General features: G+C 44.0%; 3 protein-coding genes, 1 long non-coding RNA gene and 2 other non-coding genes across 9 annotated transcripts; 4 read left to right on the forward strand and 2 right to left on the reverse strand.

Annotated features, from left to right (window-relative positions):
- Positions 1–7571: 7571 nt before the first annotated feature.
- Positions 7572–14779, forward strand: RPS20 (ribosomal protein S20). The gene is made up of 5 exons (XM_055286373.2): positions 7572–7724; positions 7947–8046; positions 8327–8400; positions 8805–8960; positions 12201–14779. Exons 1-5 carry the CDS (start codon positions 7722–7724, stop codon positions 12294–12296), a joined length of 429 nt encoding a protein of 142 aa, XP_055142348.1. The 5' UTR covers positions 7572–7721; the 3' UTR covers positions 12297–14779.
- On the forward strand, positions 8194–8260 carry LOC129487119 (small nucleolar RNA U54). Its single transcript, XR_008659237.1, has one exon. It is a non-coding gene; the product is annotated as a small nucleolar RNA U54 (small nucleolar RNA).
- Positions 14780–30771: 15992 nt separating the features above from the next.
- Positions 30772–32031, forward strand: LOC129486440 (26S proteasome regulatory subunit 10B-like). The gene has a single exon (XM_055286370.1). It carries the CDS (start codon positions 30776–30778, stop codon positions 31919–31921), a length of 1146 nt encoding a protein of 381 aa, XP_055142345.1. The 5' UTR covers positions 30772–30775; the 3' UTR covers positions 31922–32031.
- Positions 32032–81871: 49840 nt separating this feature from the next.
- On the reverse strand, positions 81872–224819 carry LYN (LYN proto-oncogene, Src family tyrosine kinase). 4 transcript variants are annotated; one of them, XM_055286375.2, is made up of 13 exons: positions 221967–222265; positions 159073–159209; positions 154714–154759; positions 147535–147640; positions 144697–144795; positions 144470–144573; positions 143143–143292; positions 141286–141438; positions 128417–128599; positions 125168–125244; positions 96547–96700; positions 93689–93820; positions 81872–83369 (listed from the first exon to the last, which is right to left on the reverse strand). In XM_055286375.2, exons 2-13 carry the CDS (start codon positions 159202–159204, stop codon positions 83167–83169), a joined length of 1539 nt encoding a protein of 512 aa, XP_055142350.1. In that variant the 5' UTR covers positions 159205–159209; positions 221967–222265; the 3' UTR covers positions 81872–83166. The 4 variants fall into 4 exon arrangements, with proteins under 4 accessions (XP_055142350.1, XP_055142351.1, XP_063499370.1 ...); XM_055286376.2 differs by having other exon boundaries at positions 159136–159209; positions 221967–222264; XM_063643300.1 differs by lacking the exon at positions 159073–159209 and having other exon boundaries at positions 221967–224819.
- LOC129486444 (uncharacterized) lies at positions 183837–190399 on the reverse strand. The gene is made up of 2 exons (XR_008658977.2): positions 186416–190399; positions 183837–185322 (listed from the first exon to the last, which is right to left on the reverse strand). It is a non-coding gene; the product is annotated as an uncharacterized lncRNA (long non-coding RNA).
- On the forward strand, positions 198841–198973 carry LOC129487080 (small nucleolar RNA SNORA1). Its single transcript, XR_008659206.1, has one exon. It is a non-coding gene; the product is annotated as a small nucleolar RNA SNORA1 (small nucleolar RNA).
- Positions 224820–274717: the final 49898 nt, after the last annotated feature.

Raw genomic sequence — 274717 nt, forward strand, 5'->3', positions numbered from 1 at the left:
AGGGCTTCAATCAAGGTGTTGGCCAGTTCTGAGGTCTCATCTGAAGACTCAGGGATCTGCTTCCAAAGTCATGTCATTGTGGCTGTAACTTCAGTTCTTTTCAGGCTGTTGGGCCGAGAGCCTCAGCTCCTTTCTGGCTGGGCCACCAGCCACCGTCATGTCCTTGCTACATGGGCGTCTCCATAGGGCAGCCTCCAACATGGCAGCTCCTTCCTCAAGGCTGGCAAGGGAGAGTCCACCGGCAACACAGAAACCAGAATCTTATTTAATCTATTTGTGATAGTGATATCGCAGTACTGTTGCCAAATTCTAGTGTTTGGGAGCAAGTCACGGTTTCCCAGACTCGGAGAAGGAGTTTTCACAAGGGCATGAAAAGCAGGTGGGGACTCTTGGGGCCATTTTTGAGTCAGTCCAAAGCACAAAAGCAACACAGCAGAATTAGTATGTGGGGAGAGCCATAAAGTCCAGTCTTCTCACAAAGGAAGGCAAATGGTAGAAATATTTCCTAAAGAGTTATATTAATTCTGTACAACATGAAAAGCACAAGCCCAGCAAAAATGACTGGTAAATCACATATCCCTAGCTTTCCCACATGATGTCAGGATCACAAAGCTGTGCCACGGAAATCCTCTGCAGGTCCTCTGCTAGAGCTAGGAAACAGCTCTAGCTGGGACAGGAGTAGACCAGTGACTTTTCAGATTTTATGCAGGCTGGGGAGCAGGACAAACAGAGGGGACAGGGGGCACTAGTGAGGCCTGTGGGCAGGACATTCAGCTCCCACCCCCACAGAGAATTCCGTGAGCTCTGCCATTAAATATGATTGTAAATTACCAATCTATCGTATGTTCCATATGAATCATTCTCCGTAGAAAGATGTTATTGTATCCCTAGTTCTGTTCTTTTGGTCACTTTAGTGAAATGATTTTAATGAGCAAATAGGGTTGAATGGCCTTGGTGTCTATGGAACTTCAAATGAAAGGATGAGAACTTTAAAAGGCATTCTACCTTACAATGGACACAATAGAAGCTCAATAAAATTTCTGACCTCATCGCTTCTCAGCCTTTTGGCTAAGATCAAGTGTAAAATTTCTAACCTCAGCTATAGGGAAATGTATAAAGCCTTTCTATGCCATGTTCTTTAACACAACAGGATTTCGTATCTCTCAGATATACTGCCACTGCTAATGATAAAGATGACTGCTAACATACACTGATGATACAGAGGCTAAGAGTGCAGGCTCTAGAGTTGGACTGCTTTGATCCAAACACTAGTTTTCCTGTGACCTAACCTCAGCTTCCTCATAAATAGAAAGTGAATAACAGCACTTATCACCTACAGTTGATGTGAGGATCAAATGGATTACTATTACAGTTAGAACACTCCCAACAATAGTGCTGGCTCTTCTCCTTCTCCTTCCGCCTTCTCTTTCTCCTCCTCCTCCTCCCCTCCTCTCCCCTCCTCCTCCTCCTCCCCTCCCCTCCCCCTCCTCCTTCTTCTTTTCTTCTTCTTTTCTTTTTCTTCCTTTTTTTTGAGACAGTCTCACTCTGTCCAGGCTGGAGTGCAGGGGCATAATCTCGGCTCACTGCAACCTTCACCTCCCAGGCAGGCAATTTTCATGCCTCAGCCTCCCAAGTAGCCAGGACTACAGGTGTGCACCAGCACACCTGGCTAATTTTTGTACTTTCAGTAGAGATGGGGTTTAACCATGTTGGCCAGACTGGTCTAGAACTCCTGGCCTCAAGTGATCCACCTGCCTCAGCCTCCCAAAGCGCCCGGACTACAAGCATGAGCCACCGCACCTGGCCTGGTGCTGGCTACTCTCATATGCCGAGTACTGTTCTAAATCTTCACATACTCTCTCTGGTTTTTATTCCTAAATTTCAGACTGAAGAAGTTTAACATAAAAAATATGTATTTAGATAAAAAATTCTGCAAATAAAATACAGGAGTTCCCCCTTATCCACAGAGGTAGTGCCAAGCCCCCCAGTAGATGGCTGAAAGCATTTCAGACTGAAGAACTTTAACATACAAATGTTGTATTTAGATTTTTAAATTCCACAAATAAAATACAGGAGTTCCTCCTTATCCACAGAGCTGGTGCCAAGACACCCTGGGTGCCTGAAACCACAGATAGAACCAAACTCTATATAAACTACGTTTGTTCCTGTACATACGTACCTATGATAAAGTTTAATTTATAAGTTAGGTACATGAAGAGATTAATAATATTTTATTATACTTTAATAATAAAATAGGACAGTGGTAGTCATATACTGTAATAAAATTATGTGAATGTGGTCTCTCTGATTTCACAGTATCTTACTGAACTGTGCTGCAGGTAACTGAAACCTCAGAATGTGAAACCAGGGATAAGGCGGGGACTACTGTTGTGTCTAAACAGACTCATCCACATTCATTCGACAATTTGCCTTTTTCAATGTGATTCAGACATTTACACATGCGTACCATGAATTCGGTAGTTTTTGACTGCTGTAAATTTCCTTTTGGAAAAAGTAGGATGACACTGTCATTGCAGTGAAAGACCAGTAGATGGCCATCCACAGACCCACACAAATACCTGCAGTAAAAGTCTTTATAAGATAATTTTAAAAGATCTGCAAAAAATAGTAAAAGGCTATACATAGAGATATTGAAAACATAAATTTCATAAAGTTGTCAGGAATATTTCAAAAGTTAAAATGAACCTGATATCTAATTCAATGTTTTTCACATTGAAATCCTCATTCGGCTGTTGGAGGAAATACCTATTTGGGTACAACCTTCCCGGAGGGCAACTTACTTAATACCAAAGTATTTTAAATGTGCTTATTCTTTGATTAAGCCATCAGAGGATAAGTTATTTAGTAACTGACCTAAGGCATTAAGTAGGAGCTAAAATATTCATCTACAATAGTGGCTCTCAACCGGGCATCATTTTTACCCACAGGGACTGCTGACAATGTCTGGAGGCATGTTTGATTGCCACCAGTGGAGGAGTGGGGTTGCTCCTAGCACCTAGTGAGTATAGAGGCCAGGGATGTCGCCAAACCTCCTAAATGCGTAGGACAGTCCCCCAAAGCAAAGAATTATCCGGCCCCCAAAATGTCAATTGTGCTGAGATTGAGAAACCCTGATCTACCAGGATTTACCTCATGATATTGTTTATAGACTGAAAAATGGGAAAACAAGCCTAAATGCCTAAAAACAGAAGACACGTTCAACAAATCCTAAAAGAACCATTCATACAATTCATGATAACACCATCATTAAAAGACATGTTGGCCTGGCGTGGTGGCTCATGCCTGTAATCCCAGCACTTTGAGAGACCGAGACCAGCGGATCACCTGAGGTCAGGAGTTCGAGACCAGTCTAGCCAACATGGCAAAACACTGTCTCACCTGAAATACAAAAGTTAGCTGGACATGGTGGTGGGTACCTGTAATCCCAGCTACTTGGGAGGCTAAAGCAGGGGAATCACTTGAACCTGGGAGGCAGAGGTTGCAATGAGCTGAGATCATACCACTGCACTCCAGCCTGGGCAACAGAGCGAGACTGACTCCTCAAAAAAAAAGAAAAGAAACATACATTGAATGATGGAATTACGTATTTTCTTCTTATTTTTGGCTTATTGTTGTTACTTTTTTCTCCAGTGGATATCTCACATCTAGTATTCAAACATAACTTTTGTAACTTTTGTTCTTTTTTTTTTTTTTTGAGACAGAGTTTCACTCTTGTTGCCCAGGCTTGAGGGCAATGGTGCGATCTCGGCTCACTGCAACCTCTGCCTCCTGGGTTCAAGCGATTCTCCTGCCTCAGCCTCCTGAGTAGCTTAGATTACAGGAGCCCACCACCACACCCGGCTAATTTTTGTATTTTAGTAGAGACAGGTTTTCGGCACATTGGTCAGGCTGGTCTCGAACTCCTGACGTCAGGTGATCCACCCACCTCAACCTCCCAAAGTACTGGGATTACAGGTGTGAGCCACCGCGTCTGGCCCAAACATAACATTTTAAAGAGAAATTGGGGGCCACAGAAGCTGCTGGTTTTCAAGAGAAAAATACGGCAAAGTGTTTGAAACTAAAACTAATAAACTTTAAAATTCCCAAACCTCACTAGATCCCACCTCCTGACTCTAGTAGTCTACTGTCTGCTTCTACAAATTTGACTTTTTTTTGACTCCACATGTAAGTGAACTCACACAGTATATTTATCTTTAGTAGAGACAGGGTTCCACCATGTTGGCCAGGCTGATCTCGAGCTTCTGACTCCAGGTGACCTACCCGCCTCAGCCTCCCAAAGGGCTAGGATTACAGGTGTGAGCCACCTTTCCCGGCCAGAATTTCCTTCTTTTTTAAGGCTGAATAATATTGATCCATTCAGGCTGGGCATGGTGGCTCACGCCCGTAATCCTAGCACTTTGGAAGCCTGAGATGGGCAGATAACCTGAGGTCAGGAGTTCGAGACCAGCCTGGCCAACATGGTGAAGCCTTGTCTCTACTGAAAATACAAAAATTAGCCGGGCATGGTGGTGCCCGCCTGAATTTCCAGCTATTTGGGAGGCTGAGGCAGGAGGACTGCTTGAACCCAGGAGGTGGAGGTTGCAGTATGCCGAGATCGCACCACTGAGCCCCAGCCTGAGCAACAAAGTAAGACTCCATCTCAAAAAAAGAAAAGATCCATTCATCTGTTGCTGGACACCTAAGTCATTTCCTGACCTTAGCTACTGTAAATAATGCTGCAATAAACATGGGAGTGCAGGTATCTCTTCAAGATACCAATTTCATTTTCTTTGGGTATATACCCAGAAGTGGGATGGCTGGTTCATATGGAAGTTCCATTTTTAATTTTTTGGGGACCCTCCATACTGTTTTAAAAAAAAAAAATTTCCATTACTTTTGTCTAATATCATCTTAACCATTTGTTTCCTTAGTTCTAGTCAGATCAGCCATTTTTCACATAGCTGCTGGGCCATATTTTGCTTTTCTCTATAATGAAATTTCCTCGTTTATGGTCAAAGTAGTTAACTTGTTCACCAGTTCCTCAAATACTTAAAGGATGAGGTAAGCCTAAGAAAAAGATGTACCAGATTTGTTACAAAAAAAATTTCACACTTGTATAAAATTACAATTGTACTTCTCAATGAAATTCCTTCATTGAATTTCCAGTCATCTTTGAGCATTAGTAAAACATGAATGCCGCTGTATATGTTCACTTAAAATATGCATAGTCACCTCCAGGCAGTACTACAGTGGTGGCTGATCACACCCCAGGGAGCAGGGCAATTGTGCTTTTGTCTATTTGTTGCACATAGCCATACCAATAAGTTAAACCTCTAAGTTATGAAGTCTCAGTTAGGTTACAGCTAGCACAATAAGAATGCAGGTTTTCAGATTTTCTGCTGAAAATTCTACTAAAAGAGTATTTACAGACAATGGATTACATTTAAAAATAACTGAACTGGGGCCGGGCTAGGTGGCTCACACCTGTAATCCCAGCACTTTGGGAGGCCAACGGGGGCAGATCACGAGTTCAGGAGATTGAGACCATCCTGGCTAACACGGTGAAACACCGTCTCTAGTAAAAATACATAAAATTAGCTGAGAGTGGTGGCACGTGCCTGTAGTCCCAGCTACTCGGGAGGCTGAGGCAGGAGAATTGCTTGAACCCAGAAGGTGGAGGTTGCAAGGAGCCAAAATCGCGCCACTGCACTCCAGTCTTGGCGACAGAGCGAGACTCCATCTCAAAAAACAAACAAAAAACCCAAAAAACTGAACTGGAAAACATCCAAATTTGAAAATTTAAAATAATTGTTAAAATGGCAGCAAAAATCTCATATGTATCATGAGCCAAAGAAACCCAGTTATTAGTTATGTTCCAATTATCACCAAATAAGACAGTGCTATTATTTGATTAAAGTTTCAAACATAATTTCCTACCAAGGAACAGAAGACAAAACCTCAAGAAAGAACCCTGATGGGGCGAGTGCGGTGGCTCACGCCTGTAATCCCAGCACTTTGGGAGGCCGAGGCGGGCCTGAGATCTGGAGTTTGAGACCAGCCTGACCAACATGGAGAAATCCCGTCTCTACTAAAAAAAAAAAAAAAAAAAAAAAAAATTATCCGGGCATGGTGGCGCATGCCTGTAATCCCAGCTACTCAAGAGGCTGAGGCAGGAGATTCGCTTGAACCCATGAGGCGGAGGTTGCAGTGAGCCGAGATCGCACCATGGCACTCCAGCCTGGGCAACAAGAGTGAAACTCCGTCTCACAAACAAACAAACAAACAAACAAACAAACAAACCAGGCCAGGAGGGAGGGGTCAGAGCTCTGTCCCTCCCCATTTCAGAGTGTTTGAGCAAATAACTCGGCTCAGAGCTTCAGGTGGAAAGTAATATGAGATGATTTTACTCTTCTTTCTGCCCTGTATCAAAATCCATCTCAATGATTTCCATGTATTTAGCCCCAGCTTCTTGCTCAGGTGTAGGTGAGCTCATCCTGTGCTCTCTCCCACTGCTCAGCTCAGTTGACCATTCGGGTTTTCCACTATACTTGGTCACTTATGTGATTATGAACAGATGTTCAGTATTAAGAAGACCCTGGGGGATCTTATCCAATGACTTTATCCAACAGAAAGGAGATGAGGTATCAGGACTGGGTGGCTAGCCAGGTTCCAGGCCAGGCCTCAGGATAGCTGCGCAGCCTGGCTTTTCGCCTCACTTTCCAGAAGGACGAGAAGCCAAGTTCAGGTCCTTTCCAGAAATAGATGTACAGGCCGGGCGCGGTGGCTCACGCTTGTAACCCCAGCACTTTGGGAGGCCGAGGCGGGCGGATCACGAGGTCAGGAGATCGAGACCACGGTGAAACCCCGTCTCCACTAAAAAAATACAAAAAAAATTAGCCGGGCGTGGTGGCGGGCGCCTGTAGTCCCAGCTACTCGGAGAGGCTGCGGCAGGAGAATGGCGTAAACCCGGGAGGCGGAGCTTGCAGTGAGCCGAGATCGCGCCACTGCACTCCAGCCTGGGTGACAGAGCGAGACTCCGTCTCAAAAAAAAAAAAAAAAAAAAAAAAGAAAGAAATAGATGTAGATACTTCTGCTGGACTGGGAAGCCAGGAGCTGAAATATCACAACAGGACGTCTCAGGCTATGAAAAATAACTGCTTACTAATTCTAACGTAAGGTGTCCAGCTTACGAGAAGTATTTCTGCCGATGCTCATGTCAGCTAAACTCAGAGAAGTCACCTCATCCTCAGAGAGCAACGAGTGGTATGGTCTGTGTAGAAAGCAAAATTTGCAACGGAAAAACCAGAGTTCGTGTGCACTTTACGAGGGAGAGGGTTAGGTGCGTCAGACAGAGGAGTTTCTCAGGTTTCCGTCTCGCCTGTTCTCTCGACCAGGTGGCCATCTCGGCGCAGGCGGGGACCCCACCCTGCGGGACTTCGGCTCCTCCCTGCGGACAGGGGGCGCCCCGCAGCCGTGTCTTTCCCGCCAACTCCACTAGTGCTCCAGCTCGCCCTTGTGCTACCGCCTCTAGGGCCCGGGACGTTTCCTGTTCCGGGGCGTGTGGGACCCGGATGCGAGCGTGTTATATAAGGGTTGCTCAGGTCCCACCCCATTCTTTTTGAGGAAGACGCGGTCATAGGTGCTGGTCACGCTCCTGCTCCTGACTCACCGCTGTTCGCTCTCGCCGAGGAACAAGTCGGTCAGGAAGCCGCGCAGCAGCCATGGTGAGGCGGCAGTCGGCGGCGGGCGGCATAACGCAGGGCTCGGGCGCCGGGGGGACTCCGGTTTCGAGCTCGTGCTCCTGTAGGGCAGATGCCGGGGCGTGTAGGGGCGGAAAGTCGTTCCTGAAATGGTGGGGGAACGCGGGAGGCTTCCGGAAGCTGCCTTTCTCCAGAAGTGGCAGACCATTTTTGGCTTATTGTTCTTTCTCATGTATCTAACAATAGGCTTTTAAGGATACTGGAAAAACACCCGTGGAGCCGGAGGTGGCAATTCACCGAATTCGAATCACTCTAACAAGCCGCAACGTAAAATCCCTGGAAAAGGGTCAGTACAGTCGTGCGGTGGGGGGCGGGAATTGGGCGAAAAACGACGAGCTTTACTCATTAATGTTAGCGTACAAGGTGGACTCCAAGAACAAAAGTGACAAGTTACTTAAAGCATGGCCTAAAACTGTTTTCACTGTCATACAGCTGGCGATGAGGAGGTATCTATTGTGTTGAATAACGGTGATAACTTTATACGCTATTCTGAGCCAGCAGAAGTGAAGGTCTTAAGCCGATTTTAATTGTTTTGATTGTACTGAGAGGTCTTTTATTTCCTGTAGTGTGTGCTGACTTGATCAGAGGCGCGAAAGAAAAGAATCTCAAAGTGAAAGGACCAGTTCGAATGCCTACCAAGGTAAAGTAAATTGGAGGGGCAGGAAGTAGGAGTTGCTTCTGGATGTTGCATAAATTCAGGTTCTTTAAGGGGTTTGGCTGCCAAAATTGTGGACACTGATGCTGTCTACAAGCGCACATAGAAATCGGTGGTAGATTTCGGTTCCTAGTACATATCTAATGTTTAGATATGGTTGTTGCTGTGTTCTTGGTGTGGTTTGGTGCTTAACAGGCGCAAGCTGTAAGGGTGGTGTCCTAGCACAGTGAAAACAGACCTGGCATTTTCAATCCATGGTACCTGAAAATCTATTGGTGTAAATTGGAATCATACCAAAGGGATACTAATGAAATGATTAATGATTTTCCAGATGTTCTAGGAATAAGTATAAACCATAAACACTTGGTTTCCTTTGTCTTTTGTTACAGACTTTGAGAATCACTACAAGAAAAACTCCTTGTGGTGAAGGTTCTAAGACGTGGGATCGTTTCCAGATGAGAATTCACAAGCGACTCATTGACTTGCACAGTCCTTCAGAGATTGTTAAGCAGATTACTTCCATCAGTATTGAGCCAGGAGTTGAGGTGGAAGTCACCATTGCAGATGCATAAGTCAACTATTTTAATAAATTGATTACCAGTTGTTAACTTCTGTTGGTTTTTTATTCAGAATACTGGCAGATTTTAGGAATATAAAGGTGTACTATGAGACTTCCACTTTTCAGGTGGAATATATGGGTATCTAGAGTGGTCTATCCTGTTTTCATTGTCGTTTGAGTCATTTGAAAACTGGATTCTGTTAACTACATAATATGTGAGACCTGACCAGTTTTATTGGACACTGGCAGTTTATAACTTTGGCATACTCTAGATAAATTCTGGTTGGTATGGGGCGTTAAGGTTTCTGGGGCGTTTGTAATACACAGCCATGCTTGAGAACCTAGTGCGCTAGTAGGCAGGTGTTAAAAACTAGTAACTAATATTTTTACATTAACCAAGTTTAACGTCCTTAAAAAAGGATTAATTGGCAGAGGCAGAACTAAAACTAAGTTTTAGGGTTTTAGGGATGAAAACTTAGTTTTAAAATACTTATATTTTCAGTGTTTTATATTTTAAATATAAATTTTTCACTTTTTTTTTTTGAGACGGCATTCTGCTCTGTGGCCCAGGCTGGAGTGCAATGGTGCGATCTTGGCTCAATGCAACCTCTGCCTCCCAGGTTCAAGCAATTCTCCTGCCTCAGCCTCCCAAGTAGTTGGAATTACAAGTGCCTGCCACCAAGCCTGGTTAATTTTTTATTTTATAGTAGAGACGGGTTTTTTACTGTTGGTCAGGCTGGTCTCAAACTTCTGACCTCAGGTGATCCACCTGCCTCAGCCTTCCAAAGTGCTGGGATTACAGGCACAAGCCACCATGCCTGACCCATTTTCACTTTTATATTTTTAAAGAATACTTACATTTTCAGTTTTTGAGACAGGGTCTCACTCTGCGGTCCAGGCTGGAGTGTAGTGGTGTTATCACTGCAACCTTCACCTCCTGGGCTCATGCGATCCACCTCAAACTGCTAGTAGCTGGGACTTAACAGGCATGTGGCTACCATGCCCAGCTAATTTTTTGTAAGAGGTGAGGTTTTGCCATGTTGCCCAGGCTGGTGTGGAACTCTTGTGTTAGCCTCCCAAATGTTAGACGAGTGAGCCACTGCACCCAGCCTAGAATTTATAATCAGACAGATACCCTTACACATTTGCTAAATTTATTGGGGAAAGTTTCTGTAGATTTTGGAAAAATGGAACATCTACAAATTGTTAAGATTGCCTTCAGAAAATTTTTGAGATTTTTAACAGGATCAAAGTTGGGTAATTTCAAGTTTTTTCTTTGGATTTGGGCCTAGGCTTTCACGCTGAACTCTGCTATCTTTTCAAATTGACATTCAGTTGAGATTTCTGTATACAATCAACTGCATACTAAGCACCTGCAACCCACAGCTGAAAAGCTAATGTGTCTAAAATGAAATCTCCCAGAAGCTCTGTCCTGTGTTCCTAGTCTCAATCCATTGTCCACTGAAGTCTCACAGTTCAAACTGGAGTCAACCCCTTGCCTCTCCCCTACTGCTGTTACCCAACATGCAATTCCTTCTGAGTCTACTTCAGATCTCAAGACAAACCCAGTTAACATCAAGGATTTGAGTGGAAGTGAGTCTGGAATGAATTATGCCCCATTACTAAATTTAAACCAAACAGTTGAGCTTTGGGAGCTCTTTAGGTAGCAGTTAATAAGACCATTTTAAAATGGAATACCTGTCAATACGTGGCCCCCAGACAAATACCTATGAACTTTTAATGCAGCATAGCAGTCTTTGGAGCACAAATGTCTTGAGAACTGACAGGAAATTCTGAAAACAGTGTCACTAAAGTCTAGAGAACATATACTATGAAAAATAACGCTTCAGTAAATCAGAAAATAGTGGAAGGATGGCTTTCACGGAATTGTGAACATGAGCAGTTGTGTTTTTTCACAATAGTGCAAGTGTTGGATTAAAGCTATACATAATTGAGAACCTGTATTACAGCTAAAATAGCACTAAAAAATTTGAAACTGCTATTATCTTCAATTTCTCAAACACTTAAAAAGACCTGCATGAAAATAAAACTGCAGGGCCTTTGAATATAGGGAATTCAGGATAGATTAAATAGTGGTAATGATGCCAATAATTCTGTGCAAGTTAACAGGCCATCTTGTATGGATGGGGAGTTAAAGGAAGGTTGAAAATAGGATTATCTCTCCAGTGCTTACCCTATTTGGATTTGCAGAGCACTGCTTCTGGTGTAGAAATGTAAGCTAGCAATAACCAAGAGAACAGAAACCACCATGGCTGTTCATTGCTGGGTCAGATTTTTTTTTTTTTTTTTTTTTTTTTTAATTTAAATGGAGACAGTCTCGCTGTGTCACCCAGGTTGGAGTGCAGTCGTGCAATCATGGCTCGCTGCAGCCTTGAACTCCGTGGCTCAACCCATCCTGCCTCAACCCCAAGTAGCTGGGACTACAGGCTCGCACCGTGACGCCTGGCCTGGCTAATTTTTTTTGTGGAGATGGGGTCTCGCCATGTTGCCCAGGCTGGTCTCAAACTCCTGTGCTCAGGCGATCCACCCTCCTCGGCCTCCCAAAGTGCTAGGGTTATAGGCAAGAGCCACTATACCCAGACTGGATTATATTTCTTCACATGACATCAGTAGAGTGCCTGCGTGTATGCTCTGTGGATGTAAAATGAACAGGCAAGTATAGAAGTAGAATCTCTAGCCATGCAGTCAGACAGACGGCTCCAAAATTAATTACTTGGTTATGGAGACTTGATCAAGTTACTTGCCTTTGAGCCTCAGTTATGTGCCAAATGAGGATACTAATAGTATCTATCTCAAATGCATATATGGGTGTTCACTGTCTCTCTGGGAGACATTTTCCAAACAAACCAAGACTAACTTGTTAAGGGAACAGATTTCTCTCACTAGTACAGGATGTGCTCTAGCTGGCCCACGATACTGCATTGAATTACGGTGTTTCCTAAGTATCTGTGGGGGATCAGTTCAGTACCTCTCTTGAATACCAAAATTGAGGAAGCTCAAGTCCCTGATATAAAATGACATAGTATTTCCATATAATCTATGGCATCCTGTATAATTTGTCATCTCTAGATTACTTGTAATACCTAATACAATGTAAATGGTATGTAAGTAGTTGTTATGCTGTATTTAGGGAATAATGACAAGAAAAAGAATGTCTATACATGTGCAGTAGAGAGTTTTTTTTCTGAATATTTTTGATCTACAGTTGATCGAATCTACAGATGCAGAACCCATGGATACGGAGGGCCAGCAGTACACTTTGAGAAGTGTGTTTGAATCCCCGGGGACATGTCCTTTTTAACTGCATTCTCCCCCACCAAAAAAGTGACCAAGCAGGTATAAGTGGAGAAACAGCCAAAGCTGAAGTGTATTCTTTTTTTGTTTAATTGTACTTCAGTGGATGCAAATGAAATTTTATCTTTTGAAAGTAAGAGGAACTACGGCTGGGCGGGGTGGCTCACACCTGTAATCTCAGCACTTTGGGAGGCCAAGGTGGGCGGATCACCTGAGGTCAGGAGTTCAAGACCAGCCTGGCCAACATGGTGAAACCCCGCCTCTACTAAAAATACAAATATCAGCTAGGGGTGGTGGCACACTCCTGTAATCCCAGCTACTTGGGATGCTGAAGCAGGAGAATCTCTTGAACCTGGGAGGTGGAGGTTGCAGGGAGTTGAGATTGTCGAGTACAGTGGATTGAGTGCAGTGGAGCTGAGATCGTCAAGTGCAGTGGATTGAGTCCACTGCACTCCAGCCTGGGCAATAGAGCTAAACTCAGTCTCAAAAAAAAAAAGAAAGAAAAGAGTAAGTCAGAGGCACAAAATCAATCCTTATTTCCTTTATCCTAGGAATAATAGCATATTTCACTTTCATAGAAATTAAACTCTTAGAGAACCAAATCCTTCTATACCTTTTGTTCTGTAAACTGCTATTTATTTACTTATTTTTGCCTTACATATTGTGCATATCCTTCTTCATTAACTTAAACAGAACTCACCCCATGGATCATCTGAGGTCAGGAGTTCGAGACCAGCCTGACCAACATGGTGAAACCCCGTCTCTGCTAAAAATACAAAATTAGCTGGGCGTGGCAGCGTGTGCCTGTGGTCCCAGCCACTCGGGAGGCTGAGGCATGAGAATCGCTTGAACCCGGGAGGCGAAGATTTCCAGCCTGGGCGACAGACTGAGACTCTGTCTCCAGAAAAAAAAAAAAAAGAAATTTTCACCAAGAGAATATGGAAATTTTTAATTTTAAAAAACACTGTCAAATTGATGCTTTCAAGCAACTGTGCACATTTGTATTCCTCCCAGGAGTCTGTACAATATCATATGTCTGATATACAAAAAAAATCGCTCATTATTTTAGCCCTACCCTGCATTTGTCTTTTCTTTCTGGGACTCGTATTGATTGCATGACCTTCTGAAGGTCTTGTGTGTCTCTTACCTTTTTTTCATAACTTCTCTTAATTTTTTTTTTTTTTTTTAAACAGAGTCTTTTTCTGTCACCCAGGCTGGAGTGCAGTGGCGTGATCTCAGCTCACTGCAACCTCTGCCTCCTGGGTTCAAGTGATTCTCCTGTCTCAGCCTCCTAAGTAGCTGAGATTACAGGTGTGCACCAGTGTTCCCAGCTGATTTTTGTATTTTATGTAGAGATGGGGTTATGCCATATTGGCCAGGCTAGTTTCGAACTCCTGAGCTCAGGTGATCCACACACCTCAGCAAATATTTTAAATTATGCATTCTATGATATTTCCTTGACTTTGTTATCCAGCATTTCTATTGATTATTTTTCATTTTAATAATCTCGGGTTTTTAAAAACTCCTTTATGATGGCAAATTTCAAACATACACAAAAGTAGAGAGAGAATGGTATAATAAACCCACTCAGTTTTGAGGATTGCCAACTAATACCAGTTTTATTTTATGTATGACTCCAACAACTTCCCCAACCAGCCTTCAGATTATTTGAAAGCAAATTTCAGACATCATATTTTACTCATACATTTTCTAGTATCTAAATCTGAAAGAAAAAGACTCTTTTTTTAACAGTTCCATAGCATTAATTATACTCATGCTGTTGTGCAACAAATATCCAGAAATCTTTCGTCTTGTGAAACTGAACCTCTTACCCATTTAACACTAACTCCCATTTTTTTCACCCTGAACCCTTAGCAACCACAATTTTACTTTCTTTTTCTGTGAGTTTGATTACTTGATACTTCATGTGAGTGGAATCATATAATATTTGTCTTTTTGTGACTGACATTTTATTTAGCTTAACGTCTTCCAGTTTGACCCATGCCATATCATGTGGCAGGATTTTTCTCCTTTTTTTTTTTTTTTTTTTTTTTTGAGACGGAGTCTTGCTCTGTCGCCCAGGCTGGAGTGCAGTGGCGCGAATCTTGGCTCACTGCAAGCTCCGCCTCCCGGGTTCACGCCATTCTCCTGCCTCAGCCTCCTGAGTAGCTGGGACTACAGGTGCCCACCACTACGCCTGGCCAATTTTTTTGTATTTTTAGTAGAGACACAGTTTCACCGTGTTAACCAGGATGGTCTCGATCTCCTGACCTCGTGATCCGCCCATCTCAGCCTCCCAAAGTGCTGGGATTACAGGCGTGAGCCACCATGCCCGGCCACGATTATTCTTCTTTCTTAAGGCTGAATAATATCTCAATGTATGTATATATACCACTTTTAAAAAATTCATTCATTTGTTGGACATTTAGATTGTTCCCACCTCTTGGCTATTGTGAATACTGCTATAATAAACATGAGTATGCAAATATGTCTTTGAGATTTTGCCTTGAATTATTTTGGATATATACCAAGTGAGATTGCTAGATCATATGGTATTCCTATTTTAAATTGTTTAAAGAATCTCAATACTGTTGCACCATTTTGCATTCCCATCAGGGGATCCAGTTTCTCCAAATCCTCACCAACACTTCATTTTTTTTTATAGTAACCATCCTAATGGGTGTGAAGTGATATCTCATTGTGGTTTTGATTTGTACTTCTGTAATGATTAATGAAGTTGAGCATCTTTTTATATGCTTGTTGGCCATTTCTTTCTTTCTTCCTTTCTTCCTTCCTTCCTTCCTTCCCTTCCTTCCTTCCTTCCTTCCTTCCTTCCTTCCTTCCTTCCTTCCTTCCTTCCTTCCTTCCTTCCTTCCTTCCTTCTTTCTTTCTTTCTTTCTTTCTTTCTTTCTTTCTTTCTTTCTTTCTTTCTTTCTTTCTTTCTTTTTTTTGAGACAGAATCTTACTTGCCCAGGCTGAAATGCAGTGGCACGATGTTGGCTCACTGCAACCTCTGCCTCCCGGGTTCAAGCAATTCTCCTGCCTCAGCCTCCCAAGTAGCTGGGATTACAGGCACATGCCACCACGTCCAGCTAATTTTTGTATTTTTAGTAGAGACAGGATTTCACCATGTTGCCCAGGCTGGTCTTGAATTCCTGACCTCATGATCTGCCTACCTCGGCCTCCCAAAGTGCTAGGATTAAAGGCGTGAGCCACCACTTTTGGCCAGCTTGTTGGTCATTTCTATATCTTCTTTATAGAACTGCCTATTCAAGTCCTTTGCCCTTTTTTTTTTTCCTTTTTTTTGAGACGGAGTTTCGTTCCCGTTGCTAAGGCTGGAGTGCAATGGCACGATCTCGGCTCACTGCAACCTCCACCTCCCAGGTTCAAGCTATTCTCCTGCCTCAGCCTCCCGAATAGCTAGGATTACAGGCATGCACCACCACACCCAGCTAATTTTTTGTATTTTTAGTAGAGACAGGGTTTTACCATATTGGCCAGGCTGGTCTCAAACTCCTGACCTTAGGTCATCCACCCGCCTTGGCCTCCCAAAGTGCTGAGATTACAGGTGTGAGCCACTGCACATGGCTGTTTGCCAATTTTTTTTAAAGTGGGTTGTTTTTGTTTTTGTGACTTGTATGAGTTATTTATATTTTCTGGATATTAACCCTTTATCAGGTAGATGATTTGCAAGTATTTTCTTTCATTTTGTAGGTTGCCTTTTCACTCTCTCGGCTATGTACTTTCATGGACAAAAGCTTTAAAGTTTGATGTAATGTAAAGCTTTAAACTTTAAAATCTTTGATTTCATTGCCTATGTTTTTGGCATCATATCTTAACAAATCTTTGCCAAATCCCATGTCATAAAGCCTTTCCTCTATGTTTTCTTCTAGAAGTTTGATAGTTTTAGGTCTTACAGTTCAGTTTTTAATCATGTTGAGTTTATTTTTGTATATTGTGTAAGGTAAGCATAATTTTTGTGTATGATGTAAGGGTTCCACTTTATGACTTTTGCCTGTAGATATTCAGTTTTCCCAACACCATTTGTTGAAGAGACTGTTCTTTCTCCATTCAGTGGACTTGGAACCCCTGCTAAAGACAATTTTACCACATACACAATAATTTATTCCTGGACTCTCTATCTTATTCCATTGGCCTATTTGTTGTTATGCTCATGCTACCTACCAGAGCTTTAATTATTGTGGCTTTATAATATGTTTTGAAGTCAGAAGTGAGAGTCCTCCAGTCCTATTCTTTTTCAAAACTGTTTCAGCTGTTTGTTGTCCCTTGAGAGTCCACATGAATTTACAGATACATTTTTCTATTTCTGCAAAAATGCCATTGGTATTTGATAGGTATTGTGTTGAATCTGTAGATAGACCTCTTTGGGTAGTATTAACATTTTAACAATATTCAGTATTCTAATCCATAAACTTAGGATGTCTTTACATTTATTTGAATCTTCTTTTATTTCTTTTAGCAATATTTTGTGGTTTTCAGTGTATAAGTCTTTCACCTCCTTGGTTAAGTTTATTCCTACGCATTTTATTCTTTTGGGTGCTATTGAAAATTGGATTGTTGCCAGGTGCTGTGGCTCACGCCCTGTAATCCCAGCACTTTGGGAGCCCAAGCTGGGTGGATCAAGAGATCAGGAGTTCAATACCAACCTGGCCAAGATGGTGAAACCCCGTCTCTACTAAAAAATACAAAAAAATTAGACGGGCACGGTGGCGGGCGCCTGCAATCCCAGCTATTCACAAGGCTGAGGCAGGGAATTGCTTGAACCCCAAAGGCAGAGACTGCAGTGAGCCGAGATCATGCCGTTGCACTCCAGTCTGGGTGACAGAGTAAGACTCCATCTCAAAAAAAAAAAAAAACAAAAGACAAAAAAGAAAATTGGATTGTTTTCTTAGTTTACTTGCCAGATTGTTTACTGTTAGTGTATAGAAATGCACCTGATATTTGTATTAATTTTGTGTGCTGCAATTTTGCTGAATTTGTTCATTAGTTTTCAATCTTTTGTGATATAATACTGTGTCATCTGTGAATAAATACTTCTTTCCTTTCAATTTGGATGTATTTTATTTCTCTTTCTTGTGTAATTGCTCTACCTAGGACTTCCACTGCTATGTTAAATAGAAGTTGCAAGAGTGAGCCATCCTTGCCTTGTTACTCATCTTAGAGGAACTGCTTTCAGTTTTTTACTATTGAGTGTAATATTAGCTGTAAGCTTTTCATATATAGCTTGTATTATGTTGAGGTAGTTTCCTTCTATCCTAGTTTATTGAATTTTTTTAAATCTTAATTCTTCTCAAAATGTTTTGTAGAATTCACCTGTGAAGCCCTCTGGTCCTGGGGTTTTCTTTGTTGGGAGGTCTTTTGGTTGCTGATTCAATCTCCTTACTAGTCATAGGTCTGTCTGGGTTTTTTATTTCTTCATGAATTAGTTCTGGTATGCTGTATATTTCTAGGAATTTATCCGTTTCTTCTAGATTACCCAATTTGCTGGTGTATAATTGTTCATTGTATTCTTGTTAATCCTTTTAGTTTCTGTAGCATCATTTATAATGTCCCATATGGCATTTCTAATTTTAGTTATCTTCTCTCTTTTCTTGATTAATCTAGCTAAGAGTTTGCCAATTTTTTGACCTTTTCGAAAAACCAACTCTTAGTTTCATTTTAAAATTTCAAAATTTCATTTATATCTCTGTTCTAATCTCTGTTCTAATCTTAGTTATTTTCCTCCTTTTTTTTTTTTTTTTTTTTTTTGCTAACTTCGGGTTTCATTTTTTCTCCTTTTTCTTGAGGTTTAAAAGGGTTTCTTGCAGGGCGCGGTGGCTCACGTCTGTAATTCCAGCACTTTGGGAGGCCGAGGCGGGAGGATCATGAGGTCAGGAAATCGAGACCATCTTGGCTAACACAAGGTGAAACCCCATCTCTACTAAAAATACAAAAAAATTAGCCAGGCGTGGTGGCGGGCACCTGTAGTCCCAGCTTCTCAGGAGGCTGAGGCAGGAGAATCGCTTGAACCTGGGAGGTGGAGCTTGCAGTGAGCCGAGATCGCGCCACTGCACTCCAGCCTGGGCGACAGAGTGAGACTCCATCTCAAAAAAAAAATAAAAAAATAATAAGAATAATAATAATGAAAACCGTTTCTTGAGGTATAAAATTAGGGGTTTCTTGAGGTATAAAATTAGGTTGTTACTTTTAGCTATTTCCTCTTCTTTTTTCTTAGAGATACAGTATGGCTCTGTCACCCCAGCTGGAGTACAGTGGAAGGATCACAGTTCACTGCAACCTCGAACTCCTGGGCTCAAGCAATCTTCCCACCTCAGCCTCCTTAGCAAATGTAACTACAAGGCCACTATGTCCAGCTATTTTTTACTTATTATTATTTTTTGTAGAGATGGGCATCTCACTATGTTGTCCAGGCTAGTCTTGAACTCCTGGTTTTAATCAATCCTCCACCTCAGCCTCCCAAAGATCTGGGGTTACAGGCATGAGGCATCACACCTGGCCTATTTCTTCTTTTTTAATGTAAGCATTTACAGCTATAATCTTCTGTCTTGGTAATGCTTTCACCGCATTCTATAAGTTTTGATATATTGTATTTTCATTTTCATTTGTCTCAAGATATTTTCTAATTTCTCTTATGATTCCTTTTTTTCTTTTGCTTTTCTTTTCTTTTTCTTTTTCTTTTTTGAGACAGATTCTCACTCTGTTGCCCAGGCTGGAGTGCAGTGGCACAATCTTGTCTCACTACAACCTCCGCCTCCCAGATTCAAGCAATTCTCCAGCCTCAGCCTCCCGAGTAGCTGGGATTACAGGCTCCTGCCACCACACCTGGCTGATTTTTTGTATTTTTAATAAAGACGGGGTTTCACCATGTTAGCCAGGCTGGCCTCGAACTCCTGACCTCAAGTGATCTGCCTGCCTCAGCCTCCAAAGTGCTGAGATCACAGGCGTGAGCCACCGTGCCTGGCTTAGAAATGGGTTTTCACCATGTTGGCCAAGCTGGTCTCGAACTCCTGATTTCAGGTCATCCACAGGCCTCGGCCTCCCAAAGTCCTGGGATTACAGGCGTGAGCCACTGCGCCCAGCCTCTTGTGGTTTCTTCTTTGATTCATTGGTTGTTTAATAGTTTGCTGTTTAATTTCCACATGTGTGTGGATTTTCCATTTTCCTTCTGCTACTGATTTCTAGTTTCATTCTATCGTGTTTGGAAACGATACTTTGTATGATTTCAGCCTTCTTAAATTTGTTAAGACTTGTTCTGTGGCCTAAACTGTGATTTATTCTAGAGAATGATCTCTGCACTTAAGAAGAATGTGTATTCTGCCGTTGTTGGATGGAGTGTTCTCTATATGTCTATCAGGTCTAATTGGTCTATAATGTTCGAGTCTTGTTTCCTTATTGATCTTCTGTCTGGTTGACTTAGTCTACTTCGTCTGACAGTAGAATGGCCACCTCTGCTGTCTTTTGGTTACCATTTTCATGGAATATCTTTTTCCATTTTTTCACTTTCAGCCTATGTGCAACCTAGATCTAAAGTGAATCTCTTATAGAAAGCATATAGCTGGATCTTGTTTTTTTTTTTTTAATTCATTCAACCAATCTGTGTCTTTTGATTGCGGAGTTTAATTCACTTATATTTAAATTAATTACTGATAATGAATGACTTACTATTGCCATTTTGTTGTTTTCTGTGTATCTTGTAACTATTTTTTCTCTCTTCCTCTTGTACTGCCTGCCTTTGTGTTTCATTAGTTTATTTTTATTTATTTATTTATTTTTGAGATGGAGTTTTCGCTCTTGTTGCCCAAGCTGGAGTTCAGTGGCACGATCTCAGCTCACTGCAACCTCCGCCTCCTGGCTTCAAGTGATTCTCCTGCCTCAGCCTCCAGAGTAGCTGGGATTACAGGCACGCACCACCATGCCCAGCTAATTTTTTGTTTTTAGTAGAGACGGGGTTTCACCATGCTAGCTGGACTGGTCTCCACCTCCTGACCTCAGGTGATCTGCCTACCTCGGTCCCCCAAAGTGCTGGGATTACAGGTGTGAGCCACCTTACCCAGCCTCATTAATTTTTGTAGTGACATGCTTTGATTCCCTCCTCTTTTCCTTGTGTGTATCTTCTATAAGTATTTTCTTTGTAGTTACTATGGGGATTATATAAAACATCTTAAAGTTATAATAATCTATTTTAAACTGATACAACTTAACTTTAATCACTTACAAAAACTCTACTTTGTTACATATTTGTCCTCTGGTGAATTTTTCAGTTCAGCTATTTTTCCACTCCAGAATGTGTGTTTTTCTTTTTAATAGTTTTCATTTCTTTATTGATATTCTCATTTTATTCATGCATTGTCTTTCTGACTTTGTTTAGTTGTCTATTTGTGTTCTCTTTCAGCTAATTGAGCTTCTCTATAATGATTATTTTTAATTGTTTATCAGCTAATTCATAGTTCTCTACTTCTTTAGAGTTGGTTGCTGAAGATTTATTTTGTTCATTTTATTGGGCCATTGTATTGGTCTGTTTCTGTGTTGCTGTAAAGAAACACTTGGGGATGGGTAATTTATAAAGCAAAGAAGTTTAATTGGCTCATGGTTCTGCAGGCTGTACCAGCATGGCTCCAGCATCTGCTTCTGGTGAGGGCCTCAGGAAACTTAATCATGGCGGAAGGCAAAGTGGGAGCAGGCACATCACATGGCAAAAGTGGGAGCAAGAGAACAAGGGGAGAGGAGCCACACACTTTTAAACAACTAGATGTCGTGTGAATTCAGAGTGAGAAATCACTTATAACCAAGGGGATAGTGCTAAACCATCCATGAGGGATCCACTGCCATGATTCAGTCACCTCCTATCAGGCCCCACCTCCAATATTGGTAATCACATTTCAACATGAGATTTGGAGGGGACAAACATCCGAACCGTATCAGCCATGTTTCCCTCTTTTGTATGTCTTGTGACATCTTGTGGGGATTGTCTCTGCCAGTCTATATGGACTGGCTTCATATAGGAGATCTTCACAAGAAGCCTGACATAGATGGTGGGCGACTTCTCAAACCTTTCTTGGGGATGCATTTCCTTTCTTTTTTTTTTTTTTTGAGACGGAGTCTCGCTCTGTCGCCCAGGCTAGAGCGCAGTGGCATGATCTTGGCTCACTGCAACCTCTGCCTCCCGGGTTCAAGCGATTCTTCTGCCTCAGCACCTCCGAGTAGCTGGGACTACAGGCATGCGCCACCACACCCAGCTAATTTTTGACTACAGGAATGTGCCACCACGCCTGGCCAGGGATGCATTTTCTCTGGGCCTGTGTGTGTAATTTTCTTTTATTTATTTTTTATTTGTAGAGATAAGTTCTCACTATGTTGCCCAGGCTGGTTTCAAAACTCCTGAGCTCAAGCTATCCTTCTGCCTTGGCCTGCCAAAGTGTTAGGATTATAGGCATGAGCTACTGCTCATGGCACGTGTGTGTGTGTGTGTGTGTGTGTGTGTGTGTGTGTGTGTGTAATGTTCCAGTTAAAAAGCTTGCCCCTGTTTTCTCAGGAGTTCATGATCTCTTACTCCCTCTGGTGTCTGTCTTCAGTACTGTAGCTTTCCTGTAGCAACTCATGTGACACATCTTTGTTCAGTGGTCCCCAACCTATCATCCAAACTATGCGTCTTCTGCTCTGAGTTCACTGAGTCAGGTAAGGCAGAAAGTAGTCTCTTGGACGGCCCCCAGAAAGCCAGGATGTTGGGCTTATGTTTCACTCTTCTTTTTCCCTTGGTAGGGAGAAGCTGGGAGTTGTGAGTTTTCTTCCATTCCATGTTGCATTGGGAATGGAGAGGGGTTAGGGTTGGCAAAATGTAAGACATTTTCCTACGGACTTTGATGTAGTTAGTCTTGGCTTTGTACGCACCTGAGTACTGTGACCTCTTTGGTTTCTGGAGCTCTCACAAAGGCAATTTGGTCCGCATATTGTTGTTAAGTTGGTGTCTCCGTGGGAAAGTGGGACTGGGGCTTCCTATTCTGCCACCTTGCTATTATCACTCTAATGACTCGTTTTTTTTCCTTTGAGACGGAGTTTCACTCTTGTTGCCCAGGCTGGATTGCAATGGCATGATCTTGGCTCACTGCAAGTCCGCCTCCTGGGTTCGAGTGATTCTCCTGCCTCAGCCTCCTGAATAGCTGGGATTACAGGTGCCCGCTACCACGCCTGGCTAATTGTTTTGTATTTTTAGTAGAGACAGGGTTTCACCATGTTGGCCAGGCTGCTCTTGAACTCCTGTCCTCAAGTGATCCACCTGCCTCGGCCTCCCAAAGTGCTGGGATTACAAGCATGAGCCACTGCGCCCGGCTCTAGTGACTCTTTTAAAAACATAATTGTATATCGTTATAACAGCTAACAGTAACAATTCTTAAATTTTTTTTTCTCTTTTTCTAAATGAGATGGGGGTTTCACTCTGTTTCCTGGGCTAGAGTACAGTGGTGTGATCACAGCTGACTGCAGCCTCGACCTCCCAGGCCCAAGTGATTCTCTCACCTTAGCCTCCTCAGTAGCGGGGACCACGGGCATGTGCCACCATGCCCGGCTAACTTTTTTTTTTAGAGATGGGTGTCTCATTATGTTGCCTAGCCTGGTCTCAAACTCCTGGGCTCAAGCTATCCTTCGTGGCCTCCCAAAGTGCTGGGATTACAGACATGAGCCACTGTGCAGGGTCAACAATTCTATTTTTTTTTTTTTTTGAGACGGAGTCTTGCTTTGTGCCTAGGCTGGAGTGCAGTGGTAGGTTCTTAGCTCACTGCAACCTCTGCCTCCCAGGTTTAAGCGATTCTCCTGCCTCAGCCTCCCAAGTAACTGGGATTATAGGCGTGTGCCACCATGCCCGGCTAATTTTTGAATTTTTAATAGAGACAGGGCTTCGCCATGTTGGCCAGGCTGATCTCAAACTCCTGACCTCAGATTATCCACCCGCTTCAGCCTCCCAAAGTGCTGGGATTACAGGCATGAGACACCGCGCCTGGCCCTCAACAATTTTTAATATCATGAAATATCCAATAGCGTTCAAATTTCCTTGAGTGTTTTTACTTCTTGTTTGAATCAAGATCAAATAGGTTGACATGTTTCTTAAATCTCTTTTAATCTAGCAGTTTCTTTCCATATAAAAAGGCATATAGATACAGGCAATCCTCATTTTGCTCAGTAGTATGAGACCAAAGAAAATAACCATAGAGCCAGGCGTGGTGGCTCACACCGGTAATCCCAGCACTTCGGGAGGCTGAGGCAGGTGGATCACGAGGTCAGGAGTTCAAGACCAGCCTGACAAACATAGTGAAATCCCGTCTCTACTAAAAATACAAAAATTAGCTGGGCATGGTGTTGCTCTCCTGTAGTCCTAGCTACTTGGGAAGCTGAGGCAGGAGAATCATTTGAACCCAGGAGGGAGAAGTTGTGGTTAGCCGAGATCGCCCTACTGCACCCCAGCCTGGGTGACAAGAGCAAAACTCCGTCTCAAAAACAAAAACAACAACAACAAAAAAAGAAAAGAACTATACAAGCTGAGAATATGCAAAAGGATCATAATAATCAATAGGGAATTTTTTATTGTTTTATGTACCTGTAAAATTTTTGCGAAAACATTAAAAAGCCTCTTACTGTGAGTTATAAATGTAAAGGGAAATGAAAAATAATAAAAAAGTAAAACTAATATTTAACACATTGTCATCTAATACATTAGCAATATTGAGAATTAAAGCATATTTCTTTCTTCAAAATATTCAGTTGTTATTTGAACAGTGTTTGCTTTCATTACTCATCATATAACTTATAAGAATTTTTTAGGCCGGGTGCGGTGGCTCATGCCTGTAATCCCAGCACTTTGGGAAGCCGAGGCGGGTGGATCACCTGAGGTCAGGAGTTTGAGACCAGCCTGGCCAACACAGTGAAACCCTGTCTCTACTAAAAATACAAAAATTGGCTGGGCATGGTGGTGTGTGCCTGTAATTCCATCTACTTGGGAGGCTGAGGCAGGATAATTGCTTGAACCAGGGAGGCAGAGGGTGCAGTGAGCCGAGACAGCGCCACTGCACTCCAGCCTGGGCGACAGAGCAAGACTCCATCTCAAAAAAAAAAAAAAAAAAGAATAGTTTTCTGTGACCAAATAACCAAGAAATATTTTTTCTCCCCCTTTGCTGATAGAAAACACATCCTCCTCTTCCTTCCCAGTGGTCCTTCCTATCCTCCAGGAGGCGGAGGTTGCAGTGAGCCGAGACCAAGCCATTGCACTCCAGCCTGGGCAACAAGAGCAAGAAACTCTGTTTCAAAAAAAAAAAGAATTTTTTTCCATGCCTTGAGGAACCATCATACTATTAACTTTGAATCAGCTTCCAACATTTTATCCTTTGTGCTTTCGATGTCGTGAAATAGTTCTAGATTTTCATTATTATAAAATTTGTTGATGGTGTCACTTCTTCTGGGGCATTTTCTTTCTTTTTTTTTGAGACAGAGTCTCGCTCTGTTGCCCAGGCTAGAGTGCAGTGGTGAGATCTCGGCTCACTGCAACCTCTGCTTCCCGGGTTCAAGCGATTCTCCTACCTCAGCCTCCTGAGTAGCTGGGATTACAGGCATGTGCCACCACACCTGGCTAATTTTTGTATTTGTTTTTTAGTAGAGACAGGGTTTCACCATGTTGGCCAGGCTGGTCTCGAACTCCTGACCTCAAGTGATCCACCCACCTCAGCCTCCCAAAGTGCTGGGATTACAGGCATGAGCCACCGTGCCCAGGCTCTTCTGGGGCATTTTCATCACAACAACTTTCCTCATTCATGTCAATAAATCTGCCTTCACTAAGTTCCTCTGGCTACACATCTAGAATTTCTCAGATGTTGGTATTATCCACATGCTCATGGCCAACTATTTTTTCTAAATTCCATTTACATTTGATTTAAATTTCACTTCCAGCATTATCACTTTTTGTTTCTTCGATTTGCTTTTGTCTTTGTTGTCCAGTTCCCTGTTCTGACATTCATTTTTGTGAAATGTTATGTGGGTTTATAACTGGGAGATAAGGAGGTGACACAACTACACACTTTGCTATCTTTGCAGTCTCCATGAGAACTGAATGACAGATGTGTGATGACCAATCACCAGACTTTGAAAGAAGTGACATGATCGTGATTGATGACTGATCATTATGTGTATGTTATTTACTTAGTGACTTGTGGACTGAAGAGCTAGCCATGAAATTTGTACTTTATGCAGTTACTCATAATTAATATACAGTGCTAACTGATGTTTGAAATGTGTCGTTGAAGGATTGGTATTATTTAACTACACTATTATAATTGAAATTCATGCTTATCAGAACTTTGAAAAGCAAGGAGTTCCTGTTTTAGGATTAGCTTTGATTCTTCAGGGGCAGTTGTCTCATTTGCCTTTTCTCTCTAATGCTGCTGTTTTCCCTATATTTCTGGGAATCTTGGATTTCTTTTATTTATAATCAAGCACTAAAATTAAATTTTTCTTTCTAGGAACAGGTTTGGATTTTCCCTGTCCTTATGTAGATATACCAGCTTCTCTTATAACGTCCTCCTCCGACATTTGAAGGATTTGCATGGACTTCCCTTTCAAGTACACCTGTAGAAAGTGATATGGGGGATCCCTCACAACAGACACCATGAAAATACTAAAATGAAGAGCAACAATCCTCACACTTGAGACCTTAGCTCTTCCCAGGGTTTTTTCAACTTATAAATGGGTACAGCTTCCTTTATCCTTGGTGAGGCTGGAGCTTGTGGCAGAGGCTACCTGGCATAGGTATTTCATTAATACACTGCTAAGTCTTAATGTAAGCCCCTGTTTTCAGCCTCCTTCTAAATCCTACATTCTGCAACAGACTTATCCGCACCTAGAGCTACCAGAGACCCAGGAAAAGCAGTTCCCACCACCATCCCCCAAGATGACCATATTCTTGGGTGTGGCCTCCTTCATTCTGTTTCATCCTTCACCAGGCCTTCCACCACTTTTTGAATTCCAGAAAGTTGTTGAAATCACAAGTCTGTATCCATTCTCTTTGTTACTGATTTATTCCTTGGTTTTCCTCTGCAAGAATTTCAGTGAGGTCTCCAGGCAGACAGAAAGCAAATATCATTACTGAGTCTGCAATTCTATGCTGAGATTTAATTGATTCTTAAAGTTTCTCAAGTGTCTCTTTTATGTAGATAACTCCTCTAGGACCCTTCTCATTATGAAGAGAGGGAGGGTAGCACAGTGCTTAAGGGTAGAGGCTCCTGAGCTAGACTATGTGGATTTCAAATTTGACTCTGCTCTTTCTCAGCGGATACTTTGGCTATGTTACTTACACTCTTGTACCTCAGTTTTCTCATCTATAAAATAATGCCTCATGGAATTGCTTGAAGAGTAAATTAGCTAATATTTTTAATGTTACCTACGACGGTGCTTGGCAGAGAGTACGAGCTATGTAAGTATTTGAAAATGAATGAGTCCAGGCACAGTGGCTCACGCCTGTAATCACAGCACTTTGGGAGGCCAAGGCGGGTAGATCACTTGAGGTCGGGAGTTCGAGACCAGCATGGCCAACATGGCGAAACCCCATCTCTAGCAAAAATACAATAATTAGGTGGGCATGGTGTTGCGTGCCTATAATCCCAGCTACTTGGGAGGCTGAGCCAGGAGAATCTCTTGAACCCAGGCTGGAGGTTGCAGTGAGCCAAGATTGTACCACTGCACTCCAGCCTGGGTGACAAGAAGAAAACTCTGTCTCAAAAAAAAAGAAAAAAGAAAAAAGAAAGTCAATGAATTTGAACTTAGAAACAAAATGTATCTGAAAATGCAATGCCTTGAATTTCTTGTCTGGCTCCTATCTGGTACAGCATTCCCTGAACACAAGAAGGTTACATTTTTTCTTTCTGCTTAGAAATCAACCTGGGGTGACTGCTTTTGCAGTTAAGTAGGTGGTTAATAAAAACTAAATTTTTCTCTATTTGAATAACTATGTGTATCCTTGATAAGACACTCAGGCACCTTGGTAGCCACCGAAATGAATTCACCATACATCAAACTAATAGAAGCAAGAAAAATAATCTGTCAAAGAAACACTCAATGAAATAAATTCCAAACATCTGTTTCCTTTTATATTTATTAATCATTGCATTCTCACAATATGTCAGCCAAAGCCTGGGGAAAGTGAGAACTCTACCTATTTAAATAAGTTCAGCAAAAAGCCCATAATAAAATATTTAGCATAAGACATAGATCTAAAAAATAAAAAGACATAGATCTAACAAAACTGCAATTAAAAAAAGAACTGTGCATTGTTTTCCTATAAGTGATTTGTCAGATGTTTAAAATTATATATTTCTTATTATTTGTTCACTTAAGATTTATCACTTTGTACATTAATCAAGTCTCAAGTGTTTTCATCTCTAAGAGTCACACTGTGAGCTTGAATCTTTTTCAAAGACAAATCCCATTAAGCTTTGCTTTAAAGAAAATAAGGGAAAACTCACAGGAGCAAAAAGTATTTTGTCTCCTCAAATTGAAGAAAGAGGCCGGGCGCAGTGGCTCACGCCTGTATTCCCAGCACTTTGGGAGGCCAAGGTGGGTGGATTACATGAGGTTGGGAGTTCAAGGCCAGCCTGGCCAACATGGTGAAACCCTGTCTCTACCAAAAATACAAAAATTAGCTGGGCGTGGTGGCAGGCACCTGTAATCCCAGCTACTCAGGAGGCTGAGGCAGGAGAATCACTTGAACCTGGGAGATGGAGGTTGTAGTGAGCTGAGATCGCACCACTGCACTCCAGCCTGGGTGACAGAGCGAGACTCTGTCTCAGAAAAAAAAGAAAAAAATTAGAGAAGAGACATAAACCAGTGCTATAAAAGCTGTGAGCCTGATTTATCACAGTTGTTACCACAATGCCAGAAAATAATCTTGACAAGCACAAGTTCTTTAAAGATTCTTCTTTTTATTTTTCTTTCAGAACAATCTCAAATTTACATAAAAGCTGAAAGAACAGTACACAGAACATTTTTCTCAGCCATTATGTATAAGTTGCTAACATGATGCTCCATTGTCCTAAACACTTCAACATGTATTTTTACACAAACATACATTCTCCATTCCAACCCTAATGCAAACATAAAAATTAGGAATATTACAATGACACATCGTACCTAGTCCTCCTTATTCAATTTCACCAATTGTCTTCGACTTGCCTTTAGAGTGCAAGGATCCAGATGAGAATCAGGCATCACACTGAGTTAACATAACAGGTCTCTTTAGTCTCATATGGCTCAGAACAGCTCTTCAGCCTGCCTTTGATTTTCCTGGCCTTGACACTTTAGGAGATGACAAAGCACTGCCCCACTTGGACCCCTTTCTAGCACCACTCAGGCTCCAGCCCCTCACTCAGGGCTGACTCTGTGTCCCCTTCCCCCGTATAGGCACCCTTTTTACCCACTGGGACACCAGTACCCTGCACCTGGGAGCCCCTTCCACAGACACCCACTTTGCCCAGCTCAGGCTCTGACACTCTGCAGCAGGGCCACTGTGGCTCCCTACTGCCCTGTAAGGATGGTCACATGCAGGGGCTGAATTGCTGATGGAGGGAAGGGAAGGCGAAGAAAAAGAAAAGGAAAAGGGGCTGGGCACGGTGGCTCAAGCCTGTAATGCCAGCACTTTGGGATCTGGAAGAATGGACTAGTAGTTGCAATAATCACAAAAGGACTCCTGTGGGAACGGACAGTTTGCCATTGCAGAATATAAACCCACATTTCACAATCTCTTACTACTTTAAATGTATTTATACAATAATTTACTGATTTCATTTCTGTTTGAACAAGGTCAATAGAATATCATTTTTGTGTATACACACGTTTAAGACATGTGAATTCTGTGTGTGCTTTTAGTCAACCATGACTGGTTTTTTCGAGACAAGGTCTTGCTAGGAGGCCCAGGCTGGTGGATCACTTGAGGCCAGGAGTTCCAGACCAGCCTGGACAACATGGTGAAACCCCGTCTCTACTAAATATACAAAAATTAGCTGGGCGTAGTGGCACGTGCCTGTAATTCCAGCTAATCCGGAGGCTGAGGCATGAGAATCTCTTGAACCCGGGAGGCGGAGGTTGAAGTGAGCCGAGATCATGCCACTGTACTCCAGCCTGGATGACAGAGTGAGACCCTGTCTCAAAAAAAAAAAAAAAAGTCATGTTTGACTATGATTATTAGAAACACACACAGAAGCCACATATCTTAAACACTTCTGTACACAAAAATGATATTCTATCTACTTTATTCGAACTGAAATGAAATCAGTAAATTATTGTATACATACATTTAAACTAGCAAGAGATTCTGAAATGTGGATTTATATTCTGCAATGGCAAACTGTCCGTTCCCACAGGAGTCCCTTTGTGATTATTGCAACTACTAGTCCATTCCTCTAGAGCCTCCTGCCTGGGCTGTTGCAATGGCTTCTTTGCTGGTCTTCCTGCTTTCACCCTTGCCCCCATCCCCAGGCTCATTCTGTGTTTTCAATGGAGGCTAAAATTATCTTTCAAATATTTAAATCAGATCATATAACTTTTCTGTTTAAACTTCTGTAATAGAGACTTCTAGTTTCTGCTCACAATATACAGAACTAGAAAGGGAGTCACCTTCACCTGAACCAACTGCAAGTTCGTGACTTCTTGAACCCATAGGGGAGCTAAGTTTGGTTTGTTGTTGTTGGTTTTTGTTTTTGTTTTTGAGATGGAGTCTCGCTCTGTCGCCCAGGCTGGAGTGCTATGGTGTGATCTCAGCTCACTGCAACCTCCGCTTCCCCAGTTCAAGCAATTCTCATGCCTCAGCCTCCTGAGTAGCTGGGATTACAGGTGGTCGCCACCACACTGGCTAATTTTTGTATTTTTAGTGGAGATGGGGTTTCACCATGTTGACCAGGCTGATCTTGAGCTCCTGACCTCAAGCGATCTACCTGCCTTGGCCTCCCAAAGTTCTGGGATTATAGGCATGAGCCACCACACCCAGACATGTTGTTGTTGTTGTTGTTGTTTTGAGATGGAATCTTGCTCTGTTGCCCAGGCTGGAGTGCAGTGGCATGATCTCAGCTCACAAAGCCTCTGCCTCCTGAGTTCAAGAGATTCTCCTGCCTCAGCCTCCTGAGTAGCTGGGACCACAGGTGCACGCCACCACACCCGGCTAATTTTTGTATTTTCAGTAGAGATGGGGTTTTGCCATGTTGCCAGGCTGGTCTCCAACTCCTGGCCTCAAGTGATCTGCCTGCCTGGGCCTCCCAAAGTGCTGGGATCACAGGCGTGAGCCACCATGCCTTGCCAAGCTGAGATCTTAAGGCAACCAACTAGCTTGAAATCTAAGGAGAGATGGGGGCCTGCTGAGAGAGACAAAATGCAAGCATTTGCTTCCCTAGGCCAGATGCAGTTGCTAAGACAAATTAAATATTTTTCATTCTTCTTCTCATCATGGCGGACCCTAGAGATAAGGTGCTTCAGGACTACCGCAAGAAGCTGCTGGAGCACAAGGAGATCGACGGCCGTCTTAAGGAGTTAAGGGAACAATTAAAAGAACTTACCAAGCAGTATGAAAAGTCTGAAAATGATCTGAAGGCCCTACAAAGTGTTGGGCAGATTGTGGGTGAAGTGCTTAAACAGTTAACTGAAGCAAAATTCATTGTTGAAGCTACCAATGGACCAAGATATGTTGTGGGTTGTCGTCGACAGCTTGACAAAAGTAAGCTGAAGCCAGGAACAAGAGTTGCTTTGGATATGACTACACTAACTATCATGAGATATTTGCCAAGAGAGGTGGATCCACTGGTTTATCACATGTCTCATGAGGACCCTGGGAATGTTTCTTATTTTAAGATGGGAGGGCTATCAGAACAGATCCGGGAATTAAGAGAGGTAATAGAATTACCTCTTACAAACCCAGAGTTATTTCAGCGTGTAGGAATAATACCTCCAAAAGGTATGGGAAAAACACTCTTGGCACGAGCTGTTGCTAGCCAGCTGGACTGCAATTTCTTAAAGGTTGTATCTAGTTCTATTGTAGACAAGTACATTGGTGAAAGTGCTCGTTTGATCAGAGAAATGTTTAATTATGCTAGAGATCATCAACCATGCATCATTTTTATGGATGAAATAGATGCTATTGGTGGTCGTCGGTTTTCTGAGGGTACTTCAGCTGACAGAGAGATTCAGAGAACGTTAATGGAGTTACTGAATCAACTGGATGGATTTGATACTCTGCATAGAGTTAAAATGATCATGGCTACAAACAGACCAGATACACTGGATCCTGCTTTGCTGCGTCCAGGAAGATTAGATAGAAAAATACATATTGATTTGCCAAGTGAACAAGCAAGATTAGACATACTGAAAATCCATGCAGGTCCCATTACAAAGCATGGTGAAATAGATTATGAAGCAATTGTGAAGCTTTCAGATGGCTTTAATGGAGCAGACCTGAGAAATGTTTGTACTGAAGCAGATATGTTTGCAATTCGTGCTGATCATGATTTTGTAGTACAGGAAGACTTCATGAAAGCAGTCAGAAAAGTGGCTGATTCTAAGAAGCTGGAGTCTAAATTGGACTACAAACCTGTGTAATTTACTGTAAGATTTTTGATGGCTGCATGACAGATGTTGGCTTAATGTAAAAATAAAGTTAAAGAAAATAATGTATGTATTGGCAATGATGTCATTAAAAGTATATGAATAAAAATATGGGTAACATCATAAAAATTAGTAGTTCAACTTTTAAGATACAGAAGAAATTTTTATGTTTGTTAAAGTTGCATTTATTGCAGCAAGTTGCAAAGGGAGAGTGTTGAAGCTTTTCATATTTGCTGTGTGAGCATTTTGTAAAATATTGAAAGTGGTTTGAGATAGTGGTATAAGAAAGCATTTCTTATGACTCATTTTGTATCATTTGTTTTCCTCATCTAAAAAGTTGAATAAAATCTGTTTGATTCAAAAAAAATATTTTTCATTCTTTATAATTTCTAAGTTTCCTCTATATTTTGTAATATTTACTATGTATTCATATAGTAATTTGTATAGGTCAAGTTATAAGCAAGTTTGGTCCCATGAGTTTAATGTAAATCATTTGAATAGTCAATAGTTAAATACATAAACACCTCAATTAGGGAATATTGCCTTCTGAAAAATAATTTTTCAGACAATCAAAGTTTAATCCCATAATTTCCAAAGCTTTGTTTTTATCAGTTCCCATTGGAACTCTTCTGAAATGCGCTATACTTTTCCCTCCTTTATTAAATAGAATATACTAATAATTACACATGTATAGGCTAGCAGATTCTCTGAGCTTTCATTGCTGCACTGTGCTTGAAGACCATCATGTCCTTAAGGGCCACTGCACCAGGAGAAGCCCTTGAATTTATTTAAAGATATGCTAATCTAGCTATTATTTTCTTACTTCCGGAAAACCTCTAAAGGCCATCTTCTGCAATGACATAACGCCTAGCAGATTACCCTAGCTCTCAAATGGAATGGAGCAGTAGAGCAAGTAGGAGTAGAGTGGACTAGAACCCCTGTAGGTCCCTGGTCAGTTTTGAGGGCAAGGCTGCCCTTCCAAGGCTTTGAGGGCATATCTGGGGCTGCAGAGCCACTCAACTCAAGAGAGTGTTCACGACCATCCAGGCCCAGCCATAGGCTTTCTTAGTATTCTATTTTTTTTTTTTTTTTTTTTGAGACGGAGTCTCGCTCTGTCACCCAGGCTGAAGTGCAGTGGCGCGATCTCGGCTCACTGCAAGCTCCGCCTCCCGGGTTCACGCCATTCTCCTGCCTCAGCCTCCGGAGTAGCTGGTACTACAGGCGCCCGCCACCACGCCCGGCTAATTTTTTTTTTGTATTTTTAGTAGAGACGGGGTTTCACCGTGGTCTCGATCTCCTGACCTCGTGATCTGCCCCCCTCGGCCTCCCAAAGTGCTGGGATTACAAGCGTGAGCCACCGCGCCCGGCCTAGTATTCTTTTTTTTTTTTTTCTGAGACGGAGTTTTGGTCTTGTTGCCCAGGCTGGAGTGCAATGGCACAATCTTGGCTCACCTCAACATCTGTCTCCCAGGTTCAAGCGATTCTCACTGTCTCAGCTTCCCAAGTAGCTAGGACTACAGGCATGCACCACCACGCCCGGCTAATTTTGTATTTTTAGTAGAGATGGGGTTTCTCCATGTTGGTTAGGCTGGTCTTGAACTCCCAACCTCAGGTGATCTGCCTGCCTCGGCCTCCCAAAGTGCTGGAATTACACGCATGAGCCACTGTGCCTGGCTGCTTTCTTAGTATTCTGTATGGTATTGCACCTTAAGCTCTTGCCTGACAAAAGGCTTGTGACTTAGGATCTTTGGATCTCTATAAATTGTGGATGGACTTCAGTTAATTCACTTTGAGGTTATAGATAAAAATGACTGATTTTACTGCATAGAAGATCCAAAACTTTCATTGGATTCTCAGAGGGAATGATATGGGCTGAGATGTTACTCTTGTAACTCTTAAAGAAGTGATGGCAAAAGCTGCCCTAGTCTTGTGGACTAGGCTCGTCTGAGCTGAGCATGGGGCATAGCTAAATTCTGAGTGAAATGCAACTGCTCACTATAGAAATAGCCCCTGAAGCCTGTGTAAATGTGTGTCACACTCAAATTATAGCACTGTCTACACACATCCTGCACCTTGCTTTTTTTCACTTAATGTATGTTGGAAAAATCTTATTTTTGTGTTTATAGAACTATTCTTTTTCAGTGATTACCCAGGATTCCATTGTATGATTACAGCACAATCTATTTATCTGGTACTCTGCAACAGACTGAATGTTTGTGTCTCTCCAAAACCCTTATGTTGAGATCCTAACCCCCAAGGTGATGGTATTATAACAGAGATGAGGCCTTTGGGAGGTGACTGGGTCATGAGGGTGGAGTCCTCCGGAACGGAATTCACACCCTTATAAAAGAGGCTCCAGGCCTAGCGCCTTGGCTCATGCCTGTAATCCCAGCACTTTGGGAGGCCAAGACAGGCGGATCACCTGAGGTCAGGAGTTCCAGACCAGCCTGGCCAACATGGTGAAACCCCATCTCTACTAAAAATGCAAAAAAAAAAAAAAATTAGCCGGGCGTGGTGGCACATGCTTGTAATCCCACCTACTTGGGAGGCTGAGGCAGGAGGCTGGCTTGAACCCAGGAGGCAGAGGTTGCAGTGAGCCAAGATTGCGCCACTGCACTCCAGCCTGGGTGACAAGAGTGAAACTCGGTCTCAAAAAATAAATAAACAGATAGATAGTTAAATAAATAAATAAATAAATAAATAAGAGGCTCCAGAGGCTACAAGGAGAAAGGCAGCAGCCTGCAGCGCAGGAGAGGGCTCTCTGCAGAACTTGAATTCTTTTTTTGTTGTTTTGTTTTTTTTTGAGATGGAATCTCGCTGTTGCCCAGGCTGGAGTGCAGTGGTGCGATCCCGGCTCACTTCAACCTCCGCCTCCTGGGTTCTACTGATTCTCCTGCCTTAGCCTCCGAAGTAGCTGGGATTACAGGCTCGTGCCACCATGCCTGGCTAATTTTTGTATTTTTAGTACAGACAGGGTTTCACCATGTTGGTCAAGCTGGTCTCAAACTCCTGACCTTGTGATCCACCCGCCTCGGCCTCCCAAAGTGTTGGAATTACAGGCATGAGCCACCGCTCCCGGCCCAGAACTTGAATTATTTCAAAGCATATTAAGAATTTGATTCTATAGGAGGAAGAAGGTTAAGCTCTGTGTTGAAGGCAATACTTAGTAAATCATATGTTTTTCTGTAAACTTCAACTTGGTTTTGCTAAAATCATGGTTTCAATTTAACAAGAATTTGTTTTATTATCTGCACAACTCAAAGCTAGATGTTTCTCCTAACTCAGATTTTGGAGTCTTCCAAGGACTCATTAGTAAAGTAAAATATAAGAAGGAATCAATTAGATTGGGGGTGGTGTAGTGTGGAGGAGGAAAACATGTGAAGTGGTGTTTCAGGTGGATGGAGCAGCTCACAGGTGAGCAGGAGCACAGTCTGAGAGAAGTCAGCGTGAATGGAGCCTCAGGTCTGGAGTTCATGTGGACAAAGAGGGCTGGAGAGATAAGAAGGACTAATCATGCAGGGCCTTTCCTCTATGCTGAGGAATATAACCTTTATCTTCATAGAGAGGGGAGAATATCGGGAGGTTTTGGTGAGAAGAGTAAGTTGATCAGACACACTATTAAAAATGGACTGGGCCTGGTGCGGTGGCTCATGCCTGTAATCCCAGTGCTTTGGGAGGCCAAGGCGGGCAGATAACTTGAGGTCAGGAGTTCAAGACCAGCCTGGGCAACATGACGAAAGCCCATCTCTTCTAAAAATACAAAAATTAGCCAGGTGTGGTGGCACTCGCCTGTAAGCCCAGCTACTCTGGAGGCTGAGGCATGAGAATTGCTTGAACCCTGGAGGTGGAGGTTGCAGTGAGCCGAGATCACACCACTGCACTCCAGCCTGGGCAAAAGAGCAAGACTCTGTCTCAAAGAAAAAAAAAAAAAAAAAGACAGGAAGGAAGGGAGAGAGAAGCCTGAAGTTGGGGAGACCATCAGAGGAGTTCAGGCCAGAGCTGAATGCAACTTGAACTAAAATAGTGGGCGTTGGGATAGAGAAAGCACTATCACTATGAGATGTTTTCAGAAGTATAATCTACTATATTTGGAAATCGGTTGAATCTGAGAAAGACAGATAAATGAAGAGTGATGCATATGGGGACCTCGCACAAGGATGATAATGGCAGTCCTGGGGATGGTCAAGAGGCCCCAGGGACTTGTGTCGAATGAGATGAGAAGAGGGGCCGAACGAAGCCCTGCAGGACACCAGTCCTGAGAGGAAATAAATGCATAAGTGTGATGGAGAAAAACGAAGAGATTGCAGAATGAGGGAAGTCAAGGGACATATTTCAAGATGAGCAAGGTATCAACTGGGTCAGATAAAGTACAACATAAATAAGAGTCTTCAATTTAGCAAAAATTTATACAGAGATAATTTCAAAGAGGTGTGGGGTTGGGAGGTAGACAGAAGAAGACTGAGAGTGGGAGGAGGCTGAGAGAATGGAGAGAGAGTACACAAAGAAATCCTTTGGAACGTTTGGCTCTAGAGGAGAGAAGAGAATAAGAGCCAGGCACAGTGGCTCTCCTATAATTCCAACTACTTGGCAGGCTAAGGTGGAAGGATTGCTTGAGCCCAGGACTTCAAGGCCAACCTGGGCAACATAGCAAGACTCTTATCTCCGAAAGTAAATTAATTTTAAAAAAAAAGAGGGCAAAAGCTGGAAGACAGCAATGCAAGGTTTGTGTTTTTCAGATGAGGTTTCAGCTGTTTAAATGCTGATGGGGGTCCGGACACGGTGGCTCATGCCTGTAATCCCAGCAATTTGGGAGACTGAGATAGGTGGGTCACTTGAGGTCAGGAGTTCAAGACTAGCCTGGCCAACATGGTGAAAACTTCTCTAATAAAAATACAAATATTAGCTGGGTGCGGTGGTGGGCACCTGTAATCCCAGCTACTTGGGAGGCTGAGGCAGAAGAATCAGTTGAACCCAGGAAGTGGAGATTGCTGTGAGCTGAGATCATGCCACTGCACTCCAGCTTGGGAGACAGAGTGAGACTCTGTCTCAAAAAAAAAAAAAAAAAAAAAAAAAAATGCTGTTGGGAAGGAGACAGTTGGGAGATAAGAGGTGAACAGTGTGGAGAGTAACGGAGTGAGCCTCCCAAGAATGTCGGGGATATGGAATATAAGTTGGCAGGGGGATGAGCTAGGAGAGGAGGGGGATACCCCAACCCCTTTCTGGTTGTAACTAGAAGGAATGAGGTAAGGACAAGGCCTGTCGCAGGTCAGTTCACTTGTTTATGCCCAGAGTTCAGAAAGTTCTCCTATGTGATTCTCAGTGTCTCTGTGAATAACAGAAAGCCTCAGATGCTAAATTAGGAGGGATCTGGTGGGATCTAAGATTGGCAGAGCATGCAGAAAGTTTGAAAAAGCATGGGGATGAACAGGAGCAATACAGAGCTGATCAGAAAACAGAAGGATTATGTTTTGGGATATATGGGATATATGACCTCGTTTTTACAGTGGCACCAATATGAGCAACTTTGTTATTTTTTTCTCCAGTTGCCCTTGGTGATCAAGATTTAGACACAGGGCGGCTGGGCGCAGTGGTTCATGCCTGCAATCCCAGCACTTTGGGAGGCTGAGGTGGGTGGATCACCTGAGGTCAGGAGTTGAAGACCAGCCTGGCCAACATGGTGAAACCCCATCTCTACTAAAAATACAAAAATTAGCCAGGCGTGATGGCGAGTGCCTGTAATCCTAGCTACTCAGGAGGCTAAGGCACGAGAATCTCTTGAAACCAGGAGGTGGAGGTTGCAGTGAGCCGAGATCGTGCCACCTCACTCCAGCCTGGGTGACAGAGTGAGACTCCGTCTCAAAAAAAAAAAAAGGCTGGTCGCGGTGGCTCATGCCCATAATCCCAGCACTTTGGGAGGCCGAGGTGGGCAGATCACGAGGTCAGGAGTTCAAGACCAACCCGGCCAACATGGTGAAACCCCATCGCTACTAAAAATACAAAAATTAGCTGGGCGTGGTGGCGAGTGCCTGTAATCCCAGCTACCCGGGAGGCTGAGGCAGGAGAATCACTTGAAACTGGAAGGCAGAGGTTGCAGTGAGCTGAGATCGCACCATTGCACTCCAGCCTGGGCAATAGAGTGAAACTCCATCTCAAAAAAAAAGAAAAAAAAAGATTTAGATACAGGGAAAGCAAATTGTTGTATTAATCCAAGACTGGGGTTTACTAGATTATGGCAATGGTAAAAGAAATGACAAGGGAGTGGAGTATACTATCAATAATATTACCAAGTGATGGACCATGAAATCAATGAACGAAAGGAAAGATGCCCAGCAGAGGCAGATCCTGATAATTATATCCTGGTAGAATGAGAGAGCATTGAAGTACATGTCAATAATATAGCAGCAGCATTCAAGTTGTGATTATATATTTGTAATCAACCATGCAACATGGAGTTTTTGGATCACAAGATTTGGGATTGACAGACATGTGTTCCAGTTCCTGTTCTTCTCTCAGGTTGGTCCTGCAGCAAATCATTTAACCTCTGGGACTCAGATACCTGCTGTATAAAGGTTTAAACTAAACGACGTCAGAAGTCCCTCTCAGCTTTGAAATTCCAGAATTCTATGATTATATTGAAGATAATTCATTTTTCCATGATCCCAAGTAGATGTGATGCCAATTTTCTCTTCTGACTATAAAACACAATTAGTAGCCGGCACAGTGGCTCACGCCTGTAATCCCAGCACTATGGGAGGCTGAGGTAGGTGGATCGCTTGAGCCCAGGACTTTGAGACCAGCCTGGCCAACATGGTGAAACCCTGTCTCTACTAAAAATACAAAAATTAGCCAGGCCTGATGGCGCCCGCCTGTAATTCTGAGGAGGCTGAAGCACGGGAATCGCTTGAACTGAGGAGGTGGAGGTTACAGTGAGCTGAGATCGCTCCACTGCACTCCAGCCTGGGTAACAGAGAGAGACCCTATCTCAAAAAAGAAAAATAAAAAGAAAAAAACCACAATTAGTAAGAGTGATGTTATTATGCTCTATGAATAATTACAAGAGGTTTTACTGTTTGAATTCTGACGAGATAACTGAGAATATTGGCATTAACAAGTTTAGAGAAGTGTTACAAGTTTTTATTTTAAAGTAGCCATAACAAAGAGTCTAGTAACATTCAATAAAACAAGTTTTGGGGTTTTTTTAGCCTGGGCAAAATAGAGAGGCCTCGTCTATAAAAAAATAAAAATAAAAAATTAGCTGGGCATGGTGGAGCACTCTTGTAGTCCTAGCTACTCGGGAGACCAAGGTGGAAGGACCCCTTGAGGCTGGGGAGTGGATGTTGCAGTGAGCCCAGCTAGTGCCACTGCACTCCAGTCTGAGCCACAGTGAGACCCTGTCTCAAACAAAAACAAACACAAAAGCAAAAAAACTAAGAAGGCACTGAAGAGGAAAAGTTGTAAAAGCTAAATAAGGACAGATGGGTTTTTTTTTTTTTTTTTGAGACAGTCTTACTCTGTCGCCCAGGCTGGAGTGCAGTTGCGCGATCTTGGCTCACTGCAACCTCCGCCTCCCAGTTTCAAGCAATTCTCCTGCCTCAGTCCCTCGAGTAGCTAAGATTACAGGTGCCCGCCCCACGCCCGGCTAATTTTTGTATTTTTAGTAGAGACAGGGTTTCACCATGTTGGCCAGGCTGATCTAGAACTCCTGACCTCAGGTGATCTGCCCGCCTCAGCCTCCCAAAGTGCTGGGATTACAGGCAGGAGCCACCTTGCCCCGCCAGGACAGAAGTTTTATGTCTTAGAACTAGGAGGTTCCCCAATCCTATATATTATATAGAAGGTGCATACCCCATGGCCCCGTTCACAAACCATTAGGCCATCATTTATATATTCAGGTGAGACCAAAGATACTAACCATTTTATTAAGTTGGTGCAAAAGTAATTACGGTTTTTGCCATTAAAAGTAATGGCAAAAACCGCAATTACTTTTGCACCAACCTAATACGTAGTGGAAGGTAGTAAATGAAATTTTATTTATTCTATGTATAAGAACACTAACCTTTACAATTAAGTATAATTCCCATTAAAAAATACTATTAACATGTCATGTGCCTATAGTCCTAACTAGTCTGGAGGCTGAGGCAGGAGAATGCCTTGAGCCCAGGAGTTGATGTTCCCGTGGTATGATCATGCCTGTAAATAGCCACTGCACTTCAGTCTGAGCAACAGAGTGAGACCCTGTCTCTAAAAAAAAAAAAAAAGAAAAGAAAAAGAATCATAAAATAAGAAAATACATTTACAGTACTTGATCTAAGTTTATCTTGTCTGTTTACAAGATGAATTGTCTGTCTAAAATGGCCCACAACTGCAGCTGCAGACCTCAATTTATGGGACATATCAAGCAATTCAGCTTTTTCTTGTAGTGTCATCACTTTCGTCTGCTGCTTGGGATACTTACATCATCACTAGTGGCATTTTGTATGGGTCCCATGGTGTTATTCAAGGCTTACAGTTTTGCACTAAACAGGATACAAAAGACGACAGAACCATGAGAGATCACTTTTTACTGCTATATGCAATTTACTGGAGAGACAGCTCATGGGAAGATGATTAGCGGGACAGGGCATTTTAAGTGGGTACTCACACACTTGAGATCAGTGCAATAGCAACAGAAGGTGGCTATGAAATTATTAGAGTAGTACAGAATATACTGTGGTGAATTTTATGTATTAATCATTTAATACTGCATCTTTACATTTGTTTACATTTCTCTCAACTATAAATGGTGCCATGTATGGTCTGTAAGTGTGTGCATGTAAGTTTTGATGGATTTTTATAATAGATTTGTGTATATTTTATGGCAGCAAATAATAAAATTGAATAGTATCTACATGCATTTTATGCATTCATGACATACCTACGTTTTTAATTTTTTTTTTTTTTTTTTTTTTTTGAGACAGAGTCTCACTCTTTTGCAGTCTCGGCTCACTGCAACCTCTGCCTCCCAGGTCAAGCGATTCTCCTGCCTCAGCCTCCTGAGTAGCTGGGATTACAGGCGTGCACCACCATGCCCAGCTAATTTCTGTATTTTTAGTAGAGATGGGGTTTCACCCTGTTGGTCACGCTGGCCTCGAAATCCTGACCTCGTGATCTGCCTGCCTTGGCCTCCGTAAGTGCTGGGATTACAGGCGTGAGCCACCATGCCTGGCAGTTTTTCTTAATTTTTTGATATTTCTAGGCTATGAGGTTCATCTTTGAGTTTTTCAAATTGTCACAAATCTCCAAAAAATTTTCATATATATATGAAAATTCTCTCTCTCTCTAGATATATACAGAGAGAGAGAAAGGGAGAAAGAGAAAGAAGAAAGAAAGAAAGAAAGAAAGAAAGAAAGAAAGAAAGAAAGAAAGAAAGAGAGAGAGAGAGAGAAAGAGAGAAAGAAAGAAAGAAAGAAAGAAAGAAAGAAAGAAAGAAAGAAAGAAAGAAAGAAAGAAAGAAAGAAAGAGGAAGAAGGAAGGAAGGAAGGAAGGAAGGAAGGAAGGAAGGAAGGAAGGAAGGAAGGAAGACGGCCGGACACGATGGCTCACGCCTGTAATCCCAGCACTTTGGGAGGCCGGGGTGGGTGGATCACCTGAGGTCAGGAGTTCGAGACCAGCCTGGCCAATATGGTGAAACACTGTCTCTACCAAAAATACAAAAATTAGCCAGGCGTGGTGGTGGGCGCCTGCAACCCCAGCTACTCGGGAGGCTGAGGCAGGAGAATTGCTTGAACCCGGGAGATGGAGGTTGCAGTGAGCCAAGATCGCGCCATTGCACTCCAGCCTGGGTGACAAGATCGAGACTCCATCTCAAAAAAAAAAAAAAAAAGAAAGAAAAGAGAAAGGAAAGAGATGCGGTGTGTCGTTACGTTGCCCAGGCTGGTCTAGCATTCCTGGCCTGAAGCAACCCCCCTGCCTTGGCCTCCAAAGTACCTGGGGTTACAGGCACACACCAATACACTGGCAAGCAATATATTGTGGACCTTTGCAGCGTAAACCTGTGTTGTTCAAAGGTCAACTGTATGTGATGGAAACGTCCACAGAAATGTATGACTTATCACTCTTCTTGGCTTAATTGGCTTAAGATAGCTCTCTCTTGTGTGATTCTGGGAGTGACTGGTGAGGCTAATCTTGGACTCTTAGACACCCTTTCCTCTATAAGGACCTTGGAAAAAGCTCTACCTTCCTTAATTGAATCTAAAAATTCTGTTGTTCATCAATCCATCCCACAGAGCTGATTCGGTCAAAACAAAGCAGAGCATAAGAGTGTGCTGCTATGAGCCTGCAGCCCGTGTGGAGAAACGGTTAGCTTTTCTCATCCCTTCTTTATTCTTCCACTTTTACTTTAAAGAAAAAAAAATAGTCTTTTCATTGCCACGTCAGCTGTTCCCTTCTTTAAAAAAAAGAAAAAAGAAAAAAAGAAAGAAAAGAAAAAGGACCAGTGGCAGTGGCTCACACCAGTATTCCCAGCACTTTGGGAACCAAGGCAGGAGTATCGCTTGAACTCAGGAGTTCAAGACCAGCCTGGGCAACATAGCGAGACCCCATCTCTACAAAAAAATATAAGAATTAGCTGGGCATGGTGGCTCACACCCATGGTTCCAGCTACTTGGGAGGCTGAAGCTGGAGCCTGAGCCTGGGAGGTGGGGGCTGAAGTGAGCTCTGATTGCACCATTGCACTCCAGCCTGGGCAACAGAGAGAAACCCTGTCTTTAAAGAAAAATAAAAATAAAGAATTTAAAAACTGGAAAAACTATTTTTTTCTTTAATTTGATGAGAACATAGATATGTTCTCATCATAAAGCACTTAGCATAGCTCCTGACATAGAGCAGATGAACTGCACCTGTTGATTTCTATCCCTTTCCCTAGAAAGGATTAAAACAAAATCCAACCTTCTTGCTTTCTGGCTCCTCTTGCTTTCTGGCTCTGCTGATTCCTCTTGGAAGAAGGTCCATCTGTAAGAACATAATCTGATTTTGTCAGGAGCCCTTCTCTCTAGGCCTTCACATGGCCCTGGGGCCCCCATGGGCTGCACCCATCTCAGCCCAGAGTGAGTTTTCCACACTTTCAGAGGTCGGGGCAGGAGCCTGTCATTGGCTGAGCCTGGCCTCTGGCCTGTCTGTCAAAGCACTCTTCAGATTATATCACTCTCTCCTCTTCAGCCTCTTCTGCCCCATCATGGACTTAATCCTGAGGAAGAATTTTCCCCCAACTCTCTTCACTCAGGACAAGTCTTTCAAAAAGGTGCTTTGTTTGATGAGAATTTAAGTTGATGTGTGATTTCGGGGGGAAACAGACAAACCAACTTTGCACTGGTGTTTTATTCCCAACCCACTTACTCCATGTAACCTGATGGTGGCTCTCAGTGCCTCTGTCACCTTTGCTAAATTCTTAGGCCAGGATGGAGTTTGCTGTGCCTGGACATCACTCTTTTCTTTCCCTCCTCATGCCAGGCTGGGAGGGAGATCTTCGAAAAGGCAGAGTGAAGAGTTGTCCAAGTTATGCTGAGAGAGTCTTAGAAGTCTTCTAGAGGGTCCCTTCTGAAGAACATGCAAGACTCCTGTCTGCTCTGACCTTGCAAGGCAGCCAGCTGTCAACGTGACTGGGGGGCTTTTGCAACCACAAGGGTAGGGTTGCCGGAACCATGATGACATCTGAGGGCCACAGGGACCAGCGAAAGGACAGGTGAACCCCTAAGTAATTCTTCCTTAAAAATGAAGCAAAAAGTCTTCTCACTATATGATTCCATGTCTGCAAAATTTTAGAAAAGGCAAACTATGGCACAGAAGATAGAGGAGCGGTTGCCTGGGGTGGGATAAGGGCGGAGGGTGCAAAGAAACAGGCAGGAACTCTTTGGGATGATGGAAACGTTCTACATCTTGATTGTAGTTGCAGTAACATGATGGCACAGATATGTCAAAATATCGGATTGTGCATGTAATCAATAAAAAGCGAAAATGCCCTCACGTGAAAACAGCTGGGAGAGCCATGGGGAGCAAACAGAACTGCCGGCCTGTAATTCCCTCCCTGCATCTCCTGGGCTGTGGATTCCTTTGTTGGAGATCCATGGTCCAATGTCCTGGATTTGACCAAAGAGAAGCAGCCTCACTCAGTGGAGCCAATTGCTTTGCTTATTTTTTCTCTTTCTCCCTTGAGGCTCCCAGGGTGCTGTGGAGGGTGTCTACAATACACTGTAGCAACAAAATCAATCTGGAATTGAGGTCATCTTTCTCCTCCTCCTCACTGGATCTGCCCAAGAACCAAGGGAATCAGATCAACATCCCTGGCTCCATTTCCCACATTCTCTAAATAGGGTGCTCATGCTTTCCTTCTCATGGGCCATTTTGCTGGGATCGGAGACTACAGTGTCCTGCGCTGGCACTCTCTGGCCCCTCACTGGGAGTGGAGTTTTAGACCAGCTCTCAGGGTCCCCTCTCCCTCTCCACCCATCCTGTTTCTTTGAGATGTCTCTAGTTCCTCAGCCCCCAGAATTCACTCAGCACAATCTATCTTCCTATGTTTTTATTAAACCCAGGGATTCAAGATTGGTATAACATTTATTAGAGCACATTTAGATCATTGCACAATTTAATTTCAACATTGAAGAGATTCCTGAGGGGGATTTTGTTTTCCCTGAAAATGTAATAACATAACCCTGGGTCAGGAATCTGCCCAAGCAGTCAGTGGAACGTGTGCACACCTGTAGCGAGGCACACTCCGCACCTTATCCCATTATAAATCTCTGGGACCTCTGAAAGGGTCGGACCCAATCGGGCTCAAACCAAAGACACGCTGGTCGCAGTCAAGAGATTTTATTGGAGGCACCAAGGCGACACCACACGGAGGAGGAGAAGGAAGGAAGAGGGGGCAAGCTGCTTAGGTGCTGGGTTTTTATACTCAGTGGAGCTACGTGGGCATCGGTGATTGGCTTAGGGGTGGGGTTTGAGTAAAAGGCAGGAGGTGTTCTTCCCTGATTGGCCTTCTCTTGGTGGGTTCGCGGGGTGGAGAACCGGGAACCGGGGGTGAAGAACCCAGAACCGGAGCCATCTTACTGTGCCCATGTTACCTAACAACCTCAACCCACCTACCCATGGCACTGAAAGTCATGACAACGCTGTAATGTTTTAAATCTACCCAATTCTTAAGGGATAGCTTTATAACTTCAGTTATGTGTGACATTTTGTAAAACCAGTGAACAATTTCTGAAATTATTGTTCAACAAACACCAAAATGGTGAGGAGTTTCATTACAACTGAAATCACACTTCATTCGTAAGGAAACACTTTTGTTGTGTATAATTTTTACTTATTTTTAAATTGACTTACAAGTTGATTTATAAAAGGATATAACCATATGTCCTTTCATTAATACCCTTATAAACTTTTTTTTTTTTTTTGAGACAGGGTCTGGCTCTGTCACCCAGGCTGGAGTGCGGTGGTGTGATATTGGCTCACTCCGCCTCTTGGGCTCAATTGATCCTCCCACCTAAGCCTCCCAAGTAGCTGGGACTACAGGCACATGCCACTACACTTGGCTAATTTTTGTATTTTCTGTATAGGTGAGGTTTCGCCATGTTGCCCAAGCTGGTTTCTGAGCTCCAGTGATCTGCCCGCCTTGGCCTCCCAAAATGCTGGGATTGTAAGCGTGAACCACAGTTCTTGACCCTTATAAACATTTTGCAAAGAAAATTCCACTAAATCCACTCTACTTTCTGATGTTGAGAGTGAAGGGAGGTGTACTTGTTGAAAGCTCACTGTCTCAGGGGACACAAAGGGACAGCCCAGGTCCACTGGACCTTCTCTCTGTTGGCTCAGAATTTGGGCACTACAGACCAGCAGTCACTATGTCAGGAGTTTGTGACTATTTTGTAATTTTTATTCCTCTATGATAAGAAATCTTTAAAGTAGAAAGGGCCTTGTATTCATCTTTGGAGAGAGCAAGAAGTGGGAGCTGAGGAGAATCCTGTTTTGGAGGCCAAAAGCCCAAACATGGACCCAGCGGTGGCACCATTGAGAGGAATTCATTCTTGGGTATCTAGGGGTACTCTGCAAAGAAGAGAGGAGATGACAGGGAGCTGCCTGGGTGTAAGGCGCAGGTTAGGAGTAGAAAATGCTCCCTACGTCATGGCCTGAGGGTGCCTGATTGCCTTGTGGGAGGGGGGAAGTCTTATTTCACTTGGCTGGAGCCCCACCTGACAAAATATGCCCACTGGTTGCTGTATTAGTCAAAGTCCTTCAAAGAAACAGAACCAATAAGATGTGTGTATATAAATACACACACATGCCGGGCGCGGTGGCTCACGCTTGTAATCCCAGCACTTTGGGAGGCCGAGGCGGGCGGATCACGAGGTCAGGAGATCGAGACCACGGTGAAACCCCGTCTCTACTAAAAAATACAAAAAATTAGCCGGGCGCGGTGGCGGGCGCCTGTAGTCCCAGCTACTCGGAGGCTGAGGCAGGAGAATGGCGTGAACCCGGGAGGCGGAGCTTGCAGTGAGCCGAGATTGCGCCACTGCACTCCAGCCCGGGCGACAGAGCGAGACTCTGTCTCAAAAAAAAAAAAATAAAAAAAATAAATAAATAAATAAATAAATACACACACACACACACACACACACACACACACCCCACACACATTTATTCTGGGAATTGTGTCGCACAATTATGGGGCTGAGAAGTCCCATGATCTGCTGTCTGCAACTGTGGGAGTTCTGAGGGTTCTGGTTTCAGTCTCGGAGTCTGAAGACCCAAGAACCAGGAGCTCCATGTCTGAGGACAGGAGGAGGTGGATGTCCCAGCTCAAGCAGAGAAAGCCAATGCACCTTCCTCTGCCTTTTGCTCTGTTCGGGCCCCCAGCAGATCAGTGACGTCCACCCATGCTGTGAAGGGGAGCTTCTTCACTCAGCCTCCCTGATTCCAGTGTGAGCCCTTCTAAAGTCCATTACAGACACACCCAGAAATATGGTTTTCCCTGCAATATGAGCTTCCCTCAGCCCAGTCAAGTGGACACAAAAAGTTAACCAGCCCAGTCCTTCTCTTGTCCACTTCTTACCATCTCCTTAAACCATACTTCATCTCCAAATAAAGACAGTAACAAGGTCATACTTGGGTCTAACATGATACAACTCCACTGTGTACCAGGAGAAACACACTAACTCCTTCCTAGGAGGAGGAGGCAAAGTCCTAGAGTTATGTTTACTCTTCTCCTGATATTTCATAAATGCTATGATGTAAAATTAACAATACTTAAATATTGATATAAAGTCAATACTTTTTTTTTTTTTGAGACAGAGTCTCGCTCCGTCACTCAGGCTGGAGCACAGTGGTGCAATCTTGGCTCACTGCAACCTCCGCCTCCCAGGTTCAAGTGGTTCTCCTGCCTCAGCCTCCTGAGTAGCTGGGATTACAGGCACCGCCGCCACACCCTGCTAATTTTTGTATTTTTAGTAGAGACGGGGTTTCACCATGTTGGTCAGGCTGATCTCGAACTCCTGACCTCATGATCCACCCACCTCGGCCTCCTAAAATGCTGGGATTATAGATATGAGCCACCATGACCGGCCTTCATTTTTTTAAATTGAGACGGAGTCTCACTCTGTCATCCAGCCTGGGGTGCAGGGGTGTGATCTCAGCTCACTGTAACCTCTGCCTGCCTCACGCACCTCTGCCTGCGTGTGCACCACGACGCCTGGCTAAGTTTTGTATTTTTACTAGAGAAGAGGTTTCACCATGTTGGCCAGGCTGGTCTCAAACTCCTGACCTCAGGTGATCACCCGCCTCGGTCTCCCAAAGTGCTGGGATTACAGGTGTGAGCCACGGTGCTTGTCCTAAAGTCACTGCATGTTACGTTACATGATAAGGGAATAAGAGAGGAGAGAAATAATCTGTGTATACAGATCCACAAACATATTCATAACAAAATAAGGAAGACATACTCATGACAGTTATAGCCTGGCATTACTCACTTGCAAGTATCCTTATCATCACTTTCTTAGATAAGAAAATTACAATCTTTTTTGAGTGCCTGTTCTGTGTAAGGCCCTGTGTTAAACACCTTCACATGCACTGGCCCCTGAGTATGGCCTTCTGAGGTAGATGGCTTTATCCCCACTTTAGAGATGGGGTGTAACCAACAATATGCAGTAACAACAAATGTCACCTCTGCCCTTGGTGGACGGTGATTGGAGAGTCCCACGGAGCCCACGCATCACTGCAGGGAGCCCTGTGGCGTGCCCCTTGGGCTCACTGCTGCATCTCATCATGGCCTGGCAGCTCTCCTGGCCCTTTGCTGGCTCTGCTCTCTGATGAGGAGATGAATTCTGTCTTCCTCACCAAGGACCCACTCACTGTTCTTAGTAAGCACAACTTGGCACAGCAAAAGGCCACTCCTCCCAGCCCTTTCTTCTTGAAGGCCCGACCAGTACACTTCGTTGTTTTCTATTTCTGCGAGACTTGGCTGTGGAGTCTATCTCCATCGTACAGCATTTTTCCTTTCTGTCCTGTACCCCTTTCCCAGCCCAGAAAAACTACCTCTGTGTTGCATGCATTGGAGGCTTGTTTCATTCTCTTCTCCACGTGCCAACACTCTTGACACCAATAGGTCTCAAGGTTTGGAAACCCTGAAATCAGTGGAAACCATCAGAGTACAGAGCAATACAACACCAATTCCACAGAAATGCACCATCGCCCATGCTTTTATTAGCTTGATAACACACAAATAGTCCCAGTCTTTTCTTTACCATGTCCTGGAATTTGAGAAGAAAAAGCAAACTCTTTATACTCATAAAACCTGTGTTACTGCAAAACAAAAGTTCTCTATCTTCAGTCATCATAAAACCCAGGCTCTATTCTCCTTCTGGGGCCTAGAGGGTCAGTCTCAGGAGTGTTTCTTGTACCTTGGGCAGTTGTGGGCTCTGTCAGGTATTGGCTCCAGCTTATACCTGGACCTGCTTTAGCTCAGAAGAGAGAGCAGCGTGACCGAGCATTGATAGTTGTTCTCATGTGTTCATGTTGTGAAAAGGAAAATGTTTCTGGAAGGACTTAAAAGAATTGTGCCCCAGGAGTATCTGGCAGGAGGAAGCCCTTAGATCTGTGTCCCTGGGGACTTGTCCAGAGCATTGGTACAAACAGGGCCTTCTGCCTGATAGTTCTGTTGCAGGTCACCTGTGTCCTGTGTGTAGCCTCTTTAGTAGTTTTACCTGTTGTTTGCACTGTTTAGAGCCTCGCAGTAAGAGATTTGTCAATTGCTTCTTGGTTTTCTACAGATTCCTAGTGCATGTCAGAGCCATTGCCCAACCAGACAGCTAACTGTCCCATGCCCTTATTTCCTCAGTCAGAACCATCACTTTCTCAGATGGCTTCACTTTTTGTTCATTTCTATCACCAGGAAAACTATTCAGCTTTCTCTTTCTATATCAGGGAAAATCAGCTGTGTTTATACCATATGGTAAATGTCACCATGAATAAGACAAGACCTGGAGAACAAAGCATTGCTTATCTGGTGCTGTGGACAATGGAAAGGCACCAGCTCAGGGGCGCCTCTTTGCAGTCCTGATTTCAGGGTGGATCTGCGTGGGATAGGAGTCACCCTGAACGGGGACAGTGAGTTGCAAGCTCCAGGTAAGAAGGGGTTCAGGCCAAGGGCATAGTTGGAGAGGAAAATTTTCCAGTAATCATCATGTTTGTCTGTCAAATCAACTTTGTCTAAATTCTTTTTTCTTTTTTTTTTTTTTTTGAGATGGAGTCTTGCTCTGTCGCCCAGGCTAGAATGCAGTGGCATGATCTTGGCTCACTGCAAGCTCCGCCTCCTGGGTTCACACCATTCTCCTGCCTCAGCCTCTTGAGTGGCTGAGACTACAGGCGCCTGCCACCACGCCCAGCTAAGTTTTTCATATTTTTTTTAGCAGAGACCGGGTTTCACCGTGTTAGCCAGGATGGTCTCGATCTCCTGACCTTGCGATCTGCCTGCCTCAGCCTACCAAAGTGCTGGGATTACAGGCGTGAGCCACCGCGCCTGGCCGACTTTGTCTAAATTCTTGTACTGTGGTAATACTTAGTCACCCTATTGTGCTGATGAACACTAGAAATTATTCCTTCCATATTTCTTGTACCCTTTAACCAACTCCTCCTCATCCACGTCCCCACTCTCCTTCACCATTCTATTCACCATCTCCATGAGATTATTTTCTTTTTAGCTCCCACATACAAGTGAGAACACGTGATATTTGTCTTTCTATGCCTGGCTTATTTCACTTAACATGGTGTCCTCCAGTTTCATCCATGTTGCTGAAAATGACAGAATTTCATTCTTTCTTATGGCTGAATAATATTTCATTGTGCACATGTACCACATTTTCATTATCCATTTACCTGTTGATGGATACTTAAGTTGCTTCCATATCTTGGCTACTGTGAATAGTGCTGCAATAAACATGGGAGTGCAGACATCTCTTCGATATATGGATTTCCTTTCTTTGGGTATATACCTAGCGTGGGATTGCTGGATCCTATGGTAACTCTATTTTTAGTTTTTTGAGGAATCTTCATAATTCTTTCCATAGTGGTTGTACTAACTTACATTTCCATCAACAGGGTACAAGTGTTCCCTTTTCTCTGCATCCTTGCTAGCATTTATTATTTTTTGGTTTTTTGATATCATTCTAACTAGGGTGAAATGATATCTTATTGTGATTTGCATTTCTTTTTTTTTTTTTTTGAGATGGAGTCTCGCTGTGTCGCCCAGGCTGGAGTGCAGTGGCACGATCTCAGCTCACTGAGAATCTGCCTCCTGGATTCATGCCATTCTCCTGCCTCAGCCTCCTGAGTAGCTAGGACTACAGGCACCCGCCACCACGCCCAGCTAATTTTTTGTTTCACTGTGTTACCCAGGATGGTCTCGATCTCCTGATCTCGTGATCTACCCGCCTCAGCCTCCCAAAGTGCTGGGATTACAGGTGTGAGCCACCACGCCCAGCCCTGATTTGCATTTCACTGGTGATTAGTTGATCATTTTTTCATATATCTGCTGGCCATTTGTACGTCTTTTTTTTTTTTTTCTTTGAGACAGAGTCTCACTCTTCACCCAGGCTGGAGTGCAGTGCCACTATCTCAGCTCACTGCAACCTCTGCCTCCTAGGTTCAAGTGATTCTCCTGCCTCAGCCTCCTGAGTAGCTGGGATTTCAGGCGTGTGCCACCATGCCCAGCTAATTTTTAGTAGAGACGGGGTTTCACATGTTGGTCAGGCTGGTCTCGAACTCCTGACTTCGTGATCTGCCTGCCTCGGCCTCCCAAAGTGCTGGGATTACAGGCATGAGCCACTGCACCTGGCCTGTATGTCTTCTTTTGAAAAATGTCTGTTCAAATCATTTGCCCATTTTTAAATTAGATTGTTTCTTTGCTATTGAGTTCCTTATATATTCTGCTTATTAATCCCTTGTTGGCTAGGTAGTTTGCAAACATTCTCTCATTCTGTGGGTTGCCTCTTCACCTTGTTCATTGTTTCTTTTGTTGTGCAGGATCTTTTTAGCTTGATGTAATCTCATTTGTCAATTTTTGCTTTGCTCACCTGTGCTTTTGAGGTCTTACTCAATAAATCTTTGCTCAGACCCATGTACTGAAGAGTTTCTCCAATTTTTTTTCTCATTAGTTTGATAGTTTCAGGTCTTACATTTAAGTCTTGAATCTATTTTCATTTGGTTTTTGTATATAGTGAGAGTTAGGGGGTCTCATTTCATTCTTCTGCATATGGATATCCAGTTTCATCGACACTGTTTATTGAAGATACTGTCCTTCCCCAACATATATTCTTGGTGACTTTGTCAAAAATGAGTTGGCTGTAAATGTGTGGATTTATTTCTGTGTTCTCTGTTTGGTTCCATTGGTATATGTGTCTGTTTTTATGCCAGTTCCATGCTGTTTTGATTACTATAGCTTTGCAGCATATCTGAACTAACTTGTAAGCCTTGTCTGGTTTTAGGACAGGTAAAATGGGGGAATGGTAAGGAGAGTTTATAGGCTTTAAAAGGCCATGCTGTAGCAGGCGAGTGATAACAGGCTTTAATCCTTTTAAAGTCAGGTTTTCATGCGCGTCCATGTGAAGAGACCACCAAACAGGCTTTGTGTGAGCAACAAGGCTGTTTATTTCACCTGGGTGCAGGTGGGCTGAGTCCGAAAAGAGAGTCAGCAAAGGGTGGTGGATTATCATTAGTTCTTATAGGTTTTGGGATAGGCAGTGGAGTTAGGAGCAATGTTTTGGGGGGCAGGGGGTGGATCTCTCAAAGTACATTCTCAAGGGTAGGGAGAATTACAAAGAACCTTCTTAAGGGTGGGGGAGATTACAAAGTACCTTCTTAAGGGTGGGGGAGATTACAAAGTACATTGATCAGTTAGGGTGGGGCAGGAACAAATCACAATGGTGGAATGTCATCAGTTAAGGCTATTTTTACTTCTTTTGTGGATCTTCAGTTACTTCAGGCCATCTGGATGTATACGTGCAAGTCACAGGGGATGCGATGGCTTGGCTTGGGCTCAGGGGCTTGACATTCCTGCCTTCTTATATTAATAAGAAAAATAAAACAAAATAGTGTTGAAGTCTTGGGGCGGCAAAAATTTTTTGGGGGGTGGTATGGAGAGAGAGAATGGGCGATGTTTCTCAGGGCTGCTTCAAGCGGCATTAGGGGCGGCATGGGAACCTAGAGTGGGAGAGATTAAACTGAAGGAAGATTTTGTGGTAAGGGGTGATATTGTGGGGTTGTTAGAAGAAACATTTGTCATGTAGAATTATTGGTGATGGCCTGGATACGGTTTTGTATGAATTGAAAAACTAAATGGAATAAGAGGAGAAAAACAGGTATAAAAGGTCTAAGAATTGGGAGGACTTAGGACATCTGATTAGCCTAAGGAGATTCAGCATAGTCCTGCCAGCAAAGATTATTTATTTACTTCAAGAGCTAAGAGTGGCAGTTTGGAGATAGCACGAGGAGATATCAGCTGGGATGGCTTGGAGAAACAGTGTAAACTGGCAGTGTAAACAAGAGCAGGGCATGTGTGAGTAGTTGAGAACAGAGAATAAGAGTATGACTAGACAGAAAATAGTAGGGATGACAAGTTTTTTTTTTTGGGGGGGGGGGCACATTCTAAGTTGGTCCAGTGTCTGGAATGAGACCGGGGCCTAATAAAAAGGAGCTCAAATGGGCTGTACCTTGTAGCATTCCGAGGACAGGCCTGAATTCTAAGAAGCAAAAGTGGTAAAAGTATTGTCCAGTCCTTTTTAAGTTGGTGGCTGAGCTTGGTGAAGTGTGTTTTTAAAAGACCTTTAGTCCATTCTACTTTTCCTGAAGATAGAGGACTGTAAGGGATATAAAGGTTTCACTGAATACTAAGAGCCTGAAAAACTGCTTGGCTGATTTGACTAATAAAGGCTGATCTGTTATGAGACTCTATAGAGGTGGGAAGGCTAAACTGAGGAATTATGTCTGACAGAAGGGAAGAAATGACTTCTCAGACCCTGTAGGAAAGGCCTGTACCTATTTAGTGAAAGTGTCTACTTAGACTAAGAGGTATTTTAGTTATCTGACTCCGGGCATGTTGAGTAAAGCTAATTTGCCAGTCCTGGGTGGTGGCAAATCTTCAAGCTTGATGTGTAGGGAAGGGAGGGGGCCTGAATAATCCCTGAGGAGTAGTAGAATAGTAGATGGAACACTGAGAAGTTATTTCCTTGAGGATAGATTTCCACGATGGAAAGGAAATGAGAGGTTCTAAGAGGCGGGCTACTGGCTTGTATTATAGCATAGCCTGCCTTTGCTGGTGTGTGACGATTAGACCTGGTGGAACTGCCATCAACAAATCAAGTGTGATCAGGGTGAGGAAGAGGAAAGAAGGAAATATGCGGAAATGGGATGAATGTCAGGTGGATCAGAGAGATATTGTCATGGGGGTCAGGTGTGGTATCAGGAATAATGTGGGAGGCCAGATTGAAGTCCGGGCCAGGAACAATGGTAATTGTGGGACTTAACAAAGAGTGAGTACAGCTGAAGGAGTCAGGGAGCAGAAAGTATATGCATCAGGTATGAGGAAAAAAAACAGATTTTGGAAGTTATGAGACATGTAGAGAGTGAGTTGAGCATAGTTTGTGATTTTTAGGGCCTCTAAAAGTATTAAAGCAGCAGCAGCCACTGCACACAGACATGAGGGCTAGGCTAAAACAGTAAGGTCAAGTTGTTTGGACAGAAAGGCTACAGGGTGCAGTCCTGGCTCTTGTGTAAGAATTCTGACTGCATTAACCATGCTTAGGAAGGAAAGGAGTTGTTGTTTTGTAAGGGATTGAGGTTTGGGAGATTAATCAGATATGATCAGCAGGGAGAGCACGTGTGTTTTGATGAGAATTATGCCGAGATAGGTAACAGATGAGGGTGAAATTTGGGCTTGACTGAAGTAATGGGGGCTGTCTGTGAAGCCTTGCGGCAGTACAGCCCAGGTAATTTGCTGAGCCTAATGAGTGTCAGGGTCAGTCTAAGTGAAAGCAAAGAGAGGCTGGGATGAAGGGTGCAAAGGAATAGTAAAAAAAGCATGTTTGAGATCCAGAACAGAATAATGGATTGTGGAGGGAGGTATTGAGGATAGGAGAGTATTTGGGTTTGGCACCATGGGGTGGATAGGCAAAACAATTTGGTTGATAAGGTGCAGATTCTGAACTAACTTGTAAGTCTTGTCTGGTTTTAGGACAGGTAAAATGGGGGAATTGTAAGGAGAGTTTATAGCCTTTAAAAGGCCATGCTGTAGCAGGTGAGTGATAACAGGCTTTAATCCTTTAAAAGCGTGCTGTGGGATGGGATATTGGCATAGAGCGGGGTAAGGATGATTCGGTTTTAATGAGATGGTAAGGGGTGCATGATCGGTCTCCAAGGAGGGAGTAGAGGTATCTTATACTTGTGGATTAAGGTGGGGCCATATGTGAGGAAGATGCAAAGGAGGCTTTGGGTTGGGGAGAAGGGCAGCAATGAAATGTGGCTGTAGTCCAGGAATAGTCAGGGAAGCAGATAATTTAGTTAAAGTGTCTCAGCCTAATAAGGGAACTGGGCAGGTGGGGATAACTAAAAAGGAGTGCTTAAAAGAGTATTGTCTAAGTTGGCACCAGAGTTGGGGAGTTTTAAGAGGTTTAGAAGCCTGGCTGTCAATACCCACAACAGTTATGGAGGCAACGGAAACAGGCCCTTGAAAAGAAGCTAATGTGGACTGGGTAGCCTCCATATTGATTAAGAAGGGGACGGACTTACCTTCCACTGTGACAGTTACCCAAAGCTCGGCGTCCATGATGGTTTAGCGGGCTTCTGAGGCAATCAGGCAGTGTCAGTCTTCAGCTGCTAAGCCGAGAAGATCTGGGAAGGAGTCAGTCAGAGAGCGTTGGGCCAGAGTTCCAGTGGCTCTGGGAGTGGCTGCCAGGTGAGTTGAACAGTCCAATTTTCAGTGGGGTCCCACACAGATGGGACGCAGCTTAGGAGGAATCCCGGGCTGCAGGCATTCCTTGGCCCAGTGGCCAGATTTCTGGCATGTGTAGCAAGCTCCTGGGAGGGGAGGTTCTGGAGGAACACCTGGCTGCTGCGGTTCAGGCGTTTGGAAGTTCTTGTGTGCTGGAGATGTGGCTGGGGTTTGTCTCATAGTGGAGGCAAGGAATTGCAATTTTTTTCTATTCTTGTACACCTTGAAGGCGAGGTTAATTAAGTCTTGTTGTGGGGTTTGAGGGCCAGATTCTAATTTTTGGAGTTTTATTTAATGTTGGGAGCAGATTAGATAATAAAATGTATATTGAGAATAAGATGGCCTTTTGACCTTTTAGGGTCTACGGCTGCAAAGTGTCTCAGCGTTGCTGCCAAACAAGCCATGAACTGGGCTGGATTTTTATATTTGATGAAAAACAGCCCAAACGCTATCTGATTTGGGATAAAGAAAAAGGAGCATTAACCTTGACTATGCCTTTAGCTCCAGCCGCCTTTTTAAGAATAAATTGCTGGGCAGGTCGGGGAGGGCTAGTCATGGAACAAAACTGTAAGCTGGTCCAGGTGTGAGGAGGGGAGGTGATAAAAGGATTATAGGGTGGAGGAGCGGAGGCTGAGGAAGAATTGGGACCTAGCTCAGCCTGGCGAGGAGGGGAGAGGTCAGATGGGTCTGTAGAAAAGGAAGATTAGAAAGACTCAGCGACGCTTGGGGTTGGGACTGAGGGGACAGGCGGGAGGAAAAGAAGGAATATTTGGGACTAGTTGCATTGGGCACAGAGACTAGGAAGGGATTGATGTGTAAAAGAATGCTTGGACGTCAGGCACCTCAGACCATTTGCCTATTTTACGACAAGAATTATTTAGACCTTGTAGGATGGAAAAATTGAAAGTGCTGTTTTCCGGCTATTTGGAACTACTGTCGAGTTTGTACTGGGGTCAAGCGGCATTGCAGAAGAAAATGAGATGCTTAGATTTTAGGTCAGGTGAAAGTTGAAGAGGTTTTAAGTTCTTAAGAACACAGGCTAAGGGAGAAGGAGGAATGGAAGGTGGAAGCTTGCCCATAGTGAAGGAGGCAAACCCAGAGAGAAGAGAGCACAGAGATACGAGGTTGGGGTACTTGCCCCTTCCCCAGAGAAGGGGTAGAGACACGGAGAGAAGGGGTTGAGGGGTACTTGCCCCTCCCCTAGAAAAGCAGGACTTGCTGCTAAGGGTGAAGGAGAAGGGGTTGAGGGGTGCTTGCCCCTGACCCAGGAAAGCGGGACTTGCCGCTAAGGGTGAAGGACCAAGGCAGGCGTCCCTGCGTGGTCTGACACCTCTGAAACCTGGGTGAATAATCAGGGAGGCATCCCTGCAATGATTAAACACCAAGGGAAGGCTGCCTTCCCTAGTCTGACCGGCGCCGGAGTTTTGGGTCCACGGATAAAACGTGTCTCCTTTGTCTCTACCAGAAAATGAAAGGAATTGAAATTAAGAGAAGGGGGAGATTGAAGAGTGGAAAGGAGAAAGTGGTTGAGGGATAGTGAGAGAGGTTGGAGAAGAGAGTAAGAAGAGGCCGCTTACTGGATTTAAAATTGGTGAGATGTTCCTTGGGCTGGTTGGTCTGAGGACCTGAGGTCGTAGGTGGATCTTTCTCACGGAGCAAAGAGCAGGAGGACAGGGGATTGATCTCCCAAGAGAGGTCCCCTGATCCAAGTCACGGCACCAAATTTCATGTGCGTCTGTGTGAAGAGACCACCAAACAGGTTTTGTGTGAGCAACATGGCTGTTTATTTCACCTGGGTGCAGGTGGGCTGAGTCCGAAAAGAGAGTCAGCAAAGGGTGGTGGATTATCATTAGTTCTTATAGGTTTTGGGACAGGCAGTGGAGTTAGGAGCAATGTTTTGGGGGGCAGGGGGTGGATCTCTCAAAGTACATTCTCAGGGGTAGGGAGAATTACAAAGAACCTTCTTAAGGGTGGGGGAGATTACAAAGTACCTTCTTTTTTTTTTTTTAATTTTTATTTTTTTAAAAAATTTTTTTTTGCACACAAAAACAATAAACATTTTCTAAAAAATACATACAAACAAAAAGATGCGTATCAAACATATTAGGAAGGTTGCAATGGGAAGTCGGGGAATAGAAATGGGGGTGGGAGTTAAAATAAATGAGAGAGGGACTTTATATGGATCAGTGACAATAACTCAATCCTCTATTTGACAAAGAAGAGGGAGAAGGAAGAGGAAGAAAAAGAAAGTGGGATAAAGGATCAGAAAGGGAGGAAAACAGAAAAAATTAGAGTATGACTCCAGGGTAGACCTGTTTTGTTGTCACTGAGTTGGTTGGTTGGTTTGTCTGTTGTATTTTTCATGTTTCGCCAAGTTGGCCAGACTGGTCTCGAACTCCTAGCCCGAAGTGATCAACCCGCCTCGCCCCCCAGAGTGCCGGGACCACAGGCGTGAGCCACCACGTCCAGCCCCCACATTGCTTCTGGCCTCCGTGATAGACCTCCCAGACGGAGCGGCCGGGCAGAGGCGCTCCTCACTTCTTCCCAGACACGAGGCGGCCGGGCAGAGGCGCTCCTCACTTCCCAGACGGGGCGGCGAGGCAGAGACGCTCCTCACTTCTTCCCAGACGATAGGTGGCCGGGCAGAGGCGCTCCTCACTTCCCAGACGGGGCGGCCGGGCAGAGGCGCTCCCCACTTCCCAGATGGGGCGGCCGGGCAGAGGCGCTCCTCACTTCCCAGACGATGGGTGGCCGGGCAGAGGCGCTCCTCACTTCCCAGACGATGGGTGGCCGGGCAGAGGTGCTCCTCACTTCTTCCCGGACGGGGTGGCCGGGCAGAGGCACTCCTCACTTCTTCCCAGACGGGGCGGCCGGGCAGAGGCACTCCTCACTTCTTCCCAGACGGGGCGGCCGGGCAGAGGCGCTCCTCACTTCCCAGACGGGGCGGCCGGGCAGAGGCGCTCCTCACTTCTTCCCAGATGGGGCGGCCGGGCAGAGGCACTCCTCACTTCTTCCCAGGCGAGGCGGCCGGGCAGAGGCGTTCCTCACTTCCTCCCAGATGGGGCGGCCAGGCAGAGGTGCTCGTCACCTCCCAGACGATAGGTGGCCGGGCAGAGGTGCTCCTCACTTCTTCCCGGACGGGGCGGCCGGGCAGAGGCGCTCCTCACTTCTTCCCGGACGGGGCGGCCGGGCAGAGGTGCTCCTCACTTCCTCCCGGACGGGGCAGCCGGGCAGAGGCGCTCCTCACCTCCCAGATGATAGGTGGCCGGGCAGAGGCGCTCCTCACTTCCCAGACGATGGGTGGCCGGGCAGAGGCACTCCTCACTTCCCAGACAATGGGTGGCCTGGCAGAGGCGCTCCTCACTTCCCAGACGGTGGGTGGTCGGGCAGAGGCGCTCCTCACTTCCCAGACGGTGGGTGGCCGGGCAGAGGTGCTCCTCACTTCCCAGACGATAGGTGGCCGGGCAGAGGCGCTCCTCACTTCGCAGACGATGGGTGGCCGGGCAGAGGTGCTCCTCACTTCCCAGACACGGCGGCCGGGCAGAGGCGCTCCTCACTTCCCAGACGGTGGGTGGCCGGGCAGAGGCGCTCCTCACCTCCCAGACGGGGCGGCCGGGCAGAGGCGCTCCTCACTTCCCAGACGATGGGTGGCCGGGCAGAGGCGCTCCTCACCTCCCAGACGGGGCGGCCGGGCAGAGGCACTCCTCACTTCCCAGACGGGGCGGCCGGGCAGAGGCGCTCCTCACTTCCCAGACGATGGGTGGCCGGGCAGAGGCGCTCCTCACTTCCCAGACGATGGGTGGCCAGGCAGAGACGCTCCCCACTTCCCAGACCGGGCGGCGGCCAGGCAGGGGCTACAATCCCAGCACCCTGGTAGGCCAAGGCAGGCGGCTGGGAGGCAGAGGCTGCCGCGAGGCCAGACCACGCCACCGCACTCCAGCCCGGGCAACACCGAGCACCGGGTGAGCGAGACTCCGTCTGCAGTCCCAGCACCTCGGGAGGCGGAGGCGGGCAGAGTACTCGGCGTTAGGAGCTGGCGACCAGCGTAGCCAACATGGCGAACGCGTGCCTGCAGCGAAAGGAGCGCGCCGGCAGTCCCAGGCAGTCCGCGGCGCGGGCAGCAGCGAGCCGAGTAGATTGCAGCGTGGGCCCCAGAGGGAGGGAAAGAAAGGAAGGAAGGAAGGAAGGAAGGAAGGAAGGAAGGAAGGAAGGAAGGAAGGAAGATACAAAGTACCTTCTTAAGGGTGGGGGATATTACAAAGTACATTGATCAGTTAGGGTGGGGCAGGAACAAATCACAATGGTGGAATGTCATCAGTTAAGGCTATTTTTACTTCTTTTGTGGATCTTCAGTTACTTCAGGCCATCTGGATGTATACGTGCAAGTCACAGGGGATGCGATGGCTTGGCTTGGGCTCAGGAGCCTGACAAGGTGATGTGGTGCCTCTAGCTTTTCATTTTGCTTAGGATTGCTTTGGCTAGCTGGAATCTTGTGATCCTATGAATTGTAGGATTTTTTTTCTATTTCCAGGAAGGATGTAATTAGTATTTTGATAAGGATTGCATTAAATCTGTAGACCGTTTTAGGTAGTATAAACATTTAAACAATATTAATTCTTGCAATTCATGAGTATGGGATACTTTTCCATCTTTCTGTGTCCTCTTCAACTCATTTCATCAATGTTCTTCTAACTTTCATTGTAGAGATCTTTCACTTCTTTGACTATTTATCCCTAGGCATTTTATTTTATTTTATTTTTTTTAGATGGAGTTTCACTCTTGTTGCCCAGGCTGGAGTGCAATGGCACTATCTCAGCTCACCGCAACCTCTGCCTCCTGGGTTCAAGCGATTCTCCTGCCTCAGCCTCCTGAGTAGCTGGGACTGCAGGTGCCCGCCACGACGCCCAGCTAATTTTTTGTATTTTTAGTAGAGACAGGGTTTCACCAAGTTGGCCAGGATCTTCTCCAACTCCTGACCTCAGGTGATCCGCCCACCTTGGCCTCCCAAAGTGCTGAGATTACAGGTGTGAGCCATCGTGCCTGGCTAGGCATTTTATTTTTTTGTAGCTATTGTAAATGGGATTGTTTTCTCAATTTCTTTTTCAGATTATTGGCTGTTGGCATATAGAAATGCTACTGATTTTTGTATATTTGCTGAATAGTTTTAATATTTCCAGGGCAAAGATGTCAACTAATAGTGCAAATTATTAGCAGACACATGTCATTATTATTATTATTATTTTGAGTTCCCTTAGTATTTATTGATCATTCTTGGGTGTTTCTCGGAGAGGGGGATGTGGCAGGGTCATAGGATAATAGTGGAGAGAAGGTCAGCACATAAACACGTGAACAAAGGTCTCTGGCTTTCCTAGGCAGAGGCCCCTGCGGCCTTCCGCAGTGTTTGTGTCCCTGGGTACTTGAGATTAGGGAGTTGTGATGACTCTTAATGAGCATTCTGCCTTCAAGCATCTGTTTAACAAAGCACATCTTGCACAGCCCTTAATCCATTTAACCCTGAGTTGACACAGCACATGTTTCAGAGAGCACAGGGTTGGCGGTAAGGTTATAGATTAACAGCATCCCAAGGCAGAAGAGTTTTTCTTAGTACAGAATAAAATGGAGTCTCCTATGTCTACTTCTTTCTACACAGACACAGTAACAATCTGATCTCTCTTTCTTTTCCCCACATTTCCCCCTTTTCTTTTCGACAAAACCGCCATCGTCATCATGGCCCATTCTCGATGGTCGCTGTCTCTTCGGAGCTGTTGGGCACACCTGCAGAAAGGCTGTCACTTCACACTTGGAAGGTTGCACAGCAGCCAGGCAGAGGTGCTCCTCACTTCCCAGACGGGGTGGCCGGGCAGAGGCGCTCCTCACTTCCCAGACGGCGCGGCTGGGCAGAGGCACTCCTCACATCCCAGATGATGGGCTGCCAGGCAGAGGTGCTCCTCACTTCCCAGACGGGCAAAGGGGCTCCTCACATCCCAGACGATGGGCGGCCAGGCAGAGACGCTCCTCACTTCCTAGACGGGGTGGCGGCCGGGCAGAGGCTGTAATCTTAGCACTTTGGGAGGCCAAGTCAGGCAGCTGGGAGGTGGAGGTTGTAGCGAGCCAAGATCACGCCACTGCACTCCAGCCTGGGCAACAGCGAGCATTGAGTGAGCGAGACTCCGTCTGTAATCCCAGCACGTAGGGAGGCCGAGGAGGGCAGATCACTCGAGGTCAGGAGCTGGAGACCAGCCCGGCCAACATGGCAAAACCCCGTCTCCACCAAAAAAAAAACCAAAAACCAGCCAGGCGTGGTGGTGTGTGCCTGCAATCCCGGGTATTCGGCAGGCCGAGGCAGGAGAATCACGGGAGCCTGAGGCAGGGAGGTTGCAGTGAGCCGAGACCGCGCCACCACACTCCAGCCTGGGCAACAGAGGGAGACCGTCAGGAAGGAAGGAAGGACGGACGGACGGACGGATGGACGGAAGGAAGGAAGGGAGGGAGGGACATGTCATTATTTAAGTTAGGCAGTAAGTTTCTTGCTTTCAGGAAAACTTTTTAAAGCTCCAATCTAAAAGAAATTATTATGTGAAAAGCCAAACCAAAACACCTAGAATAACCTGGACACATTGCTAGCAATGCCTTTACGCTCTCTACCAACTAAATATTAGTGAAATCTGGAAAAAAAAAAGAAATAATAATTAAAAAAACTTATTTGAAGATTATTTCCTACACATGGGTACATCTCTTAGTCCAAAGTGTGATGGAGATAATCTCTTTTTTTTTTTTGTTTTTTTTTTTTTTTTGACACGGAGTCTTGCTCTGTTGCCCAGGCTAGAGTGCAGCGGTAGTGTGATCTCAGCTCACTGCAACCTCCGTCTCCTGGGTTCAAGCGATTCTCCTGCCTCAGCCTCCTGAGTAGCTGGGATTACACACACCTGCCCCCATGCCCAGCTAATTTTTGTATTTTTAGTAGAGATGGGGTTTTACCATGTTGGCCAGGCTGGTTTCGAACTCCTGACCTCAGATGATCCTCTTGCCTCAGCCTCCCAAAGTGCTGGGATTACCAGTGCTGAGCCACCACGCCTGGCTGGAGATAATCTCTTTAAGGGCCTATCTCAGTATGTCACTGTGGTCAGAAGAGGGCAAGAAGTGGCACTCAAATTAACTAGAGTGGAGTTTTTTATTCCATATTGCCAAGTGTATAGGAAATAAGGGGAAAAGGTCAATTCTTGCCATTTATGTTGTAAGCAACTGCTACATTGGTAATTTGCAATTGCAAGGTGCCAGTTATTTCAGCTGTGTTTCTCTTTATGACATATTTTGAAATTTGTTCAGGTTCAATAAACAATATATATTAGCTAATCATTTGATTCTTTTCATTTGCGTGTTTTAGACTTTGATCGAATTCATTTTTCTCTTACTGTTTATTAATAAAGATTTAACTTTATAAATAACAATCTGATATTAAAATAACCATGCAGTTATTAAGCAAGGGAACTTTATGTGAGTGTTGGATTAAAGTTAAATAACAATGTTAACTTGTCGTAGCTTTACAGTTTCTAGAACTGACACTTATAATTGAGATCAACCATCTTATAAAGCTTAAGCTATTTTGTAACTTTAAAAAATTGACTCGGTAGGGCCCGGTGGCTCATGCCTGTAATTCTAGCACTTTGGGAGGCTGAGATGAAGGAATCGCTTGTGGTCAGGAGTTTGAGACCAGCCTGGTCAACAGAGAGACTCCCTCTCTATTTTAATAAATAAATAAAAATTAAAATTAAAAAGTGACTGTATTATTTATATAGTAATATGTTATTACTATATTACTTTTTTGTGAGCTTGTATTTCTGATAACATCTCTTTCATTCACATTATTTTTGGACTGGATTTTTGAAAATAGAAATAGATATTTTATAAACAGAAAGATTCTAGGATGAGGTTCTGAATAAATCCAAGTAATATAAATTTAATTACTCAGCAGTTATTTGAAATTATGAATGCTTTCTTGGGGGATGGAGGGAAACACATTTTCGAATCGTTATTTTCAGTTCTGAAGAGGGCTTAAGGTAATGTACAGCTGTGGAAAGTCAAGTAATCAGAACCACCATTGGTCATTTATGTGACAGAACACTAGGTGGCACTGTTCCCCGAAGGAATTGACTAGAATTGCATACCAAGAGTCCTTTTTTTTTTTTTGGAGACAGGGTTTAGTGCTCTGTCGCCCAGGCTGGAGTGCAGTGGCATCATCATGGTTCACTGCAGCCTCAACTTCCTGGGCCCAAGCAATCCTCCCACCTTAGGCTTCCAAGTAGCTGAAACTACAGGCATGTGCCACCGGCTAATTTGTTAAATTTTTTTTGTAGAGGTGGGGGTCTCACTTGCCCATGCTGATCTCAAACTCCTGGGCTCAAGCCATCCTCATGCTTCAGCTTCCCAAAGTGCTGGGATTACAGGCGTGCTCCCCATTGCGTAGCCTCGTTCATTATTATTAACTGAAGTCCACACTTTATTCAGACCTCTTTAGTTTTTACTTATTGTCCTTTTTCTGTCTCAGGATCCCACATTGCATTTGAGTCATCAGTCATGTCTCCCTAGGCTCCTCCCGGTAGTGGCAGTTTCTCAGACTTTCTTTGCTTTTGATGACTTTGCTGGTTTTGAGAGCTACTGGTTGGGTATGTATGCCCCTCTATCGGAGTTTGGTGTTTTTCTCATGATTAGCAAGAGGTTACAGGATGAAGGCAACAGAGGTAAAGTGTGTCTTCATCACATCATGTCAAGGGTGCATAGTATCCATGTGACAGATCACTGTTAATGTTGACCTTGATCACCTGGCTGGGGAAGCATTTGTCAGGTTTCTCCACTGCACAGTTACCGTCCTCCCTCCCTCCACACTGGAAGGAAGCCACTTTGCACAGTGAGCATGTAAGGAGCAGGGAGCTATGCTTCAGCTCCTCGAGGGTAAAATATCTACATAAATTATTTGAATTCTTCTGCATGGGAAATTTTTCTCTTCTCTCCCATTTATTTATTTATTGAATTATTTACTTATACTAGTGTGGACTCGTGGATATTTATTTTACACTCCGGATTATAATCCAATACTATTTTATTTATCTTGTTACTCAAACTGTTCCACGTTTGGGCCCTGGAGGCTCTTTTACTTGGCTCCTGTGTCCCATTGACAAGTCCCTGTCATTGTGGATTTTTGTTTGTTTTAGCAACTTGTTTACTTTTTAATAGACAGCTTTTGTTTAGTCTACAAATAGAATTTAGTCCTGTTGTTGTATGAGCATTTCTCTTACTAAAGTGCTATATAATAATGAAAATTGAAAGACACATGAAAGGAAGAAGAAAAATATTTATTATTTCAGTGTGTTCTCTCGAAATGTTTTATTTTTCTTCTCTTATTTTCTGTTTTCATTTTTATTACTTGGCATACTCTTTATTTTAAAAATAGGCCAATTATTTTTTCTAAATAATTGTACATTCTGATTATGTCTATTTAACAATACACTATGAACATTTTTCCACTTTCTTACATTTATATAAGATATTCTACATAGTTCAATTAACCTTCCCTTTATAATTGACTAACATTCGCCCTTAAGTATCCTCAGTGCATTGCTTGATTCTGGACACATAGCTGACTTTTACTACGTAGTGATTGGGTGAATTAGCCATTTAGAGATTTTCAGTTTTTTTTTTCTTTTTTCTTTTTGAGACAGGGCCTCTCTCTGTCACCCACTCTGAAGTGCAGTGGTGTGATCACGGCTCACTGCAACCTCTGCCTTCCAGGCTCAAGCAATTCTCTCACCTCAGCCTCCTAAGTAGCTAAGACCACAAGTGTGTGCCACCATGCCTGGCTAATTTTTTTTAATTTTTATTTTTTGTAGAGATGGGGTCTCACCTTGTTTCCCAGGCAGGTCTCAAACTCCTGGGCTCAAGTGATCCTCTTGCTTCGGCCCCCCGAAGTGCTGGGATTACAGGCGTGAGCCACCGTGCCTGGCTGTGTTTCGGTATTTTTGAGTCATAAATAGTGATGCAATTACTACATCTGAGCCTAGAGTTATTTAAGCAGTTCTACATTATTTTGCAGATTTAAGATTTGTAGACGGTGAGCTGGGTCCAATAGCACCAATATTTTATTTATTTATTTATTTTTTTTTTTTTTTTTTTTTTGAGACCGAGACTTGCTCTGTTGTCCAGGCTGGATCGCGGTGGTGTGATCGTGGCTCACTGCAATCTCTGCCTCCTGGGTTCAAGCGATTCTCCTGCTTCAGCCTTCCGAGTAGCTGGGACTACAGGGATGCACCACCACACCCAGCTAATTTTTGTATTTTTAGTAGAGACGGAGTTTCACCATGTTGGCCAGGCTGGTCTTGAACTCCTGACCTCAGGTGATCCGCCCACCTCGGCCTCCTGAAGTGCTAAGATTACAGGCATGAGCCACTGTGCCCAGCCACCAATATTTTTGAAGCTTTTGATTGATAATTAGATTTTACAAATGGGGTAAATTGTATGAGACTAACCCAAGGAAAGAAAGGGAAGGACATTGTCCAGTCTATGCAAATAAGCGAGGGGTCACTGGTTGAGAATCTAAACAAAACCAGTTGATTAATTAGAAATAACACTTCCTAGAAAGTCTAATTCAAAGCCTGAGCACTGCCCTTCTCAGCTCCCATTCTCACTGCTATGCTGAGATTCCAGGAAATTTGTGCAGCTGATTTAATTCAACTCAGTTCAACAAAAGACAAGAGGAAAATAATCCATGTCCTGTGCAGCACGGGTCGCCGAGCCTCTCCACAGCTCTGTCTGGTGGGCAGAACACTGGAGGCCAGTGTCAGTCTTCACTGAGAATTCCCATTCTCCCTGCGATCTCTGCCTGGCTGTCCAAAATGTTCATTACAAAGTTAACATAGATGCCTGAAAACACCAGAGAGGCCGGACGTGGTGGCTCACACCTGTACTCCCAACACTTTGGGAGGCCAAGGCAGGAGGATCACTTGAGGTCAGGACCTCGAGACCAGCCTGGGCAACATGGTGAAACCCCATCTCGACTAGGAATACAAAAATCAGCTGGGCATGGCGGTAGTGCACCTGTAATCCCAGCTACCTGGAAGGCTGAGGTGAGATAATCACTTGAACCTAGGAGGTAGAGGTTGCAGTGAGCCGAGATCGTGTGCAGTGACAGAGCAAGACCCCATCTCAAAAAGAAAAAAAAGAGAGAGAACTCTGGAAGTTAAACTTGTACATTGGATAGGAGCTGGTATATCAAAGAAATGAAAACAGATTTCTTTCTGCTTTTTTAAGTATAAAAAGTATTATTCTTTTCTTTTCTTTTTTTTTTTTTCAGACGGAGTCTTGCTCTGTCGCCCAGGCTGGAGTGCGGTGGCGCAATCGTGGCTCACTGCAAGCTCCGCCTCCCGAGTTCATGCCATTCTCCTGCCTCAGCCTCCCGAGTAGCTGGGACTACAGGTGCCCCGCCACCACGCCCGGCTAATTTTTTATATTTTTAGTAGAGACGGGATTTCACCATGGTCTCAATCTCCTGACCTTGTGATCCGCCCGTTTCGGCCTCCCAAAGTGCTGGGATTACAGGCATGAGCCACCGCGCCCGGCAAAAAGTATTATTCTTTTCTTAAAGATCAGTCCAGTCCTTGTTTGGCATTCCTTGGTGTAATAACATGGGAGTTTCCCTGTGGAGTTTTACATTCACATTTACATAAGATTTTATTTTATTTTATTTATTATTATTTTTTTGAGACAGAGTCTCACTCTGTTGCCCAGGCTGGAGTGCAGTGGCGCAATCTTTGCTCACTGCAGCCTCCGCCTCCCAGGTTCAAGCGATTCTTACTCCTCAGCCTCCCAAGTAGCTGGGATTACAGGTGCCCGCTACCAAGTCCGGCTAATTTTTGTATTTTTAGTAGAGACGGGGTTTCACCATGTTGGCCAGGCTGGTCTCAAACTCCTGACCTCAAGTGATCCACCCACCTTAGCCTCCCAAAGTGCTGGGATTACAGGCATGAGACACCATGCCTGACCTATGTGAGACTTTAAATCTCATGCTCGCTGTTGAGCGTTGGTTTGAGATGTGTGCCTAGAGGAAAATCATCCCCCTCAGGTTCTCCTCTGTGAGGAGCTGCAGGGTTTTTCCTTCTTCCTCAACCTCAGACTTAGGCTGTGTCCTAGAAAGAAGGCCCTATTGTTTTAGTCCATAGCACTTGCCTGGAATTTTATATATCTGTGAATTCACTTCCTAAAGGAATGCTTTGTGACTTTATTAATTAAGAAGAAGAAAAGTATTTTTTATCTGACTCTTTGGAGTTGATAGTTTTAATCTAATTATCTAGTTTTTATGTTTTTCATACTTCCTTTTCCTTTATTTCCTACCAAGACTGCATGGAATGTAGAATATGGTTCTAACTCTGTCACCTAGGTTGGAGTGCAGTGGCACAATCTTGGCTGACTGCAACCTTTGCCTCCCGAGTTCAAGCGATTCTCCTGCCTCAGCCTACCAAGTAGCTGGGATCATAGGCATGTGCTACCACATCCAGCTAATTTTTTTATTTTTAGTAGAGACAGGGTTTCACCATGTTGGCCAGGCTGGTCTCAAACTCCTGACTTCAGGTGATCCACTCTCCTCAACCTCCCAAAGTGCTGGGATTACAGGTGTGAGCCACTGCACCTGGCCTGGTTAGAATATTTTTAAAGACAGATGGTCTTTAAGCCACTGCACCCAGCCTGGTTAGAATATTTTTAAAGACAGAAGCTGCTGTTTGGAGAGCTAAATAACATAAATCACTGTGGGATTTCATCTGTGTGTGTGTGTTGGGGTGGGTCATGTTTGTGCCTAGGTATTCTTTAAAATACAGTCATGTGTCACTCGAAGACATGGATACGTTCTGAGAAATGTGTCATTAGGTGATTTTGTCATGTGAATATCATAGAGTGTACTTACACAAACCTAGATGGTCCTGCCTACTGCACACCTAGGCTGTATAGTACAGCCTATTGCTCCTAGGCTGCAAACCTGTACCTCAGACTACTGTACTGAATACTGTAGGCAACTGTAACACAATGGTAAATGTTTGTGTATCTAAACATCTCAAAATATAGAAAAGGTCCAGTAAAGATATGGCATAAAAGATAAAAAATGGTATACCTATCTAGGGCACTTACCATGAATGGAGCTTGCAGGATGGAAGTTGCTCTGGGTGTGTCAGTGAGTGAGTGGTGAGTGAATGTGAAGGCCTAGGACATTACTGTGCACCACTGTAGACTTTATAAACACTGCACACTTAGGCTACACTACATTTATGAAAACTATTTATTCAATAATAAATTATATAATAATAAATTATTATAATAAATAATAATAAATTAGCTCTAGTTTACTATAACTTTTTAAATTTATAAACTTAAATTTTTAAACCTTCGACTCTTTTGTAATAGCTCTTAGCTTAAAACATAAACACATTGTATAGCTGTACAAAAATATTTTCTTTATATCCTTATGCTATAAGCTTTTTTCTATTTTTAAATTATTAAAAAATTTTTTAACCTTTTAAACTTTCTTGTTTTTTAACAAGAAGAAACAAGCACATACATTATCCTAGGCCTGCACAGGGTCGAGAATCATCAATATCACTGTCTTCCACCTCCACATCTTGTTCCACTGGAAGGACAAGCATGTAGCTGTCATCTCCTGTGATAACAGTGCTGTTTCTGGACACTTCCCGGAGTACCTGCCTGAGGCAGAAGGAGTACATTCTAGAATAATGATAAAGGCCGGGTGCAGTGGCTCACGCCTGTAGTCCCAGGACTTTGGGAGGCTGAGGCAGGCGGATCAATTGAGATCAGGAGTTCGAGACCAGCCTGGCTAACATGGAGAAACCCTGTCCCTACTAAAAATACAAAAACTTGCTGAGTGTGGTGGCAGGTGCCTGTAATCCCAGCTACTCAGGAGGCTAAGGCAGGAGCATTGCTTGAACCCGGGAGGCAGAGGTTGCAGTGACCCAAGATGGTGCCATCTCACTCCAGCTTGGATGACAGAGTGAGACTCTGTCTCAAAAAATAAAATAACAATAGAAAGTATAATACAGTAAATAAAGAAAGCAGGAACTGTCGTTTATTATCCAGTATCATGTACTGTGCATAATCCTATGCACTGTACTTTTTTTTTTTGAAATGGAGTCTCCCTTTGTCGCCCAGGCTGGAGTGCAACCTCCGCCTCCCAGGTTCAAGCAATTCTACTGACTCAGCCTTCTAACTAGCTGAGATTACAGGCGTGCGCCACCATGCCTGGCTAATTTTTGTATTTTTAGTAGATACGGCGTTTTGCCATGTTGGTCAGGCTGGTCTCGAACTCCTGACCTCATGATCTGCTCGCTTCGGCCTCCCAAAGTGCTGGGATTATAGGCGTGAGCCACCGTGCCCAGCCGCACTGTACTTTCATATGACTGGCTGTGTAGTAGGTTTGTTTATACCAGCATCACCACAAACAGGTAAGACAGACATTATGATGGCTATTTTTCAGGTCCTTTGTAATCTTATGAGACCATCATCATTGACCAAAACAGATTATTATACCCTAAGTCACTGTACATTCCAACTAGTCCCAGCACCCAGCACAGGGCTTGGCACACAGTAGGTCATCAGTGAATATAAGCTGGGGACAGGGGCTCACAATTGTAATTCCAGCACTTTGGGAGGCTGAGGTGGGAGGATTGCTTGAGCCCAGAAGTTTGAGGCTGCAGTGTGGTATGATTGTGCCACTGCACTCCAGCCTGGGTGATGGAGTGAGAACCTGTCTTAAAAATAAATAGCTGGCGGCCAGGTGTGGTGGCTCAAGCCTGTAATCCCAGCACTTTGGGAGGCTGAGGCGGGCAGATCACCTGGGGTCAGGAGTTCGAGACCAGCCTGGCCAACATGGTGAAACCCCATCTCTACTAAAAATATAAAAATTAGCCAGGTGTGGTGGCTCATGCCTGTAATCACAGCTACTGGGGAGGCTGAGGCAGGAGAATCACTTGAACCCGGGAGGCAGAGGTTGCAGTGAGCTGAGATCATGCCATTGCACTCCAGCCTGGGTGACAAGGGTGAGACTCTGTCTCAGAAAAAATAATAATAATAAAATAAAATAAATAGCTGGGTGTAGTGGTCTGCTTGTAGTTCCAGCTACTTGGGAGGCTGAGGGAGGAGGATCACTTGAGTCCAGGAATTCTGGGTTGTAGTGTGCTATGCCTATCAGTTGTCTGCACTAAGTTTGTCATCAATTTCATGGCCTCCCGGGAGTAGGAGACCACCAGGTTCTCTAAGGAGAGGTGAACCAGCCCAAGTTGGAAATGGAGCAGGTCAAAACTGCCATACTGGTCAGTAGTGGGATCTCACCTGTAAATAGCTACTGCACTCCAGCCTGGGCAGCGTAGTGAGATCCTATCTCTATTTTAGATAATAAATAATTTTTTTTCTTTCTTTTTATTTTTTTTTTTTGAGACAGGGTCTCTGTCGCCCCGGCTGGAGTGGAGTGGGATGATCTCGGGTCTTTGCAACCTCCACCTCCTGGGTTCAAGCGATTCTCGTGCCTCAGCCTCCCAAGTAGCTAAGATTATAGGCACACACTGCCATTCCTGCTAATTTTTGTAATTTTTTTTTTTTTTTAGTATAGATAGAGTTTCTCTATGTTCCCCAGGCTGGTCTCAAATTTCTGGGCTCAAGTGACCCACCTCCCTCGGCCTCCCATAGTGCCGGGATTATAGGCGTGAGCCACTTTGTCTGGCCAATAAATAAATATTGGTTGACTGAATAAACTGATAAAAGAGACTATGGTATTCTATTGTTATACATTTTCCAAAATTCAGATTAATTCACTCCTATTTCTTGTCCAAGAGTTCTGGTTTCTTTAGGAAAGGTAAATGGTTTTAAACAACAACACTGACAAAAAAATACACAATCTCTGAGGATTGTGCCAAGAAATAATAGCAAAGTGTTTTGGCTCCTGAAATCATTTTATGTTAAAAAAAAAAAAAAGCCTGGAATATTTACGTACCCCTTGGAATAATAACATAGTGGAAGGTGATCACTCGAGACAGTAATTACTACCTCTGCCTATGTGGGCGCAAGAATGTGGCTGACACGCGTGTGTACATAGTGTTTTTCCATGACCAGAGGAAAGATGAGTGGCTATCAAGGGGGTGGCATGGCTCTCGCACAGTTGCGACTCCACCATCCCGTTTGAAGCTGGGGTCCTGCTGCCTGAGGAGCTGACAGGCCCAGCAGGGTACCTGCTCAGGGAGCCAGAGGAGTATTTGAGGAGATGCTGCCCCTTTCTCGCTTCTCTCTCTCTGGCTTACACTGTCCTGGTTTTAAGCCCCCACGAAGCAGCCAGTGAGGCCGCGCCACCGCACTGGCCCCCACAATCGCATTTCCTTCTTGTAAACTGTATCACCACCCAGTGTTCGCAGTGATTTTAGTGACACCCCTTCCCACTTGCTAGGAACAACATAGTCAGATATGCACTCACAGATCTTTTATTTTTTGTTTTTTGAGATGGAGTCTTGCTCTGTCGCCCAGGCTTGAGTGCAATGGCGTGATCTTGGCTCACTGCAACCTCCACCTCCTGGGTTCAAGTGATTCTCCTTCCCCAGCCTCCCCAATAGCTGGGATTACAGGCACCTGCCATCATGCCCGGCTAATTTTTGTATTTTTGTAGAGACGGGGTTTCACCATGCTGATCAGGCTGGTCTCAAACTCCTGACCTCAGGTGATCCAACCACCTCAGCCTCCCAAAGTGCTGGGATTACATGTGTGAGCCACTGTGCCTTGCCTCAAATCATTTTTCTGAGTTGAGATGCAACAGTCCCCAAATCAGGCAGAGCAAGTCTTCAGTAAACCCAGGCTCAGGGAGGCTCACACGGGCCAGCGAGGCCCGGGCCTGTGGCTGGGCTGCAAAAGGGGCCATGGCAGTGACCAGGCTGTGAACTGTCCCTGCAGGAGGCTAGGGCTGAGTTGGGGAAAGCTTGGCGTCCTCACGCATCGGCGCAGTCTGATGTGCTCTGGTTGCCTCTGTTTTCTGAGAGACTGAGTGTTGTGGGCTGAATGTGTCCCCACGATTCATACATCAAAGTCCTCAGCTTCAGTGCCTCAGAATGTGTGTGCATTTGGAGATAGGGTCTTTACAGTGGTCATTCAGTTCAAATGAGGTCATTTGGATGGGCCCCCATCTTCCAGGACTGGTGCTGTTATAAGAAGAGGGAATTTGGACACGACTCACACGAAGAGAAGACTGAGAAGCTCAGGGAGAAGGCCTCGGGAGGGCTAGGCCAGGGCAGAGGCCGAGGAGAAAGCAGCGCTGGCTGCACCTTGAACTCCACTTGTAGCCACCAGAACTGGGCGAGAATAAATGTCTATTGTTGAAGCCTCCTGGTCTGTGGTACTTTGTTATGGCAGCCCTAGCAAACTAAGATGCTGAGCTTCAGCAGAAGTCCTTGGTGCTGGCTGACATTGTTTTTACCACGAGCATCCTGGTAAAAAGATCCAGGATCGGAGGCGGGTGCTGTCTTGGAGATGGCTAGAGCATAGCTTCCACACTGGGCAGGATGGTCATGCTTGGCAGTGTGCACCGATGGCTCAGAGCAACCACCAGGATGTCCCTGGGGAAGCTACCACGGCTTTCTGCCAGTGTGTGGCTCTGATGGCACCATGGTGCAGGACTTCTATTTGCTCATTTCTCCCACACTTCCCTCCGCTGTTCGGAGCTGTTTGCTCTGTGTGTACAGTCAGTTCCGGGGCTTCCGGGATGCTGTGTGGCTGCCTCTGCTACACAGATGGAGCCATCCACGGGCCCTACCTGAGGCCCAGCATCTCTGCCCTCCTCCTCTTCCTTCCTGGCTATCTCAGCAGGACATTCCCTTTTCTCCCTTCTCTTTAACCCTTTGCAAGCCTTTCTTTCTGCTGCCACTTTGCAAAAATAGCTTGTTTTAGAGGCACTTTAAGTGCTGGGGGTGAGAGGCCAGTGTGGCCCAATCCCTGCCCTCAGAGAACTTATGCCCTTCTGAGGACAAAACCCATCCCTGGTCTGCCCTGATTTTGTTCCCCTGCTCTGCTGCTGCCTTTGACATGTGCCTTAAGCATGCTTTTTATTTCCTATATTCTGATGCTTAGACATTGGGGCCCTGCTGACCTGGAGATACTGCCCCTCCCAGGGTAGCGGACTCCTAGAGAGAGCAAACAACTCACCGGGGAGCTCACCATTCAAATGCAAAGCAACCAATCCGGAGCCGCCCATTCCCACCACCTCCTCCATGGGACTCTCACACTCTGGACCCTTATCTGCCCTCCTAATCCCTCCAGGGCCAGGACCAGGTGACTAGGGACAGCCCCTATGCCCAGCCCTTAAGCTATTCAAACCAGCCAACCCTGAGTCTGCTTTCCTGCTAGGTCCTTCCCACAGAAACCACAGTAAAAGCTCTTTCCCACATTTCCCCTTGGCTCCCTCTGCCTCCTGACCCACCCTGGTGCTTCCCCGTGTGGCCTGCATGCTGCGGTGAACCTCCTCTTGAGAACTGTGAGTAGCAAACTCTTTTCAACAACAGTTGTCTCCTGATCTGTTGGTTTCACCACACCTGAGTAATAATAAAACCCGCGTGTAAACACAGTGTCGAGCAGCCACTCCTCATGGAGCCCTTGCCCCCGGCCCTGGGGGCCAAACAGTGGGTGGCCTACACAGCAGAAATTCCTCCTCTCACAGTTCTGGAGACAGGGAGCCTGAGATCAAGGTGTCGGCAGGGTTGGTTTCTCTGAAGGCTTGAGGGAAGTTCTGTTCCAGCCTCTCTTCTTGGCTTGGCGATGGCCGTCTTCTCCCAGGCTCTTCACATAGTCTTCCTTCTATGTGGGTCTGACTCTTCCCATGGTTCTTTTCATAAGGACACCAGTCATACTGGATTAGGGGCCAGCCTACTCCAGTGTGACCTCATCTTAACCGGTTACATCTATATTAACCCTATTTGCAGGTAAGGTCACATAAGGTACTGGCAGTTAGGACTTCAGAACGTCATTTTGGGAGAACAAAATTCAACTCATAATAGCTGCCAACCCCAAAATCTAATTCCCTAGTTGAGTTTCTTCAGAGTTCTTATTTGAATACTAGAATCAATGTCATGGTGGCTCCCGCAGAAGTCCCAGCTCACATCTGAAGTCCCTGCCTTAGGAGGCTGAGGCAGGAGGGTCACTTGAGCCCAGGAGTTTGAGGCTGCAGTGACCTATGATTGCACCAATGCACTCCAGTCCACTCCAGACAGAGTGAGATCCTATCTCTAGAAAAATAAAAATAAGGCCAGGCTCAGTGGCTCACGCATGTAATCCCAGGACTTTGGGAGGCTGAGGCAGGTGGATCACAAGGTCAGGAGTTCAAGACCAGCCTGGCCAACATGGTGAAACCCCGTCTCTACTAAAAATACAAAAATTAGCTGGGTGTGGTGGCAGGCGCCTGTAATCCCAGCTATTTGGGAGGCTGAGGCAGGAGAATCGCTCGAACCCAGGAAGCGGAGGTTGCAGTGAGCCAAGATCGCGCCACTGCATTCTAGCCTGGGCGACAGAGTGAGACTCCATCTCAAATACATACATACATACATACATACATACATACATACATACATACATAAAATGTCACAGATGGGGGTGGTGTTAAAAAACAAAACAAAACAAAAAACAAGCAGACTTTTGCACCCTACCCCAAATCCAGAGAAACTCAATCTCTGGGTGCTAGGGAACACCCTCGGAGGGTCTGCTGCTAGAACATCTCCCACAGCAGGCCACATGGAGCTTGGGCTCTCATTTCTCCTCCATTGGGACCGCCATAATGGCCTCCTCATAGGATTTCCTTCAATCTCTCCCTCACACTGCCCACTCACTGGAATTCATAACATGCTTTTCCGACATTGCATCTTATTTTACATCTTGATTCAACAAACTTCTTGATTTCATGTCTTTATTTCACAAACATTGGCTTCGCTACATGCCTGGCTTAAAATGAAATATCCTTGCATTTATTCCTCACAACAGCCCTATGAGGTAAGGACTTTCATCGTCCCCACTTTGCAGCTGAGCACGATAAGCAGAGCTGGGCCGGGACACCAGCAGTGTGGCTCTGGGCCATGGTGCGTCGCCTCCATGCTGCCCTTCTTGGAGAGGCCGTTCTCCACCGTGGAGTGCTCCCACCAGCATGGTCTGAGAAGCTCATGGTCACCTGGGACAGTACCTTCTCTCCAAGGCGTGGTCTCATGCTGCCTTACCAGGTTTCCCGCTGCTCAGCACCTGGACATCCAGTGGGTCTGAAAGGGGGTCCCTGACCAACAATGTCAGCTGCCATTCCTCACTTCCATTCCAGATCTACACCCCAGAGCAGAAACCCTGGCGGGGCACCCAGCAATCCATTACAATGTGCCTTCCTGGCGATTCAGAGGCATGCTCCGGCCCTTATTCTACAAGTCTGGGGGGCTCTGTCCTTTGATGACCCCATACCTTCCTGCCCTCCTCTGCCCTGACTGTATTCCATTCCTGAAAATTCTCCTTGATGTCTCCTTTTTGGCTGCCACTGACCTGTCCATCCTTTAAGGCCAAACCTGAATGTCACTTTATTTAGGAAGCTTTTTTTTTTTTCCTTATCTCCTTTCCTGTCCTCCTAACCATACTTTATACCTATTTTTTCCTCCCTGTAACAGTTTCCTTGCTGTACCTTATGTCATCGTACTTGTCACCATAAAGCAGGCCATTTAAGGCCAATGTCTGTGTCCCTCACACACCTACTGCGGTTCCTGTGTTCAAGGAAGTGCTGGATTAACCATTGTATGGAACCAATACCATTAGCCCACGGAGGACATGAGTTCAAGTTACAGTGACAGAAAAAGACCAGGGCAATTACTTTGAAAAAAAAAAAAAGAGTTTTACAAAGCAGGATTCAAAACATAATTCTTTGACAGAGCCAATGCTTTAAAATGATTTCATTGCTCTCTCCCATTGAATGGAGAAACTTCTGTGCTGTGGTATCTGGCAATTCCTGTCCTTTCAGGCACAGCCTAACACTTATACACCAAAGTGACTTGTCCAGGGCAGGTAAGACTGGAGGAGCTGCCATCAAGGCTTCAGACCTGAAGGTTATGCTCCTGTGTGGTCTGACTTCCATGTGACAGAGGAGCATCTCTTCTTAGGTGTGGCCTTTCAGCGCTCCTAATGTAGCCTAGGACTGCATTTCTTCACCGTCTGAGCTCCCATAGCATGCTGGGAGCTCTTGTGGTCAGCTGAAACCACCAGATTCACCCCCCGCCCCGCCACTTGGACTGCTACATCTCAGACTACGCCAGGGCAGTATTTGATCAGAGATTATATGATTAATAGCATACATATATGATTAGCAGCATACATATTTTTGCATTTTTGAATGTGGATGCATAAAATGGGTTTTTCTGGGCCACAATCTGGATGTCCTCTGTTTGAATCAAATCCACCCCTGAAACTAAAAGGTCTTGCACATTCTTCGAGCTGTTGGGGTGCAGGTCCACATGCCCTTATCCATAATGCTGAAATCCAAAAGACTCTACAACTCAAATGGTCTTTTAAGAACTCATTTGGTGGCAAAACCTGAGCTGAAGCTATTTAATAGGCTATAGTCAATTCCACTTAGTGTGAATATTCAGGCATTTTTATGCATATATGTTTTGATTAAAGATTTCTTCCTTGGCTGGCGCGCTGGATCACACCTGTAATCTCAGCACTTTGGGAGGCTGAGGCAGGCGGATCACCTGAGATCAGGAGTTCAAGACCAGCCTGGCCAACGTGGTAAAACCCCATCTCTACTAAAAAATACAAAATTAGCTGGGCATGGTGGCACATGCCTGTAATCCCAGTTACTCGGGAGGCTGAGGCAGGAGAATCATCTGAGCCCGGGAGGTAGAGGTTGCAGTGAGCTGAGATCTTACCACTGCACTCAAGCTTGGGTGACAGAGCGAGACTCCATCTCAAAACAAAACAAAACAAAACAACAAAAAAGATTTCTTCCTCAGTGTTCACTGAGGCTTTACCACCAAATATTCAACATACTCACTGTATTAATCTTTTTTATTTGTTTTTATTTTTATTTATTTATTTATTTTGAGATGAAGCCTCGCTCTCTTGCTCAGGCTGGAGTGCAGTGGCATGATCTCAGCTCACAGCAACCTCCGCTTCCCGGGTTCAAGCGATCCTCCTGCTTCAGCCTCCTGAGTAGCTGGAATTACAGGCATGGACCACCATGCCCCGCTAATTCTTTTTGTATTTTTAATAGAGACGGGGTTTCATCATGTTGTCCAGTCTGGTCTCGAACTCCTGACCTTTGGTGATCCACCCGCCTTGGCCTCCTGAAGTGCTGGGATTACAGGCATGAGCCACCGTGCTTGGCCCTAATCTTTTTTTAAAAAATCTGAAATCAAAAACATACCTGACCCTAAGGGTGGTAGATAAGGGATAAAGAACCTATTGGCAAAGCCCAGCATAAGTCTAACAATAATAATAATAAAAAAAATCACAGATAATTTTCTTGCTGTGTGACATGGTATCTACTTTTGGGGCTGTAGATTAAGGCCTCTTTTATTTCTAAAAGTTCTGTGTTAACATTGAACATTGGCCAATCTAGATTATTTCTAAAGTCCTTCCAAAGACCTAGAGATAGAGGCCGCCAAGATTCCCCGTCATTTCCCCCTTAAAGAGAAATATTCAAGATCCATGAATATCTGTGGCCATCTCAGGAATTCTGTGACAGTTTTTGGCACTCTGACTTGAAGTATTTAATAGATTTATCAGCACACAGGAAATTAAATTGGAAGGCTTTCCTCTTACACGTCTATCAAGTTAAAACTTTTTGGGATAAAATTTTTATCAGTTTTAGTAATATTCATGTTATGAAATGGAACATAAATGCTATTAAAACTTAATTTTTTTATTTATTTATTTTTATTTTTTTTTTTTGCAGAGACACGGTCTCATAATGTTGTCCTGGCTGGTCTCAAACTCCTGGCCTCAAGTGATCGTCCCGATTGAGCTCCCCCAAAGTATTGTGATTATAGGTGTGAGCCACTGTAGCTGGCCAAAACATTTTATTCTGAAGTGTAGTCTCTACAAACTGTCTTTAAAAGTGTGAATGGTAAGTTAAATTCTTGCATGACTTTTCTTCCCAAATAAAATTACTTAAGGAAAAATTTCCCCTCCCATCTGTGTGGGCTCAAATGGTGCATCTTTTAAGTAATACCCTTGCCTACTCAGAACACTCAACTGCGTCAGGGAGATTCTACACAAAGGTGTTTCACTGGTTTTATTTCACAAGGAAACAATATGAAGCGAAGCCAATCTATTCCTTCTGTGGCTTTAAATACTCCCGATCTCTCAGCTGTGAAATAGTGATAGCATTGTCCAGATCTTCCAGGGTTGTTGTGTGAGTTAGAGATAATTTTTATAATTTGCCAAAGCACAAGAGGGCCCTGAGTAAAGAATGTGTGTATGGGTGTCTTTGTATGTTTATAATTACCATTTCCATCAGGAAGAACAGCAAGACTTCACTTAATCTAAAATATTCGTGGAGTTAAAATGTAGGGAATAGAGAACTACAATCTCTCTTCCACTAGCCAGAAGTGGAAAATAAAGGAAGATGCTAAGAGGAAAGCTGGGCGGTTTGATCTCATCTAAGAGGTGTTCTTGACTGAGGAAGCAGGAGACGTCCGAGAACCGGCTGTGGAACCTGGCAGTGACAGTCAGAAGAGCTGGGGAGTGAGCCCTAGGACCAGCATTTAATTTATTTGAAGGTGTCAGAAGCTGAGGTTGCAGAATTGGGTCCTTTTAGCAGCTACCGCCCCTGGATGTAGTTTGTGAGAGGAAGGGGAATAAAGAGAAAGCAGACCCCGACCAGGCACAGTGGCTCACACTTGTAATCCCAGCACTTTGGGAAGCTGAGGCAGGATGATTGCCTGAAGTCAGGAGTTCGAGACCAGCCTGGCTAACGTAGTGAAACCCCATCTCTACTAAAAATACAAAAATTAGCCAGGCGAGATGGTGTGTGCCTGTAGTCCCAGCTACTAGGGAGGCTGAGGCAGGAGAATCGCTCCAACCAGAGAGGGGGAGGTTGTAGTGAGCTGAGATCACACCACTGCAACTCCAGCCTGCATGACAGAGTGAGACTCTGTCTAAAAAAAAAAAAAAAGAGAAAGCGAGAAAGCAGACCCCACAAGCTGGCTTGGAAATGAGCTTATATTTATGATGCTTTCAGTGCCCTCGATCTATCCCTGGTGTAGGCAACAAAACTAATTCCCTCCTTTTAGTTATTATCCCTTTATGCACCCTTGGGACAGCTAGGGCTGCTGGCTTCTGTGGCAGTGAATTTCCCCTAGAAGGGGGCTTGGACAGTACACGTTCCCAGTGGCTCATCAGAAGTACTTTCTGCAAGGGGATTCTGTAGAACCTCAGGAGGTATGCCTGGAGAAGCCACGGAAGGCCCACGTGGCCCCTACTACTAAGGACACCGGTTTCTAGCCTGTGAGTCTCCTTTAGGTTCAGTGAGCTTCATGTTCACCAGGAAGGAAGGCACATTTTTTTTCCTCCTTCCTTCTCTTCCACTCCCCTTTGAGAAATGAAACCATCTGAGGAAAAAGAAGGCTGGGCTTTGTAATATGGGTCAAACCAAATGGTGACTTTCAAGACTGAGCATACATTATATTCGCCAGGGAAGGGTTTTTTGTTCCTGTTTGTTTTTTTTTTTTTTTTTTTTGAGACAGGGTCTCACTCTTTTTTTTTTTTTTTTTTTTTTTTGAGATGGAGTCTTGCTCTGTCCCCCAGGCTGGAGTGCAGTGGCGCGATCTCGGCTCACTGCAAGCTCCGCCTCCCGGGGTTCACGCCATTCTCCTGCCTCAGCCTCCCGAGTAACTGGGACTACAGGCGCCCGCCAACACGCCCTGCTAATTTTTTGTATTTTTAGTAGAGACGGGGTTTCACCGTGTTAGCCAGGATGGTCTCGATCTCCTGACCTCGTGATCCGCCCGCCTCGGCCTCCCAAAGTGCTGGGATTACAGGCTTGAGCCACCGCGCCCGGCCGAGACAGGGTCTCACTCTTGCCCAGGTTGGAGTGCAGTGGGACGATCATGGCTCACTGCAGCCTTGACTTCCTGGGCTCAAGCAATCCTCCCACCTCAGCCTCCCGAGTAGCTGGGACCACAGGTGTGTGCCACCACACTTAGCTAATTTTTAAAATTTTTTGTAGAGACAGAGACTTGCTGTATTGTTTAGGCTGGTGTCTAACTCCTGAGCTGAAGTGATCCTCCTGACTTAGCCTCCCAAAGTGCTGAGATTACAGGCATGAGCCACTGTGTCTAGTTGACTGGGGAAGCTTTTAAAATAGACTGACATACATCTCCCGCTGCACAACAGCTAAGTCAGAATCTTGGAGGTAGGGAGTATGGATTCTGTCTTTCCAGTTCTCTACAATAACCTGAGGTGTGATGACATGAGCCATTTTGCACACCATTGGAGACCCGAAAATGCCACAAACACTTATTCAGCCCCTCATTATGCCTGTCTGTCACAGGGAGGCTGGAAACCTATCGCTAAGTAAAGAGACTGCGTGTGCTGTTTGTTCATCAAGGGAACATGTGACTTCCACACATGCTGGACACCAGAGATGAGGCCCAAGCTGGTGAAGGGAAGGATCACATGCTTGATTGAGAGGGAAAGTCAAGTGGAAAATGGCAAGAAGAGGAGGAACTGGGAGAAGCAAAACAAGGTGAAGATAAATTTAATAATTTTCTTTAAATAAATTTGTTATGCTAAAAAAGAAAAACCTCTAGTCATTTTCTAGAGACTTCTTTTTGCCTTAGGGATTCTTTGTAGTTCCTCTCCATGTAACATATTGGGTAATACTTGTGGTTCTGAAATAAAATGCGAGCAGGGGGGTGTACACAGAAAACTTACCACTGAATCAAGGGACCAACTGTGCAGACATTATGTAACGATAATATTCTATCATTGTGAACATGGCACTTGTGAATCAATAATTTTAGAATATTTTAGAAAGGACATTTTAAAAAATCACATAGGAAACAAAGTTAAAATTTAGAGAAAAGTAGAATATTTTATCCCATCTTCTACGCACCTCAAGCCGAAACAAAACACACAGAATGAAATTTTAATGATGCCTGTTAAGCCTATTTGAAAACAAATTCTATCTGGCCCCCATAAACGGATGTTTAGGCGTTGAGGTGATCAACTCCTTGGTTCTCCAATCTGAAATGTTCAAAGGAAGGAGGTAGAACTTGGGCAAGTTTAAAGCATGTAGCTCTGTTGAATCACTTCTAACCACCCTGCCCCCAGCTGATGACCAATTTTTACACTGACCACAGCTGAAAATGTAAATGCAAATAAAAAGCTTGAGATGTTATTGGACGAGGTGTATTAAAATAAAATCAAAAATAGAAATATTAGGTATATACACAACAGCATAAGTGAAACATATCATGTGATACAGAAGTTTCCATTCAAAGCCTACAGGAGAAAAATTTAGTGAGCAGAACTGCTTTGAACCTCCTGCTACCATGGCTTATTAGAGCCTCGCAGTCACTTATGTTCCTTCATATCCTTGGGTATAAATAGTCTCATACACATGCTACACAATTTAGAAAAGATTGCTGAATCATAAAAATAGCCCCGAATGTGGCACTTTGGCTTTCTAGAGTACAGCTAAAATTAATGCATGATCTTTAACAATGTTCAAATCTTTGAAGCAACAAAGGAAACTCATGTTTTAGAAGGCCCTACGAGGTTCTTCAGAGATTAGAATCTTAGTTCTTCCAAACTACATTGTCAAAACAAATCTGGACATAGAAAATTGTGGAAATGAAAAAGCTGGACTCTTAAAAAGATTCCTTCTAAACACAGAGCAGTTTCTGAGGCTCTTCTCCCTTTCCTGGGAGGTCCAGGTGAGCCCGGTGCCTTCGGGTGAGCAGACAGGGCAGCTGTGCGTGCTCACGGGCTCCTCCTGCTGGAAGAGAGAGAGATGTGCATGCCACTCCTATGGCATGTCTAGCAGGTCTGAGCAGTGTTCATAGAAGAAAAATGTTTTAACAGTCTCAGATTTTGGGAGGTAGGGGGAAAAAAAACATTGAAATCTGGGAAAGACATTTTTAATCTGCTGACTTCACCTGCAAAATCTAACAGGTTGGATTAGTTTTTTTTTTTTTTTTTTTTTTTTTTTTTTTTTTTAAACGAGTAAGCCAAAGCATAGAGAAAATACAAAGAAATGTCATGCTATGTATCCGGTTATTTTAGCTTTATAAATGAGTTTAGTTCTGAAATTATTGGGGATTCATTGCAATGGTCTCTGCAACTTTGAGTCCTATGTCCAATTGTAAACAGAGAGCTAGTTGGGTGCCTTTTTGGAGAGAATAGGTGTTTTCTTCTCAAACGGCTGCACTCAGATGTTGTCAAGCAGAGCAAGATTACCAGCTGCTGAGGGCAAGTCCAAGCTGCAACTGAGTGGAGCATCCATCTAAGAGTACAGAATACTTTCCCATTTAGAGGGTGTTCTTCCTGAGTAATTTAGCCTCTATTTCAGGATCCAGGCACGGCAGATGATCCCCACACATGAAATAATAAGTGCAACCAGTGATGGTTACTTTTCCTCTCTAAATGAGGCAGCCACCCCTGCCAAATGGACGGGTCTCCCTATGCTCTAAGGCTGCTGCTGGTACTGCCCTTCCGTGGCTGTGTAGAAATCATCCAGGACGCTCTGTAAGTAATCAAATGTTGGTCTCTCTTCTGCCTTTTCTTTCCAGCACATTTTCATAATGTCATAGAGCTCATCTGGGCAGTTCTCCACACGGGGCATCCTGTAGCCCTGGGACAGGGCGGTCATCACGTCGGCATTAGTTCTCCCTAGGGTGGAAAAAAACAAAAACCCATGCCGTTTAGAAACCTGGCAGAGGGTCAAGCACTGCAGTGGTCTTTTTGCTCCTCACATCCTGCAACCATGATTGAAACAAGCTTTACTGAGGCTGTTAGGGGTTGAACAGCATCCTTCCAAAATTCCTAGGTTGAAATCCTAACCCCGAGTACACCTCAGAATTGACCGCACCATATTTAGAGATAAGGCCTTTATAGAGGTAACTAAGTTAAAATGAGGCCATTTGGGTGGGTTTTAATCCAATATGACTAGTATCCTTATAAGAGGAGATTAGAACACAGACTAGTACAGGGGAAAGACCATGTGAAGACACAGGGAGAAGGCAGCCATCTACAAGTCCAGGAGAGAGGCCTCAGGAAAAACCAACCCGGCCAGCACCTTGACCTTGGACTTGGAAACTCCAGAACCCTGGAAAAATAAATGTCTGTTGTTTAAATTATCCAGTGTGTTGTACTGTTATGGCAGCCCTTGCCAACTAATATAGAAGCTAAGGAAATTTCTACAAGCAACTCAATAAATACATTTTAGCATGGAGGGGATCAAGACAGCATTCAGTTTGCCAGAATTTGTTAAGTAGGAGTCACAGCCATGTTCTCTTTAATAACAAAAGGATACTGGACTTGCCTCACATTTCAGATAAGTCACCCATATCTAATCCTGACTCTCAACTTTAATTACGTTTGCAGGGTAGCATGCTTTCAGCTTCAACCTGTAGTATATTTATGAAAAAAATAATTTTACCACATATTATCTTATACAGACATTTTTCAAAAATTGGCTTTTCATTTAATAATTGGTATTTTCATTTACTTAAAGTCAGCATCCTTAAGTCAGCCCAACAAATTGGTTACATGCTTGCCAAATAGTTAAAAACTTAGGGATTAATTTGGAAAATAACGATGGTTCAGTTAATCTGAAGGACACTTGTCTGTAGTTTGTGCTACATATCTTGTGGATGTCACTGTCTTTTAAGAGCAAGATATTAATTGAGGAGGAAAACTGAACCCCAATCATAGTCTCAAGTGGAGCTACTTCACAGATGCAGTTAACTGTTCCAATCTGCAGTACCTGGCCAGAGTGACAGCTCACTCTGACTCTGGATTTGCATATTCTTGACCTCCAGGAGAGAAGTAAGGTGCTCATTACTCCTCTAGAGCTCTGCAAAAGGCCTGGTAATATAGAATGTTTTTAATGTGGTCAAATATCTCCGGGTAATTCAGAAGCTGAACTGTCAATCTTTGATCCTGAGAATAGCTTTAAGGGGTAAAAAAGATCATTATAATAATAACATTTTCCTGCATGATAAAGGAGATTAATCCTTTAATTATGTGCTCATCTAGCAGTATCTATCCACACCTGTATGTTTTGCATATTTTGTGGATACCCTGTTCTGTAGGATGTGAACTTCTCTAAAGAAGACTGTATGTCACGCAAAGTATATACAATATCTGGCATATGAGAGGGGCTCCATTCCTCACAATGAATTTCCTTTCCATAGCTATCTCTTTTTCAAAGCTGTAGATTTTACCATCAGTGGTCACTGGAAGGATTCTAAATAAGTGGCAGCTTCAGGGGAAATGGTTTTTTTTTTACCAGATTTGAAACAGAACCTTCTTTTGAATGTATTTTCTAATCAGTGTTTTTCAAATTGCGGGGCACTATCTGCATTTGGGATCAACAAATTGATTTTTTTAGGGTACTACCAGTATTTTCTTTTTCTTTTTTTTTTTTGTTTGAGGCAGAGTCTCCCTCTTTCACCCAGGCTGGAGTGCAGTGGAGCGATCTTGGCTCACTGCAACCTCCGCCTCCCAGGTTCAAGCGATTCTCCTGCCTCAGCCTCCCAAGTAGCTGGGATTACAGGTGCCCACTACCATGCCCGGCTAATTTTTGTATTTTTAGTAGAGACGGGGTTTCACCATGTTGGCCAGGCTGGTCTCAAACTCCCGACCTCAAGTCATCTGCCCGTCTCGGCCTCCCAAAGTGCTGGATTAAAAGCGGGAGCCACCGCATCCAGCCAATTACCAGTATTTTTAAAAATGAATTATAACAGAATAAAACAGAAAAGGTCAGAAAGCACTGCACATAGGAAAGGTCAATATGGTTTTATGAAACGTTTGCTTTATATACAGGGTAGGTTTCTGTGTATTTCTCACAATGGCTTATGGCCAATAAGCTTTGAGATCCTCTGCCTTTAACTTACCTTTTTTCATCTAAGGACACAGTGACCTTTCCTGAATTTAAACCGCTCAAAGAAGACATGATCATTTCTGTCTTGGAAGAGCCCTTGTTTTGAAATTGAAAGATCTAAGCAAACTTTATAATGATTCAGATCTCTTGAGAATTATTTATACAGCGATTCAATTTTCCTGAGTCTAATTCTGAAACACTATCTTCAAATATTTGTGTGACTAGAATTTTCTAACTAAAAGACTTCATTTGATTCTCATTGCTTAAAGCCAAAGACAGGTTTGTATCATCCTGTTTATTTGAGAGTTTTAGTCTCCACAAAATAATATGGCCTCAGCATTGCTCTGGCTCTTAAAACTTGGATAAATTTCAGAAGAAAGATCTGTGTATACTTCTACTTTCTTGGGTGAAATTCTGGGATCGTGGTGGGAGGACTAACATACAGTATAATATAAATAGCAATTGGACCTGCAAACTCAGTTTGGAATATCTCTTTCACTTCCTTCCTGGAGATCCCTCATTTGCATAAAAGGTCAGAATGCAGCGACAGCAGAAGATAAAGCTTTCTAGGTCACCCTAGCCCCACAGCAGATTTTTTTTTTCCTGGTTCCAGTATGTTCTCCTAGCTCTGAAGGACTCTCGATGCTGGTAAAGGCTGGACATGCTCCACCCTGTTTGGGGAATTCGACTTGATAAGAAGAATTGGAAGAAGGGAATCTGAAGCCTATCTTTTTATGTACAAGTAAAGCAATAAATAAAATCCGCTATTAAATGACAAGTCTTGTGAAAGAAAGAAATAGAAGAGGAGAGGGACCTCAACCAGACCCTAAGATTACATGTGATAGTTGGCAGTGGCCTGTTGCTAAGTTAAAGAACGCAAACACCTATTGGCTGGTGATCTCCTTAGAAGGCACACAGTTTCATTCTCCATCCTTCCTCCTTTCAACAAGCACTTACTGAGTGCTCACCACGGGTCATGAACTAGCACTGAGCTCTGAGACATGCAGAGATAGTTAAGACACAGCGTCATCCTCAAATGGCACACAGCCCAGTCGGGACAATGCTTTCACTACAGGGAGGTGGTGGGGAGCAGAAGGTGGCATCTGGAGTGGGTAGAAATCAGCAGAGACTACAAGTTGGTAAAGGAGCAGAAGAAGGAGAAAAATGTGGTACAGTAGCGAAAAGGAACAGACAGCTAGCGACAGGGAGGAGCACAGCTGCACCACAAACTATGACAGTCTTCAGTCACACAGGGCCCTTTGTGTGTATGTGTATCAGGAAGAGCTAGATACCCTGGGACTACAGTCTCCCACCCAATCATACTCCTTCCAAAAGGGCAAATTATTATTACTATTATTATTTTCTGAGCTTTGCTTGTGACCAAGGTGAGCGTTTGCAGCAGGACAAATTTCTTGATTATAATTCAGCTGGCATTAAGATGCTAGATATATCTGGTCAGAAACAGCCAGAAAAGACATGATGCTTCAGAAAATTTTTTCACTTTCAAACCTTTTGCTTTATATAAACAAAGCAAAACAAGATCCCAACCAGGACCCCAACAAGACACCCCCACCTTTTTTTTGAGACAGGGTCTCACTCTGTTGCCCAGGCTGGTGTACATGGTACAATCATGGCTCACTGCAGCCTCAAACTCCCTGGGCTCGGTGATCCTCCCACCTTAGCCTCCTGAGTTGCTGAGACTACAGGTGCGTACCACCATACCCTGGTAATTTTTAAATTATTCTGTAGAGGCAGGGTTTTGCTATGTTGCCCAGGCTGGTCTCAAATTCCTGGCCTCAAGCAATCCACCTGCCTCGGCCTCCCAAAGTGCTGGGATTACAGGCATGAGCCACCATGCCCAGTCAGACCCCTCTTTTTTTCTGTATAAAATTCATAGAGAAATATAATCGTAGTTTTGGTTTTAAGACAATGAAGTAAAGATCTTTTGCCTCTTCCCCATTATTTTCTTTTTTCTGTAATTCATCCCAAAACAAAAAAGAGAACAAGAAATAGAAACTTAAACTCCATGTCTGATGATGCTAAGAGACACCTGGCAGCCAGAGGAAGAAGTGGTCTGAGCCAAGAGGAAGAAAGTGCAACCAACGTGCCTGCAGAGAGAGGCACTGACAACAGGCAAGGCGGCCCATCCCAACTCAGCCTGGGAAGGCGCACACTGTGTGGTCAGCATACACCACGAGGGAGGGAGGCCAGCACTGAGGGCAGGACAGTACCTGGAGCCCACTTGGCAGTGCCCAGGCAAATACCAAAAGAAACAATGGAGAAGCTTCATGCAGGGAATGCCGGGCCCAAGTGGAGGTGGGGAAAGTGTGGTATGGAAGACCAGGAGTGAGAAGAAAGGCTGAAGACATGGGCCACACCATGCATGGACCTTGAGGGTTATGCTGAGTGAAATAAACCAGACATTAGGGCAAAACTGTATGACTTCCCTTATAGGATGTCTGTAAAGTAGAAACTGAGAACACTGGTTGCCTATGGGGAGAGAATTGTGTGGCTGGGAATAGAGTGGGGGACCTTTCAGCTTATACCTCTTTGTATCTCTTGAATTTAACGCCATGTGGCTGGCTGGCCGTGGTGGCTCACACCTGTAATTCCAGCACTTTGGGAGGTTGAGGAGGGAGGATCAGTTGACCCAGGAGTTAGAAACCAGCCTAGGCAACATAGTGAGACCCTGTCTCTACAAAAAATTTATAAATTAGCTGGGTGTGGTGGCATGCGCCTGTAGTCCTAGCTACTCAGGAGGCTGAGGCGGGAGGATCACTTGAGCCCAGGAATTAAAGGCTACAGTGAGCTATGATCATGCCACTGCACTCCAGCCCAGGTGACAGAGCAAGACCCTGTCAAATAAATAAATAAATGAAAAATAAAAGTATGTGGCCATATCCTTATCTAATAATAAGTGGAAAAAACTTAATTAAGAGAGAGAAGTTACAAGAAGAATATTTAGAACTATATGCAGCAAACGCTAGAATAAGGAATCAAAATTCCCGAAAGTAGATTACTTTGAGGAGCACCCACAGGCATGGGCAATTTTTCATTAGAAGTCTTTTCGTGGCTGGACACGGTGGCTCATGCCTGTAATCCCTGCACTTTGGGAGGCTGAGGTGGGTGGATCACCTGAGGTCAGGAGTTCAAGACCAGCCTGGCCAACACGGTGAAACCCCGTCTCTACTAAAAATACAAAAATTAGCTGGGCGTTGTGGTGCACACTTGCAGTCCCAGCGACTCGGGAGGCTGAGGCAGGAGCATTGCTTGAACCTGGGAGGTGGAGGCTGCAGTGAGCCCAGATCACACCACCGCACTCTAGCCTGGGCGACAGAGTGAGACTCTGTCTCAAAAAAAAAAAAAAAAAAAAAAAAAAAAAAAAAAAAAAGAAGTCTTTCTGTACTACTTTTTTAATGTGCATATATTACTTAGACAAAAATAAAATATTTAGGCCGGGCATGGTGGTTCACACCTGTAATCCCAGCACTTTGGGAGGCCGAAGCAGGCAGATCACCTGAGGTCGGGAGTTCGAGACCAGCCTGGCCAACATGGAGAAACCCCCACCTCTACTAAAAATACAAAATTAGCTGGGCGTGGTGGCACATGCCTGTAATCCCAGCTACTAGGGAGGGTGAGGCAGGAGAATTGCTTGAACTCAGGAGGAGGAGGTTGCAGTGAGGTGAGATGGCGTCATTGCACTCCAGCCTGGGCAACAAGAGTGAAACTCCATCTCAAAAAAAAAAAAAGAATAAAATATTTAATAACAATATCATTGTAAAAAAATTAGAAATTTCAGAAATTCATCAAGAAGAAAATTAATATAACCTATTATCTCTTGACCCAACACTAACATTTCAGTATAGTATCTTAGTATTTCTATCTCCTCTAAAAATGAGTTTGCCTTATATGTGACTTTCTTTTTTCTTTTTTGTTTTTCCTCCTTTCTTTTATTTCCTTTTTATTTTACAAAGCTAAATATATGATATGGCTTCTTCTTTTTTTTTGAGACAGAGTCTCGCTTTGTAGCTCAGGCTGGAGTGCAGTGGCGCATCTCGGCTCACTGCAACCTCTGTCTCCTGGGTTCAAGCATTCAAGCGATTCTCTGCCTCAGCCTCTCAAGTAGCTAGGATTACAGGCGTTGGCTACCACGCCGGGCTAATTTTTTTGTATTTTCTGTAGAGACACGGTTTGGCCATGTTGTCCAGGCTGGTCTCCAACTCCTGGCCTCAAGTGATCCACCCAAGTTGGGATTACAGGCATGAGCCACCACACCTGGCCTGTATAACTTCTAAAGTACTTTAAAAACAAACAAAACAGGTCGAGTGAGGTGGCTCGTGCCTGTAATCCAAGCACTTTGGCAGGCCAAGGCGGGAGGATCCCGAGGTCAGGAGATCAAGACCATTCTGGCTAACACGGCAAAACCCTGACTCTACTAAAAATCAGAAAAAAAATTAGCTGGGCGTGGTGGCAGGCACCTGTAGTCCCAGCTACTTGGGAGGCTGAGGCAAGAGAATGGTGTGAACCCGGGAGGTGGAGCTAGCAGTGAGCCGAGATCGTGCCACTGCACTCCAGCCTGGGCAACAGAGCGAGATTCTGTCTCAAAAAAAATCCAAAAAACAAAAACAGCCAGCAGTTTACTGCGTAAAGAAAGTACTTTCAGATAATTCCATTCGTCAGTGGATTCTCTCCCATATGCAGTTTTATAACCATGTGGAAAATGGCATATTTTGGCAATGTTAACCGATTTCTATGCTCTCTATGAATCAAGTCTTCTCATACGAAGTAAATAGGATTGCTTGATTATGTTTATAACCCTAATGCTAGAGGCTCTCGTAACATACAACTCTCGTGACTAAAAAATTTACTGATCCCGATCTCCTGAAGATATCTCACATCCCCAGTCCTTCCAGGGACAAGCCAATCAGGGAACACGCTAGTCAATGGATTCTGGTGTGTTCTTCCATACAGAGAGAAACACATTTTTATGATTCTCACCATTTTTCTACTGGTTCTCTTTTTATTTTTTAATTTAATTTAATCTTTGAGATGGTGTCTCCTTCCTGTCGCGCAGGCTAGAGTGCAGTGGTGCGATCTTGGCTCACTGCAACCTCTACCTCCTGGGTTCAAGCGATTCTCCTTCCTCAGCCTCCCGAGTAGCTGGGATTACAGGCATGCACCACCACACCTGGCTAGTTTTTATTTTTATTTTATTTTATTCTTTTTTTTTTTTTTTTTGAAACAGAGTCTCACTCTGTCACCCAGGCTGGATTGCAGTGGTGCAATCTCGGCTCACTGCAAGCTCCGCCTCCCAGGTTCATGCCATTCTCCTGCCTCAGCCTCCCGAGTAACTGGGACTGCAGGTGCCCGCCACCACCCTTGGCTAATTTTTTTTTATTTTTAGTAGAGACAGGGTTTCACCATATTAGCCAGGATGGTCTTGATCTCCTGACCTTGTGATCTGCCCACCTCGGCCTCCCAAAGTGCTGGGATTACAAGTGTGAGCCACTGCACCCAGCCTAATTTTATATTTTTAGTAGAGATGGGGTTTCGCCATGTTGGCCAGGCTGGTCTCGAACTCCTGACCTCAGGTCATCCACTCACCTCAGCCTCCCAAAGTGCTAGGATTACATACATGAGCTGCCACGCCCAGCTGGTTCTTTTTTCAAAAAATGATTTTTCGCCCCAAATATTTCCAAATCCTGGGCACTGTGCACATTGGCTGAGGGGTCTTGGGAGGCACATGGATGTGGGGCTCAGAGCAGCTTTGCCACCAGCGAGGGGCCAAATCACCTTCTCCAAGCCTCAGGGGCCACAGTGGCACATCACATACAGCACACCACGCATATCACAAAACATTTTTTTATGAGATTATATGTTTATCAGGTGTCAGATTATATACATAATCTGACTATATAATCTTTCTCTACAGACAAATTATAGAAAGAGATGTAGGCATAGATGGAGATAGAGATATATAACATCAGACACTGGGGCTGATTAGAAATATTTTTCCATTTTGCAGCAGTGTTAATTCATTAATCTTAGTATCTAGAGCAGCTGGAAGATGAAATGTTGGCACTAAAGGGATTTCCTGGGACAGCCGGTCCACTGTGCAGGCAGACACCACCCAAAGGCTTTCAGCTGCCAGCTGGTCCCTGCCCCAGTTTCTCTGTGGCTCATCCCCACATGCAACAGTAGTGATGGGAGCACGCAGACTGTGTGGCTGCTCTGTCCAAAAGCCTTCCCTGGTTTGCATCTCAGCAGAGTAAGACGGGCTGCTCTTACATGGCCAGTAAGTCTCTCCCTGAGCCACTCTAACCCCCAGCTACATAGCCTTCTTTCTCATCCGTTGACTGTCTAGAGATCAAATGGCCTAGGTGAGTCATTCATTCATTCATTCATTCACCCATCCATCCATCAAATACTCACAGAGGCCCAAACCACGCTGGCCTCCTGCTCCTGTTGGCCAAGCCCATGCTCTGGCTGCTCTCCCCATGGGGACATGCAGACCTCAGAGAGCCCAAGGCTCCCTCCCTCTGTGAGTCCCTGCTGCTGCCAGGACCATGGAAAAAAACCAGCAGCTCCCCACCCCCTTCTGTGAGTACTCGCCAATCCCTAAGCCACTCCATGCAGGCTCCACACCACTCTCACCACCCTACAGGCTGGCTGTGTGTTTGATAATCATCAGTCTCTCCCCACTACAATATTCACTCTCAAGGACATGGGCAGATACCATGGCATCCTAGCAGCTGAGAGTGCCTAGCATACTCAAATATTTTTTGAATAGGAGAATGATTTAAACATTAAAAATTTAACTTTAAATTCCCCTCATGCAAATTTTGTTAATAGTCAAACATGAATGAAAATATGAAGGCTCTGGGAGAAATCCCTCTTCTTCTTTTTTTCTTTTTTCTTTTTTTTTTTTTTGAGACGGAGTCTCACCCTGTCGCCAGGGCTAGAGTGCAGGGGTGCAATCTCGGCTCACTGCAACCTCTGCTTCCCAGGTTGAAGTGATTCTCCTGCCTCAGCCTCCCGAGTAGCTGGGATTACAGATGCCCACCACTACGCCCAGCTAATTTTTTGTATTTTTAGTAACGACAGGGTTTCACCATGTTGGCCGGCTGGTCTCGAACACCTGACCTCGTGATTCACCCACCTCAGCCTCCCAAAGTGCTGGGATTACAGGTGTAAGCCACCGCGCCTGGCCGAAATCTCTCTTCTTAACCATGCCAGCACAGACCATGGAAAAAGGGAGGGATGGTTGGAATCTGGCTCTGCAGGCTTCAGGTGTTAGGAATCTGGAAATAAATACTGAATGATGCCCTCACTGATACCAGTATGTTAAAGAGCAGAAGGGCCTCCCACTGATAAACAAAGGTGGTTATTTCCTGAAGAGAGAGCGACTCCAGGGCACTTATTACAAAACCAAGCGTTGGAAATCCTCGTCTCCATGTGGGTTTCCTCCTCCGTCGGGGGACTGCCTTGGAGGAGCCCCTGTGTCTATCCATCCTCATCTCGACACCGACAACCATGCCAGGAACATTCTAGTATGTGGTGGAATTAATCAGTACAGAAAAAGAACACACACTCAAAATAAGAAGGCAAAGAAGTGTCTAAGCACTCTTAGAACAATTTATGCTAAAGATAGTGAAAATAAAAATCAAGTCTTTTTTTTTTTTCAAGATGGAGTCTCGCTCTGTCACCTAGCCTGGAGTGGAATGGTGTGATCTCAGCTCACTGCAACTTCCACCTCCCGGGTTCAAGCAATTCTCCTGCCTCAGCCTCCCGAGTAGCTGGGATTACAGGCATGCGTCACCATGCCTGGCTAATTTTGTAATTTTAGTAGAGACGGGGTTTCTCCATGTTGGTCAGTCCGGTCTCCAACTCCTGACCTCAGGTGATCTGCCTGCCTCGGCCTCCCAAAGTGCTGGGATTACAGGCGTGAGCCACCACGCCCGGCCCATGAAAATCAAGTTCTGGCTCAAAGTACTTATCCTTTGCTATTGGGTAGATGAAGTAATTATTACTTTTTAATGCCTTCATGCAACCTGAGTTTTTCTCATTTATACAGCTTGATTGTAAATAGCTAAGTAAACCATACCTGGGTAGGGAATTTTCCCATAGGTGACGATTTCGTATAGGAGGATTCCAAAGGACCACACATCAGACTTAATAGTGAAACATCCAAAGTTGATTGCTTCTGGAGCCGTCCACTTAATAGGGAACTTAGCACCTAAGGAAGAAGATATGTGGTTCTCACTTGGGTATTTAAACTTAAACAAAAAAGTCATGAACATGTGACCCCATACTTTCTTTTCTTTTTTTTTTTTTTTTTTTGAGGCGGAGTTTCACTCTCGTCACCCAGGCTGGAGTGTAATGATGCGATCTCAGCTCACTGCAACCTCCACCTCCCAGGTTCAAGCGATGCTCCTGCCTTGGCCTCCCAAGTAGCTGGGATTACAGGTGTGTGCCACCACTCCCAGCTAATTTTTGTATTTTTAGTAGAGATGAGGTTTCACCATGTTGGCCAGGCTGGTCTCCAACTCCTGACCTCAGGTGATCCGCCTGCCTTGACCTCCAAAGTGTTGGGATTATAGGCGTGAGCCACCGCACCCAGACCATACTTTCTTCTTTTTTTATTTCAATCATTTATTTTGAATAAGTAACACATACACATAGTATAAAATAGAGAACGAGCTCATGATGAAACTACGTTTCTCACAAGGAGCTGGTGAGGCCAACAGACTGGGGACAGGCAGACCCGGCCCAAGGGGACATGCAGGGTCCCCTTGAGGAAGGCGGGGACTCAGGCACAGGCTGTTACTCCGGCACCCTGGAAGGGTGCTAGGGGCTTCTACTTACCACTTACGAAAAATATTTGCCTTTATTATGCCTTTGCTTAAAATTTTTTTTTGGTCCCCAACACAAATTAGAAATCGGAGTAAGAACAGTAAGGACAGTAGAGAATCTCCTGGGTGTCTGTTGTATGTGAGGCAATGGCACACATTCCTGCATTAACCCCTGCCTGCCTGGAGCAGCAGTGTGCAGAGCAGAGCAGGCAGGACCATGGCTGGAGCTTGGCTTGGGCACCCCACAGCCCTGGTTTGAATCCCACATCTGCTGTTTTCTGCTTGGCGTGATCCTGGCAAGTCACTTGCTGTCTCTGTGCAGCTTTGGTGCTTCCACGTGTAAATTGAGGAAACAACAAAACCTTCCTAGGTTGCTGTGAGGATTAAATGGGCTGATCTGTGGGCTTGGCACAGTGTAAACATCAATCAAGTATGGTAATGAAGGTACCAATGAATGGTACTTACCAGTGAAGGTAAGCATCATTATTGTCATCCTGAGATGCGCCAGGAAGTGGCTGCTGTTAGATCTAGAACTTGTGCTCTGCACTAAGCCATGGTCTTTGCCTGAGAACAGTTATTTTTGTGAAACTCTCAGCTTGTTAAATTCAATAAAACCAGCGTAATCAATTCTAGTTCAGATACTTTGAAGCTGGATTTCCTGGCTTTGAATCTTAGCTCTATCACTTACTGTGGGACCTCAAAAAGCTGCAGAATCTCTCAGTTTCCTCCTCTGTAAATTGGGAATAATGAGTATAATATTAACACCTATCATATGGAATTATTGTAAAGATAAATGAAATAATGTATAAAAAGCCCATTTACACGTTATAAATGCTCAATACAGTTTAGCTATTATTTTTTTAACTCTTTTTCTTTAGATCATTCTCCTTTGCCAGCCTTTTCGCTAGGGATAATCATTAAGGTCAAGGATAAGTTAATCCACTTTCGAGAACATAAGCTTGAGGCAGGAGGGGAACCATCCTACACATGATGGAAGCAGGAGATAGATGTTCAACAAATCAAAACAAATCAATCTGCTTATTACCTCTTCCAGAAATAACAAACATGTCCTTAAAAAAAATAATAATCTTACTGGGTGTGGTGGTTCACACTTGTAATCCCAGCACTTTGGGAGGCTGAGGCAGTCAGATCACCTGAGGTCGGGAGTTCAAGACCAGCCTGACCAACATGGAAAAACCCCCTCTGTACTAAAAATACAAAATTAGCCAGGAGTGGTGGCACATGCCTGTAATCCCAGCTACTTGGAAGGCTGATGCAAGGGAATCTCTTGAACCCAGGATGCAGAGGTTGCAGTGAGCTGAGATTGCGCCATTGCACTCCAGCCTGGGCAACAAGAGTGAAACTCTATCTCAAAAAAATGAAATAATAATAATCCTTGTTCAACAATGCTTAGGAATTTCAAGAGAGTGCTTGTCTCTTCCAGAAGAGAGTGAGCACTGTAAAAATATTTGCTCAGCTCTCATGGGTGAGAGCATAAGAATCCTCAGTCATAACCACATGGGCAATCCTAGCCCAAGAAAGGCCCATGCAGCCCCGACCATGCTCGGCCCCCCAACAGTGTGCCACAGGCTGGGGAACTTAGGCCTCTCTGTGCATTTTTGGTTCACATATATAATACAGAATGTGGGAAAATAAAGAAGTAGATTTTTTGCATTATATTTAGTTCTGTGTGTATGATAATGTTCATGTTTTAATTTGTAATTAAAAGGCCGGAATAAAGAGCATAGAATTAATGTTACAAATATTTTCTCCACAGCCCCGTATATTCATTGTTTGAGTGAAAACTTTAACAATATAAAATAAACAAGAATCTTCATCTGGCTGAATCTATTTGTGTTTTGCATTGCTTAACTGAAATACAACTGATAGCATTTGTAAGCCTAACAAAATTATCATGTGGAATTAATCAAGAGAGTACCTTCTAGAAACTATTAGAATAGAACCATAAGCAGACAATTATGGTACAGCTTAAATGTTGTACGAAATAAGTTTTTCTTAATGATGACTACTGTAATTTCTTTGTCAAAAACAGACAAAAACAAAATAAAACACAATAATAAAACATCTAAAGTTCATTACTGGAACATACCTTCCCTTGCTGTGTACTCATTATCTTCAATTACTCTAGCAAGGCCAAAATCTGCAATTTTGCACATGAGTGACTCAGAGACCAGGACATTAGCTGCTCGCAGGTCCCGGTGAATGTAGTTCTTCCGCTCGATGTATGCCATTCCCTCTGCAATCTGAAACAGAAATAGGCTCTCATTTTCATATGTAGGGTAGGTGACTGGAAAGGGCCATCAAGGAAAACCAGAAAACTTATGAATTCCTGAAGTCTTTTCATGTATACTATTTCAATCATTCAGGTTTTAAAGACAGTGGGTAACGGCAATCACCATTTGAGCCCTTTCTAAAATAACTCTGCCAAATCTCCAATAATGGTCATCTTTAAAAAAAAAAATAGGAACATGTCTTAACATTTTCTAACATGTGAAGAATCTTTTTAAGACCCTGCTAAATTCATCCATGTAGATATATAGATGTTACTATGCCAGTTTGTCAAATCAGAAGACAGATGCTATGGTCTGAATGTTTGTGTCCCCTTCCCCACCCCCTACCCCAAAGTACAAATGTTGCAATCCTGAACCCCGAGGCAATAGTGTTAGGAGGCAGGGCCTTGGCAGGCGATTAGATCATGAGGGTGGAGCCCTCACGAATGGGATTAGTGCCCTTGTAAAAGAGACCCCAGAGAGCTGCCTTGCCCCTTCCACCATGTGAGGACACAGCTATACGGTGCCATCTATGAACCAGGAAATTGCCCCTCATCAGACATGAAACCTTTCAGGGCTTTCCTTGCCCCCAGAACTGTGGGAAATAAATGTCTCTTGTTTAAGCCACCCAGTCTATGGAATTTTCTTATGGCAGCCTGAACCAGCTATGAAAATAGAGTTGGAGAAAGTGACGTGCTAATACAAATAAATTATTAAGGTATCAAGAACAGGATGTCATTTCTGTCAGGTTAATCAACAGCCCATGGAACTGGTTCTCCAAGTTCTCTCTGCACATTCCCTCCAGGATAATCACAAAGACTCACTTTTTTTTTTTTTTTTTTTTTTGAGACAGTCTCACTGTGTCCCCCAGGCTGGAGTGCAGTAGCATGATCTCAGCTCACTGCAACCTCCCGCTTCCTAGGTTCAAGTGATTCTCCTGCCTCAGCCTCCCGAGTAGCTGAGATTACAGGCACACGCCACCATGCCCGGCTAATTTTTGTATTTTTGGTGGAGACGGGGTTTCACCATGCTAGTTTTTGTATTTTTAGTAGAGATGGGGTTTCACCAGGCTGGTCTCAAACTCCTGGCCTCAGGTGATCCACTCGCCTCAGCCTCCCAAAGTGCTGAAATTACAGGCATGAGCCACCACGCCCGGCAAGATTCACTCTCATGACAAAGTATGACAGCAGGAAAGAATCCAGGATTTAAACACAACAATAACGTAGGGAGGCAAAACTACTACTCGTTGCTGAATAGAAAGTATAGTATCGTTCCAAAGTCAGGTTTTTAAGGAAGACATTACCAAATTATAAAGTTAAGGAGAAGGAAGGAAGAAAGGAAAGGAAGGAGGGAAGGAAGGATGGAAGAAAGCAAGCAAAGAAAGAAGGAAGGAACAAGGAAATGAAGGAAGGAAGGAAACAAGAAAGGAGAGAGAAGGAAGGGAGGGAAGTAAGAAGCAAGGAAAAGGGGCAAGAAGGAAAGAAAGCCAAGTAGTAGTGTATCTGGTAAGCAGTTACAGAAAACTGTGATTCGAATTTTTCACACAGGAATGAATGTATTCTGCCAGATTCTACCTTGAATTGCAGGTGGCTCAGCTTGGAAGATCTGACTTTCCCCAGTCATCTGCAACAGCATCCCTGGTTATCAAGCAATTCAGGCCGCCAGTTCCAGACCACGTTGCTTAGCAAAAGATTAGCTCCTTGGTATTGGGTCTGCCTTTGCTTCCCCTCTAGGCCAATCCCTGGCCTCACCTTCTGCCCCGTGGGCATTCCCTGAACTCCCCTTTACTCGCCCTAGATGGTCCATGTGTACAAAAACCATCTGCAGCTGCTGATCACAGCTTTGTCATTATTTTTATGCTGTTTAATGCTCTCAGTGTTGTCATGTTAGCCAGTCGATAAACACCTCCAGGGCTGAAAATATCTTTTCTATTCTCACTTGTATACACTGGAACCTTCAAACTTGTCACCAAACCTCTTATAAGAGACAAAGTAAGTCCTTTGGGAAATGGGCTGGGGTTTTCATATGACCAGAATACTATCTTGTTAGCCCACTACTGCAGGGATTTGGCAGATGACATTCTCATGGTCACAAAAATCTCAAGTAAAATAATCAGTGTGGCCTACATCAGTCTCAAAGACTATTCAGTCCAGTATTTCACTTCTGAGTGGAAACAAAGAATGTGGTCCAAGCTCCTTTGCACTGCTGCCAAGACCCCATATGACCCGGCCCCCGCTCAGCCCTCCACCTCCTCACCACGACCCCCTCCTTTGTGCTTCTACACCCCCTGCCTCTTTGTGGAACGCTCATTCCCTCCCTGCCCCTTTCACCCGACCTATGCAGTCTGCCTGTCTCAGCTGAGATTTTACTTCTCCCAGAAGCCATGCCTGGCACACCCTCTCCTGCCAGGTGTGCATGCGCCCCCAGTGCTCCCTGCTCCTCACCTGACTACCTGACCACAATTTCTGCAGGAACATGAACCCATCCCAGCACTGAGCACAGCACAGCACTGAGCACAGCAGGAGGCTTCATTTCATGAGGAACTTGAGAAGTGAGATAGGGGCTGAGCAGAGCAGAAACCAGAGAGACAGCAGGAAAAGGACAGGGCAGGTTTGGAGAGCAGTGACTTCGTGTCCCCTGCCTTTCTCCCAACTGTCACAAACCCTGAGCACTGGGGAGATGCACAACTTTTACCTGACCCTGGAAAATATTCAAACAGCCTCTATGGGAAGTCAACAGAAGGCAGGCAGTGGTGACAACCAGGTGAGGGCAGAGCTCCTCTGAGTCTGACTTCCTCTAGGAAGCCTCTCCTGCCTAGAAACAGCAGGGAGTGGCATGGTGAGGGTGTCAGGAAGTTCAGGATAGCTCCTTCTAGAGTGGGCACTACTGAAATGGATGACACAGGGTGGCAATTTTGGTGGCAGCTGGGAGAGAGGAGCCCTGCCTCTGTTTCCTTTTGTCTGCTGGTAACCCAAGTTCAACAAGACTTGTTAGAAAAAGCCAGTAAAACTGGGAAAAGTGGAGAGCGAAGATCAGGCTAAGCATGTGTGAAAGAAAGGAGTGTACGATTATAACAAAGTAGGCTTTTGGCGATAGAGCCACAATGCCTGGCTCAAACAGACCAGAGTTGGTTACGGGAGCCCAGATGAGACAGCAGCAATTGAGCGGTCATAGCTGACTCTGTCCCAGCCTCCAGGCTCCACTCCATGGTAGTGTAGCCTTTAAAAATTCTTAGCTCTTAGACACTTATCTGCCTAACATTCCAATAATTATATATAAACTGGGCCAAGAACCCAAGGAAGCCAAAGCTGGCTGAAGTCCCAAATTGGGCCTGAAACCGCAGTTGACAATAGCAACCAGGAACCTGTGCTGGCCCCTCTCCCAAGGCTGTTGATTGGCCACAAAGGTGGGCGTGATGGCAGGGACCCAGCCTCCCACACAGCAGCAAGGACACAAGTGATGATCAACTCATTACAAAAAGCACTCCAGGGACTTGTTAGTAAGGCTTTTGTCACACCTACCTACATCCCGCATTTGCATAAATCTGAGTGCATTTAAAAAAATGATTCTCAGAAATAATAACAGACCTGCAACAAGCCTAGTGTATTTTGGCCTTCTTTTCCATGCCAGAGTGCTTTAAGGAGCTCGGATTCCAAACAGTAATAAAAGCGTTCACCAAGACAGGATTAGAAACAACAGCATTAGCCAAGATGAATAAATAATGAATATGGGAGCAAAATAAAAGCTCTCAGATATGACTTGCTTTTCAGATCATAAATATCACAACCCTCCTTTTATATAAAATTAATTCATTCTTTTTATTCTTTCCCTGGTCTTTGTGTATTGTTCTTTCTTGGTTTATTTTTTTAAAAACCTTAATTTGTTGTTGTTGAAGGTGGTCTATTTACTACAGCTAAAGTAAATCCAGCTCTATTTCAAACAGCAGGAAGAAATCAGAGACTCCTTTGGCTGATTGAATGTATGGCCAACTTTTCATGGAATACCTTCTTCCTCTTCCAGGGCCATGTAGCGTTCAGCACTACAGAAAGAGCTGTCACATAAATACATAAACCAAGGCTCAGCTGTCCCCAGGAACTCCCACTTCCTATTGTTCCAGTAGCTTGGAAAGCCTGACTTCTGTGGGAGTTACATGGAGTTGATCAAGCTTGATGAGAAGAGGATGTGTTTGATTCAGAAGATTGTTTTGTTGTTTTGTGCCCATGGACATTTTACTAAGATGATGATGATAGGTAGGTGGGTAGGTAGATGGATATTAATAACCACCATTTCCCCACCACTAATTGAACACCTACTATACACCAAACACTGCTTCACATCCTTTACACTCAATTCATGTTTCATCTTAATAGCAAATTGACCAGGTAGGTTTTACTTCCACTGTACAGATGCAAATGAGGCTTCGAGAAATTAAAGAACCAGTTGAAAGCCGCAGAGTGAAGGGGAATGCTCCCATTTACACCAGGTGTGTCTGACCTCAAAGTCCATGCTTCTAACACCACACTCCAGAATGTCAGACCCACAAGACAGCTCAGTACCAAGAGATAACTAAATGCTTCTGGAACCCAAAGATTTCATTGAGAGAGTACTTCTTCTCTGAGAAGATAAAAAGAGACTTCTGAGGTTTCCTCTCATTGTTGTTAAGCCCAAATTTCACCCCTCAGAAAAGGAATCACAAGCTCTCCCCAAGCCAAGTTCTGGCTCCCACTTCAGGAAGTACATGCAAAACTTTGTTTAGGTTGTTTCTGTCTAGAACATTGTTTCTCAAACTTTTTTTTCATTATTATTCCTCCAGGAAGAATTACTGAATTAAAATTAAAATTAAAAGTTAAGGCATCCTTAACAGGAGAAATTAAATATGAGGAAAGAAGGTTGTATTAGGTAGGTATGAACTTTGGAGGGCCACAAACTATTGTAATATCTAAGATTTTTATCACCTCTAAGGGATCAATTTTTGCTCCCTTGGGGGCAATCTTACCCCCATTGCAAATGCATGGTGCTATGGTCTGAATGTGTCCCTCCAAATTCATGTTGAAACTTAATCTCCAATGCAATCGTATTAAGAGGGGAGGCCTTTAGGAGGTGATTGGGTCATGAGACATCCTCCCTCATGAATTGGATTAAGGCCCTTATAAAATAGGCTTCACAGAGAGTTTGACCCTTTTTTTGCCCTTCCACCTCCTTCCATGTGAGGACACAGAAAGAAGTACCTCGCCAGGCACTGTATCTACTGGCATCTTGATCTTGGACTTCCCAGCCTCCAGAGCTTAGAGTTTGAGAAGCACAGCACTAGATCATAGGCTTGAAAGCTTAAGCTATTTTAGGACTGCAACAAAATCTTAGTCTCAACATGTTGCCTTTGCGCAACCTCACAGGTGGACTGTTACCATCATAATGGTTGGGGAGGAAGTCCGGATGCAACTCAGCTTAACAAAAGAAGGAGTAAGATGTGCAGGGCCAGCATAAGGAGCCCAGGCAGGGAGGAGGAGGCTCCATATGGAGCTGGGGTGAGGGAAGGCGCAGGTGAGGAAGGTTCTCCAAACACCTTGGAAGAATTCCTAGCCCATCAACTGTTTGGAACACATGGCTTGAGCTTGTTTTTCCTGCAACTTAGGTCAGGACCCTGTGGGCCTCATGGCTTGGAGGCAGGGGATACAGGGTCAGGCCCCAGTTCCTCTCCCTCTCTATCACGGCTCTGGGCCTGGAGCCATTACTCACAGGGCTTGGGAAACCGATACAACCTTTTGGTTCTAAAGCAAATGAGGAGATTCTCTTCATCTTAGGCCGTGTGATTCTCTTCATCATAATGTCAGGCCCAGGGGTGAACAAAGACAAGAATGCCCCAACTTTCTAAACCACCTGCCGACACCAAAGAACTAATTTAAACTGTCTCTTTCATCCAGTGCTGATGTCTAACTCTGTCTTAGAAAGTTGATGTGTGAAGCTACTGGAAATCTGAAATAAAAAGCATCCCTATTACCAAAAATGAGACTAATCATGTAAAGAGACGATGTCAGTGAGGTTTCCGTACTCTTGACTTAAGCTGAGATGTGCTGATGTTTCTCGTGCTCTTTGATTCAAATAGCATGGCTGAGGCACATTTTTTAGTTTCTTTTTTTGCCTTCAGTGAAAACATATGATGATATTTTCTACCTGTGCTGTTTCTGTGTTTTTCATTTTCATTTTTAAAAAGCGGTTTACTGAGCACAGGGACACGGGAGCCTGTGGGGGTGCACCATGACCAAAACTCTGAGTGTGGAGCAAGGCGATTGTTTCCTGAAAACGCCTGTGCCTGAAGCCAATGACAAAGAAGACCGTGCTGAGCCCACTGCTGTCCTGGGAGGAGGCACAGAACTGCCGGGTCAGAGAGCAAATCCTGGGGGTGGGGGATTCTGGTGAAACTCTCGGCATCTTGTACACAATGAAAAGTCTAGGTACACAGAACATATTAATAATAATGCTTCCTGAGTTAATGTGCAGCCTTATCTTGTTTGGCTGGATAGATAGACTTCCAGTCATCCACAGTGGCCTTTGTAATGTACAACGAGAAGAAAAGGAGTTAGTCACCAAGTGTCTGCCTCTTCCTCCACTGCCAGTCAGCTGAACAGATGCCTTCCGTAAGTCAGGGCTTTGAGGCAGCTAGAGGCAGACGTGGACCAGAGAAAGAGAGAAGTAAGGTCTTACCCAACGTTCTGACCCCAAAGGGGCAGGACTTTCTCCCCCACTGCTGGTGTGAAACAGGAAGTGTCAACCCTTCAACAGAGACACCCTTGGGGCCACAGCAGGTGAGAAAAGGTGCCACTTCCTCCAGGTGGAGGCAACCCAGCTGTCAGGGTTGGTGGTGGAGTGGGATCAGGGATAGACCTCAGACCCCAAGCAGCATCTCAGAGGCCACTATGGACACAGCTGCTTAAGTTGACATGGTAGTGCTGCCGGCGTGTCTCTATTTGTTGGTATATCACATCTCTAGTACGATTTCACACACACAGACACCCTTATATAGGCACACACTTATGCTAGGCAGGGTGGGGACAGAACACAAAATTTAGAGTCCTATTTACTTTGCAAATAACTTTTTCCCCAGGGTATGAGGTTTAAAATATGTAAACCAAAATTAAAATTCTAAGTCTCTTAACCAACTGGGTAGACCCTCACTTTGGCCCAGGGGATTTCAAAGAAACCTGAAAAACTAGTTCAGGCCATGATGAGAAGGGGGAACTGGACATGACTCATTATGCCCTTCTCTCTTTTGGATTGTAGACACCAATGACCAGCATTTACATTAAAATAGAGCTCCTGAGACTGATAAACAGACTCTTTGGAGCAATAAGATACCAAATTCCAACCAGACTTTAGTATAACATCGCATGACAGATAACAGGTTCTAAAGAAGATCAAAGTATTTTACCTTAAAATATATTGCTTTGACAAATTTTGAAACAGCCCTGCAAAGTCATCTTTTATGGGGGAAATTTATATTCTGTAGAGAATCCCATTCCCTTTCCAGGTCTTTTCCTGATCCAGGAGAGATTTAACTGACACCTTTTAAGGTCCCATAAGAGACATTCACATCTGTTCCCTCTGAGGCCTGCTACCTGAAGTCTTCGTCTACATAATAAGAACCTTTGCTTCTACAACCACCACTTCCCATACCTTAACTCAAGCTTACTACAACTTCAGGCAAAGCTTAACTCCTTCAACCAATGGCCAATCAGGACTTTTTTTTTTTGGAGGCAGAGTCTCGCTCTATCACCCAGGCTGGAGTGCAGTGGCACAGTCTCAGCTCACTGCAACCTCCATCTCCTGGGTTCAAGTGATTCTCCTGCCTCAGTCTCCTGAGTTGCTGGGACTACAGGTGCCGGCCACCATGCCTGGCTAATTTTTATATTTTTAGTAGAGACAGTGTTTTGCCATGTTGGCCAGGCTGGTCTCAAACTCCTGACCCCAGGAGATCCACCCACTTCGGCCTCACAAAGTACTGGGATTACAGGCATGAGCCACTGTGCCTGGCCAATCAGGAAATCCTATGGCCTGGAAGCCTCCCCTTCCAGCTTCAAGACATCCCGCGTTCCTGGGCTGAACCAATGTACACCTTATGTGTACTGATTTATGTCTTTGCCTATAACTTCTGTCTCCCTAAAATGTGTAAGATCAAGCTGTATCCCAGCCACCTTGGACACATGTTCCCAGGATCTCTGGTGGCTGAGCCATGGTCCTCAACCTCGGCAAAATAAACCTCTAAATTGATCGAGACCTGTCTCAGATGGTTTTTGGTTTGGTTAAATTAGACCAAAGTTTTAGAAAACATTTGAGTGGAATGCACTCATTTAAATTCCCTTTCTTCTAACAATGTTAAAGTAGAAAGTCCAAGTTGCTATTTCCTGAATAGGGAGTGCCCATGTGAGTAGGCTCAGCAAGCCCTATCCACATGCACCTGCCTGGACCTTCTCGAGGAAAGGCAACTGGGCTCTCCCTCATGAGGGACTGTGGTTTTGTGTCATCAAACACACTCACTGAGAAGTGGGTTGCCTATGACCACACCAGAGATGGGAAATTCCTAACCACCAAGGCCCTAGGTAATATATCAGATAGACTTCTTTTATGCGGGTTTGATGGAGAGGGCAATCTCAATTATGTTTTACAAATCCAAGCAGAGCTCAAATAATGCCCCTACCTAGTGATGACCATCCAGGTCATTCATCTTTTCCCGCTTTTCTCAAAGGCCCAGTGAGAAGTCTGTCAACCCCAGCACCCCACACAGTGAAATCGGCTTCCAGCAAGCTCTCTCCCACCCGAGGCGCAGGCTCTGAGCCATCACCAGCCTTGCTGGGCATGTGCCCTGTGGACTGTTTGCTCAGCACACGTACTCGGCTGCTACCACCAGAGAACATGAGCAATGCTTTGGACAAATAATGAAGTGTTGTGTGGATGACCTCACTCTGGAAATCTTGCTTTAGTGCTCTTCTGTTCATCCTAATTACTATTGCTTTTTGAGAAATTGGCAAAGACAAGCAAGGCTATCTTGTTCGGTGAGTTTTTGTTTTTTGGGGGTTTTTTTTTCAGTTTAATGAGAAGAACCCCCATTTCTGTCAGATGACTGAGGGAAAAAAGGGATCAAAGGAACCTCACTGAGGGGCTGAATGTGATCTCTCAAGCAAAGCTAAAATCTACCCCAGGAAATTCCAGCCTAAATGAGAAACTGGAACTGAAAACGCAACCTGTCTTAGAATTGGCTGCTTGGAAAACATTTGTCATCTAGACAAGCAGTGAGAAAAATTAAATGAGAAACCTATCAAAAAGTAGGAAAAATGAAGATCTGATTTTCCTGGTGCTTTACCTGTTTTAGTAGGCACTGTTTGCCTTACTCTCTAAGGATGTATTGTCTTCCTATGCTTGAGAAAAAGAAGAATTCACATAATTAATGATGTTCAAAAGCCCTAGGAAGCCTATAAAATAACAATATTAATAAGTTGGAACTGAAAAATAAGTAGAAATTTAGTAAAACCTACAGTCTCTCTAAAGGATTTTTTGTAACAGGAAGCCCCTGGAGTCAATCCCAAACTGACCTAAAAAGACCATTTAATGATAACAACAGAAAAATAGGATGTAAATACACACACACACACACACACACACACCAGGGAGTTTGCAAAAAGAAAGTTTAAGAACACATCTTGTCTGTACTGCAAATATGACAGCATTTGTTTTATACCTCTCAACAGTTGTCACAGAAACACTTTTCTACTTGTTAATATTCATTGATTCCCCAACACTAGATTCCTCTGATCTTCAATCCATAATTTAGATGGAGGAAAGGGATGGAACAGAGAGCTCATGCATTCTTGTTTGTACTCTACTTTTGGGGGATCAAAATTTCTTGGAAATTTTATTTTAGCTTTATTTGGTTATCATAATAGTCTCCTTTTCCAAGTATAACTGCTAAGAAATAGTGAAATCTATACTTTGATGATGATGATGATGATAGCTACCATGTATTAGCTACTACTTGCCCAGGCACTGTGCTAGGCATGTTGTTAAAATAAGCCCATAAAGTAGGTTATATTCATAGTAATGAGGATGAAGCTGAGTCTTGGAGAGGTTACAATTTCCCTAGAAAGGCCAGGATTCCAACCTGAGTCTAGCTGGTCCAGGCTTAAGAGTCTGTGCTCTTAAGCATTCATCCACACTGGCTCCTTCCTTTAAAAAGAAAGGATTTGAGCCGGCCATGGTGGCTCATGCCTATAATCCCAGCACTTTGGGAGGACGAGGTGGGTGGATCACTTGAGGCTAGGAGTTCGAGACCAGCCTAGCCAATGTGGTGAAACCCTGTCTCCACTAAAATACAAAACTTGGCTAGGTGTGGTAGCGGGCACCCATAATCCCAGCTATTTGGGAAGCTGAGGCTTGAACCCAGGAGGTGGAGGTTGCAAGACAAGATTGCACCACTGCACTCCAGCCTGGGCAACAGAGTGAGACTCTGTCTCAAAATAAATAAATAAACAGAAAAGATTCTTTTTTTTTTTTTTTTTTTTTTTTTTTGAGATGAAGTCTCACCTTGTAGCCCAAGCTAGAGTGCAGTGGCCCAATCTTGGCTCACTGTAACCTCCACCTCCGGGGCTCGAGCAATTCTTGTGCCTCAGCCTCCCCAGTAGCTGGGACCTACTCGCCACCACATTCAGCTAACTTTTTGTATTTTAGTAGTGATGGTGTTTCATCACGTTCCCCAGTATGGTCTCGAACTCCTGATCTCAGGTGATCTGCCTGCCTCGGCCTCCTAAAGTGCTGAAATTACAGGCAGGAGCCACCATGCCTGGCAAGAAAAGATTCTTTTGATTCTATTCTAAAAATACAATGCTCACCAAGTTGACAGTGGAAAAAAAAAGGCAAAAAGAAATAAGAAAATCAGATAATTTAAAAAGTGGTCAACTTAGGCTGAATGTGGCGGCTCCCACCTGTAATCCCAATGCTTTGTGAGGACAAGCAGGAAGGATCACTTGAGTTCAGAACACCCTGGACAACATAACAAGACCCCATCTCTACAAAAAATTAAAAATTAGCCGGGTGTAGTGGCACATGCTTGTAGTCCCAGCTACCTGGGAAGCTGAGGCAAGAGTATTGCTTGAGCCTAGGAGTTTGAGGCTGCAGTGAGCTATGATCACATCACTGCTCTCTAGCCTAGGACAACAGAAAGAGATCCGGTCTCTAAAATAATAATAATCACTATAAACAGTCAAGTTAAAGCTTGCACTTGCAGTCTGTTACACTACCTTCATAGCTCAAAGATGAGGCAGTGTTTGGCATATCCAAGCTTAAGGCTGGTGGAGATTTCTGTGACTGCTCAAAATCTAGTCAATCCATCGGCATGCAAGGACCCACAATGCCTTAGGGACAGATGATTTTCAAAATGACAGCTTCACCAAATACCCATATTTAAATCATTAAGTGTCCACGAAATGGAATTACCTTCTTTAGAAAACAGGAAGAAAAGTTTGTCAATGAATACCCGTTTACTTTCTCTTGCAAAAACTCACTGAAATATGTCACTGGGATACATATTTCAAAACTCACTGTACTACCCCAAAGATGGATATTATCAAAACCCAGAAAATAACAAGTGTTAGTGAGGATGTGGAGAAACTGGAAATCTCACACACTGCTGGCAGGAATGTAAAGGGATATGGCTGCTATTTGTAATGTTACTATGATGCTATGCCATGACTACTCCCTTAGTATGTATATACATAAGGTAGAGTTTTTTGTTTTGTTTTGGGGATTCTAGTGGGTTTTTTTTTTGAGACAAGGTCTCACTCTGATGCCCAGGACAGAGAGCAGTGGCAGGATCACAGCTCACTGCAGCCTCAACTTACAGGACTTAAGCAATCTTCCCACCTCAGCCTCCTGAGTAACTGGGACCACAGGTGCTCACTGCCACACCCAGCTAATTTTGTGTATTTTTTTGTAGAGATGAGGTCTCACTATATTGCCCAAGCAGGTCTCGAACTCCTGGGTTCAACTGATCCTCCTCCTCCTGCCTCAGCCTCCCAAAATGTTGGGATTACAGACATGAGCCACTGAGCCCGGTCACCCTTAGTATATTAAAAGACTGAAGGTCAAGGTATCTCCATTAGCTTATGAGAACTGACATTTCCCCTTCCATCCAACCACACAGAGTCCTGCCTGTACGCCACAAGCCCCACCCAGTTGCAGGTCCACTAAACGGTCCTTGCCTGCAGAGTTTACTCTTTGATGGGGGAAGACAGAAAATAATAATTCAGCACATGAATATACACCATGTCAGATAGCTGAGAAGAAGCAAATACACAGCAGGCAGCTGTGCTATATTTCAACTAAGACAAAATACCTTAAAGAACTTGACGTGTGTTATTCTGAAAAGAATTCCTGTACAAAGACAGTGCCTGGGCTCCGAAAACAATCCCTGACTTATTTGTCCTGTGACAAACTTAAAGGAAATCTGTAACAAGATCTAACAAATTCCAAATATACCTGAAACAGATTTGCTATCCTCTTTATTTATATTTCAACCCCTTTGAAGTGCGTTTTCAAAATACTGTGTGTTTGCGAGGGAAGCCTGTGACGTCTGCTCTCTGTGGCTGCTCCTGAATTTTCCTTTTCCTAAGGATGTGGGGGCAACAGCGGGTGCGTGTGGCTGCAAGGGCTGAAGCTGAGGAAGAAGCAAGGTCAAGCATTTTGCTCACCAGGTAGGATTTGTCCATGCCTAGTGATTTGGGCAAACAATTACTGGGCTTCACTCACTTACAGCAGTGAGAGAAGTACAGTTCCTCTCCAGCACTGCAGCTTTCTAATGGGGAAAAGCAGCATTCCCTTGCAAGATGCATGACCTAGAAAAAGGATCACTTGCTCGGTTCAGCAACTTCTCAAGGCAGTGTTTCCCGACTATTGAAGCCCACAGGACCCCTGCGGCTTATTCAGGGCCCTAGTCCTTAATGACTGCTAACAGGGAGAGGCACCTACCTAGACACCTGCAGATTTTAAACAAGAATCCAAGGTGAGTTTAATGATAAGCATATGAAACCCTGAAATATAGATTTCCAAACAAATAAGACAATAAAAAATGTATAGAAAGGAGTAACTTCTGAAAGCAAATCTACATCATGACTGACACACACTGCAGGCAAATGGCCATTTTGGGGGCTTCCCCCTGCATTCCGAGTGAGGCCAAGAGGAACTGGAGGGCTGAGAGTGAGGGGGTTATCTGATTTACGCCTCAAAGCATTGCTCTGACTGCTGTGTGACCACTGGGCTGGTGGGAGCCACAGCTGAGCACAGGAGTAGACAGCCAGCTCCTAGATTGCTCACTTTTGGTGGGTATTCAAGTTGGGTCACAGTGACCATGTGCAGGAGTTAGGAAGGTGAATCTACTTTGAGGGTAGAACCCCAGACTTGCTGAGAAATTGGATATGCAATGTAAGAGGAAGAGGGTCAAGAATGACTTTGAGTGTTGGGACCTGACAGCTCCAAGGACAGAGCTGCCATCAACAAAAGGGAGAAGATGGCAGCTGGCACAGGTTTTGGAAAAGGGGGTAATAGGCACTGAGTTGGGGTGCATTGAGTTTGACATGCCCAACACACATCTTTGGACAGATGCTGAGCCAGCAGGGGCTCACGGGAGCAGTTTGGGCTGGAGCTAGAAGCTTCGGAGTGGCCAGAGTCTAGGCAGCTGTGCAGGATTAACTAATGTCCCCCCAAAACTCACGACCACCCGGGACCTCAGAATGTGGCCTTATTTGGAAATAGAGTCTTTCCAGATTTAATTAAGGATCTCAAAATGAAATCCCACCCTGGATTTAGGGTGGGCCCTAAATCCAACCACTGGTACCTTTATGAGAGAATGGCAGAGGAAGGTCTGAGACACAGACGCAGAGAAGGCCACAGGAAAACAGAGGTGGGAAGAGGAGCAGTGCGGCCAACAAGACATGGAATGGAACACTGGAGCTGCCAGGAGCTGGAAGAGGTACGGAAGGATTCTTCCCAAGAACCTGGGAGCACAGCCCTGCCTACACCTTCATTCCAGACTTTTGGCCTCCAGGACTGTGGGAAAATACATTTCTGTTGTTTTAAGCACCCTGACAGCCCCAGGAAATAAATACAATGCTTTCAATGGAATCACTTAGGAGACTTAGTGTGGAGAAAAAAAAGGTTGAGTGAGTTCTGGGACATTGCAAGGTTTAACCATTGGGCAAATGAGGAGCTGGCTGGTGAGGGGGAAGGAAAAGCAGAGAACAGTGTCCCAGAAGCCAAATGAGGAAAACGTGCCATGGGGGAGTGAGACCGACAACAGCAGACCCTGCTGGTAGGCAGCTAGGAAGACGCTGAGAAATGGGTGCCCTTTGGATGTAGTGTCCTGAGGGTCACTGCTGACTTGTGCTGCTGGGGTCGAGTGGTGGGAGGTTCAAGAGAGGGCGAGTCGGGGAGAACTGGGGAAAACTGAGCATAGTTCTTAAAGCACTTCTGTTGTCAGGGGGAGGAGACACCTGAAGGCTGAGGTAGCTGGAGAGGGATGTAGGGGAAAGTGAAGGCTTTACTTTGATTCCTATGGAAAGTGCAGAAGTGAGGGAAAATGCTAATGCAGAATTTCTAGAACAATGTCTTGAAACAGCAAGAGAGCACAGGACCTGGTGCACGTCAGGGCTCTTGGCTGGCAGCTTCTCTTGTCTCAGGGAAAGAGACAGCAGGGAATTCACAGAGAGAGAGGCAAGTAGGGGAAGGTTTGAGGGCAGAGAAGGGAAAGGTGGGGCATTGTTTCTAGCAGGCAGTGAGAGGGAACGGACTGGGCACATGTCGGGGTTCATGAGGCTCCTCAGGCTGGTGCTCTTGAACTGGAAATGCAGAAAGCTGCTAGGCACCTCAATGCAGGTCACAGCTGTTGTGTGGATGTGGGGGCAAAATAGGTGAAGGGTCGGACTTCCATAGGGCTGGGATTTTACCAGGTGCATATGACACGGGGGAGGGGCAATGAGTGTCTCCAAGCTAGGGGAGGAGAGAAGAGAAGCAGGAGTGGAGGGGAGGTAGGGACGGGCAGGTTCGAGGGATGGGAAGTGCTGGTGAGAGGGTGAGGCTGTAGGGGCTGGAGCAGCTGTAGGAGGGTGAGCGGACAGAAGGGAGGCGATGGCTGAAGTGAAGCAAAGGGCAGCGGAATTGGCCAGCCCACAGAGTGGCTCGAGGGGAGAGGGCAGAGTCTTGGAGGGGAGGAGGTCAAGACACAGAGAAGCCGGCATTTGAAGGTGGGGATGGCTACAAATGATGGAATGATGACAGGGCTGTGCTGGGAACAGCAAGCCAGCCAGAGCTGAACACAGCAAGGAGGAGTGTTTGGGGATCTGAGGACCACAGCAGTGAGGTGAGTCAGACTGGCACAGTCTGATGGTGTGGACTGCAAAGCTGGGGGTCCTGGGTGGGTGAGGTAGAAGGTCTGGAAGTGGTAAAGAAGATCAAGCCGTACAGCTCCTTGTGAGGCATCAAAAATACCTCAGCACACCATTGGTCCCATTGACAATACTACAGGTTGAACATACCTAATCCAAAAACCCAAAATCCATATTGCTCCAAGATTCAAAACTCTTTGAAATGGTTAATCAGTAAGTGTAATGCAAATATTCCAAAATCTGAGGATTAAAAAAAAAAAACAAACCCAAATCTGAAGCACTTGTGGACCTAAGCATTTTGAATAAGAGATATTCAACCTGAAGTATCAATGTAATTTTAATAATCATGCAAGTAGTTGGCTCTGTAACATATAACATTGCCAGATAATGATGTTACGGACACTGGGGGCGCTGGGTGGAAAATGAACAACAGCTGGAAATCCTGAGTTTGTTAAGAATCCGCCAGTCCATCACCCTGGGAACTCTAGCATCAACCTCTGCCAACAGGTGCTGAGAAAGGGCTCTGTTCAGTGCCCAGGGAGAGGCCACAAAAGGCCCTGCATGACACTGGGGGAGGACAAACCTGTTCAGTTGTGGGGTATTTTCCCTCCAAATTAAGCAGAATGCATCTGCCATTGGCTTCAATGTCAAATACCTCATTTATAATTTCTCATTCCTCCTGGTGTTCTTTATGCCACAAGGAATGTGAAACAAAGCGGCACTTTGTTTTTCCCACAGGCCCAGATACTTATATTTTACTACCTTCTTCTTTTCTCAGTTTTATTTCAACCAATGAAGTAAGTTTTGTGCAGGAAAGTAAACCTATAGTTAGAGGAAGAGGAAGAAGAAAATACTTTATGGTTAAATACACCTGAATAATGACTCAGAAAACCTTTTTAAAAGCATGTGTTCTGGCCAGGCACGGTGGCTCACACCTATAATCCCAGCACATTCGGAGGCCGAGGTGGGAGGACTGCTTGAACTCAGGAGTTCAAGACCAGCCTAAACAACATATTGAGACCCTATCTCTATACTTAAAAAAATTTTTCTTAACACACAAAAAATATGTTCTTCTAGTTACTCAGAGCTGTATGAAGCAGAGAATAAAGAATTTATTGTTTTAAACAGAATATAGTCAATCCCCATTTTGTGGCCAATATAGTCATCCAACAAGCATTTTTGAGCATCTGCTATATACAAGGCACTGCACCAAGTGCTGGGGATAAAAAGGTAAACATGAACTTATCAAAAAATTCAAATTGCAGTACATGCTATGGAAGAAATTGGCGGGGGCCAAGACTGAGGAGAATGGAGTAAGCAGGAGTTGGGATGGAACTGCTTCAGAACTGCTTCAGAAGGAAGGTCAGGGAAGGCGTCTGTTGATAAGAGGTGTGGTGTGGCTCAGAACAAAGGGTGGCAGCTTCCAGGAAGTGGGCTCTGGAAAGGCACTGGGATAGGGAAGAGCGTGGTGGGCTCAGTGCTGAGGAATCAGTCACATGCACAGGTGTTGGGAGTCTCTCTGGGTGTGGTGGGAACCCAATGAACGGAGCTGAGCAGGGATGCAAAACCATCCAGTCTGTAAGATTCACAGAGACCGAGAACAGCACGGGGGTGGCCAGGGGCTAGCAAGCAGCCGCGGGGAGCTGGCATTGAGTGGGCGCAGAGTTTCCGTCCGGGAAGATGAAAGAGTTCTGCAGGTGGATGTTGGTGATGGTTTCACAACAATGTGAATGTTCTTACTGCCAACAACCGTAGACGTGGACATGGTTAAAATGGTGTAATTTGTGTTTATTTTACCACCACAATTTTAAAAAGGCAAAAATTTTAAAACCATCCAATTGTCCCTGCCTACTTTGTGGAGCCTGGAAAGAGGGTAGACAAAGAGACAGGAGGGAGGCTCATTAGGAGCAGGGCTGCCTGGGAAGACACATGGGCACCCTTCTGTTAAAAGCTATTGTTTATCCAAAATCCAAATTTGACTGTATATCTCGAATTTCTTCTGTTTGCCAAACAGGACATCAGTTAAGAAGCAACTGTGGGGCACGATGGTGTGTGCCTGTAATCCCAGCTACTTGGGAGGCTGAGGTGGGAGGATGGCTTGAGCCCAGGAGCTCTGGGCTGCAGTTTGCTATGCCCATCCGGTGTCTACACTAAGTTCGGAATCAATATGGTGACTCCTGGGAGTGGAGGACCTCTAGGTTGGTTAAGAAGGGGTAAACCGGCCCAGGTCAGAAGCGGAGCAGGTCAAAACTCCTGTGCTTAGGAGTAGTGGCATCATGCCTGTGAATAGCCACTGCACTCCAGCCTGGATAACATAGTGAGACCCCATCTCAAAAAAGACAAAAAAAAGCAGCAACTGCAATAGTGCAGATGAGAGACAACGGTGACCTGGAGGGGGAGATCTATTTTGGAAGAAGAAATGAGAGGACTTGCTTATGAGTGAGGAGGGCTGGGCAGACCATCGGCTGAGAAAGCCATGGCTCAGGGGGACCCTGTGTGGCCACCTCCCGGGGACTGTGGCCTGCCTAGGTGGAATGCCACCTGTGCACATGGGCTCTGAGCCCTACTGGGGCAGGGCCTCTGGAGGGCTGTCAGCTGCAGGCCTCATCTCCAAGGAACAGGTCTTTTTGTGGGGAGGGGAAGAGGCCAGGGGACAGCAACTGTGGCAGGAGCTCAGTTGGGGTCTTCCACACCAGGGTGGGTGGCCCTCTGGCAGCCCCGGAGATGCTGTGGCATCCCTCTGAGCCTTGGGCACGGTGTCAGGCTGCTGCTTGGCAGAGAGGAGCTGCCTTAGAAACCATACCAAGGAGCCCAGACACACCATTTCCTGGGGTGACGCTGAATCAGGGTGAGATCTGCAGAGCTGTGCTGGGTGAAGGCCTGAGATCCCGACCTCAGTGAAACCTGGGGAAACGCATTCCAGGCACCAAACTGACCTCAGAATACACATTTAAGTCAAATCAGTCTTCAATGGGGCAAGGGCTACTTTTGGTGACTCAGTTTTTAGATGCTTCTCATTGTGTTTCACAAAGCCCCACGAGCTGCATAGCTACAGACACAAATGCATAGCTACAGCACGTGCTCTGAGGGTAGGCGAAGAATGCTGTGTTTCTACAGAAGTCTACAAAACCATATATTTTTAAAAACCAATAATTTAAGTTCCTCTTTCAGTAATTTTATTTCATTTTATTCCATCACAGAAGAAAACCACTTTAAAAAACAAGAATGAGGCTGGGTGCGGTGGCTCACGCCTGTAATCCCAGTGCTTTGGGTGGCCGAGGCGGGTGGATCCCCTGAGGTTGGGAGTTCAGGACCAGCCTGGCCAACATGGTGAAACCCAACTCTACTAATAATACAAAAATTAGCTGGGCGTGGTGGCACACGCTTGTAATCCCAGCTATTCGGGAGGCTGAGGCAGGAGAATTGCTTGAGCCTGGGAGGCGGAGGTTGCGGTGAGCCGAGATCGAGCCATTGCACTCCACCCTGGGTGACAAGAGCAAAACTCCATCTCAAAAAAAAAAAAAAAAAAAAAAAAAATGAGGAGAAGTGCATGGTTCCATTTAAGTACAAAGAGAAATCACATTTTTTTCAAGAGTAAGGTGTGCTGAGCGGTCAGGGAGGCATGGAGAGAAGAGCAGCAGCAGAGGAGAAAGAAAAAGGAAGAGGAGTCAGCCAGGGCTAGGGAGGAGCCTGTGCAGGCAGAGAACAGGGTTCTAGGAATCAGGAAGAGGGAGAGGCCGAGGGCTTGGCTTCCGCCCAAACCACGTCACTAAGAAGGGTCCAGCCAGGTTGTCAGACTTCCCTGTCACAAAGTCCCGTGGCAGTTTCCCTGCTCTCTGACTGTGCCTCAGAACTCCCTGTCACCTGCGCTGCAACCCCACCTCCTACTTACAGGCCACTGTGCTTCTGGTGTCCCCAGCCTGCTCTCTGACTTGTCCCTCTCAGCCCTTTCTTTGGGGTCTGTCTGGGGCTGTCCTCTGCCCCTTCCCACACTCTCTAGGGGACCTCATCCAACCCCTATTTATATGACTGTCTGTGGCGCCAGCCTCCCTGAAGCCTCTAGCCCCAGACCCCTATACTAAAATGCCTGTCCACGCTAGCTGCCCATCTCTAGCTGATGTTTCATGGCACTTCAAACCCAGTACAGCAAAACTAATTTCATCAGCCACCTCAACCCCGTGCCCGCGATGGCGGTCCTCAGCTGCCCCATGCACATTCCTTCTCTATTTCTATGTGCCTGTGATAGGGAACACTGACCTCGCTCGGGCCCATCCTCCCTCCCTCATCCTTGGACTCTAGCTTTCACCCCTTCTAATCACTTTTGTATACGGTGGCTGGGGCAACTTTTAAAGCACAGGTCTCATCCTATCACATTCCTGCTGAAATGCTCAGTTGATCCCCATTATCCCCAGCAACCCACCTCAGTTTCATAACTCAGGCCTCACACCTGCTTCAGGGACAGCACCAGGAAAGCCACTTGGTTGAGAGGTTTAATTATCTCCAGACTTGGGCTGAACTCCTTCAGGTGCTTCTTGGCTTTAATGAGGGGTTGGAGAGAGGGCCTGAGAATCTAGCTCTGAATTGAAAAAGCTCAGAATAAGTCCTGTCCGTTTCAGAGTGTACCCTTTAGAGACGAGCTCTGTTTGCTTTTGTTTTTTTAGAAGCAGGGTCTTGCTCTGTCACCTAGGCTGGAGGGCAGTGGGCGTAATCATAGCTCACTCGAGCCTCAACTTCCTGGGTTCGATCGATCCTCTCATCTCAGCCTCCTGAGTAGCTGGTTTTACAGGCACGACCATCAGGCCTGGCTAACTTTTTTTTTTTTGGTGGAGATAGGAGTCTCACTGTGTTGCCCAGGCTGGACTCAAACTCCCAGCCTCAGGCAACCCTCCCACTTCAGCCTCCCAAAGAGCTGGGATTAAGGCATGAGCCACTGTGCCAGACAGAGACGAGCTCTGAGCTAGAACGCAAACTCTCCCATTCCTTTTCCATCCCACCCTTCCTGGTCTCAGTTTTAAAAAACAAAACAAAAACAGCAACAAAAACAGTAATAAAACAAAATTTTAGGAGCATGAAAAGCTGAGAACTCTGTGATACTCCGATAGTCAAAACAGACCAATTTCTATAAAGAACACCTTGGTGTGTTGGGGGAGAACAGAGGTAACATGAATACGTATTACAGTAAATACAAAAAGCATCCACTAATGACTAAAAGGGTAAAACTGTAAGTCCTGTTGAAACTATTTGCTGAGTATAAGCATTTTTATTTTGTACAGATACATTTTTTAAACCAGAGTTATCTACAAAACAGTTTAGTCTTCCACAACTGAGAATGAACAGGTTTAGTTTTTTTTTGTTTCTGTTTTTGTTTTTTTTGAGACGGAGTCTTGCTCTGTCCCCCAGGCTGGAGTGCAGTGGCGCGATCTCGGCTCACTGCAAGCTCCGCCTCCCGGGTTCACGCCATTCTCCTGCCTCAGCCTCCCGAGTAGCTGGGCCTACAGGCGCCCGCCAACACGCCTGGCTAATTTTTTGTATTTTTAGTAGAGACGGGGTTTCACCGTGTTAGCCAGGATGGTCTCGATCTCCTGACTTCGTGATCCGCCCGCCTCGGCTTCCCAAAGTGCTGGGATTACAGGGTTGAGCCACCGCGCCCGGCCCACGAACAGGTCTAGTTTTTGTTTTTTTTTTTTTTTGGACGGAGTCTTGCTCTTGTTGCCCAGGCTGGAGTGCAGTGGCATGATCTTGGCTCACTGCAATCTTTGCCTTCTGGGTTCAAGCGATTCTCCTGCCTAAGCATGCTGAGTAGCTGGGATTACAGGCGCACACCACCATGCCCAGCTAACTTTTGTATTTTTAGTAGAGATGGGGTTTCACCATGTTGGCCAGGCAGGTCTCAAACTCCTGACCTCAGGTGATTCACCCACCTCGGCCTCCCAAAGTGCTGAGATTACAGCCATGAGCCACTGTGCTCGGCCTAGCTTCCTTAATGTCCATGTCTGTCAGAGTGCCTCCTAAGCTGTTCTCTCCATATACCCCCACTTGCATCCCCGTGTACTCCTTTTCTGTGCCTTTATGCACCAGGTTCCTACAACTGAAGACCCATCCCTGCATCCACACCCCTTCCCAAGGTAGCACGGCTAATCCTGGCTCTCAGGGTCACCTCCTCCAGGAAGCCCACCTTCCACCTGCTAGCCCACCCTACTACACTCCATCCTCCTCCGTGTACTCTGAAAGTAGCATGCGGTGCCCGCTCTGACAGCCCTTGCCACATCCCGGGGCTGTACCCTGTCTTTGCCTGCAACTCACCTGCCCCCCACTCCATGCCATGTGCCCTTTGCTCATCCCTCCTGACACAGCGCCTGGCTGTGCTCAGGATAGCTGTGTGGGTGAAAGGGAGGGGGCCACACCAAGGGGGTGAGGGGGCTCAGGGAGAGCAAGCCAAGTGCTGGAGACAAAGGTCAGCTGGAATTTACTCTCCACTGCTCCCTTCAAAATGCTTTCTTGCTTTCTTTCTTTCCTTCCTTCCTTCTTTTTTTTTTTTTTTGAGATGGAGTCTTGCTCTGTCACTCAGGCTGGAGTGTAGTGGTGTGATCTTGGCTCACTGCAACCTCTGCCTCCTGGGTTCAAATAATTCTCCTACCTCAGCCTTCGGAGTAGCTGGGATTACAGGCACGCACCACCAAGCCCGGCTAATTTCAAACTGCTTTCATCTCCACTTTTCAACTGTGACCAGCTGGTGATAAACTCTGCCCACTCCTAAACCACTTCAGTTGAATTCTAGCCCTGCAAGCTTCCATGATGAGTACCCAAAGAGAATAGTATTTTGTGACTTATGGTAGCACTCACCAGAAATTGCCATCCCTGGTCAAAATAATATTAAGGGACAGATCTTGCCTGCAGGCCAAAAGCGCCACGACCTCCGCCATACACTAACCCAAAGCTTCCCAATCAAATTTAAAGCAAAAATAAATTCTGCCTTATTTGCTATTTTAACAGCCAGTCATGATTCCTCTTGCTTAAATATGCAAAACAGCCCCACCCCCACCTTACCAAAAAAAAAAAAAAAAAAAGAGTTCCTGTTTTATACTATTTTTAAATGACAGTTTCCTATCCCTTTGGCTTTTTCAGAAGGAAACTGCATATGATCCACTTTTGCAATTCTGACAGTAACTAGTTTCATTTGTCCATTTTCTAAGTTTTCATGGTCAAAGTTTAAGCTGAAAACATAACACTCATTATTCAAAAAAGATAAATAGAGCATTTAAGTGCCCAACATGTAGGTACTGCATTAAAGTGATATATTTGTGTTCCTTTATTTAGAGCAATGTTAAAGTCTTATATCAATGCCATCTGTATAGCCTCAGAATCATTAGTGGCAACTTTCGGTGACGACTCACATAGATAGTCTAAATAGAAGGAGATGCCCCTAGTCATGGAATATTAGAGCTGAGGCTGTGGGAAACCCAACCTGTGCCTCCCATCTCACAGATGAGGACACTGGTGCCCACACAGTGATTTTCCTCATGCAGAAGCAGGTTTTCTGGTTCTTGGCTCAGTGATTTCTCCATCATTAGCATCATCTAGGCTCCATTTACAAAATCATGGCAACATTTCTCAAATTCTGAGAAAGGGCTAACCACCAGCTGTGTTAACATTTGTATGCTGAGAAAGCTGAGGTTTCCAAGCATCAGCTCCAAGCAATGCCCACTCAGGGACCATCACATCCTGGCCACTATGTGGCCCCTGTATCCAGAGCGGCACCCGGCTCAGATTCCTCTATGAAATTCATGAATGCCTTCTTCAGGGCTGGCTGTTTTTCTCTCTAAGGAGCCTCTTGTGCTTGAAAGAGTGATTGGGAATGTGTAGGCCTCAGTAAGAGTCATGTATGAGAATTTCCACGTGGAGGGGAGATTATATATGGAGTGGGGAGCGGATCTGGCCTCCTGGTTAAACCACAAACCATGTCAATCACCTGCGGCTTCCACTTGCCACCATGTCTGACTCAACATCTCAATGCAACTCTCCCTCCAGCTTAAGTGAACTAAACATGAGGACACTATCAGTCAAAGGTTATTACTAATCAAGGCTTTGAAGATAAAGCAGTTGAATCACTGGGATAATAGCCTTGAGGTAGAATATGAGTGAGACAGAAGAAGAGACCCACTATGGATGATATTGGCAAATATTCTAGAAACTTCCCAAGAACTTCCCCCTCTAGACCCTTCAAGCCTGATTTACCACCAACATATACTGGTGAGTTTCAACCACGAGATATTACAAGGGATTCCCAGTCTATACACTGTTTTCTCACTCAGTAGCTACAACTATGAGGGTGTGCTCAGAAAGCTCTGCTGTTAAAACGCCCTCCTACTCAAAAAGGTCGAGAACTTCCTAGATAGAGTTTTCCTACCTTCCTCATTTTACCAATTTCCACCTTAAAAGTGGCTTTAAATTTAATACTGGGGGTAAAATATACCTTAAGCATAACCTCCATCTTGGCAATAAAGACTTTTGAGGTGGAAAAAGCTAAAGAAAACATTAATTTTGATGGTCAAAATCCATAATGGGGAAAATGCATATCACAGTAGTGTTGAGTGCAAAATGACCATAGCAGCAACTGTAACCATGAGACAACAGCAGGCTGCAGAGGAAAGAATCAGTTATCTTGAGTCAGAAGTCCCTGGATCAAGTCCCAGCAATTCCGCATACTAGCTCGGTAACCTTGGCCAAGTCCAAGTTCACCTTGTTATCTGTAAGAGGTACTAAACAACAAAATATATGCTTTCAAGGCTGTTGGGCTCAAATTAGATAATGGAGGTAGAAGTGCTGTATCAACAAGAAGAAGCTAAAATAAATGTTACTTGTTGCCATGATAATAACAACAACTCTGATTTTGCAAGTTTTTTGTTTTGCTTTGTTTTGTTTTAAAGAGACAGATTCTTGCCATGTTGTCCAGGCTGGTCCCGAAGTTCTGGCCTCAAGCAATCTACCCATTTCAGCCTCCCAAGTAGCTGAGATCATAGGTGTATGCCACTTTGTTTGGCTTGATTTTGCAGTTTTTACTGACATTTAACTCACAAACAATTGTTTCATTTTTAGTAATTTTTGCACTTCAGAGATACCGCCACCAAAGAGTAATAAATGCTTTGATTCACTTGGTCTGAATTACAAGATGATTTATTTGCTCTCCAAACTGCAACTGTAAATTTTTCACTTCTTTTTCCTCTCAGTTTGACATGTCTATGATTCCATCTCAGCTTCTGGTGAAGGAAATCCCCACTGGTTTTAACCCCTTTTCTTTCCAAGCTCATTTTTCTTCTCTGACATAGGGCCTAAAAGCTGAAAGGGAATTATGCAAAGTCTCTCTGCTCTGAAAGTATCAAACTTCCTTTGCAAAGAGGTATTTTCCTATTTCAGCATAAAAAGCACTAAATTGCTTAATTTAATATAAAGAGAAAAGCAATGGGTAAAGCTCCTGTAGTCAGGATTTCTTGATCTATGTTGAATGAGCTATGGATGGTTGGAGAGTGTGGATTATTACACTTGAGCTCAGACAAGTCTTTCAGAACTCATCCTGAGACAGGAAGTGATGAAATCAGCTCTCACATGAACTGTGAGGCTGTCATGTGCACCTAGCCACTTTCTGTCTCAATGGGCGACAGGGGAATGCGGAGGGGAGAGTAGGGCATGGGGAAGTGGGTAGTGGGGAGCGGGAAGAAGAGGCCAATACAGACGGTGGGAAAAGTCCCAACTCTGCCCCTCACAGTTTCCCTTATTCTTCTAGGGCTAAGATTAAGTAAACTGGGTTATTTCTACTCCCAATGACCAATCTCTCATTGTGAAAATCTGCTGAATTTAACCACCCCTTGTGAACATTCAATTTCCCAACTCTGATGCTGTTGACAAGGGTTATGGAAGACAGCAAGTCGCATCATTATCACACAGCCTACTAACTGTTTAGTTACAGCTAACACAGCAAATGGACTTCTGTAATTCCTCTTCTGCTTTATCCCTAAATTTCCACCCTAAATAGTAAAGTGGGGGGAAGGTGTAGAAAAGGTTGGATTATCGAAGTGTCTGGGCCCTAGGTATCTCTGTCACTGTGGGGCAGCTTTAATAATAATTCTATTGTCATGTTATTCACTATGGAAAAGTGATAGGGTTAATTAGTGGCACATGATAGAGAAGGTAAGATAATGCAGAGATGGCCTTCTTGGCACAGACAGATCATTTCAGAAAGGTGTGTGAAGGAGGAGGAGGAGGAGCGCTGGGTAGCAGTGGTCATCAGTGAGGGCATTCCAGGGGGACGAGGGAGCAGGTGCAGTGAGCAGAAAGTGGAAGTGGAAGGTATGGGATTTCAGGCTGAAGCTGAAGCGTACAGGCCCTACTCCTTGTTGCCAAGGGTAAGATCCCCTTCTCAAATTATCTGTATTATCATAAGAAAAGCCACAGGTACAAGAGGCAGATAATGATTAAGGATGGAGAACAGGTGGTCTCACCAGCGCCACCTTGAGGGAAGGGCTGGGAAAGAGTCTGAGTGAGGTTTGCAGCTTGAGCAAAGATGAACTCAAATGGAGCCAGTGCTTAGTTGTAAGGAAAATGAATTTTGTGCTGAATGAACATACTTAGGGTCCTGCCGGCTGCTGCTGACCCATGACTCTCCCAGTGACACTGAGCAGTTAATGCACTTGAGCCAGATGTCCTATGGGTTCCACCAGTGGGCCACTGCTAGGAAAGAGACCCTGGACCTGTGAACATGAGTTCACCTGGCACGGGCTGGATTCGGTAAACTGGCTTGGATGGAGACCAGTGGTGCTGACCTTGATTGCCCCCAGCCCCTCCTGTCACCAAGGGGGCTCAGCCCCATCAGAGTTGACAGAAGAGTCAACTGAAGCCCCCTGGAATCCACAGCACAACAGTCACAGTCAATGCCAGGATCTGTGGTAACCTTCCTCGTAAGCTGTGAAGGTCTAGAAAGTAGCTTCTCCCCCTATTCATTTCTAGGTTAGAAAAATTACTCTTCGAGGTTGGAAAAATTACTCTTCGAGGGAATGGTAGTAATTCACTAAATTAAAGACTCAGCATAGAGGCTTTGACTTGGACCTTAAAAGCTTTGACTATGTCAAGATAAAGTCTTACAAGATAAGCCATGCAAAACCCAATACAAAATACCCATGTGACAAAATAAAGTCATTCTCTGGGTACAGTACATATACAATGTGTGTAATTTCTACCCTAAAGAACTGTGGGTACAGATCAGACCCCTAGCAGATGGAATGGCGGTGACCACTCAGGCCCTCCAGGCCATGTGTCCCGATGTTCCATAGCCCTGTCCAAGTGTGACAAACCTTTGTTACACTCCTCAAGTCTCTTGACCCATGAGGACACCCAAGTCACCACCTGAGTAGAGGGCCTCATTGATCCGTGTAAGTATGGCCCAAGTTTATCAGACTTCTGCTTTCTCCATTTCCTGATCTGTTTTCTACACGGGTTCTAGAGCTGTGCCCAACCCCACCTATTCCTCTTACTGCAGAGAGGTGGTTTTCAAACTATAGTTCTGGAAACCTTGGAATCCCATGGAGCCTTCCAGGGGCCAGCATAGACTTTGAGGACAGGGCTAAAAAGGCAGGGCTGTTGGGTCCTTTCCTTGCCCCTCTGTTCCACCACAGCAATTATGCTTCTTTCTTATTAGATGTTGGCATTTCAGGGCACACTTGAATTTCCAACTCAGATGAGGAACCTGTTAGGCTTGCCAAGTTCCGGAGGCGGAGAGGATGCCTGAGCATGAGCAGTGTGACTCACCCATCACACACCTTTACTGGAAGGATGCGCATTGCCCTCCCTTGGGTTTTCCCAGCTTCCACCAGCAGGCTCAGAGCTGCTTGTGTCCGTGCCAAGCATGTGACACAACAACATCTGTGTTTGATGTGACCCTCAACAACATCTCCTTAAAGCAGGAATTACCATTCCTGCTTTGCCCAAATAGGCCAAGGGCTTCTGAAATGGAAGCAGTATGGCTATCGAGTGGCAGAGCCAGAACACAAACTCCAGTCTCCAGGTGCTGAATGCCAGCTTAGCCCACGATGCTCTATTACAGAACCTGTGTCCAGCCCTACCTTACGTGAGGTGCTTCACCTCTGTACTCACGCATTCCTTGGATCTCGTATTCCCAAGAAGGCCGTAGCAATTTCCTAACTAAAAGAGGGACCTAACTAAAAGAGGGACCAGCCTTCCCTAGAACTCCTATAAATCTCTTTTGCTACATACACTGGGCTTCATGAAACCACCCATTGCCAATACTGAGAAACATGCAAGCAAATTGCTGAACATTACTAATGGACACAATGAAACTAGTAAAAACCAGCAGCTGGCATCATTCAAGTGTGCATTTCCTTGATATTTTGGGCACATTGCGGGGCTTCTGGATAACTTGCTTCTGCTCTTAAATACACTTCAGGAAACATGTGATTCCAAAGTAAATAAACAGGCAACTCCTAGGCTAGTACTAAAAATAGTACAAATGAATATTTCACAGAATCCTGATGGCACATCCAACAAGAAGGAGCGAGAAGAAGAGGAGCAGGCAAGTGACATAGTTCCTCTGTTTTCAAGAATACAGAGGACTTAAAAGTATCCATACATTCGATTCGTAACTTAAATAAAACATATGCATCATTTAAAAGCTTCTGTGCTTACATAGGATGGAACCGCCTCTCCCAAATGCTGAGAAAGTGATTGATTCAGCTGCACTGTTTCTATGACTTGTGAAATGAACATAAAGAGGTTGACTTGGCTTACAGAAGATGATATCCAAGTCAAAACTCAACACGTGCACACAATCCATGTGAATCTCCTATCACTATCTCCAAGAACTGTATTGTGGAAGGTCTTTTTCTCATAACTGCTGCTGGGAAACATTCAACAGAAATTCCTTCCCCCTGGAACAATAACTCCTTCATGAATTTGACACAGGGAAGTCTTTGCAAATGCACATGCACACGGGGCTTTTTGAATATGTTACCTGAGCAGAAAAGTCAATGAGCTTTGGAAGCAGCACTTTGCCACCTTCATCACTCTTCAGGAAATCCAGCAAACTACCTATGGAGAAAGAAAGAACAAGTTAGTGCATTTCAAATACACAAGAAAAAATCCAAACAAAATTCACATCATCATTACTATTACAGGGGAACCCCCCACAAAATGATTGGCTTTGCAATTCTATATGGTTATATGAAGCCTTTTCCTGGTATTGGTCAAACCCAGTCCCCTCTAATCTGTTACCTTTGACCTGATGTGAAACATGGCATGTGCTTCAGGTGAGAAAGAATGTGGCTGGATACCACTTTTCTCACTACAGGTGTCTGAGAACCATGCATTTCAGAGTACCTGCCACCATGATCCACTCACTGCAGCCTCCCAATCTTTAGCAAGCTCACTGGAAGGCCTGCCCTCTGCAGACACTTGGCCAGGCTCACTCCCATCTGTATCCAGCAAAAAGCACAGAACTTGGCACATATTCTAGGTGCTCAATGAATGTTTTCTGAGACAGGGTCTTACTCTGTCACCCAGGCTGGAGAGCAGTGGCATGATTACAGTTCACTGCAGCATCAGCCTCCCAAGCTCAAGCAATCCTCCCACTTTCAGCCTCCCGTGTAGCTGAGGGCACACGCCATCACATCCAGCTAATTCTTTTATTTTTTTGTAGAGATAGGATTTCACCACGTTGCCCAGGCTGGTCTCAAATTCCTGGACTCAAGCAATCCTCCCACCTTGGCCTCCCAAAGAGCTGGGATTATAGGTGTGAGCCACCACGCCCAGCCTCAAAGAGTATTTGATGAGTGAACTGCGCTTTGGAAAAAAGTGAAACCTACCTAAGAAGGAGTGTGCTGCTGAACAAACTCTCCAAACTCCTATGGCTTCATCTCTAAAACAAGACCTGTTTTTCCCCTAGAACTTTAAGTACCAGCCTCACGGGTAGCCTTGGTCAAGTTGTTTACCTCATCTAGGTCTCTGTAAAATGGGCATGTACTAGAGGCTATATTAGAGTTTTGGGGAGGTTGGAATGAAAGGTTGCATCCGAAGCACATACCATGATGGTTGACAGGTAGCAAGTGCTCAGTAAACGTTATGCTATCTCATCTATGACACAGAACAATAGTACTTAGCCCTCAGGCTGCTGAAAAGACTAAGTGAGATCACCCATGGAAAGCACCAAGAGCAGTCTGGTATATAGTAAGTGTTCAATAAATATTAGGCATTGTTGGCCAAGCTTGGTGGCTCACGCCTATAATCCCAGCAATTTGGGAGGCCAAGGCGGGCGGATCACCTGAGGTCGGGAGTTTGAGACCAGCCTGGCCAACATGGTGAAACTCTGTCTCTATTAAAAAATACAAAAATTAGCCAGGCATGGTGGCAGGCACCTGTAATCCCAGCTACTCGGGAGGCTGAGGCAGGAGAATCGCTGGAACCTGGGAGGCAGAGGTTGCAGTGAGCCAAGATAGTGCCACTGCACTCCAGCCTGGGTGATAGAGCAAGACTCTCTCAAAAAAAAAAAAAAAAAAAAAAAAAAAAAAAATATATATATATATATATATATATATATATATATATATATATATTAGGCATTGTTACATAGTAAAACTCATATTTATACCTATCATTAAGAATACTCTAAGTTAATTAATTCAACAATATTTACTGAACTCCTATAAGGTGTCTGGCCCTGAGCCTGGTTTCTGGGCTATAGCAACCCAAGCCACAAGGGCTAATTGGTTTGTTTGCTTTAAAACAAACAAACAATGTCATTGTTTGGAAAGACTCTGAGTGACTGATATTTTGAAATACTCAGATATTAAATAAGAAAATGTAATATTCATCTTTTGAATCTATTCAGCTATGACATCATACTATCATCTCCATTGTGCATGAGATGATTGTTAATCCTGGATCATTGCTTATGTTTCTTCATTACTTCTAAGGACTTTTTAAAAAATAATTTGGGGCCGGGCACGGTGGGTCACGCTTGTAATCCCAGCACTTTGGGAGGCCGAGGCGGGCGGATCACAAGGTCAGGAGATCGAGACCACGGTGAAACCCCGTCTCTACTAAAAATACAAAAAAATTAGCCGGGCGTGGTGGCGGGCGCCTGTAGTCCCAGCTACTGGGAGAGGCTGAGGCAGGAGAATGGCGTGAACCCGGGAGGCGGAGCTTGCAGTGAGCCGAGATCGCGCCACTGCACTCCAGCCTGGGTGACAGAGCGAGACTCCGTCTCAACAACAAAAAATAATAATAATAATAATAATAATAATTTGGCAGTGTATTAGTATGTTTCCTGAACTGGAGGTGAACAAAGGAAGAAGGATGTTGATTCAAAGTCTTCTATATGAAGGTGATCACAGTAGAAGAAAAATTGATTGCTTGAAGTCTATTCTCCAGCAATTCTATGATTACATAGGACTTTAACCTCCACAAGTTTTAAAAAACATTAATATTTAAAAGGGACACCCTGAACATTTAGATAATGCTGAAAAGGAAAATGAATATTAGATAACGCTAAAGAACAAAAAGAGGCTGGGTGCTCAAGCCTGTAATCCTAGCACTTTTGGAGGCTGAAGCAGGCAGATTGCCTGAGCTCAGGAGTTCGAGACCAGCCTGGCCAACGTGGCGAAACCCCATCTCTACTAAAAATACAAAAAATTAGCTGGGTATGGTGGCACGTGCCCGTAGTCCCAGCTACTAGGGAGGCTGAGGCAGGAGAATCGCTTGAACCCGGGAGGCGGGAGTTGCAGCGAGCAGAGATTGCACCACCGCACTCCAGCCTGGGCAACAGTGTGAGACTCTGTCTCAAAAAAAAAAAAAAAGAAAGAAAGAGGAATTTGGTACTGAACAATCTGTACTAAATCTGTAGTATTAGAATTCTGGGAACTCTTCACATTTTAAGCATATGACAAAAATATTCCTTTTTGAAATACATAGTAATTCATTTGATAAATATTTATTGGGGGCTACTAGATATGGGGCACTATTCTCAGGGCAATAGGTACACACAGGCAGATGCAGAGAAAACAGGAAGATTAGATTTCAATTCTGTGACATGGATTACTTCTGATGATTAGGTTTATAAACTGCTTTGTCTTCTCATATTTCCTAATTTTTCAGTAGTGGGTATACTGTTTGATAATTAAACTATTCGAGTGACCTCTGAACACTTACACATTTTACCTTTTGAGTTTGAAGCCCTTGCAAGCTCTGGGCAGTGGGAGGAACTCACCCTTGGCCATGTACTCCGTGATGATGTAAATGGGCTCCTCCCTGGTGACCACGGCGTAGAGCCTCACGAGCTTGTCGTGCTGCAGTGTCTTCATGAGGTTGGCTTCTTCCAGGAAGGCTTGCACAGACATAGTGCCTGGCTTCAGGGTTTTCACAGCCACCTTGGTACTGTTGTTATAGTAACCTAGGAAGAAAACAGAAGGCGGGCATGCTTTATAAAACAGAAAATCTAGCCGGGGGCGGTGGCTCACGCCTGTAATCCCAGCACTTTGGGAGGTCGAGGCGGGTGGGTCACCTGAGGTCAGGAGTTCGAAACCAGCCTGGCTAAAACAGTGAAACCCCATCTCTACTAAAAATACAAAAATTAGCCAGGCATGGTGGCAGGCGCCTGTAATCCCAGCTACTCAGGAAGCTGAGACAGGAGAATTGCTTGAACCCAGGAGGTGGAGGTTGCAGTCAGCTGAGATCGCACCATTGCCTTCCAGCCTGGGCGACAGAGTGCGACCCCGTCTCAATTAAAAAAAAAAAATTAAAACTTCACTTTGTAGATGCAGAGTTAGCAAAAAATTTAATTACAGATAGAAAAAGCCCTGAGCTAAAACACCATATAGTGATAAAATTAGGGGAGGCTAGATGAAAAGTATCTAGGAATTTTCTTTCTTTACCAAAAAGTGTTTAAATTATTCAAAAATCAAAAGGTTTTTATGAAATAGTAGCAAAAAATGTTTTTATTGGCACTCTACCATGAGGACTAATATTTATTTATTTATTTATTTTTAGACTAAGTCTTGCTCTGTTGCCCAGGCTGGAGTGCCGTGGCACGATCTTGGCTCACTGCAACCTCCGCCTCCTGGTTTCAAGCGATTCTTATGCCTCAGCCTCCCGAGCAGCTGGGTTTACAGGTGCCCACCACCACACCTGGCTAATTTTTGTATTTTTAGTAGAGACAGGGTTTCACCATGTTGGCCAGGCTAGTCTCAAACTCCTGACCTCAAGTGATCCGCCAGCCTTGGCCTCCCAAAGTGCTGAGATTACAGGCATGAGCCACTGTGCCCAGCCGAGGACTAATATTTTTCTCTAATAATAAAATGTTCTTTATTCAAGACCAAAAAAAAAAAAAAAAACAAAACAAAACTCTACATATGCTATAATCCCTTACATACATATACGTACACACACAGGCATACACTCACATTATAATCCCTATTTTAAAATACAGACATATTTTATAGATACACAGACACACACATATAAACAATGGTCTGGAAGAAAAGACACCAAAATATACCAAATGCTGGTTATTTCCAATGGTGTGATTACGAGTGATTTTAATTTTGCTCACCATATCTTTAACTATTTACCACATTTTCTTTAAAAAAGGTGTTCTTTATAAAAATTACTTATATATACTAACTTAAAGTACAATACGCTAGAGTCAAACAAGCACTTCCCAAAATTTGCAGACAACTGGACTTGGGTGACTGTTAGTGAAAAAGGATCCCCCACTGAAAGGACAGGGAGCCGGCCCCCTCCACTCCTCCCCCACCCAGGAGATGCAGCAGGTGCCCTGGGAGGCCTTCAGGGGAAAAGCCTGAATTTGTTCACCCCAGAGAGTCCCACAATTTCTTGACCTCAGAACACTTGTTCAAGTAGCCTCTCACACCACATGGAACACACTCTGGGCAATACTGACTCCTTAGTATAGTTCCCCTGAGGCACCACTCTTCTGGGACTGGGATTGAGCACTTTAATCCTGACCTTCTCTTGGGAAAGCCTTTTCTCAGTAATTTGGCAAAGGAGAAATATTAATAATCATACTCTTCCTTCCTGTCCTCTCTTCTGTTTCCGTCTTTCTCTTGGAAATGTTAAAAACTAATAATAATATTAATAATGGGGAGAAGGGAGTAGTAGCTGCTGGTGCCACTGCAAATCTTCCTGCAGGTTCCTGCTGCCTGGTGCGCAACAGCCGGATAGCACCTGCCCTAAGGAAAGGTGACGTGGAGTGGACAGTCCCCTTTTTAGGGTGCAAGAGTATCTGTATGTGAATAGCATAGAAAGATGACTGGAAGCCTGCTCAGTAAAACAACAGTGATTATCCCTGGCTGGTAGAATTTGGAGTGACTTCTACTTTCTCTTGTTCTTTTCTATTCTGACTGGATTTGTCAATGAGTTTGTACTCTTTTCTTTTCTCTTCTCTTCTCTTTCTTTTTTCCAGGAGAGACAGGGTTTTGCCATGTTGGCCAGGCTGGTCTTGAACTCCTGACCTCAGCTGATCTGCCCACCTTGGTCTCCCAAAGTGCTGGGATTGTAGGCATGAGCCACTGTGCCCAGCCAAGTATGTACTTTTTAATAAAATGATTTTTTTAAATAATAAAGAAATGTATTCTACATCTATTTCCAAGCCTTCAAACAAATAAGAAAAAGTTAATTTATAGCTAGCAGTCAACCTATCCAATGATGTTTCTTTTAGTCATTAAGACTGATTCCTCTATTAAAATGTTTTATTTTGTATTCCACTTTGGTTAATACTTAGGAGCTTGCAGTGCTCTATAGAAAAATGAGGCTAGACAAGGTGGCTCATGCCTGTAATCCCAGCACTTTGAGAGGCAGGAGGATCGCTTGAGCCCAGGAGTTCAAGACCAACCTGGGCAATATAGTGAGACCCCCATCTCTAAAACAAAACAAAACAAAAAAAAAAGAAAGAAAGAAAAGAAAAAGAAGAATGCAGTATAAAATAAGTGTTAGAACATATGGAGAAGATAGTAACATAAAACTGACAAAAAAACCATCCTAGGTCCTTTTAAAAAGCTACCACCTACCTAAAATAATGGAATTATGAACATATTAAATTGTTCTGCCATCTAAATGCATAATTACAAGCAATATGGCCTTTTCTGTAGATCTTAAGAGTTATTGTAAAGTACATTCCACCAACAAAAGCCTTTTAATATTACATTTAAATCAAAAAGGTTTTATTATAAATTTTTTAACATTTATAAACCCTAACCTTAACCCCAGCCCTAATTCTAACCCTAAGTTACATGAGAATATCCATAGCAAATCACAGCAGGAAAACACATGATACAAAATACATGAAAATACGTAAACTATATGATACATACAACTGCAAGGAACTGGCATCCAGGATATAGAAAGAATTCTTACAAATCAGTAAGAAAAATCAGAAGAAATAGGCAAAGGCTTGGATGGGCATTTCAAAGGAAGAAACTCATATGAGTAATAAACATGTGAAAAGTACTCAATCTTTTTAGTAACCAGAGAAATGCAAATAAAGTCATGAGAAACCACTGCTGAGCTTAGCAAAACTTTTTAAAGTCTGGTAATATCAAGTACTGATGAGCACCTGCCCCTTGGGAGGGACTCTGGGGCAGCTGCCCTAGGCCTCATTCTGTGTTCTTTGCTGAGCATCACTGAAATTCAATTGCAGAGCTTCTGTGACAACATCCAAGGTGTCCATGAAGGATGCTGAGTGCACACTTCCTTCTGGATAACCACTCACTGCCTGTGCTGCCTTGGGGCCCACATCTCTCTAAGTACAGCTCTGCTAGTCAGGAAAGGGGACATGCGGACTGGCATATTGCTGGTGAGAATCTAAGCTGGGACCAGCACTTTGCAAAATAAGTTGGCAATAACTTAGAAGAGCTGAGGATTTATACACCTTACGATCCAGCAAATCCACTCCCACTCACCCTAGAGCTCATGCATGCTTGGATCAGCACAAAAATGTGCAGCACATTGTTCATAGCAGCCCAAACTGGGAAAAACTCTGATATAGTTTGGATGTTTGTCCTCTCCAAATCTCATGTTGAAATTTGATCCCCAGCGTTGGAGGTGGGGCCTAGAGGGAGGTATTTGGGTCATGGGAATGAATCCCTCATGAATGGCTTGGGCCATCCCCGTGGTAAAGAGTGAGTTCTCGCTCTATTAGTTCACAAGAGAGCTGGTTGTCTAAAAGCATGGCACCTCTTCTGGTCACTCTCTTGCTCTCACTGTGTGACATGCTCACTCCCTTTTGCCTTCCTTTTTGAATGGAAGCTTCCTGAGGCTTCACCAGAAGCAGAGACAGGTGCCATGTTTCTTGTACAATCTGAAGAACTGTAAAGCAAATAAACCTTTTCTTTATAAGTTACCCTGTCTCGGGTATTCCTTTAGCAAAGCAAAATGGACTAACATGAACTCCAATTTCATCAGTGAATGGTGAAATAAATGGATAAATGATCATATATCTTGAAAACACATGCAGCACAGCACAATATGGCATGAAGATGAATAAACCATAGCCACACCCAAAAGCATGAATGCATCTCACCAACACGACATGGGATGAAGATGAATGAACCGTAGCCAACCCAAAAGCATAGATGCTTCTCACCAATACCATATGGAATGAAGATGAATGAACCATAGCCACAGATGCATCTCACCAACACGACATGGGATGACACGCACGAGTGCATCTCACAAACATGACATGAGATGAAGATGAATGAACTGTAGTCACACCCAAAAGCACGGATGCATCTCACCAACATCATAGGGACTGAAGATGAACGAATCGTAGCCACACAAAAGCACAGATGCATCTCACCAACACCATATGGCATGAAGATCAATAAACCATAGCCACACCCAAAAGCGTGGATGCATCTCACCAACACCATATGGAATGAAGATGAATGAATTGTAGCCACACCCAAAAGCACACATGCATCTTACCAACATCACATGGAATGAAGATGAATGAACTGTAGCCACACCCAAAAGCATGGGTGCCTCTCACCAACCCGTTGAGTAAAAGAGGCAAGACGTAAAAGAGCACATTTGGTATAATTCGTTCATATAAAGTATAAAAACAGGCAAAACTGAGCTATATTTTGGGGGGATGCATATATCCCCATATACAAAAGTGGTAAAATTAAGAAGAAAAGTCAGAAAACCATCAGGAAGGTCGGAATAGCTGTTGTCTCTGGGGGACAGGTAGGGTGTGGGTGGGAGGGGATGGGTGGACAGTGGGGGCTTCTGGGGCTAGCAAGTTTCCTCTCAGAGGTCAGCACACCAGTTTTTGCTTTGTAATTATTTGTGAAATTAGATATTTGTGTTTGCATTTTCTGTCTGCTTGTTACATTACATAGCAATAAAAGTTAAACAAAACCATTTCCCTTTTGCCATCATAAAAACAATGAAGCTCATGGAGACTTATACAATAGAAAAGTATGAGTAAAGGATGAAGGAAAAAAACCGCTTTCCAAGGTTAAGGGGGAAGTTATCAGGAAATATTGCAGCTGCATATATTTTAAATACTGATAAGGAGTTTGAGGTGAGTGGTAGATAAAGCAGCTGTGTCAAACATGGCCCAAGAATGGCGGCAGCTCCCAGATGATCTCTTAGGGCTGTGACATTGAAACAATAGGGTGGTTTTCATCCCTCCGTTAAAGGCATGATTTTTATTCAGTGCTAAGGATCAAATCATAGGTTTCCAAGATACTCTCTGGTCGTTTGAAGGTTCAAATTAACCTAGTCATGGAGATTTGGGTTGTTAATACAGATGAAAAATGATGTTAAAAAAAACTTTGAGCTAGTAAAAAGTGTCCTGTGGAGTGCCACTTTGCCACAGTTAAAGAAAGCTGATGTGGCACCTTGAGAGCACTCTAATTCCGGCTGTGACTGGCTTGCTAAAAAGTGCCCACGTACCACAAAAGGGAGAGTGGTTTGTAAAAAATGCATGCAGTTGATTTTGGAAGTGGGCTGATGATTAATCTCAAGGCAGTTGGCTCAAATGAGAATTTATCAAGCAAAATTCAATGTAAAATAAGTTTCCTTCCTTCCTCAGGGTCTCTTCATAGACCAAGCAGTCAGAGGAAACATCGTCCTTAGCCTCGCTGCCCAGTTGATTCCCTGGGAATAGGACAATCTGCAGAGGAAGCATGTCACCCAAGTCAGATGTCACAAGGATCACACAAACAAGAGGAAACAGCTTGAAGCAGAGACACCTCTTTCTTTTATTCCCACCCAGCCCCTTCCCCCAAAGAACAGGTCACTTCCTAGTATTTGTTCACTACATTTCAGGCCAAAAAAATGCAGACCATAAAATGAAACGGGTTGTCCATGAACAATTTCTTATGTTTAACAAAAATATTAACTTACTTGGTTAACAGTGATAGAATTTTAATTGTATTTTTTCTATCAGTGAGAAAAGCTGGCCTGCTTATCCTTTGAGAAACTAAAAAGGATAAGAGAAAACTAAATTCTGTCAGCTCAAAATTGGGAGAGGGAGTATCTTTCAGCCTATTTGTAACATAGAATCACCAATCACAACTCTTTTGGTTGTATTCCCAGTATTCATCTGCTATGTGTATTTAACATATTTAAATTATTTCAGGAGTGAAGAAGGAGCTCGCTGACTGACAGGCAAACTCAGTCCCTACAAGCAAAAGATCCCAAGTGAAAATTTTCTATTTTTTTCTCTTCTATTTTCTTTTCTTCCCCTTCCCTTCTTTTCCTTTCTTCCTCTATTCAATATAAGACTGGAAGAAAAGCACAATTAAAAAATGAACAGTGATCAATGCCAATATCCTGGTAGTCATGTTGTACTATAGTTTTACAGGATGTTACCACTGGGGGAAACTGGGTAAATGGTACATGGGATCTCTCTGTATCATTTCTTTTATGTATTTGCCAGCTTTATTGAAATATAATTCATATACCATGCCATTTACCCATTTAAAGTATATAGTTCATCAGTTATTTGCATATTCAGAATTCTACAATCATCACCACAATTAGCTTTAGAATGTTGTCATGACTCCAAAAAGAAATCCCATGCTCATTAGCAGTCACTCCTATCATACTCCCAGGTCCCCCAGCCCTAGGCAACCAGTCATCTACTTTCTAACTCTAGATTTGCCTATTCTGGACATTTCATATAAATAGAACGGTATAATATGTGCTCCTTTGGGCCTGATTTCTTTCACTTAACATAGTGTTATTATAAGTCATCCGTAAAACAGCATGGCATCCATGTTGAAGCATGCCAGGTCATTTTTTTTTTTATTGCCAAATACTCCATTGTATGAATATGCCACATTTTATTGACCCATTCATCATCTGATAGACATTTGGGTTGTTTGTACTTTTTGGCTATTACAAATAATGCTACTATGAACACTCATGTACAAGTTTTTATGTGGACATATGTTATCCTTTTTGTATTATTTCTCACAATGGCATGTAAATCCACAATTATCTCAAAATAAAAAAAATTAAAAAGCAAAAATAAAAACAACTTCTATTTAGTGGGGAAACCCTGGGCAATTTCTTTCCTCTACTGTATAGCCTTTGCACTAATGTGACATATTTTCTTTCTAAAGATAACAGTGCTTTGAATGCTGTCAATTGAACTTACCTGCACAATTTCTTTCAATTGTTATGCAATCCCTCTGAGATAGGTTCCATTAAATCCCATTTTAGACGAGGCTCTACTGCCTCTGTCATTTAAAACATTATTAGTAAATCAAGTAAAAAACACAATTTAAAAAGTGAGAAAAGGACTTGAACATACGTTTCTCCAAAGAAGATGTAGAAATGACCAGGAAGGACATGAAAAGATGCTTGGTCACTAATTATTAGGAAAACACAAATCAAAACCACAGTAAGATACCATCTCACATCTATTAAAATGACAACTATCAAAAAAGCCAACCAGCCAACAAAAAAAAAATCCCCAAAACAGAAAATAACAACTGTTGGTGAGGCTGTGGAGAAAGGGAACACTTATACACTGTCAGTGGGAATGTAAAATGGTGCAGCCGATATAGAAAACAGTACAGCAGTTCCTCTAAATTTTAAAGATAGAAGAATTACAGGATCCAGCAATTCCACTTCTGGATTTATACTCAAAGGAATGGAAAATAAGGTCTCAGAGAGGTATCTGTGCACCCATGTTCACGGTGGCATATTCACAATAGCCAAAAGGTAGAAACAACCTAATTGTCCATCAACAGATGAATAAACAAAATGGTAAGTACGCATATAAAGGAATATTATTCAGCCTTAAAAAGCAAAGAAATTCTGACACATGCTACGACATAGATAAACCTTGGAGACATCATGCTAAGTGAAGTAAGCCAGAGACAAAAAAGACAAATACTGTATGATTCTAATTATTTGAGGTACCTAAGGTAGTCAAATTCATAGAGGCAGAAAGTAGCATGGTGGTTGCCAGAAGCTGGAGGGAGAGGGGATCAGGGAGTTGGTGTTAAAGAGTACACAGTCTCTCAGTTTCATCAGATGAAAAGAGAGTCTGGAGATTGGTTGCGTAACAGTATAGATGCATTTAACACTACTGAAATGTACACCTAAACATCGCTAAAACGCAAATTTTATGTCACGTGTATTTTACCACAATTTTTAAAAATGGAATGAGCAAATCTATTCAAGTGATGTATTTTCTCAAGATTTTTACCCTGTTTCAGACAGTCTAAATAAAAAGTAACAATTTGTACAGAACAATCAGATACTTTCCAACACTCCATTCTCTTCTCTTCTAAACTTGTTTCTCCTAGGCACCACCTGGATATATGTTAAGCAAAAGTTCTCTGAAATTAAGCTGTGTGCAGGAAAGGAAGAGAAATAGTAGGATTCGGTGTATCTGGAATTAGAAGCAAGGAGGTTTTCCCAATCCCAGAAAGGACCAATGTTCTTAAGCTCCAGGTGTACAATTTTAGTGCAGACTTGCACCTTATGACAGAACAGGGGATGTAGGCAGGTCTGCTGAGGTGTGTGCTCCAGGCTGCCTAGCTCCAGACTTCCTGCTCCCAACCTCGCCAGGCACCCCCTGGAGGACGCACTGGCACCACAGCTGACAGCAGCACTTTTGATGCTAGGCATCCAGGCTGGCAGCAACTGCATATTGATTTATTTTTTGAGATGGGGTCTCACTCTGTCACCCAGTGGTGATAGCGGTGCAATCTCAGCTCACTGCAACCTCTGCCTCCCAGGCTCAAGCGATCCTCCCACCTCAGCCTCCTGTGTAGATGGGAAACACAGGTGCAACACCACCATGCTCAACTAATTTTTTTTGTATTTTTGATAGAGACAGGGTTTCACCATGTTGTCCAGGCTGGTCTCGAACTTCTGAGCTCAAGCGATCTACCTGCCTCGGCCTCCTGAAGTGCCAGGATTACAGGTGTGAGCCACTGTGCCCTGCCAACAACTGCATCTTTAAAAACAGTGTTACTGAGAAATAATTCACTCAAGCAGTTGGATTTGAATGTACTTGGTTCACTTTACTTGTCTCTCAGGAGCAAATAGCATGCAATTTGATGCTTTATCCTGGCTTCACAGCTGAACAGGAGAGGCTGGAACAAAATTCCAAGCCATCACTTTATATGCAGGGCTACTGATTTAGGGTGAACCAGTACATCCACATTTCTTTTCATGACAGACACGTTAATTCCTTTGCCAGCAAATATCCATAGGAAAGTCTAATTGGATTATTTATGGCTCTGTTTTATGATTAAAATTGGGGAAAATGCATCAAAATATAGCTTCCAATAACTAGAATCAAAAACAAAAAAGTGTCAGTAATAAAAATAGGGCACACGGAGTCAGACTCTGGGAAACATCCCAGGTGCATAATCTCATTCTTCCTTTGAACAACTGATAAGATAGGAGTTTGTCCATTTCACTGATGTGGAAACTGAGGCTAGGGAAGTCAAATTAGCTTAGAAATAGTGTAGCAAATAATTGAGTCCAGGGTTCCCAGATGCCAGAGCAGCCTGGCTCTCTCACTGCCTTGAATGACCTTAAGTTGCTTATCTGATTCTCAGTGATGTTGTTTATCAAATGATCACAGTAATGCCTCTCATTCACAGTGTTACAGCAGTGAGTAAGTGAGAATGTCAATGCAAACACACTTAGAGCAGGGCCTGTAGAGCGTGTACACTCTTTTCTTCCTTCCTCCTGTCTTCTCCTCCTTCTCCCCACACAAAGTCACAGTAAGTACTCAGATGGACTAAGAGCACAATTAAGTGTGATTGTGATCCTGGTTTTCCTGCCAATACTCTCAGTGAACAGACAGGGAAGCCAATAAGAGAACGCAGAAGTCCCTGGATCTTGACGTGAGCCAGTGGGGTTGGAACAGACATGTTCAAGGAGCAAGGGAGGAGGACAGAAAGGACCGGAGCTTTATAGAGAAGTGACGGCTTCTAAGAGGGAAGAGAATTCACAGATCGTGCTGAAACCATTTGGAGAAAGTTCTATTTACGCAATCTTAAACAAACTTCCCACAGAGTATTTATTTACTACAAAAGGGAGTAAAAAGTTGCCATGGAGAAAATAAATTTAAATGATCCATTTAAACTTTCAGATCACTTTAAATAAAAGTGATGGTGGATTACTGTAGGCAAAATCAAATAAAACATCATTAAGAATAGGACCAGCTAATACTATGCCTCCTGACAGGTGTGCTGAGAACAAAGCACTGCTTAGGTGCTTAGACACTCTTCACAAAACTCAGCAAGTCATGGCTGCACTTAATCTCAGGTGGTCAACGGCAATAATAACATCTATGTATGTGTACGTATATAAAAGAACAAGAAAATTAAGACAGTATTAACAACTGGTGAATCTATGTGAAGGATATACAATATTCATTATACTATTCCTGCCCCATTCTGTAGATTTGGAAAAAAATAAATATAAACATCAAAGGAGGAAAAAAGAAGCCAAGTCATTTTCTTTTAATGAGCGTGTAATAGTTTTGTGGTTCTTCAAAAAATTCAACAGAGGCTTACCACATGCCCCAGCAATTGAACTCCTAGGTTTATACACAAGAGAAACGAAAATGTGTCCACATAATAATTTGTATGAGAACATTCATACAGCATTATTCATAACAGTCAAAAGGTAAAAACAACTGAAAGGTCCACCAATGGACAAGTAGATAAACAAACTGGTATAGTCATGCAATGGAATATTACTCAGCCATAAAACAAGAAAATTCTAATACATTCTACAACATGGATGAACCTTGAAAACATTATGCTAGGTGAAATAAGCCAGACACAAAAGGACAAATAAATGATTCCACTTATATGAGGTACCTAGAGTGGTTAAATTTATAGAGACAGAAAGAATGGTGGTTGCCAGGGGCTGAGGGGTGGTGGGAATGAAGAGTGATTGTTTATTGGGTACATTGTTTCCTTTTGGGATGATGAAAACATTTTGAAAGTAGATGGAGGTGGTGGCTGCACAATATTGTGAATGTACTAAATGCCACTGAATTGTTCATTTTAAATGATTAATTTATGTCACGTGAATTTCATGTTAATTAAAAAAGAGCACATAGAGAAATGAGGAGGAAGACAACAGAGTGTGCATGGGAAGAGATATCATTCAGAGTGAGCACTCACACCCATGAATCTGCTGAGTGGAGCAGAAACGGAGGACCTGATTTGCACTGGCAACCAGTTCTGACACATGCAGATCCACATGGAGAATGTGAAGTCATGTAATTACAGTTTACCCGAATTCTGCAAATATGTGCAGAAAGACTTACAGTGCAGTAAGAATTAATGATAGGCTGGCTCAGTATGTGCCGTGTTTAAAAGACACGTCTGCTCAAGAGGGGCCAACAGGAGAAGGCGAGCAAGGCTGTGATCCCAGGGGTCAAGACTGTAGAGGGAAAACCTGGACGCAGAGGTGACATGCCCACGTGGCTGCAGCTTCTGTTCTGCCGGGGCTGGAGAGTGTTTAAAAGGTATCTGCCCCTTCCATTTAGAAATCACATTTGCTTTCATTCAACAAAGCTGACACAGAAAAAGTGACCCAGTCAGATGTGTGTGACCTAACATGTTACCCTTTCCAGAAATAACCGCACATTCCATTAGAACCATTAAGAGAATGTTATGCTTTAGCATTTTTGTTCTAAAAAACTCTTATCACCAAAGTTCACATTCACTATGAAAACATTTATTTATTTATTTATTTATTTATTTATTTTGAGGCAGGGTATCACTGTGTTACCCAGGCTGGAGTGCAGGAGTGCCATCTCGGCCCACTGCAGCCTCGACCTCCTTGGCTTAAGTGATCCTCCCACCTCAGCCTCCCAAGTGGCTGGAACTACAGGCACATACCACGGCACCTGGCTAATTTCTTTATTTGTAGAGACAGGGTCTCCCTACGTTGCTCAGGCTGTTCTCAGCCTCCTAGGTTCAAGCAATCTTCCTGCTTCACCCTCCCAAAGTGCTGGGATTACAGGCACGAGCCACTGTGCTCAGCCCACTATAAAAACTTTTTTTTAAAGTAGGTAAATGAAAAGAATCCCCTGGAAAAAGCCACTGCTATAATCTTGCTGCACTTCTTGCCAGCCTGAGAAGGCAATACTTAATGTTAAGAAATGATTTCTTCATGACGTGACTTTGAGAACCTTAGAAACTTTCTTGGTGACCCTCAAATTGTAATACATTGAGGCTTTCTATCCAGCCAATGGGTCCCAGCCCTAAGATAACCTTTCCCAGAGATGGAAGCAAATTTCTTGCACTTGAACTGTGCATCCAGAGAATCTGGAGATGAGGGAATCATGAAGAAATGGGCAGATGATCAAGATAAATACCCATTACTCCCCTCCTTACAAACATTAAGAGAATTACTAAGTCGCAAGAAAGAGCAAGAGCTGAAGTAAATAGATTTCGCAGGCCAGTTCTCGGCCCCGAAGGACAGAGGAAAACAAACTAAATGATGCTTCTGACATAATTTAGTGTCTGGCTCAGAAGCTGATCGAAATCGGCTTGAGCCTTTACTTCTGTCACCATCTCTAGAAAGACATAGGCCTCCGACACACACACTTACCCATCCAGACTTCCCCAAACTGCCCAGCGCCGAGCCTTTTCACCAACTTGATGGACTCCCGGGGGATCTCCCAGGCATCTTTATCCCATGGCTTCTGTGGCTTGGGACTAATACAAGCCTTCTCCAGTCTTCTGCACAAGCCATCTGGCTGCTCTAATTTGAAAGGGGAAAATGAAGGTTAAGAAATGCAATACTGTGTCTATAAAGAAAAGCTTGAACTAGGAGCCTTATAGTGTCCAACCTGCCACAGTCTGTGAACTAAAATGCATCCTTGACATAATTGTGACTTTTGAAATTTGTGGGTTTTTTTGTTTTTCTTTTTTTTGAGATGAAGTTTCACTCTTATCGCCCAGGCTGGAGTGCAATGGGCTATCTCGGCTCACTGCAACCTCCACCTCCTGGGTTCAAGCAATTCTTCTGCCTCAGCCTCCCAAGTAACTGGGATTACAGGCATACACCACTATGCCCAGCTAATTTTTTTATTTTTTAGTAGAGACAGAGTTTCACTATGTTGGCCAGGCTGGTCACAAACTCCTGACCTCAAGTGATCCACCCGCCTCAGCCTCCCAAAGTGCTGGATTACAGGTGTGAGCCACCACACCCGGCCTGAAATTTATATAAGAAAAACCATTTAAAACATACTTGATTGCATTCATCAGCACTGCTAACATACATGAACAAAAACAACAAAGCCAACAGACAACCACAGGCTGACAGATTGTCACACTTAATAAAATGTGATTTCAGATTACTAAGCCCACATCAAGCTTCCCAGGGCACCATAGTGGGGACTCGGTCATGTCACCACTAGACCCCAGGCCCCAGAACAGAGCCAGAGTACCATAAACCCTCAGCATGTGCCGGATGCACACAGGAATGGAAGGGCGGAGGGAGGCAAGAATCTACAAAATCGGAAGCACGTTGCTCTCTCCATGTTTTGGGACTCAAGCAAACTTATAATGTGCATCCCCTTCGAGCAGGTCATAGAAAGGAGCCGGGGCAACAACCATTCAACTGACTCCAATCACACAGGAAAGGGATCCAGAGTCTCAGGCCCAGGCTTCTCAGGGCGGCAAAGCGGCACTGGAGACAGGGACACTGATCTGCCACTTGTAAATATTTCAGTGGTAGTGTTATATCTGTTTGACTTTACCAAGAATATACATTACTTTTACACACACACACACACAAACACAGATCTGCAAATCTGCGTTCCTATTCCAGATATTCAGATGCATTGTAAAAATATATGCAAAGATAATATATATTTTTCTCTTGGTAATTTTAGAACACTGAATGTCAAACAGCATGTACTAGGTGAGAAGGACTGGGAGAATTATTCACAAGGATCAAATCTTACTTTGTGTATTTAACTATAGATTAATTAATCGCTTTTACTTTAGTATTTGTTTTTTGAGACAGAGTCTTGCTCTGTTACCCAGGCTGGAGTGCAGTGGCGCGATCTCGGCTCACTGCAATCTCCGCCTCCTGTGTTCAAGTGATTCTCCTGCCTCAGCCTCCCGAATAGCTGGGACTACAGGCGCACACCACTATGCCTGGCTAATTTTTTTTTTCTAGTAGAGATGGGGTATCACCATGTTGGCCAGGCTGGTCTCGAACTCCTGACCTCAAGTGATCCACCTGCCTTGGCCTCCCAAAGTGCTGGGATTACAGGCGTGAGCCACTGTGCCTGGCCTAACTATAGATTAATTTAGAACCATTTATAGAATATGACCTGCAACTGTATCTAAGAGAAATACGATGCATAAAAAATTTTAATATAAAAATAGTGTTTGATGTCCTATACATATCATAACAAATATATTTTGTCTTGCTGAACCTTCAGTTTTTACTTACTTTGGTAATGTTTAATCATGTCGCTGATACAGGGAAAAGTGATTCGTGGAGAGATGTAATAGCCCCCATTATCCAGACTTCTAATTTTGTAGTGCTTAATAACATCACCATGCACAGGGTCAAAGTCTCTGACAGACAGAGAGAAGCTTCCTATGGGGGGAAAAGTGTAAGTAAATGTTTATATCTCACAAATGTAAGATTTGCATTATACAACAACTGCAGTACACATTTTGTGATACACATATGCAAAATACATATATATATATGAAATTTGTATAAAATGCATAATTTTAAAAGTCCTATAAAAATTCTACTTGACAAATGAAGCTGGCATTTTGTTTGCTGTGTAGCTTGCCAACATACCATTTTCTTTCTTCGTGATAATTTTTAAAAATTATTATTCAGCTACATTTAAAAATTTTTAAGTTACTTTGATTTTCTCTCTTTTTTTTTTTTTGAAACAGGTTCTTGCTCTGTCACCCAGGCTGGAGTACAGTGGCACAATCATAGCTAACTGCAGCCTCGACCTCTTGGGCTCACACGATCTTTCTACTCCAACATCTCAAGTAGCTGAGACCACGATCATGCACCACCACGCCTGGCTAATTTTTTAATTTCTTATAGAAACAGGCTCTTGCTATGTTGCCCAGGCTGGTATCAAACTGCTGGGTTCAAGTGATTCTCATGTCTTGGCCTCCCAAAGCATTGGGATTACAGGCCTGAGCCACCATGCCCAGCCTAATTTTCTTTGTCTTAAAATTTCAGGATTTATTCAAATAATAATGCAAAAGGCTCAGCAAACAAAGCCTGGTAAGAACTGGCCACAATCATGTGTGCTTTCTACAGTACTTTTCTTTTTTTTTTTTTGAGACAGTGCCTCACTCTGTCACTCAGGCTAGCTAGAGTGCAGTGGCGTGATCACAGCTCACTGCAGCCTCCCTTCCCTGGGTTCAGGTGATCTTCCTACCTCAGCCTCCAGAGTAGCTGGGACTATAGGCATGCGCTGCCAGGCCTGGCTAATTTTTGTATTTCTTGTAGAGATGGGGTCTTGCTATGTTGCCCAGGCTGGTCTCTAACTCCTGGACTCAAGTGATCCTCTCGCCTCGGCCTCCCAAAGTGTTAGGATTACAGGTGTGAGCCACCACACTCAACTATATTACTTTTAGTAGCACAACTAATCATTGAAGTTCGTTATTTGTTATCAAACCATAAAACTTTTGCTACCAGAGCATACTATATCCTTTTTTCCCCGTGAGTAGCTCTAGAATAGTTTCTAAAAATAATTTCCTAAATAGTGTTTTAAAAGAGGCCTTGAACAATTTCCTACCTTTTAATGTTTCACTTTCTCTAATAAGGAAAGCTCCAGCGCTATTTCCTGGTGCCAAAAGCTGCCTTTCTGCATCCTTCCTGGTTATATCCTTGAAAAACCACCTGTGAAGACATTTCAACATTTCCTGCATATTATGTTCCATGGCAAGAAAAAGGTGAAGAATATTAACAAGAAATCCAATGTGGCAAACAAAGCCACCAAGATGACAACACATGAGGACTCACTCTTCTGTTTCTAAGGTGTTGAGTTTGGCCACATAGTTGCTGGGGATGAAGCCTTCTTTTTTTGTTGAAAGGGACTTTGCTTTCCACCATTCTCCATGCCTAGAATAGAAATACACATCAAAAAGAAGCTAGAAGATTACATACTCCATGCATGTATCAAAATATCACAGATATCCCATAAATATGTATTTATGTACAGATATTACGTATCAATTAAAAAATTAAAAATAAAGAAAACATAGAGTTACCACAGGACCCAGCAACTACACTCCTTGACATATACCCAAGAAAGATGAAACCATAATGTCCACACAAAAACTTGTACATGAATGTTCAAAGCATCATTATTTGTAAAAGCAAAAAGTAGAAACAATCAAAATGCCTATCAACTGATGAATGGACAAAATCTGGAATATCTATCCAGTGGAATACTACTCAGCAGTGAAAGGAATGGAGTGCTGAGAGATGCTACAACAGGGATGAACTTTGAAAACATTATGCTAAATAAAAGAAGGCAGCCACAAAGGACCACATATTGTATGATTCCATTTATGTGAAATATCCAGAATAGGTCAGTTTTCAGAGATAAAAAGTAGATTCGTGGTTTCCCAGGGCTGCAGAGAATGGGAGAGTTGAGGTGACAGCTAAGGGGTGCAGGGTTTCCTTTTGGGGTATTTAAAATGTTCTAAAATGGATTGTGGTGATGATTGCACAATTCTGTGACTATACTAAAAAAAATCACAGAATTGTACACTTTAAGTAGATGGATTGTATGGTATTGTGAATTCTCAATAAAGCTATTAAAAAGAGAGAGAGAGAGAGAGAGAAAGAAAAGAAGCCAGGAGTGAGGGTTTTGAATGTTCACAACACAAAGAAAGAATAAATGTTCCAGATGATGGATATGCTAATTACGCTGATTTGATCCGTACACACTGCATACACATATCAAAATATCACTCTGTATCCCATGACTGCATATAATTATTCTATGTCAACTAAAAATAAAAGGAAAAAAGTGTTTATATCCAAGACTCAACAGCTACAATAGCAATTGTCTCAAGATGTTTGTTTAGGATGGTGAAGGCGGGTGGAAAACATGTCTGGAACCCCAGAATCCAGTGGGAAAATTCACTCTTTGTGATGGAATTAAAATATGTTTAGAGACAGAAGCAAAGGAAAACAGCCTTACAACTAAAGCATGCATCACTGTGATCAGGGGTGCACAAAGAAGAGTTGGTACAAATGGCTCCCATCTCACAGAAACAAAAGGTTTGTAACTTGCCCCAGGATAGCTAAGAAATGCTTTCAAATCCTTATAGAAATGAGAGTCAAGGGAATATTGGTCCATAGTTCATGCATTATAAACTCCTTTGTTCAAACTTCTAGTTATCACAGAGATGGACACCATGAAAAGAAGAAAACCATAAGACAATTCCAAGCAAGTGAGCTTCATCACCATGCTCGAGTCCTCAGCAGAAAGGCAGGCATGGAGCCAGGGAGGAGGCAGGGAGAGCACCGGAAGAAGCAAGCAGGTAAGCTGGTAATGGGGGAAGGAATGGGTCCCTTTGAGCCTTAACTGCATTCTTCTATAAATTCCACACACAGACAGGATCCTTGTCTGTAAGGCATGAAGGCAACTAGAACTAATACTAAGCTCTGCCTCCTCTTTGCTTATGTTATGTTTAAACACATGCGTCACGCTCACATCAACCCCATGATCTAGGTACTGTCATTCCCATTTTATAAGTAAAGAAACCAAGGTATAAAGTTTAAGGGTCTTGTCAAGGTCATAGAGCTATCAAGTGGCAGGGCCAGGATCAGGCTTAAGTTCATGTTCAACCCATAAGCAACATTGCTGTCAACCACGGAACACCTTGTCCTTAATAAGGGAGTCTCCCCCTCAAATCCTATTTGGCAGGTCACAGTGACATTTAATGCAAGATTAGTAAGAAAAGCAAGCTAGAATTAAAGCAACTGGAGTTTCTTATTCTGAGCACTGTCCTGCATGCCTATGGTCTGACACTGCCACATGCCTGAGTCAGCAAGAGGGGGTTGAGGAGATGACGACACTCAGGCGTCCTCACAAAAGCATGGCAGCTGCTGAGTTGAGAATTTTCCAACACGGCTGCTGTAGCTCAGCACCCTTAGAACTCAAACTAGGCTGGGCCCATGAACCCAGTCTAAACATGAGTAATATAACAAAAGAAAAGTGACATTTCAAGTATCATGCATGGGCCACACAGACCCAAATTTCTTAAGGCGGCAAGAGTGGGTAAAGAAAGAAACCAAGCTGGGTGTGGTGGCTCACACCTGTAATCCCAGCACTTTGGGAGGCCGAGGCAGGAGAATTGCTTGACAGCAGGAGTTCAAGACCAGCCTGGGCAACATAACAAGATCCCATCCCTACAAAAATTTAAAAAATTAGCCAGGCATGGTGGCACATGCCTGTAGTCCTAACTTCTCAGGAGGGTGAGGTGAGAGGATTGCTTTAGCCTAGGAGTTCAAGGCTGCAGTGAGCTATGATCATGCCACTGCATTCTAGCCTGGATGACAGAGAGAGATCCCATCTCAAAAAAAAAAATAGTTTTAAAGAAAAACCACTGTCTGTCTTCAAAGGGAAGCCCCCTGCAGTGTGCTCACAGACGGACTTAAAAGGAAAACCCCTTTGGCTCTATTCCTTCCACTGCCCACTCCCTGTGGGTAGCAAGGAGGCCTCATGCCCATTACAAGAAAGGGGCTGGGCTATGGCTGTAGCACCAGAAGCAAGACAAGGGGACAGCCTGCAGGGTTCAGTGGCCCGAGGAAACGAGCAGCCATGGCGTGCTTGAGAGCACTTACTCCTCCAGGACTTTCATCTTCTCTCCTTTCTTGAAAGACAAGTCGTCCGGGTGGATGCCATCATAGGGGTATAAGGCTACCACAATGTCTCCTTGTTCTTCTGGATCTAAAGATGAACACAAGAGAACACCTGTGAGAATCCATCAGCAGAAACGTTTTAACAAACCTCATGGGGCACAAAGGATGAGAGGAAGCACTAACAGAGGGGCGACTGGAAGAAGGACATGTACTTCCTGCCTAGTGGGCTCAGGGTCTGCACGGCCCACAGAGAGTACCTTGCTGTATACACTGTGTCCAGTATTTGTTATTGCAAATCACTTAAATCTAAAACTATAAATATACACCTATGTTCACAGCAGGATTATTCAAAATAGCCAAGATGTGGAATAATGCAAACGTCTATTGATGGAGGAACAGATAAACATCATGGGGCATTTTTGTTTTTTTTTGTTTTTTTTTGAGACGGAGTCACTCTTGTCACCCAGGCTGGAGTGCAATGGTGCAATCTCGGCTCGCTGCAACCTCCACCTCCTGGGTTCAAGCTATTCTCCTGCCTCAGCCTCCCCAGTAGGTGGGATTACACGCGCCCACCACCACGCCTGGCTAATTTTTTGTGTTTTTAGTAGAGACGGGGTTTCACCATGTTGACCAGGCTGGTCTCGAACTCCTGACCACAGGTGATCTACCTACCTCGGCCTCCCAAAATGCTGGGATTACAGGCGTGAGCCACTGCACCCGGCCAGGGCATATACTCACAAGGAAATACTATTCACTCTTAGAAGGAAATAAATTCTAACACTTTCTACAGCATGGATGAACCTTGAGGACATCACGCTAAGTGAAATAATCCAAACACAAAAGGACATTACTGTATGATTCCACTTCTAGGAGGTACATAGAGTAGTGAAATTCATAAAGACAGAAAGAGCGGAGGTTGCCAGCGGCTGCGGGAGGAGGCAATGGGGACTTATTGTTTAATGGGTATGGAGTTTCCCATTAAATGGTAACTCCAAACCAATGGGTATGGAGTATGAGAAGATGCGTTCTGGAGATGGAGGGTGGTATTGGTTGTACAACAATGTGAATGTACTTAATGCCGTTGAAATGTATACTTAAAAATAGTTAAGACGGTAAATTTTTATGTTATATATGTCCCACAATAAAAAAATAAAAACAGGTGGAGCCAAGATGGCCGAATAGGAACAGCTCCGGTCTACAGCTCCCAGCCTGAGCGACACAGAAGACGGGTGATTTCTGCATTTCTGTCTGAGATTTGAAGAGAGCAGTGGTTCTCCCAGCACGCAGCTGGAGATCTGAGAATGGACAGACTGCCTCCTAAAGTGAGTCCCTCACCCCCGAGCAGCCTAACTGGGAGGCACCCCCCAGTAGGGACAGACTGACACCTCACTCAGCCGGGTACTCCTCTGAGACAAAACTTCCAGAGGAACTATCAGACAGCTGAATTTGTGGCCTCACGAAAATCCGCTGTTCTGCAGCCACCGCTGCTGACACCCAGCCAAACAGGGTCTGGAGTGGATCTCTAGTAAACTCCAACAGACCTGCAGCTGAGGGTCCTGTCTGTTAGAAGGAAAACTAACAAACAGAAAGGACATCCACACCAAAAACCCATCTGTACATCACCATCATCAAAGACCAAAAGTAGATAAAACCACAAAGATGGGGAAAAAAACAGAGCAGAAAAACTGGAAACTCTAAAAAGCAGAGCACCTCTCCTCCTCCAAAGGAACGCAGTTCCTCACCAGCAACGGAACAAAGCTGGACGGAGGATGACTTTGACGAGCTGAGAGAAGAAGGCTTCAGACGATCAAACTACTCCGAGCTACGGGAGGAAATTCAAAACAATAGCAAAGAAGTTAAAAACTTTGAAAAAAAATTAGACGAATGGATAACTAGAATAACCAATGGAGAGAAGGGCTTAAAGGAGCTAATGGAGCTGAAAGCCAAGTTTCAAGAACTACGCAAAGATTGCAGAAGCCTCGGTAGCAGATGCAATCAACTGGAAGAAAGGGTATCGCTGATGGAAGATGAAATGAATGAAATGAAGCAAGAAGGGAAGTTTAGAGAAAAAAGAACAAAAAGAAATGAACAAAGCCTCCAAGAAATTTGGGACTATGTGAAAAGACCAAACCTACGTCTGATTGGTGTACCTGAAAATGAGGGGGAGAATGGAACCAAGTTGGAAAACACTCTGCAGGATACTATCCAGGAGAACTTCCCCAATCTAGCAAGGCAGGCCAACATTCAGATTCGGGAAATACAGAGAACGCCACAAAGATACTCCTCGAGAAGAGCAACTCCAACACACATAATTGTCAGATTCACCAAAGTTGAAATGAAGGAAAAAATGTTAAGGGCAGCCAGAGAGAAAGGTTGGGTTACCCACAAAGGGAAGCCCATCAGACTAACAGCTGATCTCTCGGCAGAAACTTACAAGCCAGAAGAGAGTGGGGGCCGATATTCGACATTCTTAAAGAAAAGAATTTTCAACCCAGAATTTCATATCCAGACAAACTAAGCTTCATAAGTGAAGGAGAAATAAAATCCTTTACAGACAAGCAAACGCTGAGTGATTTTGTCACCACCTGGCCTGCCCTAAAAGAGCTCCTGAAGGAAGCACTAAACATGGAAAGGAACAACCGGTACCAGCCACTGCAAAAACATGCCAAATTGTAAAGACCATCGAGGCTAGGAAGAAACTGCATCAACTAACGAGCAAAATAACCAACTAACATCATAATGACAGGATCAGATTCACACATAACAATATTAACTTTAAATGTAAATGGGCTAAATGCTCCAATTAAAAGACACAGACTGGCAAACTGGATAAGGAGTCAGGACCCATCAGTGTGCTGTATTCAGGAAACCCATCTCATGTGCAGAGACACACATAGGCTCAAAATAAAGGGATGGAGGAAGATCTATCAAGCAAATGGAAAACAAAAAAAGGCAGGGGTTGCAATCCTAGTATCTGATAAAATAGACTTTAAATCAACCAAGATCAAAAGAGACAAAGAAGGCCATTACATAATGGTAAAGGGATCAATTCAACAAGAAGAGCTAACTATCCTAAATATATATACACCCAACACAAGAGCACCCAGATTCATAAAGCAAGTCCTGAGTGACCTACAAAGGGACTTAAACTCCCACACAATAATAATGGGAGATTTTAACACCCCACTGTCAACATTAGACAGATCAATGAGACAGAAAGTTAACAAGGATATCCAGGAATTGAACTCAGCTCTGCACAAAGTGGACCTAATAGACATCTACAGAACTCTCCACCCCAAATCAACAGAATATACGCACCACACCACACCTATTCCAAAATTGACCACATAGTTGAAAGTAAAGCTCTCCTCAGCAAATGTAAAAGAACAGAAATTATAACAAACTGTCTCTCAGACCACAGTGCAATCAAACTAGAACTCAGGATTAAGAAACTCACTTAAAACCACTCAACTACATGGAAACTGAACAACCTGCTCCTGAATGACTATTGGGTACATAATGAAATGAAGGCAGAAATAAAGATGTTCTTTGAAACCAATGAGAACAAAGACACAACATACCAGAATCTCTGGGACACATTCAAAGCAGTGTGTAGAGGGAAATTTATAGCACTAAATGCCCACAAGAGAAAGCAGGAAAGATCCAAAATTGACACCTAACATCACAATTAAAAGAACTAGAAAAGCAAGAGCAAACACATTCAAAAGCTAGCAGAAGGCTAGAAATAACTAAAATCAGAGCAGAACTGAAGGAAATAGAGACACAAAAAAACCTTCAAAAAATTAATGAATCCAGGAGCTGGTTTTTTGAAAAGATCAACAAAATTGATAGACCGCTAGTAAGACTAATAAAGAAGAAAAGAGAGAAGAATCAAATAGATGCAATAAAAAATGAAAAAGGGGATATCACCACCAATCCCACAGAAATACAATCTACCATCAGAGAATACTACAAACACCTCTATGCAAATAAACTAGAAAATCTAGAAGAAATGGATAAATTCCTCGACAAATACACCCTCCCAAGACTAAACCAGGAAGAAGTTGAATCTCTGAATAGACCAATAACAGGATCTGAAATTGTGGCAATAATCAATAGCTTACCAACTAAAAAGAGTCCAGGACTTGATGGATTCACAGCCAAGTTCTACCAGAGGTACAAGGAGGAACTGGTACCATTCCTTCTGAAACTATTCCAATTGATAGAAAAAGAGGGAATCCTCCCTAACACATTTTATGAAGCCAGCATCGTCCTGATACCAAAGCCTGGCAGAGACATAACCAAAAAAGAGAATTTCAGACCAATATCCTTGATGAACATTGATGCAAAAATCCTCAATAAAATACTGGCAAACCGAATCCAGAAGCACATCAGAAAGCTTATACACCATGATCAAGTGGGCTTCATCCCTGGGATGCAAGGCTGGTTCAACATACGCAAATCAATAAATGTAATCCAGCATATAAACAGAACCAAAGACAAAAACCACATGATTATCTCAATAGATGCAGAAAAGGCCTTTGACAAAATTCAACAACGCTTCATGCTAAAAACTTAATAAATTAGGTATTGATGGGACGTATCTCAAAATAATAAGAGCTATCTATGACAAACCCACAGCCAATATCATACCGAATGGGCAAAAACTGGAAGCATTCCCTTTGAAAACTGGCACAAGACAGGGATGCCCTCTCTCACCACTCCTATTCAACATAGTGCCGGAAGTTCTGGCCAGAGCAATCAGGCAGGACAAGGAAATAAAAGATATTCAATTAGGAAAAGAGGAAGTTAAATTGTCCCTGTTTGTAGATGACATGATTGTATATCTAGAAAACCCCAACATCTCAGCCCAAAATCTCCTTAGGCTGATTAGCAACTTCAACAAAGTCTCAGGATACAAAATCAATGTACAAAAATCGCAAGCATTCTTGTACACCAATCACAGACAAACAGAGAGCCAAATCATGAGTGAACTCCCATTCACAATTGCTTCAAAGAGAATAAAATACTTAGGAATCCAACTTACAAGGGATGTGAAGGACCTCTTCAAGGAGAACTACAAACCACTGCTCAATGAAATAAAAGAGGATACAAACAAATGGAAGAACATTCCATGCTCATGGGTTGGAAGAATCAGCCCTATAGTGAAAATGGCCATACTGCCCAAGGTAATTTATAGATTCAATGCCATCCCCATCAAGCTACCAATGACTTTCTTCACAGAATTGGAAAAAACTACTTTCAAGTTCATATGGAACCAAAAAAGAGCCTGCATCGCCAAGTCAATCCTAAGCCAAAAGAACAAAGCCAGAGGCAACACGCTACCTGATTTCAAACTATACTACAAGGCTACAGTAACCAAAACAGCATGGTACTGGTGCCACAACAGAGACATAGATCAATGGAAAAGAACAGAGCCCTCAGAAATGATGCCGCATATCTACAACTATCTGATCTTTGACAAACCTGACAAAAACAAGAAATGGGGAAAGGATTCCCTATTTAATAAATGGTGCTGGGAAAACTGGCTAGCCATATGTAGAAGGCTGAAACTGGATCCCTTCCTTACACCTTATACAAAAATTAATTCAAGATGGATTAAAGGGGCCGGGCGCGGTGGCTCACGCTTGTAATCCCAGCACTTTGGAAGGCTGAGGCGGGCGGATCACGAGGTCAGGAGATCGAGACCATGGTGAAACTCCGTCTGTACTAAAAATACAAAAAAAATTAGCCGGGTGTGGTGGCAGGCACCTGTAGTCCCAGCTACTCAGAGAGGCTGAGGCAGGAGAATGGCGTGAACCCAGGAGGCGGAGCTTGCAGTGAGCCGAGATCGCGCCACTGCACTCCAGCCTGGGCGACAGAGCAAGTCTCCGTCTCAAAAAAAAAAAAAAAGATGGATTAAAGACTTACATGTTAGACCTAAAACCATTAAAATCCTACAAGAAAGCCTAGTCAATACCATTCAGGACATAGGCGTGGGCAAGGACTTCATGTCTAAAACACCAAAAGCAATGGCAACAAAAGCCAAAATTGACAAATGGGATCTAATTAAACTAAAGAGCTTCTGCACAGCAAAAGAAACTACCATCAGAGTGAACAGGCAACCTACAGAATGGGAGAAAATTTTTGCAACCTACTCATCTGACAAAGGGCTAATATCCAGAATCTACAATGAACTCAAACAAATTTACAAGAAAAAAACAAACAACCCCATCAAAAAGTGGGCAAAGGACATGAACAGACACTTCTCAAAAGAAGACATTTATGCAGCCAAAAAACACATGAAAAAATGCTCATCATCACTGGCCATCAGAGAAATGCAAATCAAAACCACAGTGAGATACCATCTCACACCAGTTAGAATGGCCATCATTAAAAAGTCAGGAAACAACAGGTGCTGGAGAGGATGTGGAGAAATAAGAACACTTTTACACTGTTGGTGGGACTGTAAACTAGTTCAACCATTGTGGAAGTCAGTGTGGCAATTCCTCAGGGATCTCGAACTAGAAATACCATTTGACCCAGCCATCCCATTACTGGGTATATACCCAAAGGACTATAAATCATGCTGCTATAAAGACACATGCACACGTATGTTTATTGCGGCACTATTCACAATAGCAAAAAGTTGGAACCAACCCAAATGTCCAACAACGATAGACTGGATTAAGAAAATGTGGCACATATACACCATGGAATACTATGCAGCCATAAAAAATGATGAGTTCATGTCCTTTGTAGGGACATGGATGAAACTGGAAACCATCATTCTCAGTAAACTATCGCAAGGACAAAAAACCAAACACTGCATGTTCTCACTCCTAGGTGGGAATTGAACAATGAGAATACATGGACACAGGAAGGGGAACATCACACTCCAGGGACTGTTGTGGGGTGGGGAGAGAGGGGAGGGACAGCATTAGGAGATATACCTAATGCTAAATGACGAGTTAATGGGTGCAGCAAACCAACATGGCACATGGATACATATGTAACAAACCTGCACATTGTGCACATGTACCCTAAAACCTAAAGTATAATAATAAAAAATAAAAAATAAAAAACATTTAGGACAATCACTTTACAGAAGCTCTAATAGTAAAGAAAAAAAATGTTAACTATGTTGCTATGAAAACATACCTTTAGTTTGAAACCTCTGTCCAGGTAAAAGCTGAGATTCTGGAACCTACGAGAGAATATTTGTTAGAAAAAAAAATTCTGTTTAGTTTTTCTTACTCACATTCATGTTGTATATATGATTTTTGTAACAGTAGCAGATGCTGTTAGGATGGGCTCATTTATTTAGTTAGAAAGAACAGGAGCACAGAAGGAAAAACCTGTAGAGATGCGTCCTGCCTTGCTCGGCCAGTGACAGGGCTCTTTATTACTTGCTGTGAGTGGCAGGAAGGAAGCGAGGTTCTGGGCAGGGGCTGCTAGGTGCTCACCTCATCCTAGCTCCTCCTCTTATTTGGTGACAGAACCCTCATATTATTTGGGGAGGCAGTTTGCCCAGCTCAGTGAGTGTGCTTCCAAACTGTCTAGCCCCGGGCAGAGGGCAGAGGGAGTTTTGGTCCGCAGATCGGTTGTGCAGGGCTTTGCTGTCAGCTCCCCTTTTCCCTTGCCTCTTTCTCGCTCGCTAGAAACAAGTGAAGGCTGGAGTCTTCACACAGAAAGCAAACACCAGAGGCAGCAGGATGGAGACGGAAGTGGAGGGACCCTGGTGATTTCGTGGAGTTGCAGTCCCAGCCCGGGACTGCCCATCTGAGGCTTTCCCAATTGTATAAAATTGCATGGTCAGGGCTCTGTCCCTGGAGGCTGAGAGCAAGTCCCATCCCATCCAGGCTTTCTTGGGCTGACCCTGACTCCATCACAGGGACAGATGGCATCCCCTGTTATTTCAGTGGGGGGGGATGAGTTATTGGGAAGGATTTGGTGGCACAAAAGGCCACCTCAATTACCTTTAAAATCAAATTCTTTTTTTCACAGTGCCACGTGAGGCTGTGTGAGGCCTCTGGGCCTCTTGTGAGATAGATGCTGTCAGAGGCCTATACCACAAGCCATGTAACTTTTCTGTTTCTCTTTGATTAAAGTGGCTTCATAGAATGGGACCAAAACAGTTTGTACTGAAATTTAAATTTCTGATGAAAGCCCATAAAATCTCCAATTCAGTGAGACAGGGAAAATTACTACATTGTGGTACCAGAAAAACCCATGGCTGCATACTATCCTTCAAATGTTTATGTCAGGAAGTTTTATGTTGATTTTTTAGTCATTCAAATTTGCATAATTTGGATATATGATCTATTTTATGTGATTTAGAGGAAATAACTAGAAGACTAGAAACTAATTACATCATTTTAAAAGCAGCAAGCTGATTTTTCAAATATCAAAAAGCCCTTAACTTACAAACATTTTAATATGATTTTTATAAGACCAAAACACATATACGCAACACATATACTATTGCTCTAGATTTTTCCTTAAAATGGCTTTTTCTAGAATCTTGTTGAATTTGCATCAACCCTACCTCACCTTCTCATCAAATTCCCCTTTCAATCAATCCATAGCATGCATTTTGGCATGGGCTGAGAGTGTTGGCTGAGAGTGTTGGTTATAGGGCTGAGAGTGTTGGTTATAGCCATGGAATAAGGCCAAGCTAACTGGCTCATGAGTCGAGGGCATCTGTGACCACAGAAGGGGCAAACTGAAATACTTATGGTATACAGGAGGGAATTGAAAGACTTCAAGCACGTTTACTACTTCTGCTTTCTAACTTGATTTTTAATCCCCTTTACTTTGAACAATAGGAAAAAGTGGTGCATGGGTTTGCACACTATTCTCCTTGACTTTTCTGAATAAAGGACATCTTTGTTCATCATTTAAAAACAAAAAACAGGCTGGGTGTGGTGGCTCACGCCTGTATTCCCAACACTTTGAGAGGCCAAGGTGGATGAATCACCTAAGGTCAGGAGTTCAAGACCAGCCTGGCCAAAATGGCAAAACCCCATCTCTACTAAAAATACAAAAATTAACCAAGCATGGTGGTGCACGCCTGTAATCCCAGCTACTCAGGAGGCTGAGGCAGGAGAATCGCTTGAACTCAGGAGGAGAAGGTTGCAGTGAGCTGAGATAGTGCCACTGCACTCCAGCCTGGGCAACAAGAGCAAATCTCCGCCTCAAAATAAATAAATAAATAAATGCAAAACGAAAAAACTTGTGCTTTAAAACATACAAAATCTACAGCATATGGTATGAGAAAAATCATCTTTTTTTGAGAACTCTGATGTCTATAAGAAAACTATTTGTGACTAATTTCTCTTATTTTATTTTCTATTAATCATATTTATATATTATATCGTTCTATATCTGTATATACTTATGTAATGTTTTTTCACTGCCTGTAATAGGTTTTTAAATTTTATATTTATAATCACACAATTTATTAAATCTATTAATATTCTTATACATTTTAAGTACATATATTTTCTATATATAAAATTACAATGTTAATTTATCAAGAAACATCATGTATGATAACTTAATAGCATGATATATCCACTCTTTATCTCCACTTCCTTTTTTTTTTGGAGACTCTCGCTCTGTAGCCCAGGCTGCAGTGCAGTGGCATGATCTTGGCTCACTGCAACCTCTCCCTCCCCGGTCCTGGTTCAAACAATTCTCCTGCCTCAGCCCCCCAAGTAGCTGGGATTACAGGCATGCGCCACCATGCCCAGCTAATTTTTGTATTTTTAGTAGAGACGGGGTTTCACCATGTTGGCCAGGCTGGTCTTGAACTCCTGACCTCAGGTGATCCACCTGCCTCAGCCTCCCAAAGTGCTGGGATTACAGGCATGAGCCACCGTGCCTGGCCTATCTCCACTTCTTAAGAAGACCGATGTTGATTTCTTCATCTCAATGATGATACATGACTTTGATACATGGCAGATATTTTCTACCTTCAGGATAATGGGGACACATTGAGGGGAGGGCAGGCAGAAAGGCTTGATAATGGGAATACATTTCTAAAACACCTGAGTATTTAAAAACATGTCAGACTAGAGAAACTATAAAAATGCCTTTTTTTTTTTTTTTTTTTGAGACAGAGTCTCGCTCTGTCACCCAGGCTGGAGTGCAGTAGCGCAATCTCGGCTCACTGCAACCTCTACCTTCTGGGTTCAAGCGATTCTTCTTCTTCAGTCTCCTGAGTAGCTGGGACTATAGGCACGCACCACCACACCCGGCTAATTTTTGTACTTTTAGTAGAGCCAAGGTTTCACCATGTTGGCCAGGCTGGTCTCAAACTCCTGACCTCATGACCTCCCAAAGTACAGGCATGAACTGCCATGCCCAGCCTGAAAATTCTTAATAATGGCATTTGGGCTAATCTGGAATAAGCTGTTTCCAGCTTAAATGCTGCAGAATTCCATAGAAAGCAGGCTGTGGGAGATATACACGTACAGAGTGAGAGAATACATATATGCAAAGGATATAAGCTCTGAAATGAAGTAGATTTCAGGTTATAATTGTTCAAAGCTCTGTTCTTCCTTTCCATAAAATGTGATATTAGTTCTTTCTTTGCCAAGTAGTTCCAAAATACACCAAATAGCACATCACTCATAAAATATTTCTAGTCCAGCTATCTCTGTAAGGTTAGGGGACAGAATTAGAGGTGTTTTTCCTTAATATTTTAATTCACTAAAATAACAGATGACAACTTCAGGATCTGTACTATTTTGAATTAATTGAAGAAATGACAAGACAGGATAAAGTATGATACAACAAAAGACACATTAGCACCTACTTTAGTTTCTGACTTGCATCCCACATTTCCTTTTGCTTCTAAACCACTGAGGTAATCTCACTACATCTGTTTTTTTTTTTTTTTTTTTTTTTTTTTTTTGAGACAGAGTCTTGTTCTGTCACCCAGGCTGGAGTGCAGTGGCGTGATCATGGCTCACTGCAAACTCTGCCTCCCAGGTTCAAGTGATTCTCCTGCCTCAGCCTCCCGAGTAGCTGGGATTACAGGCGCCCGCCACCGTGCCCAGCTAATTTTTGTATTTTTAGTAGAGACGGGGTTTCACTGTGTTGGCCAGGCTGGTCTCGAACTCCTGACCTAGTGATCCACCCGCCTCAGCCTCCCAAAGTGCTGGGATTACAAGCGTGAGCCACCGCGCCCGGCCTCTCACTACTATCTTGAGTCACACAAGCCTATATATATATATATAGTGGGGTCTTTGCACCAGTAATATGAAAGATGGCTTTCTTCACACAAAAGAATGTGACCAAAGGCCCTTTTAATTGTACAATGAGTGGCCTAGTTATCCCTAAAATGTTTATACATTCTTCAAAGGATTAAGTTAAAAAGCATGTCAAAAATTATTTGAGGACCAAGTAATCAATGGAATGTTTTTGCATGTACATGTTACAGATTGGTGTTTAAATTATGCAGCCATGCTTTGATCTTGCTGTGGGAATTCTCCCCTGAGACTATCTACTTACTGGCCTTTGCTGTTTATTGGACGTTGGATCTCTCACATAAATAGTTCTTTCAGTATTACGTACTGGTTGAGTCTTCAAATCTACTCCATCGTCATTCAAGCTGTCTTTCCCTTTTGATTTTATACATCCCATATTTCCTGTTGAAACATAAAAGCAATGCCATTGTTTTACCACTCCAGAACTGCTTCAAGCCATCAAAATCTCTCCATTAAAAAGAGTAGAAAAAAATATACTTTTATTCTTTATCATATATAGATTAATAAACTCAAATATGAATACTGTTCCCAAATAGGTTTGCTTGTCCATTCATTCAACTCAACAAATATTTATTGAGCATTAATTTTCCATCACCCAGACAAAATCCAGCTCTAACTCTGCTGGTATTCTTGTTGCAAAGATGTGTAAAGACTCGATGACAGAGGACCCACAGGATCTAAGAAAGGACATGTAACTCAGGCAAGAGAAAAAGGAGGTGGTCAGGGAAAGCTTCCTAAAGGAAATGCTCTGTGAGTTGAAATGGGAGGGATGGTAGCCAGGTTGCAAAGTCAGCAAAGAGATTCCAGGAGGAAGAAACTTCATATGCAACCACCATGAGCTCAAGATAACATGGCCCCTTCAGAGAGCTAGATCAACCTAATCTCTTCAGAAAACGAGCTCTATCTACAACACTAAACACTGCAGTCAAGGAGCAGGTAGGGAAGGTCAGGAGTCAGGGCCAGAGAGGGAGGCACATGCTGGATGTGATGCTGAGTGGTTGATTTTTTACCCTGAAGACAAGTGACACATCCAATCTGCAGTGTGCAGGGTGGAGTGGGGTGGGGGGCCTTGAGACTTCAAGGGCAGGTGATGAAGAGCTAGAATCTACAGAACCTGACTCCAGCTAAACATAGCTAGGGGCCTAGGAAGATGGCCTGGCTTTCATCAAGACTGGAAATGAATTGAGGAAACACACTTACGGGAAAGAAGATACTTATGAAAACATTCAGATGATCAAATCCAGTAGGGCTACCCAGTAAGCTACTTGAGTCAGGAAACCAGGAGTACTAGCGCAGGTAAAAGCAAAATGACGGCCTCCGCAAGCCATTCTAGGACGGTGGAGGAAAGCCACCAGGGCAAGAAGGGGGCTGGTGCCTGACCAGGGCAGAACAACACACGGTGCACATCTAAATATGAACTCTGTCATCCAGTGATTCCATTAACGCAGGACAGCTGAGCACTACACACGCACTCTGGCGACTGCAAAGGTGATTTTGAATATTTGAATCAGACACAGTTCTTGTCTTACAGTATTGGGTCAAATCTATGCTTTAAAAACAAAACAGCTGGGCGCGGTGGCTCATGCCTGTAATCCCAGCACTTTGTGAGGCCAAGGAAGGCGGATCACGAGGTCAAGAGATGGAGACCATCCTGGCCAACATGGTGAAACCCCATCTCTACTAAACATACAAAAATTAGCTGGGCCTGGTGGCACATGCCTGTAGTCCCAGCTACTTGGGAGGGTGAGGCAGGAGAATCGCTTGAACCCGGGACGGGGAGGTTGCAGTGAGCCGAGATCGCGCCACTGCACTCCAGCCTGGGCGACAGAGCAAGACTCCGTCTCAAAAAATAATAATAATAAATAATAAAAAAAAAATCTCATAAACTTCATTAGAAGGTGGTTCTCACGGAATAGATTCTCTGGACACTGTCGGGGATGGATTTCCTTTGGGGCACAGCGGGAGCATGGTGCTCCCCATGTGATGTGTAATTCTGAAGCACTGCCAAATCTGGTGCCTAGGGCTTAGAGTTAAGTCTAGAGGAAGGAGAGATGACAGGGGTCTGGGGAAGGGGGAGAGGTGGTGTGATTAGGCAATACCTCGTGGGGGAGGAATTGTACTAAGAAACCTCAAGAGCTCTTCTGGGAACTCGGCCCTCTCCTGCATCGCTGCTACGCGCCCAGGCCTGCGTTTTTTCCTGCAGGCTTCCAGTTGGTCTAGGAACTTCGACTTGTTTATCATTTCATTACTTGAGGTATGAAGCCTCTAAAGAGCAGCCACACCTCTTTCTGAAACTAGCGAGCTGCAGTTCCCAAAATAAAGGGGAAGCAAGTACTTCTTTGATTCAAAACAGCACATTTTTTTCATACGCTAAAGTTTCTGAAATGGCCATGGGTTTAGAGTTGATCTCTAAGTAAGCATGTGAGTTCTTTTTTCACCAGTCTCATCCCTCCCACGCCCCGTTACTCTCCCCGAAAAAGCGGTGTTTAACTCATCATCCCTTAAAATCGTGCTTTATAAATGGGCAAATACATTAATAGCAGCACGAGGACCATGCGCACACCGCGAGCTCCGGGGCAGGAGCCCTGCATGGGTGCGGCGCACCGGGCCGCTGGATCCAGCTCCCTCCCAGCACGGACCGAGCCCTGACTGAGCCGCGCCACAACCAGGGCACAGGGAATCCCCTGTCCCCACCCCACCGCGTTCCTGCAGTTCCCCTGCCCTTGCTGCTCGCTCCAGCGTTCCCTCACTCCATGTCTCTCTCTCTCTCTCTCTCTCTCTTTCTCAGATCCTACAGGATATCGCCCCAGACAGGTCTGCACTAATTCTCACTCTTGTCTGGTTACCACCCACGTTCCATCATGTATCAGTTTATTTAGGGTCAGCTCCCTAAGCTAGCATCTAAGCTGACTGTGACAGCTTCCCTCTACTTTGCTCAGTGCAGTACCCCCAGCACCTAAAACAGCTCCGCTCCACACAGGTGCTCAAAGAGTAAGAATGAACGCACTTTGGGAGGCCGAGGTGGGCGGATCACGAGGTAAGGAGTTCCGGACTAGCCTGGCCAACATGGTGAAACCCTGTCTCTACTAATACAAAAAATCAGACGGCGTGGTGATGCGCGCCCGTAGTCCCAGCTACTCCGGAGGCTGAGGCAGGAGAATCACTTGAACCCAGGAGACAGAGGTTACAGTGAGCAGAGATCACGCCACTGCACTCCAGCCTGTGTGACAGAGTGAGACTCGGTCTAAAAAAAAAAAAAGAACAGATGGAGCAGCTATGGCTGATGGGCTTGGGACTCCCAAGTGCCCATCAACACCCCTCCTGATGAAGGTGAGATTGGAGAAGGAAACGAGGCAAAACCCACCTGGGTCTGTTGTTCTAAAACAGACAGAAACCTCTAAAATAACTTCCAGTTTATGGGAAATACATGGAAGAGAGGAACAAGATAATTAGAAAAACCCATAACGTGCCATTTTCTAAAGAAAACCTGCCTAGATACTCCAGCTAAAGGGAAGGGATAGAACCATTCCATATCAGAGAAGACCCAAGAGACAATGTACCAACCTTGATGGAATCTTGGGGGCCTGGGGGGACACACAGCTGTGATATGTGACAACTGGAGAAGTTGAAATTGACTTACACGTGAGATTATGATATCAGGGAACTGTTGTGTTTTGTAAGTGCAATATGATGGTATTGTAGCTATTCAGAAGAACATCCAGTGTGCATCAGATGTTGAGATCTCTATTTCTGAGCAAAAACTCTGTAGGAAGTGTTGGGGGGAGAGTGAGCTACTGTAAGGAAATCCATCCCCGAGCTTCTAAAGGGGACAGAGGAAAAGATGGAGGTGATTGTCCAAGGGCAGTGGTCTTGGGAAAAGGAAGGACGGAAACAAAAAGCAGGTGGATGTGGGTGGGATGGTGACATCCGAGACAGGAAGATCGATAGATGGCCATTTATTTACGCTTATTTTCTTCCCGCCATTGTCATGGACAATTTAACATCGAATGTATGCACTGTAAATGAAAAAAATTAAAGCCATGTGAAAAATTAGCATGGCTTCACTGCTCAGGCAGAGCTTATCTCTGCTCACAAAGTGTTTGGGGTCCCCCATTCAGACACTCTCCCACCAGAAACCTCAAGAGAGGTCCTCCATGTGACATGGGGATGAGCAACCCAAACTCAGAACGGGTCTTGCAATTCCTTATGCTGTATGAAAGTACCATAAATGTAGAAAACACAATATACTCCTGACAAAAACTGAGAGTGGTTACATGTTCCAAGTGATATGAGCTACACTTTACAATGATTTCCACCTTAGTATTCTTCTATTACACATTTATAATATATTGAGCATCTCATTTAATCCTTGAAGAAACCATACAGCCAGATGACTTTACAGAGGAGAAAACTGAGGCTCAGAAAGGTTAGAAGACTGGCACACAGCATAGCTGGGAGGGGTGGAGCTAGGACTCACTCACACAGGAGTGCGCTCTCAAGTCTAAGTCAGAAGCTAAGTCTACAGCCTGGGCTCTTACCACTTTGCCACACAATGGCTATTTTGAAATGCATGTTTCATCTATTTATTAACAATGCCAAACAGAGATTATTTTTGTAGGCTGCCTCTTTCTCAGAGAAAAAAGCTTTAAAATGTTTTACCACAAAAGAGTCAATAATGAAGTTAATAAAATAAAACCAGAAAACCAGAGCCAAGGCAATGAAAAAAATGCGAATGTGGTAACATTGTAGGGAACAAGTCTGCTGTAACTGATCTGCACATTTGCCCTGGGTTTTCTGGCAGGAAGGGCCAGGGACGTCATGAGTCACAGCAGGAGAGAGGAAGCAGACCAGGTTGCTGATGGGAATGTGTGTCCCCAACAGGAATTCCAAGTTTGCTTATAATGCACTTTATATCAAGTGCTGTGGATGATGTAGTCAGCAGTGCCTTCAAAACCATTTTTTAACAGTAAATAAAGACATATTTTATGCGTAGAGAATTTGGTTAAAACAAGTTAGTAACTGAGGCTTTGACATGCAAATACAACTCTAGTCTGTTCATTGCAAAAGTTTTACAATATGGTCTAAAGAGACACAAACAGCCAGGCAGCCTTTGATTACAAAGCAACATCCACTGACCCATCCAGAAAATGTGAGGCTGGAGATTTCTCTTTCTAAAAAGTCTTTCTTTCATTGGAACGAATGTCCATTAGGGGTGGCTCATCCTCATTCAAGAGCCTTAGAATATTAGAAGAGTGGTTTTAATCCCTCTTTTATTTTATTCCCAGACTCTGGGACAATTTTTTGGTTTTTAAAAATCACTCTTACCTTGGCCAGGTGTGGTGGCTCACAACTGTAATCCCAGAACTTTTGGGAGGTCGAGGCGGGTGGATCATCTGAGGTCAGGGGTTCGAGACCGGCCTGGCCAACATGATGAAACTCTGTCTCTACTAAAAAACACAAAAATTAGCCGGGCGTGGTGGCACCCGCCTGTAGTCCCAGCTTCTCAGGAGCCTGAGGCAGGAGAATCCCTTGAGCCTGGGAGGCAGAGGTTGCAGTAAGCTAAGATTGTGCCACTGCACTCCAGCCTGGGTGACAGAGCAAGACTCCATCAAAAAAACAAAACAAAACAAAACAAAACAAAACTCACTCTTACCAGAGGCAGTAGGGTTTTGGTTTCATAGAATCTAGCAATGCCTTACCATTATCCAGCTGTTCAACAAAGGTGCAATCTTGCATTGGAATTCCACTTCTCGAAATCCGTTCTTTAAATACACTGCACAGGGGCACAAGGATGTTCCCACTAGCATGACTTATAGTAGAGACAATCTAGATGTCCTCATTAGGGGTTAGTTCTTTAAGTTAGAACAAAGTGACACATTATGAGTGGGTTAAAAAGAGAGATTTGTATATTTGGACATTCTTAATCAAACAATCAAGAATTGCCAATTGAAAAAATTATATATACATATTTAAATTAGGCTGATGCAAAAGTAATTGTGGTTTTTGCCAATTACTTTTGCACCAACCTAATATATATATACAATCCATATATATGTATATATATTTAATGTCCACAGGAAAAAAATCTAAGAGGACATCCACCACCTTGTTGGTTAGGTTCTAAAGTCCACTTGTGAGGTAAAAGATCCTGTATAGAAATTTTCTATTGAAATTCCTAAAGAAGACACTATACAATTCACAAAATATTCTGAAGTAAGGACTATGGAGTTGGATTGCTGAACTCAACTGCTGGGTCTATTGCCTGACTTTGCAATATCAACCGGTCATCCACCTAAAGCAAACAGAGTAGCTATAAATATTTATGAGGGTCAGAGACAAAAGACGCAGCGGTAGAAAAGGGATAAACACATATGTGCCTACTTTGTCCCTGGTGCTTTGTGTATGAGGAAAGTAAAACCCAGAGATGAACCTGTGCTAGGTAATCAAAGGTCTCAGGTACAACTGGAACTTGGTCTGGCTTCAGAGCTGTACTTTTTCTCTTTTTGTTGCTTTTATTATTTTTAATGTATTATTTCTTTGTGTTGGGAACATTCAAAATTTGCTCTTCCGGCTATTTGGAATATACAATACATTGTCTTTAATTATAGTCACCCTACAGTGCTGTAGAACCTATAACCTATTCCTTCTATCTAAAAGCTGCACTTCTTTTTTGTTTGTTTGTTTTTTAGATGGAGTCTCACTCTGTCACCCAGGCTGGAGTGCAATGGAGTGATCTCTGCTCACTGCAAACTCTGCCTCCTGGGCCCAAGCAATTCTCCTGCCTCAGCCTCCCAGGTAGCTGGGATTACAGGTGCCCACCACCACACCTGGCTAATTTTTGTGTTTTTAGTAGAGACAGGGTTTCACCATATTGGCCAGGCTGGTCTCAAATTCCTGACCTCAGGTGATCCTCCCGCGTGAGCCTCCCAAAGTGCTGGGATTACAGGCATGAGCCACCGCGCCCAGCCTAAAAGCTGCACTTCTTTACTGATGCAAGGTCTTACTGCCTCTCTGTGGAGGAAGCTCCAACTCAAAGAGTTTTCTGAATTAGAGAGCTTAGAAAGACACAAGGAAGAGAAAGGAAGCCTGGGGAAATAGAGGTGGATGGTGTCTATCTGAAACAAAAGTGATCTTGAGTTTCAAATTAGGTCCAAGCCTGGTTCAAGCATCATTTATAGGAATTCGTCCCGAAAAGTATGCCCCCTACACACTTGCATTCCAGTATCAGTTCTATAACTCAAGAGATTTACTTTGCCCACCAACGCAGAAACCTTCAGATACCCTTTAATTGTCCTTCTTACTTTACTTTCGGAAAGGAGACTCAGATTAGAGAAACAAAGTCCTCAGAAGAGTTGAACGCTTTCTCCAAACTGCTTATCAAAGTGATATGGGGACACAATAGCCTGGTTGGCAGCTTCAGCAGCATTGGAGAGACTTGGAGAGGGCACTAACACTAAGCTCCACCACCAACCCCATTAATTCCCAACTCAAGCAGTTCAGTCTTGCATCAATTTTGTCAAATTCCATTTTTTTTTAGGATGGAGTCACCCTCTGTTGCCCAGGCTGGAGTGCAGTGGCGCGATCTTGGCTCACTGCAACCTCCGCCTCCTGGGTTCAAGCGATTCTCCTGCCTCAGTCTCCTGAGTAGCAAGTAGTGAGGACTACAGGCGTCTGCCATCATGCCTGGCTAATTTTTGTATTTTTTAGTAGAGACAGGGTTTCACCATGTTGGCCAGGCTGGTCTCCAACTCCTGACCTCAGGTGATCCGCCCGCCTCGGCCTCCCAAAGTGCTGGGAGCCACTGCGCCCGGCACTTAAATCACTTTTAAAAGAGAGAGAACTGAAAAGGACCTAGCCAGACTGTCTTTATTTAAACAACTAATATTTTTTGCCTTACACACCATGGTCATTATTTTCAAACATTCTCCAATATTTTTCCTCAATAAAATCTCCCAGCAGCCAGGGTGGGCACAGTTGGTGAGTGGGTAACCCGGGCTGGCCAAGCTCCATAGCACGGCTTTCTCTATCTGACCAGCCTGCAAAGTAAGGCCCTACTTAAGGCTTTTTCGGTTTGCTTTTGTTTTTTTTTCTTTAGGCAACCTAACATTATGAACATAACTCCCTAAGGTTTAAATGTCATGTGTAATAGGAACAGTGTTTGGGGGCAATTAAGGCAATGTTGTTTTGGTGCCGGGAATCCCTCAGATCACAGAGCTGCCTCCATGGTGTAGGCGTCACCTCTAGGCTATGACCATGGCCCTTGGAGCTGCTTGCATCCATAGTGTGGGCATCACCTCCACCACAGAGCTGCTTTGATGGGTAGGTGTCAGCTCCTGTCTGTAACTTAGGTGAGCCATCAGGCTCAACCTTAATGTCATCTTCCCCTAGAAGGGAGGAGGATATGATTTAGGAGAAGTGAGAAAGAGGTGTCTGAAGGAGTGTTGGAAAGAGTAAAGACTGGGATAGAACCTGTGTCCAAGGTGCCTGCCAGCCTCCATCCACTTTGACTATTAAGGGTCAATTGGGAAGGGGGGGTCAGGTGGGAAGTGGGTTTAAGACTAGCTAGCTAGTTACAGGGTGCACCTCCCTCAACACAGGAGGGATGTCTCTGGGTCTGAAGGAGTTGGCTCTTCTCTTCTCTTCATGTCTCATGCAGGGCTGAGCACTGAGGAAAGGGGTGTCAAGACAAAACAGCCGGATGCTGTCTCAGGGCTCCCCTCATTCTGCTTGTCAAGGTTTCCAGGGGATCCACAAGTCTCCCGGTTGCATGCACTTGCACTGTGGGTGTCCATTTAACATCCCTCGAATCAGCAGTGCCCAGTCAAATCTTAGCGGGCCGGTGAACAGCATACACAGAATATGGAGAGAACCTACAGCTTCTTTCTACCAAATAGCACAGCAGCAACCTGTACCTACCTAAACACCAGATTGGAAAGGAGTAGTGGGTAAGAAGAAACAGTCATGATGGAAGACAGACTACATTTGAAAAGATTTAAACCCTGTTGGCAAACTTAAGCTGTTTGCCAACTTCTTTTTATCTTCTGTTTGCTGTGTTTACCTGATTTGAAGCTCCTTGTTTTGTTTTGTTTTTTTTTGAGACGGATCTCACTCTGTCGCCCAGGCTGGAGTGCAATGGCGCAATCTCGGCTCACTGCAACCTCCACCTCCTGGGTTCAAGCGATTCTCCTGCCTCGGCCTCCTGGGTAGCTGGGACTACAAGTGCCCGCCACCATGCCTGGCTAATTTTTGTACTTTTAGTAAAGACAGGGTTTCACCATATTGGCCAGGCTGGTCTCGAACTGACCTTGTGATCTGCCCACCTTGGCCTCCCAAAGTGCTGGGATTACAGGTGTGAGCCACTGCACCTGGCCGAAGCTCCTTCTTTATTATTTGCCACAAGACATAAGCACAGCCGTAGGTAGACCTAGGGGTCATGTAGTTATCCACAATGTGAAGGGGCAGCAGCACTGGGTACAGTTTTAATCACTGCATTTACTAGAATGTTTCCAGAAAAAGAATTGCAAGACAATTAAAGAGGTATATGAGGGTCAAATACCTGGAAGATTGGCATCTAGAGCAGAGAAACTGAAAGGGAAATGTGGCTCTGCCTGGAAGGGAGTGCAGAGAGGATAATGAGACAGTGGTGAATTCAGGAAGCCTGTCTGTGGAGTCCAGCCTTGACAGCCCTGTAATTATTGACAAAACCACTCTTTTCTCTGGACTGTAATTGCCTCACCATAAAATGAAATCACTGGGCTTGGCATGAGAGGATAAGTGATACAATCTTTAACTTGACAGTACATATTAAAGTCCTTTAGAATGTACACACTTCTTAACCCAACATGACCACTTCTTGGAATAAATTACTTATAAGAAAATAACTGGGGGCTACACAAATCTCTATACAAGAGAATACTTATTGCGGGACTGTTTGGAATACCACATAGAAATAGGCTTGTTTGCCAAATTATAGGTCACTAGTTAAATAAATGCAGATCAGCTCTCAAAATTCACATCACCAAAGCCAGTTCTGTGAGGGTCTTCAACTTACCAGATGATCAGTTCACCAAAATTTGTACCTTTTAATTATTTCAGATTTACGTAATGTCATAGTAGATGGGATAGTTTTAACAGCTTAAGTTTATAACAGTTTGTATTAGTTGTGGTGCTTTCATAGCTTAAGAGTATAGTAATTCTGTCTTTAAAAATAATTTCAACTTTTATTTTAGGTTCAGGAGTACATGTGCAGGTTTGTTACATGGGTATATTGCAAGATGCTGAGGTTTGGTGTACAGATGATCCCACCATCCAGGTAGTGAGCACAGTACCCAGTAGTTTTTTGGTGAATGTGTCCCCTTCTCCCTCCCCCACTTTTTAGTAGTCTCCCGTGTCTATTGCTCCTATCTTTACATCCATATGTACTCAATGCCTAGCTCCCATTCTTAAGTGAGAGCCTGCAATTTGGTTTTCTGTTCCTGCATTAATTCACTTAGGATAATGGCTTCCAGCTGCATCCATGTTGCTGCCCAGGACATGATTTCATTCTTTTTTATGGCTGTGTAGTATTGCCTGGTATATAAATGCAAGTGTAATAATTCTTATCAAATATAATTGTTTTAGGCCTGGTGTGGTGGCTCATGCCTGTAATTCCAGCACTTTGGGAGGCCCGGGCAGGAGGATCACCTGAGGTTAGGAGTTGAGACCAGCCTGGCCAACATGGCGAAACCCTGTCTCTACTAAAAATACAAAAATTAGCCAGGCGTGGTGGTGCATGTTTGTGATCCCAGCTACTTGGGAGCTGAGGCAGGAGAATCGCTTGAACTTGGGAGGCGGAGGTTGCTGTGAGCCAAGATAGCACCACTGCACTCCAGGATGGGCAAAAGAGTGAGACTCCGTCTAAAAAATATATACATATATATATATATAATATATATATATAAAAAATTGTTTTAAAATATTTTGACGAATGCTCTGTTTTTTAAAAAGCTGAGGATTATTGAGTCTACTTAGAACTATATTAATCTGTTACTAGTAATGAGTAGCTTAAGTTTAATGTGAGATATGCTTGTTTCTGTAGTTTCCTAATTCACTTCTTGCTTTACTTCTCCTTACATTTTTAGGATTTTAATTTTTAAAAAATTCTTCAACTTTAATGTCATCTTTTATTACATTCGAGACTCTAGTCTTCTGCTTCTTTCTGGCATCCCTATGCACAGACCAGCACAGGAACACTTCCCTCCCTTATTTCAGGATGGTTCTATCCTTTAATCTCAAATGGTTTTGCAAACAGCTACCAGATTAACACATCCTAATTTCACCTTCTCAGAAACTAAAGTTTAAGCATGTCATATGTGTTGGAAATGCTTTGGTCACAATTTCTTTTTGAGGCTTATAAATTTAAATTTTATTTTTTCTAATTGCAGAAACAATGTTGACATGTCATTTGAAGAACTAGCAGAAGCATATTAAAAATGCATAAAGTTTTTTAAATAAAAATAATAATCAAGTAGTTAAAAGAAACAAGTCTTCTGGTATGGTGTAACATTTGAGAAATCATCAAATTGCCCTTCTGGTAACTGGCTTTTGGAAAATTGATCTAGAACATGATACCTCAACATGAAAGAATACTATGTGACCATTAAATTATAACACGTATATATTTATTGACATAAAAAGATATTCACAATATCTTTAAGTGAAAAAATGTAAAAACAGTATATATAGCATGATATCATTTTGTGAGGGGAAAAGGTACAAAGGAATAGAAAAAAAGTCTGAAAAGAAATATGCTAAACTACCACAATGCTCATCTACAGTTATTTTTGGTTTTGCCCTTGCAAGTTTTTAATTTTCCCATCATATATACCTTATTTAAAAGGTATATTTTATATACAGATATATAAAATTTTATATATGTATAAAATCAGTTTGGAGGCCCTTAGGTTTTATGCTCAGTTCCCCTTAGTCTAAAATTTTAAAAATGTTTTCCATGGTGTACAAATTGTGTATACAAGTATACAATGTATTTTATTATAATACATAATATATAGACAAGTTATATATGTACATGTAGTACAATAGGTAAACAATATACATATCTATGTACAACATACAGGTTATGTATAGGATATATTACATATAATATATGCTATGTACAAGTTATATATAATATATTTAAAAATATAATACATTTTATTTAAAAATATATTTTATATATAAAAAGTAACATATACAAGTTATATATATGTTAGTTATATATATACACACACATTTATGTATATAACAGAAAAATAAAAAAGTTTTTAAAATTTTGAAGCCAAATAAGATAATCTGAACCCATGGCCTAATGTCCTCCAAACTCTAATTGTCTGTGGGGGTAAAGAACTTAGAGAGTGGCCGTGCATGGGGGCTCACACCTCTAATCCCAGTGCACTGGAGGCCAAGCTGGGAGGATTACTGGAGCCTAAGAGTTTGGGGCTACAGTGTGAGGTAAAAGAAACAGACCCTGCCAAGGTCCTGGGATGAGCTGAGGGCCACAGCAGGAGGTGGTATGACCGGAATGAAGCCAGCAGGGGGAGGAGGAAGAGGCAAGACCAGGTCTTGGTCCCCCATCAACATGCCGCAAGAAACCTCCACCACGTGCCGCATCCCCATTTGCATAACTCTTAGTTGAGCAATTTCACACAGAGGAAGACAACAGGGCATTGCTGAAAGAAGTGGGTTTTTTTGGTTTTGTTTCTCTTAACAATAAAAGGGAACACTATGAAAACAAGATGAGCTCATGGAAACTTATGTAAGGTAGGGAAATAGATCATTTAAAGGACCAGAAGGGGACATTCAAAGCAGAGTCTGAATTATGTATATCCAACCAACCAAGGAGAGTTATTAAACATCAACTTTGTTTCCAGATTCAGATTTTTATGATCAACAATCCAGGCATCCATATTCAGAAATACACATAATAGGGTATTTATGTCTCACTTTAAGAGTTGTCAGCTTATCTAAATGCATGTAACATAATAGAAATTATTATGAAGTTACAAAAAACTGAAACTCAGCTCAAGACACGTAAAAGAAGTGAAATGTTGTATCACACCATAAGCTTCTGCTGCTTATTAGCTATAGATGGCAAATCATCAGGAGTCTGGGTTAGCTAGAGCAGCGGTCCCCAACCTTTTTAGCACCAGCGACCAGTTTCATGGAAGGCAATTTTTCCACAGAGTGGGGTTGGGGGGGGCGGTGGTTTCGGGATGAAACTGTTTCACAAGGAGCACACAACCTAGATCCCTCGCATGTGCAGTTCACAATGGGGTTCGCGCCCCGTGAGAATCTACTACGGCACTGATCTGACAGGAGGCAGAGCTAAGGGAGTAACGCTTGCTCAACTGTTCACCTCCTGCTGTGTGGCCCAGTTCCTAACTGGCCACAGACCAGTACCAGTCCAAGGCCCAGGGGTTGGGGATGCCCAATCTAGAGGACAAGGCAAAGAGGGAAACATACCCATGGACATAAATAAATCTGCTTCTCTCCAACAGGATTTCTCAACCTCAGCACTACTGACATTTCAAGCCAGAAAATTATTTGTTCTAGGGGGGTGTTCTGTGTATTGTAGGATACTTAGCAGCATCCTTGGCCTCTACCCACTGGATGCCAGTAGCACCTCTCCAGGCCTCCCAGCTACCAGCTGGGACAACCAAAAATGTCTCCAAACATTGCCAAATGTCCCCTTATGAAAGCTTTACGCCAGGAAATCTGATGTTTTAATTGCTGGTAATAACTCAATTATTGATATTTTCTGTTACAGATTGGGGCAAAATGATATGCCTTCTTACTTATTTGTGAATGATAAGTTTAATATCCTGTTATAAAATGTAAAGGACATAACCAGAAATCATGCCTAAAGAGATGTCTGCCACTATGCCTGTACACACACAGATAGACACAAAGACACATACACAAATCTGGTATCTGTTGGAATAGACCCAGAGACTTTCTATGAGAAAAGCATCATCCCAACTGTATTCTTAGACACAAACTAATCTCACGCGATAAAGATGGAAGAAACAGTAAGAATGATCTATTCTACAGATCCCCACTTCTCATGAGGAAACTAAGAGTCAAAGTCAAACCAAGATTAGCTACTAATAGATTTTATCTTCACTGAAAGTAACAAAAAGACTCAGTATGTATGAATAGAATAAACAGCCCAGAAATAGAACCACACAAATATAGTCAACTGATTTCAAAAAGAGCAACGACAATTCAACACTGAAAGAATATTTTTTTCAATAAGTGGTACTGGAACAACTGTATATTCACATGTAAGTAAATAAATAAGTATGTAAATAAATAATCTAGACACAGATCTTACATCTTTTATAAAAATCAACTCAAAATGAATCATAGACCTAAAGGAAAAACACAAAGCCATAAAACTCCTAGGAGATAACATGGGAGAAAAGCTAGATGACATTGGGTTTGGTGATGACATTTTACATACAACACCAAAATGATCCATGATCATGAAAGAAAAAATGATCCATGAAAGAAAAATTATAAATTGAACTTCATTAAAATCCAGAACTTCTGCTCTGTGAAAGACACTTTCTTAAGAAAATAAAAAGACAAGCCACAGATTAAAAGAAAATCTTTGCAAAATATATATCTAACAAAGGAATGGTATCTGAAATAGACAAAGAACTCTTAAAATCAATAATAAGAAAACAACCTGATTTTTAAAATGGGCAACAGATCTGAATAGACACCTCACCAGAGAAGATCTACAGATGGCAAATAAGTACATGAAAAGATGCTCCATATCATATGTCACCTGGGAATTGCAAATTAAAGCAACAATAGGCCCGGCGTGGTGGCTCACGCCTGTAATCCCAGCACTTTGGGAGGCCAAGGTTGGCGGATCACCTGAGGTCAGGAGTTGGAGACCAGCCTGGCCAACATGGTGAAACCCCGTCTCTACTAAAAATACAAAAACTAGCCAGGCGTGGTGGCGCATGCCTATAGTCCCAGCTACTCCGGAGGGTGAGGCATGAGAATCACTTGAACTCAGGAGGTGGAGGTTGCAGTGAGCTGAGATTGCACCATTGCTCTCCAGCCTGGGCAACAGAGCGAGATTCTGTCTCAAACAAAACAAACAAACCAAGCAACAATGAGATATACTCTACCACCATATACCTATTAAACAGGAAAAATCTAAAACACTGACTACACCAAATGCTGGCAAAGATGTAGAGCAACAGATACTCCAATTCATTGCTGGGGAATGTAAAATGACCCAACCATTCTGGAAGACAGTCTTGCAGTTTCTTATAAAACTAAACAATACTCTTACCATATGATCCAACAACTGTGCCCCTTGATTTTTACCCAAGTGAGTTGAAAACGTATGTACACAAAAAACCTGCACATAGATGTTTATAGCAGCTTTATTTCTTTTTTTTTCCCCCTTGGGACAGAGTCTCACTCTGTCACCCAGGCAGGGGTACAGTGGTGTGATCTTGGCTCACTGTAACCTCTGCCTCCCAGGTTCAAAAAATTATCCTGCCTCAGCCTCCCTAGTAGCTGGGCATTACAGGCACCCGCCACCACACACAGCCAATATTTGTATTTTTAATAGAGACAGGGTTTCACCATGTTGGCCAGGCTGGTCTCGAACTCCTGACTGCAAGTGATCCGCCTGCCTCGGCCTCCCAAAGTGCTGGGATTACAGACGTGAGCCACCACACCTGGCCAGCAGCTTTATTCCTAATTGACAAAACTTGGAAGCTACTGAGATGACCTTCATTAGGTGAATGGATAAATAAAATATTTATCCATTTTATATCCAGACAACAGAACACTATTCAGTGCTTAAAAGAAATAAGCTATCAACCATGAAAGGACATAGAGGAACCTTAAATGCATATTACTAAGTGAAAGAAGCCAATCTGAAAAGGCTACATACTGTGCGATTCCAACTATGACACTCTGGAAAAGGTAAAACTATGGAGACACTAAAAAGATCAGTGGTTGCCAGAGGTTTCGGGAACAGAGGAATAAACATGTGAAGAATGGGGGATTTTTAAGGCAGTGAAACTATTCTATATGACTGTAATGGTGAATACATGTCATTATACACTTGTCAAAATCCATGAAATGTACTACACCAAGAGTGAATCCTAATGAAAACTGTAGATTTTAATTAATGTATCAACATTGGCTTATCAGTGATAACAAATGTACCACACTAATGTAACATGTTCATTATAGGAGTTAATTATATGTTAATAATAAGCTGGTTGAGGGTAGGAAGTCAGTGGTGGCTAGATGGCAATTATCTGTATTTTCTGCCTAATTTATCTAAATTTAAAACTGCAACTCTGGGCGCACTGCCTAGGAGTTAGCCGGGCTCCACAAGGAGCAGTAAAAAACAGACAAATGTAAAACTGCTCTAAAAAATAAAGTCTATTAATTTTTTTAAAAGTATATTGTGGCAGCACAGACACCAGTCCACACACTTGGGAATCCGTATTTCTGAAAAGGGATCCCCCATTTTTAAAAAGAGGGCTGCCTGAAAATATTTCTACAAGAAGTTGCATGTATCCACTTAATGTGCTTCTTAACACCCGATAGTCTTTACAATTATCAAGTGCAGGCCATTACATGCTGTGTCTTAATAATTATGATTTAAAATACAATAGAATTTCATTAGATCTTCTTGGCTTAATTCCCAAACTTCTTCAATTTTAGGTTCAGAAAATAACTGATAAGAGCTGGGAGATCTATTAATGTTTAATAATAAAGTCATTACTCTTAATACGCCCATAGCCATTTATGATAAATGAAATGCACAGTTAAATTAGGCTTATAAAAATGGCAAGGCAAAGTACATCTGATAATGTAGCTCTGAACTTACACATCTATACATGCATAGTGAACAGGCCTTTATCAGCATTTAGTAATCCTGCAGAACCATTGCTCTCAATCATTCAATAACTCAATTAGGTAAACACAGGATGGGCAGCAGGTACACAAACTGCATGATGCCATTCAGTGGATATAATAGAGCCATTGAGTCAAAGATAAGAAAGTGGTTGGATCTGGGGAGTAAATCTACGTGGGAGGGGCTTCAGGAAGGTAGGGCAGGAATCTGCTGTTTTATGTTAAAGCTTTGTAGTTATTTGGTTTTTAAATTATGTGCAAGAATCACCTTGAAAGTGATAAAAATTTCTTAAGGATGGCTAAAAGAATAGTGTAATTAAATAAAAAATGCTTATAATTGAATTTTTTTAAAACAAGATAAAAGTTTTATATACATTATGATTACATAATAAAAATGTTTGGAAGCAATAATAAAATCAAATTAAACTGAATCAAAAATTTTTACACAAACATTTTTATGCTTCTGTGGTGAGTTGGTTTTTCTTTTTCTTCATTGCTAAAGTGTCCACAATGAGCTATAATGATTTACTTTTATAAAAATATACTTGTAAAAATTAAAAATCAAACACAGCAAGACACTTATTTATACCAGTCACCAGCGTCCAGGGTGTCCTCAGGAACCTGGCTATAACTGTGGACAGGCAGCACCTCTAGGTGGTATTTCCGTTCCATTCTGATGCCTTGGTGTTACGGGCGGCCTGCTTCCTCATCCATGAAAAAGGTAATAATAACACCCATTCCTGCATGGCTTTGGTGGAGTTTAAATGGGTTCACAGAAGACAAAGACATAGAAAGCCCTTCTCCTTTAAGGATTGGCATATTCATGAGCTTGTGGTAAAGTATGAAGGTCAAAAGCCAGGCAATAATTTGAACCTAGCCAAGGATTTTAAACGCAAAAGAAATATGGTGGAATGAGAATTGGAAAACATTCTGGCGGAACGCAGTGGCTTGGACCTGTAATCCCAGCACTTTCAGAGGTGAGGCGGGAGGACTGCTTGAGCCCAGGAGTACGAGACCAGCCTGGGCAACATAATGAGACTCGTCTCTACAAAAGAAAATTTAAAAATTAGCCAGGCATGGTGGTGTACACCTGTGGTCCCAGCTACTCCAGAGGCTGAGGTGGGAGGATTGCCTCAGCCCAGGAGTTTGAGGCTGCAGTGAACGGTGATTGCGCCACTGCACTCCAGCCTGGGCAACAGAGTAAGAACCTGTCTCAAAACAAACAAAAAAAGGAGGCCGGGCGCGGTGGCTCACGCCTGTAATCCCAACACTTTGGGAGGCTGAAGCAAGCGGATCACCCCAGCTTGGCCAACATGGTGAAATCCCGTCTCTAATAAAAATACAAAAGTTAGACAAGTGTGGTGGTGGGTGCCTGTCATCCCAGCTACTTGGGAGGCTGAGGCAGGAAAATCGCTTGAACTTGGGAGGCGGAGGCGGCAGTGAGCCACGATCGCACCACTGCACTGCAGCCTGGGCGACAGAGAGACTCGTCTCAAAACAAACAAACAAAAAGGAAACCATTCTTTGGACTAAGCTTGAAGCCAAAGCAGTGACTTACCAAGTGACATATCTGCAGTATATGATACTAGAAGTGAACTGGAGAGTCACTGTAAACTCACTCTAGGAGTTTAAAGGTGAAAAAGAAGAAATGGAAGGTCATGGCTGGATACAGTTATTTTCTTAAAAATGAGGATGCAGCTGGGCGCGGTGGCTCATGCGTGTAATCTCAGCACTTTGGGAGGCCAAGGCAGGTGGATTACGTGAGGTCAGGAGTTCAAGACCAGCCTGGCCAACATGGTGAAACCCTGTTTCTACTAAAAATACAAAAATTAGCCGGGCATGGTGGGTGGACGCCTGTAATCCCAGCTACCAGGGAGGCTGAAGCAAGAGAATTGCTTGAACCCAGGAGGTGGAGGTTGCAGTGAGTCAAGATCACGCCATTGCACTCCAGCCTGGATCATAGAGCGAGACTCCATCTCAAAAAAAGAAAAAAAAAAATAAGGATGCCAAGAAGTGCCATAAAATTGAGGAGAAGGAAAAGAGATGGTATAGAACAGGCCTGTACCATGATTCCCAAACTGTGTTTTGAGGCCCTCCAGGGTGCCATGGTGAAGTCACAGGGGTGCCCTGGGATATTTCAAATTTTCAAGGGAAACACGATGACATCTCTCACACATCGTGAGAGCTACTCACTCTAATGTTTCAACATCAGATCATGCTATATCTTCCTTTTAGCAGCATCATATATTTGTAAAACTGGGTTTTCTGTGGTTGCTATAATAAAAAAAAAAAAGAAAAAGAAAAAACAAGTACCACCAGAAAGTGAGAATGTGGGTGTCCAATATGATTCTAAGGTTGGAGAAGTTGTGCGGCAGGGTGTACACATCCCATTTGAGAATAACTGTGGTCATTTAAGAATAATATAAAAACATTTTTTCTTTCAATGTATGTGTATTTTTTTTTTTCAAATGGCACTAAGTCATTATAACAAACATTTATTAAGTTGTTTGATCTTGGCCAGGGGTGGTGGCTCACGCCTCTAATCCCAACAATTGGGAGGCCAAGGCGGGTAAATCACTTGAGGTCAGGAGTTTGAGACCAGCCTGGCCAACATGGTGAAACCTCGTCTCTACTAAAAATACAAAAATCAGGTGGGTATGGCAGCAGGCACCTGTAATCCCAGCTACTCAGGAGGCCGAGGCAGGGGAATCGCTTGAACCCAGGAGGCGGAGGTTGCAGTGAGCTGAGATTGTGCCACTGACTCCAGCCTGGGGGGACAGAGCAAGACCCTGTCTCAAAAAAAAAAAGTTGTTTGACCTAAATATTCATTAACTGAAACTCTCCTGTATTTCTTCTGCTCTCAGGTTGCCTTGAAAAAATTATAGACACTCAGAATGCTGTGAAGCAAGCATATTTGGGAATCTGTGAGCAAGTAATTTTTGGAAGTGGGAAGCAGTGGATGGCAGGTTAGGACAGAGCAGGTGTAGCTTGACAGAGAGGCAGAAACTGAGCAGATGTGCTGGGAAGGGGAAGCAGTTCTCCTGGCACCGGGACCGACCGGCTTTATCTCTCACATTGCCCACACTGCCATTAGGAGAAACTACTGACTCTTGGAAAGGATCAGTACCTTAGAGGCCACCCCCAATTCGTTTCAAAAAATTTTTAAATTACTTAAATAGTATGATAGACAATTCTATTGAATTTCCATCTTCCTTATCGAAAATTATTTTTTCTCACCATCCCAGTCACCCGGGGCTCAAACCCTCAGTCATCTTGTCACTTTCGCGTAACATTTTACTCATTAGGTCCACCCTCCCTCCCTCAAGCCCTGTCAGTTTTGCAATATAATTGCACTTGGATTCTAGGCTCAGGAAAGGCATGGAGCAGATAGTGAGTTTTGATTTCTTTTCCCTATATTGGTCTCCTTTCTCTACTAAACCCACCTAATATTAATTGCTACAACACCCCTGCTATGTCTAACCATCCCAGGTTGCTGAGGTTGCCTCCCAGCTGGCACCCTCCCGTTTTGCTACACTCATCTTTATGAATTCTATTTTCGCGTTACTTCATATTCAAAATTCTTTTTTTTTTTAGACGGAATTTCGCTCTTTTTGCCCAGGCTGGAGTGCAGTGGCACAATCTCAACTCACTGCAGCCTCCGCCTGCCAGGTTCAAGTGATTCACCTGCCTCAGCTCCCCCAATAGCTGGGATTACAGGCGTGTGCCACCACTCCTGGCTAATTTTGTATTTTTAGTTGAAATGGGGTTTCACCATGTTGGTCAGGCTGGTCTTGAAGTCTTGAGAGTTCAAGAAAAAATAAAAAGAAAAAATAAAAATAAAGAAAACTGTGATCTCCCTTATCCGTTCATTCTCCACCCACTCCTTTCCTTATGCTTCCCTACAGCACCCACAGAAGAATGTACCTATGTTATCATCTGTCCATCTCTCCTCTGTTACTGTAAGCTCCATGAGAGCAGGCATTCCTGTCAGTTTTGCACATCCTTGTATTATCAGTGCAAGAAACATTGTTCTGCACTTGTAAATGCTCTGTAAATATCTGTGGAATAAAGAGTATCCAGTGGAGTAAATGCTCAATAAATTTTAAACATTATTATTACTAATATACCATCATTTGTAATACTGCAATCAACATTCCTGCCAACAGGACAAAGCCTGAAATATTCAACCTGCCCCTCCCTGCCTCTCCCAGGCTGGCCTCAACCTGCCTCACCATCACCAGCGTTACTCCAAATGTTAGACTCCTAATTGGCACGGTGGCATCACCTGCCTTCTCATCTTGGCTCATGCACTCCTACCCATTTATGCACATCTCACCTGTCTTCCAAACGTAACTCAAAACCCATCTTGCCTGGTCTCCAGCAGCCCACATCCTTCTCCCCTCAGATTTCTTCTCTCCACAATCAATTTGGAATTTCGCCCCAAGTCCCAGGACATCTCTTATAGTACAACTTTATGTCTGTTATGTAACTCTAGAGGTGTCTATCAGTTAATACGTGTATAGCTCTCTCCTCGATAGACTGTAAACCCCTTGAGGACAGACACTGTCTATCCCGCTTCTTTGTAGACAACTTGCTTCAATAAAACATACACAGTGGGCTACCTGGTTACCAAGTCAGCAACAAAGCATCATTTGTTGAATTAAAGTGAATTTAGAAATTCCACGGGCTTATTCCATAGTTCGTGGTCAGCAGCAATTCCATAGTAGAATATATTTTAATTATTAGCTACAATATATTTGGTTTATAACAGATGATTAATAAATGTTAACTCCCAAAACTGTTTTAGTTTCAGACATATCTAGACTATGAAAACAAACAAAATGTCCCCCATTATCTGAGAATCTGTGATCATTCAAAGAATGTGGGCTGAAAATCTTTTACTTAAAAATTTTCCTGGCTGGCACGGTGCGGTGGTTCACACCTGTAATCCCAGCACATTGGGAGGCTGAGGCGGGCAGATCACCTGAGGTCAGGAGTGCAAGACCAGCCTAGCCAACATAGTGAAACCCTGTATCTACTAAAAATGCAAAAATTAGCCAGGCATGGTGGCACATGCCTATAATCCCAGCTGAGGCTGAGGCAGGAGAATCGCTGGAACCCGGTGTGGGAGTGGGGAAGGGCAGTGGGGGAGGGGCAGAGCTTGCAGCGAGCCAAGATTTATGCCACTGCCCTCCAGCCTGGGCAACAGAGTGAGACGCTGTCTCAAAAAAAAAAAACTTCCTGAAGTAAAGTAGCAAAGGGCTTTGGAATGAGGGGAAATTGGGTCTATCCTTGTTCGTCCATTTATTAATAGACATAGACATAAGCAAGTTACTTCATTAAACTTCATTTTCGTCATCTGTGAAGGGTAGATAATAGTCCTCCATCAGGGGTCACCATGAGGATTAAATGAAATAGCATATGTTAAATGCTCTCTCAGAGCAAGTAAACAATGCGTTACTTCCCATTATCCACCCCCGTCCTCCAAAACAAGGAAAGCCAGGTTATAGTGACATGATCACACTTAGGAAATGCTCCTGTGACATTCTGCACAAACAAAATTGTTAAACAAAAATTGCTAAAGAGGTTTTATGAATGGGAATCCTGCTAACAAAGAAAGCAGTATAATTTTCACAGCACTCCAGATAACGTCTGATGCGTCCCCAAGTCCCCCAGCTCTACCTCAATTCTAGCCCTCTCTTCACTTTACCGGAATTCTAGTGGTCCAGGTTTCAGATTCTTCCCCAACTCACACTGGCCTTCCCACAATTAATCTGCTAAATTATTTTACTATATTTACAGCCCACGCTCACATATTTGGCAGAAAAATTAGTTCTATGTTTGCAGATATGTCTTTTTCAATTGGCATTGACTTTTTTCTCTGATTTTGTCACTGAGTAAAAAATGAGGAATTCTGTTTTTCAGCCTCAAGGCATGTTAAGTTGGAGGACAGACAAAGAAGCAAAGAGTGGGGGCACGTGACAAAGCCCCCACCCCCACCCCCCCCGCCCAACCCTTCACTTTCCCAGGTACAAAGAATTATAAAGTCGCCTCCAAGCAGCGTCTTTGCCTGGAGAGCCATTTCCCGAGCCTGACACCTCAGCCAATGCACGTTCAACCGCTCACCCAGACGGGTGCATTCTCCCTCCCCAGGGCCCGTTGTGGCTTTTTGGATGCCCCAGCCAGCCTCCCGCTGAGAAGGGAAGGGACTTGGCCTGGTGAGAGGAAGATTAGGGTTTTCAAGCAGCCCCAGGAGGAGGAAGTTACTTGTTCCCACGGGCATGGGTTTTTCTTTTTGTGGGTGTGTTTTTTCTTTCTGAGACCAGGAAGCTAAATTTGCCTAATGGTTAAGACCAAAAGGATTATAGATTCTTTCTTCAAACCCCAGCCTGTGGCCCATCCCATCCCTCCATGGTAAAATCAGTCAATTTCTAAATCACCCTGACAGAGGGAGGGTTTCCAGACCCGGCAGTGAAGCGTATTCTATTCCATTATTTCTACAAAAAGCACTATATTAACAGAGCATTCATATTTATGTTCCTCATTCTTCTCAAACTCTACACTAACTTAAAGTACAAACACTAAATTATGTCTCAATTTCCTAAAAAGGCAAAAATCAAAACTTCATTTCCCTCTTCACTCTTTCTCTTCTTTTCAATAAACTACTGTTAGGTTTAGATTCTCAAACATGTTCATTTTTCCTATTTCCTTTAATTAGCCCCGAAAGCCCAGCAAGTTCTGCTTTTCTTGAAATCATTGAGATCTTCTTTCTCCCCTATTATTTCTGCTTAAAATGTGTTATCTCCTGGTAACACATACCAACATTCAATAGCCCTGCCTGTCGGGAATATCTGACTACTATCACTTTTTTTTTTTTTTTTTTTTTGTAGAGACAGGGTCTCCCATGGTCTCGAACAACTGAGCTCATGCAATTCTCCTGCCTCGAACTCCCAAAGCACTGGGATTACAGGTGTGAGCCACTGCGCCCAGCCCATTCTTGCTGCTGAAGCCCACCTCCCCTGGGTGCCACCTCCATGAAGGTGGAGAAATCTCACCACCACTTTTGCACAGCCCATCATGGGCACCCATCAGAAGGGACCCGGCAGTGAATAGAATAGTAGCCAGTCAGAATCCCTGTGTAGTTGGCTGGCCCAGTGGTGGGGTTTGCCAAAGAACTGTGGCCATACACTCAGCCTGAATCCCTCGGCCTCAGTGACTCATACGGACAATGAGGACACTGCCCCCTACCCCACAAGGCCATAGTAAGGATCAACTGAGACAACCCCGAGCACCTGGCACCACTCAATCTGGGAGGGCTATGGTCAACATCACTTATGTGTGGTGATGGACAAAATGCATTATTATTACTTAACAATCGTTTCTAGACCTGTTAGAAACAATTTTTTCTAGACCTGTTAGAAACAATCATTTCTAGACCTTCTAGAATCAAGAAGATTCACTTAAACATATATTTTGCTTCACATTTTGTATTTGTCCTGTCGATGCAGAAGGCAATGGTTCTTAATCCTGGCTGCACATTAGAGCTTGTAAGAAAAATGCACATGTCCCGGCTCCATAGCCCAGACCAGTTCAATCAGAGTCTCTGGGAGTTAGGCCTGGGCATCAGTGTTTTTACATCTCCACAGGGGAACAAACACGTAGGCTTCTGCATGGTGATAAGTGCAATTAAGGAAATAAAAGCAGGTTAACAGGAGAGGGAGGAATGGGGTGGTCTGTCTCAGAGGCCTGTGGGAAGCTGGCTTGCTCTCACTGAGGCCTTGTGGAAGGAAACAGCCACACGAAGTGTCCTGTCTGAACCAGAGAAAGATAGCAGAGAGTGGAGAGCTGTCTGAGTCGAGCCAGCATCAGTGGTGGGAGATCTGCAAGCTGCTGCTGCCACTACCACAGCCCAGACCACCCTGGTTCCTTCTCAGTGCAGCCTTGCTTAGTCAGCTCTTCATTCAATTTTGTGCAGTTTGGTGCAATATCTCAGCTTCCCCCATTTCTTCTTAAGCTAGCAAGAGGAGGTTTCACAGAAACCCAAAGAACTTCTATGAATACAACACGTCATTAAGTTTAAATTAATCTTTTTACGCAGTCATGTTTGACAAACACAGAACTTCACATCAGGAGATTTGGGAAAATCTATTCCAGCCTCTGCCATTGAATATCTCAAGCATATTCCTTAACTTTTTCAGGGTCAAACAAAATATCTATCCCTTTTAACTCTAATTCTATAAATCTTTGAATCTGGGATCCTTCGTTGAACATATTATAAAATAGACATTGGAAGAGTAAGTGCCTAAAAGGCAAGGCCCTGGCTCCGTGTGAGTGGAGGACATCCAGTAGGAGCTTATTTAGGGAACTCTTTTTTCTTTCTTTCTTGCTAGCCCCTGTCACAGTTCATTAGCACTATCCTCCCCTTCCCTACTCCTTCCACTCCACAAGTTGGACAAAATGCTGTTAGTGTATCCAGGATATAAACACTTTTAAACAGCAGTTTTTGGTGGTTCATGCCTATAATCCCAGCACTGTGAGAGGCTGAGGCAGGAGGATCAGTTTAGCCCAAAAGTTTAAGACCAGCCTGGGCAACATAGCAAGACCCTACCTCTACAAAAAATTAAAATTAGCTGGGTGTGGTGGTGTATGCCTGTAGTCCCAGCTACTTGGGAGGCTGAGGCGGGACGATCACTTGAGCCTAGGAGTTCAAGGCTGCAGTGAGCTACAATCACACCACTGCACTGCAGCCTGGGTGACAGCGCAAGATCCCATCTTTCTCTCTCTCTTTTTTTTTTTTTGAGACAGAATCTCACTCTATCACCCAGGCTGGAGTGCAGTAGTGTGATCTTGGCTCACTGCAGCCTCGTCTCCTGGGTTCAGGTGATTCTTGTGCCTCAGCCTCCTGAGTAGCTGGGATTACTGGCATGCACCATGGCGCCTGGCTAATTTTTGTATTTTTAGTAGAGATGGGGTTTCACCGTGTTGGCCAGGGTGGTCTTGAACTCCTGGCCTCAAATAATCCACCTGCCTCAGCCTCTCAAAGTGCTGAGATTACAGGTATGAGCCATTGTGCCCAGCCCCATCTGTTTTTAAAAAAGAGAAAAAAAAATAGCAGTGTCAAAATAATAACTATCCCTGGCCTCACTCATCACCCAAAATTAACAAAAATCTGATGTTTTATTTTTCTGTCTGACACACACACAGCCTAAGGTGCCATTGCAGTATTGGGCATGGGGTAAAGGGCAATGCTGCCATTCCCACACACATTTCCAGGATGGAGCCAGAGAGAGGTCAGCCTGGGCTCCACTCCCAGGGGAGGAGGGAGAGGCATTGTGGAATTCAGGACACGGTGAGGGATTTATATCTTCCTTCACATCTGGCACTCAGGGATCGTCGTCAAACACAGGCTGGCCATCTAAAACAGTTGTTGCAGTGTAGCTCACATCGCTGTCCTCAGTGTAGATACATGTCTTCACTGCTTTTGTGAACCATATTCGCAAGCACCCTTCCAGAGCAGTATTATGTATGGAAATCTTTCAAAATCATCCAAAGTAACCTGACGAAGTCCAGAAGAAATTGAAGATTTAGCCTTAGAAGCACTATTTTTAAGTTAGAAAACAGGGCCATTTAACAGTAGATAATAGGAAACAGCCTTGTCAGTTGCAGTTTACTGATGTTACAAGCATAACATTGAACACGGTCACTATTTTTTCTCAATATTCACTTTCCCCTCAAAAAACAAAATAAATGTCTCTTTAAAACCAATCAAATACTACCATATTTTTAGCCAATGATCAACTCAATAAAAATTTTTTCTGAAGATTTAGTTAAACATGAAACTATCATGACCACAAAAGGGAATTATCAAATTGACTTACTCAAAGTTCTATACTTACTGAACTTAAGATAGCTCTAATTTTTATACCATTATTTTATATGCTTTTAAAACAATGGCTACCCTTTAAAATATTAAGATGTCATTAATTGTGAGGTTAGAGGTATTAAAATAGAAACATACTCATGTCATATCTTAGAGCTTATGGTGATAGTAAGTACAGGCTTATTGAATATCCATTCCTTTTTTTCAGAAATCATCATTTTGTTCTCTCTTATTCTCAATGTCTCTCTCTCGATCGCTCTCTTTCTCTCTTCTCTCTCTCTCTTTGGCAGCACTGCTTCATATGTTTTATATGTAAGGAGAATTTACTTATTTTTTTTAATTTTTTATTATTTTTTGAGAAGGAGTCTTGCTCTTGTCACCCAGGCTGGAGTGCAATGGCACCATCTGGGCTCACTGCAACCTCCGCCTCCTGGGTTCAAGAGATTCTCCTGCCTCAGCCTCCGGAGTAGCTGGGATTACAGGCATCCGCCACCATGCCCAGCTAATTTTTTGTATTTTTAGTAGAGACGGGGTTTCACCATGTTGACCAGGCTGGTCTCAAACTCCTGACCTCAGGTGATCCGCCCGCCTTGGCTTCCCAAAGTGTTGGGATTACAGGCATGAGCCAGGCCCAAGTTCATAAAATTTAAAGATCCAGGACCTCAAATACTTCTTTGTTTGGTTCTGGCTTCACAGAAGTATTTGTTTTGGTTTTTTTTAAGAGTTTAATAAAATATTTTTAAACAAACTATAGTTAATATAAATAAACCTGGATAGCAGAGGCTTAATGGTATCTGGAATTGCAGTGTGTATGTTCACAAGACATCAGGAAAAGAACCTTATGAGTTGGAATATGGAAGGCAGGCAGCATCCATTCTAGAATGCCAGAGAGACTGGACAGCTGCAACACAGCCATGGAAACTGAAATAAAAGAGATTTTCAAAAGAAAGAACAGATAATAGATAAGGCTTTAACACAGAGTACAAGCAGTGTCATCAGCCCATGGTTAATACAGTAAGTATTATAAAATGTAACTTTTTAATCTAATTAACAAAACCATTTGTACTCTCCCAGTCTAATTGGCAATTATTAAATTACCCTAATTCAAAGCAGGTGAAACCCCAGGCACACAAACAGATGGCTAAGAGGCAATTTCAAGTTGAGTTGTCCCTGAATCCCATCTGAAACACATCATTAGCATTGCTCACCTTTTCTACATTTGTTTGAAACTTGGCTCTATTGTTACAAGCAAAATGAACAGGAGGGGTGGGAGTGAAGAGAATAGCAAATTCTTTGGCCTTTCTTATTTTACCAATTAGGTAAATCTACTGGATATTGTAGTGAAACTGTTTTCTCATGTCTGGAAGGGGAAGGTGAGGAGGGAAAGGAGGTAGAAGGAACATAATCACCACTATGGCCATTCTGTTATCTGGATTCCCAACAAAATTGCTGAAAATGGAGGCCTCAGGAAACGTTCCAGAGATTGGGTTGATCCTGGAAGGCATGTGGATGGCCGGCAGGGCTGTGACCTACCCAGGCCCCTAGTCCCAGCAGCTGACCTGGCTTGATTCACTGCACAGTGCCTCTCTGAGCTCTAAAGGAACTGTACACGGCTCACACGAGCAAACAAGAGCCTTCTCCTTTTTTCTTCTTCCACTCTCACTTTAGGGGAGCATTTGCACCCTAAAGTATGGGGGCCGTCTCAGTATATTTCATGTCAAATACATAAAGTGCTTACAGGGAGCAGCAGGGCCGGCCCCCTTAGAATACAGTGTCCCCCTTCCCCTTAGATTAGTGCCTGAGTCCTCAATCTCTTCTCCTCCCCACAGCTGACCTCCAGACCCTCCTGCACCTCACCAGCCATCCTAAAAATCCTCTGACCTGGCCTGCCTTTCTCTTATTTCCCATGCCATTCATATCCCCTCTTCTTTCTCTCTCTGTCGTACGTGCACACACACAAACACACACACACACACACACACACCAACAACCCTCCACCTCTCCATTCTCCATGCTGCATGCTAGTCCACTTATCTTTCCAAAAGCAGCCATGATTTCATCTCTCCCATTTCCTCGCTGCTCATTGCTCATCTGATAGAGCTTAGCAAGTCATTCCTCCACAATAAGCTGTCTTCCTGGTTTCATAAGCTGCACATCTCATTCCAACTCATTCTCTCTAGCAGCCATAAGGAAGCCCAATACTCCAAGGCCCTTCATACCTTCTGGTGCCCTCGCACTTGCTTGCTTCCCAGAATAACCCAACCCATAAGCAGCCTCCTTCATGTTTCAAATCACCCATTTCACAGACCACATCCTCCGTAAAAACTGTGCCGAATCCCCAGACAAAACTACACAACCCTTCTTCCACGTCTGTGCTTATTTCAAGCACAGCACTTGTCTCATGTCCTATTCCACTCAGTACCTTCAGCACCCAGGACACTGCCAAGCCCATTACAGGCATTTACACTTTGCTGAATCATTTCATTAATAAAATAATTTAGGTGTAATTATTTCTCCTCAACCCCTCAAAAATCTCCTCCAGCACTGGTACCTTTAATGTAGTTGAAATTCAGCAAGGACAACTTTAATCGTTTTATTCAAGCTGGTGTTTTCTAGATTTGCCAGTCCCAAGAATGACCAGAATATTTGTTAAAAATACAGATTCTTGGGCCCTGCAGTAGGTAGCCCTGAATGAGACTTTACAAGGGGGCTGTGGGCATTTGCATTTGTAGCAAACAATATAGGTAATTCTTATACTCACTTGACTTAGGGGACACTTCTATCCCCTACTAAAATCTGAATACCTTTGGAAAGAAAGCAACATAGCAAACTTTAAAACTATTTATATTTCAATGTAAATTATTTGGTAAAACCTTTTTGCTAAAAGATTTTAACAGAGGGGCTGGGGGGAAAGGAAATGGTCACGGGATATATCCAGTTTTGATTTTTGCAAAAAGCTTTTTGGATATAAGGCCAGTTTATATCCAACCCCTTTGTAATCAAAATACTTACCTAATAAAATGGTTTCAACAGGCAGACATCCCACTAACTCTATTACATCATTTGTCATTTTTAATAAGTAGCATCATCAGTTCTTCTAGTGGTTAAATATTGATAATACCAAATATAGATTTAATTATGAAATTTCATTACTACATAAAAGTAAAGTCAAGGGGAATAAACTTTTTACACAAGGGCCATTTTAAGAAAAATTATAATATTTGTAGTCCATTAAAAAATATATTTTTTCATCAGGAAATATAATATTGTAACTGTGCTTATGTGCATTTCTTTTTTCCTTATAATGAAAGAATTTCTTTTCTTTTCTGGTTTTTTTTTTTTTTTTTTTTTAGATGGAGTCTCACTCTGTCACCCAGGCTGGAATGCAGTGGCGTAATCTCAGCTCACTGCAACCTCTGCCTCCCGGGTTCAAGCGATTCTCCTGCCTCAGCCTCCTGAGTAGCTGGAATTACAGGCGTGTGCCACCATGCCCAGCTAATTTTTTGTATTTTTAGTAGCGAGAGGATTTCACCATGTTGGCCAGGCTGGTCTCGAACTCCTGGACCTCAGGTGATCCGCTTGCCTCAACCTCCCAAAGTGCGGGATTACAGGCATAAGCCATCGTGCCCAGCCAAGAATTTCTTATTTGGGTCAAATTTTCAAAAACTACTTAAGCGCAGGCATGGTATGGTCTAACCATAATGTTAGATTTTATAAAGGTTGTGACTAGGAGTATCCCCAGCCTGATTTCTTTCCTTGACTGGCTTTCATTGCAAAATAACCACTTCATTGCGAAAAACATTTTGTTTCATTATGCCTAGCAACGCATCCTTAAAGATACATTGCAAAAGGGGCACACAGAAATCTGTTACACAATGAAATATTCTTTAGTCAAATTCCTTTGGAGTACATTTATTTTTACCATCATTTCTTTTCTTGCAGCAGCCTAGCTGGTGTTTAAATGATTACCTCGAAGGTAGCTTGCCCCAGTCACACTGTGCTCTAAGTTGTTCCTCTCTCCTTCCATTTGAGCAGGGAAACACTAGATGGGAGAAAGCGCGGAGAGGGCTAGAAGGGATATGGTAGAACACACCACGACGATATTGAGCTCACTCAGAATCAAACTTCCACATCTCCATTTGGACGCCCACCACACCCGATCAATAAGAGCTGTCCATATCACAACACACTTGAAACCCACTCCCCTCCCATCTTCTCCATCTCAGTAAAGGGCACCGGGTGCTGAAGTTTAAAACCAAGAAGTCGCCCTTGATTCCTCTGTTTCTCAATCTTTCAAATTCATCACAAGCCCTTTCCATGGACATGCAAAACCTATCCCCAATCTCATGTCGCTTTGACTCCCTGCCTCAGTCTCCAGGGCAGGTGCCCCACAGCTCATAGGACTGCCCCCAGGGTTACCAGATAAAATACAGAACACCCTAGTACATTGGAATTTCACATATGTATAAATACTTCCCCAGTTCAGACTTCTTTCCACCAAGTAGTGAATGTACATTTCCACCTGCTGCCCCTGCGAGTTCAGGGTCACCAGGAGAGTCATCTCAGTCTGTACAAAAGAGATGGTTGATGCAATTCCTTGAGTGTTTCATTGTATTTTAACCTTGTAATTTTTAAAATTTAGTAAAAAACCGGTTGGGTGCAGTGGCTCACGCCCGTAATCCCAACATTTTGGGAGGTCAAGCTGAGCAGATCACTTGAGGTCAGGAGTTCGAGAGCAGCCTGACTAGCATGGTGAAACCCTGTCTCTACTAAAAAAAATATATATATATATATTTATATATATATTTATATATATATATTTATTTATATATTATTAGCCGGGCATGGTGGTAGGCGCCTGTAGGCCCAGCTACTTAGTAGGCTGAGGCAGGAGAATCACTTAAACCCAGGAAGCGGAGGTTGCAGTGAGCCGAGACTGCGTCACTGCACTCCAGCCTAGGTGTCAGAGCGAGACTCTGTCTCAAAAAAAAAAAAAAAAATTAGTAAAAAGCCAAAAAACCAAGGTGTTGACATGAAAACTACAAAAAGCAGAGGTGCCACAAACCTAATTCAACTGCAACAAGATGAAAATCACAAGGCAGGCTGAAAGCAGGGACTCTTCAGCTATAAGCAAAACAATTTTTGACTTAAGCTTATAACCTTATTGGGAAGAAAATACATAAAATTAAAGAACAAAAGTGAAAGCTGAACATATCTTGAAAATTATGTCTAACAACCCCAAAATTCATACGGAACCAAAAGAGAGCACAAATAGCCAAAGCAATCCTGTCCAGAAGGAGCAAAGCTAGAGGCATCATATTACTTGACTTCAAATTATTCTGCAAGGATATAGTCACCAAAACAGCATGGTACTGGCATAAAAATATATACACAGATCAATGGGACAGAATAGAGAACCCAGAAATAAAGCTATAAATCTATGGCCAACTGATCTTTGACAAAGTCAACAAAAACATACACTGGGAAAAGGATACCCTTTTCAATAAATGGTGCTATAAAAACTGGTTGTCGCCGGGCGCGGTGGCTCACGCTTGTAATCCCAGCACTTTGGGAGGCCGAGGCGGGCGGATCACGAGGTCAGGAGATCGAGACCACGGTGAAACCCCATCTCTACTAAAAATACAAAAAATTAGCCGGGCGCGGTGGCGGGCGCCTGTAGTCCCAGCTACTCGGAGAGGCTGAGGCAGGAGAATGGCGTGAACCCGGGAGGCGGAGCTTGCAGTGAGCCGAGATTGCGCCACTGCACTCCAGCCTGGGCGACAGAGCGAGACTCCGTCTCAAAAAAAAAAAAAAAAAAAACTGGTTGCCATATGCGGAAGAATGAAACTGGACTCCATATCTCTTACCATATACAAAAATCAACTCAAGATGAATTAAAGACTTAAATGTATGACATGAAAGCATAAAAATACTAGAAGAAAATCTAGGGAAAACACTTCTGGACATTGGTCTAGGCAAAGAACTCATGACTAAGACCTCAAAAGCACAGGCAACAAAAACAAAAGTAGACAAATGAGACTTACTTAAACTAAAAAGCTTTGCACAGCAAAAGAAATACTCAACAGGAGTGAACAGACAACCTGCAGAATGGGAGAAAGTATTTGCAAACTATGCCTTCGACAGAGGACTAATATGCAGAATTTACAAGAAACTCAAACAACTCAAAAAAAAAAAAAAAGACACACACACACACAAACAACCCCATTAAAAAGTGGGTAAAGAACATGAATACATATTTTTCAAAAAAATACATACAAATAGCCAGCAAGCATACTAATCATTAACACCAATCATCAGAAAAATGCAAATTAAAACCACGATGAGATTTCATCTTACACCACTCAGAATGGCTATTGTTCAAAAGTTGAAAAACAAGAAGTCAATAGATATTGGTGAGGTTGCAGAGAAAAGGCAATGCTTATACACCATTAGTGGGAATACAAATTAGTACAACTACTATGGAAAACAGTATGGAGATTTCTCGAAGAATGAAAACTAGAACTACCATTGGATGCAGCAATCTCACTGCTGGGTATCTACTCAAAAGAAGAGAAATCATTACATTAAAAAGAACAAGTGCTTGTATGTTTATTGGAGCACTATTCAGAATAGCAAAGACATGGAATCAACCTAAATGTCTATCAGCGGATGACTAGATAAAGAAAATGTGCTGAGGAGCCAATGGGGCGAATCTGCCATCTGTGAGATTATCACTGAACATGTCCAAGACAGAATCCCACTCAGGCGGAACCTATGGCAGCGCCACAAAGCCTCCATGGGCTTTGTTGGCCCTGGATGGCTGGTCGACCACTCTCCCCAATGCCAGGACTGGGGTCCAGTGCAGAGAGGCCCTCCTCCTGGGAAACAGGGTGCAGCTGGAAATGCAGTCGCCCCCTCGCCCATCACGTGGCACACATTCATGGGGAACCTGGCCCTAAACCACTCCTAGACCACCTGCTTCTGGGTCAGGGTTTCCTACTTAGCAGAGCAGCAAATTCACCGCGATCTACTGAAAGCCCTTGACACTAGTGTTTGAAATAAAAATAAATGAAGAAATAAAAGTAAAGAAAATGTGGGGTGTGTGTGGGTGTGTGTGTGTATGTATATATACATACACAATGGAATACTATTCAGCCATAAAAAAGAATAAAATTATGTATTTTGCAGCCATAAAAAAGAATAAAATTATGTATTTTGCAGCAACATAGATGGAAGAGGAGGCCATTATCTTAAGTAAAACAATTTATAAAGTCAAATACTGCATGTTCTCACTTATAAGTGGGAGCTAAATAATCTGCACACACGGACACAGAATGTGGAATGACAGGCAATAGAGACTTTGGAGGGTAAGAGGATGGGAAAGGGGTGAGAGAGAAATTACTTAGTGGGTACAATGTGTGCTACTCAGATGATGGTTACACTAAAAGCCCAGACTTCACCACTGCAATATATCCATGTAACAAAACTGAAATTGTATCTCAATATTGTATAAGTAAAAAAGAAAGAAAATTATATCTAAAAAGGAATGTGCAATTATAAAAGGTTTAAACAGCCTTGGCGCCGTGGCTCAGGCCTGGAATCCGAACACTTTGGGAGGCTGAGGTGGGCGGATCACCTGAGATCAGGAGTTCGAGACCAGCCTGGTCAACGTGGTGAAACCCTGTCTCTACTAAAAATACAAAAATTAGCAGGTCTTGGTGGGGGGTGCCTGTAATCCCAGCTACCTGGGGGGCCACGGCAGGAGAATCGCTTGAACCTGGGAGGTGGGAGTTGCAGTGAGTCAAGATTGCACCACTGTACTCCAGCCTGGGTGACACAGTGAGACTCTGTCTTAAATAAATAAATAAATAAATGGTTTAAACAGCTTAGCTGTCTGGGAATTGATGCCCTTATCACCTTTAATTCTATTTTTAGCTTTCAAGCTTAGGAAGAAAAAACAGGCTGCCTGCAAATCATCCATGGCATGGCTAACGAGCAGTCTGACCTCTAGCAGCATATGCTAATCCTTCCCAGGATTTTATAATCCTCTTTATTCATTAGAACTGTTGGAGTTTCTAAACAAGTAAAACTTGAAGTTTTGGTTTCAACCCTTACAATCTGCTAAGGTAATAAAATGTTTGCAATAGTAATTCAGCCCTTTCTCTTATTTAGATATACATTTTTTAAAATTTGTATTTATTTATTTATTTAAACTACTTATGTGAAACAAGGTCTCACTCTGTCACCCAGGCTGGAGTGCAGTGGCCCTAACACAGCTCACTGCAGCCTCGACCTCACAGGCCCAAGCAATCCTCCCACCTCAGCCTCCCTAGTAGCTGGGACCACAGGCGTGCACCACCACGCTCTGTTAATTTTTTTATTTTTGTAGAAACAGGGTCTCCCTATGTTGCCTAGGCTGGTCTTGAACTCCTGGGCTCAAGCAATCCTTCCACCTGGGCCTCCCAAAATGCTGGGATTATAGGTGTGAGCCACTATGCCCAACCAAGTTTGATTTTCCACCAAAAAAAAAAAGCACCTACAATGAAAGGTAAAGATCCTAACTGTGCTGATAGATGTATGCACCCACATAACCACCTCCCAAAACCAGACACAGAGCTTTCTTGCCACCTCACAGGCCCACTGTGCTCCTTTCTAAGGCATCCCCTCTCATGACCCTGTTCCTGAACTTCACAGAAATGAAGTGCATATTCTTATCTGTTTGACTTATTTTATTGAAAATGTTTATCATAGAACACATTATAGGTGAAAAAAAGTTTTTGAGATTCAATCAGTGTTGAATATATCAGTGTCTCATTTTTTGGTTGAGTAGAATCCCATTTTATGAATATATCAAAATGTTTTGAACCACTCTTCTGATAATGAACATCTGAGATATTTCCAGGGTTGCATAATATTATGAATAAAGCTGCCATATATAGAACTGGACATGTCTTTTTGTGGATCTATGTTTTTCTTTCTCTTGGATTAATATCTAGAAGTGGAATTCCTTGGTCATGAGGTAGATGTATGTAGATTTTCTAAGAAATGACCAAAGGGTTTCCTGCAAGTGGCTATACCTGTTTATACTCATCTCCCTGATCCTGGCCAGCATTTGGTCAGTCTGTTTTGTAAGGGATGGCAATGGCTGACTGAGCAAGCATTCATGATCCAGGAAGAGGAAAAATCATTCTCAATAGGACAGGGTTATTAAGGACAGGGCTCTCAGCTTACAGGAGGGCTGTTCCTTCTCCCTCCATCTGGAGGCTTACACCTCAGCTCAACTGTTATTCAAATGGGGTACATTTCATTTATTTTCTCTGTCTCTCTCCTCTCTCTTTTTTTTTTCTTTTTCTTTTTTTTGGTAGAGACTGGGTCTTGCTATATTGCCCAAGCTGATCTCAAATTCTTGACCTCGGCCAGGTGCGACGGCTCACGCCTGTAATCCCAGTACTTTGGGAGGCCAAGACAGGTGGATTACCTGAGGTGAGGAGTTCAAGACTAGCCTGGGCAACATGGTGAAACTCTGTCTCTACTAAAAATACAAAAATTAGCTGGGCATGGTGGTGGGCGCATGTAATCCCAGCTACCTGGGAGGCTGAGGCAGGTGAATCACTTGAACCCAGGAGGTGGAAGTTGCAGTGAACCAAAATCACGCCATTGCTGGGCGTGATTTCACTCCAGTCTGGGCGACGGATTGAAACTGTCAAAAAACAAAACAAAACAAAAAAAACAAATTCTTGGCCTCAAGCAATCCTCCCATCTCAACCTCCCAAAGTACTGGTATTACAGGCATGAGCCACTGTGCCTGGCCCACTTATTTTCTTTTCTATCAAAGCATGTTCATATACTCTTTCACAACCAACCCCGATTAAATCCTGATAAGAAATTCTAACAGATGGCAAAAGACGGCTCAGAAATGGAGTAATTTGCCCAGAGTTTACAGGGCGACCTCACCATCCCAGCCCTCTGACTAAACAGGTGCTGCATATCTGCACATATCAGATGAACTACTGTATGGAAAAAGAAAGAAAAACAACACCACCAAACTACTGAATGCTGTGAGTTATGTAGAACTACACTGCACTCCTTTCTCACTATGGGCTTCTTTCCAGAAGTCAAGATGAATGGGCGACCTCTGGGACTGCCAGAGGTGTGTCCCAGGAACAGAGGAGTGGGCTCTTTGCATGGGAGACACTCCAGGCCTGAATGGGAAGTCCCTGGAGCAAGGGACTTCATGCACTCACATGATGCATATGACACAGACAAGGAAACGCTGTTTTGGTGAGTGAGGCTCTTCCAACAGATGGGAGAGGAGTGAGGCTCTCCCTGCTCCCCTGCCCATCCCATAGGCCCTCTTAAGTGTTTAGGGGTAACTGGGAAAAGAAAGGACTCCATCCCTGGGAAACTATCCATCCTCTTAACTGGGACCTTTGTTGTTCTCTTTTCCCAAGATGACCTTGCGGTAGCTTTTCTAGCTGGGTAGCTAGCAATTCTGGACACATCTCAGCACTCCAGGACATCTGACATTCAGGTGGGAATTGACGGGATATTAATAAGGCCACCTTAATTCACTGATCACCATGTTTTCTTTTGTCTTTTTTTCTTTCTTTTTTTTTTTTTTTTTTTTTTGAGACGGAGTTCCACTCTTGTTGCCCGGCTGGAGTGCAATGGCACAATCTTGGCTCACTGCAATCTCTGCCTCCCGGGTTCAAGTAATTCTCCTGCTCAGCCTCCGGAGTAGCTGGAATTACAGGTGCCTGCCACCACGCCTGGCTAATTTTTTGTATTTTTAGTAGAGATGTGGTTTCACCATGTTGGCCAGGCTGGCCTTGAACTCCTGACCTCAGGTGACCCGCCTGCCTCAGCCTCCCAAAGTGCTGGGATTACAGGCACGAGCCACCACGCCCAGCCAGGTCACCATGTTTTCTAAAATAGCCCAAAGATTCCCATATAGCTGAATCTAGTAATGATTCTCATCCTTGGTACACAAGCAGAATCACCTGGGGAACTCTAAAAACGGATGCCTAGGTCCCCCACCATTCCCATTTCATTGGTTAGGGAGCAGCTTAGGCATGAGGAGGTTTAAATGCTCCCCATTGATTCTAATGAGCAGCCAGAGTTGAGAACCACTAGCCACACCCTACACTACAACCTTACCTGCTTTTGAAAAAGGGTAAAATGCACAGTCTAATAATGTAGGAAACCTTTCCGAACCCTGAGCTCCATCTTAGAATTGAAATCATAGCAATGGAAACCATCTATGTTTCTTTATCTTCTTTTTTTTTTTTTTTTTTTTTTTTTTGAGACAGAGTCTCGCTCTGTTACAAGGCTGGAAAGCAGTGGCGCAATCTCAGCTCACTGCATACTCCACCTCCCGGGCTCAAGCAATTCTCCTGCCTCAGCCTCCCGAGTAGCTGGGATTACAGGCGTGAGCCACCGCACCTGGCTCTTTCTTTATCTTTTATAGGTGCACGATCTGCAGGGTAACACATACAGAAATTATCTTGTGTGGCATTATAATTCCATGCCCTATTAAAGAGTGGAGACTGGAATTTATCCACCGCCAACCTAACCCCATACCTGAACTCAGAACAGAAAAAATGCTGAGAAAAAAGAGTGGTCTGTGATTGACAAATAGAACCCAGGACTGTAAATACATTTGCTGGTGTTCAGTAAAGTTTAGTAAAGTTGGATTTCATATCATATTTCATATCATATTCTAAGAAATTTATTTTCATTCCGTCAACCCAACAGCCAAACAATTAAGTTACTTACTCCTGAATTTGGTTACACTATAGCCATAAAGAAAATGTTGGTATTTACAAAGTATTAGCTTCAAGGTATATTTTATTTAAAAAATTGTTCATCGTACTTATTTCAGATTTATCTATAAAAGTCCTGTTATTTTTTTTTTAATTTCAGGAGTCATTCCACCTCATTGTTTATGAACTTTCAGAGAACAAATTATTTACAAGTGATAAAGTAATTCTACTTTATGTTTGAAACTCCAAGCTCTATATAAATATAAAACAAGTTTTTTTTTTTTTTTTGAGACTCTGTCTTACTCTGTTGTAATTGCACAATCACAGTCCAGTGCAGCTGCAACCTCCGAGGCTCAAGCGGACCCTCCCATCTCAGCCTCCCAAGTAGCTAGCTGGGACTACAGGGCCATGCCACCATGCCTAACTAATTTCTTTTTATTTTCTGTAAAGATAGTGTCTCTCTATGTTGCCCAGGCTGGTGTCAAACTCCTGGGCTCAAGTAATCCTCCTATCTTGGCCTCCCATAGTGCTTGGATTACAGATGTGAGCTACCATGCCCAGCCTGGATAAAACACTTTAAATTCTACATTTAGAATAATAGCCAGGTTAATCATACATAGGTAACAAGTTACTTTCAAAAGGAAGGTCTCAATAAACCTCAATTATTCAGATTAGATTATCAACATAGAAACAGAAAGAGCTTACAGTGAAAAATATCCTTCCAGGAAATGATTTATCCCTGATCTTAAAGGGAAAACTTAGAAAAGTAGCAAATTTTCAACCTATTCAGCTCATGAAAAGTTGGTAATCAAAAACACTCAAGTAGTTTTTTAGTCTCTTGTTGAATTTATTTCGTCTTTGTCTACTTTCCCTCATAGGGCATGACACAGAAGCCTTAATATTTTCATTGTTCCCTACTGGAATCTCTTTGTTCTTTTGAATAAACACCTCAAAGAAGAGCTGCTCACCATGAAGACAACTTCCCATTCAAGAAAGTACAAGGCCTGGCACAGTGGCTCAGGCCTGTAATCCCAGCACTTTGGGAGGCCGAGGCGAGCGAATCACTTGAGGTCAGGAGTTCGAGACCAGCCTGGCCAACATGGCGAAACCTCGTCTCTACCAAATAGATAAAAATTAGCTGGGCGTAGACCAGACGCAGTGGCTCATGCCTGTAATCCCAGCACTGTGGGAGGCTGAAGTGGGCGGATCACGAAGTCAGGAGTTTGAGACCAGCCTGGCCAATATGGTGAAAGCCTGTCTGTACTACAAAATTAGCTGGGTGTGGTGGCACACACCTGTAGTCCCAGCTACTCAGGAGGCTGAGGCAGGAGAATCGCTGGAACCCAAGAGGCGGAGGTTGCAGTGAGCAGAGATTGCGCCACTGCACTCCAGCCTGGGCGACAAAGAGAGACTCCGTCTCCAAAAAAAAAAAAGCCTCATGCTAGATGAGAATGGGCACTGCTGATCACGGTGTCCAAAAATAGTTAATGTGGCTAAATTGAGACAGGTTATGCTTCCATCACAGTATGCATATTGCAGTGGTGACAATGAGACCTGTAACATTTTGCCATGCTTATGAGTAAAATATGTAGGAGAAAAATGTTGACTTTCAAAATATTTAAGTAATAACGAATATTCAGCTCTTATCTCATAGGACTACTGTTTTTTTTATATATGTTATATATTGACTGAAACATTGTAATGTGGTACATGACTGTGTCTTGGATCAGGTGTCAAAATATAAGTGTACTTTGTACAATTCAACTTCTAGAAAAAAAAATTAGCTGGGCATTGTGGAGCGCACCTGTAATTCCAGCTACTGAGGAGGCTGAAGCAGGAGAACTGCTTGAACCTGGGAGGCGGAAGTTGCAGTGAGCCGAGATCACACCACTGCACCCCAGCCTGGGCTACAGAGCGAAATTCCGTCTCAAAAAAAAAAGAAAGAAAGAAAGAAAGAAAGAAAGAAAGAAAGAAAGTACACTGTTACGGCCAGGCGCAATGGCTCACGCCTATCATCCCAGCACTTTGGGAGGCAAAAGTGGGCGGATCACCTGAGGTTGGGAGTTCGAGACCAGCCTGACCAACATGTAGAAACCCTGTCTCTACTAAAAACACAAAATTAGCCGAGCATGGTGGCGCATGCCTGCAATCCCAGCTACACGGGAGGCTGAGGCGGGAGAATCGCTTGAACCTGGGAGGCGGAGGTTGTGGTGAGCCAAGATCGCACCATTGCAGTCCAGTCTGGGCAACAAGAGTGAAACTTCATCTCAAAAAAAAGAAAGTACAGGTACGTTTTTTAGAATGATGATACATCATCACTGACTCACTTGGTTTCTGCAACCAGATCCTTTCCTGTGTCTGTGCAGTCATGACTCCATTGCTGCCCTGAGGTGGTATATTAACCCAAATCACAGTCTGAATGTTATTTTTGGTTTAGGTTCTTCCCTATTTATCTTTGGTTCAGCCAGGAAATGCAACTTGATAATGACTCAGCACAAGCTATTTAGCTGGGAGCCGGCTCCTAGCCACATGCAGCTCTGCGTTGGAAATATCTGAAGTGGTCAGTCTAGGATAGAGCAGTGCTGCTGTAGCTCCCAGGTAGGGTTTCCTGAAGTGTATGACCCATGCTGTTTCTGAATTAGCACTGAAAATATTCATGCAGGACCTCCCCCGGCCCTACCCGACCCCACAGAGCAAGAGCAGTGCAGTCCTCTGCCTGTCACCAGGCCCTAGGCTGCCAGGTTTGGGGGATACTAAGTCCAGGGAAACCACCAGAAGTAGTTCCAGGGAGGCCACAGGTGTGCAAAAGAAGGATCCCATGCATGAGCCCAAGAAGGAGTCCAAAGCCTGGCCTTGAGATTAAACAGTTCAATTAAACCGCTCCTTTCATATTAAAGTCAACGTAAAAATACCATCACTTGCGCTGACTTCATCAGACAAGAGAACACTGGGGTTTTGCTTAAAGAATCATCTGACAGCCTCAGTAATGAAACGAGGTGGAGGAATTCTATCAATTTTCCTGTTTTAAAGGGCGAGGTGAAGTCTTACCATTTTGTAACTGCTATTCTAATCGGAGAACTATTCAGAAGTGGAAACATCTATTCATAAAGTATTACGGGGGAAAGGAGAGGGAAAAAAAAGTATTATGAACATCATGAGACACACGGCCACGAAGTGCCCAAGTGCTGAGCAAAAGCACTGGCAGTATGGTTTATATCACTTCCCAATAAACCAGTTTTGCTCAGGCATCATAGAGGCACTGCTGCAAATGCCACCAAGAAAACAGAACAGGAAAGGGGCTATGTGGCTCACTCAATCCACGTCTTCTTTGCCAATTATCCTTCTTTTTGTTGTTAGTAAACTCTCAACTAGAACCTTAACAACTTTTCAATGTCTAAGGTTTTGTGGCAGCATTTTAAGATAAAGAGTTAGGAGAATATAAGATTTCCAAGAACTACTCTCCTTAATGTGGAAAAAAATGCAAGCTAGATTAGTATTTAGCAAAAGAAAAGTATGAGATATATACTGAAGAGAAGGTTTAATCCAAACATAATTAAATCGTAGCTATAAAAAAATTATTAGCTTTGCTTTGGCAAAAGAAGAAAATTAAACTGGGCACAATGGCTCACATTTATAATCCCAATACTTTGGGAGGCCAAGACTGGAGGATCATTTGAGGCCACGAGTTCGAGACTAGCATGCGCACCATAGTAAGATCCTATCTCCACCAAAAAAAAAAAAAAAAATTAGCTGGGCATGGTGATGTGACTCTGAAGTCTCAGCTACTCGGTAGGCTGAGGCAGGAGGACCACTTAAGCCAAGGAGTTCAAGGCTGCAGTGAGCAATGATCACATCACTGTACTTTAGCCTGGGCAACACAATGAAATCCTATCTCTAAAAACAATTAAAAATAAAAAAGAGGAAAATTATTTTTCCCCCAACAAATAGTGACATTTATAATCGATACAAACGAAGTTGTCAGCTGATGTGAATGCAGAAAAGCTCAACTGGCTTGACACTTACCATGCTTTAAACTTGATGTAATGTTTAAATATTCATTGCAACTCCAGTGAATTTTTTTCTTCTTCATTTTTCCAAGCTATGGTTTTATTAAAAATTGCACCAAGTTGGCAGAACTGGGGGCTCTCTTGTTTTGACCATGCTGACTGGTTTTCAGTGTCTGAGCTCTTGTCTTCCTCACGTCAGAGTGGCAGCACATTAGATTCCTGGAGCAGTAGTTAAGCTTGAGCCAAACATCCTAAGTCCAAGTTCCAGCTCCACCTCGTACAGTGACATGACATTGGCCAGGTAATTAATCTTTACTTATCTGCAGAAAAGGGATAAGGCCGGGCATGGTGGCTCATGCCTGTAATCCTAGCACTTTGGGAGGCCGAGGCAGGTGGATTGGCTGAGCTCAGACCAGCCTAGGCAACACGGTGAAACCCCATCTCTACTAAAATACAAAAAAATTAGCCGGGCATGGTGGCGTGCGCCTGCAATCCCAGCTACTTGGGAGGCTGAGACAGGAGAATCACTTGAACCCAGGAGGCAGAGGTTGCAGTGAGCTGAGATCGTGCTATTGCACTCCAGCCTGGGTAACAGTGTAAGACCCCATCTCAAAAAAGAAAAGAAAAAAAGAAAAGAAAAGAAAAGGGATGATAACCGTACCAATTTCACACACTTGTTATGAGGATTGGTTGAATATGATCTTGACGAGTGTTTAGAAGAACGAATGACATACCGTGTACACTCAATAAATGTTCCCTGCATTATATTTATTATACATTTCCCAGAAGTGATCTTATTCCTGTGTTTACATTTATGTTAATGTATAAAGTCTGCTTGATAAACTAAAGTCAGGGACATTATGTTCCACATATTATAACAGTGATTTTTTAAAAAATAACCTTTCAAAGTTAAATAAAACAAACACGTCAGTTTAGGGGTCAGGCTGATTTGGGTTCCATTTACTAAGTAGTTAAGTGAGCATAATATTTATTATCCCCAAGCATCTGTTTCCTCATCAATAACAAGAATATCAATATTACACCTTTTAAGGAATTGACTACCTAACAGAGGACAAATATTTAATAAAGGATTGCTACTTTTACTGTATTTTCTGTGAAAGGTAATTATTGCCTGATACAAAAGTAAAACAGGTAGTTAACTGTGCTGGCATCAATGTAAAACTCTTCCAACTAAGAAAGAAACTTAGCTGGGCACAGTTTTTCATGCCTGTAATCCCAACACTTTGGGCAGTATATGAAGACCTTATCCTTACAAAAAATTAAAAAATTAGCCCGGCACAGTGGTGTACACCTGTGGTGCCAGCTACCCAGGAGGCTGAGGCAGGAGGATTGCCTGAGCCCAGAAGGTCAGAGGTTACAGTGATCCATGATTGTGCCACTGCACTCCAGGCAACAGAGCAAGAACCTGTCTATTTAAAAAAGGGAAATCATTAAAACCAGTTTCCTGAAATTTATTATAGAGATAGAAATAGATTAGTGACTGCCTAGGACAAGTGGAAGAGAGTAGTGAGGGCTAAAGGATACAGAATTTCTTTTTGTATAATAAAAATGTTCTAAAATTGATTGTGGTGATGATTGCACAACTCTGTGAACACACTAAAAATTACTGAATTGTATACTTTGAGTGAGTTATACAATGTGTGAATTATATCTCAATAAAACTATTATTCGACTGGGTGTGGTGGCTCACACCTGTAATCTCAACACTATGGGAGGCCAAGACAGGTGAATCACTTGAGTCCAGGGGTTCAAGACCAGCCTGGGCAACATGGTGAGACTTTGTCTCTACTAAAAATACAAAGATTAGCCAGGCATGGTTGCACGTGCCTGTGGTCTCAGCTACTTGGGAGGCTGAGATAGGAGGATTGCTTGAACATGGAAGGCGGAAGCTGCAGTGAGCCGAGAGTGTGACACTGCACTCCAGCGTGGGTGACAGAGTGAGACTCTGTCTCAAAACAAAATTAAAAGTAAAAATAAAGCTGTTATTATAAAAGACAATAAAACAATCACATACAGTATGAATCTATTTATATGACATTACAGAAAACACAAAACAATGGGGACAGACAACAGGTCAGCAGTTGCCAGGCATTGGGCTGGGGGTGGCACAAGAAAGTTTTTTTTTGGAGGGAGGGTGACAGAACTTTTCTGTATTCTCACTATGAAAATAATTCAATGAATCTGCACATGTATTAAAATTCATAGAGCTATATAGCAAAATTTTAAAGTTGATTTAAAAAACAAAGTTTTCTTAAAATCGTCTATTTTCATTTTAATTTTTTCCAAAGAAAAAAATTGCTTACTAATGTTTAAAAGTTTTTGTTGTTGTTCTTGTTGTTGTTTGTGAGACAAGGTCTCACTGTTACCCAGGCTGGAGTGCAGTGGCGCGATCTCGACTCACTGCAGCCTTCACTTCTCAGGCTCAAGCAATCCTCCCACCTCAGCCTCCTGAGTAGCTTGGAATACAGGCCCATGCCACCACTCTTGGCTAATTTTTTAAATTTCCTATAGAGATGAGGTCTCACTATGTTGCCTAGGATGATCTCAAACTTCTGCGCTCAAGTAATCTTCCTGCCTTGGCCTACCAAAGTGCTAGGATTACAGGTGTGAGCAACTGCGCCTGACCTTAAAAGTTATTCCGATGGCTAAGAGTGCTTATATCCCATTAGTAAAGATTTTGAAATATTTTAGATACATATGAAGTAGTAGTAGTAGGTTTTCCGTTAAAATAGAGGAGAAATTGAGGTAGAAAAGGCAAATTTGAACAGTAAGACAGAACTGTTACTAGACTCTGGGGGTCTTGTGCCGTCAATCCCTCCAAACCACCACGTGCAAAGTCGGAGGTGTGCTCAGCGTCAGAATGCTCCCTCCTGATCTCAAGTCTTGGTAAAACTTCCAGAAGCATGTAGCTTATTATTATGAGGAGGAGGGAAGTACCTTTTAAGGTACAACAGAGAAAGCTTTACTGTTCTTAATCTAAACTCTGAATTGTCATTTATATGGCATGATAGGAGTCACATGAATCAAAGTTCTAATGTACTGTTGCTTGATTTTCAGCTCCTTATCAGGAGAAATTAGGTCAAGACTGTAATGCGATCAATCAGAAGATACCTGTGGACGTTGAAACTGCATAAAGCCAGCGTCCGGGTGAGTAACATGGTTCTCCAGCTCATTCCACTGCAGTTATTTCCTCATCATTTAAACGAAGTTTAGGCCGGGTGCGGTGGCTCATGCCTGTAATCCCAGCACTTTGGGAGACCAAGGCAGGCGGATCACCTAAGGTCAGGAGTTTGAGATCAACCTGGCCAACATGGCAAAACCCCGTCTCTACTAAAAATACAAAAATTAGCTGGGGGTGATGGCGGGCACCTGTAGTCCCAGCAACTCAGGAGGCTGAGGTAGGGAGAATCGCTTGAACCCGGAGGGCAGAGGTTGCGGTGAGCCGAGATCATGCCACTGCACTCCAACCTGGTTGACAGAGCGAGGCTCTGTCTCTAAATAAATAAATAAATAAATAAATAAAGGTGAGGAGCTTGGGGGGAATGCCTCTCTTACTAAATTAGGTATGGTTTTTATTCTATGTTTCTTTTTTTTAATTTTTTTATTATACTTTAATTTCTAAGATACATGTGCCGAACACGCAGGTTTGTTACATAGGTATACATGAGCCATGGTGGTTTGCTGTACCCACCATCCCATCATCTACATTAGGTATTTCTCCTAAAGCCATCTCTCCCTTAGGCCTCCGAACCCCCGACAGGCCCCGGTGTGTGATGTTCCCCTCCCTGTGTCCATGTGTTCTCATTGTTCACCTCCCACTTATGATAACAACATGCAGTGTTTGGTTTTCTGTTCTTATGTTAGTTTGCTGAGAATGATGGTTTCCAGCTTCATCCATGTCCCTGCTATTCTGTTTCTTTATTTATAAACTTGCTTTTGTTTCTTTGTTTGATGTTGTTGTTTCTTTTTCTTTTTTTTTTTTTTTTTTTTTCAGAGATGAGAGTCTTGCTCTGTTACCCAGGCTGGAGTGCAGTGGCATAATCATAGCTCACTGCAGCCTCCAACTCCTGGACTCAAGGGACCCTCTCGCTTCAGCCTCCAGAGCAGCTAGGATGACAGGGGCATGCCACCACGTCTAGCTAAAACTTGTTTTTTTTTTTTAATTGCTTTACCCCTCACGAGATGCTTAAGGAGAAGCTAATGATAAAAGAAAAGGTGTTCTCTTTGCTGTTTGTCATAACATTTTGAGCAGAATGAAAGTGCACCTGGTATGTACACCAAATTTCCACTTCCCCACAGGACTAGTGATGATGCATGAGTGAATCTACCAAAACAGGCCAGGGGTACCACGAGTGGGGAGTGGGCAGGGATCCCCCAAAATCAAGAAAAGGCTCAGGGTAGTACAGTTTCATCCAAAACAACAGCCAAAACTGGGAAGAAAATTAGACTTCTTCAAGGAACTCCCAGGAACATTATCTCATTTAATCCTTACAACAACTGGATGAGACACCAAACAAAAATCTGTTATTACTGTCTTACATATTAGAAAAATGAGGCCTGAAGAGCTTAAGGAACTTCATCTAATGTCCCAAGACTGGTATTTGACAAAGCATTGACTAGAAGCCAATTCCTTTAAAAAAAAAAAAAAAGAAAAAATTGTAAAGATGAGGTCTCACTATGATGCCCAGGCTGGTCTTGAATTCCTGGCCTCAAGTGATCCTCCTGCCTTGGCCTCCCCAAGTGCTGTGACTACAGGTGTGAGCCACCACACCCAACCCAGAAACCAATTCCCGACTCTCAGTTTGTGACTAAGACATCATGCTGCTCCTCAGACACCCCAAAGTTCGCAACATGGAATATTTTTCATTAGCTACTACAGTGTTACTAATCCATACCTATATTCTTCACCAAGATTAGTAAGAAATCCAGGCAAGTTATTTCCCCATCTCTTCCTACTTTATTTCCAACTGAGGGACTCACTTGTTCACTTGGAAACTGTTCTGCTCTGGTCAGTCTCCTTAGTCCAATATTCCCTCCATTCCCAGGATTCACTCTTTGTTCAAATCCTCTGTAGCATCCAGCAGTTGCTAACAGAGACAAGCAGTTAAAACGCAGAGATGCCAAGCATCAGGCACTGTGGCTGGAGGAAATTAAACTTGAAGTTTTGGGGCTGGCTGCAGTGGCTCACGTCTGTAATCCCAGCACTTTGGGAGGCTGAAGCAGGTGGGAAGATCGCTTGAGCCCAGGAGGTCAAGACCAGCCTGGGCAACATAGTGAGATCCCCAACTATACAAAAAATTTTAGGCTTGGCACTGTGGCTCACGCCTGTAATCCCAGAACTTCGGGAGGCTGAAGCATGTGGGTGGATCACTTGAGCACAGGAGATTGAAACCAGCCTGGGCAACACGGCAAAACCCCATCTGTACAAAAAATACAAAAATTAGCCAGGCAGGCCACGCGTGGTGGCTTATGCCTGTAATCCCAGAACTTTGGGAGGCTGAGGCGGGTGGATCACCTGAGATCGGGAGTTTGAGACCAGCCTGGCCAACATGGCAAAACCCCGTCTCTACTAAAAATACAAAAAAATTAGCTGGGTATGGTGGCAGGCGCCTGTAATCCTAGCTACTCAGGAGGCTGAAGCAGGAGAATCGCTTGAACCCACAAGGCAGAGGTTGCAGTGAGCCAAGACAGTGCCAATGCACTCCAGCCTGGGCAACAGAATGAGACTCTGTCAAAAAAAAAAAAAAAAAAAAATTAGCCAGGTGTAGTGGCACATGCCTGTAGTCTCAGCTACTTGGGAGGCTAAGGTTGGAGGATCACTGGAGCCCAGGAGGTAGAGGCTGCAGTGAGCCAAGATTGAGCCACTGCACTTCAGTTTGGGTGACAGAGCGACCACTGTCTCAAAAAAAAAAAAATTCAAAAAGTTAATCTGGCACAGTGGCATGAACCTCTAGTCTCAGCTACTCAGGAGGCTGAGGAGGGAGGATCACTTAAGCCCAGGAGGTAGAGGCTGCAGGAGCCATGAACATGCCACTGCACTCCAGCCTCGGCAACGGAGCAAGACCCTGTCTAAAATAATAAAAAGTAAAAAACAAAAAAAAAAAATAAGCTGGGGGGGTTGGGGGATGCAGACAGGCAGTGACAGGCAAACTACAGGCTCAGCATGTTCTCTTGGGGTATGGTTATTCCCTGCATGACCCAGACTTCACTTGTGACTTTTTCACAGAAAGACGGTCCCTTAGTGGGTCCCACAGAAAGGTGAACCCACAGATGGGTCTAGTGCCTGAGCATGTTCTTTATATCTTGTGTGACACAAAAATTTATACTGTAAGCCAGGTGCAGTGGCACATGCCTCTAGTCCCAGCTACTCGAGAAGCTGAGGTAGGAGGATCACTTCAGCCCAGGATCTCAGGACCATAGTGTGTGAGTGATAATCGTGCCTGTGAATGGCCAGTGCACTCTAGCCTGGGCAACATAGTGAGACCTTGCTTCTAAAAAACAAAACAAAACAACAAAAATAAAAGGAAAATTTTCTTTAAAAAATTATACTCCTAGTTTTTTTAAACATTTTAACTTTCTGAGTATATCTGGAACAGTTTTGCTGTTGAGAACTCATGGCTTTGACTGCAAGTCATATGCATGCATATTCATGAGTAGTGAGTATCCAAGAAGTGTTTTCTGAATGATGCATAAGTGAAGCATGACTTCATGGATTAACAAATGCCACAAGTCAATTATGCCTCTCTCTGTCACCCCCAACAAAAATAAATATCAAAACTACATTAAACAAGTTGAAATAACAGTCAGTAACAAAGGTGCTGTGTTCCTTAACATCAGAAAAATGAGTCCTTATTTTACTGAAGAATAGCATCACTGAATTCACAAACCCAGTTAGTACGTTCAAATGCCTATGCACAGACTGGCACTGTGTCATATAACAGGATGTTTGATTACATGTGGGTCAGTGGAAACCACCCTTATCACACCCACATATTTGCATTTATAAATTTACTTGGCTGTGCAGAAAAACCAGCTATATATGGCTTGTGCCAACTAATTTTACTAATTAATGGATGAATAAAAAGGTATTTAAATAAGGCTCAGATCAAACTCATGTGTGAGAATTTTAGCAACTGAATCGCCAGGGTAAAACAGGATGAGGTCTTGCTCTCCAGTTGAATTCCAAGTAAATTCCACACACACAGAGATGCCGGTGGTAGCCAAACCCACAGCTTGAAAATCTGTTTATTTGCCAAACCAAATGGCTTTGTACTGCTTTTCAATTCCCTACACTTTATTGTTTAGAAGCCTACACTGGAAACTAAATAAAAACTAGAAGTAGAATGGCAGATGCCTTTCAGGGGAGTACTGCTTGGGGGAGGGTCGATATCATTCTGCCTTTTGATCATGGGGGTGGTTACACAAGGCTTTGCATTCAGCTGGATTCTTCTGTTTTCTGCACTTTTCTATGTAAGTGTTATACTTAAATTTTAAACACACACACACACACACACACACTCCTGCACTGGGAAAACTTTTTAAAAAATTCCCTTGAATCCTGTTAGAAAGAACTCTGTCAGAAATATTCTTTCTTTGGCAAGGCACAATGGCTCATGCTCATAATCCCAGGACTTTGGGATCCCGAGATGGGAGGATCATTTGAGCCTAGGAGTTCAAGGCTGCAATGAACTATGATGGTATCACTGCACTCCATCTTGGGTGACAGAACAAGACCCTACCTCAAAAAAAAACAGAAAGATACATTCTTATTATGTAATTTGGAGTCAATCAGTGCATGGCTAGAAATATTAATATAACCGTATCATCAAATCAGGAAGCAGCTTTTAGAGCCATCTAATGCAACTTTTTTATTTATTTATTTTTTTTGAGATGGAGTCTTGCTCTGTCGCCCAGGCAGGAGTCCAACAGCGTGGTCTCGGCTCAACACAACCTCCGCCTCCTGGGTTCAAGTGATTCTCCTGCCTCAGCCGCCTGAGTGTCTGGGACTACAGGTGTGTGCCACCACACCCGGCTAATTTTTGTATTTTTAGAAGAGATGGGGTTTCATTATGTTGACTAGGCTGGTCTTGAACTCCTGACCTCGTGATCCGTCGGCCTCGGCCTCCTAAAATGCTGGGATTACAGGAGTGAGCCACTGCGCCCGGCCTTAATGCAACCTTTTCTAAAAGGTCTTATAAGAATCTCTTAGCTTTTGCTGACAAACGTTTAATGCTGGAGAAGGACCCTTCTCCAAGACCCATGCAGGCAGCTTTGATGGTTAGAAGTTTCTCCTTACTTTGTAATCCACAGTCTCTGCCTTTGTAAATTTCTCCATTATCATTCCCTCTCCCACATCACAGCCATTTCAATATACTGTCAGCCAGCAATCCATGTGGCCATGTATTAAATGGCAAAGATTAAAGATCCTGTCCTCTCTCTGCCAAAAAAGTGAACACCTGTCTGCTTGGTAGGTAAATACCCAGCCAGAAGAAGAGCAATTTATCAAACTTAATGAAATATCCTCAAGGACACCTCTGTCTATTTGTACACATTTCTGCTCATCAAGAAACTTTTTTTCATTCTTTAAAGTTGTGGTAAAATAAACACAATATAAAATTTATATCGTAACTATTTTAAGTATATAACTCAGTGGCATTAAGTACATTCATATTCTTGTATAACCATCACACCATCCATCTCCAGAACTCTTTTAATCTTGCAAAACTGAAACTCTGTACCCATTAAGCAGTAACTTCCCATTCCCTCCCCCATCAAGCCCCTGGAAGACACCATTCTATTTTCTGTCTCTATGAATTTGACTATTTGAGGAACCTCACATTAGTGGACTCATACAGTATTTGTCTTTTTGTGTCTGGCTTATTTCACTTAGCATGATGTCCTCAAGTTTTGTCCTTGTTGTACCATGTGTCAGCATTTCCTTTTTTTTTGAGACGGAGTTTCGCTCTTGTTGTCCTGGCTGGAGTGCAGTGGCGGGATCTCAGCTAACTGCAACCTCCGCCTGCCGGGTTCAAGTGATTCTTCTGCCTCAGCCTCCCAAGTAGCTGGGATTACAGGCACGTGCCACCATGTTTGACTAATTTTGTATTTTTAGTAGAGATGGGATTTCTCCATGTTGGTCAGGCTGGTGCCAAACTGCCGACCTCAGGTGATCTGCCCACCTTGGCCTCCCAAAGTGCTGGGATTACAAGCATGAGCCACTGCACCCAGCCAGCATTTCCTTTTTTTAAAGGCTGAATAACATTCCATTGTATGGCTGGGCACGGTGGTTCATGCCTGCAATCCCAGCACTTTGGGAGGCCACGGCACATAGATTGCTTGAGCCCAAGAGTTCAAGATTAGCCTGGACAACATGGCAAAACCTTATCTCTACAAATAATACAAAAAACTAGCCAGGCATGGTGGCATGCACCTGTAGTCTCAGCTACTCAAGAGGCTGAGGTGGGAGGATCACCTGAGCCCAGGAAGTCAAGTCTATAGTGAGCTGTAATGGCGCCACCACACTCTAGCTCGGGTGACAGAGTAAAACCCTGTTTCAAAAAAAAAAAAAAAAAATTCCAATGTACGTATAAACCACATTTTGTTTCATCCATTGATGAACATGAGTTACTTCTAATTCTTGGCTATTGTGAATAATGCTACTATGAACACAAGTGTACAAATATCTCTGAGACCCCACATTCAGTTCTTTGGGGTATATACCCAGAAGTAGCATTGCTGCATCACATGACAATTCTATGTTTAATTTTTTGAGGAGCTACGATATGATTTTCCATCATAGCTGTAGCATTTTACACTCCCATCAACAATGCACAGGATTCCAATTTCTCCACATCCTTGGCACCATTTGTTATTTTCTGATTTTTGTTGTTGTGTTCTTTTTTAACATGACATGATTTCATCATGATTTCTCATTTTTTATAGTAGCCATCCTAAACAACTTTCTTTTTATTATTGTTATTATTATTTTACAGACAGGCTGTCGCTCTGTCACCCAGGATGGAGTGTGGTGGTGTAATCATTGCTCACTGCAGCCTCAATCTCCTGGGCTCAAGCAATCCTCCTGCCTCAGTCTCCTTAGTAGTTGAGACTATAGGCTTACATCACTGCACTCTGAGTAATTTTCATTTGTTTTTATTTATTCTTATTTTTTTTTCTATAGAGACAGGTTCTCAATTTATTGCCCAGGCTGGCCTTGAACTCCTGGCTTCAAGCAATCCACCTGTCTCAGGCTCCCAAAGTGCTGGGATTATAGGCGTGAGCCACTTCACCCAGCTAAGCAACTTGCTTTTGATAACAATACCAGTGACTACCATTTAGCTATGTGCTTCACTTGTGGCTAGTTTGGAATCCACTGTAACCTAGAACACTCGCAACAAACTGCTGGCGTTTAAACATGAGGATTCTGAGGCTAGCAAGGCCAGCACCTTGGCAGCAGCAGCCCACAGTTAGGAAGGGAGAGACCTGGTATTTCAGCCCCCACATGAAATTAATTCGACACCCTGTGCTCTACCGCCCTGCCCTGCCTTACTTTTGACCATTCAGAGTGATTTCTGGGCACTCATTTGGGTGCCAGGGATCTCCTGAGCAAGTCGCCCACCCACAACCCTAGCAAAGTCATTGATCAGCGTTCTGGTTTGTGAACAATCCAGAGAGAACAGAGCACAACAAACTCCTCTAGGATAGAAACCTCCCACTTACTTATGTTGGTATTTCCCCAAACCACCCACTATCATGACATACAGCACTCGATAAATATACATGGGCTGGGTGCAGTGGCTCATGCCTGTAATCCCAGCACAGCACAGCACTTTGGGAGGCGAGGCGGGTGGATCCCTTGAGCTTAGGAATTTGAGACCAGGCTGGCCAACATGGCCAAACCCCATCTCTACAAAAAATAAGCCAGGCATAGTGGAACACACCTGTAGTCCCAGCTACTTGGAGGCTGAAGTGGGAAGATGGCTTGAGCCCAGGAGGTCAAGGGTGCAGTAAGCTATGACTGCACCACTGTACTCCAGCCTGGGATTACAGCCTGGTCTCAAACTCCTGAGCTCAAATTATCCTCCTGCCTTGGCCTCCCAAAAAACAAACAAATTAGGCAGGCCTTGTGGCGGGGCCTGTAATCTTAGCTACCCAGGACTGAGGTGACAGGATGGCTTGGGCCCAGGAGGTGGTGGTTGCAGTGAGCCGAGATAGCACCACTGCACTTCAGCCTGGGTGACAGAGTGAGACCCCATCTCAAAACATACAAATAAACAAATAAATAAATAAATACACATGAGGGAAAATTTTTGTTATCTACATTGGGCATCTATCAAATTTGAAACAATACAAAAAGCCAATGTGGTTCTGAAAGACAAAAATCAACTGTTATGGTGCCGCATTTCATTATACTAACAACCATAAGCTCCATATTAAAATTTTGCTTAAAACCAGGGATTCGGCCAGGCGTGGTGGCCAAATCCCTGGTGAGTGAGATCGCGCCATTGCACTCCAGCCTGGATGACAGAGTGAGACTCTGTCTCAAAAACAAAACAAAACAAAAAACCAAGGACTGTGACCATTACTGTATCTGTCACTCTCCAGGTCACTTACGGGAGGTGTCAAGTACCTACTTGCAGATGACAATTACAAGCTTAAGCCTATTGCTGTCATAGATAACAGAAATAAATGCTACTTTCTAGCTTCAAATTAATCTCTAGAGAAGTAGCCTTGAGTCATTCAACTCTCCACCTACTCAAAGCATGAAGTCAGTGTTCAACGTGTCTTCACTCTTGGCTATGTCATAAATGCCACATTGTAAAAGAGTGTAGGCAAGAAGTTGCCTGTGATGGACAAAAAAATTAGCTTCATACTAAAAGGCTCCAGTGATTCCCCTTCGTTGATGCCACGAAGTCCAACATTTAGTATTAGGGCCAAGCACCCTCCAAGCCTGCCTGTGGAGCCTCCCACTGCCTCTCTGGAACAAGCTCCGGTAATGTGGAATGACCCCTGCATAGTCAGGCTGTCCTTTCTCAGGAAAGCCCCTTCTTCCAGGGTGTGTGGCCCACTCCCTTCAGGATTTCCACCAACACAGCAGGTTTGTACCCCAACTCCTAACACTGTGCGGGACTCCCAGTAGCTACCCAGGAAAAGTTTGCTAAACTGAATACTGAACATAGCAGTGGAAGATTCTTTAAGAAAGTGTTCTATTTACAACATTTACAGCGCATCAGCTCTCCTGAGACAGGACTCTTAGAATTATATCCATCAAGTGTCCTTCAAGCCACTCTAGCTCCAAAGTTCCCTGTCTGCTTCCACCTGCCCTCTGCAGTCCCACTGGCTTCATTCCATTGCTCCTTATATCCTGCCGTTTTAAAATCATATAAGGAGCCAGGCGCAATGACTTATGCCTATAATCCCTGGATTTTGGGAGGCTGAGGCGGCCGGATAACTTGAGGCCAGAAGTTCGAGACCAGCCTGGCCAACACAGCAAAACCCCGTCTGTACTAAAAATACAAAAAGTAGCTGGGCATGGTGGTGTGTGCCTGTAATCCCAGCTACTCAGGAGGCTGAAGCACAGGAATCACTTGAACCCGGGAGGTGGAGGTTGCAGTGAGCCGAGATCATACCATCACACTCCAGCCTGGGTGACAGAGAAAGACTTTGTCTCAGGAAAAAAAAAAAAAAAAAAAATATATATATATATATATATAGTTATATTTATATATGGGATTTATGTATATATTTATATGTGGGATTTATATATATATATTTATATATATGGGATGCTCATTCTTTTAAATATAAAGACGTACAGAAGTAAAAACAGCACTCAACTGTCACCCAGAAATAATCACTATTAAGATCTTAGTATAAAAATTGTTTGAAATGCAGTTTATAGATGATGTGCCCATATATGAATATTTTATTTCAGAAATGGTATCATGTCATCTACTAGTTTGTGTTCAGCTCTTTTGTTATTGTTTGTTTGTTTGAGACAGGGTCTCACCAGGTTGCACAGGCTGATTTCGAACTCCTGAGCTCAAGCAATCCTCCTGCCTCACGCTCCCAGAGTGCTGGGATTACAGGCAAGAGTCACTGCGCCTGGCGGCCTGGCCGTGTTCAGCTTTTGAAAAAAAAGATTTTCATATTAGTAACTGTAATTGAATGTTTTATCTTTTAAGATATTTACAAAGTATCCCATTATATGAATGTGACTTAATTTGTGTTTGTTTAATAAACCTCCCTATTGGACTGCCCACCTCTGTGCATCGGAAGGGGGGATGAAAAAATGTTGATTAATGGATACAAACATACTGTTTGATAGAAGAAATAAGACCTCGTAGGGTGACTAGAGTTCACAGTTAACTATTGTGCATTTCAAAACAGCTAGAAAAATTCAAAAGATTCTAGTATTTAAAAAGAAAACAAATATTTAAGGTGATGGCTATCTCAAATACTGATTTAATCTTTACAAATTATATGAATGTATTAAATTATCACATGTGCCCTGAAACTATGTATATCTATTATACATCAGAACAAACAAACAAACAAAACTCTGATGGAGTTGGCCAATCCTACTTCAGAGAAGCTGCTCCAGGCCACATTCCCCTGCAAGTTAAGGGGAGGGGCTCATCCACCAGATTGTATTTCCTTTTTCTATTTTGTTTTGCCTGCAGATAGAAGTGTATTTGAGCACAAGGTAAAATGTTTCTTGCTATGGGTTGTGGTCAAATAAGTGTGACAGGCTGGGCGTATGGCTCAAGCCTGTAATCCCAGCACTTTGGGAGGCCGAGGCGGGCAGATCACCTGAGGTCAGGTGTTCGAGACCAGGCTGACCAACATGGTGAAACTCTGTCTCTACTAAAAATACAAAAATTAGCTGGGCGTGGTGGCGCATGCCTGTAATCCCAGCTACTCGGGAGGCTGAGGCAGCAGAATCGCTTGAACCTGGGAGGTGGGGGTTGCAGTGAGTGGAGATTGCATCACTGTACTCCAGCCTGGGCCACAGAGCAAGACTCCATCTCAAAAAATAAAAAATAAAAAAAACAAAAAGAAGATGTTTGACAGCCACTGTTCTATCCCAAGAATTTAAGAAGGAATTTAACAATTTTTAAAATATTCCTGAATTATTATAGTTAGTATTTAAAAATTATTACGTAGCCTGAACATTAAAAGATTTCGAAACATCTACCCAAGAGTTTCATAACACTTTCCATGATGGGGAATTTCAAAATGTACATTTTTCCGTTGCTGAAAAAGTCAGGCATGGCCAGGGTGGGCTTCGCAAAGCAAGCTCTGCCCTTAAGACTCCAGACTCCTCCTCTCTCCCGCCCCCGCCCCACCCCTCACTTAAGGGCAAACCAAAAATGCAGAGGGCAGCAGAGGGTAGAAAGAACCCCGAGGAAAACGCAGCATTGGGTGGTAAGGAAGGTGGGGCTGCAGGCAAATGACCCAGGGGCCTGGGGAGGAGGAAGTATCACTTCCTTGCCTGCCTCCTCTGGGGCCTTCTCTCTCCAGCATCGGGCTACAGTTCTGCTCTCCGTGACACAGCTTCCCCCTGGAAAGCAGAAGTGGTCCTCCCTCTCCAGAGAGCCTCTCTGAGACAAGCTTCTCCATTCCCCTCACCTCCGTGGGGGTTAACATTTACAGGAAGGGCCGGGCGCGGTGGCTCACGCTTGTAATCCCAGCACTTTGGGAGGCCGAGGCGGGCGGATCACGAGGTCAGGAGATCGAGACCACGGTGAAACGCCGTCTCTACTAAAAATACAAAAAATTAGCCGGGCGTGGTGGCGGGCGCCTGTAGTCCCAGCTACTCGGAGAGGCTGAGGCAGGAGAATGGCGTGAACCCGGGAGGCGGAGCTTGCAGTGAGCCGAGATCGCGCCCCTGCACTCCAGCCTGGGTGACAGAGCGAGACTCCGTCTCGAAAAAAAAAAAAAAAACAAACAAACAAAAAAAACATTTACAGGAAGAGTAGGGGCACCCAGCGACCCAAACACCAAGAAGACGTCATTGCTTCAGTGGGAGGCAGAATGAATACACACCCATCTCTCCAGTCTCACTGTACCAGCACCCAAGGGTAGGCCCAAAGACCACCCGAAGACCTCCCCACCAGATGTTTTACCAATGGAGGGAGGAAAGCAGGGACTGGAAAGGCTTCCAACCAGTATGGTCTGGTGTCAATAAAGAAGAGTGAGCAAGATTTCAGATGCTCACAGAAAGGTGTGGGCAGGCAGGCAATATGTAACTTTGCCTGAAGCATGGACTGTAGAAAGGAAATGAGACCAACTAAAAAACTATCTGAGCTATGAAGACTTCTTCCCAGTGTTCTACAACCCAAAAGCAGAGCCTCAACCATCAAGAAACAGCCACTGAAATGGATTCTTTGAATGTATCCCGATTCATGCAGTTCTATAGGATGTCATTTAAGTAGCAGCATTCTGAACACTGAGCACTTACAATAATGAGATTAACTGACAATCTCTTCCCATACACGGTCAGCTCATGCCAATTCCTGGTTGAAGAAGCCTTTGTAAGATGACAAGGAACGAACTGGGGAGAGCAGAAGAAAGTGTACTGGAAGCCTGAGGGTTAATAAAGCCCAGTGAAAGAGCAATGCCATGGAAGAGTTCTATACCAAGGAAAACTGCATCCCGAGTGTAAGTACAGCTTTTAAGAAATAGCTCTGTGGCAAATAAGGAATGCTGCCAGCTAATTCAGTAATAAGAGAAAATGAAGTACAGAACAGGATGAAGAGGATAAACAACAAAGGCTACTACAGGCCCCTGCTCTTGTCAGCATGGATGAGGCTTTTTAATACATCATCCCAAGTATTTAAACTTGCTCTTCTAAATTACAAGAGAGGGCCGGGCACGGTGGCTCACACCTGTAATCCCAGCATTTTGGGAGGCCGAGGCAGGCTCACCTTAGGTCAGGAGTTCAAGACCAGCCTGGCCAACATGGTGAAACCCCGTCTCTACTAAAAATACAAAAATTAGCCAGGCATGGTGGCGGGCGCCTGTAATCACAGCTACTAGGGAGGCTGAGGCAGGAGAATCACTTGAATCCAGGAGATGGAGGTGCAGTGAACTGGGATCACGCCAAAGCACTGCAGCCTGGGTGACAAGAGCAAAAACTCTGTCTCTTCAGTGGGAGGCAGAATAAAATATAAAGAGAGCCCTTCCAACTAACTTAAGCCAAAGATACCCCAGAAAGGCCAGGCGCAGTGGCTCACACCTGTAATCCCAGCACTTTGTGAGGCCGAGGCGGGCGGATCACTTGGGGTCAGGAGTTCAAGACCAGCCTGGCCAACATGGTGAAACCCCATTTCTACAGAAAATACAAAAATTAGCTGGGTGTGGTGGCATATGCTTGTAAGTAATCCCAACTACTCGGGAGGCTGAGGCAGGGAGGATTGCTTGAACCCAGGAGGCAGAGATTGCAGTGAGCTGAGACTGCACCACTGCATTCCAGGCTGGGCGACAGAGTGAACCTCCATCTCAAAAAAGAAAAAAAAAAACCAAAACAACAACAACAAAAATCTCAAAAGCTCCAAGTCTTTAAACTGACAAAATTTCTAATCCCTCCATTGGCAGATTTCCATACTATTTTCTACACATGGGTATCTCCCCCGAAAGGGAACTTATTCAAAATAAATTTTAGAAATGATAATGGAGTGAACTCAAAGTTTCACAATTTAAGTATCAGGAAACCAGGCAGCTGTAAGAAATCTTTCAGTATTTCTGACTGGAAAAAAAGCCCAACAACTTCCTCTTCCATGTTCTTCTCTTCATTATCAGCCTTAAAAGATGGGAGGCAATGTATATCTATACTGTTGGCCTAGAACAGTCCCTTGCACACAGCAGGTGCTCAAAATGATCAGGTGTTTTAATGTGCGTCCTATGAGCTCTGTCTCCTTAATTTATATTTTCATTTGAATGATGCTCTCACTGATAAAACAACCAGGAGGCTGGTAAAGTTTACAGGGAGACACTCCCAGCAGAGGTGGGGGAAAGTCCTTTTGCAAAGTATTACTCAGGTACTTCTGTATTAACCAATAAGCAACTGATTGCCCCCAAGACAGTCAGTAGAGCTGCTCGGACAGCAGCCAGTATAGGTGTCATCTTAGCAGTTACTGGAGACCACCCTTTCCCACCCCCAAGCAAGAAGCAGTGCTAAAAAGCACAGAAATTCATTTCTAGAAGACAGCTTTAAGTGCCCAGCTTGATGGTGCATCTGCTATGTCCTGAGCAGTTAGCCACTTAGTTCAGACAATTACCAAGTGATAAAAGAAAATTAACTCATGATTTCACTTTTAAAATGTTTGTTAAATGGACTATTTATTTGCTTTTAAGCACAGATGGTCTGCAACTTAATGATTTTTCAACTTTACGATGGTGCAAAAGCATTAGGCATTCAGTAAAAACTATACTTCAAGTACCCACACAACCATTTCATTTTTCACTTTTAATACAGTATTCAATAAATTACATGAGCTATTCAACACTTTATTATAAAATAGGCTTTGTGTCAGATGATTTTGCCCAACGGTAGGCTAATGTGAGTGTTTCGACCATGTTTAAGCTAGGTTAGGCTAATCTATGATGTTTAGTAGGTTAAGTGTATTAAATGCATCTTCTACTTTCAGTATTTTCAACTTACGATTGGGTTTATTGGGACACAGCCTCATCATAAGTTGAGAGGCATTTGTAATTGAGCACACACTACAAGTCCAAAGGTGGACAAGTAGAAAGAGCCAAAAAACATACCAACTACTCCTAATGGTACCACTTAACCAAGCCCATGACCTCAGACAACCCCCTGAATCTTTTTCTGTATCTGTCCCTCTCCATCCTATAGGAGCCACAAGAGGTTCAAATGAAATTGGAGTTCAGGAAGACTTCAGAGCCCTGAGCAAATGAAAGGTGCTAACACCTTCACCACCATCGCTAGGAAGAGCCAGAAAAGGTCTGAGGCTGTCTCTGCTGTCAATGTGACACTGATCAATGTCCTGACTAATGATTGTGGTGGCCTTTCAATGTTAACACTCATCCATGCATCACTGAGATCATCAGTAGGAGTGAACTTATAACAATGTTCCCTGCTGTGGGCATGTATACATGGTGTCCTTATTTATAAAGTTAGTATGGGTTTGTACATGAATAATATGATTTAATTTTGTTAAGTTACAACTCCACACAGTCATGTGAACCAACTGCAATCTCAGATGTTTTTGGTGATTTATTTCTAAAAACAAATACTACAGATAGAAGTAAAAGGCTTTCAAAGTCACTGAACAGTGCTGGGCCACTTTTCTGCTAAAAGAAAGCTATTGGAGGGGCGGGGCAGGGGCGGGATTACAAAGTTTCCACCTACCTTTGTAACACCAATGACTCTAAAATAATGTAGGTCTTCTGGATTGGGCCAACTACCTTTGCAGGAAACATCTTAGCCATCCCACATCAGGACCTCTCTTCCAGTAATAAGTAGAGAAGAGTGGTGCTGACTGGAGATTCTCATTTAGAACACTAAATGTGGGTAACTCAGTGCTGGGTAACTTTACAGTCAACAAAGCCTCTCAAATCCCCATTTTAGAAACGTAACAGAAAGGGCCAGTAGGCTTCAAACACCTTAGGGACCAGCTCTATTTCTTCATCTCCCTGTGTCCTCAGTTTTGCATAGGGCAAGCTCACAGGAGGCCTTCATTCCTTCTTCCAAGTAATCTTGAACTGAGCACCTACTATGTACCAGGCACTGGGGCTATCATTTTGGACAAGACAGATGAAGCAGTTTTCATGGAGCTTCCACTGTAATGGTGAATACAGACTATCAACCTGCAGACAAATCAACATAACTCTGGCTGCTGCTATAAAGGAAATGTTGGCTGAATAAATGGCCCAAGTGGCTTATCCCAAATCACACCATATTAAATGATGGAAGACGCCAAAACTCAAGTTTCCTGGTTCCTATTTTCTCTCCCCTTCCATCTGCTGCCCTCTATCCTTCACTCAGCAAAAGGGCCACACATTTACATCCAAAGAGGCCCACTCACCAAAGGTTCTATGATCCAATGAAATTTATTCAGGCCTCAAAGCGCTTACCTGCTTACCTCCGAATGAGAATGGAGGGACTAACTGGATGCCACCCTTTCCCAACAAAGCTTACTCTTCCAGAGAAGGGCTTAGTAAGGCCTGGGCTCTTGCAGTGCCTATTCCCCAGGGCATGGCTTTAGGTGTTGGCTGTACAGAGAAAACATACCTGTAGCCCACCAGTTTATTGGCTAGTTCTTTAGGGAAAGTCAGACTACTGGGCCCTGCTTTGGGACAGCAAATCCCTCATGTATTTATTAAGCAGATTTACTAATAAGGTCAGATGGCTAAATCAGACATGGTAGTCTTAGGTTCAACAGCACCAAGCTGCAAAGAACCAAGAAGCCTCGTTTATATGAATAGAATTCACTGCAATAAATAACAGTAACATCGTTTATGAAAAGCTTGGTATGTACCAGGGGCTTTGTGTGTACTAAACAGCCCCTGAGGTATATATGCTCTCTCAAAGATGAAGAAACCCAAACAGGGAATTTCAATAATCGGTCCCCTAAATATTCAGCCAGAAAAGTGCAAGGCCTAGATTCTGAGCTGGCGAAGAAGGGCGAATTTGGGATAATTAACACACACGGATATACAAACAAATGAAGACACAGCCGCTAATCCGCACGACAGGCAGGGTGTTGGAAAGTTACGAATGCACCGCAAGCAAAAGATGGCACCATGGACCCAGAGAATGCAAGAAAGTGGGAACTGACTCTTAGGCCCTTCCCCCAAGGCGAAGGAAAGGCAACCCCTGAATTCTTAAAATAACTCTCGCTTCCTCTCAGCCAGCAAAAGGACCGGACTGCTCCTCGGCAGGCCGAGAGGCGCCGCAGCGGGAGGGTGAACTCCAGCCTCCGCCGCAGCCCCTCGACGTCACGCTCCTGCCCGGGGCCACCAGGAAGGGCAACTGTCCGCGGGCCTCGAGAGGGCGCCGGCCGAGCCCCGTCTCTCACTTCCAGGGGACCCAGGGACCAGAGGGGAGATCAGACTGCACAATCCGAGGAGTTCTCTCCAGTATCCCCGCCGCGCGCCCGCTCCGCAAGGGCAGGGGCTTCCCCACTGTGCGCGAGGAGCGGCCGGAGCGGGGACAGCAGCTGGCCCTCGGGCCCTCACCGGGAAGGACCTGCGGTGAGCCCTCCCCCGCGCCCGCACCTCCCACCGCTCCCCTGAGCGGCTCCGCGGCGGACACCTGCGGAGCCTCAGTCCCCGCGCCCTGGCTCCCCCGGGCCCGGTCACCCGCCGGCTGAAGACATCTGAGAGCCTTCGCCGCCGGGGCCCGGAGGCGGTGCGGCCAGGAAGCCGCCTCGGGCCGCGCCGATGCCCCCGGCCCCGAGTCGACCCTGCGACCGGGACTCCGGCTGGTGACACAGCCGCGGCCCCTGCACCCACTGCTCGCGTGCCCGCGCCCACCCTTGGGCTCGCGCAGAGGACTCACCCGCTCGCGGTGAAAGTTTCGGGGCGGCGGAGCTCCACGGTGACTTGAGTTCAGAGCGGGGGGCGCGACGGGGCGGCCCAGCAGGACCTGTGTAGGGGGAGGCTGCTGGCCGGGAACGCGGGACGCGCGGCGAGGGGCTGCTGGCGCGGAGCCGGGGGTGGCGCGGCCGCTCCGCTTGCCGCGGGCTGGAGACTGCAGCGCGTCTGGCCCGGAGGCGCCACGGCCGGGGAGCGAGCGGCAGCGCGGCCCGGTGCGGCGGGAGAGGAACTGGCTGTCTCTGGGCTCGGCCGAGAGGTCCCAGCTACTTCCTGGTGCTCGGATTTGCATATTGAGCCCGGAGGGCGGGGAAGTGACCGTTTGGTCCCTGCCCAAGGTTTGGGTGTTTGGTGTGGCCGTCGCGCAGGGCTTTGAAGGCATAGAAACCTGGCGACTCAGTCTGCAGCTCCGGGGAGTGGAGCAGCCCGGGCCAGCCTTCTCCTATAGGGACGGACGGAAGGATCTCCGGAGGAGCCTGGGCTTTGCAGGCACATCGACGACACCTCTCGCGTCTCCTTTCCTTTACTTCCGACCCATCCCCAAGGTATTAGGAAGGGGGTGCTCCCGGGAGCGGAGGAGGTGCGCTCTGATCCCTTCCAACATTAGGGGTTCTCTAGAGAAAGGATGCGATATGCCGAGGTGATGCTCGGGGTCTCTTTAAGTTCTTAATAATCATTACAAAGTAAGTTCCTTAAGGGTGTACAGGAGGCTGTTCAGGGCATTGATGGGGGAGGGGATGACGTGGAGTCAAATGGCCCGGCAAGTTCTCCGTTTCTCAAAGCCTTAGTTTCCTCCCAGGACAATGGATGTGAGGATGCCTATCTCGTGTACCTTTCTGTACAGGGCCCGCACTGCCCGCATGCAGGAATGCTGGCGTTATTTCATTCCTACTACAGCTGCATCCCAGCATGTAGGGCAGTGCTTGCACGTAGCAGCTGGTGCCTAACCAGTGTTTGCTGAAAGAATGTGTGACCCCGTGCTCAAGGTCATGTTCGACTCAATAAATGCCACTTACAAATCCAAGATGTAAGATTAGGCTCGGGCACCGTGGATACCCACTTCTTCTAAGCCCGATTCTGTTCTCTGGGATCCCAGCATTGCAGTACCTTGAAGAATTTACAAGGAAACAAATTGGACACTGTGGGAGACTTGGTCTTTGCATTAATAGCAAACATTTACAGAGGGCGTGATGGGCCAGACACTGCCCAAAGCACTTCCTTTCTCTCATTAACAATGTTCTGAAGAGGCTGGCCCCAGCTACGGAGCAATAAGTCAAAGCAGCTGCCTTGTGACACAATCTGATACAGCAGTTATTTGTTACTAGGAAAGGAGTACTAAAGTTTGCATACTATTTCCTTAAAAGAAAAAAAGAAAGGTGGTTTATACCTGTGATGTTCACTGGTATGTAGTTGTTAGTTTACTGCTGAACAGAAGGGGTGGGTTACCCATGGGAAGGTGTGTGATTGAAACCTATCAAGAATCCTATGGAGAAAAATAGAAAAATGAAAAGAAAAAATGAAACAAAAACAAAGAATCCTATGGAATAATTCACTACCTGAGGGCCTATTGCCTAGACTTTTCTTAAGAATGACCTCTCAAATATATTAACCCTACATTAAAGTATCTGCTGCTACTGATGAATCCTTGAGATCCTGACTAAACGTGTGTGGCAAATAAGAATAGGATTCAAAACGTTTGGTATTGGTTAATCTATCAGAAATACCTGTCAGTGTTTTTGGTAAAATATCTCTCAGGGTAAGGAACAAAGCATCATCAGGCTGACCTGAGCTTGCACCCAACTCCCCAACTCCCTGACTCCTCACAAAAGTGTCCTCACTAAGTTCATCTCTTAATTCTTATTTGGAAAAAAACAATACGATGCTAATTTCCACTTCGTAGGCTGCATTTATACTTGCTGAATACTTCATTCAATCATTCTCCATATCTGTCTTTCCTTCTTAATGTCCCATGAAAGTTCTATTTCTCAGGAAAGTTTTATTTAAAGCTTCTATTGATAGGCAACTTTTTAAAGTATCTGTAGCATGTATGGTGTGCAACATTCTTTTAAACTAGACCTAGGTACTTTTTAGCATTGTTTGCCCATGTTAGGCTTGTCTCTTCAACTACTGATAAACTCCTTTTGGGAAGGCACTGCCTTTTATACTTATCTATTTCCCATTCTACCTCCCAGAAATTATGTTGGGTGCTTTAAAATACTTCATTAGTATTGATTGATTGGTTAATTGACTGATTGACTGATTTATCTCACCAGTTTTCTCTAAATTGAGCACAGAAGGCAGTGATCAGAGGCAGGGTGCAAATCAATAAGGCTCCTTGACAGGGTAGGTGGGCCTTTGAAGAAAGGAAGGAATACGATGGGCAGGGCAAGAGAAGGAAGTATTGTAAATACGTTATGTACAGTGTATCCTCATTTTTGCAAATACCATATTTGTGAACTTATCTACTTGCTAAAATGTATTTGTAACCCCAAAATCAATATTTGAGGTGTTTTCCCAGTCACTCATAGACATGCACATCCCAGAGCAGTAAAAATCTTGAGTTGCCCCACGCACACCCTCCCAGCTATAGTTGAACAAGGTGATGCTCTGCCTTCTTGTATCCTTTATGCTGTCCATTTAGTTTATGCTTTCCACACTTCTGTGCTTTTTGTTGGTGATTTTGCTGTTTCAAATGGCCCCCAAGCGACCCAGCGCAGTGGCTCATGCCTGTAATCCCAGCACTTTGGGAGTCCAAGGTGGGAGGATTGCTTGAGCTCAGGAGTTCAAGACCAGCCTGGGCAATATCGTGAGACCCCCCCGCCCCAAATAAAAATAAAATAAAATAAAAAATAAATGGCCCGAAGCATAGAGCTTGCTGAAGTGCTGTCTGTTGTTGCTAAGCACCAGAGGCTGTGGCATGGCCACTGGAGAACCGTCCTGCAGGCAGGAGCTACTGTGCTATTGGCTGTGAACTCAATGTAATGAATCAGCCATATATTAAATAAGGTGTCCATTAAACAGAAACACACACCATGTAAGGTTATGTATTAATCATAATGTAATGAAAATGTTGTGTCCAGAGACTCACAGAAACCTAGGAAGCAGTGGCTCGGTATTCGCTAATTCAGTGTTCACAGTGACTATAGAACATAACTACCACAAATAATGGGACGAAGCATACAAGAGCATCCCATCATCCATTGTGGGAAAATGAAATATCTGACCTCTAGGAACTTCTTCATTAGCACCGCCATCATCATCTCATGGGTGGTCATGGTGCTTAAGGCCAGGATTGGTCATGCTGCTCACCTGTTCATGTTGGTCCACCAAATCATCTGTGCTGCAACCCATCCCACTGCTACTGTGTGGGCTGCCCCTGCTGCCTCTTCTAGTATTCTTCCATCCAACTCTTGCCAACTTGGCCACAGACCTAACTACCAAGTAGCAAATAATACAGAGTAGTGGTGCTCAACCCTGGCGGCACATTAGAATCACCTGAGCTGCTAAAATATCTCCATGCCCAGGCCCTACCTAGACCAGTTAAATTAAAGTCTTTGGGGGATGGTGAGGGGAACCCCAATTATCAGAGACTGAAAACCTTGCCAGGTGGTTCCAATGAGCAGCCAAGTTTGGGAACCACTGGTGGAGTATGCTCCGCCCTCCCCTAGCCTGGAGCTCACCTCTCTGAACAATGTCCACCTTCCTCAAGCCCTCACACCCACCCCCCACCCCGGTCCTCTGTCTTTAAGAGAGTAGCATGTGGCCAGGGGCAGTGGCTCACACCTGTAATCCCAGCACTTTGGGAGACTGACTTGGGTGGATCACCTGAGGTCAGGAGTTTGAGACCATCCTGGCCAACATGATGAAACCCTGTCTCTACTAAAAATACAAAAATTAGCCGGGCGTGGTGGCTCACACCTGCAGTTCCCGTTACTCGGGAGGCTGAGGCAAGAGAATTGCTTGAACCCAGGAGGTGGAGGTTGCAGTAAGCCGAGATTACACCAGTGCACTTCAGCCTGAGCAACAGAGTGAGACTCGGTCTCAAAAAAAAAACAAAAAAACGTAGCAGCATGATTATATGCCTATGTGTGGTAAAGTGGTAAGGACTGAGAATATTAAACCAGTATTACTGGGGAAAATGGGTGACTTTAGCACAAGTGATTATAGATACAAGGAATTAATAAAGAAAAACAGAAAAATTGCTAAGAATTATTTTAGGCTACAAAAAAATTTTAACAACTGTATGAAATATTATTTATACATAAATTGCCACAAGGCAAATTTTTTTTTAAATACTCATCCAATATTAACAGATATTACAGTCCGGGCGCGGTGGCTCACGCCTGTAATCCCAGCACTTTGGGAGGCCAAGGCGGGTGGATCACAAGGTCAGGAGATCGAGACCATCCTGGCTAACACAGTGAAACCCCATCTCTACTAAAAAAAAAAAAAAAAAATTAGCCGGGCATGGTGGCAGGCGCCTGTAGTCCCAGCTACTCGGGAGGCTGAGGCAGGAGAATGGTGTGAACCTGGGAGGCGGAGCTTGCAGTGAGCAGAGATCATGCCACTGCACTCCAGCCTGGGAGACAGAGAGAGACTCCGTCTCAAAAAAAACAAAAAACAACAGATATTACATGGAGAAAGTATTTATGATCAAGTAGGTTTGGCAACGTTTTGAGCTGAATCCAGTCTCACAAAGCTCCTTGTAGCACAGTGATGTCACTGTTAATCTCCATGAGGGGGCTAATTGCATTTTTGTCCCAACTCATATACCCAGGTGATGGATTTGCTGAAAGCTGCACCTGGGACCAGCTGTCAAGCAGAAGACACAGCTGTTGATGTGAATACAGACCTCTCAGAGCCACCAAGCTGGCCATTGTTTCATCATCACCCTAAACTAAATTCAGAAATGCTGAATGTTCATACACCGTAAGACAGCTGAGAGTGGGCAGGAATGTCATGCATCACTGCCACCTGGCACCAGCAGAGCTCCTGGAACTGTGCTCGCTGATGTGCTGCTGCCTTGGCCACTGGCATAGGCATCACAGCAAAATAGTTTTGTGTGTGTGTGTGCGTGTGTTTCATTTATTTATTTATTATTTATTTATTTATTTTTTGAGACAGAGTCTCGCTCTGTCACCCAGGCTGGAGTGCAATGGCACGATCTCGGCTCACTGCAACCTCTGCCTCCCGGGTTCAAGCAATTCTCCTGCCTCAGCCTCCCAAGTAGCTGGGATTACAGGCACGTGCCACCACGCCAAGGCTAACTTTTTTGTATTTTTAGTAGAGACAGGGTTTCATCGTGTTAGCCAGGATGGTCTCTAACTCCAGACTTTGTGTCCCACCTGACTTGGCCTCCCAAAGTGCTGGGATTACAATTATTATTTTTTGAGATGGAGTTTCACTCTTTTTGCCCAGGCTGGAGTGCAATGGCATGATCTCAGCTCACTGCAACTTCTGCCTCCCAGGTTCAAGCAATTCTCCTGCCTCAGCCTCCTGAGTAGCTGGGATTACAGGTGTGCGCCACCATTCCTGGCTAATTTTGTATCTTTAGTAGAGACATGGTTTCACCATGTTGGCCAGACTGGTCTCAAACTTCTGACCTCAGGTGATCTGCCTGCCTTGGCCTCCCAAAGTGCTGGGATTACAAGTGTGAGCCACCGCACCTGGCTGACAGAAAAATAGTTTAAATCGTGAGCATGGAAGTGACACATGTAGGTGCCTGCACTCCTTTCCCAGTATGACAGCAAACCCAGCCTTCTTCATTGAGCTTTACATCACTCTATGGGGATGGAGCTTGTGCAAAGTAACCTTTCATGATGAACCATTGGGGACCCTTCAGGGTCCAGTCAAGGCCATTGCCTCTCATTTATTCCTTGACCATGTGAGCCAGACTATGTTTCCATTCACTCATCACCTCCTGTGTGCCAGGAGGAAGATGGGGTCCCATATTCAATTCTACAAAAGCAGCTTGGTAACAGCCATCAGATGATGATGGAGCCAGATGAGGATGTTCATGTAATAGATAATGATTTTATGTTCTGGTAACATTGTCTGCCTTGTTTGATGTTGTGTTGTTTTCATGTATGTACGCGTCTGGTTTGGTGGCCATCCTGGATGTTCAGTTTCTGTCTGTGGGGTTTTTTGTGTGTGTTTTTTGTTTTTGAGATGGAGTTTCACTCTGTTACCCAGGCTGGAGTGCTCTTGGTTCTCTGTAACCCTCACCTCACCTCTCAGGCTCAAGTGACTCTCCAGCCTCAGCCTCATGAGTAGCTGGGATTACAGGCATGCACCACCATACACAGCTAATTTTTGTATTTTTAGTAGAGAAGGGGTTTCACTATGTTGGCCAGGCTGGTCTCTAACTCCTGACCTAAATGATCCACCCGTCTTGGCCTCCCAAAATGCTGGGATTATAGGCACGCACCACTGCACCCAGCCTGTCTATGTATATTGCCTTTGAATAAACGCAGCTTCAAATGCTGCTTCTAGTTTTTGGCTGGGTAGGAGGCATGGGCTCAATCCCTCCCAGTTCTCAAGCCTCGTAGCATGATGTAGCTATTACCACTTCTTGTATGTGGCCAGCATTGCTGTAAGACAAGACATATTTCACAGAAATCAATAGAGACCTCTCTGAGCCACCAATCTGGTTGTTGTTTCACCATCACTTGAAACTAAATTCAGAAATGCTGGATGCTCATACCCACCCAGCTTGAATTATGGGTGAAGAGGTGTAGGTATGCTTTAATATGAACCTCGTTGGCTGGTTTTCCCAGACCCATAAGCTATCATGTGCCCAGCAACAGTGCTAAGGACACCTTGATGGCTTCATTATAGTCACTTTCCATTCCTTACTTCCACCTCCAGAAAAGTCCAGAAAATACAGAGCATTGCTCCAGGTGACTCAGTAAAATCTCAGCCACCCTCTACAAGGTAAAGCTCATCCCAGGGTAGGCTATGATTTTCTCTGACTCTGGGCACGTCCTTTCATTGATCTGAATGGTTTATGTGTGTCTGTTCCACAGAAGTCCTGTTTATCTTGATTAGTTATTGTTAAGTTCCAAGAATACCACTATCCTAAAAAGACAACTGTCCTATGACATGTAGTATTTGGTTCTTAGTTAGGGATTCTTTAAGTCAGATTGTGGACAGGATGCAAAGTTATGAGTGGAAAAACTTGCACTCACAAAGTCAGAAAGGGAGCTGTATTCATTTACCTTCCAACCCAGCAGGAGAGTTTTGACTGAACTATGATTTTGAACCTGAATTGCTTGCTTACATGACCCAAGGATGTCAGAAGAGGTTCTTTCTGTACCTGTGATTACTGGAAAAACTATACTCAACAGGACTCTGTTTGCTCATCTATAAAATGACCCACATCTAGCTCACACAGGTGCTGGGAAGGTAGCCAAGTGGCCCAGCGTTCCCATTCTAAGGAGAAAAGTGATGGCGTGAGGTGGAGGAGGAGGTGGAAGGAGGAGTAGGAGGTTGGCTAATACTATGAGTATACATGATATTGAGAGTATTTTGGGGTGGCTCAGGCCACAACAACAGACATCTTTATGCCTTTGTTTTCACTCACTGCCTTTCTTGACCTCCATCCTCACACAGCTGGGTCTTACCCATCTTTCAAGGACAGTGTAAATGCCACCTCACCAAGGAGGCCTTCCTTCCTTGAAATCCCACAGAAAGGTCAGGCACAATGACTTACACCTGTAATCTCAGCACTTTGGGAGGCAGAGGCAGGAGGATTCCTTGAGCTCAGGAATCGGAGACCAGCCTGGGCAATATGGCGAATCTCCATCTCTACAAAAAACACAGAAGGCCAGGCGCTGTGGCTCACACCTATAATCCCACCAATTTGGGAGGCCGAGGCAGGTGGATCACTTGAGGTCAGGAGTTCGAGACCAGCCTGGCCAACATGGTGAAACCCCGTCTCTACTAAAAAATACAAAACTTATTCGGGCTTGGTGGTGCATGCCTGTAATCCCAGCTACTCAGGAGGTCTACTCAGGAGGCTGAGGCAGGAGAATCGCTTGAACCCGGCAGGTGGAGGTTGCAGTGAGCTGAGATCATGTCACTGCACTCCAGCCTGGGTGACAGAGCAAGACTCTGACTCCAAAAAAAAAAAAAGAAAGGAAGAAATCCCATGGAAAGTGATGTCTAGTTCTTGCTGACACTTGTCAGTTTATACCTTTATTCTAGTATTGTTATTTATCTACACAGAGTTCTTAACACCAGATGGTGAACTCCTGAATGAGGATCTGGGCCTGTCTGTTTGGTTTCGTTTTGATTATTGTTTGTTACCCTAAGCGTTAAGTGCAGTGCACGTAAGCAGAAGGTACTCAGAGCAAGTTTGCTAAATGAAAGGTTAGTATGGTGTAAGGGGAAACGCCTACTGTGTTGGAACCCAGAGAGGCAATATTTTGCTTGGTTTGTGGTGAAAAACCTAATGGTGATTGACTCTTCAATCTGCCTCATGGGCTGGGCAAGTCACTTCTGTACATTTTATACACACACACATAATTCTCACAGTAATCTTTGAGGAACATGCTATTAACCCTGTCTTACTTTCAATGCAACTGAGTCGCAGAAGGGTTAAGAAAGTTTTCCAAGATCACACAGGTTACTCACAGCTAGTGAGTGATCAAGTCAAGATCTGACTGTGGGCTTAGCTGGCCAGGTCTGTACCCTTTCTACTATGCTGCCATGCTCCCTCTCCTCATCTCCTTCCATTGTACAGATTCTTCTGGAGCTTTCTGGGATGTTAGCTACCTTGAGAGCACTCATACATAGGTCCTGTGTATTCCATAAAGTGGGAACTGTGGAAATACTCAGGCTCAATCCTAATACTTGCGGGGTGATTTGTGAGAGTAAAAATGGAGGTCTAAATAGCATGTGTCTCATCTATGTATATCAAGTGGCAAAGGTTTTGTTGTTGTTGTTGTTGTTTATTTGTTTTGTTTTGTTTTTTGAGACGGAGTTTCACTCTTGCATGATCTCACTCACTGCAACCTCCGCCTCCCAGGTCCAATTCTCCTGCTTCAGCCTCCCGAGTAGCTGAGATTACAGGCGCCTGCCACCATGTCCTGCTAATTTTTGTATTTTTAGTGGAGACAGGGTTTCACCATGTTGACCAGGCTGGCCTTGAACTCTTGACCTCAGGTTATCCACCCGCCTCGGCCTCCCAAAATGCTGGGTACAGGCATGAGCCATCGCACCTGGCCTTCAAGTGACAAAGTATTAAGTAAAATATGGTCTATCCTTCTACTTGGACAAATGTACCCTTTTTTTTTTTTTTTTGAGATGGAATCTCATGCCCATTGCCCAGGCTGGAGTACAGTGGCACAATCACTGCTCACTGTGGCCTCAACCTCCTGAGCTTAAGTGATTCTCCCACCTCCCAAGTAGCTGGGACTACAGGTGCATGTCACACATCACTAGGCCCAGCTAATTTTTGTATTTTTTGCAGAAACTGGGTTTCACCATGTTGCCCAGGCTAGTCTCCAACTCCTGGGCTCAAGTGATCTGCCTGCCTCAGCCTCCCAAAGTGCTGGGATTACAAGCATGAGCCACTGCCCCCAGCCTTAAATGTACCTTTTTATTAGTCAAGGCTCTCCAGAGAAACAGAATCCATAGGAGATATCTCTATTCAAAAGAGAGAGATTTATTCCAAGGAATTGACTCATGTGATTTTGGGGGTAGTGAGTGTGGAATCTACCAGGCAGGCTAGCAGGCTGGAGACCTAAGGCTGAGTTGATGTTGCAACTCAAGTTCAGAGGCAGTCTACTGACGGAATCCCCTCTTCTTCATAGAACCTCAGTCTTTTTCTCTTAAAACCTTTAGCTGATTGGATTGTACCCACGCACGTTATGCAGGGTAATCTGCCTTACTTAATATTTACTGAATTAAATGTTAATCTCATCTACAAAATACCTGGTCTGCCCACAAACGCATGGGAAAGGACTTGGGGGTTTGTGGTGCATAGAGCATGGCCTGGGAAGGTTCATGAGCTCCAGAAGAACACAAATCCACAGACTTCTCTCCTGACAGGAGGGCCTACGCAGAGCAGCGCCGTTTATGATGTAGGGACTGGGGCCAGGGTTCTTCTCGTAAGCTCCAGGAATGGAACACATTCGTGCCAGCTTCTCTTGTTGGGTATGAGAACCTGAGATTCCAAGAGCTTTGATGACATGCCTCAGGGACTCAGTTCATTCAGCTCAGGGCAGCCACCACCACTGCCATTTTTACAAGTTAAAAATGATTGAACATTGGCAAATGTACATGGTTCAACATAGTACAAAAGTACTTAATGCTAAATGTATTTTTATTATAAATATAGGCCAATCGTTGAATAAGCTCCCTGAGAAATAAAACAAAAATAAAATCTTGACAAAAGTAGACTGAAGATGAAATGCAATTACTATGTAATCTGTGTTGGAGCTTAGTAAATGAAAAATTAACTGGACCAATAGAGATGCAGTCAGGAACATAGAAACACAACTTCTGACTTGGTTTACACTCCTACCTCTTACCTTTTCTGGTCTTGGTGGGCTTTAAGGCTGGTTGGGGCCACACAGATGGATTTTGTTTAAGTGGTTGGAATGCTTGGGCTGGAAAGAAACAAGGAGTAAGATGGTGGTTGTAATAATATTGGGGTAAAAGAGACTAATAGTTTACAAATTATTTTAGAATGTATTATTTCAATAATCTTGATAAATCTACAAGGCCGAGAGGGTGGATGTGATTTCCACCCAGTTTTTCAACAAGGGAGAAAGTAACTAACATTTATTGTGTGATAGGTATCATCCAAGGGGCATTACATGTATGTCATTTAATCCTCAAAGCCACACCAGTGTGGCTACTGTGTCCCTCATTTTACAGATGAAATGGCAAGACTTGCTCAAGGTCACATAGCTGGTGAATGAGGAGCTGCGCCTCAATTCAGGCCTCCTGAGCCAGAACCAGGGTGCTTCCCAGCAGTCTCTGTGCCATATTGTTCAAAGACAAGCCACCTCATCTGTCATCTCTTTACCTCACATGCACATGGCACATGGCCACATCCCAAGTCAGGGTTTCACAGGCACATCCAAGAGGATCCTGAGCTTTTAAAGTTGAGGACAGACCCTTGCCTACCTTTATATTCCTGTGCCTGGCTCGGTGCCAGGCACAAAAGATGTCCAGTGAATGTCTGTTAGATGAATTCATTTTTCAATGTATTAAAGATTAATTTTATAAACAAAATAATTTTATGGTTTTATAAATTGATTAAAGGCTAAGTTCTCTAGGGCGTCAGTCAGCCACAGAAATAACCTTTCTTTGAGTAAAAGAATACTGTATGGGAATTATAAGATGTCAGTGCTGGCCCTAGCTCCACCATGTATTAGATGTGAAACCCAGATTTGCTCATTTTTAAGAGGTGGGTTTGGTCCGGATGGCACCTGTAGTAACCTCCAGGTCTCAAATGCTATACTTCTTAGAGAAACACTGAGCGTGAGGACTTTCATTGCCAGTTCAGAGCATTTTACCTAAGAAAATGATTCACCGTGCCCTGGAACAATGAATTGGGCAGTGTAAAGCAGTAATTTTGCTTAGGCCAATTCGGAAGCTGCTTTTCAATAAGGAAAAACACTTGAGGGGCATCCGCATACAAAAACAGTGGTAAGAAGATTGCCAGGATGAAGAAACTTAAACCTCCACCATCCTTTATGAGCCATTCCAACTAGACACCTGTGCTAAACAAAAGAAAATCTTACAGGGACTAGAAAACTAACATGAAATCTTCTAAAGTTCCTTTAAGAACATTTTGTGATCTGAACCTGAAAACTTAGAATACTACTAAAATATATGGCTGAATAAGGCACATTTCTGATAAAGTACAAATAGTTGTAAGAGAGCATTTTTCAATTTTAACTTATCCCTTTGGCAGTACCCAGTTTTCAACCCTAAGAGAAAGGTGTCCCAGAGAGATGGGCTCAGGAAATGATTGAGAACTAATCAAATAAGCTATAGTAATCAAATACCTCAGGCTAAACACAGATTGAGGGGAAAAAATTCAAATTTTAGGACAATGTATTAAAATAAATTAAAGAGGCCATACTGTATATGTATATATAGATATACACATATACATCCATTTGTGATGATATATGTGTCACTTAAGTATGGAAACAGGAATAAGAAATGGGGACCCCTGAGAAGGCTCTATTGGAAATAGCTGGAGGCTTCAGACTAAGTTTCTGAGCAGTAGGTTTTAAGTCCAAGGCAGTAATTGGCAAAGCTCTTCTGTCAAGAAGCAGAGAATTCCAAGACACTACATGTTTTCAGAAAATTCGATTGTTTCCAGCTTTTTCATTAATTTACACATTTTGCATGCCTAGTATTGTACTAATCAAACAGTGGCCTAGCCAACATAAACAATGTTGAATTGGCTAATAACTAGCTATAGGGTTGGTGATAAAATGGAAGTAAGTGAAAACTACAAATATCGGCCAGGCTCTGTGGTTCACTTCTGTAATCCCAGTATTTGTACTCAGGAGGCCGAGGTGGGAGAATCCCTTAAGCCCAGAAGTTCAAGACCAGCCTGGGCAATATGGCAAAACTCATGTCTACTAAAAATAGAAAAATTAGCCAGGTGTGGTGGCACAGGCCTGTAGTGCAAGCTACTCGGGTGGCTGAGGTGAGAGGATCACTTGAGTCCAGGAAGTGGAGGTTGCAGTGAGCCAAGGTCACGCCATTGCACTCTAGCCTGGGTGTCAGAGCAAGACCCTGAAAAAAAGAAAGAAAAGAAAAAGAAAAAGAAAGAAAAGAAAAGGAAAGAAAAGAAAAAGAAAAAGAAAGAAAGAAAAAGAAAGAAAGGAAGCTACAAATATCAGAGACCCTTTATGTACATAATTATTCTGCATTTGCCACAAAAAGCTCTTAGATGTCACCTCTTTTTAATATAAGCTCCATCTGTATGAAGCTATGATCTATTTGGGAGGATACTGTGGTTCCTCTTACAGACTGAAATAATCTCTGTGTGATAATACTACAACTTATTTTTTTCTTTCCAATAAAAATAGTCAAGTTTTGTTGCCATTTTTCACTTTAATGTCATAACTAGAGAATCAGAGAGCCCAGAAAGTGCAGGAGAAGGAACACAGCAGCTGCCGCCACAGCTGGGTGGATACTGGGTGCTTCACGTGCTCATTTTTTGTTTCTTCTCACTATAAAGAAATCGAGGTGCAGAGACATAAAATATCTTCATCTGATATCATTAAACTACCAAATCTGTTGTTCTGGGATGGAATACAGCCTTTTTTTTTTTTTTTTGAGACGGAGTCTCGCCCTGTCACCCAGGCTGGAGTACAATGGTGAGATCTCGGCTCACTGCAACCTCTGCCTCCTGCATTCAAGCAATTCTCCCGTCTCAGCCTCCCGAGTAGCTGGGATTACAGGTGTGTGCCACCACGCCTGGCTCATTTTTGTATTTTAGTAGAGACAGGGTTTCAGCACATTGGTCAGGCTGGTCTCGAACTCCTGACCTTGAGATTCACCCGCCTCAGCCTCCCAAAGTGCTGGGATTACAAGCGTGAGCCACCGCCCCAGCTTTTTTTTTTTTTTTTTTTTTTAAAGCGATAGGATCCCAGCCTGGGCAACATGGTGAAACCCTGTCTCTACTAAAAATACAAAAAATTAGCTAGGCATGTTGGCGTGCACCTGCAGTCCAGCTACCCAGGAGGCTGAGGTGGGAGAACTACTTGAGCCTGGGAGGTCGAGGCTGCAGTGAGCTGTGATCATGCCACTGCACTCCAGCCTGGGTGACAGAGTGAGACCCTGTCTCAAAAAAAAAAAAAAAAGAGAGAGAGAGAGAAAGAGACACAGGATCTTGCTCTGTTGCACAGGCTGGAGTGCGGTGGCATGATGACTGGTTTGCTGCAACCTTCAACTCCTTGGCTCAAGCAGTCCTCCTGCTCAGGTTCCTAAGTAGCTAGGACTACATGCATGTGCCACCATGCCTGGCTAACTTTTGAGAGGCAGGGTCTTGCTATGTTGCTCAGGCTGGTCTCAAGCTCCTGGGCTCAAGTTGCCCTACCACCTTGGCCTTTGGAAGTGCTGGGTTTACAGGCGTGAGCCACCAATGCCTTTTTGACCCCAGAGCTGATGATCCTCCGGTTACCACATGCTTGCTTTTTCTCATTACATGCCAACCGCAATACTTGCTCTATGTTGTTGTATTTTCTTCTCACACAATGATTTGTAATTGGTATTGTTAATTCCCAGGTTGCAGATGAGGAAGTAAAGCTCAGAGAAGTAACTTGCCAACTATTACACAGCCAGTAATTGTCAGGAAAAAATAATTCTCAAATTCATATATTGCCTTTGTGTAATATATTAATATCAACAGTCAAATGTTTAATCACAGTGAACTGATTACGCATTCATCCTTTGTCCTATGGATTAGAGTGGTGAATATAACTTTCTGGTATGAAATAAAATGCTTAAGAAATTTGAGAACACTTGTGAAAGTGAAGTGCAACCTAATTTGTTAATGGTTTCTAATAGTCTCTGTCATCATCAGTAGCTAAAGAAACCACAAATTTAATTCTTTAAGCAAAACCAAAATAATAATTCATTAATTTGTTAATTATTTCTTCTTTCTACACATATTAGCTGACTTTTGTCCTATTCTTGCAAATCCTCTCCCATTTTGACTGGTAGCCCAGTAAGCTGTTGCCTATTTATCTGATGATTCTCTCACCATTCTATTGGGAAGAAACAGAAAATCATTTCAAAATCGATATGAGAGCTCTGAGTAAAATAGCATGTTACCAAAACAAAAGTATATACCTTTTGGCTTTTTAGAGAAGTACCTATTTTCCCATTCAAAACAAAAAGTAATAGCCAAAACCAATGTCAAGAGTGGGTGTGAGGCCGGGCACGGTGGCTCACTCCTGTAATCCCAGCACTTTGGGAGGCCGAGGCGGGTAGATCACCTGAGGTTAGGAGTTCGAGACCAGTCTGGCCAACATGGTGAAACCCCATCTCTACTAAAAATACAAAAATTAGCCAGGCGTGGTGGTGCGCACCTGTAGTTGCAGCTACTCAGGAGGCTGAGGCAGGAGAATTGCTTGAACCCAGGAGGCAGAGGTTGCAGTAAGCCAAGATGATGCCACTGCACTCCATCCTGGGTGACAGAGTGAGACTCTATCTCAAAAATAATAGTAATAAAGAGTGGGAGTGAGAGGTGAGGAGAGTACAAATGAACAAAAAATCAATAAAAAGAGGATTTGTACTCTAAAATAAAAATCTAGTTTGCAGGGATTTTATCAGAAATAGTATCCTTCAACAGTGCCTTTAAAATTCTTTATTTTTGTGCAAAATTGGAACTATAACTATGTTTTAGTCTTTGGCTAAAATGTGGCTGCCTTTGCATCTCATGCAGGGCCAAAAGAAAAAATTAGAAGCATTGGAAAAACTGCACAGCGACTACAGGATGTCCTGTTGCATTTATCTGAGTAGACAGACCCGTGACTCACTATAAAACTTGACACGTCGGAAATGGTTTTATTGTGCATGGTACTTTTCTCTTCACAAATATTAAACACGTAGATTTGAGGATAACAAGTTATATTTGTCCAAATATAAAGGTGTCTGCTATAATTCTTTTTGAAGTGAGAAGTTAATTCTATGCAATGATAACTCAGAAAGTATACACAGCATCCAGTCAAGGCTTGTCTCAGAACTCTCAGAAGCTCTGGTAATTACCCCTTCTTAAGTAGATGATAATAAATGATATGAGGAAGATGTCTCTTGATTAAATTGATATATTTTACCATTGTTTGGCAAAGTCGGGGTAGCACTCGCTCTATTGAAAAACCTCTTTAGTCTTGAGCCATACAAAAGTGATGCATTGCAAAAACTCATCAGTAATCTAATAATAATAATAAGAGCAGCTTCACATGAGAAGGGATGGCAACACTTTCACTTTGTGATAAAGCAAAACAAATTCCATGCATTCAATTTTCTGAATCCTTTAAAAAAAAAAAAAATGAAGAACACATACATCTGTTCTCTTCCTCTTTTTTTTTTTTTTCTTTTTTTTCAGAGACAGGACCTTGCTCTGTTGCCCAGACTGAAGTGCAGTGGTGCAATCATAGCTCACTGCAGCCTCCAACTCCCGGGCTCAAGCAATGGTCTGGCTTAGCCTCTTGAGTAGCTGGTACTACAGGTGTGCACTACCACACCCAGCTATTTTTGTTTACTTTTAATTTAATTTAATTTAATTTGCTGCTGTTGTTTTGGTTTTTTTGTAGAGACAGTGTCTCCCTATGTTGCCCAGACTGGTCTCAAACTCCTGGCTTCAAGTGATCCTTCTGTGAAATGCTGGGTTTACAGGTGTGAGACATTGTGCTGGGCTGCTTTCTTCCCTCCCCTCGCCTCCTCTCCTCATCCCTCCCCTCCCCCTCGCCTCCCCTTCCCCCTTCCCTTTCTTTTTCTTTCTTTTTTTTTTTTTGAAAGGGAATCTCATTCTGTCGCCCAGGCTGAAGTGCTGTGGTGCGATCTCAGCTCACTGCAACCTCCATCTCCCAGGTTCAAGTGATTTTCCTGCCTCAGCCTCCCAAGTAGCTGGGATTACAGGCACACGCCACCATGCCTGGCTAATTATTTTATTTTTAGTAGAGACAAGGTTTTGCCTATTGGCCAGGCTGGTCTCAAACTACTGACCTCAAGTGATCTGCCTACGTTGGCCTCCCAAAGTGCTGGGATTACAGATGTGAGCCACTGTGCCCAGCCTCTTTTTTGTTTTTTTAATATCGGTTTACACCATCTTATTTAGGGAGCCTAAAATGTCTCCTCTGCATAAATACTTCCCAATTACCTTAGCTCAAACAATCTTTTTCCTTTCAGTGTGCATTTATTGCCAAACAACTCTTAAAAAAAGAAAAAGAAGCCAGGCGCGGTGGCTCACGCCTGTAATCCCAGCACTTTGGGAGGCCGAGGTGGGCGGATCACGAGGTCAGGAGATCGAGACCATCCTGGCTAACACGGTGAAACCCCGTCTCTACTAAAAATACAAAAAATTAGCCGGGCGAGGTGGCAGGCGCCTGTAGTCCCAGCTACAAGGGAGGCTGAGGCAGGACAGTGGCGTGAACCCCGGGGGGCGGAGCCTGCAGTGAGCGGAGATCGCGCCACTGCACTCCAGCCTGGGTGAAAGAGAGAGACTCCGTCTCAAAAAAAAAAAAAAAAAAAAAAAGAAAAAGAAACAAAACAAACAATTTAACAAAGAAAGATTTCCCTTAGTCACTGGGATTGTTAAATGATAATATTTGGCCCTAGTTTCTTCCATTTTTCATCCTTATGCAAACAAATATTGGCATATTTGTGTGTGTGTGTTTGTGTGTATCTGTACAGGTATGTGTGTGTATGTAGAGTGTGTGTTTAGGGGTGTAGGGATGGTATTTGTATGTGTGTAGGTATATGGTATTTTGTGTACAAATACAGGTACGTGTGCAGAGCTGTGTGTATGGAGTGTGCATACAGGGATATATATATACACACACACAGATAGGCGTATGTGGAATACCTATGTGGGTAAGAGTGTGTGTATGCGGGGCTGTGTTGTTTGTAAGGGTGTTTGTATGTGTGTATGCAGGGGTGTTGGCATGCAAGGATGTATGTGGGAGGTGTTATATGCGTATATGTTGGTTTGAGTGCATGCAGATACCAGTGTGCGTGTGTAGGGATGTGTGTGTGTGGAGTGTAATGTCTGGGAAAGAAGTTTTGAAAAGTGGGCCAGCCATGGGAAGGGATTGAGGTGAAATTAGAAAATAAAGGCGACAGGTGGGAGGCCAGATTGTGCAGAATCTTCGATATGGAGGCAAGGAGTTGACATGCCATTTAATGAGCAGTGGAGAGTCACTGCTGGTGGCTGGCAGGGGCAGAGAGGGGACTGATTATCGGAATCATCATGGGGCATCACTAGGGTTGCACTATTCCTGGGCGTTGAGGGTTTGGATTTCATGGGGTTGGGGTTCATAAGACTGGCCTGAGGATTAAATTAGATACTACACATAAAGGACTTAACGTAGCGTGGCTCATGGGGACTTCTCCAAGGAGAAGGAGAGGAGGTAGAAGGGAAAAGGAGAAAATACGGGGACTTGCAAGGAATGCTTCACTTGGGTACAGAAAGGAAATTTGCATTCTGTTTTCAACCTTTCAAACCATTCCTACTGTGTCTAATTCAGCTCAGAGTCTGAATGCCTCCAGTGTGCATGGAATAATACTCTCAATATAACTCACACTCGAGGAACTCCAGAAGGGAAGGAAATGCCCTTCTATTCACGTGGGATGGCACTTGCTGCCCATCTTGAGTGGAGTGTTGTCCACTCAGACTTTGTCTTCCAGCCATGGCAGGTGAGGGGCAGCTCGCTGATGGGGGGAAGAAATGCAAATACATCTGCAGGACAAAGAGCCTGGCTCCACAGCTTCACATCAGCCCTATGTGCGAAATGAAAAAAAAGAAAGAATGACAGCTGTGTGACTTATCATATCAGGATAAGGATAGGGGAGTGTTTGTCCACAGGAAATGGACTATAGTTCCTCCAATTTCTACCTTATGCTCTTAAAGCAGTTACTTTATCTTTTATCTATTGTTATGGACTGAATGTTTGTGTTGCCTCAAAGCTCATATATTGAAATCCTAATCCCAGTGTAATGGTATTAGGAGGTGGGGCCTGGGAAGGTGATTAGGTAATGAGGGTGGAGCCCTCATCAATGGGATTAGTGCCCTAATGAAAGAGACCTCACTAGGTGCAGTGGCTCACTCCTGTAATCCCAGCACTTTGGGAGGCTGAGGCAGAAGGATTGCTTGATCCCAGGAGTTCAAGCCCAGCCTGGGCAACATAATGAGACGTTGTCTCTTTAGAAAAATCATAAAATGAGGCAGGAGGATTGCTTGAGCCCAGGAGGTCGAGGCTGCAGTGAGCCCTGATTATGCCACTGCTCTCCCACCTGGGTGACAGAACAAGACCTTGCTTCGGAAAAAAAAAAGAAAGAAAGAAAAGAAAAGAAAGAGACCTCAGAGCTCTCGCTCTCTCTCTTTCTGCCAAGTGAAGACACAGCAAGAAGACTTGGTGCATCCTAGAGGCAAGGTGCCTAAGTATTTGCATACATTATCTCTTTTTCATTCCCGTATTTATTCAACGTGAAGTTATTGTTGAATGTTTGCTGTGTGCCAAGTGCTCTGACAGGTAGAAATGATCCCCGTTTTGTAGCAGAGGAAATGGAATGTCGGTGAGACTGAGCGACTTGCCCCTGACAACACAGCTGGCAGGTGGGAGCGCAGCTTACAGCCCAGCTCACGGCCCAGCTCATCGACTGAGCACTCTCCCATCCCACCCCACCCCCAGCTTGGTCAGCTGACCTGATGCACAGAAACTTAGTGAAAAATCTGTCCTGACAGACAAAAATTAGCCTTGGCCAGAAGATCAAATAACGCACTTGAACACTTGTGTTATCCAGTGTGAAATGCAAATGAATGTGGTGACAGCCCCAAACAAGACACCTCTGCAGCTGCCTTTATAACATTATATAACATAATGTTATAGGGTAACATTCTCTACCCTACACATTGCCTCCTTAGGACACAGAAACCCAAGCGGGAGGGAATACTCTTTGGTCTTTTTCAAACACGGTGACCCAAGGAGAAAAGAGAGACTAGGAAAGAAAAGAAACAAAGTATCTGATTAACCATCAAATCAAGCTATAAATTCATTAGAAGATAATTTTTTTCTAAAAATAACTTTCTGGTTGACTTTGAGGTTGCTGACAAGTTTCAGTCTAATGAATAGTAGTTTCTAAAAAAAGTGAGATGAAAATAAATGAAGAAGAAATTTTGTTTCTGATCTGGTTTAAATGTTTTTTTAAAAGTGAAACTTTGGATTAAATGTAGAACTGGCAATACTGTGAAACAAAGAAGACAATTTTTGAGAACTTGAACTCTCTCAGTACTGTATCTGCTTAGCTTGAGGGTCAAAGTAATAAATTTTTAATAAATTAACAAATTATAAAAGGACACTTTTCAGGATATTAGAAGTAAATTTATTTATTTATTTATTTATTTATTTATTTATTTATTTATTTATTTATATTTTTTGAGACAGGGTTTCAGTCTTTTGCCCAGGCTGGAGTGCAGTGATGTGATCATGGCTCACTGCAACATCTACCTCCTGGGCTCAAGCAATCATCCCACCTCAGCCCCCCAAGTAGCCAGGGCTACAGGTGTGCACCACCATGCCCAACTAATTTTTTTGCCCTGGCTGGTCTCAAACTCCTGAGTTCAAGCAATCTGCCTACCTCAGCCTCCCGGCATTCTGGGATTATAGGTGTGAGCTACCGTGCCTGGCTAAAAGTAAAATTTAAAATTATAAGTTGACTATAACCACATTATACATACTATGGTAAATAAAGCCTCCGCTGGCCTGGGGATGTCCTGGAAGGGAAAGAGGTCATGAATTGAGGGTGAGCTCGACCCACTGCACAGTTTAGACTGGGCTCCCCACTCATCGGGGTGGGTGGGAATCATAATCTTGTTTGTTTCTTCATTTTTGTTATTGTTTGTTTCTTTTAAGCCTAAATCCTCTGGATTTAGAACACACAGACTTTTGCCAAATTGCGTGCTGATTTTTCTGGTAAACCAAATATTATAAGCTGAATAATGTCTGACTAAAATTCCCATGTTGAAGTCTAACCCCCAGTACCTTGGAATGTGACTATATTTGGAGAAATGGCCCAGTCTGTGATACTTTGCTGTGGCAGCCCTAGAAACCAATATGCCAACCAACCCATAAACAGACAAAAAAACAGGAAAGAACTAAATGTGCAGGATTCCAAATCCAGTGGCAGCATCTCCCCTATCATGTCCTTCTTCCAGGATAAAAATCACATTAGGGAGAAATACACAGATGGAGACACAACTGTAAATGTAGTGCATGTACAGATACTCCCTCCTTCTGCTCACAAGGAGGCCCTAGGAGATGCAGCACCTCAATCAAAATGAACACCTAGTGCCCAGGTCTTGACTTCTAAGAAGATACAGGACTCCCTGGGGAAGAGGCCAATCCTAGGGCTGGGGCCAGGAAGGTACAAGATGAGCTTGGAACACCTTGTTGAGGCTGAAAGTGAGTACTCAAAACATGATGGGAACAGTCCCAAAAGCATACCAGGGCCACCCTAAAAAAACTCCCACTTGCCAAAGCTGGGTCAATTTAACCAGCTTTGGTTAAATTATAAAATAATGTAAGTAGCAAATTATAATGGAGTGTAACCTGTAGAAGAAAATACAAACCAAAAGTCTATGCTGACATTTACATCTATTTATTTATTTATTTATTTATTTATTTATTTAGAGACAGAGTTTTACTCTGTCGCCCAGGCTGGAGTACAATGGCGCGATCTTGGCTCACTGCAACCTCCACCTCCCAGGTTCAAGAGATTCTCATGCCTCAGTCTCTGGAGTAGATGGGATTACAGGCACGCAGCACCATGCCTGGCTAATTTTTCTTTTATTTTCAGTAGAGACAGGGGTCTTGCTATGTTGCCCAGGCTGGTCTCCAACTCCTGGTCTCCAATGATCTGCCTGTCTTGGCCTCCCAAAGTGCTGGGATTACATGCATGAGCCACCGCGCCTGGCCTGTGCTGACATTTAAATGGGAAGCTTGATGAGGAACAGAATACTTACCTACTTTCAAAGCTTCTGTTCAGAAAATACCTACTTATCATAAAGGGGAAAAGAGTTAAGCATTCAATGGAAAAACCTGGCAGACATCAGTTTCAAGGGGTCGAAATAATCAGACAAACTGGTATTGCTACGATCTTCTAGGACACACAGAAAGACATGGCACCACCAAGGAAGCACAGCCTAAGTCAATCTAAGAAGAAGCATCAGTCAGGCCTGAGTGAGGGGCTTTCTTCGAAATAACTGACCTGTAATCTCTCAAAGGGTCAAGGTCCCAGGAACTGTCCCAGTCTAAATGATAATAAAGAGATCTTCGCTCAGTGCAGTGCCTGACTCTGGTCTGGAGGTCTTGCTCTAAAGGACATGGTTGGGACAATTGGCAAAACCTGAAGGGTATCTGAAGATTAGATGGAAGTAATACATCAATGTTAATTACCCAATTTTTATCCTTGTTCTGTGGTTTTGTAGGAATTGTGTAGAAAGTATTAAAGGGTGATAGTGTTTTAAAAATAGGATTTATTTATTTATTTAGAGACAGAGTCTCTGTCTGTCGCCTAGGCTGGAGTGCAGTAGCACAATCATGGCTCGCTGCAGCCTCTGCCTCCCAGGCTCAAGTGATCTTCTAGCCTCAGCCTCCTGAGTAGCTGGGACTCCAAGGCACACTCCACCATGCCTGGCTAATTTTTGTAGTTTTTGTAGAGATGGGGTTTTGCCATGTTGCCCAGGCTGGTCTCCAACTCCTGGACTCAAGCAATCCTTCCACCTCAGCCTCCTAAAGTGCTGGGATTACAGGAGTGATCAACTGCACCTGGCCAGGTTTTATTTTTATTTAGGTATAATGAAGCCAACAGATCAGCAGACAAAGAGTTTTTTGGATAGGTGCAGTGGCTCATGCTTATAATGTGTTCTGGGAGGCCAAGGTGGGAGAATCACTTGAGTCCAGGAGTTTGAGACCACCTTGATCAACATAGCAAGACCCCAGCTCTGCAAAAAAATTTTTTTTAATTAGGCCAGGCGTGGTAGCTCAAGCCTGTAATCCCAGCACTTTGAGAGGCCAAGGCGGGCAGATCACAAGGTCAGGAGTTCGAGACCAGCCTGACCAACATGGTGAAACCATGTCTCTACTAAAAATACAAAAATTAGCCGGGCGTGGTGGTGCTTGCCTGTAATCCCAGCTACTCAGGAGGCTGAGGCAGGAGAATTGCTTGAAACCGGGAGGAAGAGGCTGCAGTGAGCTGAGATTGAGCCAAAAAAGAAAAGCTAGCCAACTGCCGGGCATGATCACTCATGCCTGTAATCCCAGCACTTTGGGAGGCTAAGGCGGGCGGATCACCTGAGGTCAGGAGTTCGAGACCAGCCTGGCCAACCTGGCAAAACCCCATCTCTACTAAAAATACAAAAATTAACCGGGCAACAGAGTAAGACTCCATCTCAAAAAAAAAAAAAAAAAAAAAAAAGAAAGAAAGAAAGAAAAAAGAAAAAGAAACGAGAGAGAATAATTTCCAACTGTACCCACTTTCTCTGCTATATTTAACTTCTGGAGGGCAAGGAGAATGTCTTGTTCACTCTGCATTCCCCAAAGGCTCAGAATTTTCAAGCACATAGCGTGAACTCAATAAGCGTTGAACAAAAGAGTGAATGCATCAGTGAGAAAAAGAAAGGGTCAGGCCGGGTGCAGTGGCTCACACCTGTAATCTCAGCACTTTGGGAGGCCGAGGTGGGCAGATCACAAGGTCAGGAGATTGAGACCATCCCGGCTAACACGGTGAAGCCTCGTCTCTACTGAAAAATATAAAAATTAGCCGAGCATGGTGGCATGCGCCTGTAGTCTCAGCTACTCAGGAGGCTAAGGCAGGAGAATCGCTTGAATCCAGGAGGTGGAGGTTGCAGTGAGCCGAGATTGCGCCACTGCACTCTAGCCTGGGCAACAGAGAAAGACTCTGTCTCAGGAAAAAAAAAAAAAAAAAAGGTCTTGCTGTTCACTCTGTGTGGTTAGCTCCTGACCAGTTTCTGTTCTCTCTGTTCATGTGGTGGACCGTTTGGTGTCACGGCTTGGGGTTTTCTCCTAAATCACAGTCTACTTAGTTTTTCAAGATTCTCTAGACTGGGCGAGATGGCTAACGCCTGTAATCCCAGCACTTTGGGAGGCCGAGGTGGTCAGATCATCTGAGGTTGGGAGTTCGAGACCAGCCTGAACAACATGGAGACACCCCGTCTCTACTAAAAATACAAAATTAGTCGGGTGTGGTGGAGCATGCCTGTAGTCCCAGTTACTCAGGAGGCTGAGGCAGGAGAATCGCTTGAACCCGGGAGGCAGAGGTTGCAGTGAGCAGAGATCACGCCACTACACTCCAGCCTGGGCAACAAGAGCAAAACTCCGTCTCCAGAAAAAAAAAAAAAAAAGAGTCTCTAGCAAGTACAAGAGGTCAAATTGTAAAATTGCCGTAACTCTGATTCTCCCTCTTTCTTCTTTTGCCACTGGACATTTACTTAGACCCTAAAAAGTACAAAATCAGATTTAATCTTACGGGTGTTAATAGCAGGCTTTCATTCTGTTCTGTACTGGACAAGTGGCCATAATTTCTCAAATGCAAGTTAGCATTTGGCAAACAGAAAATTTTACATTAGTGAGCCTAGGAGTTTGAGGCTGCATTGAGCTATGATCATGCAAACCTGGGCAATAGAGTAAGACCCTGTCTCAATAAATAAATAGATAGATAAAAATTTTATTTTTTTATTGTTATTATTTTCTTTTGGAGATGGAGTTTCACCCTGTTGCCCAAGCTGGAGTGCAGTGTCACAATCTCGGATCACTGCAACCTCTGCCTCCCAGGTTCCAGTGATTCTCCTGCCTCAGCCTCCCAACAGCTGGGACTACAGGCGTGTGCCACCACACTCAGCTAATTTTTATATTTTTGGTAGAGACGGAGTTTCTCCATGTTGGCCAGGCTGGTCTCGAACCTCTGAACTAAGGTGATCTGCCTGCCTCGGCCTCCCAAAATTCTGGGATTACAGGTGTGAGCCACCACACCTGCCCATAAATAAAATTTTAAAAGAAACATTTTAATTGGGACTTTCTGTCACATCTGGTCATCGTATCACAGGAGCTGCAGTGGCGTTTCTTGCATGTGCTATGGAACAGAATCTCCGTTGAGCAGGGAGGGCTGCCATGAGACCACCTTTGAGGCTGACAGAAGGAGGAAGGGAAAGGGTGCCCAGGGAGGGACATCATGTTCCGTTCCCAGTGACCAATCCTCCATGGGTCTTGAGGATGGTTGTGGACTGAGGGAGAAGGGGAAGAAGAAGGAAGGGCACCCCAAGATGCTGAATGGGAAAGAAAAGGAAGCCCTGGGGTCAGAAAGCCATCTGGCTGGGACCCTGCTCCCTGGTCGGTTACTATTCAAAGATGACCATAGGTTGGGACACGTAAGACAGCTAATCAGGGGCCCTCGTGCCACCCTCAGAGATACCAAGAATGACAGAAACTGATGAGTGGAATGTTGTATGAGGGGCGGGGTGTGGATAGATGATTTTGTCACTTTAGAGGCATTCATGGAAGCTAGAACCATAATGAACTATGTAGGAAGTTAAAGAGTGTGGAGATGCATGAATATTTGAAGGTGAGGCCAAAGCTGGGTTACTCACCAGGCAGCCTGTGCAGGTGCATGGGCCATGAGCAAAGCAGGGAGGGGCAGAAAGAAGGGAAATAGAAAGTGGGAAGCGAGAGAGGGAAAGCATTACCTCGAATTTAACAATCAGAAAATCTAGGCCGGGCAAGGGGGCTCACGCTTGTAATCCTAGCACTTTGGTATGCTGAGGCAGGAGGATCTCTCGAGCCCAGGAGTTCAAGACCAGCCTGGACAACATACCAAGACCCTGTCTCTACTTTAAAAAAAAAAGAATATCTAGAATGAAGGTATGTTGTTTCAGCATACATATATTTTTGTATTTTATGGCTTATTCTTCTATCCTTTGGGTTTTGCCCCACATGTGAAGTGTGCTGAGGGGCAGACCAAAGGAGGAGGGAATGCAGCCACCAGGGACAGACCCTGTCAGTGAGGGAGATGTCCACCTGTCTGACCTGGCAAGGCATGGTTTATGTTTACAAAGGTCAGTTCAGGCTGGGCACAGTGGCTCACGCCTGTAATCCTAGTGCTTTGGGAGGCTGAGGCAGGAGGATCACTTGAGCCCAAAAGTTTGAGACCAGCCTGGGCAAGGCAACATAGTGAGATCTTGTCTCTACAAAAAAGAAAGTTCAGTTTGGCCTTTCAATCATTTCAAAATAGAACTTTACACCTGGGATACAGGTTTTAAAAAATATTGGAAAAGCTTCACTGTCTTCAAGACTTTGCAAAATTAAACAGCTACTTGCGAGGTGTTATGAACCTTGTCTAATTTGCCTCGTCTAACTGTTGCAGGACGTGAGTGATTATATAACTAGGAATGTGAGACACTATTCCTTGAAACACTTTTTGGGGAAAAGCTACAGCCCTGTGGTGACTGAAAACAGAGAGCAAGGTAGCATGTCCTGAAGACACACGGGGCAAGAGAGGGCTGGCTGGCAGTTCTCCCTCTGTCACTGCAGCCATCCTGCAGGCTCCCCACTGAGGAACCAGTTCCTCCAAGAGACTTCCACATTTTCCTGGAGATTCCACGTCCCCACCCCACCCCTACCCCATCTCCACCCCACCCCTACCCCATCTCCACCCCACCCCTACCCCATCCCCATCCTGCTGTCAGCCTGGGGGTTGGGAGACTTCTGGTAGGTTCTGTGGCTGAACTTGAGCTGGGCCTAATCCACTTTACTGCGCTTTCCATGGGAAGGACCCCGCAGGGTAAGCAGGCTTAGGATTGGCTGGCTTGGATGATTTCAGGGGCCTGGGGAATATGGGCTGTTCCATAGTTGTTTGGTCCCTGGCCCTGGGCGATTAGAACAGGTACATAATGGCCCCAAGTATGAGAGCCCTTTAATAAAGGAGGTGGCGGGGAGAGGGCTCTGGATTGGATGCTGTGTTCTTCTCCATGTATGACCAACTGCAGCCTCCCCCAAAACCTTAGCAGATGGTTTGCTTTGTGCTCCATTCCGGAAATAACTTCTGGCCACTTGGAAAGGAGCCGGTCAATTATCAAGAGCCATCTGTATTTGGGTGTTGCTGTCTGTTTCCTCACGCTTCTATGACCAGGAACTGCCTTGGCCTGTGCTGCGCTGTCTGTGGTCGGTATAAATCTAGTTTCCTACAGTCTTTTCAGACTATACTGCTTTAATAAATCTACAGCTGTCTTTATACCAGGTCCAAATAGGTAAATGAAAAGTTAAAACATTTAATCAGGCCAGACGTGGTGGCTCACGCTTATAATCCCAGCATTTTGGGAGGTCAAGGCAGGTGGATCACTTGAGCCCAGGAGTTCGAGATCAGCCTGGGTAACATAGGGAGATCTCCTCTCTAGAAAAGAATAATAAATAAATAAATAATTTAAAAAAGAAAGCTTTTTTTTTGGAGATGGACTTTCGCTCTTGTTGCCCAGGCTGGAGTGCAATAGCATGATCTTGGCTCACTGCACCCTCCACCTCCCAGGTTTGAGCAGTTCTCCTGCCTTAGCTTCCCAAGTAGCTGGGATTACAGGCACTCACCATCATGCCTGGCTAATTTTTGTATTTTTAGTAGAGACAGGGTTTCACCATGTTGGCCAGGCTGGTCTCGAACTCCTGACCTCAGGTGACCCACCTGCCTCGGCCTCCCAAAGTGCTGGAATTATAGGCATGAGCCACCACGCCCGGCAAGGAAATATTTAATCAGATTTTTTGGTAGACAAAATGGACCATTCAGATGTTCCCAGACACCCAGCTGTTCAGCATCATGTAGATGCATCCTAAGAGCTTGTCCTAAGAGCATGTCAGTTATCTCCCTGTCTCTTATCATTTATCAGGCATTCTAACCCCCTAAAAGGTAGAGAAAATCTTATCCCATGGGCAAGTCATAGTAAAAAGATTACACTTTATGGGCACCAAAAGAATATGAAGTTAATTTTCCTCCTTTATATGCACCAAAAAAATATGAATTAGATAGCCCAGACGCGGAGGCTTACGCCTGTGATCTCAGCTCTTTGGGAGACTGAGGTGGGAGGATTGCTTAAGCCTGGGAATTTGAGGCTGCCGTGAGCTATGATCCAGCCACTGCACTCCAGCCTGGGCAACAGAGTGAGACCCTGTCTCTAAAAATAATTTGAAAAATGAAAACAGTACAAATTAGGCAGAAATCCAGACAAGGCTAGAGCCGAGATGCCTGCTCCTTGAGGTTGCCATTGCTCTCCTAAGCTCTGTGCCGAAGGATGTGCCGAGGCCCTGTGGCTCTTCTATGTAGACACGCACAGGCTGTGTCAGTAGAATGGGGTCCTTAACTATCCAGCAATAAACAATCATCCTGGATGTTGCATTTTCCTCAGAAAAGACCTGAAAGGGATATGGAGTTTGGGTGGGGGGAGGAGATGTTACAATCCTCATGGTAGGGCTTTGGAGATTACGGAACAGTGAAGCTGCCCTGTAAGGGGCAGACCATTCCTCCCGTGTAGACTGTAGCCGATCACTGCCATCCATCTGATTGGCTGTGAATGAGGTGACTGCCTCCAAATGAAGAGTAGAACGCACTGGGAGGTTGGGGGCACAATCAGAGGATTTTTTTCCCGGTGGTTCCAGGAAGTAGGCACGTTGCTGAAGAAGGCCAGGCAGGAGATAAGGCCATTGTTTGAGCAGCAACATCCAACAGAAATATATCACCAGCCACACATGCCATTTTTCATGTTCTTTTCTTTTATTTTTTTGAGACAGGGTCTTGCTCTGTCACCCCGGCTGCCAGGCTGGAGTACAGTAGTGTAATCATAGCTCACTGCAGCCTCGAACTCCTGGGCTCAAGTGATTCTCCCACCTCAGCCTCCAAAGTAGCTGGGACTACAGGCATGTGTCACCTCACCTGGCAAATTTTTAATTTTTTGTAGATACAGGGTCTCAGTATGTTGCCTAGGCTGGTTCATTTTTCATGTTGTAATAGCCATGTTAAAAAAGGAAAAGAAGCAGCTGGGCGCGGTGGCTCATACCTGTAATCCCAGCACTTTGGGAGGCTGAGGCGGGCAGATCGTCTAAGATCGAGAGTTTGAGACCAGCCTGACCAACATGGAGCAACCCCGTCTCTACTAAAAATACAAAAAAAAATTAGCTGTGCGAGGTGATGCATATCTGTAATCTCAGCTACTCGGGAGGCTGAGGCAGGAGAATTGCTTGAACCTGGGAGGCAGAGGTTGTGGTGAGCTGAGATCACACCATTGCATTCCAGTCTGGGCAACAAGAGTGAAACTCCATCTCCAAAAAAAAAAAAAAAAAAACGGAAAAAGAAGTGGGCCGGGCGCGGTGGCTCAGGCCTGTAATCCCAACACTTTGGGAGGCTGAGGTGAGGGGATCACGAGATCAGGAGTTCGAGACCAGCCTGGCCAGCATGGTGAAACCCTATCTCTACTAAAAAATACAAAAAACTAGCTGGGCATGGTGGCATGCACGTGTAGTCCCAGCTCCTTGGGAGGCTGAGGCAGGAGAATTGCTTGAACCTGGCAGGCTGAGGTTGCAGTGAGCCCAGGTTGTGCCATTGCACCCCAGCCTGGGCAACACAGCGAGTCTCCATCTCAAAAAAAAAAAAAAAAGGAAAAGAAGCAGGGGAAATTAGTTTCACTGTACCACATATTTACCCCCAAACACCTAAAATATTATTATGAAATGTGTTATTAATATAATAATAGTTTTTTTGTTTTTTTGTAGATATGGAGTCCCACTATGTTGCCCGGGCTAATCTCGAACTCCTGGGCTCAAGCGATCCTCCTGACTCAGCCTCTCAAAGTATTGGGATTACTGTATTGGAGGTTTTGTGGCCCCTGCCTACTTGGGGCTCTTTCAGCATTTTCAGTGGAAGCCCAGGAGAGCAGCCAAATCAATGCCCTTCCAGGAGATCAGATAAGTGGGACATGGAAATAGAGGAACATGGAGGGAAAGGGGAATAAAATGAATGGTAATTGATGGAATATAAAGACACAGAAACAGCAAGCTTGTAACACAAAGCCAATAGAAGCCACATGCTGGGACTGCCGCTCAATGTGGCACAAATAATTCAGAGTATGCTACAAACCACTGGAAAGAAAAGAGAAATGTAGATCAATAATTATAATAAGGCTGGGTGCGGTGGCTGACACCTGTAATCCCAGCACTTTGGGAGGCCGAGGCAGGTGGATCACAAGGTCAGGAGTTCGAGACCAGCCTGGCCAATGTGGTGAAACTCTGTCTCTACTAAAAATACAAAAATTAGCCGGGCGTGATCGTGGACCCCTGTAATCCCAGCTACTCGGGAGGCTGAGGCAGGAGAATCACTTGAACCCGGGAGGCAGAGGTTGCAGTGAGCCGAGATTGTGCCACTGCACTCCAGCCTGGGGGACAGAGTGAGACTCTGTCTCAAAAAAAAAAAACCACAATAATAATAATAATTACAATAAAAGAAACCCTCTTGAAGGGCAGAGCAGCCCCCTGGGCTTTTCTGGACCATTCAGTGTGAATGAACACAGGGTGACCTGGCAATTACAAAACACCTAGGATTACAGTCACCAACAATAAAGGAAATAATTATACTAATCAATTGTTTGAGCAAAGCTTTTGACACTCCCCTGGTAATCAAAAATAGGCTCACAGGTAATTTAGTGTATAAAAACGAAACAAACAAAAAATATAATCCTGAGAAAGAAAATCCTTTTGTCCAAACTTCATTGCAGACCAGGCATTTGAAAACGTCATAAATTGTAAACAGCCATTCAAAGTGCTTCTGGGGAGCAGGCCTTGGGATTAGAGCACTTTTTTGGAAAACAGCAATTTAGAACTGAGGCAGCTTGCTCAGAAGTTCCAATCCAGTGAAAAGCCCCCAGTCGCTAGCAGAGCATATGGAGACCTCCTGCCCTTTTGACTTCAGCACCAGGACTTGCATGCAGGTCTGTCAATGAGCTTTCCTGCAAACCTCAGAGAACAGCGCAGGTTCCGGCAATGACCTGCCCTTCTCCCCAGGAAAAGCTTCCCTTGGTTTGCGGAGTTTTTCTCCTCTCTTCGTTCCGCAGAACTCCCCTGAGTTCACATTCACGGGGAACAACAGAGCCTCGTTCAGCGAGTTACAGTGGGAAGCTGGCAGGGATGGCCGGGATACCCGTGATATATCCCACTGGGGTTTCCCTTTGAAATCGTCCTATGCTCTGGGACCAAAAACAGCCATCAGTAAGATCACTGGAAGGAGGAGAAGCTGCATGAAAGGCATTCAGAAACCTACACTAATCTCCGGGGACCCCCACCCTGTGCCTTGAAGCCATCAGAGGGTTCTCTGGAGAGTGTATGGCAGTTGGAGCCACTATCTTCCTCCTCACTATCTCTCCAACCCTGCCCCAATTCCTCATGACTCAGCCTGAGGCTGGGAGATTAAGAATTCAGACTGTGGGCCAGGCGCGGTGGCTCAAGCCTGTAATCCCAGCACTTTGGGAGGCCGAGGCGGGCGGATCACGAGGTCAGGAGATGGGGATCATCCTGGCTAACATGGTGAAACCCCGTCTCTACTAAAAATACAAAAAAAAAAAAAAAAAAAAAAAAAATTAGCCGGGCCTGGTGGCGGGCGCCTGTAGTCCCAGCTACTCCGGAGGCTGAGGCAGGAGAATGGCGTGAACCCGGGAGGCGGAGCTTGCAGTGAGCCGAGATTGCGCCACTGCACTCCAGCCTGGGCGACAGAGCGAGACTCCGTCTCAAAAAAAAAAAAAGGAATTCAGACTGTGTAATTACCCCTTTGTTAAAACACATTGCTACACATTTCACGTATATGTGTAGATGTATATAGGTTTACTTTAATTATAAAAAACGCGTCCACTTCTTATCGGTAAAATATTCTACATCTGCACATGGAGACAGATGCTTAATGGAAAGGGATATGGGATCATTTTTTACAGCCCACAGACACTTTGATTTCTTGCTCAGAGGACTTCATTCACTCAGTGCCTTTCATGAGGTCAACTTTGTTCTAGGTACCTTGCTAGGCGTTGGGGACACAAAGATGACTCTCGCTCTATCTGGGTGGACAACAGCACTTCATCCACCAATAGAAGGTCCCGGAGAGTTTTAGGGTTAAATGTGCACGTTAGGGCCGGGTGTGGTGGATCAGGCCTGTAATCCCAACACTTTGAGAGGCTGAGGCAGGCGGATCACTTTAGGTCAGAAGTTCGAGACCAGCTTGGCCAGCATGGTGAAACCACGACTCTACTAAATATATTAAAAAAAGTTAGCTGGGCATGGTGGCTCACACCTGTAATCCCAGCTACTCAAGAGGCTAAGGCAGGAGAATTGCTTGAACCCGGGAGGCAGAGGTTGCAGTGAGCCAGGATCACGCCACTGCACACTAGCCTGGGCGACAGAGAAAGGCTCTGTCTCAAAAAAAAAAAAAATAAATAAAAATAATGCACCTTAGATAAAGTAAAAAATAAGGTAGGTGCGCTGTTGCATTGCAGATATACCTAGAGAGGTACATAACATATTTTTGGTGAGGTTAGAAAGATAAAGGTCGGGTAATTACAGAATATAGTAGAAACTTTTAAGCTAGAAGTTGAAGAGCATTTTTGGATTTTTGTTTTAAGACACAAGGTACTTAAGATCAGGTGCTAGAGACTGAAGCCGGAAATCTAAAAGGTAATTTATTTTTTATTTTTATTTATTTTTTTCAGACAGGGTCTCTCACTGTCACCGAGGCTGGAGTGCAGCGGTGCAATCATAGCTAACTGCAGCCCCAACCTCCCAGGCTCAGGGGATCCTCCTACCTCAGCCTCCTGAATAGCTGGGACAATGCCTGGCTAATTTTTATATTTTTTGTAGGGACAGGGTTTCGCCACGTTGGCCAGGCTAGTCTTGAACTCCTGAGATCAAGCAATCCACCAGCTTTAGCCTCCCAAAGTGCTGGCATTACAAGCATGAGGCACTGCGCCCAGCCAAAATGTAATTTAATAATAACCACAGGGTCATCCAAACTAGAAACAAGACAAAACAATGCAATGAGGGGTGGGGGGCAACGAATTTGAAAGTTCTTTAAAAGCATCAGCTATCTTCCTGAAGGTTATGAAACCACCTTTGCAAAATTATAACTGAGACAATGAAAGAGATCTAACTTAACCGACTCCATCTTGCTTCTAACCTCCAAGCTGTCTTTGTTCATTCCTGGGCATAGGCTGGACTAACTTTGGGAGAAACTTGGTTTGTAGTTTGTAGTTTACAGTTTGTTTATTTATTTATTTGGAGACAGGGTCTCACTCTGTCGCCCAGGCTGGAGTGCAGTGGCGTGATCTCAGCTCACTGCAACCTCCACCTCCCAGGTTCAAGTCATTATCCTGAATCAGCCTCCCTAGTAGCTGGGAGTACAAGCATGCACCACCACACCTGGCAATTTTTTCATTTTTATTTTTAGTAGAGACAGGGTTTTGCCATGTTGCCTAGGCTGGACTCAAACTCCTGAGCTCAGGAAATCCACCCGCCTCTGCCTGCCAAAGTGCTAGGATTACAGGTATGAGCCACTGGGCCCAGCGTTTTTTCTTTCTTTTTTTTTTTTTTTTTTTTTTTTTGAGGAGTCTTGCTGTGTTACCCAGGCTGGAGTGCAGTGGCACAATCTCGGCTCACTGCAACCTCCACCTCCTGGGTTCAAGCAATTCTGCCTCAGCCTCCTGAGTAGCAGGGATTACAGGCGCACATCACCACACCGGCTATTTTTTTGTATTTTTAGTAGAGAGGGTGTTTCACCATGTTGGCCAGGCTGTTCTGGAACTCCTGTGATCTATAGTTTAAACACAGACTGCAACAACCCTTTCCCAAAGCAGACCTCCTTCTTGCCTGGGGACTAGATTGCCTTTGTAAGACTAACATTAGCCACGTGATTAGAAATTATGGTTTAGGAGTCATGCAGCTGGAGGCTACATGACTAAACTGCTCCTAAGATCAGTGCTTGAGATATTTTGCAGACCCTGCACTTGATGCATCAGCTGGCACCACCCAGATTGATAAACTGGCTCCTCTGATCTTGTGGCCCCTACGCAGGAACTGACTCAGTGCAAGAACACAGCTTCGTCTCCCTGTGATTTCATCCCTGACCAATCAGCACTCCTGGCTCACTGGCTTCCATCCAACTACCAAGTTATCCTTAAAAACTCTGTTCGCTGAACGCTCAGGGAGACTGATTTGAGTAATAATAAAACTCCGGTCTCCCGCACAGCCATCTCTGCGTGAATTACTCTTTCTCTATTGCAATTCCCCTGTCTTGACGAATCGGCTCTGTCTAGGCAGTAGGCAAGGTGAACCCCTTGGGCCGTTATATTTAGAGTATTCTCTGTCTTCAGCATTGTTTTTAGTTTGCATCACCCAACCCTGAGTGGGGAGGGAAGTGGTGCTAGGTCTTCTCATTGTCTCGGGTGGGTGTGGGGGCTTCCACGGAGGCTGAGATCTAATTTTATTTTCCCAAACACTTAACTATTGGAGAAAAAAAAATCCCTTTATTAGCATATAAATCCTTTCTGACTTCAAGTGTTTAGCAGCTATTCTCATTTGTTTACTGAGTTTGTGATGGGAAAAAAGAGGGCTTGCAGCCCCAAAGAAAGGCGGGAGGGACCCCGGAGAGCTGGGGGCTGCCCGCCCTCTGGCCTTCGCATAAAGAGCGCCTTAGCGGGTCTACTGAGAACGGGCCAGCTGTTAGCCAGCTGGTCACTCAGGAGGAAGCCCGGGGGAGAGAGAAGTGAGAACGTTTCAGCCAAGTAACTAAGTGCACAGCCACCCTGACCGTGGCCGGAAAACCGCTAATGGAAAAAGAAAAACTGCCCCGAGAAACTCTGAGAACTTGCAGTAAGTGCACAGTATCCGTACCAGAGCTTAATTTCTTTACCTGAATTTAAAAACATGCGCATACTTTGTTTTTTAATTGCAGCGACCTCTCTCCTGTGCTAGCCCGAGGTCCGGAGTCTTACAAAGGATTTAGTTGAGAGTGCACGATTTGTGAGTCCTCTTCAACTTGGTGTTTAAGGAGAGCGGGGGTGAGCTCAGTGAATGCGGTTTAGCAGGAGAGCATTTGAACCCCACAGAGGAGCCAGCCTATGCCCTAGTTCTAAGGCGCCTCTGGTCCTGTGTGACCGCGCCGGGGAGGCAACAGCTCTGAGCTCAGTTTCCTCCTCAGCAAAATGTAGCCAAATGACGGAGTTGTGAAGTGTGAATGAGATCAGGTCTATGAACGTCACTTTGTAAACCCTTAAAGCACCATTTCATCTTTCATTAAATATTAACTGAAAGGAACACTCACATAGAAATGTCAGTGTCTACCCCCAACTAACTTTCCCCTCTTTTCTCACTTCTTCTTTTTCACAGAACCAGGCTACACATCTTGTCATTAAATTTAATCAATAAACATCTAGTGAGTTCTACTCAAGACACTGAGCTAATTGGTTTATGTTCAGCGCCGTCAAGAAGCTTACCATCTAGTTGGGAAAAACCACACAAAACACATTCGAAGTTTTTAATGGCACTCATGTCAAATTATGAAAGAATGGAAGAGGTCTCTCTCCTTAGCAAATGATTAATTACTGCATTAGTCTGCTAGGAGTGCTATAATAAAGTAGCACAGACGGGGTGGTTTAAACATCAGAAATTAATTTTCTCACAGCTCTGGAGGCCAGAAGTCTCAGCCAAACGTGTTAACAGGGTTGGTTTCTCCTGACACTTCCCTCCTTGGCTTACAGACGGCCATCTTTTCTCTGTCTTCGCAGGGTCTTTCCTCTGTGTGCCCCAGTAGCTCCCCCTGTATCCAAATTTCCTCTCCTTATAAGGACACCACTTATATGGGATTAGTGTTCACCTCATGACCCCATTTTAACTTAATTACCTCTCTAAAGACCCTATCTCCAAATACAGTCACATTCTGAGGTCCTGAGGGTTAGGATTTCAACATATGAATGTTTGGGGAGACAGAATTCAGCGCATAATAGTTACCAAACCAGAGGTTTAGATGCTGTCAGGGGAGTTTTCTTACAGAAAGATCCAAACATGCAGTCCTTCTTAGGTGCTTTTGGTGACAGGCTGACTGTAAATTAGTGCCATTTGTACTAGTGCTACAAATTTGGCTATCTTCTAGTTAAATAAATTCAATAAAATTCCTGGTTTATTTTTATGTCTACAGGGTATTGTATTAAATATTCAAATTGAATAAAAATATTTAAATCATCATTTGAATAAACTACTTCTCTTGTGAAAAACAATACGTTTATTGCAACTTAATTATATTTATCTTTTCCCTCTCTCCCTCCCTTATTCCTTTGGAATGAGGGGGCCCTGCGGGCTGTGGAGATTTTTGCCCACGAATGGGCTGTGGGCAGCCCAGACTACAAATGCTGAACCGAGGAGTAGGAGAGGCGTGGAACCTCTTAATAGAGGAGGTGGCCCTTAAACTGGGGACCAATAGATTGATATACTCAGAAATTCATTTCTGCCAGATTGTTGTAATGACTGCACAGAAGTTCTCCACTGAGTTTTACATAGCATCTCTGCAGTACTTCTACAGAGTATTGCTCCATGTGGATGAACCACAGTTTATTTAAAAATTCATGGTTTTGTTGGGAAATTGGTATGGGGGAGTAAAGCACAGGTGCACGTGTTAGGACCTCAAAGATGGTGAACTGTGCCTGAGGAGGGCTAAGCCAGAGGACACTCTGGTGGAGGTCCATTGCAGTGCTGTCGTGCAAATCCATCGTCCGACCTGGGTATGGGGCGAAAGACTGACTGAGCCATCTACTAGCTGGTTCCCTCAGAAGTTTGCCTCAGGAGAGTTGGTGCTCTCCCAAAACCCAACCCACACAGTTTTATCCAGTAAAGTTAATATTAGAGGTCCTGGGGCCAAAATGATCTCAACCTATTCTCAAACTTTAAATGGGTAAGTTTATTATTGTTATTATTTTTATTTTTACTTATTTTATTTATTTATTTATTTTTTTGAGATGAAGTCTCGCTCTGTCACCCAGGATGGAGTGCAGTGGCACCATCTCGGCTCACTGCAAGCTCTGCCTCCCGGGTTCACGCCATTCTCCTGCCTCAGCCTCCCGAGTAGCTGGGACTACAGGCGCCCGCCACCATGCCTGGCTAATTTTTTGTATTTTTTAGTAGAGACGGGGTTTCATTGTGTTAGCCAGGATGGTCTTGATCTCCTGACCTCGTGATCCACCCGCCTCGGCCTCCCAAAGTGCTGGGATTACAGGCTTGAGCCACCACGCCCAGCCCTTGTTTTTGTTTTTGAAATGGAGTCTGGCTCTATTGCCCAGGCTAGAGTGCAGTGATGCTATCTTGGCTCCCTGCAACCTCCACCTCCTGGGTTCAAGAGATTTTTCTGCCTCAGCCTCCCAGGTAGCTGGGACTACAGGCACCCACCACCAAACCCGGCTAATTTTTGTATTTTTAGAAGAAACAGGGTTTCACCATGTTGGCCAGGCTGGTCTCGAACTCCTGGCCTCAAGCAATCCGCCTGTCTCAGCCTCCCAAAGTGCTGAGATTATAGGCAAGAGCCACCACGCCTGGCCTGAATGGGTAAGATTATTAAAAAAAAAAAAAAAAAAAATCATGGCTTTGGGATATCTAGGCCGTTTTCAACTCTTGACTCAAAAGAGTGCTCAGTGAACATTTATTTATTTTATTTTACTTTTATTTATTTATTTATTTATTTATTTTGAGACGGAGTCTTGTTCTGTCCCAGGCTGAAGTGCAGTGGCATGATCTTGGCTCACTGCAATATCCGCCTCCTGGGTTCAAGCGATTCTCCTGCCTCAGCCATCCGAGTAGCTGGGATTACAGGCATGCACCACCATGCCTGGCTAATCTTTGTAGTTTTGGTAGAGACAGGGTTTCACCATGTTGGTCAGGCTGGTCTCGAACTCTTGACCTTGTGCTCCACCCACCTTGGCCTCCCAAAATGCTGGGATTACAGGTGTGAGCCACCACACCTGGCCTCGGTCTTTTTATTTTTATTTATTTATTTATTTATTTATTTATTTATTTATTTTGCGATGAAGTTTTTCTCTTGTTGCCCAGGCTAGAGTGCGATGGAGCAATCACGGCTCACTGCAACCTCCGCCTCCCGGGTTCAAGCAATTCTCCTGCCTCAGCTTCCCAAGTAGCTGAGATTACAGGCATGTGCCACCACATCTGACAAATTTTTGTATTTTTAGTAGAGACGGGGTTTCGAAACGTTGGCCAGGCTGGTCTCGAAATCCTGACCTCAGGTGATCCACCCGCCTTGGCCTCCCAAAGTGCTGGGATTACAGGTGTGAGCCACCACGCCTGGCCTCAATCTTTTATAAATGTGAAAACCATTCTTAACTTGCTGGCCATCTAAAAAAACTGTTGGGCAATGACTCAGACTGTGGGCCATAGTTGGCTAATCCCTGACTTAGAAATGAGAAATTTGAAACATTTACTGCTATCTTCTGCTTAGTTACAAGAAATGGAAGGACGGTTGCTTGGTGCAAGGTATATAAGAAATGGCATACCAGCCACAGGGTGAAGCTTCTTGTTTTAAGTATTTCTACAGACTGGCGATGGCTATGGGTGAGTCTGGACCTGCTGGGTCCCCTGGCTGCACTGGCCTGTTGCATGACAGCTTTCAACAAGGGCCACAACATGTTTTGAGTGAAAGAACACCTGCCTACACTGCTACTCAGAGGCAAAGGCAGAAAGCATAGCAAATGAAATCTTTCCATCCAAGCAGGCTTTTCCGGTAGTGAAACTAAACATGCAGCAGCACATACCAATGAATGTTTTAACATTTCTACTTGAGGGCATGATGCAGCGACCACACCTGGAGCTTGTCCACCCTGAGTGTACAGTGGAAACTAGCAGGCCTTCTGGGCAGGGGAGCTATTCATGAACAAGCCCATGGATGGGGCCCTTAACTGCCCTTCATATTGGCTCTGAACTGAGTCCCATTTCTTTTCTTTTCTTTTCTTTTTTTTTTTTTTGAGACAGTCTCGCCCAGGCTAGAGTGCAATGGCGCGATCTCGGCTCGCTGCAACCTCCATCTCCCAGGTTCAAGCGATTCTCCTGCCTCAGCCTCCTGAATAGCTGAGATTACAGGTGCACGCCACCACGCCCAGCTAATTTTTTGTATCTTTAGTAGAGATGGGGTTTCACCATGTTGGCCACGCTGATCTCAAATTCCTGACCTCATGATCCTCCTGCCTCGGCCTCCCAAAGTGCTGGGATTACAGGCGTGAGCCACCGCTCCCGGCCCCCATTTCTTAAAAGTTGTTTAGGAAGTAACAGGAATAATAAGCTGTGTTTTCTTAGCACTTCCATGCCAGTACAGCATCATTACCATGCCACAGTTTAAGCAGAAGAGGTTCAGGGAGACACTGAACCACAAACACGGGTATTAATGACTCTAAAGTTGTTTGTTTGTTTGTTTGTTTTTGAGAGTCTCATTCTGTCACCCAGGCTGGAGTGAGGTGGAGGGATCTTGGCTCACTGCAACCTCTGCCTCCCAAGTTCAAGCAATCCTCCCATCTCAGCCTCCCAAGTAGCTGGGATTACAAGCATGTGCCACCACATCTGGCTAATTTTTGTATTTTTAGTACAGATGGTCTTTCACCATGTTGACCAGGCTGGTCTTGAACTTATGACCTCAAGTGATTCACTCACCTCGGTCTCCCAAGGTGCTGGGATTATAGGCGTGAGCCACCACGCCTGGCTGATGACTCTAAAGTTTTTAAGCACCATACCACACAATCTCTTAATTTATCCTCCTGATTATTTTGTAAAGTGGTATTTTTTTTTTTTTTTTTTTTGACGGAGTCTCACTCTGTCACTAGGCTGGAGTGCAGTGGCGCAATCTTGACTCACTGCAACCTCCACCTCCTGGGTTCAAGCGATTCTTCTGCCTCAGCCTCCCAAGTAACTGAGACTACAGGCATGTGCCACCACGCCCAGCTAATTTTTGTATTTTCAGTAGAGACGGGGTTTCACCATGTTGGCCAGGATGATCTCAATCTCTTGACCTCGTGATCTGCCCACCTTGGCCTCCCAAAGTGCTGGGATTACAGGTGTGAGCCACCACGCCTGGCCTAATTTTCGTATTTTTAGTAAAGATGGGGTTTCACTGTGTTGGCCAGGCTGGTCTAGAACTTCTGTCCATGCGATCTGCTTGCCTTGGCCTCCCAAAGTGCTGCAATTATAAGCATGAGCCACCACACCTGGCTGGGAATTGTTTATTCTATTTTCTTTTTTTTTTTTTTTTTTTGAGACAGAGTCTTGCTCTGTCGCCCAGGCTGGGGTGCAGTGGCGCAATCTCAGCTCACTGCAAGCTCTGCCACCTGGGTTCACACCATTCTCCTGCCTCAGCCTCCCGAGTAGCTGGGACTACAGGCGCCTGCCACCACACCCAGCTAATTTTTGTATTTTTAGTAGAGACGGGGTTTCACCGTGTTAGCCAGGATGGTCTCGACCTCCTGACCTTGTGATCCGCCCACCTCCGCTTCCCAAAGTTCTGGGATTACAGGCGTGAGCTACCGCACCCGGCCGCTTCTATTTTCATGAGCAAAGTGTCAAAGACTCGGAATGAATTATTGAAAATCATAGAGTAAGTGCCCAAACTGGATCAAATTACAGTCTTAAAACAATGTGATCAGGAGGGTGAAGGTTTTCGGATTCAAAATAACAAAACACAGTAACTCAATTTTTTACCTTTTCTCTTGGTTCTCTTGCTCTCTGCCTTTCATTTGTTTGTTTTTTTCGAGACAGTATCGCTCTGTCCCCCAGGCTGGAGTGCAGTGGTGCAATCTTGGCTCACTGCAACCTCTACCTCCTGGGTTCAAGCAATTCTCCTGCCTCAGCCTCCCGAGTAGCTGGGACTACGGGCAACCACCACCACGCCTGGCTAATTTTTTTTTTTTTTTTTTTTGAGATGGAGTTTCGATCTTGTTGCTGAGGCTGGAGTGCAATGGTAGGATCTCGGCTCACTGCAACCTCTGCCTCCTGGGTTCAAGCAATTCTCTTACCTCAGCCTCCCAAGTAGCTGCGATTACAAGCACGTGCTACCACGCTGGGATAATTTTTGTATTTTTAGTAGAGACCATGTTGGCCAGTCTGGTCTGGAACTCCTGACCTCACATGATCCACCTGCCTCGGCCTCCCAAAATGCTGGGATTACAGGTGTGAGCCACCACGCCTGGCCTGCCCAGCTAATTTTTAAATTTTTCATAGAGACAGGGTTTCACCATGTTGGCCAGCTGGTCTGAAACTCCTGACCTCAAGTGATCTGCCTGCCTCGGCCTCCCAAAGTGCTGGGATTACAGGCATGAGCCACCATTCCCGGCTGTTCTCTGCCATTCTCCACATTCTAAGACACTGCAACTCTAATAGAATGCCTCTAAATACTAATTTGCAAAAATAAATCATAAAATTCTTAAGAAGGTAGTTTTCACGTAGTGAAAATGGAAGGTTTCTTATTAGCATTCTTGCAACCGTCTTTGATCCCTCATTTTTTCTTTACAATAGCTACTAATACTTAGTGAGTGCTTACCAGGTGCCAGACACACAGAGCACTTTACAAACATTAATTAATGTAATCCTTATGACCATTTATGAGACAGGTGTCATTATCTTTATTTTTCAGATGTGGAAACCAAGGCACAGAGAGAGAGACTCATTTCTAGACTCACCTCTGTATCCCTTAGGTCTAAGGCATAGAGGGTCATCAGTTCAAGTCTCATTTGGGCAGAAGGCATAGTGATTCTGGAGACAGAGTACCTCGGTGTGAATCCTGGCTACCATACTTACTAACTAGCTCTTTATTTATTTATCATTATTTATTTATTTATTTATTTATTATTCATTTCTTTTTTGAGATGGAGTCTCGCTCTATCTCCCAGACTGGAATGCAGTGGCACGATCTTAGCTCATTGCAACCTCCACCTCCCGGATTCAAGTGATTCTCCTACCTCAGCCTCCCAAGGAGCTGGGATTACAGGCGCTTACCACCACACTCAGCTAATTTTTGTATTTTTATTAGAGACGGGGTTTGGCCATGATGGCCAGGCTGGTCTCGAGCTCCTGACCTCAGGTGATCCACCCACCTCAGCCTCTCAAAGTGCTGGGGTTACAGGCGTGAGCCACTGCACCCGGCCGTGCTTATTTATTTAGAGACAGGGTCTTACTTTCTCACCCAGGCAGGACTGCAGTGATGCAATTATGTCTCACTGCAGCCTTGACCTCCAGTGCTCAGGTGATTCTCCCACCTCAGCCTCCCGAGTAGCTGGGACTATAGGCGTGCACCATCAGGCTTGGCTAATTTTTTTTTTGTTTGTTTGAGACAGAGTTTCACTCTTGTTGCCCAGGCTGGAGTGCAATGGTGCAATCTCAGATCACTGCAACCTCTGCCTACCGGGTTCAAGCGATTCTCCTGCCCCAGCCTCCCAAGTAGCTGGGACTACAGGCATGCACCACAACGCCTGGCTAATTTTTTTGTATTTAGTAGAGATGAGATTTCATCACATTGGTCAGGCTGGTCTCGAACTCCTGACCTCAGGTGATCCACCCCCCACCCCCACCCCCGGCCTCTCAAAGTGTTGGGATTACAGGCGTGAGCCACTGTGCCTGGCCAGGCTTGGCTAATTTTTTAATATTATTTTTTGTAGAGATGAGATCTCCCCATGTTGCCTAGGCTGGTCTCAAACTCTTGGACTCTAATGATCTGCCCGTCTCGGCCTCCCAAAGTGCTGGGATTACAGGCATGAGCCACCGTGCCCGGCCTATGCTTTACATTAAAGATATCATTTACTTAAGTCATCCATTAGTAAAGATTTTAGAAGATATTTTTCAAAATAATGCAAAATTCAAAAAAATAATTGAGAAAATGTGAATTACATTTTAATGTCTCATAAGTGGAATTACTTAGAAGCAGTAATGAATATCTGAAGACAGTTCAAATATCTACCTTTCATACCCTGTGTAGTATTTTTCTTCTATGCCTCTTTTCATGTTGTATATACTGTGTGATGGTTTTATTTTCATATAATACAAAATCTCAAATCAGATGGTGTCCCACCTGTTACAGTTGTCTGGTAAAATGCAACTAGAAAACATTTCTCTCTAGAGAGAACTCTGACACCAAATGGTGCTACTATCACTAGCAATCTGATAAGAAATTAAAAAAAATTAAAAGACCTTTGTGTGAAAGTCAGTTCTGGGGAGATGAGCCACAGTTGTTTCAAACTGGTCTGCATTTTCTCCAAGACAAGAGTATGGGGCCATTCCAAGGAACAGTATCTTTCCTAGCACAGGTGTTAACTTTTGTGGACATGTATACACGTAGTAAGTCTGCAGTGGGGCACAAAGAGCACAAATTGCCTGAGTGTGCTGGGGTCCTAACGGGTAGACCTTGAAATTACCCTTTTCAGACCACTCTTGGCTCACCTGGGTCCTCTCATGTTTGTTTGAGGTAACCAAGGACAGAGTAGGACAATATAGATGTGCTGGCCCCTACAAAACTGAACAGATAGTAATCACAAGACCCGCTCTGGTCAAGCATGAGGTGGTAGTCAGACATAAGAAAGGGGCCATAGAGTGCTCTACTTTGTGCCATAGAATATGCCTTAGAGATTCTTTTGAACTGTAAACATTTTGAAAAAAAAAAAGCATGTTGTTTTCACAGTCTTTTTTTTTTTTTTTTTTTTTTGAGACCAGGTCTCACTTTGTTGCCAAGACCGAAGGACAGTGGTGTGGTCACAGCTCACTGTAGCCTCGACCTCTGGGGCTCAAGCGATCCTCCCACCTCAGCCTCCCAAATAACTGGGACCACAGGTGTGAGCCAGAATCCCCAGATAATTTTCGATTTTTTGTAGAGGCAAAGTCTTGCTATGTTGCCCAGGCTGGTCTCAAACTCCTGGGCTCAAACGATCCTCTCACCTCGGCCTCTCAAAGTGCTGATATTACAGGAGTGAGCCACCATGCCCAGTCTTGTTTTCATAGTCTTAATAGTCATACTGCATAAGGACTACATAACACTACACTGAATGGAGGTAATAAAATTTACTTAGCTGTACCTCTATGGAACATTTGGGATGTCGGACTGAGGCTGGACTGGACCAAGGGCTGAAGAGGCCGGGATGGATCAAGTCGGTGTCTGGAGGCTAACTGGAAATAGACAGCTCGGTAGCCAGTCTCATCAATGCATCACTGTGGAGAGTCGAGTAGGGACAAGGCAACAGACAGATGCCAGGGACACCACACAAGACACTGCATGAGAATGAAAGATACCTACTTGGATCCTCCAGCTGTGACCACAGGCTTGGTTTGGAAGTGAGCTTTAAAGGGCTCTAAGCCATCTTGCATAGCTTTTGCAAAAGGCACTTGTGATAGCATGGCCAGTGAGTGGGTGAATGATTTTTATCATAATAGACTAGCATTTGCTCATTCATCCAAGACTCATTCATATCCAGTCTACACCCAAAAAGAAATGGCTGTAACAATTACAGTAGTCCCCCTTATCTGTGGGAGATAAGTTCCAAGAACCATAGTGGATGCCTGAAACCTTGGATAGTACCGAGCCCTATACATCCTATGTTTTTCTGCTTTACATACACATCTATGATAAAGTTTAATTTATAAGTTATGAACTGGAAGAGATCAAGAGCAATAGCTAATAATAAAATAGAACAATTACAACACATACTGTAATAAAAGTTTTGAGAATGTGGTCGCTCTCTCAAAGTATCTTATTGTACTGTACTCACCTATGTTCTGACCGCAACTGACGGAGGAGACTGAAACTGTGGAAAGTGAAAACGCAGATAATGGGGAAACTACTGTTTAACAAACCCTTTAGCATATACATTTACTATTTTAAATGTCAGTTACATAATTCTCAATTATTTGAAGGATTAACAAAATCATGAATTAACTTCAATTGGGACTGGAGTAAATTGGGCATTGTTGCAACCTTAATTTAGAACTTCCTAAACTCTTACTTTAAATACAGGAAAAGACTGATCTTCATATTCCTAGGTCTAAGGAGGATTTAGTGTTTCATCCTCCATGCTGTAAAATGCAAATTTGGTAATTTCACTTTCTGGGTTAAAGTCCTGTGGTTCCCTATCACCTAAGGATGAAGTCCAAATTCCCAAGCATTGTAGCTTTAATTATAAAATAGCAAAAGCCTCAAAATGCACAATAGCATGCTTTTTGTTCTCCAGAAATCTAGATCTGCATTATCTAAATGGAATTCTTTAGCAACTAGCTACATGTGGCTGGTGAAAATATGAAATGTAGCTGGTATAAATTGAGATGTGCTGTAAATTTAAAATACATAGAGCATATTGGCTGGATGTGATGGCTCATGTCTGTAATCCTAGCACTTTGGGAAGCCGAGGAAGGCAGATCACCTGAGGTCAGGAGTTGGAGACCAGCCTGGCCAAACATGGCAAAACCCTGTCTCTACTAAAAATACAAAAATTAGCCAGGCGTGGTGGTGCTTGCCTGTAATCCCAGCTACTCAGGAGGCTGAGGCAGGAGAATCGCTTGAACCTGAGAGGCAGAGGTTGCAGTCAGCCAAGATTGCGCCACTGTACTCCAGCTGGGTGACAGAGGGAGACACTGTCTCAAAAAAAAAAAAAAAAAAAAGCCCGGTCGTGTTAGCTCATGCCCATAATCCCAGCACTTTGGGAGGCCAAGGTGGGCAGATCACCTGAGGTCAGGAGTTCGAGACCAGCCTGGCCAACATGGAGAAACCCCGTCACTACTAAAAATACAAAAAACAAAACGAAACAAAACAAAAAAACTAGCCGGGTATAGTGGTGCACGCCTATAATCCCAGCTACTTGGGAGGCAGAGGGCAGAAGAATGGCTTGAACCTGGAAGGCGGAGGTTGCAGTGAGCCCAGACCACGCCATTGCACTCCAGCCTGCACAACGGAGAGAGACTCTGACTAAAAAAAAACAAAAAGCACCAAAAAACCAAAAAAACAAAAAAAAAACAAAACAGAACAGTAAAATCTCTCATTAATAATTGTTTATATTGATTTCATGTTGAAATGATATTTTGGGTAGAGTTAAATATATTATTAAAATTAATTTCACTTATTTAACTTTTTAAATGTGACTACTTGAAAATTCAGGGTGCAGCACACCAAACACACCAACATGACACGTGTATGCAGATGTAACAAACCTGCATGTTGTGCACATGTACCCTAGAACTTAAAGTATTAAAAAAAACAAACAAACCATTGAGTTGTACATTTAAAAAAAAAAAGAAAATTCAAAGTTACGTTTATGGCTCACATTATATCCCTATCAGACAGTGCAGATATAGATGATTTCCATTAATATTCTTTTTTTTTTTTTTGAGATGGAGTCTTACTCTGTCGCCCACGCTGAAGTGCAGTGGCGGCATCTCGGCTCACTGCAACTTCCACATCCCTAGTTCAAGCAATTGTCCTGCCTCAGCCTCCCGAGTAGCTGGGACTACTGGCAGGCGCCACCACACCCAGCTAATTTTTATATTTTTGGTAGAGATGGGTTTTCACCATGTTGGCCAGGCTGGTCTCAGACTCCTGACCTCAAGTGATCTGACCCTCTCAGCCTCCCAAAGTGCTGGGATTATAGGTGTCCCCCATTCTTTAGTATTTTCACTGGGCACCTCACTTAATTACAGAATGCCTATCCCATTCAAAGTTTGAGAATCAACCTATTTTCTTTTTCTTTTTTTTGAGATGGAGTCTCGCTCTGTCCCCCAGGCTGGAGTGCAGGGGCGCGATCTCGGCTCACTGCAAGCTCCGCCTCCCAGGTTCACGCCATTCTCCTGCCTCAGCCTCCCAAGTAGCTGAGACTACAGGCGCCCGCCAGCGCGCCCGGCTAATTTTTTTTGTATTTTTAGTAGAGACGGGGTTTCTTTGTGGTCTGGATCTCTTGACCTCGTGATCCGCCCACCTTGGCCTCCCAAAGTGCTGGGATTACAGGCGTGAGCCACCGCGCCCGGAGCTGAGAATCGACCTATTTTCTCTTGCTGAAAAGATAGCTTTGTTTTACCAGGTTTCAGGAAACTGATGATGGGTTGGGAAGAGTAAGGCATTGCCCATGGGGCTGATGCTAATTTGCCTCTCTCCTGTGAGCTCTGCCTCCAGAACCTCTCTCAAATGGTGGCTCACGCTTGTAATCCCAGCACTTTGGGAGGCCGAGGAGGGCGGATCACGAGGTCAGGAGATCGAGACCACGGTGAAACCCCGTCTCTACTAAAAATACAAAAAATTAGCCGGGCTTGGTGGCGGGCGCCTGTAGTCCCAGCTACTCGGAGAGGCTGAGGCAGGAGAATGGCGTGAACCCGGGAGGCGGAGCTTGCAGTGAGCCGAGATTGCGCCACTGCACTCCAGCCTGGGTGACAGAGCAAGACTCCGTCTCAAAAAAAAAAAAAAAAAAAAAAAAAAAATCTGCCCCTCCCCTCCTTCCCCAGGGCTGGCTGAGCACCCCTCAGGGTGCATATGGTCTCCCTGCTTCTTGTCTGGTCTAATTCTTTTGTGTTAGAGTGACCTCTCTAAGAGGGGGCTCTTCACCTGGAAACTGCAAACCACTAAGAGGATCATGGACAGAATTTAGGCTGTCTGTGAACGTGGATGTCAACACATCAAACAAAAAAGGAGCTTTTGCAGTATCTCTGCTTTGCCACTGACAGAAAGGTAGATACTTTAAGGTAATATTCTAGCTGCTGTAATACCACCACTGAAATTGTAGTACTAGTAGACCCTCCAGTAGATGTTATTTAATGTGTTAATGAAAAAGCACACATTTATTATATCACACATATTTTCTTGACATTTTCATAGCTACTTTGATATAGTGGGATTGCTCTGTAATCCTAGGCTTTTATTCTTATTTATTTATTTATTTTTGAGATGGAGTCTCACTCTGTCACCCAGGCTGGAGGGCAATGGCGTGATCTCTGCTCACTGCAACCTCTGCCTCTCGGGTTCAAGCGATTCTCCTGCCTCAGCCTCACAAATAGGTGGGATTACAGGCAACTGTCACCACGCCTGGCTAATTTTTGTATTTTTAGTAGAGATGGGGTTTCACCATGTTGGTCAGGCTGGTCTCGAACTCCTGACCTCATGATCAGCCCGCCTCGGCCTCCCAAAGTGCTGGGATTACAGATGTGAGCCACTGTGCCCGGCCTCTAGGCTTTTATTCTATGCATTTATTTTTTATTTTATTTTATTTGAGATGGAGTCTCGCTCTGTCGCCCAGGCTGGAGTGCAATGGCATGATCTCAGCTCACTGCAAACTCTGCCTCGCGGGTTCAAGCAATTCTCCTGCCTCAGCCTCCCGAATAGCTGGGATTACAGGCGTCCACCACTATGCCCGGCTAATTTTTCTTTTGTATTTTTAGTAGAGACAGGGTTTCACTGTGTTGGCCAGGCTGGTTTTGAACTCCTGACCTCAAGTGATCCGCCCACCTCGGCCTCCCAAAGTGCTAGGATTACAGGCATGAGCCACCGTGCCTGGCCTCATTCTATGCATTTAAAAGCTTTTTTTTTTTTTTTTTTTTTTTTTTTTGAGACGGAGTCTCGCTCTGTTGCCCAGAATGGAGTGCAGTGGCCAGATCTCGGCTCACTGCAACCTCCGCCTCCTGGGTTCAAGCAATTCTCTGCCTCAGCCTCCTGAGTAGCTGAGATTACAGGGACCTGCCACCACGCCTGGCTAATTCTTTTGTATTTTTAGTCGAGATGGGGTTTCACCATCTTGGCCAGATTGGTCTTGAACTCCTGACCTCGTGATCCACCCGCCTCGGCCTCCCAAAGTGCTGGGATTACAGGCGTGAGCCACTGTGCCCGGCCTAATTTTTTTTTTTTTTTTTTTCTGACTTGAAGCCCTTATGCTTCACCAAGCTTTCAAAGCCTGAAAGCCTTCCACTGCCTTCAGGATGCAGCCAGTACTCACTCAGCTCAGCACAGGAGACCCTGCTACCTTATCAGTCATAACTTCAGTGACTTCTCGATGAATTCAGCATTTACTGATGCCCACATATGGTCAGCCTTCATTTGCCTTTGTGCCTTCTAAATCTGTTTCCTTCCTTGGAATGTCTTGTCCCAACCTTTTAACCTGGAAAATTTCTACAGTCTCCTGTGATAACGTACCATACAGTTCAAAGAGCAGCCTTTTCACGTACCCGGCTCCTGGAGGGGATAATATGGGTCTTTATCTCTATTGTCCATCACCCATTCCAAGTTTCCCCGAAGTGTGGTATGCGCTGTTCTTTTTTTTTTTTTTTTTTTTTTTGAGACGGAGTCTGGTTCTGTTGCCCAGGCTGGAGTGCAGTGGTGTGATCTCAGCTCACTGCAACCTCCACCTTGTAGTTCAAGCAATTCTCCTGTCTCAGCCTCCCGAGTAGCTTGGACTATAGGCACATGCCCCCATGCCCAGCTAATTTTTGTATTTTTAGTAGAGATGGGGTTTCACCATAGTGGACAGGCTGGCCTCGAACTCCTGACCTCAGGTGATCCACCTGCTTTAGCCTCCCAAAGTTCTGGGATTACAGGTGTGAGCCGCTGCGCCTGGCCTGCAGTGTTCTTTCAGAAAACAAATTAATGAACATTTTTCATATTAATATGCAAATATTAGGAGTGATTTCTCATTTATGCCAGTATTTGTAATTCCTTTACAAATCACTTTTAAGTTTAAAAATTAAGTAAACAGGCCGGGCGCGGTGGCTCACGCCTGTAATCCCAGCACTTTGGGAGCCCGAGGCGGGCGGATCACGAGGTCAGGAGATTGAGACCATCCTGGCTAACACGATGAAACCCCGTCTCTACTAAAAATACAAAAAAAATTAGCCGGGCGTGTTGGCGGGCGCCTGTAGTCCCAGCTACTCGGGAGGCTGAGGCAGGAGAATGGCGTTAACCCGGGAGGCGGAGCTTGCAGTGAGCCGAGATCGCGCCACTGCACTCTAGCCTGGGGGACTCCGTCTCAAAAAAAAAAAAAAAAAAATTAAGTAAACAACAGTATATATTGACACAGACATGGCAACATTATGATGGCAGCAGATAACTACTGTGTCTACTTCTGAGTAGTTGGAGATATTCTGTGTACTATTTTTCAGACTTTTTTATAAGTCAGAAATTATTCAAAAATGAAAAGTTAAAAAAAGAATTAAAGTATGAGATAATGTATTAACTTTATATTAAGTCAAAATCTAAATAAACAGCTATTTTCTGGATAGGCACGGTGGCTCACGCTTGTAATCCTAGCACTTTGGGAGGCCAAGGCTGGCGGATCACTTGAGGACAGGAGTTCAAGACCATCCTGTCTAACATGGTGAAACCCCATCTCTACTAAAACTGCAAAAAACTAGCTGGGCGTGGTGGCACACACCTGTAGTCCCAGCCACTTGGGAGGCTGAGGCATGAGAATTGCTTGAACCTGGGAGGTGGAAGCTGTAGTGAGCGGAGATCACACCACTGCACTCCAGCCTGGATGACAAAGAGAGACTCTATCTCAAAAAAAAAAAAAAAAAGTATTAAAAAAATGCTGGCACTTGACTAATCAGAATAAATAAATAAATAGAAAAAGTTTTTTTTTAAAAAAAAGCTACACTCCTAGCCTGGGCAACATAGTGAGACCCTGTCTCTAAAAAAAAAAAAAAAAAATTAGCAATTAGCTGGACATGGTGGCATGTGCCTATGGTCCCAGCTACTGTGAAGGCTGAGGTGGTAGGATTGTTTGTGCCTAGGAGGTCGAGGCTGCAGTTACTCAGTGATTCGTGACTGCACCACTGCACTCTAGCCTGAGTGACAGAGCAAGACCCTGTCTTAAAAAAAAACAAAAACAGGCCGGGTGCGGTGGCTCACGCTTGTAATCCCAGCACTTTGGGAGGCCGAGGTGGGCGGATCACGAGGTCAGGAGATCGAGACCACGGTGAAACCCCGTCTGTACTAAAAATACAAAAAATTAGCCGGGCGTGGTGGCGGGCGCCTGTAGTCCCAGCTACTCGGAGAGGCTGAGGCCGGAGAATGGCGTGAACCCGGGAGGGGGAGCTTGCAGTGAGCCGAGATTGCGCCACTGCACTCCAGCCTGGGCGACAGAGTGAGACTCTGTCTCAAAAAAAAAAAACAAAAAAAAAACAACAACAAAAAAACGCCGGATGCAGTGGCTCACGCCTGTAATCCCAGCACTTTGGGAGGCTGAGGCGGGTGGATCATGAGGTCAGGAGATCGAGACCATCTTGGCTAACACGTTGAAACCCCGTCTCTACTAAAAATACAAAAAAAATTAGCCGGGCGCGGTGGCAGACGCCTGCAGTCCCAGCTACTTGGGAGGCTGAGGCAGGAGAATGGCGTGAACCCGGGAGGCGGAGCTTGCAGTGATCCGAGATCACACCACTGCACTCCAGCCTGGGCAACAGAGCTAGACTCCATCTCAAAAACAAAAACAAAAACAAAAAACTATGGGGCGGGGGGTGGGGCCGGGTGCAGTGGCTCACACCTGTAATCCCAGCATTTTGGGAGGCCGAGGTGGGCGGATCTCGAGGTCGGGAGATCGAGACCACGGTGAAACCCCATCTCTACTAAAAATACAAAACATTAGCCAGGCGCAGTGGCGGGCGCCTGTAGTCCCAGCTACTCGGGAGGCTGAGGCAGGAGAATGGCGTGAACCTGGGAGGTGGAGCTTGCAGTGAGCCGAGATCGCGCCACTGCACTCTAGCCTGGGCGATAGAGTGAGACTCAGTCTCAAAAACAAACAAACAAAACTATGGGGTGGAGGGAGGGGGAAACAAACAAAAATTATTAGAATTATTAAACGAGGTCAGTAAGATGACTGAAAGACACAAAAATCAAAAGCATTCTTTTTATTTGGGACAGAATCTTGCTCTGTCACCCAGGCTGGAGTGCCGTGGTGCAGTCTTGGCTCACTGCAACCTCCGCCTCCTAGGTTCAAGAATTTCTCCTGCCACAGCCTCCTAAGTAGCTGGGATTACAGGCTTGCACCACCACTGTAATTTTTGTATTTTTAGTAGAGACGGGGTTTCACTGGTCAGGCTGGTCTTGAACTGCTGACCTCAGTTGATCTGCCTACCTCGGCCTCCCGAAGTGTTGGGATTACAGGCGTGAGCCCCCATCTCCAAATACATACATATCAATCTGTACTATCATTTTTAATAGACTCGGTACAAATATATGAGAATTGCTGTAATCATTAACCAATTACGGTTATGTACTTATTTTTTGAGATAGGGGTCTCACAGGGGAATGAAAATGTGGGAGTACTTTAACAATTTTATTTTTTTGAGACAGTCTCAAACTCTGTTGTCCAGGGAGGAGTGCAGTGGCACAATCTTGGCTCCCCTGCAACTTCTACTTACTGGGTTCAAGCGATTCTCTTGCCTCAGCCTCCTGAGTAGCTGGGATTACAGGTATGTGCCACCATGCCCGGCTAATTTTTGTACTTTTAGTAGAGGTGGGGTTTCACTATGCTGGCCAGGCTGGTCTGGAACTCCTGACCTCAGGTGATCCGCCCACCTGGGTTTCTCAAAGTGCCGGGATTACAGGCGTGAGCCATGGCGCCCAGCCTTTTTATCCATTTTATGTATTTAAGACTTTTTGGAACCTGATTCACACAATAGACTAGAACGCTTCTGAAGTCCTATTGAGTACTGACAATCTTAACAGTCTATTAATTAGTTTTATCCCTGTGTGATTAGTGGGCAGGAATATCTTAGTTTTAGCTAACCAAGCCTAAGCTTCCTGCTCTTCTCATATCAAATCATGTATGTTCAGGAAGATGAGTTAGCTTTATTAACGTCAAGTAAGAAAATGAGTTGTGGAAAGAAGTATATGCATGAAAGGTTAAGTGACAAAAAACTAAAAAAAATTGGTGATTTTGGAAATCTGCCTTTA

The sequence above is a fragment of the Symphalangus syndactylus genome, chromosome 7 (genome assembly GCF_028878055.3).
Source record: "Symphalangus syndactylus isolate Jambi chromosome 7, NHGRI_mSymSyn1-v2.1_pri, whole genome shotgun sequence".
Classification (NCBI taxonomy): domain Eukaryota; kingdom Metazoa; phylum Chordata; class Mammalia; order Primates; family Hylobatidae; genus Symphalangus; species Symphalangus syndactylus.

Bases quoted from the DNA above. Each gene is read 5' to 3' on its own strand.
- LYN (XM_063643300.1), bottom strand. From the start codon at position 222,383: ATGCCTTCAAAGCCCTGCGCGACGGCCACACCAAACACCCAAACCTTG. The intron at 141,439-143,142 runs GTAAGTAAAAAC...CTTTCAAATTAG, and splicing joins CATGATTAAACATTACCAAA to AGCAGCCAGATGGCTTGTGC. The intron at 93,821-96,546 runs GTATGTTCCAGT...CTTCTTCCTTAG, and splicing joins TGAGTACACAGCAAGGGAAG to GTGCTAAGTTCCCTATTAAG.
- RPS20 (XM_055286373.2), top strand. The intron at 8,047-8,326 runs GTCAGTACAGTC...TATTTCCTGTAG, and splicing joins CGTAAAATCCCTGGAAAAGG to TGTGTGCTGACTTGATCAGA. The intron at 8,401-8,804 runs GTAAAGTAAATT...CTTTTGTTACAG, and splicing joins CAGTTCGAATGCCTACCAAG to ACTTTGAGAATCACTACAAG.
- LOC129486440 (XM_055286370.1), top strand. From the start codon at position 30,776: ATGGCGGACCCTAGAGATAAGGTGCTTCAGGACTACCGCAAGAAGCTG.